Genomic DNA, 278,986 nt, shown 5'->3' with positions numbered 1-278,986 from the left:
TGGCTCACGCCTGTAATCCCAGCACTTTGGGAGGCCGAGGCGGGTGGATTATGAGGTCAAGAGATCAAGACCATCCTGGCCAACGTGGTGAAACCCTGTCTCTACTAAAAATACAAAAATTAGCCGGGCGTGGTGGCGCGCACCTGTCTTACTCGGGAGGCTGAGGCAGGAGAATTGCTTGAACGGGGAGGCGGAGGTTGCAGCGAGCCCAGATCGCACCACTGCACTCCAGCCTGGTGACAGAGCAGACTCTGTCTCAACAAAAACAAAATTTTAAATTTTAAATAGCAGCCCCCCATGTATAACCCCCGACCAAGGGTAGGCCCCAGGAGCCAGGCTGGATTTCTGGGTGTGCTGGGCCTGGGAGGGCCAGGAAGTCAAGCTGGCATTAGGAGAGTGGGCCTGAGGGGTGGTGGTGGGGGCACCTCAGCTGCTCGAAGCTCCAAGTCTGGGTCTGGGACTTGCCAGGGCCCCGAGGACCCCTCACACACTTGTGGGGCTCCCTCACCGGCCCTTGTGCAAGAGCAGCCTCCGTTCTGTGGGATGGGCCTCGTCACCCCTGCAGGGCCCCAGCCAGGACATAGCAAATACCAGCGCCTCCCTCTGGGGCTCCTCAGTCCCCAGTCACCAAGGACCTTCAGGACCTGCTGAGCTGACACACACAGGAAAGGGCTCCGGGCTCGCTCTGTCTCCCCAACCTGTCCTGGCCTTTCTGAGCGCCCCCATTTCTGTCTTCTGCGGACCAGCTGACCCTGAGCAAATCACTTCCTGCCTTCATTTCCCTGCCTGTAAGACAGCAGTCCTTGCCTGTGGGGTTAATGATGACAGTCCATAGCCCCACTGGGATGGAGCCCTGCTGGGTGCCTGCACCATGCTCAGTGTGGCATGTGGCCCAGGTGTGGAGGGAGACGGTGGAGCGTCCGTGCCTAGCGTGCCAGCCAAGGGCGGGTGGCTGGGGAGCTGTGCTGGGAGCTGTCGTAAGCCCGTGGTGGCTTTGGTCCTAGGGTCATCTTTCTGCTCCACCGCCCGGGCACTGTTCCGAGGGAGGCTTGGGTGGGTGATCAAGTGAACCGAAAGCCCAGGCTTGTCTCCTTGGTGCCAGGCCCTGCCTGCTGGAATCTGGTGATCGTAGGAGGTCACTGTTGCAAGGGAGGGGACCCTGGGAGTCACCTAGGCCAGCCTCTTTGTGGTACAGATGGAGAAACCAAGGCCAAAACAGTGGCCCCTTGATCAGCCAGAAGCAGAGCTGGGTGGGGCAGCAGGGGCTCCCCCCCACCAGGCTCAGACTCCTTCAAAATGCCCCTGCTTCGCAGATGAGGAAACCAAGGCTTAGAGAAGAGTAGAGACTTGCTACCTGTCAAGGTGGTAACAGCCAGGCTAGAATCTCCTAAAACGGAGCAGGGGTGGGGAGGTCTGGCTGGGCTACTTGGGGCCGTGCTGCCTTTCCCCCAGGATGGGGTGAGGGTACTGCCCGCCCTCCCCCAGTCATGGTGCTGGTGCCAGCTGGTGCAGGGGGAGGGCTCTGCAGGCCTTAGGCACTGAGGCAGGCGGCGAGCAGCAGGGGAAGCGTCTTCTCCACTCACCCCAACTGCCCAGGGTTCCCTGGCTCCTCCTTGGACAGTGGCGAGGGTTGGGGGTGACAGGCAAGCCACTGAGCCTCAGCACTGCGACCCACCCCTCCCACTCAGTGGTGCAGCCAAGGTCATCCCCAACCTCAGAGGAGCCTGGGAACAAGGGCAGTGACAGGGCCGGCAGGGCCTGGAGGGTGAGCAGGGGCCTTTCTTCCTGCAGACAGCCCTCAGCGCCTTTTTCCAGGAGACCAACATCCCCTACAGCCACCACCACCACCAGATGGTAAGTGTCCCCTGGAGTTCCCAGTTGTGGATTGGACGGAAGGGGCCTAGCTAGTTCGATGTGTGAGCAGCCCCTGGCCCAGGTATGCGAGGGCGCTGGTGCAGGTGGGGCTCGGTCTCTTTGGAGATGGATCAGCAGGAGACCGGGCTCCGTGGGTCTTGCACTTAATCTTGCCTTTGCGGCCGGGCGCGGTGGCTCAAGCCTGTAATCCCAGCACTTTGGGAGGCCGAGACGGGCGGATCACGAGGTCAGGAGATCGAGACCAACCTGGTGAACATGGTGAAACCCCGTCTCTACTAAAAAATACAAAAAACTAGCCGGGCGAGGTGGCGGCGCCTGTAGTCCCAGCTACTCGGGAGGCTGAGGCAGGAGAATGGCGTGAACCCGGGAGGCGGAGCTTGCAGTGAGCTGAGATCCGGCCACTGCAACTCCAGCCCGGGAGACAGAGCGAGACTCCGTCTCAAAAAAAAAAAAAAAAATCTTGCCTTTGCCAGCTCCCCTTGAGACCTGGGGGGCGCCGGCCTTTGGGGCAATGAAGCTCCTCACCCTATAGCCCCCGAGATGCTGTGGCTGATGGAAGGGGGTGGGCTGGGAAAGCCTCGTGGCCCCAGGCACCGTGGGCTGCCAAGAGTGAGGCCGGGTCAGTTCATCTCAAGCCTTCTCCTCTGGGAACCCCTGGGCGGCGGACAGGCTCGGGGAGCTGGGGAAGGGACACAGAGCCTTCCGAAAATGGGCCAGCCACGCATCTCCCCTTGGGAGGCAGTGGGGGCCCCTTCAGGAAGGGGTGCTCACCGCATCTCTCCTCTCTTCCCCTCACAGATGTGCACCCCCGCCAATACCCCCGCTACACCCCCCAACTTCCCCGACGCTCTCACCATGTTCTCCCGTCTCAAGGCCTCCGAGAGCTTCCACAGCGGTGGCAGCGGCAGCCCGATGGCCGCAACAGCCACGTCACCCCCGCCACACTTCCCCCATGCCGCCACCAGCAGCTTTGCGGCCTCCAGCTGGCCCACGGCGGCCTCGCCCCCGGGGGGCCCACAGCACCACCAGCCACAGCCGCCCCTGTGGACTCCAGCACCCCCTTCTCCGGCTTCAGACTGGCCACCCCTGGCCCCGCAACAGGCCACCTCAGAACCCAGGGCCCACCCTGCCATGGAGGCAGAGAGATAAGGGAGGCCCCTCCCCCCTCCCGGAGGCCAGGACCCCGTGGGGCGGGGGAGAGGACGTCTCCGCGGGCCCCCTTCACCCCTTTTCTGTCTGCACCCCTTGTTCCCCGGAGCCCTGGAGGGGAGAGCGCGGACTCTAGCCAGGCAGGGACGTGTCTGGTGCCAGAACACGCAGCTGCCCACACGCAAGGTCATGGCCCCAGCGGCCCTGGCACATGGAGTGGTTCAGAGCGGCCTGGGTGCCTGGCGGACAGAACTTCAGAGACCACGCAGCCTTCCTTCGAAGATGAACCTGCCCCACCCAGCCCAGGGGTGCCGTGGAGGACCACCCTGGCGGAGACATTGCTCATCCCTGGCTTGGAGCTCCTTGGGGGCCGGCAGGCCTCGACCCCCACCCTAGGGAATGCAGAGCCTCTCCGCATGTGTGCGCGTGGCCGTATCTGTGTATTTCTACGTATGTCGCTCTTCAGAAGCAACCTAGTTCCTGGGGCAGCTGGACTTTGCATGTTAGAGTGAGCCCCCAGCCCCCTGCCTGCCGCCCCCTCCCCAGGGCCCTGCCTCCCACCCCACCCCCTCGTCAGCCAGCGTCGCTGTTTCTTGCAGAGAAAAGGATTGTGGGAAACTCCAGGACTCTTCCCACCGCCTCCCAGCGCCTGCCTGCTGGGGCTGCCTGCATGCCTCCCCCTGTGCCTGGGGGTACCCGCATCCACTTCCTTTCCCCCTTTTAACAAAAGAGAAGAACGAATTCCAAACCACTGCCAGGCTCTGTGGTCTTACCTTGTATAGGAGGCTTGCTGCCAGCTAGCTCTGGGGGCCGCCGCCCAGAAGACAGGGCCACCCCCAGCCTCCCCGGCTCCACACTGCTGCCTGTTGCCCTTATCAGCCACAGCGTGCTCTGGAATCTTCCTGCCCACCCAGGGCTTTTCCCGTGAAGTCAGTTCCTGGCCTGGGTCCCCATCCTGTCGGCCCACCCCTGCCCCTGCTTGACTGGACAGATCCTGGCACCTGGTTAGGAGCTCACAGGGCTCACACCTACCTTCTGTCACCCTGGATTTCATCTCAGGACCTTTCTCGGTCCCCGGCTCCAGTGGCTAGGCACAGGCTGGACCCTCTGAGCCCGGCCTCCAGCACACACTGGGTAGGGCAGGGTCTCTGGGCAGAGGGCAGACAGAGCCAGGGAAGATTGCAAGGGGCAGAGGACAAGGCAGGGGACAAGGATGGGGCAGAGTGCTGCCAACAAAGGGAGCGCAGATGTTGGGTCACTTAGGAGACTGGCAACCTGAGGCTGCCTGAGATGAGCTGGAGCAGCTTTGGGAGGATGCCCCCTCAGCCTCACTGCCCCCAAGAGTGGGCCTGGACGTGGGGCAGAAGGGAGACTGGGGCCTCTGCAACACCCCCACGGGACTCAGCTCACAGCTCCTCACGGGCAACACTCACTCCGTCTAAGATAGCACCAGCCCCTTGTGGAGGCCCTGCCGCCTGGGTGGAAGACTGTCTTCTCTTTCTGAAAGTCCCGTGCTCCCCTGGTGTCCAGCACTCCCCATTGACCCTTCCTGATTCCCAGGGATGTGACTGTGCCTCTCAGGAAGCGTGCCTTGGTGCTTTTGCCACACCAGTGCCTGGCTTCCATCTCCGCCCAGTTGGAACCTGCAGAGGCTGTGTTGACAGAGCCCACCTGGAACAGCTGCTCACTGGCACTGGCGACTGGCTGCTGTGACCTCCACTTGAGCTGCGCTTGCTTCCCAGGAACAGGTCCTCCTGGGAATCTGCCTTGGTAATGGCCTCTCGGAACCCACAGGACGGGTGGCCCTGGCCAGCCAGCCCCCTTCATCTGCCTGGGGTGCCTGGGTAGCAGGGGAGGGAGAGAACGTGGCAGGAGGAGAGGGGAGGACATCTGTGGCCTCCTGAGTCTTTACTTTGCAGCTCCTCCATTCTTTGAGGTGGAAAAAACTTCTCAGGAAACTGCCATAGCCGCCTTGCAGTGCTGGGAAAAATGCTTTGCAGAGAGAGGTGTTTTGGGGTAATCTGCAGTATGGGGTGAGTGCCCCTGGACTCTCCCACCTCTCACATGCCGAGGTAGCTGCATGTGTCCGCCACGCATGAGGCAGCGCAGTCCAGGACTCTGCACAGCGTGAGGCTCAGGAATACTGTGTTTTTGTTTTTGATTTTTGAGACGGAGTCTTGCTCAGTCGCCCAGGCTGGAGTGCAGTGGCGCCATCTCAGCTCACTGAAACCTCTGCCCCCTAGGTTCAAGTGATTCTCCTGCCTCAGCTTCCCGGGTGGGTGGGACTACAGGCACCCTCCACCACGCCTGGCTAGTTTTTGTATTTTTAGTAGACACGGGGTTTCACTATGTTGGCCAGGCTGGTCTTGAACTCCTGACCTCAGGTGATCCACCTGCCTTGGCCTCCCAGAGTGCTGAGATTACAGGCGTGAGCCACCGTGCCCAGCGGGGAGTTCCGTTTATTAAACACCATGAGCCCTGGGGCAGCCTGTAGTGAACCACACCCTCACTATTCAACGCAAGGTCCAACCCCAGCATCACCCAGGAGCTTGTTAGAGTGAGGCTGCAGCCCAGACTCCCCGAATCGGAATCTGATCTAACAGGAGCCCCTGGTTCCAGATAGACATTCAAGTTTAATAAGCATTCCTATACTACAATGTCACTAATACTGGGGAGACTGTCCCATCACCCTCATTGCTATTTCTGGGGGCCACTGTGGGCTGGGCCTGGGGGTCTCAAGTGGTCACATTAAGGGCGGGAGACACTTGAGGTTCCTGCAGGGCCGGTTTTTTGAGCGTGGTCACTGTTGATGTTGAGGGCTGTGTCACTGTTCCTGCAGTGGTGCTGAGCAGTATCCCTGAGCCCTCCCCACTGAATCCAAGGGCAGCCCCTTGATTAGGACAATCGGAAGTGTTTGCAGGCAGTGCTCATGTCTCCTACAGGCCACCAGGGCCCCCGTGGAGTGCTTCTGTGCTAGTTCTGTGGTTCTCATACCTGGCTGCACAGCAGGTAAATAAAACTGGCAAACCACAGGTTCCTGGGCCTCATGCCATCAGACTCTGGGGCGAGGCCCTGACATACAATCGTGGAAGTTCCCTGGGTAGATGATGGTGATTGATATGTGACTGTACCAAAAACCACTCAATGGCATGCTTTAGAAAAGTGAATGTTCTGGTGTGTCAGTTATACCTCAATGCTATTACTGAAAATAAAACAGGCTGGGCACGGTGGCTCACGCCTGCAATCCCAGCACTTTGGGAGGCCGCAGCGGGCAGCTCACGAGGTCAGGAGATCAAGACCATCCTGGCCAACATGGTGAAACCACTGTCTCTACTAAAATACAAACAAATAGCTGGGCATGGTGGCACGCGCCTGTAGTCCCAGCTACTCGGGAGGCTAAGGCAGGAGAATCGCTTGAACCCGGGAGGTGGAGGTTGCAGTGAGCCGAGATCACACCACTGCACTCCAGCCTGGCAACAGAGCAAGACTCGATCTTAAAAAAAAAAAAAAATGGCCGGCCGCGGTGGCTCAAGCCTGTAATCCCAGCACTTTGGGAGGCCGAGATGGGTGGATCACGAGGTCTGGAGATCGAGACCATCCTGGCTAACACGGTGAAACCCCATCTCTACTAAATACAAAAAACTAGCTGGATGAGGTGGCGGGCGCGTGTAGTCCCAGCTACTCAGGAGGCTGAGGCAGGAGAATGGCGTAAACCCAGGAGGCGGAGCTTGCAGTGAGCTGAGATCCGGCCAACTGCACCCCAGCCTGGGCAACAGAGCAAGACTCCGTCTCAAAAAAAAAGAAAACAGCTCCCAGGTTTCTGATGTGGCTGTCTAGTCATGCCCCCCACATAGGGAGTGGGAGCCTGCAGACTCGATCCCCAGACTTCCAGAGCACAAGGGTCCCCTGGGTGCTTGTTGAACACCCATGTTCCCAGCTTCTCCCTTGAGGCAGTTGTTCTGGAGGAGGGTCACAGAATCTGATTTGTTTTTTAAAGATAGGGTCTTGCTCTGTTCCCCTTCGTCTGATTGCAGTGACGCAATCATAGCTCACCACAGCCTAGAAATCCTGGGCTCAGGTGATCCTCCCACCTCAGCCTCCCAAGTAGCTGGGACTACAGGGGTGCACCACCACACCTGGCTAATTAAAAAAAAAAATTTTTTTTCTTTTTAGAGATGGGGTCTTGCTGTGTTGCCCTGGCTACTCTTGAACTCCTGGCCTCAAGTGATCCTCTTGGCTTGGCCTCCGAAAGTGCTGGGATTACAGGCGTGAGCCACTTCGCCCAGTCCCAGAATCTGATTTTTAATAAGTGCCCCAGGCCAGGTGGGAACCACTCCCAGCGGGGAGCAGTCTGGGAGCCTTGAGGAGGGCGGGGCTGGTCCTGGGGCTGGCAGTGCAGGCAGTGCAGATGCAGAGGCCCTACCAGGTGTGCTTGGAGCCCCTGGTCACAGGGGCATCTTACAAAGGGAAGGGGGCTGCGCACGTGGGCTAGGACTAACTAGGGGAGCCAGAGGTGGACCTACGAAATCGCCACATACCCCAGATCTTGAATGTGACACAAAGAACCTGGAGCCTCCCATGACTTCCCTAAGCCTGGAAAATTGAAAGCAAAACCAACGGGAGGCCGAACACAGTGGCTCACGCCTGTAATCCCAGCCCTTTGGGAGGCCGAGGCGTGTGCACCACTTGAGGTCAGGAGATCAAGATCAGCCCTACCAACAGAGTGAAACCCCGTTTCTACTAAAGACAACAACTTAGCTGGGTGTGGTGGTGCACGCCTGTAATCCCAGATACTCAGGAGGCTGAGGCAGGAGAATCGCTTGAACCCAGGAGGTGGAGGTTGCAGTGAGCCGAGATGACACCATTGCACTCCAGCCTGGGCAACGAGCAAAACTCTGTCTCAAGAAAAAAATAATAAATAAATAAAATCAGGAGGGTTTATGGGAAAAGCCTCACTTCCGACTTGTCTTGGGAACTGGAAGATTTGGTGCAAATTCCCTTAAGGCCATAACCGGCTGAAACTGACCATGGCACTGGGGACACGGCCTGGCCTGCCCTTGCCAGCCTGCCCCACGCCACCACAGCCATGCGCGAGTCCGACTCCTGTGAGAATCGGCTGGAATCCCTGAAGGGCGTCTGTCTTTTCACCATGGGGAGCTTCAGCAGTAAATGCCCTGTCCAGTGGGGTGGGATGAACAGCGGTGGGCGGGGCTCCCGCTGGAAAGGGCTGTGAAAAGAGAGCTTGTTCTGCAAGAGATGCTCTCGGTCGAGGGGGACTCACCAGGGGCTGCCGAGTGTCCCCAGGGTCTTTGCAGCGGTCCAGCCAGGGTTCTCTGAGAACACCCTGCGGCCAGCCACAGGCAACCAGGCTGTCTCCGAGAGTGGCTGCGGGGGTGGGTGGGGCTGCTGTGGCCCTGGAGGTCTCTGAGGGGCTTTCACAGCAGTTCCTGGCACAGGACAGATGAGTCCTTTGACTCAGGTCTTCCTCCCCGAATAGGGGAGACCTAGGTTGTCCAGAATGGAGATCTTTTGACACAAGCGTACTTCTAATTCCTGTGCTTGGAAAGTTGTCTGGGTTTTTGAGCACTGCTCATATTTGGGCAACGGATGGATTTCAACAGAGCCTTAAAAGAACACAGCTGTTTTGGAGGTGAGAGGCTGCTGAGTCCTTCCGGGGAGGGCAGGAGTTGGGGGCCCCTTCCAGGATGACCAACGACTTGTCAGTGGCACAGCACCAGGCACCGGGGAGCCTGCTGGCGAAATTCTGCTCTGCTTCCCGGGGTCATCTCTCATCTCCTGGGGAATTGCAAAGCCACGATCCTGCTGGATTCCTTTTGCCCTCATCCCAGTGGAGCCATAAGCAAGGCGAGGGAGGCAGAGGAGACAAACCCTTCTGTGCCGGTTGCGTGTGTGAAAGGTCTCTGCCTAGAACTTGCGCATCCATGGAGAGTCAGAAGTCAAGCCAGCCAGGACAGTGGGTGTGGGGGGCTAAAGGGAGCATGTGTTCATTCCCGCATGCCTAAGAAGTCGCTGCACACCAGGCCCTCCCATCTGGTGCCTGAACTTCCACCCTGGGCGGTCCATCTTCGGGTACTCGCAGCGGGTACACGTGCTGGCATCCGTTGTTTATCCTTTAGTGTCAATGAGTTTACGATCCTTGAAAGGGAGAACACGTTCAATGACCTTTCACTTGCAGCGCTGGGCTGGGCTGGGCTGGGCCTGGCAGTGTGAGGTGGTCACCACATAGCATCTCCTCTATTCTAGCAGCACCTAAAGGTGGGAACCTCCTTCCCCTTCCTGCCCACCCCATTCACAGAGCCCCGTGTCCCTCCCTCCCCGGTCTCCCCTCCCCACATGACCAATTCATCTTTTTTTTTTTTTTTTGAGACCGAGTCTCGCTCTTGTCGCCCAGGCTGGAGTGCAATGGCGCGATCTCAGCTCGCTGCAACCTCCACTTCCCGGGTTCAAGAGATTCTCTTGCCTCAACCTCCCTAGTAGCTGGGATTACAGGTGTGTGCCCCCATGCCCAACTAATTTTTTGTATTTTTAGTAGAGACGGGGTTTCAGCATATTGGCCCAGACTAGTCTCGAACTCCTGACCTCAGGTGATCTGCCCACCTCAGCCTCCCAAAGTGCTGGGATTACAGGCAGGAGCCACCACGCCCAGCCATGTTGTTTTTTCTGAGACAGGGTCTCACTCTGTCACCCAGGCTGGAGTGCAGTGGTGCAATCATAGCTCACTGCAGCCTTGACCTCCTGGGCTCAAGTGATCCTCCTGCCTCAGCCTCCCAAGTAGCTGGGGCCACACACTTGCTCTACCACGCAGGGCTATTTATTTTTTTGTAGAGACTGGGTCTCACTGTTGCCCTGGTGGTCTGAACTCCTGGATTCAAGCAGTCCTCCAGCCTCTGCCTCCAGAAGTGCTGGTATTACAGGTGTGAGCCACTATGCCCAACCAAGCCACAACTGCAGCCCAGGGAGCAGCGCAAGCTTCCAAGGCTGCAAGCCCTACCCCTCTGCACTAGTGTGGGTTGGGGAGATTCTGCCTGCAGCTCCCACCTGGGACCAGGCCAAGGCCAGCCTGCCCCACACCCTCCCTTGGGCACTGCCTTCTTCTGGGACTGCTCCCCATGGGCCTGCTGTGGGGCCGGGGTCCCCACCTTCCCAAGCCCCTAGGCGGCCTGTGAGGATGCAGAGGAGATGCCCCCAGGCCTCGATCCTCACCTGCTGGGCTGCAGAAACCCACTCCAGCCCTGGCTTGTACACCCAAGAAAGGGGCTGGGAGGGTGCTCTGGAGGGGTCCAGTGGGGACAGGCAGTGAGGGGCACTACGGAGAGTGGGGCCCGGCTTTGCAGGACCCGGGGATGCCCTGGGTGCTGTGTGTCAAGGTGGCCTGGCCTGGTGTCCCCCAGGAGCCCTCCCCTCCCAGCTCAGCAGAGCGGGTGCCTCCCTGCAGTGGGAGGGTGGAAGTCACAGGACCCAGCAGGTTCAGCCTCCTGGTGGGGGCCAGCAAGCTGGGGCCTCTTGCTCTGTGACCCTGGGTGCCTTCTGTCCTGCCCATGGGCTGAGCCTCGGGTGGTGGCCAAAGGAGGGACCAGCAAGTCCCACCTCCCTAAACAGAAGGTACCCCGCCAGTCCCCTCATCTGCGATCAGAAAAGTGGAAGATTTTGTTCCGGGCAGAAATGGCCTAAAATACTCATCTGTGGTATAGGAGTCGGGTGGGGGCCAGGGCTGCACCAGACAGCATCCCCAAGGCAGCTTGGACAGGTGTCACCCGGGTCAGGAGGGGCTTGGCCTCATTTGGACACAGTCTTTGGAGAAAGAAAAGAACAGCCAGAGTGGTTGCAGGTCGCAGTGAGCTGGGCCAGGGACCATGAGGACAGTAGGAACAAAGTAGGCATGCAGTGTCCCCAGAATCTGATGGCCACCGGGGCCAGGGAGAGCCTGGAACCCCAAGTCCCCTCCTAGACAGCCAATGGGGAGTGAACGGGGAGCCCCTCCACCTCCCTCCTGGCAGCTCCCCACCAGCCCCTCCTCAGTGCCACCCCAGGGATCAAGTGGACACTGGAGACCATGGCGGGGGGTCAGGCTTCACCCCTGCACAGGGACATTGTTTTCGTCTCTGAGATAGGATAGAACCGTCAATAGTACAGGAGAGAGCAAAACGGGACAGCGTTAGGGGCGAGAAAGGGAAGAGGGAGCAGGATTGAACCGGAGGAAGTTGAATGGAGAGACAGGCAAACTGTCAGAAGGGGAAAAAATAAGGCCAGAAGCATCGTGGGGAGGGGAGCCTGGGGGGAGCCCTCTGCTCTGCGTGCCAAGGCCAATCCCTCAATTGCTGCAGCGACACGGTGTGACCTCACAGTTGGCTCTTTTTCCACCAAACGCATTGGTGGCAAGCACGGGAACCAGAAAGACTTGAAACAGGCAAGTGGCACCTAGCCCTGGATGGGACGGCCATCCCAGAATATCCCACAGGCGCCGCACCAGCCTCCTCATGGATCAGCCAAGAGGCAAATATAAACAATCAGATTTTGTTTTGAAAAAATTAATAACCAGTTACTGGTAGAAATAACATGAAATAAAAAGGATGCACACAGCCCAGTCTGGTTCCCGTGGGGAAATTGGTCTTAAAATAATGGCCCCCAAATGAAATGCACAGTGGCAGGAGCTGTAATTGGAAGTGATTCTAATGAAATCATTCCAGCAAATAAAAAGGAAAAGTGTTTTGTTTTGTTTTGTTTTTTGAGACGGAGTTGCGCTCTTTGTTGCCCAGGCTGGAGTGTAGTGGCGCTATCTTGGCTCACCGCAACCTCCACCTCCCGGATTCAAGCGATTCTCCTGTCTCAGCCCCCCAAGTGGCTGAAATTACAGGCACCCACCACCACGCCCAGCTAATTTTTGTATTTTTAGTAGAGATGGGGTTTCACCATGTTGGCCAGGCTGGTCTCAAACTCCTGACCTCAGGTGATCCGCCCACCTCGGTCTCCCAAAGTGTTAAGATTACAGGTGTGAGCCACCGCGCCCAGCTGGAAAAGTGTTTTTAAAACCACTTGGTGTTGCATTGAAAATGGATCAAGGAATTAAATTGGCTTGTTGGAAAATTCACTCTAGACAGCTGTGTTTATATGACAATGTAGAATGAGAACGTGCACTATGCTGTTTGTATTTATATGCACAGGACAAAACAGCCACTGGGTCAACATGGGGGTCCCCTACACAGACCCCTCCCCTCTATCCAGGGCCCCAGCACCCTTTCTGGGCCAGGCTCAGGGCCCTGGGTCTCAGCTGGGGATGTGGAGGGGACCTGGTGCAGGGGGGAGGGCACATGGGTCTCAGCCTCGGACGTGGAGGGGACTTGGTGGGGGTGGGGGGCGCATGGGTCTCAGCCTCAGATGTGGAGGGGACTTGGTGGTGGGGGACGCAGCGGGGTGGGGCTCACGGGTTGGCGGGCTCCTCTGGGGGCTTCCTGCTGACTCGGGACTCAATGTGTGGAGCTCTTGAGAGCCTGGTGGACCCTGGGGCCTGCTGGGGGTCCCTCAGGGGTGGAATCAGCGGTGGCAGCAGCGGCAGAGGTGGCAGGGAAGGTGGCCGAGCTGGCATCGTCGGATGAGGGCCTGAGGCAGCTGAGTGGGCACTGTTGCTGGGGCACAGGGCTGGGAGGAGCAGAAGAAACCCCAGATGTGTGCCAAGAACCTTACTGGGAGACACTAGCCTGATAGGGCCATCCCCACTAGGGAGAAGAGAAGCCCAGGACTAGAAGTGCTGTACAGGGCATGGCCGGCTGGGCGCCATACCTCGCCTGGGCCCTGGGCACCCTAAATGTCCTGGGTGGGTGACCCAATATAAATGAGACCAGAAATATTTGCTTAAGTGGAGCAGAGCCCCTGGGAAAGAACATGGAGCTTGGAGTCCACGGATCTGGGCTCAGCTTCCAGCTCACTAGCTCTGTGACCTTGGGCCACAGCTCAGGTGACGGAGCCTCCGCTCCCTCCTCTGGGAAATGGGCAAACAGTGCCTATCTCACAGCAGTCGGGATGAGGTTCAGATGAGATAAGGGAGAAACTGCCTTGTAAACTGTAAAGTACCCTCAGATGCCTGCTACATGATGATTTGAACCAGAGGAGCTCAGTTCCTTCTAACCTCAGCTCCCTTGTCCCCACCCCTGCAGCTGGGTGGACGCTAGGGACAGATGCCTGGCCTGGGCCCCGGGGATGGCACCGGGTCCGGGAAGCATCTTTGAAGCGCCATGGGCAGGCAAAGCAGGCAGGAGGTGGAGGAGGTGGACAGGAGAGCCCAGGCAGGGTGTGGGGGATGGGATGAGACGAGGAGGGACTGGAGACTCTTCCAGAATCACAGCTGGGCTGGGGCTGGGAGCCAGGTACTCACGGGGGCAGATGGCACCCAACAGGGCGCTGGAGTGCACACGGTCATACAGGCTTTGTGACGGGGGACACGGAGCCTTCACAGCTTAGCAGAAAAGAAAAGAAGAGACAGGTGTGGGTGGCATCCACCCCTGGGCCTGTGTCAGGCCGATCCCAGCACCGGCCAGGCTTCTCCCTCTGTAGGACCAGCCCCATTTCCCAAACCTCCTGGTCCATTCCTTTATAAGACAATGTTCCTCCCTCCTTGCCCTCTTTTATTTTATTTTTTCTTGAGGCAGTGTCTTGCCCTGTCGCCCAGGCTGGAGCTTACGCAGCCTTGAACTCCTGGGCTCAAGCAATCCTCCTACCTCAGCCTCCCAAGGAGCTGGGACTACAGGTGTGCGCCACCACTCCGGGTTAATTTTTTAAATGTTTCTTAGGGAGGAGGTCTCACTATGTTGCCCAGGCTAGTCTGAACTCCTGGGCTCAAGCTATCCTCCCACCCTAACCTCCCAAAGTGGTGAAATTACAGGCGTGAACCATTGTGCCCAGCCTTCCTTGCCTTCTTGAGTCGAGAGTGTCTTAAGGCTAAGATAGAAAAGGAGCCTCTTTGAAAGAAACTCAAGGCCAGGGAGGAGTGCAACGTGACTCCAGCACAGTAAGACACAGGTGAAATGTGGGCAGGGCTATTTATGGTTTAACTGTCCCGCTGGGGACCAGAGCACGCAAATGCCCCCACCCGCATCTTCCTGTTCTTCATCTTTTTTTTTTTTTCATTATTCGAAGTAAAATCCACATGAAGTAAAATTAACCAGTTTAAATGCACAATTCAGAGGCATTTAGGACACACACAGCGTTGCACACCACCACCGTGACCTTGTTCTGAAACATTTCCATCACCCCAAAAGGGGCCCTGTCCTCGTTAAGCAGTCACTCTCCCTTTAAACCCTAGCCCCTGGAAATCACCAATTTTCCTTCTGTCTATAGATTTTTCTATTCTGGACATTTCTTTTCTTTTTTCTTTCTTTTTTGTTTGAGACCAAGTCTCATTCTTTTGCCTAGGCTGCAGTGCAGTGGCGCAATCATGGCTCACTGCAGCCGGAACCTCCTGGGCTCAAGTGATCCTCCAGCCTCAGTCCAGTCCCCCAAGTACCTGGGACTACAGGGTGCCTCACCACGCCCCGCTAATTTTTGTATTTTTTGTAAAGGCGGGGTTTTACCATGTTGCCCAGGTTGGTCTCGAACTTCTGGACTCAAGTGATCCTCCGGCTTCAGCTTCCCAAAGTGCTGGGATTACAGGTGTGAGCCACTGTACCTGGCTTTGAGTCTGTTTTGAGTTAGAAAGTTCTTTTGGGGAAATAAATGAGTGACAACAACAAACTGATCAAGATCTGGCCACAGACAGGTTTCCAACTGATTTCTACTACAGAACGTCCCTGATTTACGATGGTTTCACACTTACCACTTTTCAGCTTTAACATGGTATAAATCTGTCACAATTTCAATATAATATATGGTAGTCAATAAGTTACATGAGGCCGGGCGCAGTGGTTCACAAAGTGCTGTAATCCCAGCACTTTGGGAGGCCGAGACAGGTGGGTCACTTGAGGCCAGACGTTTGAGACCAGCCTGGCCAACATGGCAAAACCCCGTCTCTACTAAAAATACAAAAAGTATCCAAGTGTAGTGGTGCACGCCTGTAGTTCCAGCCATTTGGGAGGCTGAAGTGGGAAGATTTCTTCAGCCCCAGAGGTTGAGATGGCAGTGAACTGAGATTGCCCCACTGCACTCCAGCCTTGGCAACAAGAGTGAAACAACGTCTCAAAAAAAAACAAACATAAAGCAGTTGACGCCATCATGATTCCAGTCCTGGCTTGCTGTGTGGGTCTTGGGAATGAATAAGCCAAGGTGGAAAGCCCCTCCCTCTAGGGTGACAGTCCTTGGGGAGGTCAGTGGATGAGTGGGGACAGGACTGGGTGCATCAGATGTGGACTCCATCTGCCCTGGCCCTCCAGCAAGCAGCCCTCAGCTGGTCACTTGTGAAACTCCTTGGCAGGTTGTTGGAGGGTGAAGGAGGTGGGGCAGGGCCTGGCATGAAGTCGCGGTTCATTAAATATTAAATATTAGCCACTGTTGTGATCCTGCCTGGTGATCCCTGACGCCCAGCCTGAGCCCTCCCAGCAGATACCAGGCAGGGGGCAGGGGCTGGAACGGCCAGTCCTCTCCAGGACGAGCCACATCCCACCAGGGAGGATGCAGGGTCTGAGATGGTGTCTGGCTCGCTTGGAAACAGGGTGTGTTGGATGGTGCTCCCCAAAAAGAGACATCTCCTAGAAGCTGTGAATGTGACGTTATTTGGAGAAAGGGTCTTTGCAGGTATAATTAGGTTAAGGATCTTGGGATGAGATCATCCTGGGTTAGGTCGGGCACAAATCCAAAGACGAATGTCCTTATGGGGGACAGAGGAGAGGACACACAGAAGAGAAGCCCACATGGGGACAGCGGAGTGCCGCGGAGTGCCAGGGAGTGCCAGCGGCCCCAGAAGCTGAAGAGCCAGGGAGGGAGTGCAGCCCTGCTGACCCCTTGATTTAGCATTTCCAGCCTCCAGGACAGTGGGAGGATCAACTCTGGCTGTATTTTGTTGTTGTTGTTGTCGTTTGGCTTTGTTCTATTCTTTTTTTTTTTTTTTTTTTTTGAGACGGAGTCTCGCTCTGTCCCCGGGCTGGAGTGCAGTGGCCGGATCTCAGCTCACTGCAAGCTCCGCCTCCCAGGTTTACGCCATTCTCCTGCCTCAGCCTCCCGAGTAGCTGGGACTACAGGCGCCCGCCATGTCGCCCGGCTAGCTTTTTGTATTTTTTAGTAGAGACGGGGTTTCACCCTGTTAGCCAGGACGGTCTCGATCTCCTGACCTAGTGATCCGCCCGTCTCGGCCTCCCAAAGTGCTGGGATTACAGGCTTGAGCCACCGCGCCCGGCCTTTTTTTTTTTTTGACAGGGTCTGGCTGTGTCGCCCAGGCTGGAGTACAGTGGTGAGATCATGGCTCACTGCAGCCTCAAATTCCTGAGCTCAAGCAATCCTCCTACTTCAGCCTCCTGAGAAGCTGGGACTACAGACACACACCACCATGCCCAGCTAATTTGTTGTTGCCCAGGCTGGAACTTCAGCTGTTGTTGTCTTTTTTTTTTTTTTTTTTTTTTGAGACGGAGTCTCACTCTGTCGCCCAGGCTGGAGCGCAGTGGCACGATCTCGGCTTACTACAACCTCTGCCTCCCGGGCTCATGCCATTCTCCTGCCTCAGCCTCCCCAGTAGCTGGGACTACAGGTGCCTGCCACAACACCCAGCTATTTTTTTTTTGTATTTTTAGTAGAGATGGGGTTTCACCATGTTAGCCAGGATGGTCTCGATCTCCTGACCTCATGATCCACCTGCCTCGGCCTCCAAAGTGCTGGGATTACAGGCATGAGCCACCGTGCCCGGTCAATGGGATGGCGTGCCGCATGGGTCAGGAATGAAGGAACTTCAGCTGTTTTAAGCCACCCTCCTTGTGGTAATTTGTCTTGGCAGCCCCAGAAGGCGAATGCAGGGTGCCTCCTCCTTTGCCCAGCACGCTGATGAAACAGTCCCCCTTTCCTTTCTTCCATGTCTGGTGTTTAGTCTTTGAGTCAATGAAGGCACAGCGGTGGCGAGAAAGAATTTCTGCTGGAGGGCCAGGCACAGAGGCTCATGCCTGTAATCCTTGCACTCTGGGAGGCTGAGGCAGGTGGATCACTTGAGGCCAAACATGGTGAAACCCTATCTCTACTAAAAATACAAAAATTTAGTTGGGCATGGTGGCGCGCACCTGTAGTCCCAGCTACTCAGGAGGCTGAGGCAGGAGAATCGCTTGAACCCAGGAGGTGGAGGTTGCAGTCAACCGAGATCGCACCACTGCACTCCAGCCTGGGCAACAGAGCGAGATTCTGCCTCAAAACGAACGAACGAACAAACAACCAACAAAAAACCTCAGAATTTCTGCGGGTGGAGTTCAGGCCCCGGCCATCTTGTGGCTCCAGGACCACTCCTTATGGGGCGGTGTGTGGCTCCCACCCAGGGGCAAAATTTAGAACTCCTCATCCCCAAGGGGGAAGAGCCTTCGAGGGTTGTGTAGAGAACCCAGTGATGGACTCGAACCCAGTGATGGACTCCAGAGTCTTGGGGTCCCAGCAGGAGCCGGCCAGAGCCGGGCCTCAGCACTGCAGCAACCACATCGACTGATTCCAGATGTGCACATGTCTGGGTCTCCCACTGACCCAACCCTTGCCTGTGATATTAACAGACAGCCTCTGGGGTCTGGCCCAAGTCTCCTCCTTGTCACCCCACTGCCCCACCCCAGTCTCCGCCCTCCAGGGAGACTTGGCGTCCTGAGCTCCTGCCTGTGCCTGGCTTCCACCCACCACAGGGCCTTTGCACACACCATTCCTGCCACACGACCACTCTCCTCTAACCTGACTCCTTCATCCAGCTAAGTCTTAGTCCCTCTTCAAGGGCTTCAGGGCAGCTGTCCAGTCCCCCCTCCGTGGACTGGCATCCCTTGGCACCCACCTAGCACCCTTCCTAGCCCATGGTTCTTCGTCACAGGCCATGGTCCTGTGGCCATGGCCCTCCCTCTGGTCAGCTGTTGATCTCAGCAGCAGCAGATCCTCGCTCTTGCAGTCTCCCTCCCCCATTGCAAAGACCGAGTCTCCTGGGGGCCTGCTGTGACCTAATTTTTGTGACTGATTGTGTGAGGACTCCCCGGTCAGGGATAGTGCTGGCTCTGGGCCCCACCTGCACCCTCTCACCCTGCCCAGCAGAACCAGGACCCCAGGCAAGGGTACCCTAGGAGCCCGATGCCCCTCACCTGCCAGCTCCTTTGCAATGACTGAGGGCTGAGCCCCCCTCTGGCTGTTCATGCGGCCTTTGTACAGGATCCCATCCACGCCCAGGATGTCCACCTCAGCCTGTTGGATGGCCCAGGTCCTAGGTTAGGGAGCCCCTGACCCAGCCTCCCCTGAACTTTGGTGCACACAGAAGCCCAGAAGACAGAGTGCAGCCTCTGCTGGGGTCGCCCACCGCTCGGGGCCTGGTCCCACACTTGGGGCTGGGGTGCGCTGACGTCCACCCTCCGGGAAGGAGGCCCCAGCCAGACTCACGCTGTCATAGTCGATCATGTGGGGATCCCCATAGGGATAGAGCGTCGACAGGTTGCAGGACTTGCACTTGAGGCTGGCGGCGTTTTGGGGGCCGTCACCCCAGTCCTGCTGATAATCCTCCTGGATACTGAGGTCCTGGCGCTGCAGCCGCTGCTGTTCCCTGTGGCAGGGCAGTGGGTCAGCAGCGACCTGGAGACCCTGCACCCCAGAGCCCAGGATGGGCCCAACGGCCTGGCCAGCACCGAGGGAAGACCAGCATTTCTTTCAGTTTGTGTTTAGCTGGCACAGCCAGGCAGGCATGGGGCCTGGATGGATACAGATGCACACAGTGGGGCAGAGGAATCAAACTGAGACCTGCATTTCCCCAGACCCAGCCATTTCCCTTTGGACCCCTGGCCCGAAGAGCGTGTCCTTCTAATTTCTTGATCTCAAGGAGCCAGGGAGGGAGGGTGACAGAGTCAGCGCAGGCCCCCAGGTCCCTCCCTTCCCATGGCTGTGGTGACTATTCACCAGTTCTTCCCCCACCTGGCCAGATGTCCCCACAGCAGGGTTGCAGGCTGGGGAGGTCCATAGAGCCGTGGGATGTCAGGAGGTTGAGGGGTGGGGCTGGGACCTAGGGAGCCAGCTGGGTGCAGTGAAAACCTGAGGGTTTGGACATCAGCCCTGCCACTTGCTAGCAGTGACCTTGGGCAGGTCATTGCAGTTCTCTGAGCCTCAGTTTCTTCAGCTGTGACATGGGATGGCACCAGGATACATCTTAGAGGGCAGCTGTGAGGACTCAATAAGGCGCTCTTCGCATAGTGCCTGCCGGGCACAGCAGCGGCTGAGGGTCCCCCATCATCACCGATTTCCTCCGCCAAGAGACAGGGACATGGGCATAGGAACCCTAGCTCACAGGAGGTTGTGAGATTTAAATAAGAAACCCTCTAACAGGTTTTGGCCCACAATAGATGCGCAGTAAATATGTCAGTTCCTCTGTCCGCCATCATCTCGTGGGCCTGTCTGCCGCCCCAGTCACCTCTCAGAGTGCCTGTCTTGCGAAGGGCTGGCCATGTCCAGGACAATCTTAGGTCCCTGGGCCTGGAGGATGTGTCTCTGCAGGAACAGGGTTCCCAGGCCCCAGAGCGGCCTCCATGCGGGGCGCCTACCCTGCTCACCTCATGTGTTGCCGCTGCAAGTACTCGTAGCTGTTGGCGCTGGCTGGCCGCAGCCGGGACAGCAGGTGGGCTTTGCGGATGGTGATCAGATGTCTGTTGGAGGACAAGGGTGCAGCAGGGGCTGTGGGAGGCGTGCCAGGCCAGCAGAGGGCTCAGCTCCCACCCTTCCAGGAAGCCTTCCCAGTAGGAGGAAGGAGGTGCAGGCTCAGGTCGCCACCCTCAAATGCCAGAAGCGTCCACAGCATAGAAGTAGAAGAGGCCCCCCCGAGAGGCATCTCAGGAGCTCTGATCATCACAGTAAGACACAAAAAACAATTGTTCTATTTCCAAAAGTAAAAACCAGGCTAGGTGCGGTAGCATACACCTATAATGCCAGCACTTTGGGAGGCTGAGGTGGGCAGATCACTCGAGGTCAGGAGTTTGAGAGTAGCCTTGGCAACATGGCTTTTTTTTTTTTTTTTTTTTTTTTTGATATGAGGTCTCACTGTCACCCAGGCTGGAGAGCAATGGCACAATCCTAGCTCACTACAACCTCACACTCCCGGGTTCAAGCCATCCTCCCATCTCAGTCTCCTGAGTAGCTGGGACTATAGGCAGGCACCATCACACAAGGCCACATATTTGTATATTTTTGATGGCTGTAGAACAGTGTATGTGGACATGTGTATCTTGAAGGCTGGGGAACCCTGTATATGAATGTGGATACACATGGCACATACAGAAGAGTGTAAATGGATGTGTATGGACTTGATGGTGCAGAACAGTGTATGTGGATGTGTAGACACCTGGTGCATACAGAATGGTGCACGTGGACGTGTATGGACTCGATGGCTGGAAAACGCTGTATATGGATGTGTAGACACACAGCGCGCATGGAACAGTGCACATGGAGGGGCATGGAGAAAACATCCACGGGCCCCACAAGCCCTTAGGGCCAGGGCACCCTGGGCGGCGGTACTCACGGGCCAGTCATCATCTCCACGGGCCGGTCACAAGAGATGCACTTCACGTGCTCGAACAGCTTCCTGAAAGGCACATGGTCCTCAGCCGCTGCCCCTGCTGGCCCCAGGCCATGTGCAGGAGGCTGCAGCCAGCCCGGGCCCCAGGGCTGAACCCCTCCCACGAGTGCCCAGCCCAGCTCAGCCCCACAGGTCCTGCAGTCTCCAACCACCCTTGTGGTTTCTCTGCCGCCCCAAACACAAGGGATGGCCTTTAAAGCTGTGTGAGGGGTGGTCTGAGGACAGGAGCCTCATTAATATTGGGTCCCTCTGCCTGGGGCACTGTCTGGGTGGGGGTCGGGGTCCTGGATCTGCCCAGGTCCCCTTCCCTCTCTGAGCCTTGGTTTCCCCATTGGCGGGAATAGGGCTGGATCACCTCTGCCAGCTCAGGACAAAGCTTCCCTCCTCCTCGGTGCTGTCAGCCACAGCCAAGCCCCTGTCCCCCATCCACAGGTCTGGAATCTTTCCTCCCAGAGCTTCCAGGGTGTGTCCCCCACAGCCTGGGCAGCAGGATTCCTACCAGGAGGGGCTTGGGCGGGCACTCACCTTCTAAAGCCGGCAGCACTGTCAGGATCCAATCTTAAGCCCTCAATCAGCAGCTTCCGGACTATTTTCCAGACCTCTTCCATTTCTTTCTTCAATGGATCCAGATCACTGTGGACTAGCTGCCAACAGCCAAGGTGAAGAAAAGAAAGAATAGTCATGAGTTCACACCCAGTCTCCTTCCAGAAGAGGGGTTGCAGCAACCTGGGGAGTTACAGGGTGTAACAAAATTCAACTAAACTAGTGAGGGAGTCCAGGAAAGGGAAAATGACACAGCTTCGATGAGGCTCAACCCCTACTAGATGCTATTGGTAGAGAGGAGCTGCAAGGTGAGCTTCCTGGCAGCCAAAGCAAAAAACACCATCAGCTACTGTCTCCAAAGGCCAAATCAAACCAAGCTCAACTGCAGGCAGGGAGGTCTGAGAAACCTTTCTCACAATGGTTCCGCTGCACCTGACATTCACACACTCAACACGTTTATTGAGGGTCTGTATGTAAAGTGGGCAGGTTTATGGCATTTAGTATATTTACAGAGTTGTGAGACCATCATAATCAATCGTATTTATTTATTTTTAATGTTATTTATTTATTTTTGAGATGGAATCCCTCTCTATCGCCCAGGCTGGAGTGCAGTGGTGCGATCTCTGCTCACTGCAACCTCTGCCTCCGGGTTCAAGCAATTCTTCTGCCTCAGCCTCCCAAGTAGCTGGGACTACAGGCACATGCCACCATGCCTGGCTTTTTTTTTTTTTTTTTTTTTTTTTTTGAGATGGAGTCTCACTCTGTTGCCCAGGCTGGAGTGCAGTGGCACGATCTTGGCTCACTGCTAGCTCCACCTCCCAGGTTCATGCCATTCTCCTGCCTCAGCCTCCCAAGTAGCTGGGACTATAGGAACCTGCCACCACGCCCAGCTAATTTTTTAGGAGAGACGGGGTTTCACTGTGTTAGCCACGATGGTCTCAATCTCCTGACCTCATGATCTGCCCGCCTCAGCCTCCCAAAGTGCTGGGATTATAGGTGTGAGCCACCGTGTCCGGCCTTTTTTTTTTTTTTTTTTTTTTTTGAGAGGGAGTTTTGCTCTTGTTGCCCAGGCTGGAGTGCAATGGTGCGATCTCGGCTTACTGCAACCTCCGCCTCCCGGGTTCAAGCAATTCTCCTGTCTCAGCCTCTCAAGTAGCTGGGATTACAGGCACGTGCTCCCACACCCAGCTAATTTGTTTGTTTGTTTTACTTTTAGTAGAAACGGGGTTTCACCATGTTAGCCAGGCTGGTCTCGAACTCCTGACCTCAGGTGATCCGCCCACTTCAGCCTCCCAAAGTGCTGGGATTACAGACGTGAGACACCACGCCCAGCCTAATTTTTGTATTTTTAGTAGAGACGGGGTTTCACCATATTGGCGAGGCTGGTCTCGAACTCCTGACTTCATGATCTGCCCGCCTCAGCCTCCCAAAGTGCTGAGATTACAGGTGTGAGCCACTGCACCCGGACTTATTTATTTACTTTTATTTTATTTATTTATTTTTGAGATGGAGTTTCACTCCTGTTGCCCAGCCGGAGTGCAATGGTGCGATCTCAGCTCACTGCAGCCTCCACCTCCTTGGGTTCAAGTGATTATCCTGCCTCAGTCTCCCGAGTAGCTGGGATTACAGGCACCCACTACCATATCCAGCTAATCTGTATTTTTAGTAGAGACAGTGTTTCACTATGTTCGTCAGGCTGGTCTCGAACTCCTGATCTCAAGTGATCTACCCACCTATGCCTCTCAAAGTGTTGGGATTACAGGCGTAAGCCACTGTGCCTGGCCAAAAATATTTTTTTAAAGCAGAGATACAGTCTTGCTATGTTGCCAGCACTGGTCTGGAACCCCTGGGCTCAAGTGATCCTCCCATCTCAACCTCCCAAAGTGTTGGGATTACAGGTGTGAGCCACTGTGCCACCTGATGGAGTATTTTTTTTTGAGATGGAGTCTCACTCTGTTGCCTACACTGGAGTGCGGTGGCGCGATCTTGGCTCACTACAAGCTCTGCCTCCAGGGTTCACTCCCTTCTCCTGCCCCAGCCTCCTGAGTAGCTGGGACTACAGGTACCCGCCACCACGCCTGGCTAATTTTTGTTGTATTTCGTTAGCCAGGATGGTTTCAATCTTCTGACCTCGTGATCCACCTGTCTCAGCCTCCCAAAGTGCTGGGATTACAGGCGTTGAGCCACTGTGCCTAGCGGCTGGAGTATTTTTTTTTTTTTTTTAGTTACAGAAATGGTGACATTTCCCTAATAAATATTTGAGTGTGATAACATTTTATTCTATAACCACAATACGATTATGTTTAATACAATTAGCAACAATTCCTGACTTGGATGTCATCTCCAGCCCATTTGTAGACTTGCTTCAATTAAACCAGGAAACAAGTACAATCTCTTCATGTGTTGCTTTTGGTTGTTTTGAGCCCCCACCTTTTTTTCTGAGATAGGGTTTCACTCTGAGTGCCTGCCAGGGTGCTCCTGTTGCCCAGGCTGGAGTGCAGTGGCACGATTTTGGTTCACTGCCGTCTCAACCTCCCAGGCTCAGGTATTCTCTCACCTCAGCCTCCTGAGTAGTTGGAACTGCAGGTGTGTGCCACCACACCTGGCTTTTTGTTTTTTTGGCGGGGAGGACAGAGTTTCACTATGTTGCCCAGGCTGGTCTTGAACTCCTGGGCTCAAGCGATCTGCCTGCTTTGGCCTCCCAAAGTACTGGGATTACAGGCGTGAGCCACCACACCTGGCTGCAATGTCTTTTATGATGGAAGGCGGTTACCCTCCATCATCTCTCTAATATCCTGTTGGTTACACAAGCTGGTCCCATTCAACGTGGGAGGGGGCTACACAACCGTGTGAATACCAAGAGGTATGGCTGGCGACCATCCTGGAGCCTAACTATGCCTCTCTCCTGGGTAAGCGCAGGGATGTGGGGTGGACGAGGGGAGTCTCTGAGGGTCCGTGACAGTCATTCATTTATTCATTCATCATTTACTGACTGCCAGTGATGTGCCAGACCCTAGGGAAATGTCTAGAGGAGCCATAGCCCTTTCCTCAATTAGTATAGTGTCGTAGACTGGAACAGTCGGTCCAACGAGAGTGCTACATGGTTCTTGCAACTGAGGTGGCTGGACTGACCCAAAGAGGTTAAATTAGGTTTAGAATCAGGCAGCTCTGGGTTTGAGTCCCAGCTCCACCATGAGCAGCAGCATTTCCTGAGGGAAGTATAATAACCTCTCTGAGGCTCAGTGTTCTCCTCTGTGAAATGGGGATCAATTCATGTATTGATTATGTATGGGGAAGGTGCCCAGAGTAAGGCCCCGTATGTGTGTGTGTGTGTGTGTGTGTGTGTGTGTATAAATACATTGCAGCTTCTTACTTCCCCTCTTGGATCATTTGCTCTGGGGGATGCCAGCTGCCATGTCATGAGGCCACTCAAGTGGCCCTAAGGCAGAGTCCATGGGATGAGGAACTGAAGAGTGTTACTAACAGCCACATGAGGGAATTTCCTTTGAATTGGCTCGTCCAGCCTCATTCGAGCCTTCAGATGAGACCAGCCCTGGATGACATCTTGACTGCAATTTCATGGGAGACCCTGAGCCACCCAGCTAACCTGCTGGGTCACTCCCAAATTCTTGCTCCTCCTAAACTGAAAACGTTTGTTGTTTGCAGTTGCTAATTTCTGGGCTAATTTGTTAGGAAGAAAGTGAAAATCAACACAGGGACACTCACCTTCGTGTTCACATCCTTGCTGAGCTCCTCCACAGCCTTCTTCCACTTGTCCTCATGGATCGTGACCTTGAAGAGCATGCCCTGAATCATCTCGTTCATCCCCAAGGCCACAGACTCCAGGTCAGCTCGGCTTGCCTTGCCTGCCAGGGCGCTCCTGTCGGCTTTCTAGGGAGACAGGGAGTTCAGGGAGGTGAGGCTGCTGGGATGGAGGAAGGCAAAGCTGGGAGACATCACACCCCTTGGGTCTGGTGCTTCTAGTTTAGAACTCTGGACTTTTATCCTTGGCTTAAATGCAACCCTGGGGTCTATGTGGATTCAAACACGATCTTGAGATCAAAGCCAAGGTTTTCCTATAACAGGGAAGTTGATGTATGATTATTATTATTATTATTATTATTATTATTATTATTGTTTTTGAGACAGGATCTTGCTCAAGGTTGCCCAGGCTGGAGTGCAGTGGCACAATCATAGCTCATTGCAGCCTCCACCTCCCGGGCTCAAGGGATCCTTCCACCTCAGCCTCCTGAGTGGCTGGGACTATAGGTATGTTCCACCATGCCCGGCTAATTTTTAAATTTTTTTTGTAGAGTTGTGATTTTGCTGTGTTTCCCAGGCTGTTCTCAAACTCTCGGCCTCAAGTGATCCTATCATCTTGGCCTCCCAAAGTGCTGGGATTACAGGAATGAGCCACCCTGTGCACAGCTGATGTATGATTTTCAAGTTCACATAGAAGTGTTAATAATCCTCAATTGCTGAAAATGGGAGTTGATGTGACTCTTTTTCCTTTTCTTTTCTTTCTTTCTTTTTTTTTTTCAGACTGAGTTTTTGCTCATCACCCAGGCTGGAGTGCAATGGCACAATCTCGGTTCACTGCAACCTCTACCTCCCAGGTTCAAGCGATTCTGCTGCCTCAGCCTCCCAAGTAGCTGGGATTACAGTTACCTGCCACCATGCCTGGCTGATTTTTTGTATTTTTAGTAGAGACGGAGTTTCATCATGTTGGCCAGGCTGGTCTCGAACTCCTGACCTCAGGTGATCCACCTGCCTTGGCCTCCCAAATTGCTGGGATTACAGGCATGAGGCACCACTCCCAGCTGACTCCTGTTTTCTTTTTTTTTTTTTTTTTTTTTTTTTTTTGAGACGGAGTCTCGCTCTGTCGCCCAGGCTGGAGTGCAGTGGCCGGATCTCAGCTCACTGCAAGCTCTGCCTCCCGGGTTCACACCATTCTCCTGCCTCAGCCTGCAGAGTAGCTAGGACTACAGGCACCCGCCACCTCGCCCGGCTAGTTTTTTGTATTTTTTAGTAGAGACGGGGTTTCACCGGGTTAGCCAGGATGGTCTCGATCTCCTGACCTTGTGATCCGCCCGTCTCGGCCTCCCAAAGTGCTGGGATTACAGGCTTGAGCCACCGCGCCCGGCGACTCCTGTTTTCAATATAAACAAAGAGGGAGGGAAATTCTGGAAGGCTGTCTGGTGTGCTTCGCCTGGAAGGCTCCGTTTCCCTGGGTAGGGGAGTAGGCAAGGCAGAGGACCCTCTGCTCACTCACTTCTCTCAGCTCCTCCTCCATCGTGCTCTTATTCACCTTGTTCATTTCCAGTCTTTTGATTTGAGCCTGGAGAGTCTAAGAACAGAAGCACAGGCATGTCTGCCATCCTAGAGAGCCTTGAGGGTGAAATACCAACCTCCCACCTCTACCATTGCCATGTGCTGGGGAGGCACAGCGGGCCGTACGGACAGCAGGCAGGTGGGCGTGGGCGTTAGAAGACGCGGGCTCAAGGGCTCCAGGTGCCCAGATGAGAAGGGAAGGAACATGCGACTTGGGACAAGCTGTCCCCTTAGAGGTGGTGTCATAGGAACTTTCCTCCACGGGGAGTTGGACCCAAACCAATGTGGACGATTTCACTCCCTGGATGTTTAAGGCATGTTCATCACTTCTGATCTGTCCTGGGGTCCCAGCAGGAATTCCAGTCTACTATCAACTTATCATAGCCTCATACACTGTGCCCAAGTGTTAGGGGAAAACCTCATGTCCCATCCTCACAACTCCACAAAGAACCAACTGCCCCCATGAATTCCACCCTCTCTCCAATTACTAGATCCCCCCTGTAATAGGAGCAGCAGCTGCTCCCCAGAGGGTCGGGCCACGGTTCCCGCAAAGCTGCAAACAGGCTTCTATTTCTCTCTTCCTGTCGTGTCTCCCTCTCACGCTTATGAACAGAACTCTGGACTTTCAGCTGGAACCCAGCTGCCCCGAATCAAGACTCCATTTCACAGCCTCCCTTATGGCTTAGTGTGGCCACTGGGGTGTCAACAGAAGTGAATGGGTATCTTTAACTTGTTTTTTTGTTTGTTTGTTTGTTTTTTACAGGCTGTCACCCAGGCTGGAGTGCAGTGGCACCATCTCGGCTCACTGCAACCTCCGCCTCCAGGGTTCAAGAGATCCTCCCACTTGGCCCAGCGCAGTAGCTCACGCCTGTAATCCCAGCACTTTGGGAGGCTGAGGTGGGTGGATCACGAGATCAGGAGATCAAGATCACCCTGGCTAACACAGTGAAACCCCGTCTCTACCAAAAAAAAAAAAATACAAAAATTTAGCCGGACATGGTGGCAGGCACCTGTAGTCCCAGCTACTTGGGAGGCTGAGGCAGGAGAATGGCATGAACCTGGGAGGCGGAGCTTGCAGTGAGCCAAGATCGCACCACTGCACTCCAGCCTGGGCGACAGAGTGAGACTCCGTCTCAAAAAAAAAAAAAAAAAAAAAAGAACAAAAAAAGAGATTATCCCACCTCAGCCTCCTGAGTAGTTGGGGTCACTGGCACCCAACACCATACCTGGCTAATTTTTGTATTTTTAGTAGAGACGGGGTTTCACCATGTTGGCCAGGCTGGTTTCGAACTCCTGACCTCAAATGATTTGCCTGCCTCAGCCTCCCAAACTGCTGGGATTACAGGTGTGAGCCACTGTGCCTGGTTCCAATATGTAGTTTTCTATCCTTCCCCCTCTCTCTATTATCCGGAGTCTCCTGTGTCCATTATCCCGCTCTGTCTGTCTTTGCATACCCATGGCTTAGCTCACTTACAAGTGAGAACGTGCAGTCTTTGCTTTCCACTCCTGAGTTGCTTCACTTAGAATAATGGCCCCAGCCTCCATCCAAGTTGCTCCAAAGCCAAGGGACACCTTGAGCCACCAGAAGCTGGGAGAGGCGAGGAGGCTCCTCTAGAGCCTTCAGGTGGAACACAGTCTATGACACCTTGATTTCAGAATTCCCGCCTCCAGAACCCCTGAGAGTGATTGGCCGCAGCAACCGTAGGGAACTGATCCAACCAGCAGGTGGCAGAATCAGGATTCAAACCCAGGAAACGTCTATTCCCAAGCCTGGGCTCTGAACCGCATGCACACCAGGCCACCTCCCAGCCCAGCAGGCTTGGGCTAGTTTCTCTGCTGGAGTCTCTTGTTTCCTCCTCTTTATTTTAATTTATTTTTATTTTTATTTTTTGAGGCAGGCTCTTGCTCTGTCACTCAGGCTGGAGTAAAGTGGCATGGTCACAGCTCACAGATCACAACCTCCCAGGCTCAAGCAAGCCTCCTGCCTCAGCTTCCGGAGGAGCTGGGACTGCAGGTGACACAACCCACCTGGCTTTTTTTTTTTTTTTTTTTTTTTGCAGAGACAGGGGTCTGTCTCACCATGTTGCCTCAGGCTGGTCTGGAACTCCTAGGCTCAAAGGATCCTCCCACCTCAGCCTCCCAAAGTGCTGGGATTACAGGAGACATCAAACCTGGCCTTATTTATGCTTTTTATTTTTATTTTTTGAGACAGGGTCTCCGTCTGTCACCTAGGCTGGAATGCAGTGGTGTGAGCTTGGCTCACTGCAACTTCCACCTCCCAAGCTCCAGTGATCCTTCCACCTCAGCCTCCCCGGTAGCTGGGAATATAGGTGCAGGCCACCATGCCAGGCTATATTCATGTTTTATAATCTTGTTATTTTGGCTGGGCACGGTGGCTAATGCCTGTAATGCCAGCACTTTGGGAGGCTGAGGTGGGCGGATCACTTGAGGTCAGGAGTTCGAGACCAGCCTGGCCATCATGGTGAAACCCCATTTCTACTAAAAATACACAAATTTGGCAGGGCGCAGTGGCTCACGCCTATAATCCCAGCACTTTGGGAGGCCGAGCTGGGCAAATCACCTGAGGTCAGGAGTTCGAGACCAGCCTGGCCAACATGGTGAAACCCTGTCTCTACTCAAAATAAAAAATTAGACGAGTGTGGTGGCACACGCCTGTCATCCCAGCTACTTGGGAGGCTGAGGCAGGAGAATCGCTTGAACCCGGGAGGCGGAGGTTGCAGTGAGCTGAGATTGCAACATTGCACTCCAGCCTGGGCAACAGAGTGAAACTCCATCTCAAACAAAAACAAAAACAAACAAAAAACCCACAAAAATTAACTAGGCATGGTGGCGCACGCATGTAGTCCCAGCTGCTCAGGAGGCTGAGGCAGAAGAATCACTTGAACCCAGGAAGTGAAGGTTACAGTGAGCCGAGATTGTGCCACTGCACTCCAGCCTGGGCAACAGAGCGAGACTCCATCTCAAAAAAAAAAAAAAAAAAATTAGCCAGGCATGGTGGCACGCACCTGTAGTCCCAGCTACTCAGGAGGCCAAGATGGGAGGATCACTTGAGCCTAGGAGCTCAAGGCTGCAGTGAGCTGTGATTAGGCCACTACACTCCAGTCTGGGTGACAGAGCAAGACCCCAGGCGACACTGGGAAACCTAAGTCTTACATGTAAGTCACATGGTAGAGAGCAAGACAGAGACACAGTCATGAGATCTCGCTCCCATCCTGCATTTGTCATCTAGAGGATTGCTATCGGACCTAAGAGTTACTGTTATTCCTCGAAATGGTTTTCCTAACACGAGTTGTGGAGTAATCCATCCTTCCTCTACTGGTCATATGCTAAGTTCTTGCAATCTTACATCTGGTCTTCTTGGCCTTTTTTCGTTTTCTTTTTCTTTTTCTTTTTTTTTTTTTGAGATGGAGTCTCACTCTCTCACCCAGGCTGGAGTGCAGTGGTATGATCTTGGCTCACTGCACCCTCTGCCTCCTGGGCTCAAGCAATTCTCCTGCCTCAGCCTCCCAAATAACTAGGATTACAGGCATGTGCCACCATGCCCAGCTAATTTTTTTTTGTATTTTCAGTAGAGACAGGGTTTCGCCATGTTGACCAGGCTTGTCTCAAACTCCTGACCTCAAGTGATCCACCCATGTCGGCCTCCCAAAGTGCTAGAATTACAAGTGGGATCCACCGTGCCCAGCCTTCTTGGCCTATTGATCTGCCTATTCCTACACTAGTTCTACATTTTTTTTTCTTCTTTAACTATTGGTAATACAAACCATTTGTGTGGTTCAAAATCGTAAGATTTTATTTTAGTTTAGTTTAGTTTTTGAGACAGAGTCTCACTCTGTCACCCAGGCTGGAGTGCAGTGGTATGATCTCAGCTCACTGCAACCTCCACCTCCTGGGTTCAAGTGATTCTCCTGCCTCAGCCTTCCTAGTAGCTGGGACTACAGGCGTATGCTGCCACATCTGGCTAATCTTTTTATTTTTTTTAGCGATGGGGCCTTGCCATGTTATCCAGGCTGCTCCTGAAGTCCTGGCCTCAAGGCATCCTCCTGCCTTGGCCTCCCAAAGTGCTGAGATTTTTCCCAAGATGGAGTCTCGCTCTTGTTGCTCAGGCTGGAGTGCAATGGCGCAATCTCAGCTCACTGAAACCTCCGCCTCCCGGGTTCAAGCACTTCTCCTGCCTCAGCCTCCCAAGTAGCTGGGATTACAGGTGCCTGCAACCACGCCCAACTAATTTTTTTGTATTTTTAGTAGAGATGGGTTTTCATCATGTTGGCCAGGTTGGTCTTGAACTCCTGACCTCAGGTGATCGGCCCGCTTCACCCTTCCAAAGTGCTGGGATTATAGGCGTGAGCCACCGTGCCTGGCCAGCAATGAAATCTTGATAGCACAAGAGCCAGGAAGCCGGGACAAGGGTCCTGGGACCAGGGACGTGCTCTGTTTTGGCATGCTTGGCAGGCCTTCATCAGCTTCAGAGTCTTTCTAACAAGTGACAGCTATGGACACACAGGCAGACACTGCAGTCCCCGCTTACCCCCATGCTGGGTGCACGCTGGACATGCTGAATGGAATTGGCTCCAGCTCCATGGAGAAAGGGCACCAAGATGACCCCAGGACATGGTGGCCTGGGCCTCTCTGAAGAGCAGTGTTGGCAGGAAACCTGGTTCCTAGCCAGTGGTGCACAGTCTGAGCACGTACTCCTGCGTGCAGTCCACCCACACTCGGCCCAGCATCTCCAGAGACAGTCAACCCTCCTGTCCACCCCCACTTCATAGGCTGTGAATTGGTTCCCCTTTAATGAGTTCTTTTCCATTCGAGGCTGCCTCAAGTGGGTCCCAGCCTGATTATAGTGTGCCGACCTTAGGGGCAGCCATACGCCATGGGTCTCCTTGGTCCCTTTTCCCCTAGCACACCCCAGTGCATCCCAGCAACAGCCCCCTGACTTGGAAGACTTCATGGAAACAACTTTGGTGGGTTGCTGTTTATTCATTTATTTTTTGAGACCGAGTCTCGCTCTTGTCGCCCAGGCTGGAGTGTAATGGCGCATTCTTGGCTCACTGCAACCTCCGCCTCCCGGGTTCAAGTGATTCTCCTGCCTCAGCCAACTGAGTAGCTGGGATTACAGGCTCTCACCACCCTGCCTAGCTAATTTTTGTATTTTTAGTTGAGTCGGGATTTCACCATGTTGGCCAGGCTGGTCTCAAACTCCTGACCTCAGGTGATCCGTCTGCCTTGGCCTCCCAAAGTGCTGGGATTACAGGTGTGAGCCACTACTCCCAGCCCTTGGTGAGTTTTTTGCTTTTTGCTTTGTTTTCTTGAGACAGGGTCTTTCTGTGTCACCCAGGCTGGAGTCAGTGATGCAGTCATAGCTCACTGCAGCCTCAACCTCCCACACTGAAGCAATCCTCCCCCCTCAGCCTCCCAGCTACAGGCATGTGCCACCACACCTGGCTAATTTTATAAATTTTTTTTTGTAGAGACAGAGTTTTCTTCTGTTGGCCAAGTCTTGAACTCCTGGCCTCAAGCAATCCTCCCTCATTACAGGTGTGAGTCACCGCACCCAAAGCACTAGAATCACAGGTATGAGCCACCACATCCAGCTAATTTTTGTTTGTTTGTTTGTTTTTTGAGAGAGTCTCACTCTGTTGCCCAGGCTGGAGTGCAATGGCGCAATCTCGGCTCACTGCAACCTCTGCCTCCCGGGTTCAAGCGATTCTCCTGCCTCATCCTCCCAAGTAGCTGGGATTACAGGTGTGTGCCACTACACCCAGCTAATGTTGTATTATTATTATATATTTTTTAGACAGAGTTTTATTCTTGTTACCCAGGCTGGAGTTCAATGGCATGATCTGGGCTCACCGCAACCTCTGCCTCCCCAGTTCAAGCGATTCTCCTGCCTCGGCCTCCCGAGTAACTGGGATTACAGGCATGTGCCACCATGCCTGGCTAATTTTGTATTTTTAGTAAAGACAGGGTTTCTCCATGTTGGTCAGGCTGGTCTTGAACTCCCAACCTCAGATGATCCGCCCACCTCAGCCTCCCAAAGTGCTGGGATTATAGGCGTGAGCTACTGCGCCTGGCCTAATTTTGTATTTTTTTAGAAGAGATGGGGTTTCACCATGTTGGCCAGGCTAGTCTCAAACTCCTGACCTCTAGTGATCCACCCGCCTCGGCCTCCCAAAGTGCTGGGATTATAGGCGTCAGCCACCGTGCCCAGTCCCAGCTAATTTGTTTATTTTTGTAGAGATGGGGTTTCCCTGTGTTACCCTGACTTTCTCAAACTCCTGGTCTCAAGTGATCCTCCCACTTCAGCTTCCCAAAGTGCTGTGATTACAGATGTGAGCCACCGCATCCAGCCTAAGTATTTTTTTTATTATCATTTTTTAATTTTTATCACCCAGCCCAAAATGTCAGTAAGTATTTCTACCACTTGGCTCAGGGAAATGTAAGAACATAACAGTTGGCACAAGAAGTTCTCTTGGCCAGGCGTGGTGGCTCACGCCTGTAATCCCAGCACTTTGGGAGGCCGAGGCGGGCGGATCACAAGGTCAGGAGATCGAGACCACGGTGAAACCCGGTCTCTACTAAAAATACAAAAAATTAGCCGGGCGCGGTTGTGGGCGCCTGTAGTCCCAGCTACTCGGGAGGCTGAGGCAGGAGAATGGCGTGAACCCGGGAGGCGGAGCTTGCAGTGAGCCGAGATCGCGCCACTGCACTCCAGCCTGGGTGACAGAGCGAGACTCCGTCTCAAAAAAAAAAAGAAGTTATCTTAATCATTCATTGAGTCACTCAGCAAATGTGATGGGGCCTTCGCTACCCCTGCCCTTCCAGGGGCAGGTGACACAGTGGTCAAAAAGACAAACAGTGTCCAGGCCCTTCTGTTTATATGGATGGGGGGTGGTGGTGGGATTAGTTTGCTTTTCATTGAAGTATAATTTACACACAGTAAAATGCCAGTAAAGTCTCACCGCTTCCCAGCCTCACGTGCATCCCCACCTCCTGCAGAACCTTTGGGAAGGGTCGGAAGGTCTGGATGAGGAATTCTCCCCTTGCCAGCCCTTCTCCAGCCCCCCAGGCCTCCTAACCTTGAACTCATCCACACGAATCTCCAGCTTCTCCACTGCCTTGTCCAAAGTCACGTAGCGATCCTTCATTGCCTGTATTTGGTTGCCCCAAATTATCTCAAGTTCTTCCTCCTAAAAGGGGGAGACACAGACACCCGAGGCCTCTGCTTCTGAGGTCACCATGGCCGGGAAGGGGCCTGAGGGAGGGTTGAGGCCAAGAAGAATGTACCAGGCCAGGATAGGCGCAGTGGCTCATGCCTGTAATCCCAGCACTTTGAGAGGCCGAGGTGGGTGGATCAACTGAGGTCAGGAGTCCGAGACCAGCCTGCCCAACATGGCAAAAGCAGTCTCTACAAAAAATACAAAAATTAGCCGGGTGTAGTGGTGGGCCCCTGCAATCCCAGCTACTCAGGAGGCTGAGGCAGGATAATGGCTTGAACCCAGGAGGCAGAGGTTGCAGTGAGCTGAGATTCCGCCACTGCACTTTGGCCTGGATGACAAAGCGAGATTCCATCTCAAAAAAAAAAAAAAAAAGAAAAAAAAAGAAGGTATCAGACCAGGGTGCCTTCTACCTGCCATTTTTTTTTTTTTTTTTTTTTTTTTTTTTTAGACAGGGCCTTGCTCTATCACCCAGGCTGGAGTGCAGTGGCATGATCTTGGCTCATTGCAGCCTCCACCTCCTAGGCTCAAGTGATCCTCACACCTCAGCCTCCTGAGTAGTTGGGACTATAGCCACACACCACCATGCCTGGATAATTTTTGTTACTTTTTTGTAGAGAAGGGATCTCACTATGTTGCCCAGGCAGGTCTTGAACTCCTGAGCTCAAGTGATCTGCCTGCCTCAGCCTCCTAAAGCGTTGGGATTACAGGTGTAAGCCACCGCACTGGCCCCACCTGCCATCTGAACAGCCACCTGAGACACAGGAGAACCGTGCACCCCTGCCGGGCCCCCCGCACCAGTGGATCCGCTTTGCAAGGCAGCAGCTGCCTTCGTGGCCAGCTCAATTCCCCCCAGCCTCTTTTGCTACAGAACGCAGCTGCACCTGGGAGGGTGGTGGAGTCAAAGAGTCTTCTGTCATCTCACCTCAAGCCATAATTGCCTCAAAAGCCCTTTGCCAGAGACACTAACCTTGAGCTTGGATTTCTGGAGGCTGCTAATCTTTTCTTGCAACATGTCCACTGTTGTCCCAAGGCTGCCAGAGCCTCCCATATTGGCTGAAAGCAGAGGACAGGGTGGCTGCTGAGGACTTGGATGGAGGAAGATGTTTGTGCTGGGCTCCAGCTGCTTCTCTTATGGAGCATCTCAGGCAGCACTGCCCAGTGGAAACGTACTGGGCCTTTCAGCTGGTGTTACTTTTTTATTTATTTATTTACTTACTTACTTATTATTTTTTAATTTATTTTTTGAGACGGAGTCTCGTGCTGTCACCCAGGCTGGAGTGCAGTGGCGCGATCTTGGCTCACTGCAACCTCTGCCTCCCAGGTTCAAGTGATTCTCCTGCCTCAGCCTCCCGAGTAGCTGGGGTTAAAGGCATGTGCCACCATGCCCGGGAAATTTTGTATTTTTAGTAGAGACGGGGTTTCTCCATGTTGGTCAGGCTCATCTTGAACTCGTGGTCTCAGGTGATCCGCCCACCTCAGCCTCCCAAAGTGCTGGGATTACGGGCATGAGCCACCACACCTGGCCACAAGAGTTTTGGAGACTAATTTTGGCATGCCATTTTCCTCAGTTGCCAACTTTAGACCCTAACAGCCTCCTTGCCCTACGATAAGACCTCACTGTACATTCAAGAGAAAAGAATAGACTCGTAAGAGCCAAATGCTTAAGGCAAAGGAATGAATGGCTAATGGTGGAATGTAGATTTTGTTGGTGGAGCCCGATGAAGGACAGGAGGTACTTCTCAAAGGCTGCAGGGAGAGCCCCACTCCCTTGTGCCCTTCCCAGGGCCGGACCAGGCCTACCTAGATAACTTAAGCGCTGGTTCAGGTTGAAGGACAGCTGGGCAAACTCTTCTTTCAGGGAGTCGTGTTTGACAGGTATCTGGGCCATGTGGCTCATGGAATACCTGACAGCCCTCTTCTTGTCTTCAGGGCTTGTGGCCTGCTTGGCAGCCACCATGGCCTGGGACAGGGCTGTATCGGGACTGATGCTGGCAGCAGAGTAGGAGGGAGAGAGGATTTCGTAGTAGATTTCGGAATCATCGCCCAAGGCCTGGGATTCTGTGGCTCCCCGGGAAGGCCCTGCACCCAGGACATCTGCAAAGACCCCTAGGGGCCCAGCTGCAGCCGTGTCTGTTGCAATGGTGGCCATTTTGGTGGCTGGGGAGTCCTTGACCAACTTGGCAGCAACCTTGGCTGTCTGCGCAGCGGAGGATGCGGCGGCTGCATAGGCTGCGGCAGCGGCAGCGGCAATGGCAGCAGTGGTTTTCAGCCGGTGAAAGGCAGACCGGGGAGCCTTAAGCTGTGCTTCCTTGGGGTCCCCCTCCTTGCCAACTCTATCCTTGGGGGCCCCGTCCTTGCCACCTCTATCTTTGAGGACCTCATCCTTGTGAGCTCTATCCTTGGGGGCCCCATCCTTGCCACCTCTATCCTTGGGGGCCCCATCCTTGCCACCTCTATCCTTGGGGGCTCCATCCTTGCCACCTCTATCCTTGGGGTCCACATCCTTGCCGCCTCTATCTTTGGGAACCCCATCCTTGCGAGTTCTATCCTTGGGGGCCCCATCCTTGCGGGCCCTCTCCTGGAGGCCCCTCAGGCTGGGGACATCATTTTCCTCCCCCTTTTCTTGAATAGCTGTGAGCTGGAGGTCTTCTCCCTGGCGAGACTGATATGGCTGGAGTGGTTGAGGCCACGCTGAGGCAAACTCGGTGGCTGGTGGTGGGGCCCTGGAGGGTTGAGGCTGAGTTGGCCGCAGGACACCTAAGTCCCACAAAGGCCAAGAGCCCATCCTGGGCCAGCCTTGGGGAAGAGGCCAGCGTCTTGGGAATGCAGGCCAGCCTCCTGGTGGTGGAGGCTGGGCACCTGGGGCAGGCGCAGGTCCAAGCATAGGCCAAGGTGCTGGCAAGGACCCAGGTGTCACACTGGGCCCTGGGACAGGCCCCAGGGCAGGCACAGGCTCCAGCTCCAGCCCCAGCTCTGGCCCTGGCACAGGTTCAGTCACAGGTGCAGGCCCAGGTGCAAATGCAGTTGCGCGCCCAGGTGCGGACTCAGGTGTGAGGGCCGGAGGCTGCGCTGGCTCCTGGGCACTGCTGAGAGAAACTGCTTGGGCAGATGATGAGTCCTCCGGGAGGAGCTCCGGGACCTCGTAATGCCAGACAGTCTGCAGCAGCTGGGGGTTTTGGACAGGTTCGGAGACCTGGATGGCACGAGTAGCTTCAAGGTACTCGGTGGTCTGGGCCAGGGCAGCCTCTGGGAGCTGATCCATGGACTGCCACAGGTCCAGCTGTGATGAACCAATTTCCTGCAGAAGAGGGGGCCGAGGGGCTCGGCTGGCTTCCATCCCCACCTCCCACTCTCAGCCACCCGCCCGCTCCTCAGCTTCCTGCTAACCTCCCCTTCCTTCCTCACTCACCGAAGCGAACATGGCCTCATGGAGGCCACTCCAGAGCACCATGTCCTCGGTTTTGGGGATGGTTTGAAACTTATTCTGGAGAGAAGCCTGCAGGGTAGGGGTAGAAAATGAAGGGTGTGAGCCTGGAGGGGGCAGTGCCCCCCACACCTGCAAAGAAACCTTTCCAGGCTGCGTTCTCCTTCTTGACCCTCCCTACCCTCAGCACCCAGGACACGGGAGGAGTGGGCCTCACCACTTCCCGCTGCAGTGAGATCATCTTCCGGTTCTGTATTTTGAAGTCTTCAGCGAAGATATCCATTCTTTCCGGGTGTACCTGTCAAAGGAACTGAGTCTATGGACTGGGGGTCCAGGTTCTGTCCCGCCCCTGCCTTTTCCTGCAGCTCTAGGTGACTAAGAGCTTGAGAAGGAAGAACAGGTTCCAAACCCAGTGCTTCCCAGGGAGTGGGAAAGGGCTCCATGGGCAAACAAGTTTGGGAAATGCTGGGATTAAAAGCATGTCAGGCCAGGCACAGTGTCTCATGTCTGTAATCCCAGCACTTTGAGAGGTCAAGGTGGGTGGATTGGCCGGGCGCGGTGGCTCACGCCTGTAATCCCAGCACTTTGGCAGGCCGAGGCGGGCGGATCACAAGGTCAGGAGATCGAGACCACGGTGAAACCCCGTCTCTACTAAAAATACAAAAAATTAGCCGGGCGCCTGTAGTCCCAGCTACTCAGGAGGCTGAGGCAGGAGAATGGCGTGAACCCAGGAGGCGAAGCTTGCAGTGAGCCAAGGTCACGCCACTGCACTCCAGCCTGGGGGACATAGCGAGACTCCGTCTCCAAAAAAAAAAAAAAAAAAAAAAAAAAAAAAAAAGGTGGGTGGATCACTTGAGATCAGGAGTTCGAGAGCAGCCTGGCAAACATGGTGAAACACCGCCTCTAGGAAAAAGAGAAAAATTAGCTGGGCCTGATGGCATGAGCCTGTAATCCCAGCTATCGGGAGGCTGAGGCAGGAGAATCACTTGAACCCAGGAGGCAGAGGTTGCAGTGAGCTGAGATCGTGCCATTACACTCCAGCCTGGGCAACAGAGTGAGACTTTGTCTCATAAATAAATAAATAGCATTTCAACAAGTTTCTGTATTGCAGGACTTCCCAGAGTGTTGAATGAGCAAAAGCACATTAAGAATCTCCAAGAGGGCCAGGCACAGTGGCTCACGCCTGTAATTCCAGAACTTTGGTAGGCTGAGGGGGGTGGATCACGAGTTCAGGAGTTCAAGACCAGCCAGACCAATGTGGTGAAGCCCCTGTCTCCACTACAAATACAAAAATTAGCCAGGCATGGTGGCTCGCACCTGTAATCCCAGCTACTCAGGAGGCTGAGGCAGGAGAATCGCTTGAACCCGGGAGGCAGATGTTGCAGTGAGCTGAGATCATGCCACTGCACTCCAGCCTAGGTGACAGAACAAGACTCCATCTCATAAAAAAAAAAAAAACAAAAAAAACACCTCCAAGAGACAGGCCAATAAGGCATTGTTTTTCTTTTCTTTTCTTTTTTTTTTTGAGACAGAGTCTCGCTTTGTTGCCCAGGCTGGAGTGCAGTGGCGCGATCTCGGCTCACTGCAAGCTCCGCCTCCTGGGTTCACGCCATTCTCTTGCCTCAGCCTCCGAGTAGCTGGGACTATAGGCACGCACCACCATGCCTGGCTAATTTTTTGTATTTTTAGTAGAGATGGGGTTTCGCCGTGTTAGCCAGGATGGTCTCGATCTCCTGACCTTGTGATCCGCCCACCTCGGCCTCCCAAAATGCTGGGATTACAGGCGTGAGCCACCACGCCCGGCTCCCCCGACCCTTTTTTTTTTTGAGACAGAGTCTTGCTCTGTCACCCAGGATGGAGTGCAGTGGCACAATCTTGGCTCACTACAATCTCCGCCTTCTGGGTTCAAGTGATTCTCATACCTCAGCCTCCCAAGTAGCTGGTGTTAAAGGTGCCTGCAACCATACCCGGCTAATTTTTGTATTTTTAGTTGAGACAGGGGTTTCACCATGTTGGCCAGGCTGGTCTCAAACTCCTGAACTCAGGTGATCCGCCCGCCTCGGCCTCCCAAAGTGCTGGGATGACAGGCGTGAGACACCAGGCCCGGCCGAGAAGGCACTGTTTTTCTAACAGCTTTGTCTAAGGGGCCCTTTGGAGTAGCTCATGATGCAACTCTAGCGCTCTGTCTGCTTAGATGGGAGCCATCCAGCCCATGACTGAAGCTCCCACAGTTGCCACGATGAGCAAATACAGGCCCTGATCTGTGAAGCCGGGACAGTACAGAAAGTTACACTATTTGGGGGAAGTTGTTAAACCTGGGGGTGTGGAGACCTGGCTTCCAACCCCAGCTGTGACTCATCAGTTGTGACAGGGACAGCTGCCTCATGGCTCAGGGACTTCCATGCATGGTAGGGTGTTAGAACGTACTTGGCTGATGGTTTTTGGTGACAGAAGGAGCTTGTATGTAAGCCTGCACTATTACGATTATTCCACTTTCCATGTGGACAGAGCTTTCCAGAGGGGGAAGAGGTTTTCTTTTTGCTAAGCTGGTGGAATATAAGTCTGGTGTTGCCAAGACTTGGGGAGCGCCTGCCTGAGAATGAAGCCAACTGGGAGGAAAGCTTCACTGAGAGATGTCAGTATTGCATGAGTACCTAGATCTGGCCGTCCCTGGACCTTTTAGTAAATGAGACAATAAATCCCTTATTTTGCCTAATCCAGGATGAACTTGACTTCTGTCACTTATCACTAACGTTTTAACACAGTGGGGTAGAAAGCATGGAGGGGTCAGCCGGGTGTGGTGGCTCACACCAGTAATCCCAGCACTTTGGGAGGCTGAGGTGGGTGGATCACGAGGTCAGAAGTTCGAGACCAGCCTGGCCAACATGGTGAACCCGTCTCTACTAAAAATACAAAAATTAGTCAGGTGTGGTGGTGTGTGCCTGTAATCCCAGCTACTCGGGAAGAGGAGGCAGGAGAATCACTTGAACCCAGGAGGCAGAGGTTGCAGTGAGCCGAGATCACGCTATTGCACTCCAGCCTGGGCAACAGAGTGAGACTCCATCTTAAAAAAAAAAAAAAAAAAAAAAAGAAAGAAAGAAAAGAAAGCATGGAGGCGTCACAGAGAAGTCAGTGGCACTGGCCAATTGGAGGGGCCACGTGAGCACGCCCTCACAGTTGCACTCTTGGCCTAAGAGTAAGCTTCCTAGATTTTCCTCATTGCTCCAACCCCCAGAGGCCTGAGCGACACAGCTGGCACGGAGGATGACAGGGAGCGCCTACCTTGTCAAGCATGTTCTTTAGCATGTCCACTTCCTTCCTAAGGGCTTTGACGGTGACCTGGAGTGCATGAAGATCAGTGAGCAAGTCCTGCAGGGTCTGCATTGACTGCAAAAGAAGAGGAGAAAATGTGAAGCCGGGTATGGCTGGGGGAGAGGGTAAGTGAAGTGCAGAAGCTTTCTGACGATAGCCGTTGTTCAAGAGGTCCTCCTGGCTCTCCCAAGCCTAGACTGGAATCTACAAGGGGGCCAGGAGATGCTACTAAAGTCAACAGTGCTCTGATCTCCAAGTGGCCTGGATGAGAAGGAGGCAGCTCTGTATTTGAATATATCCAGAAACCAGGAGTTACTCATCATGAAGCATTTCGCCCTTTCTTGTATGACAGATGTCAGCCAGGGAGGAAGCACAGCCCATCGCTGGGCAGGAGCCACTGGAGGATCAGGAGCAGGAGAGACAGGGTTGCATTTGCTTTTTGTTTCTAAGTTGGAGTCTCACCCTGTGGCCCAGGCTGGAGTACAGTGGCGCGATCCCAGCTCACTGCAACTTCCACCTCCTGGGCTCAAGTGATTCTCCTGCCTCAGCCTCTGAGTAGCTGGAACCACAGGTGTGCATCACCACGCCCAGCTAATTTTTTGTATTTTATTTTATTTTTTTTTTGGTAGAGATGGGGTTTCATCACGTTGCTTAGGCTGGTCTTGAATTCCTGACCTCAGGTGATCCACCTGCGTCAGCCTCCCAAAGTGCTGGGATTACAAGTGTGAGGCACCGCATCTGGCCTGTACTTAACAATTTTAAAGGATCTCTCAGGCCCATGTGGAGCCTGGCTCTGGGAGGGCAAAAGGGGAAGCAGCCTGCCTGCAGAACTGATTGCTTGCTGTGGGGAGAAATCCTCACACATCTGGTATCAGAAGTCTGTTGCGAGCTGGGCACGGTGGCTCATGCCTATAATCCCAGTACTTTGGGAGACCGAGGGGGGCAGAACACAAGGCCAGGAGTTCAAGATCAGTCTGGCCAACGTGGTGAAACCCCATTTCTACTAAAAATACACAAAAACTTAGCAGGGCCTGGTGTTGCGTGCCTGTAATCCCAGCTACTCGGGAAGCTGGGGCAGGAGAATCACTTGAACCTGGGAGGCAGAGGCTGCAGTGAGCCGAGAACGCACCACTGCACTCCAGACTGGACAACAAAGTGAGTCTCTACCTCAAAAAAAAAAAAAAAAAAAAAAAGCATGTTGTGAGAGTAGTGTGAAAGAAACTGAGTTTTTTCCCACTCAGAGGGCCAATGTATCTAGAAGATGTAATAATTATAAACATACATGCACTTAACAACAGAGCCCTTTATAAAATACATGAAGGAAACAATGACAGAACTGAAAGTGTAACTGAAAAGCACGTTGGTTGCTCGCTGCATTGCAGGGTTCAGTTACCATGAGCAAGGTCTGGTACCAAAAATAAAGTGAATTTATTCTGAAGCTAGCTTGGGGAAGGGGCGCAAAGCGCCCTGGCCTAACATGCCGCTTCACTTCTGGAGCAAAATGTGGGCACTTTAAAGAGGTAGAGGATACAGCCAGCAAGGGTAGGGGTCTCCTTGTGAGCTTGATGTCTTATCTACTGGGCAGCTGAGTTGGCACCTTCCTGGGAAGAAGTTGTAAAAGTGGCCAAGTGGGCACGCTTTCAACGTGCCCTCTTGGTGAGTGTGAGCTCCCAGGCAACCCCTGAAGGGTGAAAGTTCCCAGGTGAAAGTCCTATAGGGGCCATGCTTTGGTCTCTAAATCTGTCTCTTAACTCTCCAGGAGTTACATGAACTTGCCCTGTAGGGAGTGACTGGTGAAGGGGCGGGTCAAAGACTATCTTTGCTTTTTTTTTTTTTTTGAGACAGAGTCTCACTCTGTCACCCAGGCAACCTTCACCTCACAGGTTCAAGTGATTCTCCCACCTCAGTCTCCCAAGTAGCTGGGACTACACGGGCATGCCACCATGCCCCTCTAATGAAGTTTCACCATGTTGGCCAGGCTGATTTCAAACTCCTGACCTCAAGTGATCCGCCCACCTCGGTCTTCCAGAGTGCTGGGATTACAGGCATGAGCCAACTCACCAGGCCTCTCTTTGCATTTCTAAAGGGCTAAATAGGAGGTGGGGAGCAGTGGGGAAGGAGAAAGGAAGAAAAAATAATTTTAAAAATAAACTCTCTTAGAAAAATGGGGGTACTCATTTACAAAAGGAGAAATAGTTAATTCACAAGAATAGTTCAAGACTTCAATATCCTATTTTCAATAATGAATAGAATAACTAAGACAAAGTCCAGCACGCTGGCCCACGCCTGTAATCCCAGCACTTTGGGAGGCTGAGGCCAGTGAATCTCAAGGTCAGGAGTTTGAGACCAGCCTGGCCAGGATGGTGAAACCCTGTCTCTACCAAAAATATAAAAATTAGTCAGGTGTGGTGGTGTTGGCTTGTAATCCCAGCTACTTGGGAGGCAAGAGGTAGGAGGATCACTTGAATCTGGGAGGCAGAGGTTGCAGCAAGCCAAGATCATGCCACTGCTCTCCAGCCTGTGTGACAGAATAAGACCCCATCTCAAAAAAACAAAACCCAAGATAAAAAGAACAGTATCCTGGGTGCAGTGGCTCACACCTCTAATCCCAGCACTTTGGGACGCTGAGGCAGGTGGATCACTTGAGCCCAGGAGTTTGAAACCAGCCTGGGGAACACAGTGGTCTCCCATCTCTACAAAAAATACCAACATTAGACAGGCATGGTAGCACATGCCTATAGTCCCAGGTCCTTGGGAGGATGAGATGGGAGGATCACCCTAGCCCAGGATGTGGAGGCTGAAGTAAGCTGTGATTGCACTACTGCCCTCCAGCTTGGGTGACAGAGTGAGACCCTGTCACACACACACAAAGAAAGTAAAAGTAAAAAAGAACAGCAAGAGGCTGGGTTCAGTGGCTCACACCTGTAATCTCAGCACTTTGGGAGGCTGCGGTGGAAGAATGGCTTGAGCCCAGGGGTTCCAGACCAGCCTGGGCAACAAAGGGAGACCCTGTCTCTATAAAATAAATAAAATTAACAAAACAAAAGGCCAGCAAGAAAAGAGAAGATTTGAACAATGCTATAAACCAACTAGATGTAACAGATATTTACAGAATACCCCACTCAACAATGGTAGAATACATATTATTCTCAAGCGCACATAGAATGCTCTCCAGGGTAGACCATATGGTAAGGCCATAAAACAACCCTTAACAAATTTCAAAAGGACTGAAAGTATGCAAAATACATACACTGACCACAACGGAATTAAATTAGAAAGCAACAGAAGAGGCCAGGTATGGTGGCTCATGCCTGTAATCCCAGCACTTTGAGAGCTTGAGGCAGGCGTATCATGTGAGCTCAGGAGTTCCAGACCAGTCTGGGCAACAGAGTGAGATCTCTATAATTCAAAAATAAAATAAAACAGTTCTTGGATTGCCAATGGCTCCCATAAATATGGCTTAAAACAAACAAACAAAAAACAAAAACGGGCTGGGCACGGTGGCTCACACCTGTAATCCCAGCACTTTGGGAGGCCACAGCGGGCAGATCATGAAGTCAGGAGATCGAGACCATCCTGGCCAACATGGTGAAACCCCATCTCTACTAAAAATACAAAAATTAGCTGGGCCTGGTGGTGCACGCTTGTAGTTCCAGCTACTTGGGAGGCTGAGGCAGGAGAATTGCTTGAACCCAGGAGCAGAGGTTGTAGTAAGTCAAGGTCATGCCATTGCATTCCATCCTGGTGACAGAGGAAGACTTCGTCTCAAAAAAAAAAAAAAAAAAAAAAAAAGGCAACAGAACAAACTATTGAAAATTCACAAATACATAAAAATTAAAAAAACATTCTACTAAATAACAAATATGTCAAAGAAGAAATCACAATAGAAATTAGAAACTAGTTTGAAATGAGTTAAAATGAAAGCACAACACACCAGAACTTATGGGATGCAGCTAAAGTGGTGATTAGAGAGAAATTCATTGCTGTAAGTGAGTATATTAACAAAGAAAGATCTTGAATCAATAACTTAACCTTCCACCTTAAGACACTGGGACAAAGTAAAGCAAACTGAACCTAAAACAAATAGACATAAGAAAATAACAAAGAGTATGGTGAAATTAATGAAATAGAGGATGAAAAAAATAGTAGAGAAAAATCAATGAAACTAAACACTGGTTAATTGAAAAGGTCAACAAAATTGACATACTTTTAGCTAGATTGGCCAAGAATCAGACTCAAATTATTAGAATCAGAAATGAAAGAGGGGACATTCTATTGACTCTACAGAAATAAAAAGGATTATAAAGAAATACTAATAAACAATTGCATGCGGACAAATTAGATAATTTAGGTGAAATGGACAAATTCCTAGAAAGGCACAGACTATTAAAACTGACTCAAGAAGAAATAGAAAATCTGAATAAACCTATAACAAGTGAAGAGATTCAAGTCATAATAAAAAGTACCTTTTGTGCTTCAAAAGACACCAGCAAGAAAATGAAAATAAAACCCACAAAATGGGAGAAAACCTCATTTTGCAAATCATATATCTGACCCAATATATCCAGAATATATAAAGAACTCTTACAACTGGATGATACAAATAACCCACTTAAAAATGGACAAAGATCTGAATAGACATTTCTCCAAAGACGATGTGCAAATGGCCAATAAGCACATAAAAAGAAAAGATGCTCAACGTCCATCGTCATCAGGGAAATGAAAATCAGAACTACAATGGGATACCACTTCAAACTCTGTAGGATGGTCAGAATCGAAAGTCAGATAATAAGTGCTGTTAACCACAAGGAGAAACTGTAATTCTCATACACCGCTGGTGGGAATGTAAATTGTGCAGCCATTTTAGAAGTCAGTGTGGCAGTTCCTCACAAGATTATACAGATACCAGATGATCACCAATTCTAATCCTAGGTATATTCCCAAAAGAAATGGAAACATAGGTCCATACAAAAACTTGCACACATGGGCCAGGCGTGGTAGCTCACGTCTGTAATCCTACTGCTTTTGGAGGCCAAGGTGGAAGACTGCTTGAGGCCAGGAGTTCAAGACCAGTGTGGGCAACACAGCAAGACCACATCTCTACATAAAACGTAAAAATTAGCCAGGCATGGTGGCAAGCGCCTGTATTCCCAGAAATTTGGGAGGCAGAGGTGGGAGGATCGCTTGAGATCAGGAGTTTGAGGCTGCAGTGAGCTATGATGGCACCACTGAACTCCAGCCAGGGCAACAGAGCAAGACCTTGTCCCTAAAAACAAAACAAAAGTTTGTACATGAATGCTTATAGCAGCATATTCATAACAGTCAAAAGGTGGAAACAAGGCCGGGTGTGGTGGCTCATGCCTATAATCCCAGCACCTCGGGAGGCCAAAGTGGGTGGATCACCTGAGGTCAGGAGTTCGAGACGAGCCTGGCCAACATGATGAAACCCCGTCTCTACCAAAAATACAAAAATTAGCTGGGCGTGGTGGTAGGCACCTGTAATCTCAGCTACTCGGGAGGCTGGGGCACAAGAATCGCTTAAACCCAGGAGGTGGAGGTTGCAGTGAGCCAAGACTGTGCCACCGTACTCCAGCCTGGGCGACAGAGTGGGATTCCGTGCATCTCGCATGGAGATCGCAGTGGTGCCATCTCAGCTTACTACAACCTCCGCCTCTGTGTGATATGCAGTAAGAGGTTTCTCACCCAAGATCTACCTGCTGCCTCACATGTGGGGGACATGCTCTGGACTCCTGTCCTGGGGCAGAAGGGGCAGGAGAGAGAGCTGTGGGGAAAGTGGCTCAGGTCTTGTTTCTGCCCAGGGTGACTGGGCCACATTCAGAGCTTAGATGCAGCTGAATTCAAGGGAAAGTGAGTTCCCGACGGCTGCCCTTCCAGAAGCTGACCCCTGCCATAGTCCTCGAAGCAGGGCTTGTCCAAACCTGCTCGCTCTCTCTCTCACGAGGGCTTCAAGGATGCTGGGGTTGAGCTAGGGCCCAAAGGCCTTAAGAGGCCTGAAAAAGGGGCTAAAGCAAACACCACCTCAGACAAGCAGCTAGACTTGTCTACACGGTCACATCCAGGACTTTGGAAAATAGGAATGCTAATGTTTCCCTCCATGGAAGCGAGGAATGTGACAGCACTTCACGACACTCTGTGAAGGTGACACCAACCTCATCTGAGTGTTCGTTACCATTACTGCAATTATAGCAACCTTGGTACTCTAACACCCCAAAGGGTCTTCCACACCTTTAAGCAATGTTACGAAATAGTGAAAATCCAGTTTTTATTTGTAATTTATTTATTTATTTATTTATTTATTTATTTATTTATTTTGAGATGGAGTTTTGCTCTGTTGCTCAGGCTGGAGTGCAGTGGCACGATCTCGGTTCACTGAAATCTCTACCTCTCGGGTTCAAGCAGCTCTCCTGCCTCAGCGTCCCGAGTGGCTGGGACTATAGGCACGCGCCACCACGCCCAGCTAATTTTTGTATTTTTCGTAAAGACAAGGTTTCACCATGTTGGCCAGGCTGGTCTGGAACTTCTGAGCTCAGGTGATCCTCCTGCCTCAGCCTCCCAAAGTGCTGGGATTATAGGCGTGAACCACCACTCCCAGCCTTAAAATCCAATTTAAATGTGAAATCATTTTAACCTGAGCAATATACAGCAGGTGCTTTGTAGTTCCTGGGGGAGTAAAATGGGGAGGGAGTTTAGAAATAAAGAAAGCAACAACAGGTTGTTAGCATCCCCCTTAGACCGGATCCCCCTCCCAGGGACTTCCTGGACACTGTGCATGCAGATGGCATCACCTGAGCTGCAGACGCTATGTGCACATATCCAACCAAGTCTGACAATGGCCAAGAACAAATCAGGAGGGCAGAAGTCCAGGAACAGACTTCATAAAGCCAGCCAAAAACACTTTAAGGCTAAAAACAAAGCAAAACCAGTTACCGCTAATCTTTTTTTCTTCTTTTTTTTCGGCCTCTAAAAGTGCTGGGATTATAGGTGTGAGCCACCATATCTGGCAGTTACCACTAGTCTTTTTTTTTTTTTTTTTTTTTTTTTTTTTTTTTGAGACGGAGTCTCACGCTGTTGCCCAGGCTGGAGTGCAGTGGCGCGATCTCGGCTCACTGCAAGCTCCGCCTCCCAGGTTCCCGCCATTCTCCTGCCTCAGCCTCCTTAGTAGCTGGGACTACAGGCGCCCGCCACCGCGCCCGGCTAATTTTTTGTATTTTTAGTAGAGACGGGGTTTCACTGTGGTCTCGATCTCCTGACCTTGTGATCCGCCCGCCTCGGCCTCCCAAAGTGCTGGGATTACAGGCTTGAGCCACCGCGCCCGGCCACCACTAGTCTTAAGACAAATGTTATGATTTAAAAGTCAACAGAGGCCAGGCACGCTTGTAATCCCAGTTACTCAGGAAGCTGAAGCAGGAGAATCGCTTGAACCTGGGAGGCAGAGGCTGCAGTAAGCCAAGATTATGCTGCTGCCCTCCAGCCTGGGCAACAGAGTGAGACTCCATCTCAAAAAAAAAAAAAAAAAAAAAATGGTTAACAGAGGGTGGGCACAGTGGCTCAAACCTATAATCCCAGCACTTTGGGTCGAAGTGGGAGGATTACTTGAGCCCAAGAGTTCGAGACCAGCCTGGGGAACATGGCAACACCCTGTCTCTACAAAAAATACAAAGATTAGTTAGTGTGGTGGCACAGGCCTGTAGTCCTACCTATTCAGGAGGTTGAGGTGGTAGGATTGCCTCAAGGGTTGAGCCCGGGAGGTTGAGGCTGCAGTGAGCTGAGATCGTGCCACTGCACCCCAGCCAGGGCAAAAGAGTGAGACCCTGCCTTAAAAATAAAAACAAAAAAAATTAACAGAGTGAATAAAGGTTTTGTAAATATATAAAAGAACTTGCACACTTCTCAAAAGGCTTTTCTCTTTTTTTTTTTCAGTTTGAGACAGTCTTGTTCCATTGTCCAGGCTGTAATATTAATAATAGCTCACTGCAGCCTCGACCTCCCAGGCTCAAGCAATCCTGCCTCAGCCTCCTGAGTACCGGGACTACAGGCACACCACCATGCCCAGCCCATTTTGAAATTTTTTGGTACAAAGGGAGTCTTGCCATGTTGCTCAGGCTGGTCTTAACTCCTGGGCTCAAGCGATCCTCCCACCTCAGCCTCTCAAAGTGGTGGGATTACAGGCATGAGCCACCGCACCCGGCAATCCTTTCTCTTGAACATCTGTAGAAAGAACTGATTCCCCATTGGCATCATGAAAGTGAACCAGTTAATGTTGAAGAAGCTGCAGGATTAATGGCTTAGTTGTAATGCAGTGGTGATGCATCTAATTCCCTCAAAAAGATCAATAAATTAAAGGTTTTCTACAATTTTAAAAAATCCCCTAAGCCTTGGACCCACAATGTTATGGAAACAGGGTTAGACGAAACAGTTTCAACAACAAGCAGCTGACATCATCCCTGGTATTCTCCTGTGAGGCCAGCAGCAAGCGGTTATCACTACAGGGGAGAAAAACCGAGGCCTAGCCGGGCGCGGTGGCTCACGCCTGTAATCCCAGCACTTTGGGAGGCTGAGGCGGGCGGATCACGAGGTCAGGAGATCGAGACCATAGTGAAACCTTGTCTCTACTAAAAATACAAAAAATTAGCCGGGCGTGGTGGCGGGTGCCTGTAGTCCCACCTGCTCGGGAGGCTGAGGCAGCAGAATGGCGTGAACCCAGGAGGTGGAGCTTGCAGTGAGCTGAGATCCGGCCACTGCACTCCAGCCTGGGCAACAGAGCGAGACTCCGTCTCAAAAAAAAAAAAAAAAAGAAAAAAGAAAAACCGAGGCCTGAAGGAGGCAGACGGGGACCTGCGAAAGGAACACTGTAAAACACATTTGCCAGGTGACCCCTAGGCAGCCTCACTAGTCGGTGGGTGCAGACAGTAAACTATGCAGTTTGCACCATTCTAGAACCAGCTGCCATGGCAACCCTCTTGAATGGGTCATTGTGGGAACCTTGGGCAACTTCAGTCAGGCTGGGACAAGGCAAGATTCTCTAATGACAGGGACATTCCTCAGCGGCGCACAGTCCTGAAGGCTGTACAGCTAGGTCTGAACCTGTCCACGAGTGCCTTTTGTGAGCTGGGTGGGTTGCCCTGTTGACCTGCTTTTTAGAAGCCTTCATCCATCAAGGCAGGCCAGGGGGCAAGCTGCCTCTGGGGCATCGCCACCTTGGATCCTGGTATCCACCCATCCTGCCTGCAAGGCCCTCATAACTTGCCCTCGGCCACCCCCGGCAGACCTGCCTCTAGTAACAATTTTTGTCTTAAAGTCTGTCTTGTCTGAGAAGATCCCACTCTCCTCTGGTCACTGCTTGCAAGGAATATCTTTTTTTATTGTTTTGAGATGGAGTTTTGCTTTTGTTGCCCAGGCTGGAGTGTGGTGGCACGATCTCAGTTCACTGCAAATTCCGCCTCCCGGGTTCAAGCGATTTTCCTGCCTCAGCCTCCCAAGTAGCTGGGACTACAGGCATGCGCCACCACACCCAGCTAATTTTGTATTTTTAGTAGAGACGGGTTTCTCCGTGTTGGTCAGGCTGGTCTTGAATTCCTGACCTCAGGTGATCCTCCCACCTCAGCCTCCCAAAGTGTTGGGATTATAGGGGTGAGCCACTGTGCCCCGCTGGAATATCTTTTTATATCATTTTACTTTTAAACTATTTGTGTCTTGTCTTTTTTTCGCAGAGACAGGATCTCACTCTGTCACCCAGGCTGGAGTGCAGTGGAGCGATCAGAGCTTACTGCAATCACCAACTCCTGGGCTCAAGTGATCCTCTTGCCTCAGCCTCCCAAAGAGCTGAGATTACAGGTGCATGCCACCGTGCCTGGCCCTATTTGTGTCTTTGAATCTTAAGTGTGTCTCTTGCAAGCAGCATATAGTAGTTGGGTCATGTTTTTTGGTTTGTTTTTTATCTATTCTGCCAATCTCTGCTTTTTTTGTGTGATAAAATACACATAATATTAAAGTATAAAAATATAAAAATATTTTAGTATTGGCCAGGTGCAGTGGCTCATGCCTGTAATCTCAGCACTTTGGGAAGCCAAGGCGGGTGGATCACAAGGTCAGGAGATCAAGACCATCCTGGCCAACATGGTGAAACCACGTCTCAACTAAAAATACAAAAATTAGCTGGGTGTGGTGGCGGGCACCTATAGTCCCAGCTACTCAGGAGGCTGAGGCAGGAGAACTGCTTGAACCTGGGAGGCAGAGGTTGCAGTGAGCCAAGACCGCACGACTGCACTCCAGCCTGGGCAACAGAGTGAGACTCCATATCAAAACCAAATATATATATACATAATATATTATATATATATATAATAAAGATGCAAAGAAAAATTAGCCAGGCGTGGTGGCATTTCCAGCTACTCAGGAGGCTGAGACACGAGAATCACTCGACCCTTGGAGGCAGAGGTTGCAGTGAGCAGAGATTGCACCACTGCACTCCAGCCTGGATGACAAAGTGAGACTCTGTCTCAAAAAAATAAAAATAAAATAAAAATGAGGTGTACCATTTGATGGCATTTGGTACACGGTACACTATCTACTTCCAAGACACTTCATTCTCCTAAAAGGAAATCCCGTCCCTGTTACAGTCTCTCTCTGTTCCCCTCTTCCCAAGCCCCCGGAAACCACTAATCTACTTTCTGTCTCTATGAAATATACGGATTACACCTTTAGATGGAATGCCCAGAATAGGCAAATCCATAAGACAGAAAGCAGATTAGTGGTTGCCAGGGATTGCAGGGAGGAGGAGTAATGGGGAAACAGGGTTTCCTTTCAGGGTGATGGAAATGGCTTAGAACTAGATAGAGGTGGCTGGCTGCACAACAATGTCAATGTATCATGTGCCACTGAATTTTCATTAATTCAGTGTTTAATATCCACTTTTAAATGGCTGATTTTATGTTAGGTCAATTTCTCCTCAATTTATTTATTTATTTTTAATTTATCTCTTTGAGATGGAGTCTTGCTCTGTCGCCTAGGCTGGAGAGCAGTGGCACGATCTCCACTCACTGGAACCTCCACCTCCGAGGTTCAAGCGATTCTCGTGCCTCAGTCTCCTGAATAGCCGGGATTACAGGCATGCGCCGCCACGCCTGCCTAATTTTTTTTTTTTTTTTGTATTTTTAGTAAAGATGGGGTTTCACCATGTTGGCCAGGCTGGTCTCAAACTCCTGACTTCAAATGATCCACCTGCCTCGGCCTCCCAAAGTGCTGGGATTACAGGTGTGAGTCACCGCACCTGGCCAATTTTCCCTCAATTTGAAAGAGAAGAGTGTTAACTTGGGAACACTCTGGAAACGGCCCTGACTCCCAGGGATATCCAGCTGGACACATCAATGGGCACAGCCTGGCTCAGAGAGGACTAGGACATGCTGCCTTCAGGGATAGGAAGGCAGTCATTGCTGGATGGTTTTTGGAGACAAGAGGCTGTCTGTCACCCAGGCTGGAGGGCAGTGGTGCGATCTCAACTCACTGCAACATCTGCCTTCCAGGCTCAAACAATTCTCCTGCCTCAGCCTCCAGAGAAGCTGGGATTACAGGTGCCTGCCACCACACTCGGCTAATTTTTTGTATTTTTAGTAGAGACGGGGTTTCACCATGTTGGCCAGGCTGGTCTCGAACTCCTCACCTCAGGTGATCCACCCGCGTTGGCCTCCCAAAATGCTGGGATTACAGGTGTGAGCCACTGTGCCCGGCCAAATTATTATTATTATTTTTAGACATGGGGTCTTGCTCTGTCCCCCAGGCTGGAGTTCAGGGGAGTGACTACAGCTCACTGCAGCTTCCAACTCCTGGGGTTAAGTGATTCTCCCACCTCAGCCTCCTGAGGAGGTAAGATTACAGGTGGATGCCACCACACCCGGCTAATTTTTTTATTTTTATTTTTGTAGAGATGAGGTCTCACTATGCTGCCCAGGCTGGTCTTGAACTCCAAGATCATCCTGTCTTGGCCTCCCAAAGTGCTGGGATTATAGGTGTGAGCCACTATGCCCAGCTTATTTTCCCTTTCTTATTTCTTCTTGGGCTGCCAGTAATTGAACACTGTCCATGTGCTGGTCGGGGTTAGCAGGGGTCAGTAGTCAAAGGTAAGCCAGGATCAGAGGCCCCGCCTCAGCTCGCAGCTCCCTTGCCCACTGGCTGCTGGGCCTTCAGCAAATCACTGATCTCCTCTGAATGTCAGTTTCCTCACCTATAAGACAGAAGGAATGCCTCTTCGCTGCTCCTCACAGTACTGGTTCTTGGAGGTTCCCACTCACTTGTGTCTATCTCCCCTGCTAGGCTGGGCATGCCTGTTCACCATGACTACTCTGGTACCTCTCCCATGGTAGCTCTTCCAGGCATTTTTTAGAAATTGGGGTAAGGCCAAGCGCAGTGGCTCACACTTGTAATCCCAGCACTTTGGGAGGCCAAAGCGGGAGAATGAATGGAGCCTAGGAGTTTGAGTCTAGCCTGGGCAACATGAGGAGACCCTATCTCTACAAAGAATACAAAAATTAGCCAGGTGCAGTGGTGCATACCTGTGGTCCCAGCTACTCGGGAGGCTGAGGTGGGAGGATTGCTTGAGTCTGGCAGGACGAGGCTACAGTGAGCCATGACTGAGTCACTGCACTCCAGCCTGGGTGACAGAGTGAGACCCTGTCTTAAAAAAAAATTGGAGTGAAATTCACCTCATGTACAATTAGCCATTTTTAAGTGAACAATTTGGTGTCATTTAGTACACCAACGAGGCTGTACAACTATCACCTCCATCAAGTTCCAAAACATTTTCATCACCCCAAAAAGGAAACCCTGTATCCACAAAGCAATTATTCCCCATTCTCTCTTCCTCCCAGCCCCTGGCAACCACTGCTTTCTGTCTCCATGGATTTGCCTATTCTGGACATTTTATATAAATGGAATCATACATTGGGTGGCCTTTTGTGTCTGACTTCTTTGCAATACTTGATGGAGGCTGCAAGCTTGGCATTTTGGTTGTGCCTGACTCTAAAGCCGCCTTCTTCCCACTCTGCATAAGGGGATGGCCCATCATGGCGGAATAAGCAACAAGATGTCCCAGGAGAGGGCTGGGAGCAGTGGCTCATTCTTATCATCCCAGGACTTTGGGAGGCCGAGGCAGGTGGATCACTTGAGATCAGGTGTTCGAGACCAGCCTGGCCAACATAGTGAAACGCCATCTCTACTAAAAATGCAAAAATTAGCCGGGTGTGGTGGCGGGCACCCGTAATCCTAGCTACTAGGGAGGCTGAGGCAGGAGAATCTGAACCGGGGAGGCAGAGGTTACAGTGAGCCGATATCGCGCCTCTGCACTCCAGCCTGGGCGACAGAGCAAGACTCCATCTCAAAAACAAAAAAGACGTCCCTGGAGACAGCAAGTGGTGAGGGGGGAAAGGAAGTGTCTGGAGGCTGGTGGTGTACCTTGGCCATGACTTCATCGTGACCCTCCACCGTCTTCCGGAGCTTGATCAGATGCCACAGGTCCTGGATGGGCCGGGCAGTGCCCTGACTGGCTTCCAGCAGCTGGGCGGTGGAGGGCAGGTCCTGCAGCAGGGCCAGCTGGTTTTCCATCTTGTCGAGGCGGCTCACCACATGGTCGAAGACATTGCTGAGCCTCTTCATGGGGTTGAGAATGGGCTGGGCATCTCCTTCCCTGGGCACAATGACCACCTGCGAGGTCTGCAAGAAGTCCTCATCCCCCGAGAGGACCTTCTTGAGCTCAGCCATGTGGATGTGCTCCAAGATGCCGTGCAGCAGGAGGTGCAGGGCCTTGAAGTTCAGCACCCCGCACTGTGGGATGGCGATGTTGGCCAGTTCGGTGAACGTGAGTGAGAAGCTCATCCTGCCGGAGTAGGTCAGTGGGGCTGGGGTTCCGGACGTCCTCGAGGACAAGGGATAGCTTTCAGTGGTCCTGAGAGCTACACGGACTGGTCCTCAGAGGCTTGGGTGGTGGTGAGTCACAGCGGTCAGGGAGGAATGGCCTCTGTTCTGGCTGGAGCTCAGATCAGAGTCTCTGGTTGCCAGGACACCAAAGAATGTGGTGAAATGGGCACACTTCCAAGTCTGGAGTGGGGCAGGTGCTCCCTGGTGAGCCTCACCCAGAGAAGGTGCTCAGTTAATATTGGAGGAATGTTTGAATAGCAGCCTCTTTATTCCAGCCCTCTGGTGATGTGAGACTGATAATTTTTTCCTAGAAGCACATATGGAAGGGATGGAGAGGCAGCTCCCTCCTCGGAATTCTCTAGAATCCGGGCAGAAGACAGGTTTCTTGGAGTTAGGAAGACCGAGGTTTTACAAAGGGATAAGAATCTGAAGTACTGGCCGGGTGGGTGTGGGGACTCACGCCTGTAATCCCAGCACTTTGGGGAGGCAAAGGCGGGAGGACTGCTTGAAGCCAATAGTTTGAGAGCAGCCTGGGCAACATAGTGAGACCCTGTTTCTAAAAAAAAATTTTAATTAGCTGGGTGTGCTGGCGCACATCTGTACTCCCAGTTACTCAGGAGGATAGGGTGGGAGGATTGCTCGAAGCCAGGAGTTTGAGGCTGCAGTGAGTAAGCTATGACTGTGCCACTGCACTTAGCCTGGGCAACAGAGTGAGACCTTGTCTCAGAATAAATAAATAAATAAATAAATAAATAAATGAAAGAAAAGAAAAGAAAAAAGGCTGGGCATGGTGGCTCACGCCTGTAATCCCAGCACTTTGGGAGGCCAAGGCGGGTGGACCATGAGGTCAGGAATTCAAGACCAGCCTGGCCAAGATGGTGAAACCCCGCCTCTATTAAAAATACAAAAATTAGCCGGGCCTGGCGGCACGTGCCTGTAATCCCAACTACTCTGGAGGCTGAGGCAGAGAATTGCTTAAATCCAGGAGGCGGAGGTTTCAGTGAGCCAAGATTGCGCCACCGCACTCCAGCCTGGGCGACAGAGTGAAATTCTGTCTCAAAAAAAAAAAAAGAATCTGAAGAACTAAGTTCATTTCTGGACACATCCAAAGGCCCCCTGCAGTGTTCCATTTTCATGTGTGTTTGTGTGTGTGTGTAGTGTGTGTGACAAAGTCTTTCTCTGTCACCCACGCTGGAGTGCAGTGGTGCAATCTCAGCTCACTGCAACCTCCGCCTCCTGGGTTCAAGTGATTCTCCTGCCTCAACCTCCCGAGCAGCTGGGATTACAGGCATCTGCCACCAGGCCCAGCTAATTTTTGTATTTTTAGTAGAGATGGGGTTTCACCATGTTGACCAGGATGGTCTCAAACTCCTGACCTCAGGTGATCTGCCCGCCTCAGCCTCCCAAAGTGCTGGGATTACAGGTGTGAGCCACCACACCTGGACAAGTGTTCCATTTTCTGGGAAGGAGAGCCCAGGCGGTAAGAAATGCATTGTTGGCCAGGCGCAGTGGCTCACACCTGTAATCCCAGCACTTTGGGAGGCTGAGGTGGGCGGACCACGAGGTCAAGAGATGGAGACCATCCTGGCCAACATGGTGAAACCCCGTCTCTACTAAAAATACAAAAATTAGCCAGGCATGGTGGTGTGCGCCTATAGTCCCAGTTACTCGGGAGGCTGAGGCAGGAGAATCGCTTGAGGCAGAGGTTGCAGTGAGCCAAAATTGTGCCACTGCACTCCAGCCTGGTGACACAGCGAGACTCCGTCTCAAAAAAAAAAAAAAAAAAAAAGGTGTTGTCCTTTCTAGGCCCTGCATGTCCCTGCCCAAGTGACGGTGCCCTCCCCAGACCCTGCTCTGCTCTCTGCTTGAGCTGGGCTCTACATAACCCCTGTGTTCCCAAGCAGGGTCTCAGCCCTGCTCTGACATCATAAGGACATGGCCATGAGCCAGCTGCCACAGGACCAGGAGGCTGCGTGGAGATACGAGGTATGGTCCGGCTCTGCTTGGTCAGTTCTAGGACAAGAGAATCCCAGCCTGCTTGTCTCCTGGGAAAGTCTGCAGGGACGCTCTCGGCTTAACACCAGGAGCCCTGACTCCCAGCCCAGCCAGCACTGTGATCCCACATTCCCGGCCCACGCCACACAGCAGGAGCCCTGCTGAGGGATTCCACATTGAGTTCATGTAGTTGGGCTCCTGCTGAGGGATTCCACATTGAGTTCATGTAGTTGGGGAGGCAAATCCTTGCACCAGCTGTGGAATCTTGAGGAAATGACTTAACCTCTCTGAGCCTCAGCTTCCCTCTCCACTAAATGGGGAAATAAAACATCGGGGCTAGAAACAACATATGTAACATGCCAGGCCAGTGCTGATGGAAACATTTCTTGCAGTCAGGTGCCGTGGCTAACGCCTGTAATCCCAGCACTTTGGGAAGCCAAGGTGAGTGGATTGCTTGAATCCAGGAGTTGGAGAGCAGCCTGGGCAACATAGCAAGACACCATCTCTACAAAATAAAAAATTAGCTGGGCGTAGTGGCTCACACCTGTAATCCCAACTACTCAAGGGGCTGAGGCAGGTAGATTGCTTCAGCCCAGGAGTGGAGTCGGAGACCAGCCTGCACAACACGGTGAAACCCCATCTCTAAAAAATATACAAAAATTAGCTGGGCATGGTGATGTGTGCCCGTAATCCCAGCTACTTAAGGCTGCAGTGAGCCAGAATCACACCCCTGCACTCCAGCCTGGGCAAAAGAGTGAGACCCCATCTCAAATAAAACAAAACAAAACAAAACACAAATCGCTCCTTGACCAGAACTGATCTGGCAGCCCCTCTTGTCAACGGCTAGAACCGTGGGAGCAAGCGTCCAGGAAAACTCCTTCTGAATTGAACAGTGGGATATTTTCAGGGATGTTCTGGTGAATCAATCCTGTGTTCCTGACTTCACAGCAGATGCTTCTGCTGAGGTTATTACTAGTCCATCCACAAAATCGAGCTCTTCAGCCAGGCGTGGAGGCAGACAATGAGATAATGGCTGGGCAAAGGTGCCCAAGGAGGCCCCTCTGCGGAGGCGACATCTGAGCTGAGACCTGAAGAGAGGGCATTCCCGAAGCTCTTTCAGAATAGAGACCTTCTCTTTCTTCTCTTTCTAGTATCAGAACACAGATCCCTGCACACAGTAGGTGCTCAGTAAGTGTTTGCTAAATGGATGATAGCTCCAAAGGAGCTGACAATTCTATGGGGCCATATTAATGATAGAAATATTATAAAATAAGGCCGGGCACGGTGGCTCAAGCCTGTAATCCCAGCACTTTGGGAGGCTGAGACGGGCGGATCACAAGGTCAGGAGATCGAGACCATCCTGGCTAACACGGTGAAACCCCGTCTCTACTAAAAAATACAAAAATCTAGCCGGGCGAGGTGGCGGGCGCCTGTAGTCCCAGGTACTCGGGAGGCTGAGGCAGGAGAATGGCCCGAACCCGGGAGGCGGAGCTTGCAGTGAGCTGAGATCCGGCCACTGCACTCCAGCCTGGGCGACAGAGCGAGACTCCGTCTCAAAAAAAAAAAAAAAAAAAAAAAAAAAAAAGAAATATTATAAAATAAATGGTAACATTGTAACCATTTATGTTTCTTTTAGAATAATTTAGCATTTAAATGTGAAGATCTGGCAACACCAAGCATTGGCAAGCATATGAACAACAGAACTCTCATCTGCTCTGACAGAGCAGAAATTAGCAGACTTTGGAAAACTGTTTGGCAGGGTCTGCAATGCTGACAAATTGCACACACTATGACCCAGCCAGTCCAGCCCTTGATCGGAACCCACAAGGAAATGACACAGACCATGCACAAGGATGTTTGTGACAGCACTACTCATACTAGCTAAAAATTCCCATCCAACTATGGCATATTCAAACAACAGACTATGACACAGCAGTGAGAATGAACAAAGACAACTACATGTAATAGTGGGATGAGTTTCTTTTCTTTTTTCTTTTTCTTTTTTTTTTTTTTTTTTTTTGAGACAGAGTCTCGCACTGTCGCCCAGGCTGGAGTGCAATGGTGTGATCTTGGCTCACTGCAACCTCCACCTCCTGGGTTCAAGCGATTCTCCTGCCTCAGCCTCCCAAGTAGCTGGGATTACAGGTGTATGCTACCATGCCAGGCTAGTTTTTGTATTTTTAGTAGAGACAGGGTTTCACCACATTGCCAAGGCTGGTCTCGGATTCCTGACCTCAGGTGATCCGCCTGCCTTGGCCTCCCAAAGTGCTGGGATTACAGGCGTGAGCCACCGCGCCTGGCCAACTTTCATAGATAGAAAATTGAGCAGAATGACATATATAAAAGGGTTCACGCTGTATGAAACCATTACTATAAAAAGTCCCCAAACTGCAGCCATAAAAAAGGATGAGTTCATGTCCTTTGCAAGGACGTGGATGAAGCTGGAAACTATCATCCTCAGCAAACTAACACAGGAACAGAAAACCAAACACCGCATATTCTCACTCATAAGTGGGAGCTGAACAATGAGAACACATGGACACAAGGAGGGGAACATCACACACCAGGGCCTGTAGGGGGGTGGGGGAAGCAAGGGGAGGGAGAGCATTAGGACAAATACCTAATGCATGTGGGGCTTAAAACCTAGATGACGGGTTGATAGGTGCCGCAAACCACCATGGCACATGGACACCTATGTAACAGACCTGCACGTTCAGCACATGTATCCCAGAACTTAAACAAACAGCAGGGCGCAGTGGCTCACGCCTGTAATCCCAGTACTTTGGGAGGCCGAGGTGGGAGGATCATCAGGTCAGATCGAGACCATCCTGGCTAACATGGTAAAACCCCATCTCTACTAAAAAAAATACAAAAAATTAGCCGGACATGGTGGCGGGCACCTGTAGTCCCAGCTACTGGGTAGGCTGAGGCAGGAGCATGGCATGAACCTGGGAGGCGGAGCTTGCAGTCAGCCAAGATCAAGCCACTGCACTGCAGCCTGGGCGACAGAGTGAGACTCTATTTCAAAAAAAAAAAAAAAGCTTTGGTGCCTGAGTGCATCGCATTCAAACAAACAAACAAAGTCCCGAAATGGAGAAAACAAATCTTAGGTGTTGGAGGTGAGGTGAGGGGTTACCCTTGGGTGACCTCATGCTTGGAAGGAAGCATGAAGCCGAGCTGCAGGGGAGTGGGCACGCTGGTGTGGTTAGTTTGGGAAAATTTATCAAGTTGTTAGCTTCTAATATGGGAACTTCTTTTTTGAGATAGGGTCTCACTGTCACCCAGGCTGGAGTGCAGTTCACAGCTCATGCAGCCTCAAACGCCTGGGTTCCGGCAATCCTTCTGCCTCAACCTCCGAGTAGCTAAAACTATAGGTGCGCACCACCTCTCCTGGCTAATTATTTTTAGTATTGTGGAGATGGGGGTCTCACCATGTTGGCCAGGCTGGCCTCAAACTCCTGACCTCCAGCAGTCCTCCGGCCTCAGCCTCCCAAAGTCCTGGGATTATAGGCGTGAGCCACTGCGTCCGACCCTGAGCACTTTTCTGTATCAAAGTTCTGGGAATATGCAATGATTCAAACAAATTAAAAGGCCAACAACATGGATTCCACTTGGGTTTTGCTGGCTCGGCTCCAATGGACTCCTTCCCAGTTCTTGCTGCGTGTAAATAAAGATTTTTGCAGAAAAATTCTGGCCTGAATATAACAGCTTCTTCTCTCACCTCAGCGTGTGCTGACTCACACCCACGCCAGGAGAGCAGCTTGGGCAGTGATCATCAGGCTAGAACCACAAGACCTGGGGTCTACTGGGCATGGGCTGTGTGCCCCTGAGCCTGTGCCTTAAGCCCTCCATGTAGGTTTCGGAGCTGGAGGTAAACATCTGCAGGTTCCTTGTCGAGATGAAGGGAGGTAAGGAGTATGGCATGGTCCCCAGCACAAAGTGCTCACTGACGTAAGCTGCATCTCCCAAAATGAGAACATTATTTGAGGCTTTCAAGGCAACAATGCATTAGCTTGATGCTGCAGAGGCGGCCAAGGAGGAAGCAGAGAACATGGGAGGAGAGAGGTACCTTCTTGGACCAGTCAGTCTTTGCTCTGATGCGCAGAACTGCATTCAAAATGCCCTGGGGTTTTGTATTACGAAAATTACTATACTCTCAGCACTGTGGGAGGCTGAGATGGGCGGATCACATGAGGTCCGTACTTCGAGATCAACCTGCCCAACATGGTGAAACCCCATCTCTACTAAAATTACAAAAATTAGCTGGGCGTAGTGGCGGGCACATGTAATCCCAGCTACTTGGGAGGCTGAGGTAGGAGAATCGCTTAAGCCCGGGAGGCAGAGGTTGCAGTAAGCTGAGATCACATCATTGCACTCCAGCGGGGGTAACAAGAGTGAAACTCTGTCTCAAAAAAAAAATAATAATAATTACCCACTGTATGCTCTAACTAGCTCAATAACAGAAAATACAGAAACAGGCAAAGTGAGTACATGAGTTCATTTGCATTGCTATAAAAGAATACCCAAGACTGGGTAAATGATAAAGAAAAGAAGTTTATTTGGCTCACAGTTCTGCAGGCTGTACACAAAGCACAGAGCCAACATCTGCTTCTGGTGAGGCCTCAGGAAGCTTCACATTGTGGAAGGTGAGGGGGAGCCGGCATGTCGCATGGTGAGAGAGGAGCAAGAGAGTCGGGAGACGCCAGGCTCTTTTTTATTTTATTTTGCTTTATTTTTTTGAGACAGGGTCTCCCTCTGTTGCCCAGGCTGGAGTGCAGTGATGTGATATTGGCTCACTGCAACCTCTGCCTCCCAGATTCAAGCGATTCTCCTGCCTTAGCCTCCCAAGTACCTGGGATCGCAGGCGCCCGCAACCCTGCCCGACTGATTTTTGTATTTGTAGTAGAGATAAGGTTTCCCCATGTTGGCCAGGCTGGTCTCGAATTCCTCACCTCAGATGATCCACCTGCCTTGGCTGAGATCACAGGTGTGAGCAACTGCGCCCAGCTAGTGTTCTGTCTTGATATGGTGCTGCTTGCACTAGCAAGTGAGGTTTGTGAAAATTCTTCAAGCTTAACACTCGTATGCACTTTTTAAAATGGGGTCTCCATGAGATACTCGGCTCTTATTTTAACTCTGGCCTAAAATAACTAAAGAAAGAGAGATAAACATTACCCCTGGGTCTCTGTAATGCCAACTGCAAGACAGGCAAGGCAAGGCAAGGAAGGGACTCCACCACATCCCCGGGGCCACTGTGTTGCCAGCAGATGGCACTGGTTGTAGAGAAAGTGGAAGAGCTCTGCTTTTCTCTCTTTCTCTCTTTCTTGTCTCACTTTGTCATCCAGGCTGGAGTGCAATGGTGTGACACTGCAACCTTGGCGCACTGCAACCTCTGCCTCCCGGGTTCAAGCGATTCTCCTGCCTCAGCCTCCCAAGTAGCAGGGATTACAGGCATGCCCCACCATGCCTGGCTAATTGTTGTATCTTTAGTAGAGACAGGTTTCACCATGTTGGCCAGGCTGGTCTCAAACTCCTGACCTCAGGTGATCTGCCTGCCCTGGCCTCCCAGAGGGCTGGGATTACAGGCATGAGCCACCACGCCCAGCTCAGTTCCTGCTTTTCATACTTTTAGGAGCAAAAGTTCTTGGGAACCCCATGGGCTGGCCCTGCTGAAGGCCAGCAGGTGTTCCCCCACTGGTGGGAGAATGGTCTTCTGGTAGCAGGTGCCACGAGGTGGAAAAACACCTGTCACTGAAGATGTCCCGGGCCTATAGCACTCCTGCTGCCCCAGTTATGGTGAAATCTGGACTAAAAATAAAAGGTGGTGGCTTTGCAGTACCGATGTGAGGCTCAGAGGTGCGCCTCAGTTGCCAGGGAGGAGGAGCTGCGTTCTGCAGAAGGTGAACGTTGCCCAGGAAAAGGTGACACAAGCAGCTCCACTGCAAGCCTGAAAATAATACCATTCCGGACAGCCATGGGCTCCTGATCTGACAGCGAGTGAGGCAGGAATATGAGGAACATCGTCCTGTCTCTAGGCCTGCGTTTACTTTGTTATTTCATCACGTCTGAATTCTTCCGGAGTTACTTTTTGTGTGGCCCTGCCCTTCCTTTTTTGATAACAGCCTTATTAAGATATAATTCATCTAACATACAATCCATCCATTTAAAATGCACAATTCAATGGCTTTTAGTATATTTGCCGATGGTTGCAAACATCATGACAATCAATTTTAGAACATTTCATTACCCTAAAAAGAAAACTCAGCCGGGCACAGTGGCTCACCCCTGTAATCTCAGCTCTACCCAGGAAGCTGAGGAAGGAGGACTGAAGATGGCTTGAGCTCAGGAGTTTGGACCAACCTGGGCAATACCGGGAGACCCTCTCTCAAGGAAGGAAAGGAGGGAGGGAAGGAGGGAAGGAGGGAGGGAAGGAGGGAAGGAGGGAGGTGAAGGAAGGGAGGGAGGGAGGGAAAGAAAAAGTGAGAGTGAGTGAGAGAGAGAGGGAGGCAAGAAGGAAGCAAGGAAGGAAAGAGAAAGAGAGAGAAGGAGAGAGAGAGAGAGAGAGAGAAAGAAAACCCGTACCCATTAGCACTTACCTCCCATTTCGCCTGAACTCCCCCCGCCCTAGGTAACCACTAATCTATTTTCTGACTTTCTGTCTCTATGGGTTTGCCTATTCTGGACATTTTATGTAAACTGAATCACACAATAAGTGGGCCGTGCACAGTGGCTCACACCTGTAATCCCAGCACTTTGGGAGGCCAAGGTCGGGGGATAACTTGAGGTCAGGAGTTTGAGACCAGCCTGGCCAACAAGGTGAAACCCTATCTGTACCATAAAAACAAAAATCAGCTGGGTGTGGTAGTGGACACAGCTGTAATTCCAGCTACTTGGGAGGCTAAGGCAGGAAAATCGCTTGAACCTGGGATGTGGAGGTTCCAGTGAGCCAAGATCACACCACCGTACTCCAGCCTGGGCGACAGAGCGAGACTCTGTCTCAAAAGAAAAAAGCAATAAATGGTCTTCTGTGACTGGCTTCTTTCACTTAGGAGGAGCTTTTTTTGCCGGGGCTGGTGGCTCATGCCTGTAATCCCAGCTCTCAGGAAGGCCGTGGCAGGAGGATAGCTTGAGCCTATGAGTTAGAGACTTGCAAGGGCAATATATCGAGACCCTATTCTCCACAAAAAGGAAAAAAGACAAAAAAAAAAAAAAAAGAGAGAAATGGATGACTTCTTTCACTCAGAATGTTCTTAAGGTTTAGCCACGTTGTAGCATGGATCAGTGCTTCGTTCCTTTTTATGGAATGAATAATATTCCATCATATGGAGAGATCACATGTTGTTTATCCACTCAACAGTTGATGAACATTTTGGTGGTGTCAAAGAAAACCAGAGCTGTTGGGTGTGGTGGCTGATGCCTGTAATCTCAGCACTCTGGGAGGCTAAGGCGGGAGGACTGCTTGAACTCAGGAGTTTGAGGCCTGCCTGGGCAATGCAGTGAGATCCTGTCTCTACAAAAATAACAAATAAATAGCTGGGCATAATGGCACATACCTGTAGTCATAGCTCCTCAGGAGGCTGAGGCAGGAGGATTGCTTGAGCCTGGAAGGTCGAGGCTGCAGTGAGCCATGATCACGCCACTGCACTCCAGCCTGGGCAACACAGTGAGACCCTGTGTCTTAAAAAAAGATAAAAAAAAAAAGAGGCTGGGCATGGTGGCTCATGCCTGTAATTCCAGCACTCTGGGAGGCCAAGGTGGGCGGATCATGAGGTCAGGAGTTTGAGATCAGCCTGGTCAACATGGTGAAACCGTGTCTCTACTAAAAATACAAACATTAGCTGGGCATGGTAGTGTGCGCCTGTAATCCCAGCTACTCAGGAAGCTGAGGCAGGAGAATCACTTGAACCTGGGAAGCGGAAGCTGTGGTGAGCCGAGATTGCGCCATTGCACTCCAGCCTGGGCAACAGAGCGAGATTCTGTATCAAAAAAAGAAAGAAAAAGAGAAAAAGAAAACTAGAGCTAGACAGTAGTTAAAGGTGTAAAAACAGATTTTATTCAGGACTACTGCAATAGGGGAAAAGAGACCTCAGTACAGAAATGGCTCAACTCCGAATACAACAAGAGAAAACAGAGACTGATAGCCAAGCAGTGGGAGGTGGGTGCTGTTGGTGGATGGAAAGTTACTAAGAGAGTAGGGTAATTCTTTGCTAAATTGAGTCTAACAAGAGTCTTGCTGAGGGCAGGTCAGGGTGATCAAATATCACCTGGAGGATGATGGGGGTTGTGAAATTTGGTCAGATATGCAGGGGCGATTCTGGCTAAATCAATTCAACAGAATTCTTGCTGAAACTGAGCACCCTGGCTGGGTGCAGCGGCTCACGCCTGTAATCCCAGCACTTTGGGAGGCCGGGGCATGACAATCCCTTGAGCTCAGGAGGTTGAGAGCAGCTTGGGCAATAAGCAAATTAAAAAAAAAGAAACAGCTGGTTATGGTTGCATGCACCTGTAGTTCCAGCTACCTGGGAGGCTGAGACAGGAGGATCACTTGAGCTCAGGAGCTTTGAGGCTGCATTGAGCTATGATCGTGCCACTGCAGCCTGGGTGACAGAACAGACCCTGTCCCTAAACAAACAATTGGGTGACACAAAGACAGACACAGAAGTCCAAAAGTTGAGGTCTGGTTGGGGAGAGGATTCCGAGGAGCACCCAACTAATGTCTGGTCATGGAGAGCCTCTGTCAGTTGTTTTCACTTTTTGGCTATTATGAATATAAACATCCATGCTATGATATGAATACCTGCTAGGCATATTTGTGTACTATATAGGTTTTCATGTGGCTGTGTGTTTTCATTTATCTCGAGTGCAATCCTAGGAGTGGGACTGCTGGGTCACGCAGCGGCTCTATGTTCAACCTTTCGAGGAATGCCGCCTTTCTGTGTGCACGCACACTTCAGTCGTCTCATTTAGTCCCCAGTTCCTGTCAACAGCAGGTGGGAGACGACAATTTCATTTTTGTAGGTGAGGGAGCTGAGGCCCAGAGCACTTAAAGGCTAACAAATACTCCCAGCTGCCATTGGTCTGAGGGCTGGCTGTGTGCCAGGAACTACGAGCAGAGACCTAAATGCATTCAGCCATCCCATCCTTGCAACAGCCCCATGAAATTGGTATTAGGTTTACCACCATTTGGTAGTTAGAACAATTACATATACCTATTTTTCAGATAGGGTCGGGCTCTGTCACCCAGGCTGGAGTACAGCGGTGTGGTCACCAGGCTCATTGCAACTCCTGCCTCCCGCTCTTAAGCGATCCTCCCACCTCAGTCTCTGGAGTAACTGGGACCACAGGCACGCACACCACATCCAGCTAAAATTTTTGTATTTTTTGTAGATACGGGGTTTCACCATGTTGCCCAGGTTGGTCTGCCTGTGCTCAAGTGATCTGCCTGCCTTGGCCTGTGGCCAAGAACTTGGCCTCCCAAAGTTCTTGGATTACAGGAGTGAGCCATTGTGACCAGCCAGAAAAATGAAATATTTTGGAGAGGGCGTGAAGTGGTGTGGCCTAAGACTTGAACCCAGTTCCAGCTCACTACATTTCTGGCTCTCACTGGCTCTCAAACCCTCCACTACTCCGTGGGCTCCAGAGATCGGCAAGTTTTCACCCGGTGCCTAGCATGGTAAGGTTCACGTTGACTGTTCTACTTGACTTTTACTGCATGGGACACTTGGGACCACCACTTTACCTACTCTAGGCCCTCCCCGTTCTGTGACCCTCTTCTCAGTTTCCACAGGTCCTTCCTCTGGATCTATCCTAGAGCTCCTTCCCTTCCCAATGAGTCCTCCTGTCTCAAATTTCCACCCCCTCCACACTGTCAGAATGATTTGTCTAAAACATGAATCCTGGCTGGGCACAGTGGCTCACACCTGTAATCCCAGCACTTTGGGAGGCCTAGGTAGGAGGATCACTTGAAGTCAGGAATTCAAGACCAGCCTGGCCAATGTGGCGAAACCCTGTCTCTACTAAAAATACAAAAATTAGCCAGTTGTGATGGTGCGTGCCTGTCATTCCAACTACTTGGGAGGCTGAGGTAGAAGAATCGCTTGCCAAGAGGCAGAGGCTGCAGTGAGCCAAGATCGCGCCACTGCAATCTCTGTCTCAAAATAAAATAAAAATAAAAAAATAAAAACAAACATAAAAAAAATAAAACACAGATCACGGCTGGGTATGGTGGCTCACGCCTGCAATCCCAGCACTTTGGGTGGCCAAAGTGAGAGGATCACTTCAGTCCAGGAGTTCAAGACCAGCCTGGCAATCTAGTGAGACCCTGTCTCTATTTTAATATAAATAAATAAATAAAAATAAAACATGAATCCAGTCATATCACTCAGCCCAAAATTCTCAACATTACATCACCCACTACCTACCCAATAGGATACAGTCTAAATTCCATATACTGGTCTATAAGGCCCTCATCTTTCCTCACCCTCTGCCCTCCTCTTTCCTATCCTACCATCCAGCTGTATAGAACTGCTTGCATGTCCCCACACACTCTGCATTTCATTTCTCTGCAACTTTGCATTGGCAGATCTCATTGCTTGGAGTGCCCTTCCCTGCTTCTTTCACCTGGGGAATCCTACACGTCCTTCAAGTCCCAACTTAGATGTCCTCCTCTCTGAAGCCTTCCTTGTTCGGGCACTCCCTCTCCTGAACTCTCAAAGCACTCTGTTTTGACATCTTGAACATAAGCTACTATGTGAGTCTCCTGTGCTGGACTGTGTGCGCTTTGAGGATGGAGATTGGGCTTTATTCTATTTTGTGTATTTCCAGGCCTAGAACAGGACCTTGCTTGGTCAAATGAGTAAATGAATAAATATTCTAGATTTGTGCTGTCCAATACAGTAGCCACAAGCCACATGTGGCTACTGAGCCCCTGAAATGTGACTGCTCCAAATTGAGATGTCCTGTAAAGTACACACTGTATTTCAAAAACTTAGTGTGAAAAAAGAGTAAAATATATCATCCATAATTTTTTTTTTTTTTTTTGAGACAAAGTTTCACTCGTCGCCCAGGTTGGAGAGCAGTGGTATGATCTCGGCTCACTGCAACCTCCACCTCCCGGTTCAAGCGATTCTCCTGCCTCAGCCTCCCGACTAGCTGGGATTACAGGCACGTGCCACCATGTCAAGCTAATTTTTTGTATTTTTAGTAGGGACAGGGTTTCACTATGTTGGCCAGGCTGGTCTTGAACTCCTGACCTCAGGTGATCCGCCAGCCTCGGCCTCCCAAAGTGCTGGGATTACAGGCGTCAGCCACTGCACCTGGCTGATAATTTTTTATGTTGACTATTCAAACAATATTTTGCATATATTGAGTTAAATTTATTACTAAAATTAATTTCACCTGTCTCTTTCTATACTTTTAATGTGGTTACTGGGAAATTATTTTTAAATTTTTATTTATTTTTGTTTTAGAGACTGAGTCTCACTCTGTTGCTCAGGCTGGAGTGCAGTGGCACAATTCTTGCTCACTGCAGTCTCAAACGCCTGGGCTCAAGTGATCCTCCTGCCTTAGCCTCCCAAGTAGGTGGGACTATGGGAGTGAACCACCACAGCTGGCTAATTTTCTAATTTTATAAATTTTTTTGTAGAGATGGGAGACTCACTATGTTGCTCAGGCTGGTCTCAAACTCTTGAACTCCACCTCCCAAAATGTTGGGATTACAGGTGTGAGCCACAGTGCCCAGCCTGGACATTTCTGAATGACATGTGTGCTGGTCTCCCAGCCTTCTATTTGCCTCTCTTGGTTTAAACCATTCTGCACACCGTAGTCAGATGATCCTGTGAAATGTCAGTCGAATCATATAAGTTGCCACAGACACTGAATTAAGCAAATATTGAACCACTGCTTCTGGGGGAACAACCTAGGTTCCTGTGAGCCTGTGGACACAACATTTTTGTCAACCAATCAATACATAACCTTGTTTTCTGGGTGTTTGTGTTTAAAGGCAACTTAGTTAATATATATTGTTGATTCAGGGCAATTGAACTCAGTTGCCTGCACCAAGCTAACTGAGCACAGCTGTTCTCTTTGTAACGCACATCACCACCTTCTCGCACTTAGGAACGCTGGACAGCACTTCTGCACAACACTGAGGGACATTTTAAACGGCAGAATCACCAACAAAAAGCGTAAAAATGAGAAAAAGATGACACTAAATAGACCAAAAAGGAGACCTGTAGGCAGCGCTGCCCTGTCATTTTTAGAGACAGGGTCTCGCTCTGTTGCCCAGGCTGGAGTGCAGTGGCACAATCCCAGCTCACAGCAGCCCTGACCTGCTGGGTTGAAGTGATTCTCCCACCTCAGCCTCCAGAGTGGCTGGGACGGAAGGCGAGTGCCACCATGCCAGGCCAGTGTTGCCTTATTTGACCTCGGCGGAGAATGTGCAGGATCGTTATGTCCACGAATGAATGAGAAAGCACCACAAGTATTGATTTTGGGATTAGAAATAAATGTTAGTGAGTAGGCAAATTTGCAAACACAAAACCCGTAAATAATGAAGATTGATTGTAACTCTACTGCTTAAAACTCTTCGAGGACTTTAAATTCCACTTGCAATAGAATCCAAACTCCAGCCAGGTACGGTGGCTTATGCCTGTAGTCCCAGCTACTCGGGAGGCTGAGGCGGGAGGACTGCTGGAGCTTAGGAGTTCACAGTCATAGTGAGTTATGATCATGCCACTGTACTCCAGCCTGGGTGTCAGATCAAGATCCCATCTCAAAAAAAGAAAGAAGAATCCAGAGTTTTGTTTTCTTTTGAGACAGTCTTGCTCTGTTTCCCAGGCTGGAGCCAAGTGGTGTGATCTTGGCTCACTGCAACTTCTGCCTCCTAGGTTCAAGCAATTCTCCTGCCTCAGCCTCCCAAGTAGCTGGGATTACAGGCACGTGGGCCCGGCTAATTTTTGTATTTTTAATAGAGACGGGGTTTCACCGTGTTGGCGAGGCTGGTCTCGAACTCCTGACCTCAAGTGATCCGCCTGCCTTGGCCTCCCAAAGTGCTGGGATTACAGGCGTGCGCCACCATGCCTGGCCAGAGTTCTTAAAATGACCTACAAATCTCAACATGATTTGGATCTAGCCTGCCCCACTGACATCCTCACCTTGCTGACTCTCTCACCCAAGGCAATCTCTCCTTCTGGAATGCCCTTCCAGAACAGAATGTCTTTTCAATTTCATGCGTCTGCCTCAGCATCACCTTTTCTGAGAGGCCTTTTCTAACCTCCCTGTCTAGAGGCCCCACCCTGTAACTCTCTTAGGGAATCCCTTCCTCTCCTTCACAGTCCTGGGCATTTTGTGGTTTCCTTGTATACTGTCTGTAAGAAAGGAAGTGCCTGAGCAAGTAGCCACCCAGTGGGTTCATCTTCCTGGCTGCCCAGATAAAGCCAACGTATCAAGACAGGGGAACTGCAACAGAGAGAGTTAGTTTAATCCACACAGAGCTTCCTGAATGGGAGACCAAAGTTTTATTACTGAAATCAGTCTCTCTGAAAATTCAGAGCCTAGAGTTTTTAAAGGGTAATTTGGCAGATAAGCTGCCAAGGAGCAGGGAGTGCTGATTGGTGGGGTGGGAGATGAAATCACAGGGTGTTGAAGGATGCAAGAACTGGTTGAGTCAGATTATAGGTCTGGGTGGCCTTGGCTGGTGCATCAGAATGCAGGGTCAGAAAAATACCTAAGAGTACCAATCTTAGGTTTTACAATAGTGATATTACACCTAGGATCAACTGGGGAGTTTTAGAATCTTGTGGCCTCTGGGTGCATGACTCCTAAACCATAATTTCTTTCTTTCTTTTCTTTTTTATTTTTTTGAGATGGAGTCTGTCGCTCAGGCTGGAGTGCAGAGGCATAATCTCAGCTCACTGCTACCTCCGTCTCCTGGATTCAAGCAATTCTTGGGCTTCAGTCTCCCTAGTCGTTGGGATTACAGGTGCGTGCCACCATACCCAGCTAATTTTTTTTTTTTGAGATGGAGTCTCACGCTGTTGCCCAGGCTGGAGTGCAGTGGCGCGATCTCGGCTCACTGCAAGCTCCGCCTCCCGGGTTCCCGCCATTCTCCTGCCTCAGCCTCCTGAGTAGCTGGGACTACAGGCGCCCGCCACCGCGCCCGGCTAATTTTTTGTATTTTTAGTAGAGACGGGGTTTCACTGTGGTCTCGATCTCCTGACCTTGTGATCCGCCCGCCTCGGCCTCCCAAAGTGCTGGGATTACAGGCTTGAGCCACCGCGCCCGGCCTAATTTTTGTATTTTTAAATAGAGACAGGGTTTTACCATGTTGGCCAGGCTGGTCTCCAACTCCTGACCTCAAGTGATTCACCTGTGTCAGCCTTCCAAAGTGCTGGGATTACAGGTGTGAGCCACTGAGCTGGGCCCTAAACCATAATTTCTAACTTTGTAGCTAATGTTAGTCTTACAAAGGAAACCTGGTTCTCAGGCAAGAAGGGGGTTTGTTTTGGGAAAGGGCTGTTACTTTGTTTCAATATTAAACTATAAACTAAGTTGCTCCCAAAGTTAGTTCCGCCTATGCCTAGGAATGTACAACGACAACCTGGAGGTTAGAAGCAAAATGGAGTGGGTTAGCTCAGCTCTCTTTCACTGTCATAATTTTACGTTGTAATTTTTGCAAAGACAGTTTCAAGTGCAGAGACAGTGACTGTGTGGTTCAAGGTTTTATGTAATGCACCTCCCAAACTCAATAAATATTAGTCGCATAAAGGAAAAACATGCAGCCCTGGAGGAAGATGCCCTGTTGCTGGCATGGGTGAAGAAGAGGCACTCACAGGGAGGGTTCTTTCCCTGTTCGCCAGCCTCGTATACACTGGGCAAACAGGCCCCGAACATCCCACGTGCTCAGCCCCTGCTCCACGCCAAATCGCCTTCCCTCCCACTGACGTAACCACGGCGCATCACGTGCCTCCCGAGACCCCGCCCCCCGCCGTGACGCCCAGGGCCTCGGCCCTGGTCCAAAGTCTACCCGCCTCCTTGTGACAGAAGTGCGACCGCCAGCTGCCGAGGCGTTCGGTCCTGCCGCTGCCCCAGGGCTGCGGGGACGGTGAGTCGCCGGGACGCATTCGGAGACGGCTTCACGGGGGAGCCCTCCTCCCCGGGGTAACGGTCTGGGCGCCGAGCCCCTCAGGTCGGGGCGTGACCTCGGATTGTGGCGACCCCTCCCCGTCCCAGCCCGTGGCGCCTGCGCGGTGCATGCTGGGCACCGTAGTCCCTAGTATCAGAGCGCGCTGGGGGTCGACCGGGCGGACTACAAGTCCTAGAAGCCTCTGGGCGGTGGGGCTAGGCCGGGGGGGGGGGGGGGGGTTCATTGTGCGCGCAAAGCCCCGCGGGGCTGAGGGTCTTGTACTCTCCCGGCTCCTGTCGGGACTCAGGCACCTTTCAGCGTTCGGCCGGCTTCGGGCACCGGGCTTCTGGAGGTAAAGCAGGGCCGGCGGTTGGGGCGCGGCATGGCGGGGCCCGTCCTCTCCTCGGGGCGCTGCCGAGACCTAGCGCGGCCTTGGGGGTGTCGAAGACGCTGCGGTGGCTGGGCCGGGCGGGCGCCCTGCTATGTGCCGCGGGGTTGTGCGCCTGGAATGGCAGCCTGCTCGCCCGCACGGTTTTCTGTCAGAGAAGGTTGTGGAAATTGCCATCTCCGTCTTGCAGTGCGAGACGCGGAGAAGAGGGGCGGGAGTTGTTTTCTCAAGGAAAGGGGGTCGGGGAGGAGCCCCGTGGCGGAGCCAGCCCCTGCCGAGCCCAGCGGGTGACCTTGGCCGTCCCGGAGCCCAGCAGCGTCCTGCACCCGCGCCGGGCTTGCCGACGTGTGGAGTCGGGATGTGGCGCTCGGCCGCGCATCTCTGGCGGAGATGGCGACGGCCTGGCCTGGGTTTGGGCTAGGAGTCGCGCCTTCGAGGACCTTGGCTTAGCGAGTTCCTGGGGGGCTTCTCAACAGGTGTTAGGTGAGATGGGGCGAGCGGCTGTGAGTTCCTGCAAAGGTGGGTTCAAGATCTTCTGCGTCAGAACCACCGGGGGCTCTTGGGAAACGGGCAGATTCCTGGGCCCCACCCCAGGTGTTGCGATTCTGTAGTTCCGGCGCGCGGCCCGGGAATCTGCATTTAGTAAGCTCCGCAGATCATTCCCGGGCGCAGCTGGGGCTGAGAACCTGTCCCAGTGAGGAGGATGGCGGGCCCGGGACGGGGACGTTCCGTAGCGTTTCTCCCAGTTTCTTCTGTATTCTGGAGCCTGATGCTGGGCAGGGCGGTGCCTGGGCAGGTGACTGCTCTCCTGGGTTCTTTGCTGCTTCCCTTGGGGCGGATCTAGGTAGAACTGGGTGGAGGGAGGCGTGCCAGTTCTGCCTTGCCTTCTGCCCTTAATCGGAAAGGTTATGCCCAGTCATTTGCCAGTGTCAGAAGACTCTCCCTGTACACATTCATTTATGAAAACCGTGAAACATATAAAAGTTGTGAACACCCACAGACCACCCCCTAGAATGTAAGAATTAACATTTTATTGTATTTCATCACATATCCGTCCACCCAGTAGTCCCTCTTGTTTTTTGTGTCAAAGTAAGTTGCAGATATCAGTGCCTTTCCCTCCCAAATAAGCATGCATATCATTAATTAGAGTCTTAGAATTGTTTATTGGGTTTGACTTCTTTATCTTCCGAATGGTTTTTACCTTAATGGAAGCCCTGGGTATTTAGAAACCCTTCTCTCACCCTTGAGAATTTGAAGGAGTTTGGAGGTTTTCCGCAGGATGGGAGGACCAGGGAAGAGCTTTACAGGTTCTCTTACAAGGATTCATTTATTTATTTAAAGCCAGGGTCTTGTTCTGTGGCCCAGGCTTGAGTGCAGCGGTGCTGTCACATTCACTGCATCCTGGAACTCCTGGGCTCCAGCGATCCTCCTGAGTACCTGGAACTACAGGCATGTGCCACCATGCCCGACTAATTTTTTATTTTTTTGTAGAGATGGCGTGTCATTATTTTTCCCAGCTGGTCTCTAACTCCTGGGCTCAGGTGATCCTCTCGCCTCACCCTCCCAAAGTGCTGGGATTACAGGCAGGAGCTACCGTGCCAGACTTCTTACAAAGATTTAAGAGCAGCTAGCCATGGTTCTAGAATCACCATAAGAGCAGAACATTGACTGTGTGATGTAAAGTAATACTTCAGGGAACAAAATTGTTTTGAGAAGTAGCTAACGGAATGCGTCCCAAAGGCCAGCTTGCCCCAGCAGATCACGTTGGCAGTAATTGAAGCTAGTCATCAGCTTGCAGCTCTGTGTCGGCTCCTTACACTGTAAGCTTGTCCACGTTGAACCTACCAGTTCAGTGTGTGTTTTCTAAGCTCTAGGAGAACTGGGCTGTGTAGTGCAATTGAGCTCATGGTGTTGATGGACTGGAGGCCATGGCTTTGAGACCCTTGGGCCCAGGTACTTTGTTCCTTAGCCACAAACGCCAGCCCTTAACCCTACTCAGCTGCCTGAGTGGGAGAGAAAAGAGACGCACTGTGCAAATTTGTCTCCACTTTGAGGAATGTGGTTCCAAGGGCAAGGACATGTTTTTACTCATAGAGGACATGGAAATGTGGCGGTTAAAGTTGTGGCATTTTATAGCATGTCACTGTCCTGTAGGTGGAGGAAGTGCTGGTGAGAAGGTGGCAGGCAGGGAGAGCTCTGCAGAGGACCTTGGTGCTCCATGGGGAGGATGGAGAGAGTGAGCCAGGCTGGCACTGGTGACAGGAGGTTCCCTTTCCCCCACGAGGGGACTTGGAAATAGATTACTCAAAATGGAAATGTGCTCCTTTCTAGGATCCCACAAAAAATTTGTTTCTGTCTCTGCCTAGTCAGGAGTCTCCCAGCCACAGTCTCTGTGGGAGGTGGTAGAGGCTTCCTTGCAACACAGTGCAGCAGAGGTGGGGGTGCCTAGGGCCTGTGCCAGAACCTCCCCATGCCCAGAGGGCTGTCCACTCTGGGAGACACTGATTTGGCAGCTCCTGTGGGCCTGATGGCCCCGGTCACCACTTCTCCTACTCTTTGAGTCATCAGGTAGTGGTCTGGTGACAGTGGTGGTGTCCTGGGACCAGGGCTGCCTGGATGTGGAGACTTCTCCGTCACATTGAAGCTGTGTGACAGACAGGCCTTGCTCGCCGCATCTGTGATAGGTGAAGAGCAGCACCCAGGCCACAGGAAGGCCTGCATCTGCTGTTAGTGCTGAAGAAATGAAGGTCCCCTGATGGCAGACAAAGCAAAACCAATACAAAGACTGCAGTGCAGGGTGACAGGGTCCAGCAGCATTCTGATTCTTCCCTTGAAAGTAGTTGTGATGCATTTTTGGTAATACTGTATCATTTTTCCAGAAAACATTTCTTGTTACCTTTTCAGTGCTCCTGATTTGTGGGTGAGACCTGGCTTGGTCTGTACATTGATCTAATACCATCGATTCTTACTGCAAGGAGGTGTAACGGGGTTCAGTGAACACTGGGGGTCTTCCTGAGATGTAATTGTTCAATCAGTGCTAATTAAGTCTCAATTTAGATCTAGTCCCAGTGTCTGGGTATTTCCCCCAAGAAGGAAAAGAGAACAAGGCAGGTGGAAGTAGGTACAGAAGGGTGCGAGAGTTGCCTTGGGAGGGTTTAGGGAGAATTCCAACCCATATTACTTCAGGAAGAAAGTGAGCTTGGTTGTCGCAATTCTGATTAACATGCAGGCCGGGTGCCGTGGCTCACGCCTGTAATCCCAATACTTTGGGAGGCCAATGGGGGTGGATCACCTGAGGTTGGGAGTTTGAGACCAGCCTGACCAACATGGAGAACCCCTGTCTCTCCTAAAAATACAAAATTAGCCGGGCATGGTGGTGCATGCCTGTAATCCCAGCTACTCTGGAGGCTGAGGCAGGAGAATCACTTGAACCTGGTAGGTGGAGGTTACAGTGAGCCGAGATTGCGCCACTGTACTCCAGCCTGGGTGACAGAGTAAGACTCTATCTGAAAAAACCAAACAAAACCCAAAAAAACCCAAAACAAAACATGCAAACAGCAGCCTCACAGGCTGGGGAAGCAGGAGGAAATGGGGTTCTTTGCAGAGTACGGCCCTGTGAACATGCTTTGTTCTCACCTGTCAGCCAGGGAGGTGGCAGCACTGCAGGACTTGGCCAGCTGAGGCACCAGCCAGAGTGTCTAAGTGACTTGCCCATGGTTGCCAAATAATGGCAGAGAAGGGCCCACGGCTGGCCCTGAAACAGCAGGGGTGGCGCGAGAGCAGCTGCGGGAGACGTGGGCTCTCCCAGCCCCATTGTGATCATTGCGTCACGAAGTTGACTAGAATTCAAGAAATGGTGGTTTTTCCTGCCTCGATTTTTGGCTGTGAACATAAGTACTTGCCTGAGGAGGCAGTAGAGTCCATTTCGGCTGCGGCTGTGTTTTTGCCCTGGGCAGTGGCCTTTGGGTTAAGAATGGCACAGGAGGGGTTGGGTGCAGTGGCTCATGCCTGTAATGCCAGCACTTTGTGAGGCCGAGGTGGGTGGATCATTTGAGGTCAGGAGTTCGAGACCAGCCTGGCCAACATGGTGAAACCCTGTCTCTATTTAAAAATACAAAAATTAGCTGGGTATGGTGGCACGCATCTGTAATCCCAGCTACTCAGGAGACTGAGACAGGAGAATTGCTTGAACCCGGGAGTTGGGGGTTGTAGTGAGCCAAGATCGCACCACTGGACTTCAGCCTGGGTGACAGAGTGAGAGACTGTCTCAAAACAAACAAAAAAGAATGGCACAGGAGGTCCACTTAGGTTAACCCCAAACCTCTGCACTCATTTCTTCAACACACATGGACCAGGTGCCAAGCAGAGCCCAACGATACAAGTGGGAGAGTCCCAGGATTCTTGAGGGGAGATAAGACAAGGGACGGAGAATCCCCTGGCAGGGAAATCCTCAGGAAGGCCCACGTTTACGGGGAAGTGGGGTGTGGGCGTGTTTGGAGGCCAGGGAAAGAGTACAGGGGTGGGCTTGGGAAGGGTGGGGGCATGAGATCGTTTGGAGTAGTGTGAGTTATGATCCGGTGGGGTCATGATAGATCTGGGATATGGTCCAAGTCCAGACTCTTCCCTGTCACCCTTAACTGTTAGATGAGATAGTGGATCTGAGGGCCTTTGAACCATGGAGTTAGTAGGACTTGCTGACTGGTCATGGTTTAAGGGGACGAGAAAGGTCTGGAGCGCCTCTCAGCTATCCAGCTTGGCAATGGGAGTGAAGTGAACAGAAGGGTCCGCTGGCTGGAGAGCAGAGTTCCTGCCTGGAGCAGCAGCCAAGCTGTGGCCCATCCACCCACTCACCCATGTTTCACAGGCTGCCTGGTGCCCTGGAGAAACTGGCCCCAAGCCCTGACCCTGCCCTCCAGGAGCTATGGGTCTGACTGGAAGATGGCCCTGATCACAACTTTCTCATTCTGCATGTTATGAATGACTCTCTTGACCTAGACCTAGAACTCCCTGGCCACCTCCCTGCAGAGCTTTGAAGCCCCTGACAGGCCTCCCCTTTTCTCTGCTGGAGCACCTGCTGTCACAGAGGCAACAACTTCTGCTAGGCTTGCCCCTGTATTTTTTATATGTTCTTCTCAAGTGTCACTTGTCTTGCCAGGTAGATCTGCAGCTCCCTGAGGGCAGGGACAACAAGGTGAGTGACCTCCATGGAGGGTCTGATGAGTCTTTTAAAACAGGTAGTTACTTAAACAAAAGAGAGAAAGGAACTTGGATGGTGATGGCTCTGCTGAGTGAAACGGCTTCATCCTTGAACCTGAAGAGTCCTGCCCTGTTCAGGGGTGAAGGCCTCAAGTGAGCACTTCTCAGGTCTCGGATTCCCCAGGCATTCTGTGTCACCTGACCTCAGGCCTTAGTTTCTGTCCCCAGCATGGTCAAGCTCAGGTTCTGTGGTGTGTGTTTAGCTGCTTTGCAGGGAGAGTGGCCACACCATGACACGTTTCTCTGTGGCCCCAGTAAAACTGGCCAAAAAGGAACTCTACCTGCTGAAGGTGGTGGCCAAGTGCTCTCCGGGTCCTTAGCTCTAGGAGCCACCTACTTGATGTCAGAACTTTGAAGGACTGGATTAGCATCGCAGGTGAGCAAAGAAAATGGAGAATTGCGGGGCAACATGATTTCCCAAGCTCTCTGCAAGCCTCTCGGCTTATCAGGTAAAAGTGGGCATCCTGCTGTGGCCAGAGGACCTGGCCCACCCATCCTCCAACACAAGGAGTGTTCCCTGCTCAGTGGAACTGTCCCTGGTGAGAACTGCAGCCCTGCGGCAACCCCTTCCTTGATCTTCCTTCCTCCACGCCACGTTTTGTTCTGTGCCGGGCCCGCTGTTTTAGTTCTGTATTTTATGCCCTCCGGTCAACCCCCCACTAAAGGTGCATGCCGTTAAGACAGACGTTGATCTGCCATCTTCAGTGCCTAGGAAATGCCTCACAGATAGTGTGTGGTCCATGCTTATTGGTTGAATAAAATGATGTACCATGCCTGCATTTCAGCCGTCTCATCTTCCTAAGAGCCAAGATGCAGGGACCATGGTCTGCATGTGCTCTGTCATTCCCTGAGTGTTGGGGGTGCTGTTTTGCATGCAGGGTTGAATTCTTCAGTACGCATTTAGTGGGTTCGGTTCTACAGTCAACTAGCAGAGCAAAGACCTCATTAGTCAAACTGTCCTCTAAAGTCCTTGAATTGCCTATTAGCTCAGAGGCACTCCCACTGCCAGAGGCCCGAAGGGGCCTCAGCCCTGAGGAAATAGCAAGTTCTGTGTCCCATTTCCCTCCTCAGGGAAAGCAGGGGACTGGGCAGCGCCACTTCAGCTTTTTGTCCTGGGTACCGTGAAATCTGTGTAAACAGAACGCATGTGGTGGAATTCCATATGAGCTACAGCGTGTGAAGCACTTAATCGGTAGTGTGAGATCCCACTCAAGTGTATTTTGAAAACCGTTTTTGGAGAATATGTGAGAAAAGAAAGAGGGCTGACAGTGATGTGGAAGGAGAAAGAGTCAGGACAGCCGAGGTCCTGTCTTGGCTGTCATCTCCAGGCACCTGGGGCAGCCACTTCTCTCCTCGGAGAGCGCTCCCTAGTCTGTGCCACTGCTTGCTCTCCCACCGTCCTCTCCAGCACTTCACAGGGCACCTGTCTTCCGTGGGTGCTTAGTAAACATTTAAGACAGAAATGAATGGCAGCTTAGACTTGGACTCAGTCATCTCTGATGGCCTTTCAACCTCCAAAAGGTGGTCTCTGGCCAGGCGCAGTCACTCACGCCTAGGATCCTAGCACTTTGGGAGGCCAAGGCAGAAGGATCACTTGAGGCCAGGAGCTTGAGACTGTGGCGAACATGGCGAAACCCCATCTCTAAAAATACAAATAAAAAGACTAGGTGCGGTGATTCACACCTGTAATCCCAGCACTTTGGGAGGCCGAGGCAGGTGGATCAGGAGGTCAGGAGATCGAGACCATCCTGGCTAACACGGTGAAACCCTGTCTCTACTAAAAATACAAAAAACTAGCTGGGCGTGGAGGCTGAGGCACGAGAATTGCATGAACCTGGGAGGTGGAGGTTGCAATGAGCCAAGATTACTCCACTGCACTCCAACCTGGTCTCTGATGTCTGAGTCATAGAGAAATATATACATGGCCAAGCAGATGGCAACCCCAATCATGACGTGAGCTCCTGTTTTCCCAAGCTTCCAGAATAAGTCTTCTGTCCCAGCCAGCATGAGTGAACTCAGGGCCAGATGTGACTTCAAGTTACAGGAACAGGCAAAAACTGCAATTACTTTTGTACCAACCTCATAAACTTCTATATACTATTTTATTTCTCTTCTCTTCTCTTTTCTTTCTGGCAGAGTCTTAATCTGTTGCCCAGGTGGAGTTCAGTGGCACAATCATAGTTCACTGCAGCTTTGAACTCCTGGTCTCAAGCGATCCTCCTGCCTTGACCTCCCAAAGTGCTGAGATATTTGTGTGTGTGTGTGTGTGTGTGTGTGATGTAGTCTTGCTCTGTCGTCCTGGCTGGAGTACAGTGGTGGGATCTTTGCTTATTGCAAACTCCACCTCCTGGGTTCACACCATTCTCCTGCCTCAGCCTCCTGAGTAGCTGGGACTACAGGTGCCCGCCACCACGCCCAGCTAATTTTTTTGTATTTTTAGTAGAGACAGGGTTTCACCATGTTGGCCAGGATGGTTTTGATCTCCTGACCTCATGATCCGCCCACCTTGGCCTCCCAAAGTGCTGGGATTATAGGCGTGAGGCACTGTGCCTGGCCTTTTGTTTTGTTTTGTTTTTTGAGACGGAGTATCACTCTGTCACCCAGGCTGGAATGTACTGGCGCCATCTCAGCTCACCACAACCTCCGCCTCCTGGGTTCAAGCGATTCTCCTGCCTCAGCCTCCCGAGTAGCTGGGATTACAGGCGTGAGCCACCGCATCCAGCCTATATACTATTTCATATAATGCAGTGTAAACTACTAATTCAGTTTGTTTTTCACACCCAGCCAGTATGAGTGAATTCTTAGGGTCAGATGCCAACTAAGAGTGATAGGAACTTAGTTAAATTTCCATACGCAAAATATACTGTTGCACTAATGTAGTATAAAATACAAATTAGATTCCCACTCTCAGTTCCTAGAGCACCTTCTTCACCCAGCAGAACTGTCTACAAAATAATTGAAAGAATTCCCTGTAACATGAGAGACCTAAATGTTGCAGGGATGAGCCACTCTCCTCACTGTTCTGAGGGAAAATTGCTGGAAGGGGAGCTCTTGTGTATAGGTATGTATGGTGACTGATACATTTGAAGGAAGAAAGCCTAGAGGTTTGCTTTTCTACATCCCACCCCGACCCACGGAATAGGGGGACTCAGGCAAGGCCTGGCTGCAGGCAGAGCCCAGCTCCCTGGCTAAGGAGGGCCACGAGACATTTGTGTCTGAATTAAGACTCTTCCACCTGGGTGACTGTGAGTGGCCACATGTCTTGACTGCACTTACCTGCTTGGTGCTTTTTTGTAGATTGCAATGATGTGTCTTGATCTCGCCCAATAGACAGCTGGTTGAACAGAGTCAACCCAAGACTGTCCATTTTGTGTCTGCCCGATACAGGCAGACGGAAGAATTTTGTTTAAGGGCTCCATTTTGAGCGCTTAAGTGATGGTTCTTTAGGTTCATGCTGTTTCTAAAATTAGCCTTGTAGTTACCAAGCCCTGCCTGTGGGACAGGTGCAGATGACTTGTTTATTCACTTGTGGTTGTGCTGTGTCTGTTTTTTTCCTTTTGCTCTGCATTTCCTCTCCTGTCTGTGCTTCCTTCATTTTCTCTGCCAGGACATGCAGGAACAAGCTCTTGAGCAGCGATCTGCCTGGGAGGCAGTTCAGAGTCCCAACGAGATCACTGGACCCGTTGGGAGGCCAGGACTGTGTCCTCAGCATGGGCTCCATCACTCCTGTTTTCATTTTGCATCCAGTGAGGACTTTCTTACCCGCCCTCCTTGGTCAGGTGACCTCCCGCTGGGTCTCCTGGCAGGGTCTCCTAGGCTAGCAGGACCTTGAGGTCATTACATTCCAACTTTACAGATCTAAACTTTCCGTTTGCCTGGAGTACCGGGAGGTGATCTGGCAGAACTGACTCATTTGACCAAACTCATGGGAGACCTACGTAAAGGCCAGAAGGGGCTGACTTCAGAGAGGAGGCTACTAGCCAGTCCAGGCCTCTGGCTTGCTCTACAGTGCATTTTCTGCTGTATGTGAAACTAGATTATGTAGTCTGAGGTGTGTTTCTGGATTGAGGAGGAGTATACTTTTTTTTTTGAGATGGAGTTTCGCTCTTGTCGCCCAGGCTGGAGTGCAATGATGCGATCTCGGCTCACTGCAACCTCTGTCTCCTGGGTTCAAGTAATTCTCTTGCCTCAGCCTCCCAAGTAACTGGGATTACAGGCATGCACCACCACACCTGGCTAATTTTTATATTTTTAGTAGAGATGGGGTTTCACCACGTTGGCCAGGCTGGTCTCGAACTCCTGACCTCAGGTGATCTGCCTGCCTCAGCCTCCCAAAGTGCTAGGATTACAGGTGTGAGCCACTGTGACCATCCTTTTTTTTTTTTTTTTTTTGGGACAGGGTTCCCCACTGTCGTCCATGCTAGAGTGCAGCAGTGCAGTCATGGCTCACTGCAGCCTCCACCTCCTGGGCTTGAGTGTTCCTCCCTCTTCAGCCCCACCAAGTAGCTGGGATTATAGGCGTGAGCCACTGTGTCTGACTTATAATGAGCATTTTGAGGAAGGAATCATGTAAGGGTGCTACCCACCATTAAAAAACTAGAAACTACACATCAATAGAAAGTTTCTGTATGTGTACGTACATATAAACAAATCCCCTAAACTCTTACTGCCTAGAAAAACTGTTAATATGTGGTATGGCTGAGTGCAGTGGCTCATGCCTATAATCCCAGCTCTTAGAGAGGCAGAGGCGGGAGGATAGCTTGAGCTTAGGAGTTCAAGACCTGCCTGGGCAATATAGTGAGACCCTGTTCTCCACAAAAAGGAAAAAACAAAGAAAAAAAATATGTATGTAAATACATCTAAAGAAGAATCACACTGTGCTACTGCTTTTTTTTTCATTCACTGCTATATCAAAACCATTTGTCTATGTCAATAAAAATCTATATCATTGGCCAGGTGCGGTGGCTCATGCTTGTAATCCCAGCACTTTGGGAGGCCAAGGTGGGTGAAATCACCTGAGGTCAGGAGTTTGACACCAACTTGGCCAACATGGTGAAACCCCATCTCTACTAAAATACAAAAATTAGCCAGGCGTGGTGGCGGGTGCCTGTAATCCTTGTTACTCGGGAGGCTGAGGCAGGAGAATTGCTTGAACCTGAGAAGCGGAGATCACAGTGAGCCAAGACTGCACCATTGCATTCCAACCTGGGCAATAAGAGCGAGACTCCATCTCAAAAAACAAAAACAAAAAAAACTATATCGCCGGGCGCGGTGGCTCAAGCCTGTAATCCCAGCACTTTGGGAGGCCGAGACGGGTGGATCACGAGGTCAGGAGATCGAGACCATCCTGGGTAACACGGTGAAACCCCGTCTGTACTAAAAAATACAAAAAACTAGCCGGGCGAGGTGGCAGACGCCTGTAGTCCCAGCTACTCGGGAGGCTGAGCCAGGAGAATGGCGTGAACCCAGGAGGCGGAGCTTGCAGTGAGCTGAGATCTGGCCACTGCACTCCAGCCTGGGCGACAGAGCGAGACTCCGTCTCAAAAAAAAAAAAAAAAAAAAAGAAACTATATCATTTTTTAGGGGCTGAATACAGTTACATTATATAGATAATCACATGCATGTAACTAGTTCCATTTTCTTGAACATCAAGACAGTGGTGCACATAAACATCTTTGCCTGTGAATTTGTGTTCACACGTCCATTTACCTCTAGAACGAATACCCTGATGTGGAATTGAGTCAATAAGAGTGTACAGGTAGCAAGGCTGTCCAGAAAAGTTGTACCGATCCACTATGTTGTGGCCCCGTGCTGTGGACGGAGTGTCAAGTGAGAAGTGGTTTGCCAGGAGGTTTGACTAAAATTCAGCATGATATAAATTGCACAGTAATTGTCGTCATCATAGTTCCTAGAGGCCTTACTACTTTTAGGTTTAGAACCATTCTTCGAGTCTGACTGACTTTGCTTTTGCTTAAGAGCAACAGTGTCGGCCGGGCGTGGTGGCTCAAGCCTGTAATCCCAGCACTTTGGGAGGCCGAGACGGGCGGATCAGGAGGTCAGGAGATCGAGACCATCCTGGCTAACACGGTGAAACCCCATCTCTACTAAAAAAACAAAAAACTAGCCGGGCGAGGTGGCGGGCGCCTGTAGTCCCAGCTACTCGGGAGGCTGAGGCAGGAGAATGGCGTAAACCCGGGAGGCGGAGCTTGCAGTGAGCTGAGATCCGGCCACTGCACTCCAGCCCGGGGACAGAGCCAGACTCCATCTCAAAAAAAAAAAAAAAAAAACAGAGCAAGAGTGTCACTGGGCGCGGTGGCTCATGCCTGTAATCCCAGCACTTTGGGAGGCCGACGCAGGTGGATCACAAGGTCAGGAGATCGAGACCAACCTGGCTAACACGGAAACCCCATCTGTACTAAAAATACAAAGAATTAGCTGGGCGTGGTGGCGGGCGCCTGTAGTCCCAGCTATTCAGGAGGCTAAGGCAGGAGAATGGCGCGAACCCGGGAGGCGGAGCTTGCAGTGAGCTGAGATCTGGCCACTGCACTCTAGCCTGGGCGACAGTGCGAGACTCCATCTAAAAAAAAAAAGAAATGGCCGGGCGCGGTGGCTCAAGCCTGTAATCCCAGCACTTTGGGAGGCTGAGACGGGCGGATCACGAGGTCAGGAGATCGAGACCATCCTGGCTAACACGGTGAAACCCCGACTCTACTAAAAAATACAAAAAACTAGCCGGGCGAGGTGGCGGGCGCCTGTAGTCCCAGCTACTCGGGAGGCTGAGGCAGGAGAATGGCGGGAACCCGGGAGGCGGAGCTTGCAGTGAGCTGAGATCCGGCCACAGCACTCCAGCCTGGGCGACAGAGCGAGACTCCGCCTAAAAAAAAAAAAAAAAAAAAAAAGAAAGCAACAGTGTCTTCTTTTTTCTTGTGTACTTCCTCTCTCAGGCTTGTGTGGCAGGCCCTGAGTGGTGTGCCCTTCACCCATGGCCTCTCCCGTGCGTCATCACAACTCTTGATAAGAGGCTGCTCCTGCTGCCATATCACAGATGGAAAAAAAATCTGAGACTGGAGAGTCAGGTGGTAGGGCAGGGTAGTAGGCGTGGGGTCTGATGCCTGTGCCCCACTTGGTGCAAGATTCTGCCCCTGTAGCTCTGCTTGTGACAAAGGGCTCATGCTTCTGTTGGAGGGCACAGTGGTGTTTGGGGCCATGTGGTTGGGCTGATGTCTTTTTTGTCTTTTTTATTTTATTTATTTTATTTTTTTTTTTTTTAATTTATCTTTTTTTTTTTTTTTGAGACAGAGTCTCGCTCTGTCGCCCAGGCTGGAGTGCAGTGGCCGGATCTCAGCTCACTGCAAGCTCCGCCTCCCGGGTTTACGCCATTCTCCTGCCTCAGCCTCCCGAGTAGCTGGGACTACAGGCGCCCGCCACCTCGCCCGGCTAGTTTTTTGTATTTTTAGTAAAGATGGGGTTTCACCATGTTAGCCAGGATGGTCTCGATCTCCTGACCTTGTGATCTGCCTGTCTCGGCCTCCCAAAGTGCTGGGATTACAGGCTTGAGCCACCGCGCCCGGCCTATTTATCTCTTTTTTTTTTTTTTGAGACGGAGTCTCGCTCTGTTGCCCAGGCTGGAGTGCAGTGGTGCAATCTTGGCTCCCTGCAAGCTCCAACTCCTGGGTTCACGCCATTGTCATGCCTCAGCCTCCCGAGTAGCTGGGACTACAGGCACCCGCCACCATGCCTGGCTAATTTTTTTTTTAATTTTTAGTAGAGACAGGGCTTCACCATGTTAGCCAGGATGGCCTCAATCTTTTGACCTGTGATCTGCCTGCCTTGGCCTCCCAAAGTGCTGAGATTACAGGTATGAGCCACCGTGCCCAGCTATTTTTTATATTTTGAGACAGAGTCTCGGACTGTTGCCCAGGCTGGAATACGATGGCGTGATCTCGGCTCACTGCAACCTCCGCCACCCGGGTTCAAGTAATTCTCCTGCCTCAGCCTCTCGAGTAGCTGGGATTATAGTCGCACGCCATCATGCCCAGCTAATTTTTGTATTTTTAGTACAGACAGTTTCACCATGTTGGCCAGCCTGGTCTCGAACTTCTGACCTTGTGATCGGCCCACCTCTGCCTCCCAAAGTGCCATAATTATAGGCATGAGCCACCGTGCCTGGCTAGGTTGGTGTCTTATCTCTGCTGAGACTCATCATGGTCGAGGAGGAGCATGCAGGGTTGGGTGGGAAGAAAGCCAGCAGATGGGAAAACCAGATCTGTTTTCTGGTCCTTTCTGTGACTTAAGTTGAGCTTGTTTTGAAGTGTTGAGAATTCCCAAGGTATTAGATACACCCATGTTCAAGTGTAAAAATAAATAAATGGTTCAGAGCCACCAGCGATGTTATCTGAGGGAGGGACTGTCTCTCGTCCTGCTTCCATCAGGACAATGGGAAATGGGCCATGTCCAGGATTTCCCAGGCCTGCCTTGCTAGAACTTGGCAGCTGGGGACAACGGTCCCAGAGAAGGGGACACATTGGCAACCTCCCTGAGTCTTGGGAGGGCTCAGCCTCACTAGAGACTGCTCTGCAACTGAGTGGACCTTTGTGGAGGGCCTCCTCCTCCCTCCTCCTCACCCAGTGTTGGGAATAGGATTCCTCTGATCAGCTGCTGAAAGGCCACAGGGAATCCTGCCCTGGTTCCACATGGACTGGGGTGGCTGGATTAGCCCCTAGTTTGGGTAGGGCATGGTAGAGAGGGGAGTGGAGAGGGTTTGGGTCCCAGGAGCAGTCTCACAACAGAGGCTCCCTTTTGAGCACCTCCTCACTTGGAGCACTTCCTTTGTGTCCCTGTGCTGGGCACTTGCATCCAAACAGTGCATGCTCTATTGACGTTCACTGCACACCATCGTCCTCCTCAGCTCTTCCTTGAGCTAGTGGTCATGCTGAACTGAACACTGGGGTCGCAGAAGAATGTGCCCTCGCTCCAAGGCAACCAGCTGCTCTTCTCTTGGGGCCTATTTTAACTACAGAAGCATCTGCTCCAGCCTTCCCGCCAGGGGGTATTCCCCATGCCTTGACTTCTGCACTGGCTGAGGCTGTGTCGTGTGACCTAAAGAAAGCCATGATCCTTTTGATCGTGGATCACTTGAAGAGAACTTGTGTTCCTTCAGGCTTAAGGAACTGTAGAGATGTATTTTTGTGGTGGAGGGGGATGGGGTCTCACTCTGTCGCCCAGGCTAGAGTGCATTGGTGTGACATACCTCATTGTAGCCTAGAATCCCTGGGCTAGAACAGTCCTCCCGCCTCAGCCTCCCAAGTAGCTGGGATCACAAGGTTTCTATCACCATACCTAGCTGCTGCTGCTTTTTTTTTTTTTTTTTTTTAGAGATGGGATCTTGCTATGTTGCCCAGGCTGGTCTTCAACTCCTAGCTTTAAGCAGTCCTCCCACCTTGGCCTCCAAAGTGCTGGGATTACAGGTGTAAGCTACTGCACTTGTCTGTGCTGTACATTTGTAATGACATTTGTTTTTCTTCCTTGTTAATACTTAACCTGAATTTAATATACCAATAATTAACCAAGAAAACAAGTTTTATTACTCACATGGAAGATGTGGGAGGTGGTCAGTTTGTGCTGGTGTGGTGTCCCATGGCTGTCCTAGGCACTGGCCTCCATCCCAAGGCCCTCATGGTCAAGCACAGCTACTGGAGCCATGGCATCCATCTTCCAGGCAGCAGATCGGAGGAAGGCAGGAAGGATGAAGCGCCTGGCTCCGGGCTAAGTCGGCTTGCCTTGAGTGCCTTCTTATGGTCTGGACACTTCTGCTTACAGCTCATCGGCCAGAGCATTGTCACTCTAAGAAAGCTTGGGGACCATCTTGGTTGATGGACTGCTGCCCTGAGTGAAAGTGGAGTTCTGTGTTCAAGAATCGGGGAGAGAGTGGATTTGGGGGCAGCTGACAGTCTCTAATCTGTACTTCGTTAGGAAGAACATTGCTGTTCCAGATCTTGTTATTCTGCCTTCTTCCTTTGCAGTGTGATGTGGAGGAACACAGCATAGCTCTGTATGGGTGGTGGTATCTGCGTAGTCATTCATGGAAGGCGTCTCCAGCAATACAGCCTGGACATTTACATGTGGGGTTTCATTCAGCCTCCCAAGAACCTCATTTTCCACATGGGGAAACAGAGGCTCAGAGAGGTTGCAGAATTTGTCCAGGGCTGGAGGCCATCAGGGGCGAGGCAGGGTCCCAGGGAGACCTGTGCTCTCCCAATATTGTATTGACAGTCAAGCAAAGAAGGCCACTGTCTTTGTTCCCAAGTAACACAGTGCAACAAGGCTGAATGGTGCTGGAGGTCTCCTGGGGAAGCCTAAAGCCTGAGGAGAAGGGCCTGGGACACTGCCCAGCTGACCTTGTCATCCTTGTCCTGGAGATCTGGGGTATTTGAGCTCTGAAACAACCCCTGTGGCCGGGTTGCTGTGAGGGCCCCAGGCTGCCATCTGGCCACCCTCCAGGGCACAGCCCTCCTTCCTTAGGCCTTGTGTACTCACTGTTCCGTCTGCTGTCCCCATCCCTCCCTTTGTCTGCTGGTCTCATAACTCTTCCACCACCTCCTCCCAGGCTTGTTTGAAGAGACGCTGTTAGAGCTCTAGAATGGTGATATTGCTGTCCTTCTGTATCCTGGACTTTCTCAACACCACTGGTCACAGATGTAATTGTGTTTGTGGTTTTTTGGTGAGGGGGTGATTATTTAATGCTCGTCCTCCTTACTTGATTGTAAGATTCTGGAAGGCAGAGACGTGTCTTTTGTTTTTTGAGATGGAGTCTCGCTCTGTCACCCAGGCTAGAATGCCATGGCGCAATCTCGGCTCACTACAACCTCCGCCTCCTGGGTTCAAGTGATTCTCCTGCCTCAGCCTCCCAAGTAGCGAGGACTACAGGCACCCACAACCATGCCCAGCTAATTTTTGTGTTTTTAGTAGAAACGCGGTTTCACCATGTTGGCCAGGATGGTCCCGATCTCTTGACCTCGTGATCCATCCACCTTGGCCTCCCAAAGCGCTGGGCTTACGAGTGTGAGCCACTGCGCCCAGCCAGGGACATGTCTTTAATCCCCAGCCTGTATCTGGCACGGAGGATGTGCTGAGTAACTATCAGAAGGAATTCCAGAAAGAAGCACCATCCCCTGCCCTCCCCTCAGAGGGCCTCTGTTACATGGTCACCTCACAGACCGTGCTTCAGCCCAGCCCTGGGGTGCTTGGGAGAACAGGCGGAACAGCTATGTGGTACTGCACAGGGAGTCAGCAGCCATCCCTTGCAAGTAACAGTCCCCCTCCTAAGGACCCTCACGCTGTGTGGTCCCTTACAGCAGTTCAGGAAGTTTTCATATCCATGCCTCACTTAATTCTCACACCACCCTCCCAGGTGGGTTTGAACTAATCTGTCTGTGTGTTAGATGGAGATGTCACAGGATGAAAAGGCCTGGTGTGGGCCAAGCCTTCCTGGAAGGGTCCCCTTTGGGCCTGCACCCTTGGTGGGGATTCTATGCTCTCTTCCCGCTGTCTCGTCCCTGCTGGGTGCTGCCCCGTGGACCGAGAGCATCTTCCCTGAGGCCCACGTCAGCTCCTGCTTGCTTCTGGCTCGCTTCTTACTTCGGCCTTTTCCTCCAGACCTGGTTTGGGCCTTGCCATTCTCTTTTCAGACCGAAGGAGCCCAGAGAGTGTTTGTCTTTTACCTCTGCTCTGCCCCTCGTGGAGCAGTGGGCGCCTCCTTTGTTCAGTACATGGAAGCTGCAGGCGAGGCAGAAAACGGCCTTTCAGTTTTCCCAGCAAAGCAGAAAGCCCTGTTCCTGGCTGGGTGCCTGGGACCTGCCTCTTGGGGACAGAGGAGCCCCTCTGAGGCCAGCTGGCGTCCTGATGCCATGGCTGCCAAGTGGGTAAGCACCTCCTGGGGATGCAGCACCAAGCCAGCCCAGCCCTGAGAAATGTGGCTGGGCAGCAGCTGCTGCAGAGCCTCTGCCACCAGGGTCTATGGGTGGAGCATCTTTCCAGGGGCATTACTAACCTTGGGCACTCCCAGGCAGGCCCCTGGCATTTCCACAGCCCGCCAGGAGAGACGGCCCTTGGAAGACTGCTAGTGTCTCTGCCTTCCCAAAGGATTGTCTCGGGTTCCCATGGAGCAGGTGGCCCAGCTGAGCTGTGCTGAGGGAATGCTGCCGAGCTGAGCTCTTAGGGCAGGGTTTTGATTGCAAGTCCTTCCAGAATCCTGTAGCAGCATTCCCTTACAGTCATATTAGTGAACGTGCACCAGGATCCCTCGTTGGGGATCAGAAGCCACCCCATGGCAGAGGCGTAAGTACCTGTTGTTTTCTTCCCTGTTGGAAGTTGCCTAATAAAGCATAATAATAGCAGGTTCCGTTTATTTAGCGTCCTTGTGTGCTAGGCCCAGCGTTCCTGCTGCAGGCATTTCGCACACACTGTCTGTCTTCAGCCTCACTCCCACCCTGAGAGGTAGGCATGCTCATCTCTGTTTGCAGAGAAAGAAACCGAGGCTCAGCTCACTCAGCTGGAAAGTGGTGGGTCTGGGGGGGTCTGGGTTTGAACTAACCTGATGCAGTGCCCCCCGCCCTTTTTTTTTTTTTTTAATATTGATGACGTCTTGCCATGTTGCCCAGGCTGGTTTTGAATTCCTGGGCTCAAGTAATCCTCCCGTCTCGGCCTTCCAGAGTGCTGGAATTATAGGCCTAAGCCACCATGCCTGGCCCAGAGCCCATGTTCTTGACTGCTTGCTTCATTTAAAGCCTTCCATGGGGTGGCAAGCACATCCCTGGAGTGGGGCCTTGCCAGAACAACAAACTCAGGGCCTCCGCAGGAGCGACTCCAAGACTTGCAGGCCACTCTTGATCCCTCTGGCTGTGAAGCCCTGTCCCAGCCCTGCACTTGGCTGATATCGCACCCCCTTAACTTCTAGTGGGGGTTCCTCTAGCACAGCAGTTCTTGAAATGTGATCTGCAGTCTCCTGGGGGGTTCCTGAGACCACTCGACCACTCGAGGGGCTGAGGATCAGAACTGTTTTAATAATAACATGGCCGTGATTTGTTACCGTGCCTCCTTGGTTGTGATGGCTTTCACATTGATGGTGTAGGAGCGGTGGGGAAAGAAGCTGTGGGCCTGCACAGACTCAAGACCGGCACCACACTGTGCTGGTCTTGTTGTAACTGAGTCTTCACCACCACACACAGTACACACACACACACGCACGCGCGCCAGTGTTGCATCAGACAAAGCAGTAAAAATCAGCTTTTTAAGTCCTGACCCATGAGTCCCCATCTTTTTTTTTTTTTTTTTTTTGAGGAGTGTCGCTTGTTGCCCAGGCTGGAATGCAGTGGTGCGATCTTGGCTCACTGTAAGCTCTGACTCCCGGGTTCACGCCATTCTCCTGCCTCAGCCTCCCGAGTAGCTGGGACTACAGTCGCCCGCCACCACGCCCAGCTAATTTTTTGTATTTTTAGTAGAGACGGGGTTTCACAGTGTTAGCCAGGACGGTCTTGATCTCCTGACCTCGTGATCCGCCTGCCTCGGCCTCCCAAAGTGCTGGGATTACAGGCATGAGCCATCGCACCCCGCCTAGTCCACATCTTTTTAAGATCCTGTGTGATGAAATGAGGCACACATGAAGTATGTCACATGGAGTTTGATGCTGTCATGAGGAAAAGCACATGTGCATTCATTTCAGGTGTGGGCTGAACTAGCTGCCTTTTTCATGGGCTCCACCTTCACTTAACTGGCACACACTGTTGTTACTCAGATTTGGATATTTAGCATACACTTTCTTGAAAATGAGCAAGTGAAACAACTGACCTTTTATTTTTGTATATGTTGCTGTTTCTAAATTTGTTAGTGCTTTGTTGCCAGTGATGAAATTCAAGCTTTCAAATGATGATTAGCATAACAATAGTGACTTTAATGATGACATTGGTAGCAACACCAGCAATGTGATTTTAAAAAATATATATTGTTCAATGAGATGTGTCAACATTGGTAGATCTGCGTTACAGGAACCAGTATTTTCAGGTGACCCACACATGATATTAAGAAATCATGTCTGTGTAAAAGACCCATTCCAAATGCAAGGTACACCAATGACTTCTAATGTAACACATTAGAAAAAAATCATTGTTAAGGATTCTAATTCCTGTGGCAAATAACCCTTAAGAAATTACCATTTGTCGGCTGGGCACGGTGGCTCACACCTGTAATCTCAGTACTTTGGGAGGCCGAGGCAGGCGGACATGAGGTCAAGAGATCGAGACCATCCTGGCCAACATGATGAAACCCCGTCTCTACTAAAAGTACAAAAATTAGCCGGGCGGCACGCCTGTAGTCGCAGCTACTCAGAAGGCTGAGGCAGGAGAATCGCTTGAACCTGTGAGGCAGAGGTTGCAGTGAGCCAAGATTGCGCCACTGCGCTCCAGCCTGGCGACAGAGCGAGACTCCGTGTATAAAAAAAAAACCAAAAAAAACCCCACCACTTATCAAGTCTTGATGTAGTGTAAGTCCATTGTGCTTCTCTAACAGAATACCTGAGACTGGGTAATTTATAAAGAACAGGAATTTATCTCCTTACAGTTCTGGAGGCTGGTGTCTTAGTCTATTTGTGTTGCTATAAATTACCTGAGGCTGAGTAATTTATAAAGAAAAGAGTATTTGGCTCCTGGTTCTGCAGGCTTTACAGGATGGCACAGTGCCAACATCTGCTTCTGTTGAGGGCCTCAGGCCGCTTCCATTCATGGCGGAAGGCACAGGGGAGTCTCCGTGTGCAGAGATCGCATGGCGAGAGAGCGGGTAAGAAAGGGAGGGGAAGCGCTAGGCCCTTTCTGACAACCAGCTGGGATGAAGGGACTAACAGAGTGAGAAGTCACTCATTCCTTCCCCACCCCAGGGAGGGCGTTTATCTATTTATGAGGAATCCACCTCCCATATCCCAAACACCTCTCATTAAGCCCGTCAGTCACCCACAGTCACCAAAACTGTGGTGGCTGGGAAGTCCAGGATCAAGGCACTGCCAGCATCTGGCAAGGGCCTTCTTGCTGCGTCATCCCATGGTGGAAGGGCCACGGGGAGATGTACCCACAGAAGACTAACTAATCCTCTTATAAGGAATCCGCTCCCAAGATAATGATTTATAGCCAGTCTGTCAGAAGCGTAGGTTGCAAGCTAGGAATTGCGATTGACATCAGAAGTGGGGGGGCAGTCTTGGGACTGAGCCCTCAACCTGTGGGATCTGACGCAGTAGCATCAGACTTGAGTGCGACTAGAAGATGTCCAGCTGGTGTCCGCTACAGAACTGACTGCTGGCTTGTTATTGAGGAGAAATCCCCACGTGTTTTGCCACAGAATTCTTTTCTGTTGATTGTTATGGGGTGAAAGCAGACGAGAAACAGGTTTTTCCTCCACACCTTCACATGCCACAGAACCCAGAGGGTGTGGAGGGATAGACTTTGCAGAGGCCTCTGGTCTCCCAGAGGAGTGACTTACTATTAAGTTTCTGACTGAGTTGTAAAGATTTTCAAACAGGCACCTATTTTGTTTGCAGTTTATAAATCCGATATTTAAAGCAAGAAGGCCAAGAAGCCTCTCTTCGATTTGTCAGGGCTGCAAGTTGATTTCAGTGTGCTCCCCAGACACCCCAAGTCTCCTCTTCCTCTTCTGTTGGGAACTGGGCAGATCCACAGGTCTCCCAGCCCCTTCCCTCACCAGCACCTTCCCACACCAGAGGCGCTGGGGCTGCATTTTCAGATCATTTTCCATTTTGTAGCTTTGAACAGTACTTATTTTATTGGAAAACTATTTTGCTTCTGATCGTGTGATTGAAAGATTATTCTTGTAGTTTTTATTGCACCCTACACAACACGGTTTTGTGGGAATGCATGTTTGATTTTATATTGGAAGGCACTGGGAGAATGGGTGTTTAAATTCAGGAAATCTTCATGAGCTGTTTTCCAGATACCTCTCCTTGATAGAGAAGGATCTGCAGTCCCTGCTGGGGTTCAGGAAGGATGCATGTGGATATGGAGGGGTGAGAGGGAGCAGTGAGTAGCAGGCACGGCCCTGGGTGGGGAAGACACGGAGGAGCAACAGGGCCCTGCAGCCCCAGGTAAGGGGCAAAGAGAAGGTGGGCTCTGTGGCCAGCGAGCTGGAGTGGAAGCCAGCCCTGTGCAGGTCCAAACCCTTCCCTGTGGCCTGCATTGTCATTATCCAGGTTGGGTGGATCCCAAGGGAGGGCTTTGCCCTGTGGGCTTGCACCCTGTCATCATGGGCAAGGTTGTATGTGGAATTCCAGAAATAGAATTTTTGAGCTCTAGGAGACCATAGGATTGTATCTGTTGACTTTGATGAAAAGATGAGCAAGAGAAAGGCAACACTTGCATTCTCAGAGATGGGGTGTGTGTGCACGCGTGCATGTGTGTGTGCTCCCTGCAAGGGACCCAGGCTGGGATCTGCAGTTGGGTTTAAGTGACTCACCAAGCACAGTGCAGCTTACTTTCCTGGTCTGCTCAGAGCATCCCAGGGCCTGGACCATTGCCTGGTGAGCAAGACTCACCAGACTCACCAACTGCATGCCACAGTGTTGGGCCACTTGGTGGACAGTGGTGCCACCCAGAGGCACCAGAGAGCATTTTCTGGGAATCTGGGAGTTTGTAGCAGGGGCTGGCACCACCTATTCCATAATTCAACATATTGCAATAGTTTTCCAGATGCAGGTAAAGCCCCATGAAAGGCTGCCCTCTTCTCCCCTGCAGGAGGGCACCTGGCAGGCTAGGAGCAGCCTGGGCAAGGGACCCCAGGACCAGTTCCAAGAGGCACTGTTGCTACTCCCTGTTCTGTTCTTTTTTTTTTTTTTTTTTTGAGACAGGGTCTTGCACTGTTGCCCAGGCTGGAGTGCAGTGGCCTGATCATGGCTCACTGTATCCTCTGAGTCTTGGGCTCAGGTGATCCTACTACCTCAGCCTCCCTGGTAGCTGGGACTACAGGCATGCACTATCACGCCTAATTAAAAAATTTTTCTTTTGTAGAGACAAGAGTCTTGCCATGTTGACCAGGCTGGTTTCGAACTCTTGGCCTCAATCCATCTTCCAGCTTCAGTCTCCCAAAGTGCTGAGATTACAGGCATAAGCTCCTGCACCTGGTCACCACTCCCTGTTCTTAACCCTGTGTTATTGGAATTCACTCTGCAGACAGGAGGGTGGGAGAGTCATGCTGGGGTCCTAGACTTATGCCCCGCCCCATCCTTTTCTGGGCCTCCATGTCTTCCGTGGATAATAAGGCAACTCAGAAGAGTGTGTAATTTCTGAACACTTGGAAAGATGTTCTGTCTCCTGTCAAAGAAATGCATATAAAAATGTGTCATTTTAATATTAAAATTAATGATAACTGGCACTATAAATTGGCATCCTTTCAAAAAGGCATAACATGCTCATGTCCTTTGACTCAGTCATCTCACTCTGACAAGCTTAGCCTGAGGAAATAATCTAAGAAAAGGGAAAGAGTGGTGGACAGAGGTGTTCCCTTGTATTTCATGAAAACAGCAAGTAGGGCCTTGCCTAAATGCCTTAAAGGGTTTGGTCAAGTATGCCCATTTTGTGGAATATTAATATCGATGGTCACGGAGTCTTGTAAGATGGAATATATGTGACACAGCATTAAAAGGATTTACCAGCCTGGCCAATATGGTGAAATCATCTCTCTACTTAAAAAATACAAAAATTAGCCAGGCGTGGTCGTGTGCCTGTAGTCTCAGCTACTTGGGAGGCTGAGGCAGGAGAATCGCTGGAACCTGGGAGGCGGAGGTTGCAGTAAGCCAGGATCGCGCCACTGCACTCCAGCCTGGGCGACAGAGCAAGACTCTGTCTCAAAAAGAGAAAAAAATAAAAGGACTTAAAACTGTCAGGATAGCAACTGTATTTTTATATAGTATGGGCTGGAAGCAGTGGCTCCTACCTATAATCCCAACATTTTGGGAGGCCGAGGCAGGAGGATCGTTTGAGGCCAGGAGTTCGAGACCAGCCTGGGCAACATAGTGAGACCCCAACTCTACAAAACAAAACCAAAAAGTACAGGTGCCTGTGCATACAGACCAGCAGGGACATATGGAGATGGGCCTGCAGCAGGGTGGTAGGACTAATTTTCTTTTCCCTCATTTTTTAAAAAAAGTTTTATTGACATAATTTATGTACCATTCAATTCACCCACTTACAATTTAGTGGTTTTTAGTTTATTCACAGAATTGTTCAACTATTGCTACAGTCGGTTTCCGAGTATCTTCATTACCTCAGAAGGAGATCCCATGTTCCCCACTTCTCCCTCTCTCCCAGACCTAAACAGCTACTAATGTACTTTCTGTCTCTATGGGTTTGCCTACTGGGGACATTTCATATAAGTGAAATCATACATTATGTGGCCTTTTGTGTCTCGCTTCTCTCACCAAGCATGTTTTCAGGGTTCATGCTGTAGGGTGTCAGTGCTTCCTTCCTTTTTATAGCTGAATCGTCTTCCATTGTCTGGGCAGCCTACAGTTTTGTTTATCCACTCTGTTGATGGACATTTGGGTTGTTTCCACTTTTTGGCTATTATGATTCATGCTGCTGTGAACATTTGTGTACAAACTTCTGTGTAGACAGGTTTTCATTTCTCTTGGGCAGATAACTAGGGGTGGAATTGCTGGGTCATCTGGTAACTCTAGGTTTAACCTTTTGAGGAACTGCCAGACTGTTCCTCAAAAGGGGAACAGGGGGTGTCCCCCACCAGCAGTGTATGAGGGTTCCCGTTTCTCTACATAATGCCTATTACTGTCTTTTTAAATTTTAGCCATCCTAGTAGATAGGAAATGGTCTCCTTGTGGTTTTGCCTTTCATTTCCCGTATGAAAAGATGCTCAGTAGTTTTCATGTGCTTTTGGCCATTTATTTGTCTTTTGAGAAGTCTTTGTTCAAATCCTTTGCCCATTTTAAAAATTGGGTTGTCGGCCGGGCGTGGTGGCTCAAGCCTGTAATCCCAGCACTTTGGGAGGCGGAGACGGGTGGATCACGAGGTCAGGAGATCAAGACCATTCTGGCTAACACGGTGAAACCCCGTCTCTACTAAAAAATACAAAAAACTAGCCGGGCGAGGTGGTGGGCGTCTGTGGTCCCAGCTACTCGGGAGGCTGAGGCAGGAGAATGGCGTAAACCCAGGAGGCAGAGTTTGCAGTGAGCTGAGATCCGGCCACTGCACTCCAGCCTGGGCAACACAGCCAGACTCTGTCTCAAAAAAAAAAAAAAAAAAAAAAAAAAAAAAAATTGGGTTGTCTTTCGGTTATTTAATTCTTTGTATGTTCTTAATACAAGTCCTTTATCAGATCTATGAATTATAAAATGTGATGGTGTCCTTTGAAGCACAAGAGTTTTTCATTCTGATGACATCCAGTTGAAGTTTTCTTTTTGTTGCTTTGCTTTTGGTGTCATATCTAAGAAACCACTGCCTAATCGAAGGTCATAAAGATTGATGCCTGCATTTTCTTCTAAGAGCTTTTTGATCCCTGTCTTTCAGTTTTCAAACTGCCATGGTACTTTATAGTTGAACCCAAGAGCTTGGACTTGGTTCCTCTGGCCCTGCCCCGGTTTGTTAAACTTCATATTCAAACTTATGTGCCCTCCACCCCCTGCAGGTGCTGGGCTCTCTGGGAAACGCTCCTTTCCCTGTATCCTTTTGTTCCATTGAAATTGATTTTTCTCTCATTTTATTACTTTTAGCTAAGGTAACTGAACCCACTTCCCAAGTCCTTTATGATGCGAAGTAAGAGCAAAAGCTTCCCGGCTTTCTGAGCTGTGCTCAGAGAGTCTGGTGACAGAAATGAGGGAAAAGATTTCACTTGACTCTTCTTCCTCCCCACCCCAGCCTCAGCAAGCAAACCAGAGGGGCACAGGCCAGAGCACAGCTTGCCTGGCAGTCCTCATGCATGGGAGCTCAGGCCTGGTGGGAGGAGATACAGAGGGCCCAGCCATGGCCCTTGGGTGCCACCAGTCTTGGGAGAGGGAGGAAGCAAACCTGTGATGGGACCGGGAAATGGAAGGGTGGTCGGGTGTTTGGATGGCACAGAGTGACAGGGAGAAGCCTGACATGGGAAGGGGAGGGACTGCGTGGTACGCGCAGGCCCCTGGGCCCAGCCCTGGCCTGGCAGCCCCTGCTGCCTGCTAAGGGCCCTGCCTTTCCTTCCCCTGAAACAGTTTCCGGAGCCCTGCCTGTTCCCTGTCCGTCCAGGCCAGCAGCTGAAGGAGCCTCACCTGCCTCCCTTCTCTGAGTAGCACGGATTTGAGGTAAGGAATCCCCCATTCCCAGTCCAGCCTCTGGCAGAGATCAGTCCAGTGTCTCCTCGACTGCCTTGGTGCCTGCTAAATGTTTGGGGAGGGGAGAGCTTGGTGCCAAACTGCTCTCATGTGGGGCAAATGCTGAGTTAGGCTCCCTGGGGGACTTCACCTCACTGGACCCTGCTTCCTGGGTTCTGTCCTTGCCCTCCAGCTTCCAAACAGGGAAGAGCAGGTGACTGCTGAGGTGAGGATGGTGGCTCTGGGCTAGGTGGCCCTGGGGAAGGTGGGGGATCTCCAGTGCCTGGAGGCAGCCCCTTCTGAGGATGGTCACACGCCTTGTGCAGTATCTCGGCCACTCCCCAGGGCTAAAGGGGAAGGAACCTGGCTGGGAGCTTAGTTCATGCCTGGGTTTTCCCTCCATGTCCAGGAGAAGCAGCGAAGATGTCCAACGAGCCGCCCCCTCCTTATCCTGGGGGCCCCACAGCCCCACTTCTGGAGGAGAAAAGTGGAGCCCCGCCCACCCCAGGTAGGGGGTCACTGCTCCTGAGGCTCCCTGTTGCAGTCCCCTGCCCCCATGGCACGGTTGGGACTCTTAAGTGGTGATGCCCACTCCAGGGTCACCCCTGGGCCCCATCTGTGTCCCAAAACAGTGGCCTCTGGTCCAGCTCATCGTGCAGAGACTCCAGCTGAGTCTCCTCTTTCTGCCTCTCTCTGTCCAGGCCGTTCCTCCCCAGCCGTGATGCAGCCCCCTCCAGGCATGCCGCTGCCCCCTGCGGACATTGGGCCCCCACCCTATGAGCCGCCGGGTCACCCAATGCCCCAGCCTGGCTTTATCCCCCCACACATGAGTGCAGATGGCGCCTACATGCCTCCGGGTGAGTGGGGAAGGGATCTGAGGGGAGCATGGGCTGCTCCTGGCTGCTGTCTGGCCTGCGCTGGCTGTCCTCAGTACAGGTGGGCATCTGTTGTAGGGCAGGGACTCCAACACACCCAACCAGCCCTGGCCTGGAGCTCAGGCTGTGTGTGGACAGGGACTGTGGACGTGGGAAGGTGGGACTGCTCTCACTCAGGCTGCTTGGGCAGGGCTGGTCCTTGGCACAACAGGACCTGACATGGGTGGGGAGGAGCACCCTGTGTGCAGGAGACGGGTGGGTGACCCGCATAGCTTTCCCTCCCTTGGTCATGGGCTTGAGGCTGAGTGCCCTGTCCTTGCATGCTGGAGACAGGAGCAGAGGACCGGGTCATGTGCCTGGCTCTCTGCCACAGCTGTCATGGTCCCCAAGGGGTGGGGACCAGGAAGGGCTGGGAGAATGTGGCCCCAGTTGACTTAGGGCCCCAGCTGTAAGGCCTCCCACTGGCCTGTTAGGAGGGCGGTAGGAAGTCTGAGGCCTAGCCTTGCACCCTGGGCGCTGTGGACCCTGGGGCTTTGTGCCGATCTCTTTGTCTGGGGCAGGTGGCAGGCCAGTGACCTCTCGCCTCCATCTTCTGTGCCATTCCAGGTTTCTACCCTCCTCCAGGCCCCCACCCACCCATGGGCTACTACCCCCCAGGGCCCTACACACCAGGGCCCTACCCTGGCCCTGGGGGCCACACAGCCACAGTCCTGGTCCCTTCAGGAGCTGCCACCACGGTGACAGTGCTGCAAGGAGAGATCTTTGAGGGAGCGCCTGTGCAGACGGTGTGTCCCCACTGCCAACAGGCCATCACCACCAAGATCTCCTACGAGATTGGCTTGATGAATTTCGTGCTGGGTTTCTTCTGTTGCTTCATGGGGTAGGTGGTGGGGGCACTGGTAGGGTGGGGGCTGCACCAGGATCAACTGGCTGCCTCTGCCTCCTCCGCAGCAGGCCTCAGCCTGTTCTTCCCTGTCTCTGATTCAGATGTGATCTGGGCTGCTGCCTGATCCCCTGCCTCATCAATGACTTCAAGGATGTGACGCACACATGCCCCAGCTGCAAAGCCTACATCTACACGTACAAGCGCCTGTGCTAACGGAGCTGGGACTCGGGACTCCCCCGCCTGTCAGTCTGGCCCCCTGTGCTTTGCTCCCTGCGCTCAGTGGTCACTTTCCCACTCCCACTTGGGGATGGGAGCTGTGCCACCATCCCCTGGAAGTCCTGTCCTCTTCACCCTGCCCTACCCTGAACAGCTGACTCTTCTGGCAAAAATTCTGTTGGGATTTAAGGCCAGGGGTCAGTGGGTGGCAGGGGGCTGGCACTGAACTTGTGTGTTGTTGGTCTGCTTGGTGTGTGCGATCAGGAAGATAAGCTGGGAGGGGTCTCCTGCTGGGGTCCTGATTCCTCTATTTCCAAACAAGGTACAGGTTCAGTCCAGACTCTTTCCCCTAGGACCAAAAGCAGCCAGAGCAGTAGCCAGTTAGTTCCCTAGGCCTGTAGCCACAGTCGTTTCTGACCTGCTGGGCCGAGAATGGGTAAGTTGTCTGGAGTCAGGTGGACCCAAGTAGGATAGGGTCACAAAGCCTGGGTTTGTTTCTGGGTACTTTGCGTCTCTGGGATGCTAGAGGTGGAGCATGGTGGCTGGAAGTAAAACTGCCAACTCTGGCCCTCAGAACTCTCAGGTATAGAAACCCAGGATGTCTAATACCCTGTCCCAGTGCCTGAGAGCTGTCTGGTGTCAGGTAGAGAGGACACTGTACCTGGGTGAGTGATCAGACCCTGGTAGCTAAGAAGGAACTTCCCCCTTTGGGTCAGTGTGCAGACCCCCTTTCTGGCCATGCCTCTGTGAACCCTGTATTGCTGGGGCCCGAAGGAGCCCCTGAGCCTAGCCCCTTCCCGTCTGCCCCGTGTCCTCATTGCGTGTGGATATGACTTCTGCTCGGTGGCTGGTGTGTCCCAACTGGGGCAAGAGATGGCAGAGGATCCCTCTTGTGGGTGTGCTTGGATGTGCAGAGCCCTCTCCATGAGTTTTCTTCCCTGTAAGTGCCGGGCCCCTTGCCCCAGCTGACAGGCTGTTGCTGTACCTGCTCTTGCAGGCACACTGGGCTGGGGATGAGGAAGGAGCAGCCACAGGTGGTAGAACTGTCTTGGTGGACACCAGCCTTGCCCTGTCTTTATTTCCTGAATGGTTTGTGAACCTGCTCACCTGGACCGCTGTATCCTGCCACTGTCCTTCCTGGTCTCGCACTGCCACTGCATGGCCTCCTGTCACTGTGAATCGTGGCCCAGTCTCAGTTTGTAGTTTCTCATTAAATTGGCCCTTTCACTTCCCCACCCTGGGCCTCTGCTCTCTTGCCTGGCTTCCTTCTTTTTTGAGGGAAAGAGGGTGGGGCTGCAGGCAGTCTACTGGCAGGGCAGGAGGCTGAGTCCTCAGTCTCACATCCTCAGTGCTGATGCCATGCCAACTGCCTGGGACAACACCAACATGTAAGGACCTAATTAAACCAAACCAGAGTCCGGTGTAGACCAGTCCTGGGAATTCCAGCTGTGACTGGGCCAGGGCACACGTTGGTCTCGGCAGTGGCTGTAAGGTCACCTTCCTTCCTCTGATGCTGGTTTCAACCATCTACATACCACAGCATCCACGCATGGGATCTGCAAGCTGGAGCCCTCCTACCCGCAGGCTTGAGCACAGCATCATCCAGCTCTGGGGAGGCGCACCCTTAAGCAAGACAGACTCTGCTGAGGCTGATAGGCTGAAGACTAACAGAGTGCAGTCTGCACACACAGGTTCTAGGCCAGCTTTGGCCCTGGCCATCTCTGCACTAACTCATCTGAATTATGAAGGTGGCAGGCTTGGTCAGTAGTTTAAAAAGTTTCCCTACCTTTTAACCCTTTTTGAAATAAAACTTTTACAGATAGTAGATTCCTATTAATAAAACTATTTAAGTTCATGTTTCTATTTTAGACAATGACTTGTTTAAATACAAATATATGCTTTTTTAAAACCCATATATATATATATATAAATTTTTTTTAAAACCTTTTAAGTAGGAAACCTCTAAGGTATTTCTAAGCTAAAAAATAACAGTGCTGGATACACTTTAAAGATATTTGCAAGATGGTTAGAGTGACTTTGCTTTGGAGACTAGGGGTGCTGGAGAGTAGACCAAGGGCAGGAGGTAGCTGCTGGGGGCTATGATGGACGATGTCCACTCTCCACACAGATATAACATGCCCTTACTTCTGAGGGACTCTCTCTCCTATGGGGAGGTGGCTTGACCCACCCAGTGCCAGGAGGCAGGGAAGGAGGCAGCTTGCAAAGCCCACTTTATTGAGTGCTGGAGCATTTACACAGGGCGGAGGAGACAAGCTGGGGCCAAGCAGACCTCACCCAAGGGGTTAGAGGAATTCTGGGTGAGAGGGATAAGCTCCCCAAGTCCTCTGAGGCTTCCACCCACACCCACCCTCACCCCCAGGGTCCAAGAGAGGCCCAGAAGTAGTACAGCAGCATCCAGCAAGGCCCCCTCCCACAGCCTGGGCTTACAGGCCACTCACCTCCAGCAGGGGAGATAGCCACCCATGTACTACAAAAACAGGAACTACTGGAAGCAGCCTAGGGCCCAGAGGTGTGGGAGCCTGGACTAGAGCTGGGTCGGGGGCCAGGCCTGCTGCACTGTGCCGACTGCTCCCAGGGTGACACCCTGTGCCCAGTGCAGAATCTGGCCCATGGAGAGGATGCTGTCAGGCAGAGGCTCTAGCATCTGGCTTTTATTGGTTGCCTTTCTTAAACCCAGCATTTTTTAAAAAGTCACCTGAGGTGGTAGTTTAGTCAGGGCTGGAGAAAGGGGTAGGCCAGTGGTCAGTCGGGAGGAGGGTACCGGCATGGCATGATGGGTCCTTCACATGTAGTACCAGGCCAAGAGTCCAGCAGCTAGGGCCATGCCAGCGGCCAGGATGAACTGGAGGCTGGGCTTCCTCAGCACAGCCATGGCTGTTCGGAAGGGACAGCTGCTGCCCTCCAGGGCACCTGTGTGGCAGCACCAATAGGAGACATGGCATCAGTGGAGTTTGCTGCTACACTTGCCCCAGGAGGGGAGCTCAAGACACACAGACCTACCTTTGTCTTGCTCACCAGCGTAGAAAGGGCATTTACGCGTGTCTCCTTTCCCATCGTGTACAGGGAACCCATCCTCCAAGGTCTCTCTGGCCAGCGTGGAGCCGGCCTGGTCCAGTTCATTGAATATCTGCAGGAGCAGAGGATCGACTGAGCCATCTTTGGGCTGCCCACACTTTTTTTTTTTTTTTTTTAAATGCTTTTAAGATGAGGTGTCTGTTGCCCAGGCTGGAGTGCAGTGTTGTGAACATGGCTAACTCACTGCAGCCTCAAACTCCTAGGCTCAAGTGGTCCTCCCACCTTAGCCTCCTATATGTGTGTACCACCATACCTGGCTAATTTTTAAATTTTGCGGGGAGATGGTGTCTCACCTTGGTTGCCCAGGCTGCTCTTCAACTCCTGGGGTCAAGTAATCCCCCTGCCTCAGCCTCCCAAAGTGCTGGGATTACAGGCATGGGCCACTGCGCCTGGCCACACTCCTTTTCGAGGACGCCCTCTGGATAGAGTGAGCTGGAGCATGTGAGCTTGCTCAGGTGTGCCAACTACACAGCAAGCAGCCCTCGTGGGCAGCAGCTGCACTGCCTGATGCTCCTCCCTCCCTAGCATGTGCTCTGGGGAGGTGTGGATGTTGGTACCCCAAGAAGGCTGCCAACTGCTGGGTCTCCCCGGGAACTGACCAGGGAGGCACCCCATGCCTGGCCTTCTCTGAAGTGGCTCTAGCCACTGAAACTACCACAGCACAGACAGGAGGGCATGAGTACACCCCCATTTTTAGCTGCTGGTTATTTTTTTATCAAGAAGCAATAGAAAACCTGGAATATGGGAGAATGAGGCTGTGGCAGGGCTGACCCATCCTGAGTGGCCCTGGGAGGCCTCACGGGAAGCTGACAGGATCTGGGGACACAGTAAGCCGCCTCAGGTTCAGCCTCATCTACAGGCTACTTGTAAACAGAGCTTGCTTACTCTCCTTGGTGGCACTGGATGTCTATTAACTTACAAAGCAGGGCTTTTCAAAGCAAAACTTAACTAAAAAGTAAATTATCCATTCTTCAAGACCAGCATCCTGTAGGGAGGAAAGAAGCCAGCTCCATTCTCCCAGACCCCTCCATGTGCTGGAGGACTCACCCTTCCCAAAACACTACCCACTGGCATCTATCACACCAGGCCTCCATGCTGGGAAACACCTACTGGGCCCACAAGCTCTGGTGGCCACCTTCCTCTCAGCACCCTGCAGCTCATCTGTCCTAATGCCATGTGTGCCCTCCTAGGCCACTCTGGATCTGCTACCACTGTCAAAGTTTCCCTCTTCAGCCCTGGCAGCTGGCAGCTCCCCATAGTACCTGCATGTTATACTCAAAAGCCTTGTTGGCCTCCTCCACGATCCTCTCTTTGGTCTTCATGTTCAGGTCCAGGGCGTTCATCCTGGCTCGGTAGAGCTGCTTGAACTGCTGGGCATTGTCCACATTCTCAAACAGGTAGAACTGGGTCCCTTCCCCTGTGCTGGGGAGTTTCAGTGCTCGCTGGGCCACCTTCTTCAGCACCTGGCCCCCCGAGAGGTCCCCCATGTAGCGGGTGTACGCATGGGCCACCAGTAGCTCCGGCTCATTCTGCCCTATGTAGTGGATCCGCTCCACATACTTTTTGGCAGCCTTGGGGCACTGCACCTGCTCCTCCCAGTTTTCACCAAAGAAATATTCCATGTCCTTGGTCAACGCCTCCTTCCGGTGCAGCTCCATGGGGAAGTACAAGGGGGCAAAGGCTGGATGGTCCTTGTTGCGCTCCATTTCCTCCTCGAGGGCTGAGTATGTAAAGTAAAGTGCCGTGGTGGCCAGCTGTGGAGGTGACAGGAGGAGGCCAGCCATGCCTGAGCACACCACATCCAAGCAGCTGGATGCAGAGGCTCAAGTGACAACCCCCAACCCTGAAGACCCAATCCTATGGCCCATTTTTATGTAGTGAATTATTTAACATGTAAGGAATCTTGTGTTTCTTAAAGGAATGGCATGGCATGGTGAAGTCTTTGGAACACGCATACTTTTGCTTCCTTCACACCACTATGTTATTCTATCTAAGCCATAAGAACCTTTTTTTTTTTTTGCAGGGGACAGAGTCTCGCTCTCTCAACCAGGCTGGAGTACAGTGGGGTGATTTCGGCTCACTGCAACCTCCACCTCCCAGGTTCAAGTGATTCTCCCACCTCAGCCTCCCAAGTAGCTGGAAGTACAGGTGTGCGTCACTACACCTGGCTAATTTTTGTATTCTCAGTAGAGACAGGGTTTTACCATGTTGGCCAGGCTGGTCTCAAACTCCTGGCCTCAAGTGATCCACCTGCCTCGGCCTCCCAAAGTGCTGGGATTACAGACATGAGCCACCGTACCCAGCCGAGAGCCAGAGCTTAATGTCAAGAAGGAATGGAGTGTGGAGAAAAGCCCAGCTTTTCCCTCAGAATGGCTCCAGGGGCACCTTTCTCATGGGACTAAGGCCTCTACCCCAACCCCATATGACAGTCTGGAACCCAACGTGGGGCACAAACCTTAAACAGCTCCTTCTTAATGTTGCCTTTCAAGAAGTCCTTGACAAACTGGGTGTTTTCTGCCCGGTCGTGTGCTTCCTTGGTCCCTTCCTTCAGGAGCTCCGAGAGGTCAGCCATTCTGTGGAGAGATGGGAGGTGTTTGTGTGTCAATTAGCCCTTCCCAGCTTCCCAGAAAGGGCCATAGGAAGAAGACTGAGTCCAGACCCCAAGGTGACCACCTGTTGTACTGGAGGCCGGGGCTTCTCAGACACTTCACTCCAACACAAAAAGCAGGAATTTGTTGGGGAACACAGGGCAAGCAGACATGACAGTCTGCTCCAAGGACTCAGGACACAAGGGATGCCTGTGGCCTGCTCCTTGAGAGTAGTACCCACGTCCATGCGTCTGTGTTGGGAACCACTCAAATGAGCAATGCTTTGCTTCTGTGGCCACCTAGTGGCCAAAAAGACACACATCTGTACTCCCATCAGTATTTGCTGGCTTCTAGGAACAGCCTGCCTTGGAACATGTCTCCTGGAATCCACACACCTCAGTAAGGCTGTGACCATGGGTCTCCTTGGATGGCCCCACTGCCTTCCTTCCACCTTGGACCCACAGCCTCTTCAGGACTATATATGACTAGGACCAAGCACGGAAGGATGAAGAGACAACCGAGAGGCTGGGGCTGGGACCTTGGGTTTGTGTTGCTTAACGAAATTACATAGTGTAAAGGTGTGTAGATGGATGGACAAGGTAGAAAACATATGATCCTAAAGATGGTTGTACTTGGGCAGGGGCTTACATGTGTCCACACAATCCATCTATAAGAGTGAGAGAAATTTGGCCTTATCATGGTCTGGCCTCTGCTGGCCTTTTTAGATTAGCTCGTTATCATCCATGTTCTGAGAATCGATTTATTATTAGCAATTATTTCAAGGGATAAAAAAACAAACTTGGCCAATGACTAGGCTATAAAGAGAGGCTAATGATGCAGAACAGGGCCTGGAAGCTCAGGTTTAGCATGAGCTGTCCCTATACAGAGTAAGGAAAGCCTGCCCTGCAGTCAGAGTTACTCAATTTTATAGGGTAAAGACTGAAGAGAGCCAGCTTTGCCTCCATTTACCCTTTCTCAGCCCAGATGAGAAAACATGCAAGTTTTTAAGAAGAAAAAAGGATGACTACCATCAAATCCTATCAGCACTCCCAGGAGCACCTGCTCTGCCTCCTGGGATAAGACAACAGACCAGTGGGGAGAACTCTAAGCAGCCGAAGCTGTATGCGGTCCCTGCAGGGCCAAGCAGGCACCCAGGGGTCCAGAGCTCATGGCCCATGGCCACTCCCCAGTGCTGCCAGCAGACGAAACTGGGTGTGCTGAGCAGGACAGGTGCTGGGCCCACCTGACTCAGTGCAGCCAGCCCCCATCACTCACCTCATTTGGTTCTCCTTTTCTAAAGCCCCAGAGTTCTTTTTCTCTGATTCGTCTACCCCCTCTGAGGTTTCCACTTCCGCTGACATTGCTGCTGGGTGTGGTTCTTGCTGCTCTCACTCTGGTCCTGCAGACACACAAGGAGCTGGTGATGTGGCACCCACGGCAGTCACTTCCCCAAATACCTGCCAGTTCTGCTTTCCTCGGAGCCAATGTAACCAAGGTGACACCCACACACCCCAGGATTGTTTTCTTTAAAATAAAGCTCTGCCATTACTGGGACCATAGTGGAATATGGAAAAAATCTGAATATGAACAATGTATTAGGTAATAGCATGGTATTGACATTAAGCTTGCTGGTTTTAAAAAATAATTGTACTGCGATTATGTAAGAGAATGTCTTTGTTCCTAAGAAATACATACTGGGGTATTCAGAAGTAAAGGCACACTGCCTGCAACTCTCTGTCAGATGGTTCAGAAGACAGGGTGTGTGCATGTGCATATGCTGCAGGGTGGGAACACTGGCAAGTCAGAAAAGAAAACAAGGCAAAATCCTAGCAGTGAATCTGGGGAAAAGGTTCTTTGAGAGTTCTTTGTACTATTCTTACCATTTTTCTGTATGCTTAAAACTGTATCAAGACAGGGTGCAGTAGCTCATGCCTGTAATCCCAGCACTTTGGGAGGCCGAGGCAGACTGGAGTTCGAGACCAGCCTGGTCAACATGGTGAAACCCCGTCTCTACTAAAAATACAAAAAATAGCCAGGCATGGTGGTGCTACTCGGGAGGCTGAGGCAGGAGAATCTCTTGAGCCCAGGAGGCAGAGGTTGCAGTGAGCTGAGATCGCGCCATTGCACTCCAGCCTGGGCAACAAGAGCAAAACTCTGTCTCAAAAAAAAAAAAAAAGTATCAAAATTTAAAAGTTAGGCTGGACGCAGTGACTCACGCCTGTAATCCCAGCACTTTGGGAGGCCGAGGCGGGTGGATCACCTGAGACTGGGAGTTCAAGACCCGACTGACCAACATGGAGAAACCCCGTCTCTACTAAAAATACAAAATTAGCCAGATGTGGTGGCGCATGCACCTGTAATCCCAGCTACTCGGGAGGCTGAGGCAGGAGAATCACTTGAACCTGGGAGGCAGTGGTTGCAGTGAGCCAAGATTGCGCCACTGCACACTCCAGCCTGGGCAATAAGAGTGAAACCTTGTCTCAAAAAAAAAAAAAAAAAAAAAAAAAAAAATTAAAAGTTACTGAAAAGAAAGAAAACCTCAAAAACCTTAGGGAAATAAAAAGCTTGGCAAGCAACGCACAGTTTCACCCCTCTGCAAGTGTGCTGACGCCAGTTCATCCTACCTGTGAGAGGCTGGGTGCCTTGTGCAGAGGGCAGCCCACAGGAGTTACCAAAAAAGCAGACTGTCCGTAGCCTACTCAGGACTTTGCTAGGCTAAAGGAAATATTAAGTTGGCCAATCAATTCCCACTGCCTGCTGCAAAGGCTGAGCCTTCGTCAGCCAGGGAAATACAGTCCCATAACAAGGCAAGCTCATGCTCCATCCCTGGGGGCTTCTGCTCAGGCAATGTAAGGCGCAGCCCATTTGGGAAACCTTCTACATGAATAGCAGCACAGTAGCACCAACAACTAATAAAGTAACTCACAAAGACAGAACTAGGGCCAAATCAGGCCAAACTGGGCCAAGGAAAAATAACTTATCTACTGAGCATTTTCTGTGTGCTCTACCCAGAAACAGGTGTCAAGAAGAACAGAGAAGTATAAGAAATGGTCCTTGGCCGGGCGCGGTGGCTCACGCCTGTAATCCCAGCACTTTGGGAGGCCGAGGCGGGCGGATCACAAGGTCAGGAGATCGAGACCATCCTGGCTAACACTGTGAAACCCCGTCTCTACTAAAAATGGAAAAAATTAGCCGGGCGAGGCGGCGGGCGCCTGTAGTCCCAGCTACTCGGGAGGCTGAGGCAGGAGAATGGCGTGAACCCGGGAGGCGGAGCTTGCAGTGAGCCGAGATCGTGCCACTGCACTCCAGCCTGGGCGACTAAGCGAGACTCTGTCTCAAAAAAAAAAAGAAATGGTCCTTAAAAGGCTCAAGGCGGCCGGGCGCGGTGGCTCAAGCCTGTAATCCCAGCACTTTGGGAGGCCGAGACGGGCGGATCACGAGGTCAGGAGATCGAGACCATCCTGGCTAACACCGTGAAACCCCGTCTCTACTAAAAATACAAAAAACTAGCCGGGCGAGGTGGCGGGCGCCTGTAGTCCCAGCTACTCCGGAGGCTGAGGCAGGAGAATGGCGTAAACCCGGGAGGCGGAGCTTGCAGTGAGCTGAGATCCGGCCACTGCACTCCAGCCCGGGCTACAGAGCAAGACTCCGTCTCAAAAAAAAAAAAAAAAAAAAAAAAAAAAAAAAAAAAAAAGGCTCAAGGCACATATCCTTCCTGAGTTTCCTCTAGACAGCTAGTTATATTTTTGTTATCTTTTAGGATATTATAATACATGGTTTGCTCACTGAGGCCTTTTTGAACCGTCTCTCTCACCTTTACATTTAGCATCTATATTGGGATTATTTTAGGAAGTCAAGTGATAACTCATATAGCACAATGCCTACCATGTGGTAAGCACTCAATGAACGTTACATCATGATCATACTTTATTTTGACTGAGGTTTAGTGATGTCTGAGAACACTCAGAAAACAAACATCGGGATGTACAGAAAAATAGAACCTTCTCTTGACTCCAAATCAGAGACGCTCTACTCTGCAATAAAGCTGATGAAGTGTATGATGCACAACACGGTCTAGAAGAATGTGAAAGCAGGCGGGTATCACATGGAGGGAACAGTATGCAGAGGGCTTCCCGGGGCACGACCCTCAACACAGACAGGATTTGGGGCAAGAGTTGGGGAGGGCCTCTAGATCAAAGGAATATTATGAACAAAGCCAGAAATGGGTGGTTCACAGAGATAGCATAAGGCTGCCCAGCTGTGTGTCCGCTTATGAAGGGGCCAGAACAGGCACTGTGAGCTGTAGAATAAGCCTCACATGGGCCTTCAGACCTTGATTCTTTGCTGGCTGGGCGCGGTGGCTCACGCCTGTAATCCCAACACTTTGGGAAGCTGAGGTGGGCAGATCACGAGGTCAGGTAGTTCGAGACCAGCCACTGGCCAACACAGTAAAACCCTGTCTCTACTAAAAACACAAAAATTAGCCAGGCATGCTGGCACACACCTGTAATCCCAGCTACTCAGGAGGCTGAGACAAGAGAATCGCTCGAACTTGGGAGGCAGAGGTTGCAGTGAGCGAGATCGAGCTGTTGCACTCCAGCCTGGGAAAAAGAGCAAGAGTCCATCTTAAAAAAAATTTTTAAAAGGCCAGGTGTGGTGGCTCACACCTGTAATCCCAGCACTTTGGGAGGCCGAGGCGGGCAGATTACCTGAGGTCAGGAGTTCGAGACCAGCCTGGCCAACAAGGTGAAACCCCGTCTCTACTAAAAATACAAAAATCAGCCAGGCATGGTAGCACACGCCTGTAATCCCAGCTACTTGGGAGGCTGACGTAGGAGCATTTCTTGAGCCTGGGAGACAGAGGTTGCAGTGAGTCAAGATCATGCTGCCTGCACTCCAGCCTGGCCGACAGAGTGAGACGCTGTCTCGATAATAAATAAATAAAATAAAATATTTAAAATAATAATAAATAAATAATAAGAACAGCTTTGCTCTACACCCTTGAGGACCCTGAGAGCCAAAATTTGTCTCTGGCTGCTCAATTCTCAGGCAGCAGAGAAAAAGGTGCTGGGATGAAAACACTGAGCTATATAGAGGAGGGAGGGGTGCAGTAAAGGGTCCTGGAGCCTCTAGATGGGTGATGGAAGCAAAGGACCAGGCTTAGGGCACACCCCAGGTACCCCAGGACCACAGTCCCCATGCTCCTTACAGGCAAAATGAGGCAAAGACAAGTGCAATTCATGGCCCAGGTCACCAACTGCAGTAACTGGAGTACGCTTCTTGCCATTTGCACCTAATTATCATGCTGCACAACAGTGACAGGGAAGGTGATTACATCTCATTAACTGTGTTTTACTCAGTAATAACTGCATGCTCCGGGAGAGTATAGTCTTGCTTAATTAAACAACAAGTCCTTTTGCTTCTCTTAAAAATAAAAAAGGCGCCAGGCGCAGTGGTTCACACCTGTAATCCCAGCACTTAGGGAGACCGAGGTGGGCAGATCACCTGAGGTCAGCAATTCGAGACCAGCCTGGCCAACATGGTGAAAGCCCATCTCTACTAAAAATACAAAAATGAGCCAGGCATGGTGGCGGGCACCTGTAGTCCCAGCTACTCAGGAGGCTAAGGCAGGAAAATCCCTTGAACCCGGGAGGCGGAGATTGCAGTGAGCCAAGATCATGTCACTGCTGCACTCCAGCCTAGGAAACAGAGCAAGACTGTCAAAAAAAAAAAAAAAAGCTGCTTCCTTTGGTACCCACTTGGGCATTTTCTCAGCAGCACTTTACTTGTGTTAGCTCCTTTTCAACCTCACTCCTGTCTGCCAGCTCCCGGTTCTGACCTCCCAGCCCATGGGAAGCCAAACTCTGGACCAGAGCTGTCTTTTCCGTTGCTATAGCTCCAGGGTCTGGAAAATACTAGATTCTCAATAAATACTTGTTGAGTAAAAACATCCAACTGAAAAAAAAAAAAAAAAACCAGGGTTGAGGGGAGAGGAAGGAAGGAGAACATCTCGTGCATGATGCCAATAATATGCAATTTTTTAAAAACAAGAAAAAGTAATCTGCTGTCCACGACTTCAAATTTTCTAAACTCAAAACAAGTTCTACTGATTTTACTTGGAAGGAAAGCTAACAGGAAGAATGCTGAGTCCTCAAGGCGGGCTGAAAGTACCAACTACCATCTGTACAGACCTGGGGGCTGGGGCAGAGGAGGCTCCTGGGAAGGCTCGGTTAGCACATTCAACCCACAGACTGGGGCCAGGGGAGGCGACCTTGTGGCCTAGCCACTGTCCAAGGGAGTGGCCACACAGTGTGGCATTCAGAGGCCACCTTGCAACAGCAGAAACGTAATATTTTTTCACTTTCTGAAAAGCTACATGTCCAGACTTAGTCTGGTTGGTTTCTATACTTGAATGCTCTTTTCTTTGCATGAACCATTGGAATCTCTAGAAAATTGGGGGCCAAATCATAAACGTAGAACCTTTTTAGACTTCAATCTCTAATATCCACAAGAAGCTACATGTTCCCCACCCCCACCCCCACCAAAAAAAAAAGAAGAAAAAAAGATCCTAAAATATTCCACTCTGGGAAATACACTTCAAGAAATAGTGATAGTAATTGTAATCTGTATCAAAATAATACACAGCCATACTATGATGTTAGGAAAAAAAAAACACACAGCCTAAGAACAAAGGGCATGACTGCTCAAACAACAGTAAACAATGGAATCCTGGCACAGCCAGGACAAGTTGATAAGCTGTGTTCACGCATGGAAAAGCCTACAGAAACTTTTTTTTAAAAAGGACCCCAAACACTGACTACAACTGTGTGCAAAAGTATACAAGCATACTGATAATGACAAGCGGGAAATTTGAAGAGCTATAAATACTTGTTTTTTGTTGGATTTTTTAGCCAACTGCCTGCTTCTTTTATACGGAGTGACTCAATTCTCTTGCAAAGAAAAAGGGAAGAGGGAGGGGAAGGCAGGGAAGGGAAAAAAGAAACCAAGAGACAGGAATTGGACCAAGCAAACCAGCTAAGATCCCGCACTGCGTTAACTAACTAGTCAATGGAAGCTCCTGGGTCCTCTTTTCTATTACAAATGCTAGAAAGGCCAGTCTGCCCTCTCTCTTTCCCATTTCCAAAAACCTGTGACCCTCTGTTTATTAAATCTACCTCCACTACTCCATAATTCCAGTACTCCTAGCTGTTCACCTGATCAGCTGCTGATTCTCATTCCAACACCTGAGCTAACAGAAGCAGTAACAAAGTTCCTATCACAGTTACTTCCAGCAAAAGAGGTTCCTTTAGACCAGCTCAGCAGATCCCGAATGCTGTCCCAAAGCTTTTGCTCCTGCTAGATTGCTGGTACCAGGCACTACTGGGACTTCTGAGACAACAGACAAAGATGTCAAATCCTCCTCCATGGAGACTAAGTCCAACAAATTTCACGTCAGGAAACTCAGTGCATTGCTGCCAGGTGGGAATATAATCTAAGAACTATATTAAAATTCATTTCCTATATTGTGATACAGAAAGGAACAATAAAGACTTCTTTGCCCTGGAGAAACCTGAACTGAAGGAAGAGAGCAGGTTGCTCAGCTCAGCCAGCACCGAGGGTAAGGAATAGCAGACTGACTCACTCCTTGGAATGAGAACAATTCTGCAGGCTTCTGACTCAATGAAACAGTGACACTCGACGGTGACCAGCTACTGCACTGCATGAGATGCCCACAGCATGAACTCGGGTTGTTATCCCACATGCACGGGGAAGCTAAGTGGCTGCTCAGAGACTTCTGCACTGGGACTCCACCAATGCTCCCTCCCTGCTGAACGCCTTGCAGTTGGCATCAGGATTCTTACCATCACCCTAGATGGGGGTCCCCTGCCTGCTTCCTAGAAGGCTGTTTGCAGCTCAGAGCTCACTCCTATATAAAATTGCCACCATATTAATATGAGGTGATTACTCTTCAGCTTCCACAACTGACTATCATCCTGTCTTCCCAGTAAAACCAAAAGCTTCCTACAAGAGAGATCTAGATTCCCTCAGATTCAGATCAGCGTCCAATATGACTTACAGGCCAGCACCCTGGGGAGCATCCAATCTGAGTTACAGCTGTTGCAAATACACAGATGGAGTCCTGCTGAGAAAGCCAGTTAAACAGAGGATATGTGTGCCTGTGCCTGTGTGTGTAACAAGAAAATAACAGTTAAATTCTAAAATACCAAGTAATACAAATTTTTAATTGGGTCCCATGTCTCTAAATTAGCTGTATGAAATTTGTTTTGACTTCTCTTCAGATCTGACTTGACTCTTCTAAGTTTTTAACTGACAATTATATTTATGGGGTACAGTGTGATGTTTGCACACATGTATACATTGGGGAATAATCAAATCAGGGTTATTAACATATCTATCAGCTCATATACTTATTTCTTTGTGGTGAGCACTTTTAAAATCCACTCTTTTAGCAATTTTGAAGTATACAATACTATTATAATATTAACCATTATTAACTATAGTTACTATGCTGTAAGACAGATCGTCAGACCTTATTTCTCCTAACTGAAATTTTGTACCCTTTAATCAACATCTCCCCTTTCCACACCCACCTTTCCTTTCCCCCAGCCGATGGTAACCAACATTTTACACTCTCCTTCTATAACTTGGACTTTTTCAGATTTCACATATAAGTGATACTATGCACCATTCGTCTTTCTTTGTTTGGCTTACTTCACTCAGCATAATGTCCTCTAGATGCATCCATGTAGTCACAAATGACAGAATTTCCTTATTGTTTATGGCTGAGTAGTATTCCATCGTGTGTAAATACCAGCTTTTTTTTTTTTTTTTTTTTTTTTTTTTTGAGACGGAGTCTCGCTCTGTCGCCCAGCCCAGGCTGGAGTGCAGTGGCGCGATCTCGGCTCACTGCAAGCTCCGCCTACCGGGTTCACGCCATTCTCCTGCCTCAGCCTCCCGAGTAGCTGGGACTACAGGCGCCCACAACCGCGCCCGCTAATTTTTTGTAATTTTTTTTTTTAGTAGAGATGGGGTTTCACCGTGGTCTCGATCTCCTGACCTTGTGATCCGCCCGCCTCGGCCTCCCAAAGTGCTGGGATTACAGGCGTGAGCCACTGCGCCCGGCCTAAATACCAGCTTTTAAAAATCCATTAATCCACTGTGTGCTGCGAAGACTAAGTGGGCTAACATGTATGAATGTTTGACAAAATGCAGCACCACCTCGAATATTGAGCTCTTACTGAGGAAGTCACTGGTGAGAATGAGCAATTGGATGATTGTTAAACACTGAGAAAGAACAAGAAATCTAGCAAATTCGGATAGTTCTGGGCAGGTCACACCTGAGGACTTCTAACTCAGACCTCATTCTCCAGCAGTGTCAGGAAACAGGAATATCTGCCCTTTCCAAGGTGAACCATGTGACCACTGCAGGCTAGAATACCCACATTGCAGATGCCACTGGAGATTGGCTGAGCCACATGTTTGGGGCAGCAGACAGAGCTCAATCAGTTCTAATCCAATAAGGCACTATATAACAGAGACTTCTCAACACCCTGAAGAAGCCACATCATCTAGAACTATAGCTTCTAAGTTTATAGAATAAATGGCCTGAGGTCTCCTCTGAACTCTGGTACTACCACTCCTCAGGAAATATTATACATAAGCCCTTTCATTTCAATCACTGGGGCAATTCAATCCCACAGTTCCTTGAATGGAAGAGTGACTATTAACCTCTTGATAAAAGAGCAAATCCAGGCTGAGTGCAGTGGCTCACACCTATAATCCCGGCACTTTGGGAGGCCAAGGTGGGAGCATCACCTAAGCCTAGGAGTTTAAGACTAGCCTGGGCAACACAGCCAGACCTTGTCTCTACGAAAAATAAGATAATTAGCCAGGTGTGGTGACACACACCTGTAGTCCCAACCACTCGGGAAACTGGGGCCAGAGGATCTTTTAACCCCAGGAGTTCAAGGATGCAATGAGCTATGATCACACCATTGTACTCCAGCCTGGCAAGGGAGTGAGACTCAAAAAAAAAAAAAAGAGCAAGTTAAGACTGAATCCAGCTGGGCACAGTGGCTCACGTCTGTAATCCCAGCACTCTGGGAGGTCAAATGGGTAGATCACCTGAGGTCAGGCATTCAAGACCAGCCTGGCCAACATGGCGAAACCCTATCTGTACTAAAAATATAAAAAATTAGCCAGGTGTGGTGGCGCGTGACTGTAATCCCAGCTACTCGGGAGGCTGAGTCACGAGACTTGCTTGAACCCAGGAGGTGGAGGATGCAGTGAGCCGATAGTGCCACTGCACTCCAGCCTGGGCGACAGAACAAGACTATGTCTCAAAAAAAAAAAAAAAAAAAAAAGGGTTGGGCGCCATTGCTCACACCTGTAATCCCAGCACTTTGGGAGGCCGAGGCAGGTGGATCACGAGGTCAAGAGATTGAGACTATCCTGGTTAACACAGTGAAACCCCGTCTCCACTAAAAATACAAAAAAATTAGTTGGGTGTGGTGGCAGGTGCCTGTAGTCCCAGCTACTCGGGAGGCTGAGGCAGGAGAATGGCGTGAACCCGGGAGGTGAAGCTTGGCAGTGAGCCGAGACCATGCCACTGCCCTCCAGCCTGGGCTACAAAGCGAGACTCTGTCTCAAAAAACAAACAAACAAACAAAAGACAATGAATCCTGGAAAAGTGGGGACTCGGGACACAAAGCACTTGAGTCAGATTTACTAAATAAGCATTTGCATGTCTGGGCAAAAAGGAAGGCAAACTAATTTAAAGGCATTAGCCTCTTAAGTAACCTCAAAAACTGACAAGAGACTGGTTGTGGTAGCTCAAGCCTATAATCTCTGTACTTTGGAACGCTGAGGTAGAAGGATCGCTTGTGGCCAGGAGTTCAACACCATCCTGGGCAACAAAGTGAGACCCCCTCCATCTCAAAAAATATATTGAATTAAAAAAAAAAACAACTGATAGCAGTTCAAGAAGTCCAAGACTTTTCTTGCAGGCTTTTTTACTGGAGAAGAGAAGTGTGCTCATCTCTAGCCATGTGCAAATACAACTGAGCAAGCAGTGAAGGCAGACACGAAGGACGGAACCTGAAACACTGAAATGAGTTCAAAGAAGGGGCCTGGAATTGACTATTGCTGGGACAACGATGAGTCCTTATAGAGTCTTCCTACTATAACTGAAATAAGCACAAGACTCGCCCCTGTTCCCTGACTGCCACCTCACTTTATATGAGGAGAATGTGTCCCAGGGCTGAGAAGCTGAGGATTCTTTAGTTTCATAGTCAGCACCGGGGCGGGGGGAGGTGGTAAAGCCCTGAGTGAATTCTAAAATGGTTCTGGTGGGATTTTTATAGGGACAGAGCCTAGGCTTCAGGCATCCCACAGGGCTGGCTTTAACTGATGAAACCTTGGGTCATCCCTAGGTTACTATCAAGCAAATATTCCAACACTGAACAACCTTGAAAGCAGGTGTCCTGTGGATAAGTGGAGTCAGTCATGTTTCCTTTCACACAGGCACAAAAATTGTCACCTGTAAGCTTCAGCTTCTATCATAAACAGGAACTGTGAATAGTATTTGGGGGTAGAGGGAAAAATGTAGGTGATTAAGGTGCGTATGCAGAACTGTCATTTTGGGAAACCTGAGAGTGCCATCAGCTCCCAGATGCTTTCCTCTCCACAAGCATCCTGAAGCCTTAGAAGCCATTCCTGGAGGCTGGTTCTGGTAGCTCACACCTATAATCTCTGCACTTTGGGAGGCCGAGGCTGAAGGATCACTTGAGTCCAGGAGTTTGAGACCAGCCTAGGAAACATAGTGAGCCCCCCTCTCTACAAAAAAATAAAAATAAAATAATTTTTTTTTTTTTTTTTTTGAGACGGAGTCTTGCTCTGTCGCCCAGGCTGGAGTGCAGTGGCCGGATCTCAGCTCACTGCAAGCTCCGCCTCCCGGGTTCACGCCATTCTCCTGCCTCAGCCTCCCGAGTAGCTGGGACTACAGGCACCCGCCACCTCGCTCGGCTAGTTTTTTTTTTTGTATTTTTTAGTGGAGACGGGGTTTCACCACGTTAGCCCATGTTGGGATGGTCTCGATCTCCTGACCTCGTGATCCGCCCGTCTCGGCCTCCCAAAGTGCTGGGATTACAGGCTTGAGCCACCGCGCCCGGCCAATTTTTTTTTTTTTAAAGAACCCATTCCTGCCTTGATAGACGGCCCTCAAGTTCACCCAAGACAGCACTAGACTGTAAGTCTGACAGACCTGGGTATACCAGGCTAAGTCACTTTCAAGCAGTGTCTCATTGGCTCTGAAGAAACTAAGATCAAGAGAATTAACATGGGCAAGGTCACTCAGAGAGCTAGTGATCAAGTTGAGACTAAACTTGAGTCGTTCTGAATGCAAGGTAACTCCTCCTGTGTCCCTAGTTAATCCTCATTGGTTCCTGCATGTGAGATTAGTATAGTGTCACCACAGACTGCTGGTAACATGGAAACTGAAGTTATGGGCTAGAGGCACTCATACCACACTGCATTTATGCATGCAGTAGAGAGGTTAAACTACAGCCTGTAATTTGTTGTTTTAGTATACAAAGTGAGCAAGAGGCCAGGCATGGTGACTCACACCTATAATCCCAGCTCTTTGGGAGGCCGAAGTGGGCAGATCACTTGAGGTCAGGAGTTCGAGAGCAGCCTGGCCAACATGGTGAAACCCCATCTCTACTAAAAATACAATTATTAGCCAGGTGTGGTGGCGCACGCCTGTAATACCAGCTACACTGGAGGCTGAGGCAGGAGAATCGCTTGAACCCAGGAGGTGGAGGCTACAATGAGCTGAGATCGATCCACTGCACTCCAGCCTGGTCAACAGAGCGAGACTCTGTCCTAAAAAAAAAAAAAAAAAAAGGAAAGAAAAGTGAGCAAGATTCTATTATTTCTGAGAAATAAGTGCTCAGGCCCAGCTGAAGATTCAGAAGTTGATGCTGCTTGTCCCCAAAACACTCACCTTGGCTCACTCAGATTACACAACAACCTGAGAAGATTGTTCCCTGGTGAGATCTATTTTTGATGACTAACAGGGCAGGCCAAGGCTGGTTCCAGCAGGGGAGGATGGCATACCCCGATATTCAGTGCCTGAAGAGAGGCAATCAGACCTGCTAGACCTTAGTGGACAATGAAGCCAAGGGCTCCAGAGCATCCCTATACCAAAGGGAGGTCACAATAGGGTCTGCACATCTCTATAGCATCCATTGCTATAGTAACTACAGAGAAATAGACTAAACCGTGTCAAGCATGTATTGAGTGTTTAAAATCTAAGCAGTCCTATATTTCTGCCTACTGAAATATATTAAATATATTGTGCCTCAGAAATGGTAGTGCAATAGATAGAAAGTATGTTAACATAAACTTCCTGTAAAATTAGCAACTCTATAGCACAAGCCTTTGGTCAATCGAACAAGGCAGCTCCAGTTTCTCACTCTGGGCCTGCAAGGTATCTTTACACGTTTCCACAGGCCTGTAGAGTAAGGTATTATTCCTAGGCTTCTTCACAATGACTACCCAGATTCTGGTGGGGGCTGAAGTTGGGGCAAGGAAACAAGCCCAGGCCAAAAACCAGTAATGCCACATATGGTTGGCTCATCCTACACAGACTGTGCCTATGGTAGGACGGAACTAGCAGCAGCAGCTATTGGACTTGCTCAAAGAAGGATGGTCGGCTTTCCCAGCACTACCAGTGGGCCCTGCCTACACCCTAAGAGTAGTAAGCGAAGTGGAATCTGCTTCCTTCTTACCTTCTGACTCCCTGTCTTAATGCACAAGGCACCAAGAGTTCCTAAAAAAGGAGGTCCTCAATTGTTTTCCTCCCTTAGTATATAGGGCCTGATTTGCACATAAATGACAATGTCCCACAGGAGTAGTCGGGCAGAGTGTCCAGAAAATATATTGCAGATGATGTGAAATTACTAGCAATTAGCTGTAAATGCAGCTCTCTCTTCTACTCTAAACAACTTCTCAGAAAGGGAGCCAACTTATAGGGATAATCTTTAACCCAATCAAACCCAGACTGGTCTTGAACTCCTAGCCTCAATAGTCCTCCCATTTTGGCCTCCCAAAGTGCTGTGATTACAGTGATTACAGGTATGAGCCACCATGCCCGACCAAACTTTTTTTTTAAGAGACTCACTTTTTCACGCAGGCTGGAGTACAGTGGTGTGATCATAGCTCACTGCAGCCTGGATTTCCCAGGCTCAAGTGATCCTCCTGCTTCAGCCCCCGAAGTAGCTGGGACTACAGGCACAAGCCACCACACCTGGCTAATTTTTGTATTTTTAGTAGAGATGGGGTTTCACCATGTTGTCCAGGCTGGTCTCAAACTCCTGGACTCAAGCGATCTGCCTGCCTCAGCCTCCCAAAGTGCTGGGATTACAAAGTGCTGGGGTGCGTGAGCCACTGCACCCCACCCAAACTTATTTTTTTAAAGGCAAAGCATTCATAAACTTCATTGTTAATAAATTATTTGGAACACATCTCATAACCACACTTAAAGAGTAGAAAATCTAAGTGACACAGTGATTATTTAGCAAAATGTACACTAGCTTTCTAGGAAAGCTTTCTGAACACTCCATACTCCAGCTCTTCTAAGAAACCTTTCAGGATTGAAGGGAAGAGAAAACAGATCGCCATGCATTACTCCGCCCAGTCAATATGTTAAATTTGCACAGTCATGTTTTCTTTTTTTTTTTTTTTTGAGATGGAGTCTCGCTCTGTGGCCCAGGCTGCAGCGCAGTGGTGCTCTGCAAGCTCCGCCTCCCGGGTTCATGCCATTCTCCTGCCTCAGCCTCCTGAGTAGCTGGGACTACAGGTGCCCGCCACCACACCCCGTTAATTTTTTGTATTTTTAGTAGAGACGGGGTTTCACCATGTTAGCCAGGATGGTCTCGATCTCCTGGCCTCGTGATCTACCCGCCTCGGTCTCCCAAAGTGCTGGGATTACAGGTGTTAGCCACCAAGCCAGCCCCACAGCCATGTTTTCTACTTTCCTCACTAGTATGAAATTCCCTGGACACGGCCTCCCATCACAACTGTCACTTGGCTGTAACTTGCTATCTGTATAAATGGCATATGTGACTATTAATTTAGATAAAGATTTAAGTATTTGTATTTCTGTATATATTCTATGATAAGAAGACCGAATCCCCCCATATGAATGAAAGTTTCTAGAAACTGGGTTCAACAAGCGTAATAGCAGGCATATGCACAGAAGTCCTTTCTGCACAGCACAATACTAATGTGTTCAAAAGACACACGAGGAGCTGGGGCAGTGGACTGGATTTTACAATGATCTCTAGAGACTGAGCCGTAGTAGGCACCCAACAAATGTTAATTAAGATGAGCCTAGCCATGACAGAATCTACTGGATGCACAGAGGCCAAGAGGCAGCACATGGATGTGGTTAAGGCACAGGCTCTAGAAAGGTACAACCAAGAGCAAACCCTGGTTCTGCCCATCCCAGTTGGGTAGACTTGGGCCAGCTACTTAATTTCCTGGAGTTTCTTTCTTCATCTGTAAAGGACAGTGATAACAATTCCACAAGGTAGGTATGAGAATTAAATGAGATAAATGAGTTATAAACTGTGACATTATATGGTGCTGATTAATAAACTAAAGAAAACATCCCTTGCAATTTAAAATTAATGGCTGAGCCCAGTGGCTCATGTCTGTAATCCCAGCACTTTCAGAGGCCAAGGCAGGAGGATTGCTTGGGCCTAGGAATTTGAGACTGGCCTGGGCAACACAGGGAGATCCCATCTCTAAAAAAAAAAAAAAAAAAAAAATTTCATTAGCTGGTAGGCTGACGGGGGTGGAGGGGAGTGGCATGCAGTTGTGGTACCATCTACTTAGGAGGCTCAGGTGGGAAGATCACTTGAGCCCAGGAGGTAGAGGTGGCAATGAGCTATGACGGAACCACTGAATTCCGGCTTCCAGCCTGGGCCACAGAGCAAGACTCTGTCTCAAAAAAAAAAAAAGGAAAAAGAAGAGAAAAGAAAAAGAAATGTAAAATTAACAAATGTCCCCTAATATTTCCTTTTTCTCCCCACTCCTGGGTTCAAACAATTCTTTTTTTTTTTTTTTTAATTATACTTTAAGTTCTAGGGTACATGTGCACAACATGCAGGTTTGTTACATATGTATACATGTGCCATGTTGGTGTGCTGCACCCATTAACTCGTCATTTACATTAGGTATATCTCCTAACGCTATCCCTCCCCACTCCCTCTGGGTTCAAGCAATTCTTGTGCCTCAGCTTCCTGAGTAGCTAGGACTACAGGCCAACACACCCAACTAATTTTTGTATTTTTAGTAGAGTCAAGGTATTGCCATGTTGCCCAGGCTGGTCTCAAACTGCTGACCTCAAGTGATCTGCCCACCTTGGCCTCCCAAAGTGTTGGGATTACAAGGTGAGCCGCCGCACCCAGTCTTTTTTTTTTTTGAGACAGAGAGACAAGTCTTGCTCTGCCACCAGGCTGGAGTGCAGTGGCATAATCTTGGCTCACTGCAATCTCTGCCTCCTGGGTTCAAGCAATTTTCCTGCCTCAGCCTCCCGAGTAGTAGGGATTACAGGCACATGCCACCACACCCAGCTAATTTTTTATATTTTTGGTAAAGACAGGGTTTCAGCATGTTGGCCAGGATGGTCTCAATCTCTTGACCTCGTGATCCGCCTGCATCAGCCTCCCAAAGTGCTGGGATTATAGGCGTGAGCCACTGCACCCAGCCTGTATCTAGTGCTATTAGAATGAAAATGGAGATTCTTCATGATGAACCTCAACTCAAAGTCTGTGACCCTCAGTGTAAGCCATTTATTTATTTGTTTGTTTGTTTTTAGAGACAGGGTTTTGCTCTGTCTGGAGTGTCCCATCTACTTAGGAGACTGTAGTGGTGCAATATTAGCTCACTGCAGACTCTACTTCCTGGGCTCAGGCGATCCTCCCAATTCATCCTTCTAAGTAGCTAGGACTACATGTGCGCACCACTATGCTAATTTTAAAAAGTATTTTGTAGAGATAGGGTCTCAATATATTGCCCAGTCTGGTCTCGAACTCCTGGCCTCAAGGAATCCTCTCACCCTCCCTGTGTTGGGATTACAGTTGTGAGGTACTGCATCTGGCCCCTAGTATAGATTTGATGCTGCCTATAGGGCTTTTCATGGAGACAGCGATATTTCCATTTCTTGTTTGAAAGTATATGGGGGTTAGGCACAATGGCTCACACTTGTAATCTTAGTACTTTGGGAGGCCAAGGCAAGTGGATCACAAGGTCAGGAGTTCAAGACCAGCCTGGCCAATATGGTGAAACCCTATGTCTACTAAAAATACAAAAATTAGATGGATGTGGTGGTGTGTGCCTGTAGTCCTAGCTACTCAGAACCCGGGAGGCAGAGGCTGCAGTGAGCCGAGATCACGCCACTGCACTGCAGCCTGAGCAACAGAGCGAGATTCTATCTCAAAAAAAATAAAAAATAAAAAGAAGGAAAGAAAGAAAAGAAAGAAAAATCTTGGAATTTCAAGCAAAATATATATATGTACTCTTTGAGATAGAGTCTCACTTTGTCACCTAGGCTGGAGTGCAGTGTCAGACTCGGCCCACTGCAGCCTTGACCTCCTGAGCTCAAATGATCCTCCCACCTCAGTCCCCCAAGTACCTGGGACTACAGGCATGCAACACCATGCCCAGGTAATTTTTCGGTATTTTTTGTAGAGATACTGTTTTACCATGTTGCCCAGGTGAGTCTTGAACTCCTGAACTCAACCGATCCAATCGCCTTGGCCTCCCAAAGTGCTAGGATTACAGGAGTGGGCCACAGTGCCCGGCCTAGCAAAATAAATTCTGCAAAAGACCTAAGGGAAGATATCGTATTGTTTCAGTTTAACTCCTTCGAGGAGATCCTGAACAAGACTTAGGTGAAGGGTCCTCCAGTAACCGAGAATCAGGGATGGAAGACAGGACACACTTTTGTTTCTTTAGAGTGACTTATAAAAAGTAAAGGTTTAATTAGGTAACTGAAAATTTACTTTGTCCTGTGACAAATCTGATTTGCATTTTCATCTCATGACAACCAATCTCCAATCCAGCGTTTCTCCACTGGGGGCCAACTTGTCCCCCAAGGAACATGTTTGGAGATGTGGCAATGTTTACAGACATGTTTAGTTGTCACAACTGAAAGATGGGAATGTGCTATTGACAATAGTGGGTAGAAGTCAGGGACACTGCTCAATGTCCTATAATGCACAGAAAGCACACACATGCTTGCATGTGCGCACACACACACATACCCTACCGCCACAAACGATCAGCCCAAATTGTCAACAGCACTAACGTTGAGAAACCCTGCTGGACCACAAAAGCAGTGTGCATTCAAAAGAGGACAGGAGTCTAATACCCCTCTCATCCTTTCATCAATTTACAGAGACGAGATTGTTAGTCACCTTTATCAAATATCTCTTTTTTTTTTTTTTTTTTTTTTGAGACGGAGTCTTGCTCTGTCACCCAGGCTGGAGTGCAGTGGCCGGATCTCAGCTCACTGCAAGCTCCGCCTCCCGGGTTTACGCCGTTCTCCTGCCTCAGGCTCCCGAGTAGCTGGGACTACAGGCGCCCGCCACCTCGCCCGGCTAGTTTTTTTGTATTTTTTAGTAGAGACGGGGTTTCACCGTGTTAGCCGGGATCGTCTCTCGATCTCCTGGCCTCGTGATCCGCCCGTCTCGGCCTCCCAAAGTGCTGGGATTACAGGCGTGAGCCACCGTGCCCGGCCTATCAAATATCTCTTACATAGATTTCTGAGGTAACTGAATTTCCACCAAAAAAACACAAGAGGCTATTAGAGGCAGCTTGGCACTGCCCACAAACGACAATGAAAAGGGTTACAGTACCTTCCTGGGAATAGACCTTATTTGTATGTATTTGGATCTCTGCAAGTTAAACATTTAAAACGAACTCAGTAACAAACCCAGGCAGGCTGAAGTCCCTGACAGAAATGTGTTTATTGACTTCTTTGTGGGATGGAACAGAAAACTGGGAGAAATTTCATTATTGTTTATCAGTCTGGTATCTGACTGCTAAGAAAGCTAAGAATCAGGAGAACTAACTTCTACTACCAGGTCTGCAACTAGCTAGCTGTAGGACTTCCTTGGAGCTCCAATGAGTCATTTCTCAGTGAACTGCAGGGAGGATGGCTTTGAACAGGAGGCAAAGCAGGAAAGGCTGTGGGCCTCCTATACCCTGCTTCAGTCAGAACAGCTCCCCTATTCCTTGCTATTATTTCCTCCAAGAAAAAGGTTGTGCTGCTTCTAAAAATAAGATCCAAAAAACAACATTAAGTGATAATACTGTAGGCCTGATATTACATTCAGAGCTACCTAAGTAAGCCTTTTATGATCCATCCTAGCACTTGTATCTTGTTATGGTATGTATCTGTTTATATGTTTGTTTTCCAGATTACAGTTCATTTATCTCCTATTACCCAACTACACACCAATCAGGGTTTGTTGACTGAATGAATCATTTCCAGAATAAAAGGTATTCTCAAAATTGAGGCATTGTCAAAGTGCTGATGACAGAGGGCAATTAAAGGTGAATCTCAGGTATAAGAATAACGGGCCGGGCGTGGTGGCTCACGCCTATAATCCCAGCACTTTGGAAGGCTGAGGTGGGTGGATCACGAGGTCAGGAGATCGAGACCATCCTGGCTAACACGGTGAGACCCATCTCTACTAAAAATACAAAAAATTAGCCAGGCGTAGTGGCGGGCACCTGTAATCCCAGCTACTCAGGAGGCTGAGGCAGGAGAATGGCGTGAACCCGGGAGATGGAGCCTACAGTGAGCAGAGATTGCACCACTGCACTCCAGCCTGGGTGACAGTGTGAGACTCTGTCTCAAAAAAAAAAAGAATAATGGGGCAGGTGTGGTAGCTCACACCTATAATCCCAACACTTTGGGAGGCTGAGACAGGAGGATCACTGAGGCCAGGAGTTTGAGACCAGCCTGGGCAACATATACAGATCCCTGTTGCTACCTCCCCCCAAAAATTATAAAACTAGCTGGATGAGGCTGGACGCAGTGGCTCACACCTGTAATCCCAGCACTTTGGGAGGCCAAGGCAAGTGAATAGCTTGAGTACAGGAGTTCTAGACTAGCCTGGGCAACATGGCAAAACCCCATCTCTACAAAAAATACAAAACTTAGCTGAGCATGGTGGCACACGCCTGTAGTCCCAACTATCTGGGAGCCTGAGGTAGGAGGATCACTTGACCCTGGGGTTGGAGCCTGCAGTGAGCCAAGATCGTGCCACTGCACTCCAGCCTATGTGACAGAGTAGGGCTCTGTTTCAAAAAATTTTTAAAAAGTAAAATAAAATTAGCTGGATATGGTGGTGAGTGCTTGTGGTACCAGCTACTCGTGAGGCTGAGGTGGATCACTTGAGCCCATGACTATGCCACTGCAGAAGGAAGGAAGGAAGGAAGGGATGAAGGGAGGGAGAAAGGGAGGGAGGATGATGGCTGCCTAATGACTAAACACTTGGTGAAGGATGAGAATGGCCCTGTTGGGGGATCGAGCATTTGACGCTTTGTGCTTGAGTAACTCACTGTTTCATATATGAAGGGAAAATGCTGCATTACATTGGTCTTAAACTGTCCCCCTTACATTCCACAGATATGACTACTGAGAGCGTACCTTTTAGATTTTGTTTTATGGTCTCTGAAAGCCTGATTGGTAGCATAACACTGTGTTACTTGCCCCCTCTTTATATAAAGAAATGCATACCAGCCTGGGCAACATGGCAAAAACCCCTGTCTCTACAAAAAAAACTACAAAAATTAGCTGGGCATGGTGGCACATGCCTGTCGTCCCAGCTACTCAGGAGTCTGAGGCAGGAGGATTGCTTGAGCCCAGGAGGTGGAGGTTGTAATGAGCCAAAAACGCACCACTGCACTCCAGCCTAGGCGACAGAGTGAGATCCTGTCTCAAAAAAAGAGAGAAATGTACAGGCACATTTTTAACTGTCATGGTGGCAAATGCTTGCCAGCCTTCTCCACTCAATGCATACACAAACCACTGACTCCTTGATGTCTACATCTGTGAAAAAACATCCAGTGTCCCCCAAGTTGTCCTTAGAGTCTGTGTTTCATAGCAGCAGCAAGGTCTCTTCATGTTGTTCTCTAGGGAAGGGGTCAACCACAAAAAGGCAACAGTTATACAACTTTGTAACAAGCCCACATCCTGTATCTAGGCACATTTTAGAGGAAACACCAAGGCTTTAGGTTATCATTACTGCAAAGGAAAATGCTACAGTTATCATAATTTACTGAAAAAAAAAGAAAAAGAAAAAATCAAAAATCTCAGCAGTTTGCTGTAAAACTGAGTAACTTCCTGTTACCATCTTCTCCAATGGGGCAGCACCCACAACTATACATATTAAAGTGAAGTTTAATGTCCAAGAGTTTAATTCCTTGAATTCCCAAGAGTTCCCAGAACTGGTCAAACATCATTATCTCCATTAATCATTATTCAGAGGAAATTCAAATAGCCCAGAACATCAGCTACTGACTGAGGACATGATTAGGCAACAATGAATGAACAGCTTCAGAAAAAAGCAGACAAAATGGAAAAGGCAACTATCCAACAGCTCAGGCGTTCTCCAAGCCCGTGAGAGGTATACTCAAGCCTTTTTTTTTTTTTTTTTTTTTGAGGTGGAGTTTCGCTGTTGTTGCAGCAAAACAATAGAGTGCAATGGCGCAATCTTGGCTCGCTGCAACCTCTGCCTCCTGAGTTCAAGCGATTCTCCTGCCTCAGCCTACTGAGTAGCTGGGACTACAGGCATGCACCACCACATCCAGCTAATTTTGTATTTTTAGTAGACACAAGGGTTCTCCATGTTGGTCAGGCTGGTCTCGAACTCCCAACCTCAGATGATCCACCCGCCTCGGCCTCCCAAAGTGCTGGGATTACAGGTATGAGCCACTGTGCCCGGCCACGCCTGGCTAATTTTGTATTTTTAGAGGTCAGGCTGGTCTCAAACTCCTGATCTCAGGTGATCCACCCACCTTGGCCTCCCAAAGTGCTGGGATTAAAGACAGGAGCCACTGTGCCCAAACTTTTTTTTTTTTTTTTGGAGACAGGGTCTTGCTGTGTTGCTCAGGCTGAAGTGCAATGGCTCAATCATAGTTCATTGCAGCCTCAACTCCTGGGCTCAGGTGATACTTCCAACTTAGCCTCTGGAGCAGCTGGGACTACAGGCATTCACTACCACGTCTAGCTAATTAAAATTTTTTTTGTCGAGACAGGGTCTCACTATGTTGCCCAGGTTGGTCTCGAACTCCTGGGCTCAAGCGATCTCTCTTTGGCCTCCCAAAGTACTGGGATTACAGTCATGGGCCATGATGCCCAGCCTCAAGCCTTTTTTCAAACAAAACCCTATACACATGGCCAATACATAAAAGAAATAAGTAAGCTTCCATACTTAAAATGAGGAGAGAAAGAAAAAGGAGGGCCAAAAGGGACTGAGCTCAGCTCCTCAGTCCCCTCAGGACCTCGAGCTTGGCTTACTTTGCTTTTGCTCAGCTATGGTCTAGGAGACATAAGATACTCAATTAAACATTTGCTGGCTACCATTTCCCACTACCTGTGCTAAGTGACCAGTGGCTCTGGGCACGGTCTCTTATTTTAGGCCTGTATGTCCAAATCAGCAGTGGGAAGCTGGGCCTGGATTAACCATTGTTCCCAGAACTGACCTGCCCAGAGCTTTCTGGCCACTGGGCCAGAGCTCCATCTACTCTTCCACACATCATTTCCAGTTGCCCACTAGCTCCTTGAAAACTTCATGACCTTCCAAAAAACCATGTAGTTTCTGTGTCTTCAACTCACCTCATCCCCAGCATTGGTACTGAGCTCTAACCCTGTATTAGGGACAGGCACATACTCTAATCAGCTGTCCTTGACTAAAGTCAGACCTTGAGCTCTAAACACTTCTGCCTCACCCACACCAGCTAGTTAAGTTGCTGCGGCCTCAGCAGTCCTCTCCTAGGAACCAGATTAGACCACTCCTTACACATGGGGACATGCTGTCCTTTGGACAAGTACTCAGGCAAGTCCCTTGACAGTTGGTGTTTGGTAAAAGGCTGTTTGTTTACAAAGGAATGTCCTAGGGTTTCTGTCTTTAATCTACTCAAATACTTCCTTTTTTGAACACAATTTGTGTTGGAAGACACAAATTGAGAGATGTGTACTTCTGAAGATGGGAAGAAAGGGTATTTGTCAGAATAATCCTTATCCGTTGTTTTTTTTTTTTTGAGACGGAGTCTTGCTCTGTTGCCCAGCCTGGAGTGCAGTGGTGTGATCTCGGCTCACTGCAAGCTCCGTCTCCCGGGTTCACGCCATTCTCCTGCCTCAGCCTCCTGAGTAGCTGGGACCATAGGCGCCCGCCACCACACCCGGCTAATCTTTTGTATTTTTAGTAGAGACGGGGTTTCACAGTGTTAGCCAGGATGGTCTTGATCTCCTGACCTCGTGATCCGCCTGCCTCGGCCTCCCAAAGTGCTGGGATTACAGGCATGAGCCACCGCGCCCAGCCCCTTATCCTGTTTTTGGTTGCAAATTCCTTTCAGAATCAGAGCAAGGCTTCAGATTCTCTCTCCAGGACAATAGTATAGTTTTTTTTTTTTTTTTTTTTTTTTTTTTTTTTTTTTTTTGAGACGGAGTCTCACGCTGTTGCCCAGGCTGGAGTGCAGTGGCGCGATCTCGGCTCACTGCAAGCTCCGCCTCCCGGGTTCCCGCCATTCTCCTGCCTCAGCCTCCTGAGTAGCTGGGACTACAGGCGCCCGCCACCGCGCCCGGCTAATTTTTTGTATTTTTTAGTAGAGACGGGGTTTCACTGTGGTCTCGATCTCCTGACCTTGTGATCCGCCCGCCTCGGCCTCCCAAAGTGCTGGGATTACAGGCTTGAGCCACCGCGCCCGGCCGACAATAGTATAGTTTTAAAATGTTGCCTGTGGCTAGGCATGGTGGCTCACGCCTGTAATCCCAGCACTTTGGGAGGCCAAGGTGGGTGGATCACCTGAGGTCAGGAGTTCGAGCCCAGCCTGGCCAACATGGTAAAACCCTGTCGCTAACAAAAATACAGAAATTAGCTGGGCATGGGCCGGGCGCGGTGGCTCAAGCCTGTAATCCCAGCACTTTGGGAGGCCGAGACGGGCGGATCACGAGGTCAGGAGATCGAGACCATCCTGGCTAACACGGTGAAACCCTCTCTCTACTAAAAAAATACAAAAAACTAGCCGGGCGAGGTGGCGGGAGCCTGTAGTCCCAGCTACTCGGGAGGCTGAGGCAGGAGAATGGCGTAAACCCGGGAGGCAGAGCTTGCAGTGAGCCGAGATCCGGCCACTGCACTCCAGCCTGGGCGACAGAGCGAGACTCCGTCTCAAAAAAAAAAAAAAAAAAAAAAGAAATTAGCTGGGCATGGTGGTGGCAGGCACCTTAATCCCAGCTACTTGGGAGGCAGAGGCAGGAGAATCGTTTGAACCCAGGGGGCAGAGGTTGCAGTGAGCCAAGATTGAGCCATTGCACTCAAGCCTGGGGGACAAGAGCGCGACTTCTCTCAAAAACAAAAATAAAAACAAAAGGAAAAAAATCAATCCCTGTTCTAAAAGGAGTCTATCAGTGACATTCTCTTTTTATGGGTAAAGTTTTCAGTAAGACCCTGAGTGCTCTAAGAAAGGTTTCTTCTTTCTCTGGCCTCCTTCCTTCTCTTCTCTTCCTACTCTATCTTAGCGGGTTCAGTGCAAGTTCTCCCGTTTTCTCAATTTCTCCACTCTAACTTCCCCGGCCTCTCAAAACTCTCATAAACCTTACAAAGTGATTTTACTGTTTTGTGTCTTCTCAAAGTTACTACCAGCTCCTAGTACACAAAGACTGTGCTTGGTTTGCTGTTGTATTTGCACATCCCCTCAGTGCCAATACTCTGCACACCTTAGAGGCTCAATACAGTACAGTCAGCCCTACATATCCATGGGCTCTGCATTTGTGGATTCAACCAACCTCAGATTAAAAATATTCACAAAAAGGCCTGGCATGGTGGCTCACGCCTGTAATCGTAGCACTTTGAGAGGTGGAAGTGGGTGAATCACTTAAGGTCAGGAGTTCAAGACCAGCCTAGCCAACATGGTGAAACGCCGTAATCTGCTAAAAATGTAAAAATTAGCCGGGGGTTGTGGCAGGCACCTGTAATCCCAGATACTTGGGAGGCTAAGGCAAGAGAATCGCTTGAACCCAGGAGGCGGAGGTTGCAGTGAACCAAGACTGCACCATTGCACTCCAGCCTGGGTGACAGAGCGAGATGCCATCTCAATCAACCAATCAATCTTCAGGGGGGAAGAAAAAAAAACAAGATGGCTGCATCTGTACTACACATGTACAGACTTTTTTTCTTGTCATGATTACCTAAACAATACAATATAACAATTATTTACATAGCACTGTATTAGGTATTATAAATACAGATGATTTAAAGAATACGAAAGATATGTTACATGCAAATTCTATACACCATTTTATATAAGAAACTTGAGCTGGGAATGGTGGCTCATGCCTGTAATACCAGCACTTTGGGAGGCCGAGGCCGGCAGATCACCTGAAGTCAGGAGTTCGAGACCAGCCTGGCCACCATGGTGAAACCTCATCTCTACTAAAAATACAAAAATTAGACAGGCGTGGTGGTGCACACCTATAATCCCAGCTACTCCGGAGGCTGAGGCAGGAGAATCATTTGAACCTGGGAGGTGGAGGTTGCAGTGAGCCGAAATCGCACCACTGCACTCCAGCCTGGGTGACAGTGCAAGACTCCGTCTCAAAAAAAAAAAAAAAAAAAAAAAAAAAGAAACTTGAGCATCCTGGATCTTGATACCCTTGAGGGGTCCTGGAACCAATCTCCATAGATACTGAGGAATGACTATATATACCTGTCAAATGGCCTCATATTACTGTTTCTTGATCCTTCTACCTTTAGCTATTTGGACTTGAATGTGTTGCCTCTTTTAAAATTTGGGCATATAGGCCGGGCGCGGTGGCTCAAGCCTGTAATCCCAGCACTTTGGGAGGCTGAGATGGGCGGATCACGAGGTCAGGAGATCGAGACCATCCTGCCTAACTCGATGAAACCCCATCTCTACTAAAAAATACAAAAAACTAGCCGGGTGTGGTGGCGGGTGCCTATAGTCCCAGCTACTCGGGAGGCTGAAGCAGGAGAATGGCGTAAACCTCGGAGGCAGAGCTTGCAGTGAGCTGAGATCCGGCCACTGCACTCCAGCCTGGGTGACAGAGCGAGACTTAGTCTCAAAAAAAAAAAAAAAAAAAAAATTGGGGCATATGAGGCCGGGCACCGTGGCTCACGCCTGTAATCACAGCACTTTGGGAGGCTGAGGCGGGCGGACCACTTGAGGTCAGGAGTTCGAGACCAGCCTGGTTAATATGGTGAAACCTCGTCTCTACTAAAAATGCAAAAATTAGCCAGGTATAGTGGCGCACATCTGTAGTCCCAGCTACTTGGGAGGCTGAGGCAGGAGAATCGCTTGAGCCTGGGAAGCGGAGGTTGCAGTGAGCTGAGATAGCGCCACTGCACTCCAGCCTAGGTGTCGCAGCAAGACTCCATCTCAAAAAACAAACACACAAAAAGATGTATAGATATATTTCATCTGCACCCTAGCTTCCTAGCACAAAGCTCCTAAAACTTTTGTAGATGGGGGCACTAGGAGAATCTTTCGTTCTGATATTGGTCTTTAACCCCAGTTCCTGACACAGAACTCCTAAAACTTTTGTAATTTCCTAAATCCCTTGGAATTTCCTGGGTAATAGGAGCATCTTGTTTTGTTTTGTTTGAGATAGAGTCTCATTCTGTCACCCAGGCTGTAGTGCAGTGGCATGATCTTGGCTCACTGCAACCTCTACCTCCCAGGTTCACGCAATTCTCCTGCCTCAGCCTCCTGAGTAGCTGGGATTACAGGCGCACACCACCACACCCAGCTAATTTTTTGTGTATTTTTAGTAGAGACAGGGTTTCACTATTTTGGCCAGACTGGTCTTGAACTCCTGACCTCGTGGATCTGCCTCCCAAAGTGCTGGGATTACAGGTGTGAGCCACTGCACCCGGCTGGTAATAGGAGCATCTTCTGTTGTAAGTAAGTAACTCTTGGTGGGCTCCTAGATAGCCTTGGGATAGGGGCTGATTGCCTGGGGAACCAACTATGTGATTAGAGGGTGGGAACTTTCAGCTCTACCCACTTAACCTCAGGGGAGGGGAGAAGGTCTAAAGGTTGAATTGATCACCAATGGCCAATAATGTATTCAATTATGCCTTTGTAATGAAGCCTCCATAAACAAACACACACACACACACACACACACACCCCAGGGTTTGCATTAGCTTCAGAATAGCTGACTACATGAAAGTTCCAGAGAGGGCGTAGAAGCTCCATGCCCCTTTCTACATGCCTCACCCTATACATCTCTTCCATCTAGCTATTCATCTGTATCCTTTTTTCTTTTTTTCCACTCTGTTGCCCAGGCTGGATGGAGTGCAGTGGTGTGATCTCAATTCACTGCAACCTCCGTCCCCAGGGTCCAAGCAATTTTCCTGCCTAAGCCTCCCTAGTGGCTGGGACTACAGGCATGCACGACCACGCCCAGCTAATTTTTTTGTATTTTTAGTAAAGATGGGGTTTCACCATGTTGGTCAGGCTGGTCTCAAACTCCTGACCTCAGGTGATCTGCCCTCCTTGGCCTCCCAAAGTGCTGGGATTACAGGCATGAACCAGCACGCCCAGCCATCTGTATCCTTCTTAATATCCTTTAGAGTAAATGGGTAAATATAAGTAAAGTGTTTTCCTGAGTTCTGTGAGCCACTCTAGCAGATTAATCAAACCCGAGGAGGGACTGTCAGAACTCTCAATTTATAGCTGGTAGGTCAGAAGAACGGGTGACAATTTACTACTTGTGACTAGTGCCTCAAGTTGGGACAGTTTTGTGGGACTGAGCCCTCAATGGTGGGATCTGACACTATCTCCAGATAGAGTGTTAGAATTTAACTGACTTAGAGGACACCCCGCTGATGTGTCTACTAGAGAACTACTTGGTGTATGGGGAAACAACTCCCATATATCTGGTGTCAGATGTATTGTGTTGAGTGACTGTGGGAACAGAGTAGGAAAAACACTTTGGGGTTTTTGCCTGTCTCAAATAACTAGAAGAGCCACAAGTGAAGACAGAAAAGCATAACCTATAGCAGCTAGTTTCTCAGCACAGCACGTTTTTTCCCCTTCTGGGTCCACTTGCCTTTTTATAAACACAAAAAGTCTTACAAAGCAGGACAAATGTGATGCTGAGTGCAGACATTTGAACATTTTGCTAGAGGAATGGAGTTTTTTAAGTTATATTCTAATTAGTGGGATACCTGCTACTACCAAGCAGACCAAAGGCCTGAGTTTCCCTGTGCCCTTCCTACATAAAAAGAAGGGAGTAAAGATTTAATGTCTTCTAGGTAGAAGTTAGAGGACCACCCAGGCCACACTTCACTAAGTTTGCTTTTTCATCTGCCTTCAAACACTACTATCCACACTCAGCTTTGTTCATTTATTCCTTCCCTTCTCCCTCCTGCCCTCCTCCAGACTGCCAGAGAGATAGTTCAAGGTGACAACAGCTCCTCTGCAGCAGCACATAGTGGCCTTGCCAGAGACAACAGCAGATCAAGTAACTACTGAAGATGATGGCTACACTTGGACAGGTGACATTACATTATCATCAACAAATATTTATCACCTTCTTCAGTACTGTGACTACAAAGAAGGATAAGATCTTCTTCTGCACGTTAAGTACCTTTCAATCTAGAGAGTTAGGTGGAAAAATAAAAATATAACATAAGGTGCACCATTCTGTAAATATTAATTGTGCAATACAGACAACTGTGTTAAGACAAAGCTTTATGTTCCCGACTTTCCAGAACAATTCTGATTTCAAATATCCTGTTCCACCTAATTCTTTCAGTACACCTGTATGCTCAGACAATTACATGTGTTTGGCATAAAAATTATGATCATCACAGCTACTTATGAGGCCAGCCAGTCAACTAGATTAACTAAAATCAGGATGGCATTATAATACGAGGTTGTTTCAATCACACTAGTACCTTCTCGCAGCCTTAGCACGGTGCTTTAATAATAGGCCCTCTATCTCAGACATGTCAACATGAGCAAAACAAAAAATAGTAGGCCCAGCTGGGCACGGTGGCTCATGCCTGTAATCCCAATACTTTGGGAGGCAGAGGTAGGTGGATCACCTGACATCAGGAGTTTGAGACCAGCCTGGCCAACATGGTGAAACCCCGTCTCTACTAAAAATACAAAAAATTAGCCAGGCATGGTGGCAGGTGCCTATAATCCCAGCTTCCCCAGAGACTAAGGCAGGAGAATCGCTTAAACCTGGGAGGTGGAAGTTGCAGTGAGCCAAGATCAAGGCACTGCACTCCAGCCTGGGTGACAAGAGTGAAACTCTGTCTCAAAAAAAAAAAAAAAAAATAGTAGGCCCTTAGCCGGGCACGGTCGCTCACACCTGTAATCCCAGCACTTTAGAAGGCCCAGGTAGGTGGACCACTTGAAGTCAGGAGTTTGAGACCAGCCTGGCCAACATGGCGAAACCCCATCTCTACTAAAAATACAAAAATTAACTGGGCGTGCTGGCGCACACCTGTAATCCCAGCTACTCGGGAGGCTGAGGAAGGAGAATCACCTCCCAGAAGGCAGAGGTTGCAGTAAGCCGAGATGGCGCCACTGCACTCTAGCCTGGGTGACAGAGCAAGACTCCGGCTAAGAAAAAAAAAAAAAAAGGCCGGGCGCTGTGGCTCACGCCTGTTAATACCAGCACTTTGGGAGGCCGAGGTGGGTGGATCACCTGAGGTCAGGAGTACGAGACCAGCCTGGCCAACACAGTGAAACCTCATCTCTACTAAAAATACAAAAATTAGCCAGGCATGGTGGCATACAGCTGTAATCCCAGCAACTCAGGAGGCTGAGGCTGGAGAATAGCTTGAACCCAGCAGGCTGAGATTGCAGTGAGCTGAGATTGTGCCACCACACTCCAGCCTGGATGACAGAGCAAGACTGTCTCAAAGAAAAAAAAAAAAAGGCCGGGCCCGGTGGCTCACGCCTGTAATCCCAGCACTTTGGGAGGCCGAGGCGGGAAGATCACAAGGTCAGGAAATCGGGACCATCCTGGCTAACACGGTAAAACCCCGTCTCTACTAAAAATACAAAAAATTAGCCAGGCGTGGTGGCGGGCACCTATAGTCCCAGCTACTCGGGAGGCTGAGGCAGAAGAATGGCGTGAACCCGGGAGGCAGAGCTTGCAGTGAGCCGAGATCGTGCCACTGCACTCCAGCCTGGGCAACAGAGCAAGACTCCGTCTCAAAAAAAAAAAAAAAGAAGAATAAGAAAAAGGCAGGCTGGGTACAAGACACCAGCCTGTTATGCCATTCTTCCCCACAGCCTTTTTAAAGTTACTGAGAACTATGACAGTAATTAGGCCTATTCCTGGGAAGGAAACGAATCTATTTGTGAAACAAAAATTAATTTTTTCCCTAAGCCAAGTGAAGGGAATATCCACTTCGTTGGCCTCTGATATACACACTGACAGCACAGTTCACCACACAACAATCACCTCTTCCGGCGTCCCTTTCCTCAGGTATTCTATTCGCTTACCGCTCTATCTTCCCTGCTAGTCCACTCCCTCCTCTTTCCAGCCTGTGCCTTAGACAAGGACCCCAAACAAGAATCACCCGAGAAACTCCAAAAACAGGTTCCCAGTCATAATCCCAATTTTACCAAAAAAGAAAGGTTTGGAAAACCCTTAGATCAACAAGCAGCATCCAAAGACACCAAAAACTTAGGCTCACTAAGTATTAACTTCCTGCCTCAGCCTCCCAGGTAGCTGAGATTATAAGCATGTGCTAGCATCCCACTTATTGTTCACGCTAATATAATTTTTTTTTTTCTTTGAGACGAAGTTTCGCTCGTCGCCCAGGCTGGAGTGCAATGGCACGATCTCAGCTCACTGCAACCTCTGCCTCCTGGCTGCAAGCAATTTTCCTTCCTCAGTCTCCCGAGTAGCTGGGATTACAGGCTACTTTTTGCAAGGCTAATTTTCGTATTTTTAGTAGAGACAGGGTTTCACCATGTTAGCCAGGCTGGTCTCGAAATTGCAAGGCTAATTTTTGTATTTTTAGTGGAGACGGGGTTTCAACATGTTAGCCAGGCTGGTCTCGAACTCCTGACTTCAGGTGATCCACCCGCCTCGGTCTCCCAAAGTGCTGGGATTACAGGCGTGAGCCACCGCACCCAGTCTAGGTCAAGTTTTTAATCTGTTTTCTCTCCAAGGACTTAGAAGCTGAATTTCAAATTTTACACTGAAATACACAATTCTAATTTTTTTTTTTTTTTTTTTTTTTGAGACAGAGTCTCGCTCTGTCGCCCAGGCTGGAGTGCAGTGGCCGGATCTCAGCTCACCGCAACCTCCGCCTCACAGGTTCAAGTGATTCTCCTGCCTCAGCCTCTCAAGTAGCTCAGATTATAGGCACGTGCCACCATGCCCAGCTAATTTTTTTTTTTTTTTTTTTTTTTTTTAGTAGAGACAGGATTTCTCCATGTTGGTCAGGCTGGCCTCTATCTCCTGACCTCAGGCGATCCACCCACCTCGGCCTCCCAAAGTGCTGGGATTACAGGCGTGAGCCACTGCGCTGGACCCACAATTCTAATTTTCAAAGTATATCACCCTCCTGGAGGAGTGATATTCCAGTTTTGGGTGCAATCCTGATGTAGAGCCCAAATGTCCTGTGAAGAGAGTCAGCTGTTAAAAGGAAACCAAAAAATCAAAGTAGCTCTAGCTGTCCAATTTTACAAGTTTTCAACAGATTTGATGGGGGTGAGCTAAAGGCAGTCAATGCTTTATTGTCTGTAACTCATTGGCACTGGCATTTCTAGAGTTGCTCATGTTCCCCCTTTTGGTGACTCACAGCATTTCAAAATGTTGCCACAGCAAAGGAAAAAAGGAAATCAAGTCAGACAATGGAGGAATCACAGGATTTCCCTCTTCACATCCCCATTTAGATGAGGTCATTCAATGAGTGTGTGTGTTTCCAAGGCTCTACAAATTCCCACACCCTCACCAGCGTTTAAACCTAAATGTTGTCTCTGATAACTTTTTCTAATTTTACCAAGTAAGCTTTTATATGTCTTATTTAACTGTGAACTCCTGGTAAGCACAAATTTTGTCTTGTGATATTTATTTTTTCTTTTTTGAGACAGGGTCTCACTCTGTCACCCAAGCTGGAGTGCAGTGATGCGATCTCAGCTCACTGCAACCTCCACTTCCTGGGCTCAAGTGATCCTTCAAAATCAACCTCCCCAGTAGCTGGGATTACAGGCACGCGCCACCCTGCCCATTTAATTCTTTGTATTTTTAGTAGAGACGGGGTTTCATCATGTTGACCAGGCTGGTCTCTAAGTCCTGACCTCAGGTGATCCGCCTACATCGGCCTCCCAAAGTGCTGGGATTACAGGCGTGAGCCACCCTGCCCAGCCTAAGCTGAGTCTTAACACTGACCTCGTTTTACACGTGGAAAAATGATCAGCTCGCAAGGCTTTGCAAGGGGCTGAGAGGAGAGGGCTTCCTCCAGTGGAAAGTATTATGCAGTGCTTTTTTTTCTTTTTTTGAGATGGAGTCTCGCTCTGTCGCCCAGGCTCTGCCTCCCAGGTTCAAGGGATTCCTGCCTCAGCCTCCCGAGTAGCTGGGATTACAGGCATGCCCCAACACCTCAGGCTAATTTTTGTATTTTTAGTAGGGACGGAGTTTCACCATGTTGACCAGTCTGATCTCGGACTCCTGACCTCAAGCAATCCGCCAGGCCCGGCCTCCCAAAGTGCTGGAATTACAGGCGTGAGCCACCGCCCCGGCCCAGACGCGATTTAAATGGCATGACACAGGCAGGCCTCGTGCAAAGACTGCAAGGAGGTCCTGGCAGCTTCTGCAGGGTAATTAATGCACCCAGAGCACTGCGCTCAGAAGGTGACAGGTAAACCCATGTCCGGACTAACCGGCTACCCCCACACTTGATCCCTCCCAGTCCGACTCTGCTCCAAGCTGTACCAGGGTTCACTCGTGAAGTCACGACACCCACTCAAGGGGCACTTCCTATAGAGATAAGGGCACTGGAGGAAGGGCAGAGACCCGGCCAGTGCCAATAGCCCGGGAAGCCGCTAAGCCGGGCTCCAATCTCTGCCGGCATCCCCTGTCAGCACCGCCGACGTCCCCAGCTACGACCCCGGGGGTCACCTCGCCCAGCACGGCCGTGACGCTGGGAGGCGGTGGGCCCAACGGGGACGCCAAAGCAAGCCGCTCAGGCCTCCCCGCGCCCCCGGGGAGACGATTTTAGAGAGCGGCGTCCGGGGTTTCGCCCTCCCCTGACAGCCCCTCCACGCTCGTCTTCGTCCTTCTGCCCGGCCTCACTCAGCTTCCGGCCTGCCCGCTCTCCCCTCAGACCCGCGCCGGGGACGCAGAGGGCTGTGGCCTGGTTGAGCCCAGGTACGAAGGCCTGCACCGAGGCAGTGCCCGCGAAGGACGCGGCGCAGTCCGAGGAGCCGGGCGGAAGGAAGGCCCCGGGAGGGCGCAGACAGCTCACCTGCCGCAGGTCGCTGTGGCCCGTCAGCCAGCCTCCACTCAGCTTGCCCGTCAGCGACTCCCTCAGGCGCCGCAGTCCCCGCAGCCCAGCGGACTGGCGCGAAGGCCGGTGCAACGTTGGCACGCAGCGCGGGGCGGGGCCTAGGGAGGACACGCCCCTTGTAGCTGACACGCCCTTGCGGGGGGCGGGAGGCGGAGCATGTGGCTTTCTCCAGGTGTCTGAAGGCTGCAGGCTCAGGCTCTGCTCAGCAGGGTAAGTAGGGGTGCTTCGGCAGGAACGCTAGTGTTCACAAGAGCCGAGGTGTGTGAGGGTGCCTCAGGGCTGAGCACTTTTCTTCCCCAGTGTGGTTTAATCCTTTTACATCCGCTCAGTGATGTAAGAAATAGGGTTGTCAATCGTGGCACCACCCACTTGCTCACTTGCCAATGCAATCTGCGAAACTGAGTCTCAACTCCGACACATCGGTTACCAGTCTTGTATCTGATCTCCCTGTTGCATTATGGGCATTCTTCTAACAGCAGCCAGAATGACAGAATGATTTTTTTTTTTTTTTTTGGAGATGGAGTTTTGCTCTTGTCACCCAGGCTGGAGTGCAATGGCGTGATCTCGGCTCATTGCAACCCCTTTCCCCCGGGTTCAAGCGATTCTCCTCCTCAACCTCCCGAATAGCTGGGATTACAGGCGCGTGCCACCACGCCCGGCTAATTTTTGTATTTTTAATAGAGACGGGGTTTCACCATGTTGGCCAGGCTGGTCTTGAACTCCTGAACTCAGGTGATCCACCCGCCTTGGCCTCCCAAAGTGCTGGGATTACAGGCGTGAACCACCATGTCTGGACTTTTTTTTTTTTTTTTTTTGAGACAGGGTCTGGTTGTGTCGCCCAAGCTGGAGTGTAATGGTGCAATCAGAGTTCTCTGCAGCCAGGAACTCCTGTGCTCAAGCCATCCTCCTGCCTCAGCCTTCCAAGTAACTTGGACTGAAGGCATGCACCACCACGCCAGGGAATTTTTTACTTTTTGTAATCCCAGCACTATGGTAGGCAGAGGCAAGAGGATTGCTCGAGTGCAGGAGTACAAGACCAGCCTGGGCAACATAGGAAGACCCCGTCTCTACAAAAAAATGTAAACATCAGTCTGAGGTGGTGGTGTGTGCCTATAGTCCCAGCCACTTGGGAGGCTGAGGTGGGAGGACTGCTTGAGCCTAGAAGTTCCTAGGCTGCAATGAGCTGTGATGGTGCCACCTTACTCCAGCCTGGGCAACAGAGTGAGGATATGTCTTTTCCAAAAAAAAAAGTCACCAGAGATATGAATATGAATACATAGCTCAGATAGGACGCAATGGCTGACTGCTGTATTTTTTTTTTTTTTTTTTTTTTATGAGATGGAGTCTCAGGCTGTCGCCCAGGCTGGAGTGCAATGGCGCAATCTTGGCTTACTGCAGCCTCCTCCCCGGTTCAAGCAATTCTCCTGCCTCAGCCTCCTGAGTAGCTGGGATTACAGGCGCCTGCCACCACGCCCGGCTAATTTTTTGTATTTTTTTTAGTAGAGACGGGGTTTCACTATGTTGGCCAGGCTGGTCTTGAACTCCTGACCTTGTGATCCGCCCGCCTTGGCCTCCCAAAGTGCTGGGATCACAGGCGTGAGCCATGGAGCCCAGCCCAATTTTTGTTTTTTTTTTATTTTTTTATTCTTTTTTTGAGACCGAGTCTCGCTCTGTCGCCCAGGCTGGAGTGCAGTGGTGCGATCTCCACTCACTGCAAGCTCCGCCCCCCGGGTTGATGCCATTCTGCCTCAGCCTCCCGTGTAGCTGGGACTACAGGTGCCCGCCACCGTGCCCGGCTAACTTTTTGTATTTTTAGTAGAGATGGGGTTTCTTTTTTTTTTTTTTTTTTTTGAGACGGAGTCTCACTCTGTCGCCCAGGCGGGAGTGCAGTGGCCGGATCTCAGCTCACTGCAAGCTCCGCCTCCTGGGTTTACGCCATTCTCCTGCCTCAGCCTCCTGAGTAGCTGGGACTACAGGCGCCCGCCGCCTCGCCCGGCTAGTTTTTTGTATTTTTTAGTAGAGACGGGGTTTCACCGGGTTAGCCAGGATGGTCTCGATCTCCTGACCTCATGATCCGCCCGTCTCGGCCTCCCAAAGTGCTGGGATTACAGGCTTGAGCCACCGCGCCCGGCCTGAGACGGGGTTTCACAGTGTTAGCCAGGGTGGTCTCGATCTCCTGACCTCGCGATTCGCCGGTCTTGGCCTCCCAAAGTGCTGGGATTACAGGCGTGAGCCACCGTTCCTGGCCAAATTTTTGTATTTTTAGTAGAGACAGTTCACCATATTGGCCAGGCTGGTCTCAAACTCCTGATCGCAAGTGATCCACCCCCATTGGCCTCCCAGTGGTTTTTTTTGTTTGTTTTCAAAGACAATGGGGTCTTCCTATGTTGTCCAGACTGGTGTGGAATGCCTGGAAGCAATCCTCCCACTTGGACCTCCCGAAGTGCTGAGATTACAAATGTGAGCCAGGTTACCAGCCTGCTGTCTCATTTTAACGTCTCTCTGGGCCTTGTATTTTAAAAGGACTCACATTCCTCAGATAAAAATTTATTTTCTTGGCCAGGTGCGGTGACTCACGCCTGTAATCCCAGCTGTTTGGGAGGCTGAGGCAGGTGGATCACCTGAGGTCAGTTCAAGACCAGCCTGGCCAACATGGTGAAACCCCATCTCTACTAAAAAAAAATACAAAAAATTAAACGGGCGTGGTGGTGGGCACCTGTAATCCCAGCTACTCGGCAGGCTGAGGCAGACCCAGGTTCCAGCCTGGGCAACAACAGCGAAACTCCATCTCAAAAAAAAAAAAATTATTTTCTCAAACTCGAATTAATGTCCACACTGAAGTGTTTAAGGGTGAAGGGCACTGGTGTCTGCAACTCACTTTAAATGCATTTAAAAAGTAAGATAGTTGATGAGTGGATAGATGGATAAATATATCTACGTGGTAAGTATATGGGAGTTCACCATTCAGCTCTTTCAACTTTTCTGTATGTTTACACATTTTCTTTTTTTTTTTTTTGAGACGGAGTCTCGCTCTGTCGCCCAGGCTGGAGTGCAGTGGCCGGATCTCAGCTCACTGCAAGCTCCGCCTCCCGGGTTTACACCATTCTCCTGCCTCAGCCTCCCGAGTAGCTGGGACTACAGGCGCCCGCCACTTCGCCCGGCTAGTTTTTTGTATTTTTTAGTAGAGAGAGGGTTTCACCGTGTTAGCCAGGATGGTCTCGATCTCCTGACCTCGTGATCCGCCCGTCTCGGCCTCCCAAAGTGCTGGGATTACAGGCTTGAGCCACCGCGCCCGGCCAGTTTACACATTTTCATAATAAATTTTGGTGAAAATAATATTGTCATCCATGTCCATGTGAAGAGACCACCAAAAAGGCTTTGTGTGAGCAATAAAGCTTTTTAATCACCTGGGTGCAGGCGGGCTGGGCCCGAAAAGAGAGTCAGGGAGGGGAGATGAGGGTGGGGCCGTTTTATAGGATTTGGGTAGGTAAAGGAAAATTACAGTCAAAGGGGGGTTGTTCTGTGGCGGGCAGGAGTGGGAGTCACAAGGTGCTCAGTGGGGGAGGTTTTTGAGCCAGGATGAGCCAGGCACAAGATAATGTCATAGCTCAAGGCAGGGACCGGCCATTTTCACTTCTTTTGTGGTGGAATGTCATCAGTTAAGGCGGGGCAGGGCATTTTCACTTCTGTGATTCTTCAGTTACTTCAGGCCATCTAGGCGTATACGTGCAAGTCACAGGGGATGCGATGGTTGGCTTGGGCTCAGAGGCCTGACAGATATAACTGTAATAGTCTATTGCCAGATGTGCACAGCAAGTCAATACACCAAGACACAGGGCTGCAGCAGAGAGAGGCTGAATGGTAGGGCCAACGAGGTGCAGTGGCTCATACCTGTAATCCCAGCACGTTTGGGAGGCCAAGGGAGGAGGATCACTTAAGGCCAGGAGTTCAAGATCAGGCTGGACAACATAGTGTAGCAGGACGAGCAGCAGACAGAACTCCTCAGACACCGAGTTGCAGAAGGAAGGGGTTTATTCGGCCGGGGGCATCGGCAAGATTTCTGTCTCAAGAGCCGAGCCCCCCCCCCCGCCAAGTGAGCAATTCCTGTCCCTTTTAAGGGCTCACAACTCTAAGGGGGTACACGTGAGAGGGTCGTGACTGATTGAGCAAGTAGGGGGTACGTGACTGGGGGCTGCAGGCACCGGTAATTAGATTGGGACAAAACAAGATAGGGATTTTCACAGTGCATTTCTATACAATGTCTGTAATCTATAGATAACAGAACCAATTAGGTCAGGGGTGGATCTTTAACTACCAGGCCCAGGGTGCGGTGCCAGGCTGTCTGCCTGTGGATTTCATTTCTGCCTTTTAGTTTTTACTTCTTCTTTCTTTGGAGGCAGAAATTGGGCATAAGACAATATGAGGGGTGGTCTCCTCCCTTAATAGAACTCATTTCTACAAAAAATAAAAAAAAAATAGCTGGGCATAGTGTTGTGTACCTTTATTCCCAGCTACTGGGGAGGCTGAGGTGGGAGGATCGCTTGAACCCTGAAATTTGAGGCTGCAATGAGCTATAACCACACCACTGCACTCCAGCCTGGGCAACAGAATGAGACCCTGTCTCTTAAAAAATAAATCTTAGGGCCACCCAATGAGGAGATGGGAGGAAACCTCAATCTGTCTCGCCCAGGAATTTGGGGCTAGGGTTTTTAAGGATTTTGAAGTGGGCCAAAGTGTGGAGACTGTTGATTTGTTGAAGAGTGCAGAAGGAAGCCATAGGACACGGAGATGAAGGAACTATATAGTCTCATGCTGACTCCACAGAGGTCTTCAGACTGGTTGACATCACCTTTTTTCCTGGAATTTGGAATCTGAAAAATATCTTAAGCAATTCTTTTTTTTTTAAGTTATTTTATTTTTATTTTTTAATCAATCTGTTTTTTTATGATGCACTTTCTGCTTTTGTCATATCTTAAGCAATTCTTAAATAAGAGCTTATGATTCTAGTGTCACAGATCCTAACTATAGGAACAATGGGGAGGCAAAAAGTCAGTTCTCAGTGACTTTCAATTACAAGGAAGTGAGTAAAAGTGCACAGCCTGATTAGTGCTTAATTTTAACTGAGTGTCTCTCCAGAATTCTTGTTAACCATGTGAGGGAGGCTTAAATATATTCATTCTGATCACCCCCGCCCACCGACTTTTTTTTTTTTTGAGATGGAGTCCCGCTCTGTTGCCCAGGGTGTGCAGTGGCATGATCTCGGCTAACTGCAACCTCTGCCTCGCGGGTTCAAGTGATTCTCCTTGAACCTCCCAAGTAGTTGAGACTACAGACACCCGCCACCATGCTTGGTTAATTGTTTGTATTTTTAGTAGAGATGGGGTTTCACCGTGTTAGCCAGGATGGTCTCGATCTCCTGACCTCATGATCCACCCGCCTCGGCCTCCCAAAATGCTGGGATTACAGGCGTGAGCGACTGCGCTGGGGCGATTCCCCCTTTTAACAGATGGGGTCTTGCTTTGTCATCCAGACTGGAGTGCAGTGACACGATCTTGGCTCACTGCAGCCTTGACCTCCTGGCCTCAAGTGATCCTCCTGCCTCAGCCTCCCAAATCACTGGAATTACAGGCCGCCGCACCATGCCGAGTCATTTTTTAGTTTTATTGAACACAAATAAATTACTGAAGTCGTGGGCCGGGCATGGTGGCTCCTGCCTGTAATCCCAGCACTTTGGGAGCCTGAGGTGGGAAGATCACTTGAGGTCAGGAGTTTGAGACCAGACTGGCCAGCATGTCGAAACTCCGTCTCTACCAAAAATACAAAAAAATTTAGCCAGGCATGGTGGCTCCTGCCTGTAACCCCAGCTACTCAGGAAACTGAGGCAGGAGAATAGCTTGAACCCAGGAGGCGGAAGCTGCAGTGAGCCAAGATCACACCACCACTGCACTCCAGCCTGGGCGACAGAGCAAGACTCCACCTTGAAAACAAAAACCAAAACAAAACGAAAAAACCCGAAATCAGTGCAAGTAGTAGCAACTTCAAAAGTGAGTTAGAAGCTGGGCATGGTGGCTCCCACCTGTACTCCCAGCACTTTGGGAGGCTGAGGCCGGTGAATCGTTTGAGGCCAGGAGTTCAAGAACAGCCTGGCCAACATGGTGAAACCCCCCTCTCGACTAGAAATACAAAAATTACCTGGGCATGGTGGTGTAGCAGGGTGAGCCGCAGACAGGAACCCCTCAGACACTGAATTGTAGAAGGAAAGGGCTTTATTCAGCAGGGAGCATCAGTGGACTCACGTCTCCAAAAATCAAGCTCCCTTTTAAGCAATTCCTGTCCCTTTTAAGGGTTTACAACTCTAAGGGGGTCGGTCCGATTGAGCAAGCAGGGGGTACATGACTGGGGGCTGCATGCACTGGTAATCAGAACAGAAAGGAACAGGACAGGGATTTTCAGGATGCTTTTCCATACAATGTCTGAAATCTATAGATAACACAAGCAGTTAGGTCAGGGCTTGATTTTTAACTACCAGGCCCAGGGCGTGGTGCTGGGCTATCTGCCTGTGGATTCCATTTCTGCCTTTTAGTTTTTAACTTCTTTCTTTGGAGGTGGAAATTGGGCATAAGACAATATGAGGGGTGGTCTCCTCCCTTAGTGGCACATGCCCGTAATCCCAGCTACTCAGGAAACTGAGACAGGAGAATCGCTTGAACCCAGGAGGCGGAGGTTGCACTGAGCCAACATTGTGCCACCACTGCACTCCAGCCTAGGCGACAGAACCAAACTCTGTCTTAAAAAGAAAAGGCCGGGTGAGGTGGCTCACGCCTGTAATCCCAGCAATTTGGGAGGCCGAGGTGGGTGGATCACGAGGTCAGGAGTTCAAGACCAGCCTGGCCAAGAAAGTGAAACCCTGTCTCTACTAAAAATACAAAAACTAGCTGGGCTCGGTGGTGGGTGCCTGTAATCCCAGCTACTCGGGAGGCTCAGGCAGGAGAATCTCTTGCACCGGGGGGCGGAGGTTGCAGTGAGCCGAGATCGCACCACTGCACTCCAGCCTGGACGACAGAGGGAGACCCTGTCTCAAAAAAATAAAATAAAATAATAAAATTTTTAAAGTGAGTTAGGCAAAGCAAATATCCAGCGGACAAGGCCTCAAGGGGTAAGAGTCGTGGACATTGCTTTAACTATCTTTGCCTGACGCCAAATACCTGAAAATTCAGATGTTCGTACAAGATAAAGAGGTAATTTTTCTCCTCCTCCCAGTGGTCACCCGCAGCATTCGGTTAAGGGGCTCTTCACCTCGCTCATTTCGGTCTAACCGGATTTACACAAATTCACTGCGCACGGGCCTGGGGCGGGCAAACCCGGAAAGGACGCAAAGTCCCGCAGGAGCAAGGAGGAGCCAACAGCGCCGGAGGAGGAGTTTCTGCCGACACTTCCGGATTGGCCGCTACAGCCAGGGGTCCTCCTACGCTGTGCTCCCGGCAGCGGCGCTCTGCCAGGTGGGGCCGGAGCTGCGAGGAGGGGTCGGCGCCTCGCGGGCAGCTCCATTCCCGCCTCTGCAGTGGACTTGGCCGCAGAATCGGGGTCCCGGGCTCCTGGAACTTGTTCCGGCCAGGCCGCGGCAAGGAGGTCACTCCAGCCGGTGGAACCCGGGCCAGGGGGCGGGTGACCAGACTCGGGCGGGGGAGGCGGGACGGAGGAGGGGAGGGGATCGGGCCCAAGGGGGACGAGGAGGGTCGCAGGACCCCGATATCTCGGGACAGGCGTCTTGCCGCTCCGGGCCCAGCTGCCCGCCTCCACACATACTCGGTGCGCAGACAATGGGGGGTCCCTTGTCGCTCCTGGCGGGAACCCGGGCCCCACCCCCAATTCCACGCCTCCCACTACCCCCAGATCTCTCTGGACCGCATTCGTCCCCTTGTCGTCCTCATGGCGGACAAGAAACTGGTGGTGGTTTTCGGAGGCACAGGTGAGCGAAACCCCAGACTGGGGCCCCTGAAGAACCAGGGCGCCCAGCCCTGAAGACCGCCCGTCCTGGGGTCTGCAGGGAGGGGTAAGGTCACTGGGACCCCCGACCCGAGTTGGGGCTGTGATCGCAGGAACGAGGCCAGAATTGCTTTCCATTTTTTTTTTTTTTTTTTAGACGGAGTTTTGCTCTGTCACCCAGGCTGGAGTGCAGTGGCACTATCTCAGCTCACTGCAACCTCTGCCTCCCGGGTTCAAGCTATTCCCCTGTCTCAGCCTCCCAAGTAGCTGGGATTACGCGCATGCCACCATGCCCAGCTAATTTTTGTATTTTTAGTAGAGTTCGGGTTTCATCGTATTGGTCAGGCTGGTCTCAAACTCCTGACCTCAGGCGATCGACCCGCCTCGGCCTCCCGAAGTGCTGGTATTACAGGCGTGAGCCACCATGCCCGACCTGCTTTCCAAATTAAAAAAAACAAGTTACTTAACTTACTTGAATAGGAGTACTTGAACATGATACCAAAATTAAATCTTCTTTCTAGCCTCCTCTTCTACCTCATCTATCGCTGTTACCAAGTTTCTTGAATATCCTGCCAGAGTAGATAACACGTTATCATTTTTAAAAATGATAGCATATTATTTCACTCCTATTTTTTTATTTATACATATTTAATATCTATAACAGCTTTATTGAGATATAATTCTCATACTATACAATCCACCTGTTTAAAGTGTGCAACTCACTGGTTTCTAGTGTATTCACAGAATTGTACAACCATCACCACAATCAATTTTAGAAAATTCCCATCACGGCAAAAAGAAACTCTGACCCAGGTGCAGTGACTCAACCCTGTAATCCCAGCACTTTAGTTGGACCAAGTGGGCAGATGGCTTGAGCTGAGGAGTTTCAGACCAGCCTAAGCAACATGGCAAAACCTCGTCTCTACAAAAAAATACAAAAATTAGCCGGCCATGGTGACATGCACCTATAGCTACCTGGGAGGTTGAGGTGGGAGGATCACCTGAGTCCAGTAGGTCAAGGCTGCAATGACCTGATTGTGCCACTGCACTCCAGCCTGGGTGACAGAGTGAGACCTGATCTCAAAAAAAAAAAAAAAATGAACTCCATGAACCCATGAATAGTTACTCCCCATTCTAACTCCTCCCAGCCAACCCCTAGAAAGCTCCAATCTACTTTTGGTATCTATGGATTTATCTATTCGGGACATTTCATATGAATAAAATCATAATATGTAGCCTTTTCTGTCTGACTTCTTTCAATTAGCATGTTTTCAAGGTTTGTTCGTGTTATAGTGTGTGTCCGGGCTTTACTCTTTTTTTTTTTTTTGAGACAAGAGTCCCCCTCTGTTGCCCAGGCCGCAGTACAGTGGCGTGATCTCTGCTCACTGCAACCTCTGCCACCCGGGTTCAAGCAATTCTCCTGTGTCACCCTCCTGAGTAACTGGGACTACTGGCGTAAGCCACCATGCCTGGCTAATTTTTGTATTTTTAGTAGACACGGGGTTTCACCATGTTGGCCAGACTGGTCTCGAACTCCTGACCTCAGGTGATCTGCCCACCTCAGCTTTCTAAAGTGCTGGGATTAGAGGTGTGAGCCACCGCACCTGGCCAGCTTTACTCTTTTTTTTTTTTTTTTTTTGAGACAGAGTTTCTCTCTTGTTGTCCAGGCTGGAGTGCAATGGCGCGATCGCTGCTCGCTGCAACCTCTGCCTCCCGGGTTTAAGCAATTCTCCTGCCTCAGCCTCCCAAGTAGCTGGTATTACAGGCGTGTACCACCACACTCAGCTAATTTTATAGTTTTTTAGTAGAGACGGGGTTTCACCATGTTGGTCAGGCTGGTCTCAAACTCCTCACAGCTTTACTCATTTTTATAGCTAATATTCCACTGTATGGATAGACCACATTCTGTTTATCCATTCATCAATGGATGGAACTTGATTTATTTCCACTTTTTGGCTATTATGCTGCCATGAACATTGGTGTACACTTTTTTCTGAGTCAGGGTCTTGCTCTGTTGCCCAGGCTGGAGTGCAGTGGCTCAGTCATCACTCACTGCAGCTTTGACTTCCAAGCCTCAAGCAATCCTCCTGCCTCAGTCTCCTGAGTAGCTGGAACTTTAGATGAGCGCTAACAGGCTAGCTGATTTTTTAATTTTTTGTAGAGACAGGGTCTCGCCCTGCTGCCCAGACTGGTCTCAAACTCCTGGCCTCAAGCAAAACTCACCCCCCTTACCTTCCCAAAGTGCTCAGATTACAGTTATGAGCTACTGTGCCTGGCCTCAGTCCTTATTTTTGATGGATTTCCGTGTAAATTGCAGATATGTGTACACTGCCCTTCCATACTAAGGCATGCATGACATTAGCTAGAATTCAGTATTTGTTTACAGATTTTTAAATTATGAGGTATATATAAAAATTTTTTTTTTTTTTTTTTGGAGACAGGGCCTTACTCTGTCACCCAGGCTGGCGTGCAGTGGTGTGTGTGATCACGGCTAACTGCAGCCTCAACAATCTCCCAGGCTGAGGCTTTCCTCCAGCCTCAGCCTCCCTGGTAGCTGGGACTAGAGGCACATGCCACCATGCCCAGCTAATTTTTGTATTTTTTTGTAGAGATAGGGTTTCGCCTTGTTGCCAGTTTCACCACATTGCCCAGGCTGGTCTCAAACTCCTGGGCTCAAGACATCTGCCTGACTCAACCTCCCAAAGTGTCAGGATTATGGGCATGAGCCACCGTGCCCAGCTGCAATGCACAAAATCTTAAGGGTATATCTGACAGATGCGCATGCCTGTGTGACTCAAGCTCCATTGAGATCGGAATAAGTTTTTGTATTCCTTTCTTTTAACTATTTTTCTTTGTCCCGTTTTTGAGCAGATCTTAATATGGTTGTGTATCTGAATATGGCTGTATATTCTACTTCAGGAAGAATTCAAATCCCATCAAGATCTGAATATGTTTTTGTTTTGTTTTGAGACAGAGTCTTACTCTGTCACCCAGGCTGGAGTGCAGTGGCCCAATCTCAGCTCACTGCAGCCTCTGCCACCCTGGTTCAAGCGATTCTCCTGCCTCAGCCTCCCGAGTAGTTGGGATTACAGGCTCTTGCCACGTGCCCAGCAAATTTTTTTTTTTTTTGAGACGGAGTCTTGCTCTGTCGCCCAGGCTGGAGTGCAGTGGCTCAATCTCGGCTCACTGCAAGCTCCACTTCCTGGGTTCACGCCATTCTCCTGCCTCAGCCTCCCAAGTAGCTGGGACTACAGGCACCTGCCACCATGGCTGGCTAAGTTTTTGTATTTTTACTAGAGATGGGGTTTCACCATGTTAACCAGAACGGTTTCGCCTTGTTCGATCTCCGGACCTCGTGATCTTCCCGCCTCGGCCTCCCAAAGTGCTGGAATTACAGTCGTGAGCCACTGCGCCCGGCCTAATTTTTTTTATTTTTAGTAGAGATGGGGTTTCACCATCTTGGCTAGGCTGGTCTTGAACTCCTGACCTCATGATCCACCCACTTCAGCCTCCCAAAGTGCTGGGATTACAGCCACTGAACCCAGCCTGAATATGGTTTTGTATTCTACTTTTTTTACTTTATTACATCATAAATATTTTTACCTTTATTTTTTTGAAACCAAGTTTCGCTCTTGTTGCCCAGGCTGGAGTGCAATGGCACGATCTTGGCTCACCGCAACCTCTGCGCTTCCCGGGTTCAAGCAATTCTCCTGCCTCAGTCTCTTGAGTAGCTGGGATTACAGGCATGTGCCACCATGCCTGGCTAATTTTGTATTTTTAGTAGAGACAGTGGTTTCTCCATGTTGGTTAGGGTGTTCTCAAACTCCCGACCTCAGGTGATCCACCCGTCTTGGTCTCAAAGTGCTGGGATTACAGGTGTGAGCCACTGCGCCGGCCCTTTTTTTTTTGAGAGGGAGTCTCACTTTGTCACCCAGGTCACCCAGGCTGGAGTGCAGTGGCGTGATCTGGGCTCACTGCAAGCTCCACCTCCTGGGTTCAAGTGATTCTCCTGCCTCAGCCTCTTGAGTAGCTGTGACTACAGGCACCCGCCACCACGCCTGGCTAAGTTTTTGTATTTTTAGCAGAGACGGGGTTTCACCGTATTAGCCAGGATGGTCTCGATCTCCTGACCTTGTTATCCACCCGCCCTGGCCTCCCAAAGTGCTGTGATTACAGGCGTGACCCACCGTGCCTGGCCTTTTTTTTTTTTTTTTTTTTGATACAGATTCTCACTCTGTCATCCAGGCTGCAGTGCCGTGGTGCAATCTCAGCTCACTGCAACCTCCGCCTCCTGGGTTCCAGCAATTCTCGTGCCTCAGCCTCCTGAGTAGCAGGGAGTATGGGCATGTGCCACCACATCCAGCTAATTTTTGTATTTTTTGATAGAGGTGGGGTTTCACCAAGCCAAGATCGTACCACTGCACTTCAGCCTGGGCGATAGAGTGAGACTTCATCTTAAAAAAATAAATAAAATAAAATAAAATAAAATAAAAATAATTGAATGAGAATCATCGCTGAGAAGGTTTCCTGGGTGTTCCTTGCTGTGGTGGAGCACTCCCTTCAGGGTTTCGCCCTTCAGTGGGACTTTCAGGCAGGTTTGACCTGGGAGGTGTTTTTGACTCTTTATAGGTGCCCAGGGTGGCTCCGTGGCCCGCACGCTCCTGGAAGATGGAACATTCAAGGTTCGAGTGGTGACCCGAAACCCTGGGAAGAAGGCAGCAAAGGAGCTGAGGCTGCAAGGTGCAGAAGTAGTGAAGGGAGACCAAGATGACCAGGTCAGCATGGAACTGGCCCTGAATGGGGCTTACGCCACCTTCATTGTGACCAATTACTGGGAGAGCTGCAGCCAGGAGAAGGAGGTCAAGCAGGTGAGGGAAGCAGGAGCTGCAGGGAGGCTGGGCCAGGCTAGGAGCAGAGCGCCTGGGAGGAGCTCCAACTCTGCAGGGAGGGCTGACCACGGCAGGCCTTTCCCTCTCCTTCATACCTCTGCCTGCTCTAGGCTGTGAAGCAGGTGGACGCTGTTGCGTCCAATGACTTTTTTTTTTGAGACAGTCCCAGTCTCACTGAGCAACCACACCTGGTCTGTTTGTTTGTTTTTTAATGAAAAATGTTAGAAGTTGCTTTTTTAAAAAAAGAATTTACACTTTTATTTTAGATTCGGGGGTACATGCACAGGTTTGTTACATTGGTATATTGAGTGATGCTGGGGTCTGGGGTGTGACCTGACCTGTCACCCAGGTAGTGGGCACAGTACCCAGTAGGTAGGTTTTCAACCCTTGCCTCCCTCCCTCCCATGGTCCCCAGTGTCTGTTGTTGCCTTCATGTCCACATGTACCCATCAAAACTTGTTATTAGCCTTGACCCTTTCTTCAATTATGGTCTTACCTAGAAACCCATTATATAGAACGTACAAAGACAACTTCTCTGATTAACACAGATCTTGTTTTTTTTTTTTTTGAGACGGAGTCTCGCTCTGTCCCCCAGGCTGGAGTGTGGTGGCGCAATCTTGGCTCACTGCAAGCTCCGCCTCCTGGGTTTCATGCCATTCTCCTGCCTCAGCCTCCCGAGTAGCTGGGACTACGGGCGCCTGCCACCATGCCCGGCTAATTTTTTGTATTTTTAGTAGAAACGGGGTTTCACCATGTTAGCCAGGATGGTTTCAATCTCCTGACCTTGTGATCCGCCCGCCTCGGCCTCCCAAAGTGCTGGGATTACAGGCGTGAGCCACTGTGACTGGCCAGATCTTTTAAGACGGAGTCTTGTTCCGTCACACAGGCTGGAGTGCAGTGGTGGAATCTCAGCTCACGGCAACCTCTGCCTCCCAGATTCAAGCAATTCTCCTGCCTCAGCCTCCCGAGTAGCTTGGATTACAGGTGTGCACCAGCACGCCCAGCTAATTTTTGTATTTTTAGTAGAGACAGGGTTTCACCATGTTGGCCAGGCTGGTCTTGAACTCCTGACCTCATCTGATCTGCTCGCCTTGGCCTCCCAAAGTGCTGGCATTACAGGCGTAAACCACATGCCCGGCCCTAAGCAGATCTTATTTCTTTTCTTTCTTTCTTTCTTTTTTGAGACTGAGTTTCGCTCTTTTTGCCCAGGCTGGAGTGCAATGGCGCAATCTTGGCTCACCGCAATCTCCGCCTCCGGGGTTCAAGTGATTGTCCTGCCTCAGCCTCCCGAGTGGCTAAGATTACAGGCATGTGCCACCATGCCTGGCTAATTTTTTTGTATTTTTAGTAGAGACGGGGTTTCTCCATGTTGGTCAGGCTGGTCTCGAACTCCTGACCTCAGGTGATCTGCTTGCCTCGGCCTCCCAAAGTGCTGGGACTACAGTTGTGAGTCACTGCGCCCAGCCCAGCAGATCTTATTTCTAATCCTGATGATTCCGTGTGGGCTTCCTGGTACTGTCACAACAAAGGACCACAATCCACGTGGCTTAAAACCATAGAAATCAGCTGAGCGCGGTGGCTCACGCTTGTAATCCCAGCACTTTGGGAGGCCAAGGCGGGCGGATCACTTGAAGTCAGGAGTTTGAGGCCGGGCGCGGTGGCTCAAGCCTGTAATCCCAGCACTTTGGGAGGCCGAGACGGGCGGATCACGAGGTCAGGAGATCGAGACCATCCTGCCTAACACGGTGAAACCCCGTCTCTACTAAAAAGTACAAAAAACTAGCCGGGCGAGGTGGCGGGCGCCTGTAGTCCCAGCTACTCGGGAGGCTGAGCCAGGAGAATGGCGTAAACCCGGGAGGCGGAGCTTGCAGTGAGCAGAGATCCGGCCACCGCACTCCAGCCTGGGTGACAGAGAGAGACTCCGTCTCAAAAAAAAAAAAAAAAAAAAAAAAAAAAAAAAAAAAAAAAAAAGGAGTTTGAGACCAGCCTGGCCAAGACAGTGAAACCCCGTCTCTACCAAAAATACAAAAATTAGCTGGGCGTGGTGGTGGGCGCCTGTAATCCCAGCTACTCAGGAGGCTGAGGCAGGAGGATCGCTTGAACCCGAGGTTGCAGTGAGCCAAGATTGTGCCACTGCACTCCAGCCTGGGCAACAGAGGTAGACTCTGTCTCAAAAACAAAACAAAAACAAAAATCATAGAAATCGATTCTCTGATATTCTAGAAGCTAGAAGTCCAAAATCAAGGTGTCAGCAACGTCACCCTCTCTCCAGAGGCTTTGAGGCTGGGTGCGGTGGTTCATGCTTGTAATCCCAGCACTTTGGGAGGCTGAGGTGGGCAGATCACTTAAGGTCAGGAGTTCAAGACCAGCCTGGCCAACACGGTGAAACCCCGTCTCTACTAAAAATACAAAAAACTAGCCGGGCGAGGTGGCGGGTGCCTGTAGTCCCAGCTACTCAGGAGGCTGAGGCAGGAGAATGGCGTAAACCTGGGAGGTGGAGCTTGCAGTGAGCTGAGATCCGGCCACTGCACTCCAACCTGGGCGACAGAGTGAGACTCCGTCTCAAAAAAAAAAAAAAAAAACAGGCTGGGCGCGGTGGCTCACGCCTGTAATCCAGCAATTTGGGAGGCCAGGCGGGTAGATCACGAGGTCAGGAGATCGAGACCATCCTGGCTAACACAGTTAAACCCTGTCTCTACTAAAAATAGAAAAAAATTAGCCGGGAGTCGTAGCGGGCACCTGTAGTCCCAGCTACTCAGGAGGCTAAGAGAGGAGAATGGCGTGAACCTGGGAGGCAGAGCTTGCAGTGAGCCACGATTGTGCCACTGCACTTCAGCCTGGGTGACAAAGTGAGACTCCATCTCACAACAAAACGAACCAAAACAAGGGGTTCGAGGGAAATCCTTCTTCACCGTTTCCAGCTTCTTGTGGCTCCAGGTGTTCCTTGGCTTGTGGCCACAAAGCTCCCATCTCTGCTTCCCTCTTCACATGGCCTTCTCCAAGTTCATCTCCTCTCCCGTCTCTCATAAGTACCCTGGTTACTGGATTTAGGGCCCATCTAGTTAGTGCAGGATGTTCCCATCTCAAGATCCTTCACATAATTACATCTGCCAAGACCCTTTTTCTGAATAAGGTCACATTCACACGTTTCAGGAGTGAGGATGTGGCGTATCTTTTTGGAGGCCACCGTCCGAATCCCTGCATCACCTCATGCAGTAGGTAGTGTTGTCATCTGCATTTAACCAACGAGCTCAGGATGGTGCCATCACCTGTCCAGGGTCACACAGCTTGTACATGGCAGAGCCTGATTGGAACCTATGCAGCTGTGGTGTCACTATAGTCTCCCAGGGCTCTCCAAGGAAGATGGCTGAGCTCTGTGGGCAGGGTGTTCTCACACCAGCAGAAATGGGACACGTGCATTATCCTTTGGGCCTCCATGTAGGCCGTCCCCCTGCAGCCGACCTCCTCGCCCCTCCTGTGTTGCACATGGTGGGCCAGAGTTGGTGGCTGGTAGAAGGCTTCCAGGGCTGTGTTAACGGGTGTGCTGTCATATGTGAACATCATTCCAGGAGAGGGGGCCTCCTCAGGGGTAAGTGGGGTCTGGCTGTTAACCTCGCAGATGGTGGCCGCTCTGGGATTAGAACACTGGGGCCGTGACCAGGGACAGACGTCCTTCCTCTGAGCCTTGTGATCTCTCTATCCCTGCCCTCCAGGGGAAGCTGCTCGCTGATCTGGCCAAGCGTCTGGGCCTCCACTATGTGGTCTATAGCGGCCTACAGAACATCAAGAAGCTGACGGCAGGGAGATTGACCGCGGCGCACTTTGACGGCAAAGGAGAGGTGGAGGAATATTTCCGAGACATCGGCGTTCCCATGACCAGTGTGCGGCTGCCCTGCTATTTCGAGAACTTCCTCTCCCACTTCTTGCCCCAGAAAGCCCCAGATGGAAAGAGCTACTTGCTGAGTGAGTGCCCTTCCTCGCACATGGTGAGGCAGAGCTCTCCACCTTGTGAAGCTGTTAGTGTAGCAGACCTTGGGCCGCTGTCACGTGGTACCAGGTCCAAGCCATGGCTCCCTCACGTTGGGCCCAGGACTGAGCATGTCCTGTCAGCTTGTGGGGCCTCGACTTCCTGTTCTGTGAGATGGGCTTTATACTGAGGTTTGCAAGGGTGGCAAGATCTACTGAGACAGTGATGATGCAATGCTCGCTTGGTCCATTGGAAGGCTTTACAGAGAGGACCTAGTGATTGTCAGTTCTCCTTCAAAGATAAGGAGGAGGACCAGGCGTGGTGGGTCATGCCTATAATCCCAGCACTTTGGGAGGCTGAGGTGGGGATATCACCTGAGGTCAGGAGTTCGAGACCAGCCTGGCCAACATGGTGAAACCCCATCTCTACTAAAAATACAAAAATTAGCCAGCCCGGCATGGTGGTGCACACCTATAATCCCACCTACTTGGGAAGCTGAGGCAGGAGAATTGCTTGAACCCAGGAGGTGGAGGTAGCAGTGAGCTGAGATCGTGGCACTGCACTCTAGCCTGGGCGACAGAGCAAGACCCCGTGACAAAAAAAAAGACTGGGCGCGATGGCTCAGGCCTGTAATCCCAGCACTTTGGGAGGCTGAGGAGGGTGGATCACAGGGTCTGAAGATCGAGACCATCCTAGCTAACATGGTGAAAGCCTGTCTCTACTAAAAATACAAAAAATTAGCCAGGCGCGGTGGCGGGCGCCTGTAGTCCCAGCTACTCTGGAGGCTGAGGCAGGAGAATGGTGTGAACCCGAGAGGCGGAGCTTGCAGTGAGCCGAGATGGCGCCACTGCACTCCAGCCTAGGCGACAGAGCAAGACTCTGTCTCAAAAAAAAAAAAAAAAACCTCCAGTCAGGGTTATCTCTTGCTCCGGTCTCTGAGCTCTGTGCCCTCGAGCTCCTAGGGGATCTGAACAGGTAGCTGCATTGGCCCGTCTCTAGGTAAGAGGATGGCACCCAAGCATTCCACGGGCCACACCCAGACCCTTGCCAGCCTCCCCATCTACAAAACCTCAGCCTGGAAAGTTGCAAGTCATTCATTCATTCAGGATTTATCAAGCTTTTATCATGGACGTGCTGCTCTGGGCCAGCCCTTGGTGTCTGGTTAATCAGGATTTCTGGTAAGTGAGTTGGTATTTAGAGTATCCACCCAGAGGTGGACATTCCAGCTTCCAGGAATTTAGGATGTGACAGAGTACTTCAGGCTGGTGCCTCAGGATCAGCAGAGACCCTGGGCTCCAGCCGCACTCTCTGTAGCAGCTTTCAAAGTCCTTTTCCTTTGTCCCTTGTCCATCATCCTAGCGCTAAGAGAGCTGGGCAGGCCCAGGTTCTTAGCCCCATTCTGGGAATGCAGCAACCCAGACTCAGAGAGCCTCAACAGCCTGCCCCAGGTGGCAGTAGCTGGATTCCATCCTGCTTCCTGACTGAATTCCACTGCTACCTCTGTGCTACCACAAATAGCAAGACATATCTTAGCTATGCCTGAGTGCTGGAGTATGCAGCTGACTGCTGGGAAGAACCAGCTTGGACCCTTTGGAGAGGGGCTCTGTCCCTGTCCGGGTCTGCCCTTGGGACATGTGCCAGCTCATGTCTGTGCCCCACAGGCCTGCCCACAGGTGACGTTCCCATGGATGGCATGTCTGTGTCCGACCTGGGTCCCGTGGTGCTCAGCCTGCTGAAGATGCCAGAAAAATACATCGGCCAGAACATCGGGCTGAGTACTTGTAGGCACACGGCTGAGGAGTACGCTGCCCTGCTCACCAAGCACACCCACAAAGTCGTGCACGATGCCAAGGTGGGCCTCCCACCCCAGGGGACTCAGGCAGCTGTGTCAGGGCTTTCTAGCTCCCCATAGGGAGGGTGTATCCAGGGCTGCCCACCCCTCTGGGAAATGCATCTAAATTCATTTGTTCATTGTCAACGTTTATTTTCTGCTGTTCTAGGAGCTAAGTGGCCACAGAGTGAAATTTCTGGCTTAGATGTTTTGGCCAAGTAGTGAGAAAAGCTTCCAGGAGGAGGGGTGAAAATGCAGGCCCTGCTGGGCTCCTCTGTGGGAGGGGATTTGAAGGGAAAGAGTCTAGAAAGAGAGGCCCAACCCCTGCCCCCAATATTGGCCTGGCTGGGTGGGCAGGAGGCCTACTGGACAGACTCTTGGGTACCTGTTTTCTAATGTCTGTCATTACCATTAGGAAAGTAAGACCTACTCATTAAAGAATCTGGAAGGCCGGGTGCAGTGGCTCACGCCTGTAATCCAGAACTTTGGGAAGCTGAGGCAGGTGGATCACCTGAGGTCAGGAGTTCGAGACCAGCCTGGCCAACATGGTGAAACCCCATCTCTACTAAAAATAAACAAATTAGCTGGGTGTGGTGGTAGGCGCCTGTAATCCCAGCTACTTGGGAGGCTAAGGCAGGAGAATCACTGGAACCCAGGAGGCGGAGTTTGTAGTAAGCCGAGATCATGCCATTGCACTCCAGCCTGGGTGACAGAACGAGACTCCAAACAAACAAACAAAAAGAATCTGGGAAACACTGGAGTCCTTAAAAGACAAAAGTTGGGCTGGGCGTGGTGGCTCACGCCTGTAATCCCAGCACTTTGGGAGGCCGAGGCAGGCGGATCACGAGGTCAAGAGATCAAGACCATCCTGACTAACACGGTGAAACCCCGTCTCTACTAAAAATACAAAAATTAGCCGGGCGTGGTGGCGGGCGCCTATAGTCCCAGCTACTCGGGAGGCTGAGGCAGGAGAGTGGTGTGAACCCAGGAGGCGGAGCTTGCAGTGAGCCTAGATCGTGCCACTGCACTCCAGCCTAGGGGACAGAGCGAGACTCTGTCTCAAACTAAACAAACAAACAAAAGACAAAAGTTGAGCTGGGTATGGTGGCTCACACCTGTAATCCCAGCACTGTGGGAGGCCCAGCTGGGTAGATCACGAAGTCAGGAGCTGGAGACCAGCCTGGCCAACATGGTGAAACACTGTCTCTACTAAAAATACAAAAATTAGCCGGCATGGTTGCAAGCACCTGTAACCCCAACCATTAGGGAGGCTGAGGCAGGAGAATTGCTTGAACCTGGGAAGCGGAGGTTGCAGTGAGCCGAGATCGTGCCACGGCATGCCACCCTGTGCGACAGAGCAAGACTCCATCTCAGAAAAAAAAAAAAAAAAAAGACAAAAGTTAGTTGGGCACGTTGGCTCATACCTGTAATCCCAGCACTTTGGGAGGCTGTGGCAGGAGGATTGCTTGAGCTCAGGAGTTGAAGACAAACCTAGGCAACATAGTGAGACCCCATCTCTACAAAACATACAAAAATAACCCGATTGTGGTGGTGAGCACCTGTTGCCCCAGCTATTCAGGAGGCCAAGGCAGGAGGATCACTTGAGCCTAGGAGTTCAAGACCTGCCTGGGAACCATAGGGAGACCCCTTCTCTAGAAAAAATAAAAATTAGCCATGTGTGATGCTGCGTGCCTGTAGTCCCAGCTATTCAGGAGGCTGAGGTGGGAGGATTGCTTGAGCCCAGGAGTTCGAGGCTGCAGTGAGCTATGTGCACCCTACCGCCACTCTAGTCTGAACGACAGAGTAAGACTCAGTCTTAACAACAACAAAGACAAAAGTCACCCTTAGAGCCCTACCGAGACTCAGTACAGTAATGGGAGGAGGCCGTGGCACAGAAAGGTTCAGGGTTTAGGGGGGTCAGCCTCCTGGGCTGAGATCTGGTTCCAGCCATTGAGACCTGCCAATGTGTAAGTTCAGGAACGTTTCCTGACCCCCCCTACCTGTTTTCTCATCTGTGAAATGAGTGTATCAATAGTATACACCCCTTTGGTTTGTTGTGAGGATTAAATGAAAAAAACTGCAAAAGCTTTGTTTTAGTACTATGCCTAACACCTCCAAAATATGCACTAAATGACTTACATTGCTTTAAAAAAGAAAAAGGCCTGAGCCAGGTCATGGAAGATTTGGGGAGCTGAGGAGTTAAGATTCAGCTCAGTGGGGATGGGAACAGCTTTGGTTTTTTGTTTGTTTGTCTTGTGTGTGTTGTTTTTGAGACGGTCTCACTCTTTTGTCCAGGCTGGAGTGCAGTGGCGTAATCATAGCTCACTGCAACCTCAACCTCCCAGGCTCAAGCAACCCCACCACCTGTGCCTCCCAAGTAGCTGGGACTGTAGGTGCATGCCACTGGGCCTGGCCAATTTTTGAAAATTTTTTGTAGAGAAGGGGTCTCGCTTTGTTGCCTAGGCTGGTGTCAAACTCCTGGGCTCAAGCGATCCTCCCACCTCCACCTCCCCAAGTGCTGGGATGACAGGTGTGAGCCACCATGTCCGGTCAAGCTTTGGTTTTTGAGCAAGAAAGTGATGCAGGGAGGTCTCTGATTTGGAAGAGATTGAGATATTTTCATCTCATGATCTGAAAATAATAGTCTTTTTATTTATTCATTTTTGAGACAGGGTCTCACTCTGTCACCCAGGCTGGAGTACAACGGTGTGATCTCAGCTCACTGTAACCTCCACCTCCTGGGTTCAAGCAGTTCTCCTGTCTCAGCCTCCTAAGTAGCGGGGATTACACGCATCCACCACCAGGCCCGGCTAATTTTTGTATTTTTGGTAGAGATGGGGTTTTACCGTGGTGGCCAGGCTGGTCTCAAAAACTCCTGGCCTCAAGTGATTTGCCTGCCTCAGCCTCCCCAAGTGCAGGGATTATGGGAATTAGCCACAGCCTCTGGCTAAGAACAATCTTTAAACTGATCTAGAATGTCAGGCTGCTCAGGAGAGTAGCGGTTTCTCAACTTTCGGCTTTTCTAACTTCTACTAAGTTTTCAAATGACCTTGTACTGAGGACCTGGGTCAGCGACCGAGACAGTAGTGGTTCTGGGTGTAGCAAGTCGGGAGACCCCAGCCCATCCGGCCTTCCCCCCCAGCCTGCCACCTCCCAGGGCACTGGAGGACACCGGCCACAACAGGCTTCTCTGCTTCCAGATGACTCCTGAGGACTATGAAAAGCTTGGCTTTCCCGGGGCCCGGGACCTGGCCAACATGTTCCGTTTCTATGCCCTGAGACCCGACCATGACATCGAGCTGACCCTGAGACTCAACCCCAAGGCCCTGACGCTGGACCAGTGGCTGGAACAGCACAAAGGGGACTTCGCCCTGCTGTGACCTGCCCATCTTGCAGCCCCTTTTGGGGGTTGGGGACACCAGAGGGGCAGAGGCACCGACATCTGAATAAAGCCATTGTTCTCCCAGATGGCTTCCAGGATTTGGCTTGGGGTGATAGCTGGGTACCAACACAGCAGTAAGAGGGGGTCCAGGGCTGAAGGGATCACTTGGTGACTGGGACGAGTGACCTACACGTGTGTTTACTCAAACAGGTGTGAAGTGGCCCGTTCTGACCTCAGCTAGCAGAGCAGCTCTGACCAGCAGCCTCTTGTTCCCATCACATTTGAAATTCATTTACAGACGGGGACATAGCACAGGACACAGAGGAGCCGCAGGAGCCAAGCTTCCGACACACCCCTTTTCATCTCCAGAGTCAGTAAGGCCATCTGCACATGTGAGCTGGGGACAGGCTCTGCGGGGGGGCGGGCGAGGAAGGGGCTTCTCCCTTTCCTCCTCATCCTTGTCCTGGGAGGAGCCAGCCTTGGGGTGCTGTCCAGGACACAGGCGACCTTCAAACAGGTTGGAAAAAGGAAAATTGGATGTGGCAGAGCTGTGGCCCACAATGCACAGTGATTGGACACTGCTGGGAAAAGGTGATGCTGCCTGCAGCAAAGGCTGGGAAGCAAAACTGAAGGAGAAACAACCCACCTTGCTTGCTGGGGTGGGTCACAGAGAAGAGGGACAGAGGCCGAGAGAACAGTCGTTTGCCTGAGAGTTTGTGGTCCATGGCAGTTCTGTGATTTTTTTTTTTTTTTTTTTTGAGACGGAGTCTCACTCTGTCACAGGCTGGAGCACAGTGGTGCGATCTCAGCTCACTGCAACCTCCGCCTCCTGGGTTCAAGTGATTCTCCTGCCTCAGCCTCCCAAGTAGCTGGGATTACAGGCACCCACCACCACGCCCAGCTAATTTTTGTATTTTTAGTAGACACGGGGTTTCACCGTATTGTCCAGGATGGTCTCGATCTCTTGACCTCGTGATCTGCCCGCCTCGGCCTGCCAAAGTGCTGGGATTACAGGCATGAGCCACTGCGCCCAGACAATTATTATTATTTTTTTTAAGAGACAAGGTCTCGCTCTGTTGCCCAGGCTGGAGTGCAGTGGCGCAGTCATAGGTCGCTGCAGCCTTCACCTCCGAGGCTTAAGTGGTCCTTCCACCTCAACCTCCTGAGTAGCTGGGATTACAGTACGGGTATCAACCACCAAGCCCAGCAGTTCTGTGAATTTCAACACGTTTGGATTTGTGTGACTACCATCATGATTTTTATTTATTTTTATTTTTTTTTTATTTATTTATTTTTTTTTTTGGAGACGGAGTCTTGCTGTGTCGCCCAGGCTGGAGTGCAGTGGCCGGATCTCAGCTCATTGCAAGCTCCGCCTCCCGGGTTTTTACACCATTCTCCTGCCTCAGCCTCCCGAGTAGCTGGGACTACAGGCGCCCACCACCTCGCCCGGCTAGTTTTTTGTATTTTTTAGTAGAGACGGGGTTTCACCGTGTTAGCCAGGATGGTCTCAAACTCCTGACGTCGTGATCCGCCCATCTCGGCCTCCCAAAGTGCTGGGATTACAGGCTTGAGCCACCGCGCCCGGCCGATTTTTATTTTTTTACTTCCCCACCCTGGCTCTGGTACTCCAGGCACAAAAGTTCATTCTATCCACTGACTGAAGCGTTTCTTTGACAATTTACCAGTATGCTGGGCCCTAAATACAATGTAGCAAAAAAAGGGTATGCTCCCTGCCTTGAGGAGCTTCTATTTAGTGGGTGAGCCTGATAGAAACGAACAATAAATAGTTATAAATCCATGCCTGTAATCCTGGCACTTTGGGAGGCCGAGGTGGAGGAACGTTTTAGTTCAGGAGTTTGAGACGAGCCTGGGTAACATAGCAAGACCCCATCTCTACTAAAAAAAAGAAATACAGGCCGGGCGCAGTGGCTCACACCTGTAATCCCAGCACTTTGGGAGGCGGAGTCAGGTGGATCACGAGGCCAGGAGATCAAGACCATCCCGGCTAACACGGTGAAACCCCGTCTCAGGCATGGTGGCGGGCGCCTGTAGTCCCAGCTACTCGGGATGCTGAGGCAGGAGAATTGCGTGAACTCAGGAGGCGGAGGTTGCAGTGAGCCCAGATGGCCTGGGCGACAGAGCGAGACTCCGTTTCAAAAAAAAAAAAAAAGAAATACAAACAAAACTAGGGCCAGGCATGGTGGCTCATGCCTGTAATCCCAGCACTTTGGGAGGCCAAGGCAGGTGGATCACTTGAGGTCAGGAGTTCGAAACCAGCTTGGTCAACGTGGAGAAACCCTGTCTCTACCAAAAAATACAAAAATTAGCTGGGCGTGGTGGCATGTGCCAGTAGTCTCAGCTACTCGGGAGGCTGAGGCAGGAGAATCAGTTGAACCCAGGAGGTGGAGGTTGTGGTGAGCTGAGACTACCACTGCACTCTATCCAGCCTGGGCGACAGAGGCAGACTCTGTCTCAAAAACAAAAAACATAGAAGAAATGGTGGCAGGCATGGTGGCATGTGCCTGTACTCTTAGCTACTCAGGAAGCTGTGGTGGGAGGATCACTTGAGCCCAGGAGGTCAAGGCTGTGGTGAGCTGTGATTGCACCACCGCACGCCAGCCAGGGCAACAGAGTGAAAACCTGTCTCAAAAAAATAAAATCCAAAAAACAAATTGACATAAGGGCTGCAAAAAACAAAACAGCAAGGATAAATAACAAATGGGGACAGGAGCAGCATTGGGGAAGGTGACCAGTAAGCTAAAGTCTGTGGATCATGCCCTTGGCCACATGACTGTGGACCCAGTTCACCTTTTACGTTCCCACCTGGCCCATTTGTGACCCTTCAAGGGTCATGACAAATCAGCAGAACTTCTGGTTAAAAGACGTGCACAGTACTTATCAACAAGCAAGAGTGGGAAACAAGCCTCTTGCAGGAGCTGTGCAGCTGCCGTCCTCCACATCAGAGCCGGCTCTGCAGTGCTACGAACACAGAGGGGCAGGGGCAGCTGGAGGCCTGTGGGCCTGGAGAGGATTCCTGCAGACAGAGAGGGGTTTGGTTGACAGGAAAGGAAACAAAGGCCAGTCCACCAGAACCCAAAGGACTATGAGTGAGGAGGAGGCTCAGGTTGGAAACAACCCAAGCCCAGGCCTGAGGTGGGGACAGGGCTGAGGACCAATCCCTGAGAGCTGGCCTTGTCCACCCTCCTAATGTTTTGTTTTGTTTTGTTTTTGAGATGGAGTCTCGCTCTGCCACTCAGGCTGGAATCCTGTGGCGTGATCTCGGCTCACTGCAACCTCTGCCTTCCAGGTTCAAGGGGATCTCTTGCTTCAGCCTCCCGAGTAGCTGGGATTACAGGCACACACCACTACACCTGGTTAACTTTTGTATTTTTAGTAGAGACGGGGTTTCACCATGTTGGCCAGGCTGGTCTCGAACTCGTGACCTCATGATTCGCCCATCTTGGCCTCCCAAAGTGCTGGGATTACAGGCGTGAGCCACCATGCCTGGCCCACCCTCCTAATTTTTAAGCAAGTGCCAAACATGCACCTCCCACAGGCTCACGGGCCTAGAGATACTTTATTTTCTTCAGACAGGGTCTGGCTGTGTCACCTCGGCTGGAGTGCAGTTGCATGATCACAGCTCACTGCAGCCTTGAACTCCCCAGCTCAAGGAATCCTGCCACCTGAAGCTTTCCGAGGAGCTGAGACTACAGGTGCAAGCCTAAGTTTTTAAAATTTTTTGTAGAGATGGGATCTCACTATCTTGCTGCTGAGCTCATGCAATCCTCCCTCCTTGGCCTCCTAAAGTGTTGGGATTACAGGCATGAGCCACCATGCCTGGCCCTTTTCTTGCATTTTTAAATACATGCCCCTACTCCGAAGCTATGAAGTCTGGTAACACATACATCAGGAGCACAAGTGGAAATAAACCAAACCCAGGCCTGGAAAGGAATTTTACAGCTGTTGCACGGCCACCTTTTTTTTTTTTTTTTTGAGATGTAGTCTCGTGCTGTTGCCTAGGCTAGAGTGCAATGGCATGATCTCCACTCATTGCAACCTCCACCTCCTGAGTTCAAGCAATTCTCCTGTCTCAGCCTCCTGAGTAGCTGGGATTACAGGCGTGCACCACCACACCTGGCTAATTTTTTTGTATTTTTGTAGAGACGGGGTTTCACCATGTTGGCCAGACTGGTCTTGAACTCCTGACCTCAAATGATCCACCCGCCTCGGCCTCCCAAAGTGCTGGGATTATAGGCGTGAGCCACCGGACCCAGCCATGTACAGCCACCTTCTAATCCCTTGAGGGAAGGATGCTTCAACACAACAACGGTTTCTGTTTAGCAAGAGAATCTGCCTTTCTCTTCCAAAGTCTTTCTCTAGACTTCTGCTTTGAAGCAATAGGACATGAATGAGACTCAGGGCGACTGGACCAGGAATAAGCCCAAGCTTTCACAAGAGACACAGTCTAGCTCCCCACTGCTGCGTCCCCAGGAGTTAGAATAGTGCCTGGTCCATACTGAGTGTCCACAGTAGTCAGGCAATCAATATTTCATTGATGAAAATACTGGGAAGTATCTGAGATGAGCAGAATGTCACTGCTGAGCCTCTCCTATCCGTCAGCTCTTTCTCCACCTGACCCAGCGAATGGACTCACATGTCACCCTGCTCAGCCCGGAGCACCAGGGTGGACTGAGCTGTGTATCAGGGCCCCTTCAGCCATGTCAGGCATAGAGCTCGGCTGGGAACCCAGAGTAGCCAAACTATAATATATAAAAATTTTGGCCAGGCATGGTGGCTCACAGCTGTAATCTCAGCACTTTGGGAGGCCAAGGCAGGTGGATCACCTGAGGTCAGGAGTTCAAGACCAGCCTGGCCAACACTGTGAAATCCCCATCTGTACTAAAAATACAAAAATTAGCCAGGCGTGGTGGCGTGCACCTGTAGTCCCAGCTACTCAGAAGACTGAGACAGGAGAATCACTTGAACCCAGGAAGCAGAGGTTGCACTGAGCAGAGATGATATCACTTCACTCCGGTATGGGCGACAGAGTGAGACTCTATGTCAAAAAAATAAAATAAAATTGAAGGTAAAAGATGCAAAGACTCTGAAAAGAATGTAGAGAAACAATCCAGTGAGGGTGACTGAAATGCAGGGACCCAGGGACACTGCCCAGCTCTCACAGCATGGGCTCCCAAGGAAAAAGTCACATCCAGATTCTAGAACATTCACTCACATGGGACTGTTGTGTCATGGCCAGCACCCTGCTCTGGAATCTGACTGAGGGTCAGCACTGTCGGCACCCCAGACCTGTCTGCCTCTATGTACTCTGGGTGGGCGTGAGCACAGGATGAGGCCAGCCAAGTCTCCAGTAACTCCCATAAGCTACCTGCAGAGGCTGTCTGAATTCTTTCAAAGAAGAAATGACCACAATTTAGGTTTTAAATATCTTTTTGCAATAGATAATCTTATTTACATTAATACAGAATCATTTTACATTCCTAAATCAGACACTAATAGATGCTTTATTTTAGTGAATTATAAAGGAAAACAAAAAGGAAACTATTGAGAAATGTTTCTTCATTAACCTGTCTGACAACAGCCCAAGGATCCTGAAACACATGGAAACTGCGACATGCTACCAGCAGAGGCTGGGGAACGGGGGTTCTGCTCTGGCTGAATGGTGGGGAGCCTTTAACTGCTTAGCCTGTGCTTTCCTTTTCTGAATCAACATTTACGCAGGAAAAAACAATGATTAGCACTGAATAATTTAAATACACTTCAGAAAATAGATGTCAACAGTGTAAGTGGGAGAACCAAGCCCCTGGCTTGCAACAGTGGCAGGGCTTCAGTTCCCAAGGCAGCTGAAATCTGGCCAGCACAGTGCTGCAGAGGGCTGTGGCTCAACAGAAGGGCCGGAGCCCTCCATGCCTGGCTTACAACAACAGGACTCAATGGTCAGCGACAGGCGGCCATCCTGGATGGGGTGGGAGCAAGGACTGTCTATCCTGACAGGGATCACCACCACCCACACGGTCAGGAGCAGAACCCCCATGGACTCTCTGGGCCTCTATGTGCCTCCCAGGCCCCGAGTGTGCAGCTGCTTGGTACCCCGGGAATAAAGACTAACTGAGCAGAGCAGCTGACACCTCAGCAGGGCCCCTCATCAGGGGAGGACGGAGCTGGTGGGGCCTGGGGGGCCCCAGGCTCCCATGAAGACAACCTGTGAGAAAGAACTCATTCTGGAACCTCCCGGAGGTTTGCTGAGAAGGAAATAAATCACTTTGTAACTTGGTGCCACTTAAGCCTTCATTTCTAAGCTGTAAGCGTGGCCTTTAATTAAGATCTCCACAACATTCAATTCCAAATTAGAGTTTTAGCCCTACAAGAGTCTAACCATCTCCCTCTGCCTGAGCCAGGGGCCGTCACCTACCCATGGACAGGAAACTGCCACCAGCCTTCGGGGCTGCATCCTACTGCCCAGGCTGTCCACTGTGACCTTTCTGTGGAGAGAGGTGTTGTCCCGTGATTTTGCTGTTGTCAGGGCCGTCCAGAGGCTCTGCGGGGGGGAGCTCAGTGCTGTTGTTCTGGAATCCTCCCGTCTCCCAGATGCCCTGGCCCTGGGAGGGGCTGCTGCTTCCTGGCCTAGTTTCCAGTGGATCTTTTTCCTGAGCCAAAGAGACAGGCAGTTACCTTATACTCAACATCTCAAGGGAACACACCCCGCTGGGGAGCATCTGTTAATCCCTGGAAAGCAGCTGTGCGAAGAGAGGGGCGAGAACCCCAGCCGCTGAGATAAGCATAGTCAACAAAAGTGAGTCCCAAGATGACACGGCGAGCAAGCGCCATCCTGGAGCAGCCCCCAGGCTTGCACAGCCCTGCACTGTCTATGCAGGCGGGCAGCTTCCAAGCAGGCAGGACGTGAGGAGATCTGAGTTCTAGGCCTGGCTCTGCCTGACTCGCCCTTTGTGACCATGGGCAAGCTGAACCACCACTGTAGGGGGCTGTACAACAGCCCCCGCATCGCCACCTCCCCAGGAAGAGGACACAGCCAGAGGCTGGCCGCGGCAGCCCAGCCAGTCCTACACTACAGGTTGACTGCCACATCATATCTTCCCTAGGCTGAGAGGCCGGCTCCTAGTGGAGCGAGGTTTACCACACCTTGGAATGGCACCTGTTCCCACTCCTGGGGGTGGGGGCACAATATTAGTTAAAGTGGGAGAAAACCAGGATTAGTTCACAGAGGAAAACAAAGGGAAAGAAACCTCCAGGGTTTTCCTACCTCAGCTGGGATATCAGGAGGTAAACATTTTCTTAAGTTTGGAAAGGAATCCCTCCTCGTCCTCCCCAGCCTCACGCCTAGCCTTGCTTCCTGCGGAGCTATCCATGGAGCTGCCACCTGGGCACAAACAGCAGAAAGAACTGGCGTCAGGGGCCCGCACCTCCAAGGTCATATCCTCGGCCCCACCTACCCCCGCCTGGCCACCCAGGGGCCCACATTCAAGGAGCGGCCAAGCGCCACCTCAAGAAGAGTGGGGGCCACTCCTAAGATGGCACAGGATGCCTCACCTGGCAAATGACTGAGGTAACAGAGCACTCAGAGCCTGAAGGTCTCCCAACTGCTCTTTCAATCATGGACCCACAGCAGGGAAACAAGAAATAGAGACGGAGAAGGACCATGACAGCTGTCTCTATCTGAGCAACAGTGACAAAAACACAGTCAAGTGCCAGGCACCTCCCAGGCCAGGCCACACACTTCCTTACAGGCAAATGAAAAAAACAAAAAAGGGAGGCACAGAGAGATTGCAGGGTTTACCCAAGGCCCACAGAGCCAACAAGCGAGAGGGAGGACTGAGTGCGAGCCCACGCAGTCTGACTCCAAAGCCGAGACTCTCAACCACCACACTGTTGGCTGTAAGAAGGTGAATAATGACACCAAGAAAAACCCTACTTCTAGACCAAATGACCAGATTCCATGCTGCTGCTGTGTATAAAGACCCTGCAGAACAGCCCATGTCGGAGTCACGGCCACGCACAATCCTCTGTCATAGGCACTTCATCTCATCCCTCACATCAGCAGTCTATGTTGTCCCCATTTGGGGTGCAACAAGTTGAGCAAGTTGTCCCCCATTTGGGGCACCTAACCTAAGTGCTCTCAACCTGGGGGAGGTGTGCTGCTATTTCTTTAGGGCCCAGGCTGACACCACCTAGAGGTACTTTCTCGCACAAACGTGTTACAGATTTGCCAACCATAAGAGAAGGAGTGCACACTTTTGTTATGAGTGAGAATATAAACCTCAACTTGGCATATTAATTGTCAATCGCATTTTTAATGTGCCCAGAGACCTAGGCCATGCACAGTGCATAACGGAGTAAACACCTCAGTCTAAGTAAGACAGTGCCTTCGCTAGTGGAAGGTCCAAAGCTTGGTTCCACAGGTCCCCGGGAAGGGGTGAGGCAGGCTACATAAAACAGAGTGAGACCCAGTCTCAAAAAAGAAAAGGCCGGGTGCAGTGGCTCACGCCTGTAATCCTAGCACTTTGGGAGGCCAAGGCGGGGAGACTGCCTGAGCTCAGGAGTTCGAGACTGGCCTCAGCAACATGGTGAAACCCCATCTCTACTAAAATACAAAAACATAGCCGGGGGCGGCGTGCGCCTGTAGTCCCAGCTACTCCAGAGGCTGAGGCAGAATTGCTGGAACCCGAGAGGCGGGGTGTGTTGCAGTGAGCCCAGACCGCGCCACCACACTCTGGCCTGGGTGACAGAGTGAGACTCCGTCTCCAAAAAAAGAAAAAGAATGATAAGGAGCCGTACTGTGTCTCTCACTCAAAAAGTCACATGGTAATTGCAAGCCCCCCGCTCCGTTCCCTCTCTTTGTGCCAGAAGATGGACCTGTTTATCCCTGCAAGTGCTGAGTCTCTAAGCACACCATGGTCTTTCTGGGAGACGAGGGTCAGCTATTAAGGTTTTCAGCAGCTACATTAAGGAACAAAAATAAATAAGATACTAAGTACATCAAAAACTACGCTGGTCAGGCACAGTGGCTCATGTCTGTAATTCCAACACTCTGGGAGGCCAAGATGGGAGGATCACTTGAGTCCAGGAGTTTGAGGCTGCCATGAGCTATGACTGCACCACTGCACTCCAGGCTGGACCATGGAGCAAGACTCTTTGTCTCAACCAAATAAATCCCACTGTTGCTTAAGTTCTCAGGACGTGGGAATTATATGTCCTGTAATACTGTCATATGTGGACGCAAAACTAACTTCCTTCACAGTATGAGAGACTTAACCACTCACAGGCAGCAAACTGACATGTGACAGTGTATGCTCAGGGACAGAGTCTCACCCTGGCACCCAGGCTGGAGTACAGTGTCGCCGTCGTGACTCACCGCAGCCTTGAGTACTGGGGCTCAAGTGATCTCATCTCAGCTTCCCGAGCAGCTGGTGATGGAGGTTCATGCTACTGCACCTGGCTACTTTTAAAACTTTTTGTAGAGACAGAGTCTCACTATATTGCCCAGGCTGGTCTCGAACTCCTGGGTTCAAGTGATCTTCCTGCATTAGCCTCCCAAAGTGCTGGGATTATAGGTGTGAGCCACTGCAGCCGACCTCACCAAGATTTTTAAAAGGAAGAGCTGACAGTGTCTTGCACACGGGAGAAGAAATCCTGGCTGAGTGAGGGAACAGCTGTGTGAGGCTGAGTGATCAGGACAAGGAACCATGAAAGTGACAAAGGATCTCAGTGGATGGCGGAATCAACTCTCAACTTACAGTATCAGAGAGGGAGTCAAAACATCAACTGGTGACCACTAATTACCCACCCTCCAATAGAGTAAGCAACACCCACGACCCCACCCAGGGCCCGGCCCTAGCACACCTCAAGCTGCCCTGATGGGCGGGAGGAGGGAAAGACAACTGTCTATGGAGCCAATCTCGCGTGTTATGCGATTGTAGGGTTTGAGGAAGGAGAAGCCACAGGTGCAATGATTAGAGTTCCAGGGAATAGCTACACTATGACCACTTCTATTTTAGTTCAAGAGATACAACAAGAATAAAAGATGATAGCATATGTACCAAACCATTAAAATAAGTGACATTCGGAACCTGGTTGGGCTACAGAGTTTTATGGCAGCTGCTTTTTTTTTTTTTTTTTTTGAGACAGAGTCTCGCTATGTTGCCCAGGCTGGAGTGCAGCGGCACAATCTCAGCTCACTGCAACCTCTGCCTCCCAGATTCAAGCAATTCTCCTGCCTCAGCCTCCTGAGTAGCTGGGATTACAGATGCTCACCACCATACCTGGCTAATTTTTGTATTTTTCTATTGTAGTAAAGACAGGGTTTCACCATGTTGGTCAGGCTGGTCTCAAACTCCTGACCTCATGATCCACCCTCCTCGGCCTCCCAAAGTGCTGGGACTGTAAGTGTGAGCCACTGCGCCTGGCCTTTTTTGTGTGTGTGACAGAGTCTCACTCTGTCACCCAGGCTGGAGTGCAGTGGCGTGGTCCTGCTCACTGCATCCTCCATCTCCTGGGTTCAAGCGATTCTCCTGCCTCAGCCTCCCGAGTAGCTGGGATTACAGGCATGCACCACCATACCCAGCTAATGTTTGCATTTTTTTTTTTTTTTTTTTTTTTTTTTGAGACGGAGTCTCGCTCTGTCACCCCGGCTGGAGTGCAGTGGCCGGATCTCAGCTCACTGCAAGCTCCGCCTCCCGGGTTCCCGCCATTCTCCTGCCTCAGCCTCCCGAGTAGCTGGGACTACAGGCGCCCGCCACCTCGCCCGGCTAGTTTTTTGTATTTTTTTAGTAGAGACGGGGTTTCACCGTATTAGCCAGGATGGTCTCGATCTCCTGACCTCGTGATCCGCCCGTCTCGGCCTCCCAAAGTGCTGGGATTACAGGCTTGAGCCTCCGCGCCCGGCATGTTTGCATTTTTAGTAGGGACGGGGTATCGCCATGTTGTCCAGGCTGGTCTCAAACTCCTAACCTCAACTGATCCACCTGCCTCGGCCTCCCAACGTGCTGGGATTACATGCGAGAGCCACTGCGCCCAGCCAGCAGCTGCTTTTTAAGAGAGGACTTCCAGTACCCTAGGAGCAACAAGAGCTCAGTGAAATTCCAGGGACTTCCATCCCAGCCCCTGCCCCGGCCCCTGGAACTCTAAATCCTCCACTTTTTTGGAAAATCTGCCCCCAGCTCCAAACACCTGCTACGAATTACCATGCACTAATTTAAGGCCACGCAAGTTCTGAGAACTCCACCCAGGATCCAAACAAAACCAAAATGATGCAATGAGGAAATACGTTGAGCCTGAACCAAGGATCCCCTGGGCACAGCCTGCCCTGCCATGAGCAGGAATCCCAGGAAACAGAGGCCCCACCTCCCACAGGAAGAGGGGCTGTAGCTGGGGTGCCATTGCCACAGTGCCCACGGCAGGTGTTCTGGTGACAGATCGCTGACACTCAGCCACTCACTAGCACAATGTCTGAGGTCAGGGTAAATGGTGCATCTGTTCATGGCTAGATGAATTCGGAGTGAGTCCTGCTCTAAAACGGCGAACTGAGTCCTCTGACTGTGGCTCCACTACTGTGGCTGCTATTGTTTGTAAGACACTCTGAAATCCTAGCGGAGTGTCCCTGGTGGGAAGTGCACAAATCCTTCCAATCCATGCTCTCCTTACGCTTTTGCCAGGAGCTCTCAGGGAAGGATTTGTCCGAGGTCACAGGGCAAGTGGCAGAACCAAGGATAGAACTCAGAACACTGGGTCTGAGACACGCACAGCTGCCTGCAGGAAGTGCCCTGGGGCTCTCACCTCAGCACACGAACACGCACAGAGACAGGAGGCGAAGCTTGGACTGGGGGCTGCGGCTCCCTGCCCAGTGTTCCCGCCCACAGCCCCCCTCTTTCAACTGCACATTTTAAAGGCTTCATGAAGAACCCCAAGTGGAAACCCCAACATGCTGCCCTGAATTGTCCACACTCCAGGGGGCTCTGAGGTCCCCACGTGTCGCCGCGTAGTCTTCAGACCCCTTACCAGAGGTGGTGAGTGTGACGCCATTCACTGTCCCCTCCACATCTGTCTCATCCTCGGCGTAGCTCAGGATCAGGTTCTGCTGCCGGCTCGTTAGCCTCCTGTGGATCAAGCAGAGTTAGCAGCAAAGGCTTCCACCAGGAAGCTTTGGAAAGAACTCACAGGCAGCCAGTGCTCTCGAAGCACATAGGAGGAGAGGGACCCAACCCTGGCAGGGGCAGAAACCCTGAGGCAGTGCAGTGGTAAGAACCTAAGGACCACGCCCTCAAATCTTCTGTACAGAAAAGCTAATAAAACACCCTAAGTCGTTTAAACAAGTGTCGCTGTGGCTATGCTAAATACAGTTTACAGGAGGGGAAACAGATTTTACAAGTGTGTGTGTGAAGCAGGTAAGAAATTATCTAATTACGCCAGGCATGGTGGCTCATGCCTGTAATCCCAGCACTTTGGGAGGCCAAGGCGGGCAGATCACAAGGTCAGGAAATAGAGACCATCCTGGTCAACAAGGTGAAACCCCGTCTCTACTACAAAAATTAGCTGGGCGTGGCGGTGCGTCCCTGTATTCCCAGCTACTTGGGAGGCTGAGGCAGAATTACTTGAACTTGGGAGGTGGAGGCTGCAGTGAGCCGTAAATGCACCACTGAACTCCACCTGGAGACAGAGCTGGACTCTGTCTCAAAAAAAAAAAAGAAAAAGAAAAAAAGAAAAGAAATTATCTAATTAACAAAAAGCACGAGTGCTCCCGAGGGGAGTCAGGCATGTCCTGCCCTAGGTACTCACAGCACTCCGCCCAGGCTGCCTCTCCAGCTCCTAACAGTGCCAGTAACATCAATGAGAAAATCAACGGGCCAGGCATGCTGGCTCATACCTGTAATCCCAGCACTTTGGGAGGACAAGGTGGGCAGATCACCTGAGATCAGGAGTTCGAGACCAGCCTGGCCAGTGAAACTCCATCTCTACTAAAAATATAAAAATTATCCGGGCGTGGTGGTAGGCACCTGTAGTCCCAGCAACTCGGGAGGCTGAGGCATGAGAATCACTTGAACCAGGGAGGAGGAGGTTGCAATGAGCTGAGATGGCACACCACACTCCAGCCTGGGCAACAAAGCGAGAGACTCCTCAAAAAAAGGTCGGGCACGGTGGCTCATACCTGTAATCCCAGCACTTTGGGAGGCCGAGGCAGGTGGATCAAGAGGTCAGGAGTTCAAGACCGGCCTGACCAACATAGAGAAACCCCGTCTCTACTAAAAATACAAACATTAGCCAGGCGTGGTGGCAGGCACCTACAGTCCCAGAGGCTGAGGCAGGAGAATGGCGTGAACCTGGGAGGCGGACCTTGCAGTGAGCCAAGATCGCGCCACTGCACTCCAGCCTGGGCTACAGAGTGAGACTCCGTCTCAAAAAAAAAAAAAAAAAAGAAAGAAAGAAAAAAAACAAGAAGAAACTCAACAATAGCAGCAGCAGCGAAGCAATTCCTATGTGTTGTTCATTTAATTCTCCCAGCAACTCCAAGAAGTCGACCATACCGGCCGGGCGCGGTGGCTCATGCCTGTAATCCCAGCACTCTGGGAGGCTGAGGTGGGCGGATCACTAGGTCAGGAGATTGAAGCCATCCTGGCTAACACGGTGAAACCCCGTCTCTACTAAAAATACAAAAAATTAGCAGGGTGTGGTGGCGGGCACCTGTAATCCCAGCTACTCGGGAGGCTGAGGCAGGAGAATTGCTTGAACCCAGGAAGTGGAGGTTGCAGTGAGCTGAGATGGCGCCACTGCACTCCAGCCTGAGGGACACAGCGAGACTCCATCTCAAAAAAAAAAAAAAAAAAGAAGTGTACCATTCTATTACACCCACTTTACAGACAGAGAACTCGAGCAGGAACCACCTGACCTATAGGGAGCAGTCCCCTGCCCAAGCCACAGAGCTCCCTGAGCAGTGCCACCGCAGGAGCAGGCTGGCTTAGACACGGCCTAGGGGGCACTTACTTTGGAACTCGTATCTTGATGTGGATGTAGTGGTCTCCGTAGCCGTAGCTGTTAATCCGGGGGATGCCTTTCCCACCCATCCGAATCTTCTGGTCTGTCTGAGTCCCAGGGGGGATCTATAAAGAAAGAAAATCTGGCCGGGCGCGGTGGCTCAAGCCTGTAATCCCAGCACTTTGGGAGGCCGAGATGGGCGGATCATGAGGTCAGGAGATCGAGACCATCCTGGCTAACACGGTGAAACCCCGTCTCTACTAAGAAATACAAAAAATAGCCGGGCGAGGTGGCGGGCGCCTGTAGTCCCAGCTACTCTGGAGGCTGAGGCCGGAGAATGGCGTGAACCCGGGAGGCGGAGCTTGCAGTGAGCTGAGATCCGGCCACTGCACTCCAGCCTGGGCGACAGAGCGAGACTCTGTCTCAAAAAAAAAAAAAAAAAAAAAAAAGAAAGAAAATCTGTGGTTTCCCCTGGTCCCCAGTTGCTCAAATAAAAAGTTTTCACTGCATGAAGACAATCTTGACAGGAATTCGTTGAAAAGAACCACCACTGGCTCACGCCTGTAATCCCATCACTTTGGGAGGTTGAGACGGGTTGATCACAAGGTCAGGAGTTTAAGACCTGCCTGGTCAACATGGTGAAACCCCGTCTCTACTAAAAATACAAAAATCAGCCGGGCATGGTAGCGTGCACCTATAATCTCAGCTACTCGGGAGGCTGAGGCAGGAGAATTGCTTGAACCCGGGAGGCGGAGGTTGCAGTGAGCCGAGACTGTGCCACTGTACTCCAGCTCTCAGTGACAGGGCAAGACTCTATCTTGGGGGGGGAAAAAAAGGCCAGGCACAGTGGCTCACGCCTGTAATCCCAGCACTCTGGGGAGCCAAGGCGGGCGGATCACGAGGTCAGGAGATGGAGACCATCCTGGCCAACATGGTAAAACCCCATCTCCAATAAAACACAAAAAATTAGCTAGGCATGGTGGCACGTGCCTGTAGTCCCAGCTACTCAGGAGGCTGAGACAGGAATCGCTTGAACCTGGGAGGCAGAGACTGTTGTGAGCAAAGATCATGCCATTGCACTCCAGCCAGGTGACAGAGCAACATCCTGCTGTCTCAAAAAAAAAAAAAAAAAAAAAAAAAAGAACGGCCACTGGGCTGGGCACAGTGGCTCACGCCTATAATCCCAGCACTTTGGAAGGCTGAGGCGGGTGAATTGCCTGAGTTCAGGAGTTCAAGACCACCCTGGGAAACACGGTGAAACCCCGTCTCTACTAAAATACAAAAAATTAGCTGGGTATGGTGGCATGCGCCTGAAATCCCAGCTACTTGGGAGGTTGAGGCAGGAGAATTGCTTGAACCCTGGAGGTGGGGGTTGCAGTGAGCCAAGATTGCGCCATTGCACTCCAGCCTGGACGACAGAGTGAGACTCCACCTCAAAAAAAAAAAAAAAAAAAAAAAGAACTGCCACTTGGGTTTCTGGCCAAGCCCGCCCACAAGCACATGGAAATAAGCTAAGTTCGGTCTGCCCAGAGCAGAGCCTGTGACTAGGATGAGGGGGCAGGAGTTTGGGCAAGTGATCCCAGGAAGCAGGAGTGAGGGAGCGAAGCAGGAAACGCCAATACAGGGTGTGTGGCTGAGGTTGCTCCCTGGCCCTCGGAACCACAGGACCCTGGAGAAGCCAAGGAACAGCCCCCAGACGGAGGAGAAAGCCTTGGCTCAAAACACCCACCTCCTTGGTGGTGGTTACCCCAAGGTTCCCCACAAAGAAGCTGGAGAAGGTTCTGAGGTGCATACAGAGAATGAAGTGGCCTGGAAGTGGGAGGAGCAGGAGGGGCAGATCAAGAGAGAGGTGGGGGATAGGTGAGGGCAGCACACAGGCAGCCATCACTGCGGCCAAAGAGATGTGCACAGCCCCCGAGACTTCTGCTCTTGCTGCCAGACACTGGACGGAAGCAAGGGCAGAGAACACACCCCAGGGTGAACCTCTCTGTGTCCTGGGTGCGCCCAGTTCCCAGGCCCCGCTAACCAGTATGGGAGTGATGCCAGCCAGTAACTGCTTCCCAGGCGATTATAGAGTCAAGGCCTGTGGCTTGTGGTCCACACTCAAGGAGCAATCTAAAATTCCTCATGTCCTCCCCCATGAGTACCCCCCACATGCTGGTCACTCATGGGTTCCAGGCCACTGGTCAGTTATTTTCCATTTCAGAAAAAGAACAATGAAGTACAAGGGTGACAAAGGCATTCTCACACCCTCTTACCATCACATTGATCGTCTCGTACAGGCCCTGGGCTCTGGCTGTCCCCCCAAGAAGAGCTTGAGCTATAGAAATAAAGAGGTCGGAGTGGATGTCTGCGCCGTCCCTCCGGAACACAGGGCTTTTCTGCACCTAAGGTCAAACATGACAGATGCATGTGAAGATAAGTCCACTGCAGACTAAACACCAGCTGCGTGCCTGGCCAGGCCCAAGCTCAGACTTGACAAACTTCACACCCCTTCCATACATAAAGCACAGTGTTGAGGCAAAGAACTGTCGTTCCACCAAGGTGACACCATCGCAGGCCCAGGAACGACATATTCTACATATTTCAACACTGCAATGTTCTACACACTTGCACACCAAAATGGAAGCGCGCCAGGATTTCCTTAGTCTCAGATCAAGTCATTCAATCGTGAAGGGAAATAAAAACGTAAAACTGGCTTTTGAACTTTTTTTTGAGACAGAGTCTCGCTCTGTCGCCCAGGCTGGGGTGCAATGGCCGGATCTCAGCTCACTGCAAGCTCCGCCTCCCGGGTTTAGGCCATTCTCCTGCCTCAGCCTCCTGAGAGAACTTTTTTTTTTAATCTTACTTTAGCCAGGCACGGTAGTTCACACCTGTAATCCCAGCACTTTGAGAGGCCAAGGTGGGTAGAACACCTGAGGTCAGGAGTTTGAGACCCAGCCTGGCCAACATGGTGAAACCCCGTCTCTACTAAAAATACAAAAATTAGCCAGGTGTGGTGGCAGGTGTCTGTAATCCCAGCTACTAAAGAGGCTGAGGCAGGAGATCCGATTGAACCTGGGAGATGAAGGCTGCATTGAACAGAGATCACACCACTGCACTCTAGCCTGAGCAACAGAGCAAGACTCTATCTCAAAAACAACAACAACAACAAAAAACACCTTACTTTATTAGGAAGTATAGGCTGGCCGCGGTGGCTCACGCTTATAATCCCAACACTTTGGGAGGCCAAGGTGGGTGGATCACCTGAAGTCAGGAATTCGAGACCAGCCTGGCCAACATGGTGAAACCCCGTCTCTACTAAAAATACAAAAATTAGCTGGGTGTGGTGGTGCATGCCTGTAATCCCAGCTACTCAGGAGGCTGAGGCATGAGAATCGCTTGAACCTGGGAGGTGGAGGTTGCAGTGAACTGAGATCACGCCACTTGCACTCCAGCCTGGGCAACAGAGCAAGACTCTGTCTCCAAAAAAAGAGAAAAAAAAAGGGCAGAGTAAATAATATAACAAGCGTGTCATACCCACAACCCAGTGGAGGTAACAAAATATCACAGGCTGGGTGCCGTGGCTCACACTTGTAATCCCAGCACTTTGGGAAGCCAAGGTGGGTGGATCATTTGAACCCTGGGGTTTGAGACCAGCCTGGGCAACATGGTGAAACCCCATCTTTACTAAAAATACAAAAGTCAGCTGGGCCTAGTGGCGTGCACCTGTGGTCCCAGCTACTCAGGAGGCTGAGGTGGGAAGACCACCTGAGCCCAGGGAGTCTGAGGCTGCAGTGAGCCAAGATCACCCCACTGCATTCCATCCTAGGCAACAAAGCAAGACCCTACCTCAAAAAAATAAAGTAAAATAAACTAAAACATCATAAATACAGGTGAGTCTTGCCTTCCTCAGCCAACCACGACCCTGACTTTAGCATTTATCATTCCTTTGAGCTTCTATTTACTATGTATCTCCAAGTCCCTAAATAATACATAATGCCATCTCACATGCTTTAAAACTTCACGTAGATGGTCTCTGAGGCCCTACAGCCACTGGCAACCTACCTTCCATCCCCGCTGTCTGTACCTGCAACGCCTGGAGCACCCCTTGAGTGCAGCTCTCACTCTTTCCTTTCGACTGCCCTGCAGCAGCCTGTGACCACCACGGCTCACTAAGCCATTCTCTTGTTGGAGGAAGGTGGTGTCTTGCTACCATGGACAGGACTCTCATGCACCCCTTTGTACCTACTGCCTGCTAGGCTTGCGTGGGTTTTTCTCAAGTGTACACATAGGAGGGAAATTGCCAGTAGAAGGCATTTTCATTAATGTTTCCACAATCTCAGAAAACCAAGGTTTGCCCCTGTATACAGTATGTAAAATTATAACTTTCACACTCACTGCCTCATCAACAATCTTATCATAAAAACACAAGATGTTTTCTGTATTTTTATGTGACCTGTATTTCTAATTTGTTAACATCTTGAAGAAGTTGTCTTCTCTTCACACAAGGCACAGAACTTTGAAGGTAACTCTAGGTGGCCACTGTGCCCCTCAGAAACATGAATGGCGAGACATGTTTCTGTGAAGCTTTGACCGCATGGAGCAGCCTCAGCCACATCCACCCGAAGAGAGGAAGGGCCCAACAGAAGCTGTGCAGGACAGAGCACCTACCCTGAACGTGATGAAAATTTCCCTTTTTCCCACAGGCATCCTCACGGTCTGGCCATCCTCGACTCCTACAAGGGACATTAGAAAGGGAGCAGTTAGGCAGGGCGCGGTGGCTCATGCCTGCAATCCCAGCACTTTGGGAGGCTGAGGCGGGTAGATCGTGACATCAAGAGATCAAGACCATCCTGGCCAACATGGTGAAACCCCGTTTCTACTGAAAATACAAAAACTAGCTGGACGTGTCGGTGTGCGCCTGTAGTCCCAACTACTCGGGAGGCTGAGGGAAGAGAATCGCTTGAACCCAGGAGGTGGAGGTTGCAGTGAGCCGAGATTACTCCACTGCACTCCAGCCTGGCAACAGAGCGAGACACCATGTTAAAAAAAAAGAAAACAGAAAAAAAGAAAAAAAAAAGAAAGGGAGCAGTTATTGTGAGACCGCCCACAGCACTTTCCACCCAAGATCCACTTGTAACCCACAGCTTCCTCCCCACTCCTGCTTCTTATTAACGAGGAACAATGCCATTATGTAAGAGGCACATGGGTAACCTTCCAGAGATGCAACACAAGACACCTGATGACTCAGCACCTGCCTCAGGCCTGGTCTATGTAGCACCTCAGGGAGTTCATGGTCTCACTGGGGTGATAGGTGTTAACCAAACAATGGCACTAATGCACAACTACAAACACAGAAATGTTCTTCAAAGCAAATGCTCACAACTCTAGAGAAAGGGACATCTAAAGAACAGGGAGGAGGGCTTGAGGCTTGCTAGGGAAGGGATACTCAAGCTGGGATCTCCAAGATGAACAAAGTTAACCCAAAAAAGAAAGCAGAAAGTGAGTTTCAGGCAAGGCAACAGTAGACGTGGAGTGGGGGGTGGATCTGTGGGGCTGATGTAGATAGGGTGGCAGTGGGGACAATGATGGCTTCGGTGACTAAGACAGAGGAGAGAGGAGAGGAGCCTGGGGGTTGGAAGCTGCTCCTTCACCAGGAAGAAGCAGAGCAGGCACATCAGGTCTCTTCTCCCCAATGTGACGTGCAAAGTGTAGATTCTAAGGATAACTGGCACAAATAGAAAGATTCAAGGAGACTCTAGTTCCTCCTCCAGCCTGGGGCTCCAGGGCCTCAACCACAACTTCTACTAAGAGCCCACTCACACAGAGTGCGGTGGCCTCAGTCCTTTCCGCCCTCTCCAAGCTCCTGGACATGGCGGGCCCAAACACCCACCTGCAGGCACAGGGATCATCACTCGCTTTTTCTGCTTGGCTTGTCCTACTCCCCTGCAGACCACACAGGGCGTTACGACGATGGAGCCGCGGCCACCACATCTCCTACACGTGGAACGCATCACAAAAGGGCCTGTGTTGATGGTTTCCTGATAAAAACAAGAAAAATGGTAACCTAACTACGCAGGTAAACCGATGGGTGGTTCTGGGACCACAATGTACATAAGAAAAATGTCTCTTTAAGGCTTGTTTTTTATGTGCATGTGCACTCAAACACACTGCCTAGGAACCCAGGTGCAGGGCCTCAGAGTCTGTTCATCTGATTTTCTAGAACACACAAACTTCTGCACTCCACATCATCAACTTGACCATACGACAATGAAAAATGCGATACCGCCTCTTACAGAAGTACCTGAAGACTCCTGGGAGCTGAGCAGTACATTTAAAAAAGATTATTCCCCCTTGAATTACAAAAGCAATTGTTAGAAAAATAAGGAAGAAAGTGACAACGGGATGCAATCCCCCGCCCCACCCCCAGAGCTGCTGTGCTCTGGTTGCTGAGCCTGCGATGCCAGGGAAGGAGAAGCACAGGCTCGTCTCCTCAGGGTCACGGGGAAAGACAGACAGGCTGAGTTCACCAACTCCCTCCACTCCTAGCATAAGTTCTCTGGGAGCAGTGCCACAACCAGCTCTTCTCACGGTCAGTGGCGCAAGCCGTGGGAGGTGGAGTCTTGGGCAGACCCTTACCATGCCGGAGCCACCGCAGTAGTGGCAATGCTGCACCTTGGTGCCAGGCTCGTTCCCCTTGCCATCGCAGCGCTCACAGGTGTCCATGATGTTCACGGTGAACTCCTTGTTGACCCCCTTTGCAGCTTGATTGAATGTCAACTCCATGATGTACTAAAGAAACCAAGGGACAGCCTGTCAACTTTTGTTTGCAACGACCAAAACTGATGCTTGGCTCTAAAGGGAAAGGAGGGCACTGGCCCACATTTTCAGTCACTCTTTCACCACTGTACTTACTTGCACTCTGCCAGGTAAGCATAGGTAGGACTCACTGAACCAATTCTGTCCTAGTCTTTGGGATTTTTAAGAGATAATGTGACTTAAATGAAAACGTACTTTCAATAAACTGAAAATGTTCACAGATAAATACTCATACATGGCACTTAAAAAGAGCCTGAATGATCCACAATCATAACTTAGATCATAAATATATCCCCTCTCTCTTCCACTCTGACAGTGTTTTATACAGACATGAGAGAGGATCAGCAGTGCCCTCCCAGCAGACAGAGTTCTCCTGGAACACTGTACAGATGAGAGACAACACTCGCACCCTCAGCGTGGGCTCTGAAAGCCTTCGGTGCTGCCTGACTCTGCAGCTGTAAAGAATACCATCAGAATGGATGTACTCATTACTACCCATGCGATTTTTCAAATACTGAAATTATTTTCTACTAAAATGGCTGCCTCCAGATCACTCCATTTAAGCTGCCTTGCCTTTCTGAGAAACAGAAACTGGTAAAACAATTTGTTTGACCCATACTTAGTCTAAAATCTGATTAATTCTTCAAAGCAAGGAACTTACTTCCTGAGGCTGATCAAACACAGTCTGGAAATCTCCAAACGAAGAGGATGAGAACTCCCCGAAGATCTTCCTGAACAGCTCCTCGGGGTCCACAGTGGGGCCTCCCTTCCAGTAGCTATGCTGGGAGCCGCTGGCCCCAGAATCGAAGCCCGCAGAGCCGTAGGCATCGTACTGCTTCCTCTTCACCTCATCACTCAAAACCTACAGTGAAAGGCAGAGCCACTGGGCATCCTGGGTCTACCAAGGCCCAAAAATACAGACAAGAGTTCACAGCAAATAAGGCAGCCATAACATTTACTAAGTGGTGTGTGCAAACACATCCTATGAGGTTGGGGTGGGCCTGCGACTTTAGCACCTAGAATAGGGACGAGATGACCAAACTGAATGCTAAGTATAGGGCTTTGGAAGTGCTTCCAAAAGTCTCACGAACTCTCCCAGGGGTCGTGCGTGCTGGGGAAATGTTTGTGTTGATCGTCGCTCGACCTCACAGGCGCCCTGGACTCTTCACAGATTCACACTTCACCTCTCTCCTCAGGAGACATTACCTTGTAGAGAATTTATGCTTCCTACCGTTACCTGCATCGACAGGTTTTCTGGAAGCCAGAACAACCGGAGTAACAAGTAGAAGTAACACAACGACAACAGCAGTGGTGCAATCCTAGCTCACTGCAGCCTCAACCTCCCAGGTTGAAGCAATCCTCCCGCCTCAGCCTCCCGAGTAGCTGGGTCTACAGGCGCACACCACAATGCCTGGCAAATTTTTTAATTTTTGGAGAGACAGGGTCTTGCTGTGTTGCCCAGGCTGCTTTAAACTCCTGGTCTCAAGCAATTCTCCCACTTCAACCTCCCAAAATGCTGGGATTATAGGCATGAGTCATCACTGGGCCTGGCTCACAAAACTGTTAATAAGGACTAACTACCTCAAAAAGGGGGATTAGGGAGGGGCAAAAAAATGTAGTATTCACTTTGTATCTTTTTTTTTTTTTTTGAGAAAGAGTCTTGCTCTGTCACCAGGCTGGAGTGCAGTGGCGCAATCTCGGCTCATTGCAACCTCTGCCTCCCGGGTTCAAGTGATGCTCCTGCCTCAGCCTCCCGAGTAGCTGGGACTAAAGGCACGCGCCACCACGTCCAGCTAATTTTTTTGTATTTTTAGTAGAGACAGGGTTTCACCATGTTCGCCAGGATAGTCTCGATCTCTTACCCTCGTGATTCGCCCGCCTCAGCCTCCCAAACTGCTGGGATTACAGGCGTGAGCCACCACGCCTGGCCCTCACTTTGTATCTTTTTTTATGTGTTGGTCTTACTTTTTTTTTCTTTAATTAAAAAGACACTGCCCTAGGCTGAGTATGGTGGCTCACACCTGTAATCCCAGGACTTTGGGAGGCCAAGGCAGGTGGACTGCTTGAGTTCATGAGTTCAAGACCAGCCTGGGCAACATGGTGAAACCCATCACATAAAAAATACAAAAACATTAGTCAAGAATGGTGGTGCACACCTACAGTTCCAGCTAGTTGGGAGACTGAGGTGGGAAAATTGCTTGAGCACGGAGGTTGAGGTTGAGGCTGCAGTGAGCCGTGACTGCACCACTGCACTCCAGCCTGGGCAACAAAGTGAGACCCTGTCTCAAAAAAAAAAAAAAAAGGCACGGTCCTTAAGGCCAAACAGGATAGAGTATGCGTCCTCCAAAGGAAAAGACACTTCCACCTAGAATGGAGGGGCACTAAGAAAACAGGTGGAGGACAGCTTGGTGCCTAGGGTAATTTTTAGGGCACCCAGTTAAGATGCAAAGGAAGAAGGCTGGCAGAGGAAGAGACAGGTAGGAGTCCATGACTTCCTGGTGGCTTTTATCTCCTGGTTCCAGCCCTTCCCGAGGAATTGCTGCTCTTAAGTTCTGAGGCTCAGTCCTTTTAGTAACATCCCCCTTAGAGACAGAAGTCAGCAAAATGGTGGATTAGGACTCTCCAAAACTCATCCCCCAGCAGAAACATCAAATCTACTATCCATGTGGAAAAATACATTCACAAGAATAACATCCCCCCTACCCCATTAAAAACTGAATCTGCTGGGTGCAGTGGGGAACCTGTAGTCCCAGCTGTTCAGGAAGTTGAGGTTGAGGCAAGAAGACTGCTTGAGCCCGAGTTTGAGGCTGCAGGGAGCCGTGATCTCACCACTACACTCCAGCCTAAGCAACAGAGTGAGACCTCAACTCTTTTATTGATTTTTTTTTTTTTTTTTTTGAGACGGAGTCTGGCTCTGTCACCCAGGCTGGAGTGCAGTGGCGCGATCTCGGCTCACTGCAAGCTCTGCCTCCCGGGTTCACGCCATTCTCCTGCCTCAGCCTCCCGAGTAGCTGGGACTACAGGTGCCCGCCACCTCGCCCGGCTAGTTTTTTGTATTTTTTAGTAGAGACGGGGTTTCACCGTGTTAGCCAGGATGGTCTCGATCTCCTGACCTCGTGATCCGCCCGTCTCGGCCTCCCAAAGTGCTGGGATTACAGGCTTGAGCCACCGCGCCCAGCCGATTTATTTTTTTTGATTGGGAGTCTCGCTCTGTTGCCCAAGCTGGAGTGCAATGGTGTAATCTTTGGCTCACCAATGCCTCCTGGGTTCAAGCAATTCTCCAGCCTCAGTCTCCCGAATAGCTGGGATTACAGGCGCCCACCACCACACCTGGCTAATATTTGTATTTTTAGTACAGACGGGGTTTCACCATATTGGCCAAACTGGTCTTGGCCAGGCTGGTCTCGAACTCCTGACCTCATGATCCGCCTGCCTTGGCCTCTCAAAGTGCTGGGATTATAGGGATTATAGACGTGAGCCACCGAGCCTGGCTGAGACTTCAACTCTTAAAAATAAATAAATAGGCCAGGAGCGGTGGCTCACGCCTGTAATCCCAACACTTTGGGAGGCTGAGGCGGGCGGATCACAAGGTCAGGAGATCATGACCATCCTGGCTATCACAGTGAAACCCCGTCTCTACTAAAAATACAAAAAAAGTTAGCCGGGTGTGGTGGTGGGCGCCTGTAGTCCCAGCTACTCAGGAGGCTGAGGCAGGAGAATGGCATGAACCCGGAGGCGGAGCTTGCAGTGAGCGGAGATCGCGCCACTGCACTCCAGCCTGGGCGACAGAGCGAGACTCCATCTCAAAAATAAATAAATAAATAAATAAAAATAAATAAATAAATTTAATCTTATCTTCCATAGAAGTAGGTTCCAAGACTCTTCAGTTATGTTATCAATTAGTTTGAGTTACTTAATAAAAACATATTATTTTAAAATTACCCTAGTAAATAAACCTTTCATTAGATCTAGTTGACAGACATTTACTCAAAAAAGATTTACTGAATTGAGGCTGTTCTTGTACGTGGCTGTCCCCTCCTGTAGATATATGAGCTCCTATATATCCTGAACCCCATTAGATGGACAAAGTTGGCCAGGTGTGGTGCCTTGCACGTAGAATCCCAGCAGTTTGAGAGGCCCAGGCAGGAGGATCTCTTGAGCCCAGGAGTTCAAGACCAGGATTAGCAACATAGAGGGACCCTGTCTCTTAACCAAAAAAAAAAAAAAAAAAAAAGATGGTCAAAACATCTGGGGAACAGGTCTACTTTCAGAAAACTATGGAAGTGGTCAATAGCTGTTTTCAGAGATTTGTCCTCTGATTACACTGTAAATTCTTATAGGACAACAATGGGCTTCTACTTTTACAATAACCGCTATCCCCAAAAAGCAGTGATGCCCTGAGGTGGAGGAAGGGGTTGTTATTGAACAAGGGCTGAATTAATTAATCCAACTGTGAGTTTCCAAATCCAGCTACAAGCCTAAATTACCTGGGGAACTTTATTAGTACAGATTATTGGATCCTGCTTTTTTTTTTTTTGAGAGGGAGTCTTGCTCTGTCACCCGGGCTGGAGTGCAATGGCGCAATCTCGGCTCACTGCAAGCTCTACCTCCTGGGTTCACACCATTCTCCTGCCTCAGCCTCCCCAGCAGCTGGGACTACAGGCTAATTTTTTTGTATTTTTAGTAGAGATAGGGTTTCATTGTGTTAGCCGGGATGGTCTCGATCTCCTGACCTTGTGATCCACCTGCCTCGGCCTCCCAAAGTGCTGGGATTAGAGGCATGAGCCACCACGCCCGGCCTGGATCCCGTTCTTCATTGAGATTCCAAGTTAGTCTTAGAATTTTTTTTTTTTTTTTTTTTTTTAGAGAAGGTCTTGTTCTGTTGCCCAGACCATAGTGCTACGGTACAATCATGGCATCATGGGTCACTGCAGCCTTGAGCCCCTCAAGTGATGCACCTGACTCAGCCTCCCAAGTAGCTGGGTTTACAGGTGCGCCACCACCATGCCTGGTGATTTTTTTTTTTTTTTTTTTTTTGTAGAGACGGGGTCTCACTACATTGCCCAAGCTGGTCTCAAACTCCTAGGGTCAAGCCAACTCCTGAGATCAAGTGATCCTCCTGACAGCCTCCCAAAGTGCTAGGACTACAGGAGTGAGCCACCAGGCTTGGCCTGGAATCTCTCCCTTTTTTTTTTTTTTTAACAAGATGACTTGGTGCAGGGACATGGCCTTCACACTGGACTGTATGACACACCAGGCTGTCCCAGGTAGCAACACAACCTTTGATTCATACACACCGCTGTAACAGCAGTGGCCACATGCACCAAAGTCGTGTTACCTCATAGGCTTCTGCCAGCTGGGAGAACTTCTCCTTGGCTTTGGGATCATCCTGATTTGTGTCGGGGTGATACTTCTTGGCAAGCTAAGGGAAAAACATGAGAAATTATTTCAGATACAACATGAACCCCAAATACCAGACACAACAGAACCCCAGATACCAGTCATAATTATGTTTCCTTTATCAAAGTTGTCTCTCGGCCGGGTGCAGTGGCTCACGCCTGTAATCCCAACACTTTGGGAAGCGAAGGCAGGCAGATCACTTAAGCTCAGGAGTTCAAGACTAGCCTGGGCAACATGGCGAAACGCCTCTCCACCAAAAATACAAAAAATTAGTCAGGCATGGTGGCACATGCCTGTGGTCCCAGCTACTCAGGAGGCTGAAACACGAGAATCACTTGAACCTGGGAGGTGGAGGTTGCAGTGAGCAGAGATTGAACCACTGCACTCCAGCCTAGGTGACAGAGTGAGACTGTCCCTCCACCCCACAAAATAATAATAATAATGATCTGTTTTAATGTACTTATCTCTCAACTTGAGGGCAGGAACTGATTCTGATGTATCTTTGCCCTTAGCCCCCAGCATGGCTTAGAAAAGGTAAATGAACAAAAAAGAGAAACAAAATTTTAAAAAGGGGGCCGGGTGCAGTGGCTCATGCCAGTAATCCCAGCACTTTGGGATGCTGAACTGGGTAGATCACCAGAGGTCAGGAGTTTGAGACCAGCCTGGCCAACATGGTGAAACCCCATCTCTACTAAAAATACAAAAATTAGCCAGGTGTGGTTGCACACGCCTATAAACACAGGTATTCGGGAGGCTGAGGCAGGAGAATTGCTTGAGCCCGGGAGGCAGAGGCTGCAGTGAGCCAAGATTGCACCACTACACTCCAGCCTGAGCAAGAGAGCGAGACTGTCTGAAAAAAGGAAAAATTTTTAAAAAGGGAAGAAAATGACTGAATAGACATTTCTGCTGTTTCAATTATTTTTGTAAGTACATAAAATATAGTAATTGCTACAGCTTTACCTGATCTTTTTACTTCCACGCCGAAAAACTTGAATGGTTCTCTAAATTAAGTCTTTCTCTTAAATTATGTCTCTAGGACTTGCTAAGGGCCTGAAATCAACTGTCATGTGAGTTCAACCCAGCCTCCATCTTTTCAATCTTTTCCCACTCTTGGATCAGGCACCTGACTCTTGAGCTCAGGATGAGACAGGCCATTAGCTATTCACAGGCCAAGATCTCTGCTTCCTGTCCCCATGCCTCTGTTCATTCCATTACAACCCAATTAAAAGCGGGCAATGGATCCAAACACACATTTCTCCAAAGACATACTAATGGCCAACATGCACAAGAAAAGATGCTCAACATCATTAGTCACCAGGGAAGGAGCAAATGGAAACTCTAACGAGATAGCATTTCATATTCACTAGGGTAGTAATTAAAAAGACAGATGATAATAAGTGTTCACTGGGATGTGGAGAAATCATGGCCCTCTTATGCTGCTGGTGGGAATGTAAAATGGTGCAGCTGCTTTGAAAAAGGCTGGCAGCTTCTCAAAAGGTTAAACATCCAGTTACCATATGACTCAGCAACTATACTCCTAAATATCCAAGAGAACTGAAAACATGTCTACACAAAAACTTTCATATGAATGTCTATATAGCAGCACCGTTCATGATAGCAGAAAGTGGAAAATATGCAAATGTCCATCAAACGATGAAGAAACAAAATGTGATCATTCCATGCAACAGATTATTTGAGCACGAAAAGGGATGAAGTATTGACACAAGCTACAAGACAGACGAGCCTTGAAACCATTATGTGAATGAAAGAAGCCAGACACACAAAAGGATACATATCCTATGATTCCCTGTAAGTGAATATTCAGAATAGGCGAATCCAAAGAGGCAGAATGCAGGTTAGCAGCTGCCAGGGACCGGGGAGAAAGGACAATGAAAGGGGGGTGCTAATGAATACAGGATTTCTTTTTGAGGTAATGAAAATGTACTAAAGTTGACTGTGGTGGCAGTTGCACAACTCCAGTGAAGTGTGCACTTATAAAAAGCTGTCAATCCTAGAGTGGTGCCTCCAATATTGATTTTATTTTATTGGTCAGAGCAAACCAAGGGTCTAGGAACCAGTGGTGTAGACATCTCGTATACAACTTTACTCAGCTACCCTAACTACCCTAATACACCCCAGCATACAAAAATGGGAATTTCACATTTTCCAGGTTAAGAAAGGGCCAGGCACGGTGGCTCACGCCTGTAATCCCAGCACTTTGGGAGGCCGAGGCTGGTGGATCACCTGAGGTCAGGAGTTTGAGACCAGCCTGACCAACAAAGTGAAACCCCATCTCTACTAAAAATACAAAAAAATTTAGCCGGGCCGGGCGCAGTGGCTCAAGCCTGTAATCCCAGCACTTTGGGAGGCTGAGACGGGCGGATCACTAGGTCAGGAGATCGAGAGCATCCTGGCTAACACGGTGAAACCCCATCTCTACTAAAAAATACAAAAAAAAAAAACAAACTATCCGGGCGAGGTGGCAGGCACCTGTGGTCCCAGCTACTCCGGAGGCTGAGGCAGGAGAATGGCGTAAACCCGGGAGGCGGAGCTTGCAGTGAGCTGAGATCCGGCCACTGCACTCCAGCCTGGGTGACAGAGCCAGACTCAGTCTCAAAAAAAAAAAAAAAAAATTAGGGTGTGGTGGCATGCGCCTGTGTCCCAGCTACTTGGGAGGTGGAGATTGCAGTGAGCCAAGGTCGCAACACTGCACTGCAGCCTGGGCGACGAAGTGAGACTCCATCTCGGAAAAAAAAAAAAAAAAAAAAAGAAAGGAAGTAATTCTAAACCTATAAACTTTTATCTGGATGTAAAAAAATGACTATCTAGGCCGGGCGCAGTGGCTCAAGCCTGTAATCCCAGCACTTTGGGAGGCCGAGACGGGCGGATCATGAGGTCGGGAGATCGAGACCATCCTGGCTAATACGGTGAAACCCCGTCTCTACTAAAAAATACAAAAAACTAGCCGGGTGAAGTGGCGGGTGCCTGTAGTCCCAGCTACTCGGGAGGCTGAGGCAGGAGAATGGCGTGAACCCGAGAGGAGGAGCTTGCAGTGAGCTGAGATCTGGCCACTGCACTCCAGCCTGGGTGACAGAGCAAGACTCCGTCTCAAAAAAATAAAAAAAAATAATAAAAAAAAAAATGACTATCTAAAACTTAGACTAGCATACCTGCTGATTCAGAAAGTACAGATTAAATTTAATTATGAAAACAGCTCTGGAAAAAAAAACTTTTTAAAATCTCTGGTTTTTTCTCTTTTTTCTGAAGCACTAACCTCTACGGCATTGTGCACCGAAAAACAGTCTAGCAAAGTCCAACTTTATCACACCCTTCTATATATCAGCTCATGAGACCTATCCACATGGGCATATATGCTGTATTGATTAAGGATCAGATGGGATCAAAAACATTCCTTCTACAATTTGGTCACCAAAATATGACTTCCATACAGACCTGATAATAGGCTTTCTTGATCTCTTTCTGGCTGGCATTTCGAGGCACTCCTAATATCTGGTAATAATCTTCCTTGGCCAAAGGGGCATTAGTGTGGAAGGAGGCAGTACAAATGAAAGGGTAATGTTTTGTTCCTAAAAAGGAAAAAAGAAAAAGAAAGAAAATCACTCTGGGAATGTTCTCAACAAAAGAAAACTGTGAGTACACGACCCACTGGTCTATATCTGTGAAGGAACAACCAACCTGGTAGGGTTTGGCTGTGTCCCCACCCAGATCTCATCTAGAATTTTAGTTCCCATAATCCCCATGTGTCATGGGAGGGACCTGATGGGAGGTAATTGAATCACAGGGGCGGTTACCTCCATGCTGTTCTCGCGATAATAAGTTCTCACGAGATCTGATAGTTTTATAAGGGGCTTTTCACCCTTTTGCTCGTTCTTCCTGCTGCCATGTTAAGAAGGATGTGTTTGCTTCTCCCTCCACCATGATCGCTGAGGCTTCCCCCGCCATGCTGAACTGTGAGATAATTAAACCTCTTTCCTTTAAAATTTACCCAGTCTTAAGTATGTCTTTATTAGCTGCATGATAACAGACTAATACACAGACTACAGCTTTAGGGCTGTTCCTGGCTAAGCCCACTGCAGACCAAACTCAATGTACTTCAATAATGGCTAAAGAAGCCACAGTATTCAATTAATATAGAGTATTGGATGAGGCTGATTCTCCTGCCTTATACTACTGGAGTGGTCTCAGCACACCACTAAAGGAATAATACTCCTGACTGGGAGATGAATAAAAAGGGATTCAGCTCCCCTTCTTATACCACATGAGCACTTACCATATGCTAGGTATTTTCATATTCTTCTGTAACACTTAATGCTTAACAACTCTCCACATTCTTTTCCCTCTATCTTGCAGCCTTGGGTACCGCTTAAGGAGCGGTTCTCAAGACTGTGGTCCCTGGACCAACAGCATCATTACATTGATGAAAATACAGACGTTCAAGCCTTACTCCACACATTCACCGGAAACTCAGGAGGTCTCCACCCACTAGGTGCCAGTAGAGAACTCCCCCTATGTCTCCAGGCATTGCCAAATGTCCCCTGGGAAGTAAGTGTCCCCTGCTGAGAACCAATGACAACTCAATCTAAGAAGGTCGGGGAAGAACTTCTAGGCATCAGTTGTTAAGCTGCAGAAACTGGCTGAGCTGCCCAGGAAAGCACTTGCCATTTTCAGTGGAAAACAAGTGGCAGTTACTAACTAGGATGACTTTGTACTTTGGATCTGGATTTGCAGCACCTTTTTTAACAGCAAGACAACAACTGCTTAAGAAACAAAGATGTTTTAGTTCATCCATTTAACAGATAGGAAGAGCGGGTTTTTTGGTTTTTTTGAGATGGAGTTTCGCTCTGTCTCCCAGGCTGGAGTGCAGTGACGCTATCCTGGCTCACTGCAAGCTCCAACTCCCGAGTTCACGCCATTCTCCTGCCTCGGCCTCCCAAGTAGCTAGGACTACAGACGCCCGCCACAATGCCCAGCTAATTTTTTTATATTTTTAGTAGAGACGAGGTTTCACCGTGTTAGCCAGGATGGTCTCGATCTCCTGACCTCGTGATCCACCTGCCTCGGCCTCCCAAAGTGCTGGGATTATAGGGGTGAGCCACCATGCCTGGCAGGTTTTCTGTTTGTTTGGTTTTTTTTTTGAGATGGAGTTTCACTCTTGTTGTCCAGACTGGTGTGCAATGGTACAATCTTGGCTCACTGCAACCTCTGCCTCCTGGGTTCAAGTGATTCTCCTGCCTCAGCCTCCCAAGTAACTGGGACTACAAGCATGCACCACCAGGCCCGGACTGCAATAGTGTTTTAATAGGTGAAATCTCTTTAAAAAGTGAATAAGCTGGGCCGGGCGTGGTGGCTCACGCCTGTAATCCCAGCACTTGGGGAGGCCAAGGCGGGCGGATCACCTGAGGTCTCCTATACTAAAAATACAAAATTAGCCAGGCGTGGTGGCGCATGCCTATAATCCCAGCTAGTCAGGAGGCTAAGGCAGGAGAATCGCTTGAACCTGGGAGGCAGAGGTTGCAGCGAGCCAAGATCACACCACTGCACTCCAGCCTGGGCAACAAGAGCAAAACTCCATCTCAGAAAACATAAAAAATAAATAAATAAATAAAAATAAGCCCGGGCACAGTGGCTCTCACCTGTAATCCCAGCACTTTGGGAACCTGAGGCGTGAGGATCGCTTGAGCCCAGGAGTTCGAAACCAGACTGGGCAACACAGAGACCCTGTCTCTATTAAAAATAAATAAATGGATCAAAGACTTGAACTCATAAGGCACACTAGATATGTTTGTAAATAGACTTATGACATGGAAAAAAAAAAAAGAGAGAGAGAAATAAATAGGCTAAGAGGGATTTGAATCCATACAGATTTATGCCTCTAAACTAGAGATTCTGTATGTGGTGGCAGTGGTGGTTAGAGATGATAATGATTAATGGGGCCTAGGAATAAGAAGGGCCTTAGAGTTATGCTAAGGAGTCTGGATTTTATCCTAAGAGCAATAGGGAGCCACTGCAAATGTTAAACAAAGAACTCATTGGGTTTGCATGAGAAACAACTGTAGGCCGGGCGCGGTGGCTCACACCTGTTGTAATCCTACCACTTTGGGAGGCCGAGGAGGGTGGATCACCTGAGGCCAGAAGTTTGAGACCAGCCTGGCCAACATGGTGAAACCTTGTTTCTACTAAAAATGCAAAAATTAGCTGGTCATGGTGGTGCACATCTATAATCCCAGCTACTCCAGAGGCTGAGACATGAGAATTGCTTGAACCTGGGAGGCTGAGGTTGCAGTGAACCAAGATCGTGCCACTACACTCCAGCCTGGGCAACAGAGCAAGACTCCATCTGAAAAAAAAAAAAAAGAGAGAGAGAGAGAGAGAGTAACAACTCTAGGAAGTCTGGGAGACTACTTGAAGTTAATGAGCACAAAATACAGCCAGAGGTGTTGAACACATCCAAGTAGCAGGCCAGGTAAAGGATAATCAGAGAGGAGAATGAATAGGAATGGTCAGCATACTTAAAATTAGAAATAGGAAATAAATCTGTGTGTTTGGCATACCCAATACCCTGGGAATATAAAAAGCACACTGGAAGCAGTAGGGGTCAGGAGACCACTATTGTGTTTCTTCAGTCAGACTTGAGAAAACACTAGAGCTGGTTTATTATTGAACCTGTACTCCACCCTCTTTTTATGTAGGAATAAGGGGTTGCCCTGGCCCAGTCCAGCCTCTCTCTCACCACTCCTTCCAATGTCAGAAGGCTGAGGCTGGTAGTGACCTGTGGCAGCTGTGACTTCAACATCGTGGGCAGAGAACACGGACTGGAGTTAGTACAGAGATAGTAACGCACAAAACTGCATGTGGATAAAGACAAATCACGTTTAATTACAAGATTGATGGCTTTGTTTTTTCTTTTTTTTGAGTCAGAGTCTCGCTCTGTCGCCCAGGCTGGAGTGCGGTGGTGTGATCTCAGTTCACTGCAACCTCCGTCTCCCAGGTTCAAGCGATTCTTCTGCTTTAGCCTCTCAAGTAGCCAGGACTACAGGCACACACCACCACAGCTCACTAATTTTTGTATTTTTAGTAGGTAAGAAGTTTCACCACGTTGGCCAGGCTGGTCTCAAACTCCTGACCTCAAGTGATCCACCGGCCTCGTCCTACCAAAGTGCTGGGATTACAGGCATAAGCCACCATCCCCAGTCTAATGACTTTTGACATTATTCAAAGGGCATCAATGATTAACAATAATTAGAGTCCATTTAATAGACAATTTATTTTATCAGATATGACCAGTAAATGTCCTGTCCTTTTTAGAACAACCCAGAATAAAATAAGCCTCCAAGTCGTTCCAAGAATGGCCAACCTACTGTCCAACAACTGCTTTTTTTTTTTTTTTTGACAGGGAGTCTGACTCTTGTTGCCCAGGCTGCAGTGCAGTGGTGCGATCTCGGCTCACTGCAACCTCTGCCTCCTGGGTTCAAGTGATTCTCCTGCCTCAGCCTCCCGAGTAGCTGGGATTACAGGAACCCGCCACCATGCCTGACCAATTTTTTCTATTTTTAGTAGAGATAAGCTTTGGCCATGTTGTCCAGGCTGGTCTCAAACTCCTGACCTCAGGTGACTAACCCATCTCCCAAAGTGCTGGGATTACAGGCATGAGCCACAATGCTTGGCCACCAACAACTGCTTTCTTTCTGCTTGGAAGAAAAGTCAGATTTAAAGGGTTGTTATGTCATCTTACTACTAGATTTGAGACAAGATCACAGACTAGTGTTTGGAAGCTGAGTTGATGACCTTTTTAATTTTTTTTTTTAAGAGACAGGGGTCTCATTATGTTGCCTAGGCCAAACTCCAATTCCTGGACTCCAGCAATCCTCCCACCCCAACCTCCTGAGTAGCTAGGACCAGAGGCTCGCCACCACATGGCTTCTCAGTTGATGACTTTATTTATTCATTAATTTTTTGGTAGAGAAAGAGTCATACTCTGTCGCCCAGGCTGGAGTGACGTCATCATGGCTCAGTGCAGCTTCAACCTCCTGGGCTCAAGGGATTCTCCCACCTCAGCCTCCCGGGCAGCTAGGAGTTCAGGCAGTTGCCACCACAGTCAGCTAATTTTTTTTTTTTTTTTTTCTGAGACATGGTTTCGCTCTTGTTGCCCAGGCTGGAGTGCGATGGCGCGATCTCGGCTCACAACAACCTCCGACTTTCAGGTTCAAGCAATTCTCCTGCCCCAGCCTCCCGAGTACCTGGGATTACAGGCAAGTGCCACCAGGTCTGGCTAATTTTGTAATTTTTGTAGAGACAGAGTTTCTCCATGTTGATCAGGCTGGTGTCAAACTCCCAACCTCAGGTGATCTGCCCATGTAGCCCTCCCAAAGTGCTGGGATTACAGGCGTGAGCCACCGCATCCAGCCAGTCAGATAATTTTTAAAAATATTTTTGTAGGCCGGGCACGGTGGCTCACACCTGTAATCCCAGCACTTTGGGAGGCCGAGGTGGGTGGATCACGAGGTCAAGAGATGGAGACCATCCTGGCCAACATGGTGAAATCCCGTCTCTACTAAAAATAGAAAAATTAACTGGGAGTGGTGGCACGTGACTGTAGTCCCAGCTACTCAGGAGGCTGAGGCAGGAGAATTGCTTGAACCCAGGAGGTGGAGGTTGCAGTGAGCCGAGATCACAGTGAGCCAAGATTGCATCACTGCACTCCAGCCTGGCTACAGAGCAAGACTCCATCTAAAAAAAAAAAAAAAAAGAAAGAAAAAAAAAAATTTTTGTAGAGATGGGATTTCCCTATGTTGCCCAGGCTGGTCCCAAACTGCTAGGCTCATGTGATCCTCCTGTCTCAGTGCCAGCATAGTGCTGGATTTACAGTTGTGAGCCACCCTGCCCAACCACTTGATGACTCTACCTGTGAAAACAGAACATATATACCCTGAAGGATGCCGCCTCTCACCTGTGTACACTACCTGATACAAAACTTGCCCGTGCCAGGTTATAAGCTCACTTGGGGAACAAAACAGCTAACCGCAGTTCTTAGTAACAGCCTCACACAATGCTTAGTACTTAGTGCCTCTCTTTCACATACACAATAACAACAAATGCTCCCAAATTTGTACAGCTGCAACTTGAACAAATTTGGCTTAATAAAAGAAGTCACCTAAGGAATTAATATTTGAATAAAAAGATGCAGCCAGATTCTGTTTAAAACAACCTTGACATTAGAAAATGTTAGCAAGCTCTAAAAATGACCACTTTTGCTCATGTTGAAAAATCGAGCCTGGCTTGGTGGCTCACGACTGTAACTCTGGCACTTTGGGAGGCCAAGGTGGAAGGGTCATTTGAGGCCAGGAGTTTGAAACCAGCCTGGGCAACATAGTAGGACCATGGCTCTACAGAATAAAAAAATATGTATGTGTCTAAGAAAAAAATAAACAAAAAAAATCCATCATGACATCTCTCCAAATAATCCACAGGAAACCTAGAAAGAATACTGAACAGACAACTGCTCCTTCCATGAGGTATACAAATGCAGGGACAGAATTTAAAAATTCACTCTTGGGCCAGGCCTAGTGGCTGACACCTGTAATCCCAGCACTTTGGGAGGCCAAGGTGGGCAGATCACTTGAATCCAGGAGTTCAAGACCAGCCTGGCCAACATGGTGAAATCCCGTCTCTAATAAACATATAAAAGCTGACCAGGCACGATGGCTGACACCTGTAATCCCAATACTTTGGGAGGCCAAGGCGGGCGGATCATCTGAGGTCACGAGTTCGAGACCAGCCTGGCCAACACGGTGAAACACCGTCACTCCTAAAAATACAAACATTAGCCAGGTGTGGTGGTGGACACCTGTAATCCCAGCTACCAGGGAAGCTGAGGCAGGAGAACTGCTTGAACCCGGGAGGCGGAGCTTGCAGTGAGCTGCAATCACACCGCTTACACTCCAGCCTGGGCAACAGAGCAAGACCCCGTCTCAAAAAAAACCAAAAAAACCTAGGCATGGTGGCACACACCTGTAATCCCAGCTACTCGGGAGGCTGAGGCAGGAGAATCGCCTGAATCCGGCAGACAGAGGTTGCAGTGAGCCAGGATCACATCACAGTGAGCCACCGCGCCCGGCCCCCAGTCTCTTTTCTTTACATTGCATGAAGTAACCACAATTACTGATACTTTAACAACTGTCTACTATGTAAGTATTACAAACTGGATTGCAATAGGAAGTTACGTGGTATAAATTCTCTTCTCAGGGCCCTTTATTAATCTTTATACATTTATACATAGCTTAAATATCATCTGCACAAATTCTGGAGGACACGAAACTAGCACAATTCAGGTACATACAATATACAGCACAAAACACACAGCATAAGAAAACATGGTTAAGCAGGGCACGGTGGTTCACGCCTGTAAACCCAGCACTTTGGGAAGCCAAGGGGGAGCGGATCACCTGAGGTCAGGAGTTTGAGACCAGCCTGGCGAACATGTAGAAACCATCTCTATAGGGCCGGGCGCGGTGGCTGAAGCCTGTAATCCCAGCACTTTGGGAGGCCGAGACGGGCGGATCACGAGGTCAGGAGATCGAGACCATCCTGGCTAACACGGTGAAACCCCGTCTCCACTAAAAAATACAAAAAACTAGCCGGGCGAGGTGGCGGGCGCCTGTAGTCCCAGCTACACAGGAGGCTGAGGCAGGAGAATGGCGTAAACCCGGGAGGTGGAGCTTGCAGTGAGCTGAGATTGTGCCAGTGCACTCCAGCCCAGGCGACAGAGTGAGACTCCGTCTCAAAAAAAAAAAAAAAAAAAGAAACCATCTCTATAAAAGACAACAAAAATTAGCCAGGCGTGGTGACATGTGCCTGTAATCCCAGCTACTTGGGAGGCATGAGGCAGGAGAATCTCTTGAACCCAGGAGGCAGAGGTTGCAGTCAGTTGAGATCCAGCCACTGCACTCCAGCCTGGGCAACAGAGCAAGACTCTCACAAAAAAAAAAAAAAAAAAAGAAAGAAAGAAAAGAAAACATGGCTAAGCACTTCAAAGCTTAACGTATAATTCAGTATCACCTCAGGCAATGAAATCAAGGCTCCACCTCTTTGTGACATTTGTAAGTGGTTTAACATCTAAGCCTCGGTATCTTTATAAAATGGAATAACAGTGCCTCTCATGTGGAAATGTGATGTAAGGGGGGAACGATGCCTGGCCAACAGTAAGTGCTCAATAAATGTCTGACTGTGTTATTATTACAATCACCAACTAAGGACTTCTAAAAAGATTGTTAACTGTGCCCTTGAATTAGCATCACGTGGTAGAAAGAGCATAAGCTAAGACACGACAGCTATGGGTTTGAGACAACTCTTCCCGTCTAACTTCATGACCTTGGGCTGGTCGATTCCTCTGTTGAATCTCAGTTTCCCATTCTCTAAAATGGGGATGACGACAGGCATCTTGCAGGGTTTTTGTAACAAAGTACCTAGGCCTCTCCGAATGGCAGTTAGCTCTTCCCTTCCGCTACGGGCCAGAAGGTGGAGAGATGGGAAAGAAAGCGGACGAGGGAGCAGCGGCCCCCAGAAATGTTGACAGAGAGGTGAAGGTTCACGGTCTACGGGGCGTTTCATCACCGCCGCCGGAGGCTCCACGCTTCTCTCCCTTCCCTGACGGCTGAGTAGCCTCTTAGGCCTCCCCGCCTCCTGCCTGCCTGTGTCTCCGGCAATTTTGCATCTGGGTCGGAAGACACCCTCCACCCCACTACTCCCGCAGCCGCAGTCACAGCGAGGAGACTCACTCCTTTCTAGGCCCTGAAACCGCCACTCGGGAATTGGAACCTGCCCTCACCTGTGAGGCTGACACCAGGTCTCAATGTCAGCAGCGCTCTGGGGCCGCGAGAGGTCAAAGAAGACGCAAAGGCGGGGACGCTCAGCTTGCGGCTCATCCATGCCCCCACCACGCCCTCCCTGGGTGGCCGAGCCCCTCTCCCCAGTGCAGCCGGCAGCCGCGGGGTCCCCACAGCCACCAGCAACCAGCGTGTGGAGCACCGCGCCGCCATCTTGGCCGGGGGACACTGCGCCTGCGCCGCCCGGCTCTAGGGGGCCTCGCGGGAACGGCGGGCGCGCGTTAGAGGCGCATGCGTGGCGCATGCGTGGGACACGCGCAGCCGCACCCAACGCGCCTTCCGGGGAGCAATCGCCAAAACGGGGTTTGCTCTGAAGAGTGTTGTTCGGTAGACTTGCCCTGCAGAACCTCGTTATTCTGTGCTAGACAATCAGTGAGTGTACGTTATCGGTGTAAGAACCTGGTTGAATGTAGCCGAACGTAACTGGTCCGAGGTTTCTGGCTAAGGGCGAGACTACAAGTCCCGGCATGCAAAGCGGCCCTCCGTCGCGCCGCTCCCACTATGCAGTGCATGGTTCCCTCTTGCTGACCCTGAGACTTACGGCGAATTGCGTGAGCTTTACTCACGTGGTCTCCGCGCGCTTCTAGTAAATCTTCGCCGCCACCCCCAAAGCCTGGCCGGTGTCTCACTTTCTCTTAGGCTGATTCCCCACCCGCCTTCTCTAACAAGACTCAGTTCTCTCCTTTTTTTTTTTGTTCCTTTGGGCACAGTCTCGCTCTGTCGCGGCTGAAGTGCAGTGGCGCGATCTCGACTCAATGCAACCTCCGCCTCCCGGGTTCAAGCAGTTCTCTGCCTCAGCCTCCCGAGTAGCTGGGATTACAGGCGCGTGCCACCACACCCGGCTAATTTTTTTGTATTTTTAGTATAGACGGGGGTTTCACCATCTTGGCCAGGCTGGTCTTGGAACTCCTGACCTCGTGATCCACCCACCTCGGCCTCCCAAAGTGCTGGGGTTACAGGCGAGAGCCACGGCGGCTACCTTAGCTCTCTCCTTAAGCATGTTAGCCTTTTCCAAACCTGCAGTGAACTTGCTGGTTCAGAATGGGAGCCGTGCTGCCCAAAAACTAAATTAGCAAAACTTGTGAGCGCCTACTGTGTGTCATGCATGTTCTAGAATATCGGGGATACAACGATGCATGATACACCATCTCTGCTCGGGAGGAGCAATGACCCGAGAGAGGCTCCTTACCAACTAATAATGTTAAATGCTATCATAGGAATAAGCACTGTTACAGGCATACAAAGTGAAGGAGTCATTCCATTTCTAAAATGGGGGAGAGGAAGTTTGGGATGTCAGGGCTTCTGAGAGGTAAGATTCAAATTGGACATCGATGAAAAAGTGTGTTTAAGCCGTAAATTTAAGAGTATGTGATGAGGCCGGTCGCAGTGACTCACACCTGTAATCCCAGCACTTTGGGAGGCCGAGGTGGGCAGATCACGAGGTCAGGAGTGTGAGACCAACCTGGCCAACATGGTGAAACCCCGACTCTACTAAAAATACAAAAATTAGCCAGGCATGGTAGCATACACCTGTAATCCCAGGTACTCGGGAGGCTGAGGCAGGAGAATCGCTTGAACCCAGAGGCGGAGGTTGCGGGGAGCCAAGATCCCACCACTGCACTCCAGCCTGGGTGAAAGAGCAAAACTCCGTCTCAAAAAGAAAAAATGTGGTAAGATGCGGCTAGGAAGGGAGACCTGACCTGGTTAGTCTTGCAAAGGACTTCCAATTTTCACACTCCCACCATCATCACCACCTCAAGCACCAGGAAGAAAACCTGAGGATTCTTGGTTGGGTTTAAAACAATCTGTGCTCATAAATCTTTGCCCCCATCCCCAAAGCCTGGGAATCTGTGCTACTCCCCCTCCCCCCTACTCCCAGCATTGTTACACCAAATTTTTGTGTACGTGGATGTTAATTTGGGTAGATACCCATAGCTTTTGTCAAATTCTCCACAGGCATTGAGACTTGAAGATTAAAAACCACCAGTCCTTTGAAGAACAGTGAGCAAGCTTTCGTAAATTGCAAGTAATAGTTGAAGAGAGTTGGGCTACGGAATGGAGAGGACTGAGATGAACAAGGGTGTTGGGAGGTGAGCAAAAGAGTTCTTTAATACATTCAGCAAATACTTAAATGACCAGCATAGTGATTAAGCGTATGGGTTCTGGGCAGGGCGCAATGGCTCACACCTGGCAATCCCAGCACTCTGGGAGGCCAAGGCGGGTGGATCACCTGAGGTCAGGAGTTTGAGACCAGCCTGGCCAACACGGTGAAACCCTGTCTACTAAAAATACAAAAATTAGCTGAGTGTGGTGGCAGGTGCCTGTAATCCCAGCTACTTGGGAGGCTGAGGCAGGAAAATTGCTTGAACCCGGGAGGTGGAGGTTGCAGTGAGCTGAGATTGTGCCACTGCACTCCAGCCTGGGCAACAGGGTGAGACTCCATCTTAACAATAAAGAAAAAGAGTATGGATTCTGTGCTAGGCATGGTGGCTCATGCCTGTAAATCCCTGCACCTTGGGAGGCTGAGGCCGGAGGATCACTTGGGCCCAGAAGTTCAAGACCAGCCTTGGCAACATAGCAAGACCTCGTCTTTACAAAAAAAAATTTTTTAATTGGCCAGGCATGGTGACACATGCTTGTGGTCCCAATTATTTGGGAGACCGAGGTGGGAGGACCACTTGAGTCCAGGAGTTCAAGGCTACAGTGAGCTATGATAGTGCCACTGCATTGCTGTCTGAGCAACAGAGCAAGACACTTTCTCAAAAAAAAGTATAGCTCTGGAATCAGACTGCCTGGGATTGAATTCTAGCTGTGCGACTTACCATCTGTGTGTCCTTGGGCAACTTCACTCTGTTCCTCTGTTTCCTTTTCTCTAGAATGGGGACATAGGCCAGGCACGGTGGCTCATGCCTGTAATCCCAGCACTTTGAGAGGCTGAGGTGGGAGGATTGCTTGACCCTGGGAGGCTGAGGTTGCAATGGGCCATGATTGTGCTACCGTACTCCAGCCTGGGTGACAAATGAAGACCATATCTCTTTTTTTTTTTTTTTTTTTTTGAGACGGAGTCTGGCTCTGTCGCCTGGGCTAGAGTGCAGTGGCCGGATCTCAGCTCACTGCAAGCTCCGCCCCCCGGGTTTTCGCCATTCTCCTGCCTCAGCCTCCCGAGTAGCTAGGACTACAGGCGCCCGCCGCCTCACCCGGCTAGTTTTTTTTTATTTTTTAGTAGAGACGGGGTTTCACCGTGTTCGCCAGGATGGTCTCGATCTCCTGACCTCGTGATCCGCCCGTCTCGGCCTCCCAAAGTGCTGGGATTACAGGCTTGAGCCACCGCGCCCGGCCTCCATATCTCAAATAAATAAGCCAGGACTTAGTAGTAACGACCTCGGCCCGGTGTGGTGGCTCACGCCTGTAATCCCAGCACTTTGGGAAGCTGAGGTGGGAGGATCACCTGAGATTCTAGACCAGCCTGGCCAACACGGTGAAACCCCGTCTCTCCTAAAAAGTACAAAAATTGCCAGGCATAGTGGCTCATGCCAGTAATCCTAGCACTTTGGGAGGCTGAGGCAGGTGGATCACCTGAGGTCAGGAGTTGAAGACCAGCCTGGGCCACTTGGTGAAACCCTGTCACTACAAAAATACAAAAATGAGGCCGGGCACGGTGGCGCACGCCTGTAATCCCAGCACTTTGGGAGGCCAAGGTGGGCAGATCACAAGGTCAGGAGTTTGAGACCAGTCTGGCCAACATAGTGAAACCCTGTCTCTACTAAAAATACACAAAAAATTAGCTCGGTGTGATGGTGTGCACCTGTAATACCAGCTACTCAGGAGGCTGAGGCAGGAGAATCACATGACTCTGGGAGGTGGAGGTTGCAGTGAGCCTAGATTGTGCTACTGCACTTCAGCCTGGGTGACAGAATGAGACTCCGTCTCCAAAAAAAAAAAAAAAAAAAAAAGAAACAAAAATACAAAAATGAGCCGGGCACAGCAGCACGTGCCTATAATCCCAGCTACTTGGGAGGCTGAGACACGAGAATCATTTGAACCCAGGCTGCAGTAACCTGAGATTGCACCACTGCACTATAGCCTGGGCAACAGAGTGAGACTCCTTCTCAAAAAAAGAAAAAATATTAACCAAGTGTGGTGGCACTTACCTGTAGTCCCAGTTACTGGGGAGGCTGAGGCAGGAGAATCACTTGAACCTGGGAGGTGGAGGTTGCGGTGAGCCGAGATCACACCACTGCATTCCAGCCTGCACAACACAGCAAGACTCTGTCTCAAAACAGCACAAAATATAGTAATGACCTCAAAGGGTGATCTGAGTGAAATCATGTAAAGGCGTCCTATAGTACTTGATGCGTAGCCAGTGCTCAGTCTGCGTTAGCCCCATGTGCCAGACTCCACTAAGCACTGAGAATACTAAGAACTCAGACACAGTTACTTACTCACAGGGAGCCCAAAACTTAGGGGAAATGGGGGTTGGGGGAATGTTAGTGGTTGAGAAGAACAACTTTCAAGAATAGAAGCTGAGAATAAGAGCCAAAAGGCCTTTCATTTACTACCTCAGAGTGAGTGAGGAACTAGAGGAGAGCTCAGTAATATGAAAACTGTCACCGTTGTAACTTCCCCCTTTTTTTTTTTAATTTTTGTTTATCCCCCATCTATTTCCCCATAGTGATGAACGGTAAAAATCCTCCACGTCAAAAGGGTGTGTGTGTTCTGGTTTTCAGGGATAGCAGGAAGGCTGATTGTCGGGGAACCAGTATTTTCTGTTATGAAGCAGAGAACTCTTAAGGAGTGGAGTGGAGTGGATGATGGTAATTACCAAAGGAAAGGACAAAGTCCTTGGGACCTGCCACACAGAAGAAAGAAAAACATGGGAAAGACTCCCAGCTGAGAGCAGCCCAGGCCTATGCCTGGTCTCTTTTTGGTGCTAGACTTTATTATTATTATTTTTTAAGCCAATGTTTTGCTCTTATCCAGGCTGGAGTGCAATGGTGCGATCTCAACTCACCGCAACCTCCACCTCCCGAGTTCAAGCGATTCTCCTGCGTCAGCCTCCTGAGTAGCTGGGATTACAGACATGCGCCACCACGCCCAGCTAATTTTGTATTTTTGGTACAGATTGGGTTTTGCCATGTTGGCCAGGCTGGTCTCGAACTCCTGACCTCAAGTGATCTGCCCACCTCAGCCTCCCAAAGTGCTGAGATTACAGGCGTGAGCCACTGTTCCCTGGCTTTGTTTTCTATTTTGATATGAGCACAACCCTATGAGGTAGGTAGGGGGAGGACTATTCCCGTTTTCACAAACAGACACACCCCCTACAAAGGAAAAAAACAATAAAATAGGCTCTGCAAGATGAAAAGACTTGTCCAAGGCCACATAGCTAGTAAGTGAGTGAATCAAGACCCAATCCCAGGTCTTCTCACAATAAAACCGTGTTTCTTTTCCTTTAAATCACATGCCTATCAGTCGTCATTGTGATCAGTATCTCTCAGGCATATGGCTCTTGAGAGTTTCTGAAGTACTTTCTCATGCTTATTTTCATTTGCTTTTCACAACAAAAGAGAGGCAGGGCAAGCATTTATTACTACCACGGGTACAAACTGCTGCCCTGCCTTTCAAGGACTTTTGCTGCGACTAGACACAAATGGATCCATCCCAGGCTTGTTGCCAAAGACTGCAGGAGCCACAAGCTACACCTATCCACAGTGCTAGTCAGAATATGACCACATGTTCTCCAGGCAGAAGCTCAAAAATGTGAGCTTTAAGGAGAAACAGGCCGGGCGCAGTGGCTCACGCTTGTAATCCTAGCACTTTGGGAGGCCGAGGTGGGCAGATAGCCTGAGCTCAGGAGTTTGAGACCAGCCTGGGCAACATGGCGAAATCCCGTATCTACTAAAAATACAAAAATTAGCTGGCTAGGGTGGTATGCGCCTGTAATCCCAGCTACTCGGGAGGCTGAGGCAGGAGAATCGTTGGAATCCAGGAGACAGAGGTTGCGGTGAGCTGAGATCGTGCCACTGTACTCCAGCCTTGGCGACAGACTCTGTCTCAAAAAAAAAAAAAAAACCCAGAAAGTAGAAATAAATGTTACTTGCAAAGGGCACACAAAGTCGTAAGTGTTTCCCCCTCCACACTTCATTTCACTAGACCAGCAATTCTACTGAGCCTGTTCCCCAACTCCTGAGCTGTGGGTGTGTCTGTGAGAGCTGGGAAGGAGTTTAATGGTGCTCCTCCACAATGCTGGGCTGAAGGCAACGGGACACAAGAGGGTCTCCGTGATTTCTTGCTGAAACCACTGATTATTTGAAGTATAATGGAAGTGACCAAATTCATGGCTGCCAATGGCTGCAACTCTCCCATGTGAGCTCAGAGCTCTTCTACAGAGGGCAGAAGAGCTTCAGCCCAGCTCTTCAGGGACATGATTTCTCGAAGTGTAGCATTTTCTTTACTTCACATATACTTCACAGAGAGTATAGGACAATTCCAAGCGGGTGAGGAATGTGTGGTCCAGATGTGCTGGTCTGTGATGTCTGTAGCAGGTGCAGTTCCCTGTGAAAGGGGATGAGCTGTGCCTCGGTCACCTGGGATCCAGTGGGACCACTGTCCTGATGATTTTCTTTTTACTTTATATTTTTTTGAGATGAAGTCTCGCTTTTGTCCCCAGGCTGGAGTGCAATGGAGTGATCTCGGCTCATTGCAACCTCCGCCTCCCGGGTTCAATTGATTTTCCTACCTCCGCCTCCCGAGTAGCTGGAATTACAGGCGCCTGCCACTACGCCTGGCTAATTTTTGTATTTTTAGTAGAGACGGGGTTTCACCATGGTGGCTAGGCTGGTCTTGAACTCCTGACCTCAGGTGATCCACCCACCTCGGCCTCCCAAAGTACTGGGATTACAGGCGTGAGCCACCATGCCCAGTCACCTGATGATTTTCTTTGTTTTCTTTTTTTGTTTGTTTTGTTTTGAGACAGAGTCTTGCCCTGTGGCCCAAGCTGGAGAGCAATGGCGCGATCTCAACTCACTGCAACCTCCGCCTCCCGAGTTCAAGCAGTTCTCTGCCTCAACCTCCCATGTAGCTGGGATTACAAGCACCAACCACCACGCCCAGCTAATTTTTGTATTTTTAGGAGAGAGAGGGTTTCGCCATCTTGGCCAGGCTGGTATAGAACTCCTGACCTCTTGATCCACCCGCCTCGGCCTCCCAAAGTGCTGGGATTATAGGCATGAGCCACTGCACCTGGCCAACCTGATGATTTGCTAAAAATCTTTTTGGACTGGGCACAGTGGCTTATGCCTGTAATCCTAGCACTTTGGAAGGCTGAGACAGTGGATCACTTGAGGTCAGGACCAGCCTGGTAAACATGGCAAAACCCCATCTCTACTAAAAATAGAAAAATTAGGACTAGTGGTGCACACTTGTAATCCCAGCTACTCAGGAGGCTGAGGCAGGAGAATCACTTGAACTCAGGAGGTGGAGGTTGCAAGTGAGCGGAGATCACACCACTGCACTCCAGCCTGGGCAACAGAGTGAGACTCTGTCTCAAACAAACGAAAAACCTTTTCAATAAACCACAAGTGACTTTGGCTCACAGTAAATGTGCTTCTGCCCAAACTAAGAAAAAATGTAAGCATTGCTTTTCAAACCTTAGAAATGCAAGAATCAGCTGGGTGCATTGGCTCATTCCTGTAATCCCCACACTTTGGCAGGCCAAGTTGGGAGGATTGCTTGAGACCAGCCTGAGCAATAGAATGAGACCTCATCTCGACAAAACATTTTTAAAAATTGAAAAATAAAAAATTAGGTGGGAGTGTTGGCTTGCACCTGTAGTCCAGGAGACTTAGATGGGAGGTTCGATCACCTGATCCCAGGAGACAGAGGTTGCAGTGAGTCAAGATTGCACTGCTGGAGTACAATCAGGGCAACGGAGTGAAACCTTGTCTCAGAAAAAAAAGAAAAATGCAAGAATCTCTGTTTTAAAGGTAAAAAAGGCTGGGCACGGTGGCTTACACCTTTAATCCTAGTACTTTGAGAGACCAAAGCAGGAGGATCACTTGAGCCCAGGAGTTGGAGACCAGCCTGGGCAACATAGTGAGACTGCATCTCTACAAAAATAAAAAGAAAATGGGCTAGGCGCAGTGGCTCATGCCAGTAATCCCAGCACTTTGGGAGGCCCATGCGGGCGAGCGGATCACTTTGGGAGGCCAGGCAGGAGTTCAAGACCAGCTTGGCCAACAAGGTGAAACCCCGTTTTTGTTTTTTTTTGTTTTTCTTTTTTTTTTTGAGATGGAGTCTTGTTCTGTCACCAGGCTGGAGTACAATGGCGCGATCTTGGCTCACTGCAACCTCCGCCTCCTGGGTTCAAGTGATTTCCCGGCCTCAACCTCCTGAGTAGCTGGGACTACAGGCGTGTGCCACCACGCTCAGCTAATTTTTTTTTTTTTTTTTTTTTTTTTTAGTAGAGATGGGGGTTTCATCATGTTGACCAGGATGGTCTTGATCTCCTGACCTCATGATCCGCCTGCCTCAGCCTCCCAAAGTGCTGGGATTACACGTGTGAGCCACCACGCCCGGCTGGTGAAACCCCGTTTCTACTAAAAATATAAAAATTAGCCAGGCGTGGTGTTCCGTGCCTGTAATCCCAGGTACTCGGGAGGCTGAGGCAGGAGAATAGCTTGAACCCGGGAGGCGGAGGTTGCGGTCAGCCGAGATTGCCGCCATTGCACTCCTGCCTGGGCAACAAGAGCGAAACTTCGTGTCAAGAAAATAAAAAATAATGACTGTAGTCTAGAGAGTGACCACTCGTCTCACATGTTCTCAGACCCTTTCTGGCTGAAGAGAATGATTCCATAAGAGTTCAGAGTATTCCGGCTGCCACAAACTTAAGCAGAATAAATTACTTTGTGAATTGCAAAGTTGAACTGGAGGGCCTCCGATATTCCTCCCAGTCCCACAAACCTGTGAATAACCAGCTTTGTTTCTTTATACTCCTAGTAATGCAGACAACTCCACTGTTTGTCTTAAGGGTACTGGAAGACACCTGTCTACCCTGAATGGCTGTCCATCAAATGGCAGGTCAAATTCCAGCAAAACAGTGATGGCTGGTTAGCCTGCTGCCTGGCATTAGTGATTTGGATTTCACAAGTCCTGTTTTCAAGAATAATTAATAACAAACAAGAATTTGAGAGTTCATTGTAATGAGGCCCTCATTCTGGAAAACTCAAAAACAATTTGTACAACTGAAGGAAGTAACATTAGCAGAAAGAAAAAGGGCCTAGTGATGAAGAAGAGGGCAAAAACCCTGCAGAAAAGCCTGGAAGAGGCTCATGATGCGTCCCAATTTTTCACTGTGATGCCAAAGAAAGAAGTTTCCAACCTGCTGTCAATCTTCTGGGAAATCAGTGATTTCAACAAATCAGAGTTTCTGTGGGAGAGGGATAAATGAGGCCGGCTTCAATGCCAACAAGCTCCTTAGATCTAGTTACCTGTCCCTGAACTGACTATTCATTAAAATGCACATTGAAAACATTTTTTTTGGCTGGGCGCTGTAGCTCACGCCTGTAATCCCAGCACTTTGAGAGGCTAAGGCAGGTAAATCACCTGAGGTCAGGAGTTTGAGAGAGCAGCCTGGCCAACATGGTGAAATCCTGTCTTTACTAAAAATACAAAAAAAATGGCTGGGTGCCTTGGCACATACCTGTAATCCCAACATTTCGGAAGGCTGAGGGAGAATCACGAGGTCAGGAGTTAGAGAGCAGCCTGACCCACATGGTAAAACCCCGTCTCTTACTAAAACTACAAAAATTAGCCAGGCACGGTGGCAGGCACTTGTAATCCCAGCTACTCAGAATACTGAGGCAGGAAATCTGCTTGAACCCAGGAGGCAGAGTTTGCAGTGAGCCAAGATTGTGCCATTGTACTGCAGACTGGGCAACAGAGAGACTTCATCTCAAAAAACAAAAAAAATAGCCGGGTGTGGTGGCGTGCACCTGTAATCCCAGCTACTCGGGAGGCTGAGGCAAGAGAATTGCTTGAACCCGCGAGGCAGAGGTTGCAGTGAGCTGAGATTGCGCCACTGCACTCCAGCCTGGGTGACAGGAACTCCGTGTCAAATAAATAAATAATAAAATTAAAAGTTATTATTATAATTATTTTTAGAGACAGGGTCTCTTTCTGTCCACCTGGCTGGAGTGCAGTGGCACGATCACAGATCACTGCAGCCTCGACCTCTTGGACTCAAGGGATCCTCCTGCCTCAGTCTCCCAAAGTCCGGGATTACAGACGTGCACCGCGCCTGGCCCGATGCAGAGGCTTTTGAGTAGGCCCGGCGGACAGGGATTTGCCGGTCTACCTAGGCCCCTGTTCCCCCTCTGTCTCTTACCCTTGGTGTGAGCTGGGGACCAACAGCTTACATTCTCCTTTAGCGTAGGGTTTCCTGTCTCGAAATGGAGCTAATTTCTCCCTCTCTACCGGAAGAGGTAGATAGTGCTGGAAGGCGTGCTAGGTACACCGCAAATACTCCACAGCAAATCCTGAACACAAAATCGCGGATGCTGCAACCCAGACCCCACGCAAGCAAGCACCACACGGTACGTGGGCGGACAGCTGCGCCCCACGTGACCTCCCACCCGCGCCTGTCCGTCCCCTCGATATCAGGGCGTGGCCTCGGGGGGCGGGACCGGCGGTGAGCGAGCGAAACGAGAGAGGTCGGGGGCGTGGCCGAGCCGCCCGGAGGCGGCTGCGATTGGCAGTGGGGCGTGCCGGGGGCGTGACCGCGGCATTGGGTCCCGGGTAGGGCCCAGGCAGCGGGAGTCGCGGTTGCTCGGCGTGCACCTGAGACTCGACGCCCGGGGTCCTCGAAGCCGCGTCCGCCGCCGTCCCGGTCGCCATGAACCGCTTCAGGGTGTCCAAGTTCCGGCACACGGAGGCTCGGCCGCCCCGCCGCGAGGTGAGTCCGGCCCGAGGACCGGGCGCTCTCGCCTCGGGACCCGGCCGGCTGCCCCTCCCCCTGCCCGGACCCCACACGGGGCCCCCCGAGGGCCGCCTGGACCCCCGAGCCCTCCATCCCCAGGGAACCCCCTTCAGGCCCTGGCCCCGGCGTCCGGGCCGTTTCGTCGCCTCCGGAGGGCAGAGTCCAGCGCTCCCGTGACTCCCTCTGGCGCTCGGTGACCCTGGCGGTCTGCCTGCCTCACCCACCTCGCCCCGGGACCCCCGAGGCGGCGCAGCCCTCCTAGTCGGGGCCCAGGCCTGCGAGGCCGCCTCTAGCTTCCGGTCGGCCTCGCCGAGAGCCGGGGCTCGGGGCGCTGCCGGCGCCTGGCTCCTCCTCCCTGCCGCTCCTGGTCGCCCCTGCCCCGGGCTGGGCTGTGGGGAGACGCCCCTCTCTCCTCTGGCCCCGGCGAGCCCGAGTGTGTCAGTGGTGGGGAGGGAGCCCCTCGGCCGCACGCGCCCCTCCTTCGGGTTTCCGCCGGTGCTTCCTCCTCTCGCTGCTGGCGCAAGCTCTTCCCTTATCTCGGTGATGCTGCCACGGCTGGGTGGGGCCTGGGGAAGCCTGAGCAGGTGGAGCCCCAAAGAATTGCTGAGGCAGGTGCCGGGAGACCCTTCGGACCCCCGAAAGGGCAGGAGGACTGATGAGAGGTGTGCCTTGGAGGATGTCAGCTCTGCTCTGCCGCTTTCCGTGTTATTTGTAAGGCCTGGGAGTGTCCTGCGATACCTGGGCCTAGGAATTGACCTCAAGTAACCCCATCAGGGTCCCAGAGCAAGTCAGGGCAGTCTGGGTAGAGGCTCCGTTTTTGTGGTCTGGACTATATTTCCTCTGCTCCCACTTTATGCTGTGCTAAGCTGCTGGAGACACCGCGGTGAACACAATGGCATTTTCCTTCCCCTGTGGCACTTGTAGCCTCATGAGGGAGACAGCAAGCCAACAGACAAGAGCATTGGAGGTTTTCTTTTTTTTTTTTTTTTTTGAGACGGAGTCTCGCTCTGTCACCCAGGCTGGAGTGCAGTGACCAGATCTCAGCTCACTGCAAGCTCCGCCTCCCGGGTTCCCGCCATTCTCCTGCCTCAGCCTCCCGAGTAGCTGGGACCACAGGCGCCGCCACCACGCCCGGCTAATTTTTTGTGTTTTTAGTAGAGACGGGGTTTCGCCGTGTTAGCCAGGATGGTCTCGATCTCCTGACCTAGTGATCCGCCCGTCTCGGCCTCCCAAAGTGCTGGGATTACAGGCTTGAGCCACCGCGCCCGGCCATTGGAGGTTTTCATAAGGACATCGAAGAACACACATAAGGGGCTGGGATGGAGAATGGAGGGGCCAATCTCAGTAGGGTGGTCAGGAAAGGCTGTTTGGAGTAGGTAGCATTTCAGCTGAGGCCAGAAGGGTGAGAATTGAGAAAGCCTGGTGGAGAAATGGAAAGTGAACATGAGTGGATGGAGGGGATGGCCGGAGCAGCATGGTGACGGATGAGTCCAGAGTGGTCCTGCAGAACCTGAGGGCCACCGGAAGAAGTTGGGTTTTGTTCTGAATGCACTGGGGAGCCATTGAAAATTTAGGGGGAGGGGCTGGACACTGTGACTCCCAGTAATTTGGCAGGCTGAGGTGGGTGGACTGCTTTGAGCTCAGGAGTTTGAGACCAGCCTGGGCAACGTGGTGAAACCCCTCTGTACAACAAGTTAAAAAAAAAAAAAAAAAAAAAGCCAGGCGTGGGCGTGGTGGCTCACTCCAGTGGTCCCAGCTACTTGGGAGGCTGAGGTTGGAGGATCTGGAGGATCTCTTGAGCCCAGGAAGCGGAGGTTGCAGTGAGCCGAGATCGTACCACTACACACCATCCTGGGCAACAGGGTGAGACACTGTCTCAAAAAAAGAAAAAAAAAAGAAAAGTTAGGAGGAGGTACCTAGGTTTGCATCAAGACAGCTGGTGGCTCTGAGTGCAGTTAAGTACTGCTTGGAGGGGTCTGGAGAATACTTGAGGGGTCCTAGTTCTTGCTCCTGGGTGGGCCCTAGTCCAGCAACATAAAGAGATAGGCATGGAACTACAGACTGTAGGGAGAACGTAAAACAGTTTATGTTAGGGAGTTGGGAGAACAGGTGATCTGGTCTTTTCACAGATATTTCCAGTCACTGTGTTTATACAGTAAACATGAATCAGGAGGGAGAAATAATAGGGTGGGACTGATGCTCTAACCATGGCAGGTGAACATTGATATAGAAACTTCAGGTGGTGGAGGTGGTTTCCGGGGTGCTGTGGGTGGGTGGATTGGGAAACGTGGGTGTTCTGTCATTGAGGGCAGGAAGGAGTGCTGAGCGGTGGTTTGACAACAACAGAGAAAATGTGTGGACCTTGCAGATCTTAGTTTCAGAAAAGTGCTCCTCTGCCTCCCCTTGGGTGGGGGTGTGCCTTTTACTTATGTGACTTTGTGGAGAGGTGTGTCCTGATGAGGCCAGGCCTTGGTGGTTCCCTTCCCTGAGCTTGGGTGTTTTTCTCCTGGTACTTGGAGGAGGCCTGGCCACATTTTGCATTTTCTTTTTCTTTCTTTTTTTTTTTTTTTTTTTTCCTGAGACGGAGTCTCGCTCTGTTGCCCAGGCTGGAGTACAGTGGCATGATCTCAGCTCACTGCAACTTCTGCCTCCTGGGTTCAAGCGATTCTCCTGCTTCAACCTCCTGAGTAGCTGGAATTGTCAGTGCCTCCCCCCACCATGCCTGGCTAATTTTTGTATTTTTAGTAGAGATAGGGTTTCGCCATGTTGGCCAGGCTGGTCTCAAACTCCTGACCTCAGGGTGATCTTCCCACCTCAGCTTCCCAAAGTGCTGGGATTACAGGCATGAGCCACTGCACCTTGCCCACATTTTGCATTTTCTAAGGGACTTCGTGAGTGGGGACCCGATCTGAAGTAATACATCACGGCTGGGTGCGGTGGCTCATGCCTGTAATCCCAGCACTTTGGGAGACCGAGACGGGCAGATCACTTGAGGCCAGGAGTTCGAGACCAGCCTGGCCAACATGATGAAACCCCATCTCTACTAAAAATACAAAAATTAGCTGGGCTTGGTGGCAGGCACCTGTAATCCCAGCTACTCAGGAGGCTGAGGCAGGAGAATCACTTGAACCCAGGAGGCGGAGATTGCAGTGATCCGAGACTGCGCCACTGCACTCTAGCCTGGGCAACAGAGTGAGACTGTCTCAAAAAGAAAAGAAAAAGTAGGCCGGGCGCAGTGGCTCAAGCCTGTAATCCCAGCACTTTGGGAGGCCGAGACGGGTGGATCACGAGGTCAGGAGATCGAGACCATCCTGGCTAACACGGTGAAACCCCGTCTCTACTAAAAATACAAAAAAAAACTAGCCGGGCGAGGTGGCAGGCGCCTGTAGTCCTAGCTACTCGGGAGGCTGAGGCAGGAGAATGGCGTGAACCCGGGAGGCGGAGCTTGCAGTGAGCTGAGATCCGGCCACTGCACTTCAGCCTGGGCAACAGAGCGAGACTCCGTCTCAAAAAAAAAAAAAAAAAAAGAAAAGAAAAAGTAAATAAAAGAATGCATCTCGAATGGTACAACTTTGAGCTAGAGTTCCCCGGATTATGCCCCACCCCTTGCTTTAGGCATGTGTGGAGGTGGAACCCTGTCTCTCATCACATGCTTCTTTACTCTTGGTTTTCAGGCCTGGATCAGTGACATTAGAGCAGGAACCGCCCCTTCATGCAGGAACCACATCAAATCAAGCTGCAGCTTGATCGCGTTCAACTCCGACCATCCAGGTAGGGAGTGGCCATGAGTGTGGAGATTTGCTCACGTATTTGGTCATCGTCACCATAGATGGGGTGGGGAGCAGGGGCAGGCTTGGTTTGGTTGGAGACTTGTAACAGAACTGCCTTGGGGAGCTCAGAGGTGAGCCCCCTGCCAGGCTTTAGACCCCCACAAACTGGTCCAAGCGCAGTAATCTGATTGCTTTTGATTAGGGCATGTGTGTGTACAAACCACATGCAAGAGCATGGCCAGGAGGGCTGGGAGGGGGCTGATGCTTGTATTTCCAGCTGTCCCCCTGTGCTCCCTGCTCCTCATCTTTAGGCCCTGGATGGCTGGGGACAGTAGGAACACAAAGGTTTGAAAATCCCATGTTTTGGTTGGCACTCTCTTGATTGATACTGGTAACTCAGACCCTCAAGCTGGCTTAAGCAAAAAATGGAGAACATTTTAACCTAACTAAGAGGTCAGGGGCTTCAGGCAGATTGGTACCCAAAGGCTCACATGTACTGTTGGCCCTAACCTCTCTGGGTTTCTCAACTCTGCCACCTTGGGTGTTAGCTTCCTCCTCAAGAAAAGGTGGGAAAAGTGGCAGATGGTAGCCACAAACCCCATACGAAAGCCCCCAGCCCCTTTTGTATGACCCATGTGAAAAAGAGAGGACCTCTCGCCTAATGTCTTCCGTATCCATCTGAGGCACGGATGTCTCATGCATGGGGCCAGAACCTACCCATAGGCCATTGCTATGTGCAGAGGATATGATCTTGTGATTAGTGGAGGCTCTGGGAAGGTCTGAAGCTGAGCTGCTGGATTTCATCTCCTCTGGGAGCCCTGGGCAAGGAGGTCGGTGGTCCTCCTTCAGGTAGGGCCTGAAGTCAGAGCCCCCGTGTTTGTTTAACAGGTGTACTGGGCATTGTGCCTCTGCAAGGCCAAGGAGAAGACAAGCGACGTGTGGCCCACCTGGGCTGCCATTCAGGTGAGTGGGTGTCTAACTAGTGGGTGAAGCCTGAAACTTGCACCTCCCTCTCCAGAGCTAGAAATTCATCCTCACCTGGCCCCACCGCCCCATGGCTTGCCAGGTCCCTCCTGTCACCCTGTCTGTGCACTCTCTCAGAAATGGTGGGGCTCGCCGGGCGCGGTGGCTCAAGCCTGTAATCCCAGCACTTTGGGAGGCCGAGACGGGCGGATCACGAGGTCAGGAGATCGAGACCATCCTGGCTAACACGGTGAAACCCATCTCTACTAAAAAATACAAAAAACTAGCCGGGCGAGGTGGCAGGCGCCTGTAGTCCCAGCTACTCGGGAGGCTGAGGCAGGAGAATGGCGTGAACCCGGGAGGCGGAGCTTGCAGTGAGCCGAGATGGTGCCACTGCACTCCAGCCTGGGTGACAGAGCGAGACTCCGTCTCAAAAAAAAAAAAAAAATGGTGGGGCTCAGAAGGCTTTCTCCTGGTTGTAGCATTCCGGCCTGGGCAGAGAGGATGGAAGCTGTGTGCTCCGCTTGTGAGCTGGATGGAGCAGGGTGTGCAGTGGCCACCCCAGGCTCCAGGCTGATGCTGGCTCCCTGGCCCTGCTGAGGACTCCACGCTGGATGGCTCTGAGCCCTCCATCTTCTCCTGGAGCCCCCTCTCCAGCAGGCATCCTCCCCAGCCCAGCTGCTCGGGGCCCTCCAAGGAGGTGGCTGTGCTGGGCTGCAGGGGTGGAGATGGGCTGTCACAAAGAGACCTTTTGTGTCCTGCAGCTGCTTCTGGGGGCGCCCAGCAGCCTGCCTGGCAGACTGCCTGCCTTGAGGGAACAGTTTGCTCGCCTCAGATGGAGGCAGAGCGGCCCAGCTGGCCTCACCTCTCCCTTTCCAGCTGCAGCGGCCGCGGGCCCAATGTCTCTGGCCTGCATTCCTGGCTGCTTGTTGGGAGGCCTTCGGGTGAGGGAAGGCAGTTGATGCCTGGTCCTCAGGCTGGATATGCAGGGCCGTGGAGGGATTCTGATGATGATAATGATGGTGGTTAATAACAACAGTGAAGATTTATGGAGAGTGCTCTCTGTACTAAGTATGTTAGCTGAGTTTTCTCATCTAAACTTTTTTTTTAACTTTTAAAAAGTATATAGAGACAAGGTCTTGCTGTATTGCCCAGGCTGTCCTCAAACTCCTGGGCTCAAGCAGTCCTCCCAAGTGAGCCTCCCAAAGTACTGGCATTACAGGTGTGATCCACCATGCGCAGCCAACATTACCTGTTTTTTGTTTGTTTTTGCGACAGGGTCTTGCTCTGTCACTCAGGCTGGAGTGCAGTAGCATAATCATGGCTCACTGCAACCTTGACCTCCTGGGGTCAAGCAATCCTCCCACCTCAGCCTCCCAAGTTATCAGGACCACAGGCGTATGTCACCACCCCTCCAGCTAATTTTTTAAAATTTTTTGTAAAATGGGGTCTTGTTGTGTTGCCCAGCCTGGTCTTGAACTCCTGGCCTCAAGCTATCTTCCCACCTCCCACCTTGGCCTCTCAAAGTGTTGGGGCCCAGTCAGATTACCTGTTTTAAGTAAAGAGCCAGATGATGATTTTTTTTTTTTTTTGAGACGGAGTCTCACTCTGTCGCCCAGGCTGGAGTGTGGTGGCGCCATCTCCCCTCACTGCAAGCTCCGCCTTTGGATTCATGCCATTCTCCTACCTTAGCCTCCCGAGTAGCTGGGACTACAGGTGCCCGCCACCATGCCCGGCTAATTTTTTTTTTTGTATTTTTAGTAGAGACGGTTTCACCGTGTCAGCCAGGATGGTATTGATTTCCTGACCTCGTGATCCACCCGCCTCGGCCTCCCAAAGTGCTGGGATTACAGGTGTGAGCCACCGCACCTGGCCAAAAGCCTGGTGATTCTTATTAAAGAGACTGAGTCACACGCACTGCCGTCCAGTTTTAGAACGTTTCCATCATCCCCAAAAGATCCCGAGTGCCCCTTTGCAGTTAATCCATTTCTACCTCAGATACCACAGCCCCAGGCAACAGCTGATCTGCTTCCTGCCTCTGTAGCAGAGGTCTGCAAACTACTGTCACCGCCAGATCCAGCTGGCTGCCTGTTTTTGTAAACAGTTTTATTGGAACACTGCCACGCCCATTCATTGATGTATAGTCTGTGGCTGCTTTCTTGCAACAACTGCAGAGTTGAGTTGTGACTGAGACTGTTGAGCCCTGAAATCCTAGAATACTTAACTACCTTGCCTTTTGCAGCTGTTTACCAGCCTTTCCTCTATAGAGCGGCCTTTTCTGCACATCTCACGTCAACGGAATCACATAATACATGGTCTTTGGAATCTGGCATCTTTCATGTAGCATGTTGTTTTAGAGATACATCTGTGTGGCAGCTTGTATAACAAGTCTGTTCTCACCTAATCTCAAATCTCTTTGAAGTAGGTTTTAAAACAACCCATTTTATAGCTATGAAAACTGAGACTCCTGCAAGGTTAGGAGCTTACCCATTGTTATGGCAGGGCCAGAATCAGAACCCAGGTCTATAGGAGCTTGTGTTTGGGTTTGTCTGTTTTTTTAGAGACAGGGTCTCTCTCTGTCGCCCAGGCTGGAGTGTGGTAGTGCAATCATAGCTCACTGCAGTCTCAAACTCCTGAGCTCAAGGGATCCTCTCTCTCAGCCTCCCTGGTAGCCAGGACTATAGGCACACATCACCATGCCCAGCTGATTTCTTTATGTTTTGTGGAGTTTGGGTTTTGCTGTGTTGCCCAGGCTGGTCTTGAACTCCTAGCCTCAAGTGATCCTCGCACCTTGGCCTCCCAAAGTGCTGAGATTACAGGCGTGAACCAATGTGCCTGGCTTCATGTTTGATTTTTTGATGCTTCTTACCCATGAGGGAGCTAGCCCAAGTTGGTGATGCTTGCAAGGTGGTGAGCCCTCTGCTACTAGGACTCTCCAAATAGAAGCTGGACCAGGGTTTTGTAGGCAAGTCCGGAGCCTCATTGTGGCTGCAGCTGTTCAGAGCCTCGCCTGCATGAGCAGCCCTCCCGGGAAACTGCTCGTGGGAAGCTGAGCTCCAGCAGCCCTGGAACCTGCCCTAGAGGCACCAGGTGCCCTTCTGCCTCAGAGGTGCTGGTGTGGGGAGAAATGGCCAGGCGAGGCTCTGGCTGCTGCCCTGCCTTCAGGGGCTCCTTCAGCCTCTCCGCTCAGGGCCACTCTTGCCCTTGCACCCAGCGGCCAGTGGGGCAGAGGGTGAGCAACTTCTGGGCGCTTTCTGGTGTCCAGGCTGTGGGGTGGCAGCTGGGGCCCGCTCCAGTGGGGAGAGGCAGCAGCTGTCATGCTGAGCAGCGCAGGTTCTAAAACCAGCCCTGTCTCTCAGCTGTGTGACTTGGAGCAGTTACCCACCCTCTCTGGGTTTTGGTGTCCTCATTCTCCAGTGGGGGATGCTGCCGCAGCACCACCTGCTGCATCCTTATGGGGATTCAGTGAGGTCCCTCCATGTCGGCCCTTGGGCACCTGTGGTGCCGGCACACGCTGAGCACTCAGAGTACTTGATTACATTATCACATCTCATGCCTGAGATGCCAGCCCCCCTGTGCCAGCTGCTACGCCTGCCCAGGGACTTACTTTGCCCTGCAGGGCCCAGCAAGCACACCCCAGACTGAGGGCAGCAGAGGTTCTGTGGCTTTAGGCCCAGGACTGTTGTGGTCCTGCCAGCTGGGATTCCAGGCCAAGGCTATCCCAAGGCGTGTCCCGTCTTTTCCCTGTCTCCGGCGGCCAGGAGGAAGACAGTCCTGCTCAGCCCTGTTGGGAGGCAGATAGCAGCGGGTGGTCGCTGTGCTCCCCGCTCTGGTGGTGCCTCTCGTCCTGTTCACACCCCGAACCCCAGCCACCCTCCATGCCTAGTCTCTACCTCCGCAACCACCCACCGCTTTTCCCTCTGGTGTCTGGCTCACTTTGTGCACCGCACCTACCCCTCCCCACCTCCGGAGCTGAGCCGTTCAAGTTCTTATTTATTTAATTTTTGAGACAAGGTCTTGCTCTGTCGCCAGGCTGGAATGTAGTGGTGTGATCTCTGCTCACTCCAACTTCTGCCTCCTGAATTGAAGCAATTCTCCTGCCTCAGCCTCCTGAGTAGCTGTGACTATAGGCGCCCACCACCACACCCAACTGGTTTTTTTTTTTTTTTTTTTTGAGATGGAGTCTCGCTGTGTCTCCCAGGCTGGAGTGCAGTGGCGTGATCTCGGCTCACTGCAAGCTCTGCCTCCCGGGTTCACGCCATTCTCCCGCCTCAGCCTCCCAAGTAGCTGAGACTACAGGCGCCTGCCACCACGCCCGGCTAGTTTTTTGTATTTTTAGTAGAGACGGGGTTTCACCATGTTAGCCAGGATAGTCTCGATCTCCTGACCTCGTGATCCACCCGCCTCGGCCTCCCAAAGTGCTGGGATTACAGGCTTGAGCCACCGCGCCCGGCCCCAACTGGTTTTTATATTTTTTGTAGAGACGGGGTTTCACCATGTTGCCCAGGCTGGTCTCAAACTCTTGAGCCCAAGTGATCCGCCTGCGTTAGCTTCCCAAAGTGTTGGTATTACAGGCATGAGCCACCATGCCCGGCCACCATGCAGGTTCTTTGGTTGCAAAGAACTAGAGCCAACTCCAGCTTGCTTAACCAAAAAGCAATTTATTAGGTGACTCCTGGGGACGTTCCACCACTGAAGGAGCAGCGGACTGTGCTGCCCTAGGTGGGGTCGGGCTGGGCGGCTGCATTCCTGCATGTGCCTGGTGACTCAAGGGGCTTCCTGCCCATTTCATGCCAACCTCCTGATGCCAGAGCCCTTGGCCACCCTGGCTCAGTAGGGCCCTCAGGGACATATGTCACAGGAGGGGCCTGTGGCGTTTGCCCCCATGGTGTCCAGAGGGGCCTTGTCGACTTGCAGCCTGTTTCTGTGTGCGCACAAAGTGTCACTTCGGAAGCCCTGGGCTTCGCTTCATACTGAGTTGGAAACAGGACATTCCGGTGGGTTCAGCCATTCCTCTCCCACAGACCTGGTCACCGACTTGGACTTCTCGCCCTTTGATGACTTCCTCCTGGCCACAGGCTCGGCTGACAGGACGGTGAGTGGAGCCAGTTGGAAGAGCTGCTCTATGTCCCAGCCCGTAGTCCAGGGCTTCTGAGCCCCACCCCGAACCCCACAGGGCTCTGCTGCCTTCCAGTCCAGCCCTGCCACACTCCCCCAGGGCTGCAGGGCTGGTCTGAATTCCTGGCCCCACAGGGCTTGCTTGGAGCCGTGGCTGTGACCTGACCTGGAGCCCAAGGACAGCAGGCAGGGAGGCTGCCAGAAACAGCAGAGCCACTTCCCGGACTCTCGGACCATGCCCCGTGGTCCTGGAGCTGAGATTCCCTCCCTCCTTTCTCAGATGTGGGGTATGCAGCCCCTGGCCCAAGCAAGCTGAGGCAGGTGGGCACCCCCCCATCAACAGGCCAGTGGTGTGGTCTCCTGGAGCAGCCTGGTTCCAACACGGGACCTCACTGGGGTCACAGCAGCTGGCTCAAGGCAGTGAGGCCCTCAACCCTGTGCTCACGGACTTGGTCTTTCCTGCAGGTGAAACTCTGGCGACTGTCAGGGCCCGGCCAGGCCCTGCCCTCAGCACCCGGGGTGGTGCTGGGCCCCGAGGACCTCCCAGTGGAGGTGCTGCAGTTCCACCCCACCTCTGACGGCGTTCTGGTGAGCGCAGCAGGCACCACTGTGAAGGTCTGGGATGCAGCCAAGCAGCAGCCTCTGACAGGTACAGGCCACCCTGGCCTGCCCTTCCCAGGGCAGTCCAACTCTGGACAGCACTCCGTTTCTTTGTTGGCATGTTTGGTAACATAAATGTAAAAACAGATACCAAAGTTTTACACTTACATAGTGTAAAAGTTTTAAGATTCTTTTTTTTTTTTTCTTGAGACAGAGTCTCACTGTGTCGCCCAGGCTGGAGTGCAGTGGCCGGATCTCAGCTCACTACAAGCTCCGCCTCCCGGGTTTACGCCATTCTCCTGCCTCAGCCTCCCGAGTAGCTGGGACTACAGGTGCCCGGCACCTCACCCGGCTAGTTTTTTGTATTTTTTAGTAGAGACGGGGTTTCACCGTGTTAGCCAGGATGGTCTCTATCTCCTGACCTCGTGATCTGCCCGTCTCGGCCTCCCAAAGTGCTGGGATTACAGGCTTGAGCCACCGTGCCAGGCCAAGTTTTAAGATTCTATGAGGCTGTAATAAACACTCCATCTCTCTTTGCTCTCCGTAGCCATCAGTTTCATCCTCTTAGCTGTTTTTTTTTTTTTATTTTTTATTTTCCTGTTGTTTTTCTCCATTTAAAAAAATAACGGCTGGGCGCAGTGGCTCATGCCTGTAATCCCAACACTCTGGGAGGCCGAGGTGGGTGGATCACCTGAGGTCAGGAGTTCAAGACCAGCCTGGTCAACATGGCAAAACCCCATCTCTACTAAAAATACAAGAATTAGCTGGGCATGGTGGCGCACACCTGTAATCCCAGCTACTCAGAAGGCTGAGGCAAGAGCATTGCTCCAACCCAGGAGGCAGAGGTTGCAGTGAGCCGAGATTGCAGCACTGCATTCCAGCCTGGGTGACACAGTGAGACGCAGTCTCAAAAAAATAAAAATAAAAAATAACTTTGGCTGGGCGTGGTGGTTCACGCCTGTAATCCCAGCACTTTGGGAGGCCGAGGCGGGCGGATCACAAGGTCAGGAGTTCGAGACCAGCCTGGCCAACATAGTGAAACCTCGTCTCTACTAAAAAGACAAAAACTTAGCCGCCGGGCATGGTGACAGGTGCCTGTAATCCCAGCTACTCGGGAGGCTGAGGCAGGAGAATTGCTTGAACCCAGGAGGCGGAGGTTGCAGTGAGCCTAGATTGTGCCTTTGCACTCCACCCTGGGTGACAAGAGCAAGACTCCGTCTCAAAAAAAAAAAGAAAAAAACAAAAAACAAAAAAACCTTCTTGGACAGGCGCCATGGCTCACACCTGTAATCCCAGCACTTTGGGAGGCCAAAACGGGAGGATTGCTTGAGCCCAAGATTTTGAGAATCAGCCTGAGCAACATAGTGAGATACAATCTCTACAAAAAATTAAAAAATTAGCCAGGCGTGGTGGCATGACCTGTGTCCCAGGTACTCGGGAGACTGAGGTGGGAGGATTACTTGAACCCCAGGAGGTGAAAGCTTCGGTGAGCTATGATAACACCACTGCATTCCAGCCTGGATGACGGAGCAAGATGCTGTCTCAAAAAATAATAATAGGCCGGGCGCGGTGGCTCATGCTTGTGATCCCAGCACTTTGGGAAGCTGAGGTGGGCGGATCACTTGACATTAGGAGTTTGAGACCAGCCTGGCCAACATGGTGAAATTTCGTCTCTACTAAAAATACAAAAATTAGCCGGGCATGGTGGCAGGTGCCTATATTCCCAGCTACCTGGGAGGCTGAGGCAGGAGAATTGCTGGAATCCAGGAGGCAGAGATTGCAGTGAGCTGAGATCGCACCACTGCACTCCAGCCTGGGTGACAGAGCAAGTCTCCGAAAAGTAGTGGGGGTTAGGACTTCACCATCTTTTTAGGGGAGCACAATTTAACCTGGAACAGGAGTTGCAGAGGATGTAGAGATGTATTTTAATACCTCACACTAGCGGGAGAGAGTATAGATGGCAGGTGTAGAGGCTTAGGGTGGGAGTGATCCTATGGGGTGGGAGCTATGTTGGAAGTGAGCCTGGGAGGGATGAGAGAGCCAGGCCAGGAGCAGGGAGCCTTGGAAGGTAGTTGAGTGATGTACAGCTACACAAAGGTGGGGTAAAGGAAGCAGCCTGTGGTGCAGGGGAAGCCTGTCTGGGAGGAGCTGCTGCCCTTACCCCCTTGGCTGAAAAGGATCCTCGTAGCTGCTGCCTTTGCTCTGAGAGTTTGCCCCAGCAAGGCCCGCCCCCACCCACTTCCCTGGTGCCCTCGCTGCCCGGAGCCTAACTGTGACTGCTTCTCTGCAGAGCTGGTGGCCCATGGGGACCTGGTGCAGAGCGCCATCTGGAGCTGGGACGGAGCCCTGGTGGGCACGGCGTGCAAGGTAAGCAGGCAGGCGGGGAGCCCCTGTGGGGCTCTGTGCTGGTCTCCTGGGCTGGGACCCCCTGGGCTGGGCCTTCCAGGCTTGTTGTTTAGGGGGCAGCGGAGCACTGAGGTCAGGATGGTTACCTGTGTGCCCTGCCCCCTAGCTGCCCCTCACACCCCCGCTCACCTACATCTGGAAGTCCCTACCTTGCCTGGACCCCTGTCAGATGAGAGCCCATGCTGGTCCCTGGTTTGCGCCCTGACATCCCCACCCTCAGCCAGCCTCCTCTGACCCCATCTGGTCTGTCCTAACCGCCAGCCTTTCCGTGAGACTCTTGTTAGGCAGCGTTTGGCCACAGGTGCTGGGCCAGGCCCCAGTTGCTAGGGAGGTGACTTCCGTCAAGGACAGTACAGGCAAGAGGATCCGTGACCCGGGCTCTGCAAGAGGGACATGGTGCTTTGAGCTGGTTGGACAGGCCAGGGATACATGGCCTCAGGCAGGGATCTGGGACTAGGACAGGCGGGTGCGGGGCAGGCGGGTGCTGGGTGGTGAGTAAGGGTTGTACCTGTTGCCGTAGCGGTAATGGGAAGGCAATGAAGTGTTTTTTTGTTTTTTTGTTTTTTTTTGAGACAGAGTCTCACTCTGTCGCCCAGGCTGGAGTGCAGTGGCGTGATCTCGGCTCACTGTAAGCTCTGCCTCCCGGGTTCACGCCATTCTCCTGCCTCAGCCTCCCGAGTAGCTGGGACTACAGGCGCCCACCACCTCGCCCGGCTAATTTTTTGTATTTTTAGTAGAGACAGGGTTTCACCGTGGTCTCGATCTCCTGACCTCGTGATCTGCCCGCCTTGGCCTCCCATAGTGCTTGGATTATAGGCGTGAGCCACTGCGCCCAGTGGCAATGAAGTGTTAAAGGCCAGAGTAGGGCAGGTGGTATAGTGAGGAGAGCAGATTTGCATTAGGAACCGCGTGGACGGTGCGTGGCAGGAGGGGCAGCGTCTACAGGGGGATGTGGGACAGCCTGCAGGGAGGTGAGAGCTGTTCTCTGCCGGGGGTGGCGGAGACCTCTGGGAGGAGGAAGCCAATGTTGGAGAAGGGTTGGGTGGGAGGCATGGTGGTCCTGAGGCAGTAGGAGAGGCCTGTCACTGGGAAGGGGACGTGCTGTGGCAGGGAGGGGGCGCTAGAGGGGCACCTGGTGTGAATGTTCTGGGCAGAGCTGCTCCAGGGTGGCAGTAGCCTCGTTGAGCTGCCGGTGGTACCTGGAGGTGTCAGTGGAGTCTGGCCGGACGGGCTGTGAGCAGAATCTGGCTGCAGGTGAAAAGGTCCTGTTTGTTTGATATGCTGACCACATAGTGCTACCCCTAGGAAGGGATGAGGAGAGCCTGCAGGGGAGGAGGTGGGAGGAGGAAAGCCAGGACCGGGCTGGGCCCTGAGACCAGGGCCAAAGAGCTTCCCCAGGGAGGCAGCCGTGGGTACCGCCAAGGGTCTCTGAAGACCTGTCGGGGTTGCTGGGAATGAGGGCACCCGTCAGGGCCCTTCTGGAGGTGTGCCAAGCCTGAAGACACATGAAGAATGGCCGAGAGGCCTGGGGATGGAGCCCAACAGGAGCTAGCAAGGCAAGGAGGCCAACCAGACCTGAGCATCCTGCCCCAGGGCTCTGCATACTTGGAAGGACCCTAGTCTAACTTTCTTTTCTGTACTCCGCTTTTGTAGAAGCCCCTCTCCCTGTCTTGATCAGCTTTTCCTTTGTGGTGGTTGTTGAGCAGAGAGTCCCAGACACTGGACTGAGCTCTGGGGACCAATAAGGTTCTGAGCTCTGGGGAGACCTGAGCTCTGGGGAGACCTGATATGCGTGCTCTGGCCTAACCCTGCTGGGGACGGCTTCCCAGGCAGAGTGAGCTCAAGGCCAGTCCTTGAGGGATGAGCCCTGGCTGTGAAAGAGGGGACGGGCAGAGGGGATGGCCCGGGCAGTCTCAGCAGGACTCAGGGATGGCTGCCTTGGGACTGTGACATCTCCTTTCTTTGAGAAACTGTCTGCCCCTCTGTCACTGGTGTGGTGGTCCAGGTCCTCCTCCTGGGAGTCCGAGCCCCATTTACCGTCACAGCTGTGCAGGGAAGGACAGTGAGCAACCCCGTGGGCCACTGGCTTGGCCTCTCTTCTGCTTGCTTGCTGGCGTCTTGCAGGAAGAGTCAGAGGAGTCCACAGTATGGAGGAGCTCCTGCTGCTTCCCCAGTGGACGTGTTTCCCCCACTAAACCCAGAGCTTAAAGTTGCAGGGACGAGAAGCACACATGTCCCAAGTGGGTCGTGGGAGTGATGCTTAGTGGACCAACTCCCGCTCCTTTCCCTGGTTCCTGGACCTAGGAATTCCACCTGTGGGGATGCAGCATTGCCTCCAAGCCGCACCCGTCAGCACAGTCTAGGGCCAATGGGTACCTCAGCCCTGGGTCTGCTGCCGCCTCCTTTTGCTGTAAAGCGGGTATATCGGAGTCCTAGTGGGGTATTCTACACTGGAAACCCTGGCAGTATGGAGCCGGGAGTGGGGGGCGGCCTGACTGTAGTAGGGCAGCCGGTGATGCCCATGAGTGTGCACAGAGCGAGGGCTTGTCCTGAGCTGTGGCTGGAGCTGCTGGATGGACCCACCCGGCAGCAGGAGCGAGCCTGAGCCCTTCTTTGGGCTGGGTGCGGCACCTGGCTCTGGGTTTCCGCACTGGAGCTGCTCATGCCACGGGCTGCCTGATGGGGATAGGGGTGGAGGGATCATGGGACTTCCCACCACAGTGTGCCCCCACCCCTGCCCCATCTCCTTCCTGGCGGGGAAGCCTCCGTGCCCCTGATTCCCACTCCTGTCCTGCCGCTGTGTGAGCAGGTCTGCCTCCCGGGACCACCAAAGCCCCCTCCTATTCCCTCTCAGCTCCTCCCACTGCGGTGACGGGGCCGGATGGAGAGAAGGGGCAGGAGGCCGCTAGGGGGCGCGCGCTCCTCACGGATGGCCCATTTCGGCCGGCTGCTCTCCTTATTCCCGGCACAGTTGAGCCCTGGTGAGCGGGGGAGGATGTGGCCTCTGCAGCCCAGTTCCTCTCCAGTGCGCCAGAGCAGCCTCAATGCTCACTCTGAACTCTGGTTTGGACCCCACGTTAAGCTCCTGCACCCGGTGGCCCAGCTGCCCTCGTGGAGTGTGTGCTGTGAGTTCCGCCCTTAGCCCCAGCACCCAGCCTGCCCAGGGGTGGCGCTGTCCGCATCCTCACAGTTCACAGAGCTGGGCGGGTGGCCGGGCGCTAGCTCATGCCTGTAATCCCAGCACTTTGGGAGGACGAGGTGGGAGGATCTTTTGAGCCCAGGAGTTCAAGACCAGCCCGGGCAACATGGTAAAATTCCATGTCTACAAAAAAAATGCAAAAATTAGCCAGGCATTGGTGGCACACGCCTGTGGTCCCAGGCTGAGGCAGGAGGATTGCTTGAGCCCAGGAGTTCGAGGCTGAAGTGAGCTCGGATTGAACCACTTAATTCCAGCCTGGGCAACGAAGCAAGACCCTGTCTCTTTAAAAAAAAAAAAAAAAAAAAACACACACACACACACACACACCAAACTGGCTGGGCGCAGTGGCTCACGCCTGTAATCCCAGCACTTTGGGAGGCCAAGGCAGGCGGATCACCTGAGGTCAGGAGTTCGAGACCAACCTGGCCAACATAGTGAAACCCCGCCTCTACTAAAAATACAAAAATTAGCCAGGCATGGTGGCATGCACCTGTAATCCCAGCTACTCGGGAAGCTATGGCAGGAGAATCGCTTGAACCTCGGAGGCAGAGGTTGCAGTGAGCCGAGATCACGCCATTGTGCTCCAGCCTGGGCGACAGAGCAAGACTCCATCTCAAAACAAACAAACAAACTAAAAGCTCAAACAAAAAAATAAAAATAAACCATAGGGGGCTCGGGGGCTTGCCCACGTCATAGCTGGTCAGTGGTGGTGTTGGCATCGGGATGCAGGCTGTAGGTCTCTGCAGCTCCGTGGGGCAGGAGTAGCACTGGCTGCTGGATGTCAAGTCCTGCCCTTCATCTCCTTAGAGCCTCTGTCACTTGCTGTCCCTTGTGTCCTGCCTGTCTCCTGTTGTCCCCTCTTTCTGTCCTTGATCTCTAGTTGCTTTGTCTGGCCTGCTCTGTCATTGTCCTCTGTTTCTATCCCTCTCTGTCCTCTCTCATCCCTCACTGTCCCTCGCTGTTCTCTCTTTGGTCTCTGTCCTCTGTCTCTCATCCTCCTCTCTCTGTCTCTCGCCATCCCTCTGAACCCGAGGCTGTGGAGTAGTGGAGTGTTAAGAGCCAGCCCCTGGACTGTACCTGGTGCCCGCCTGGCATGTAGCAGGTCCTTGGTAAACTGCAGCTGGCAGGGCTTTGCCAGGAGCGGCATAAAACCGGGGCCCTGCCGAGGCAGACCAGGGAGACCTGGCTTTTGAGGCCTTCTCCAGACAGGTCCCCACCTCTGCCAGCCATGCATGTGCCCACGGCCCCTTTGGTTCCCACCATCTGCCTCCTCACGTGGCCTCTCCTCCCCCAACACCACACACCAGCAAGCTGCTTTCTCCACCTCTTTGCTCATGCTATTTTACCTTCCTCGAATGCCTTTCCCTTCCCAGCACAAGCTCTGTTTGTCCTTCCACGACCAGGTCTAAGTTCTTCTCCGCAGTTTCCCATGACAACCTCCAGGCCCCAGAGTCCAGCACTTAGCCTCGAGCTTGGTAATAGCGGGGAGGCTACTCATCCCCCAGGGAGGGGCTGCCTGTGGAGTGGGAATTCACTTGGTTTTCTCCTGCATTTCTTTTTGGGTTGTTTTAATTGATAGACTATTTTCTAGAACAGTTTTAAGTTTACAAAAAAAGCGAGCAAGTAGTACAAGGGTTTTCCATATTCCTTACCTCCTCCCCTAGTGTCTGTGACGAACATCCTGTGTGAGTGTGGTACGTTGTTTCAATTGAGGAACCAATGGCAAACTATTATTATTCTTATTATCATCATCATTATTACAGTGCTGGAGCGCAGTGGCGTGATCTTAGCTCACTGCAATCTCCGCCTCCCGGGTTCAAGTGATTCTCGTGCCTCAGCCTCCCGTGTAGTTAGGACTACAGGCACGTGCCACCACACCCGGCTACTTTTTTTATTTTTAATTTTTTGTAGGGACAGGGATCTCATTATGTTGCCCAGGCTCGTCTCAAACTCCCGGGCTTAAATGATCTGCCTTGACCTCCCAAAGTGCCAAAAATCACCATCTTAACCATTTTTAAGTGTACAGTTCAGTAGCGTTAAGTATATTTACACTGTTGTGAAACAGATTTGATCACTTTCTCATCTTGCAGAACTGAAACTCTATACCCATTAAACAGCAGTTCCCCTTTGCCCTACCTCCCAGCCCCTAGGAACTGCCGTTCCACTTTGTGTATGTATAATTTGACTACTTTAGATGCCTCACATGAGCGGAGTCATATACTGTTTGTTCTTTTGGGGCTGACTGATTTCTCTGAGCATCGTGAAATGCTGCGTCGTCAGGGGTTACTGGTTGTTGCCGTGTGCAGTAGGACTTCCTTGCCTCTGAAGGCTGTGTAGGACGCGCAGACTACATTTTGTTGATCCATTTATCAATCAGTAGATCTTGGGTTGTTTCCACTTCTTGGCTATTGCGAGTAGTGCTCCTATGAACACAGGTGTGCAAATACCTCTTTGTGGCCTGCGTTCCGTTCTTTTGGATAGGTACCCAGAAGTGGGGCTGCTGGAACACATGATAGGTCTACTTTTAATTTTTTGAGGAATTGCCATACTGTTTTCCATAGCAATTGCACCATTTTACAATCCCACCAACAGTGTGCAAGGGTTCTAACTTCACATACCCACCAACACTTGCTTTCTTTTTTTCTTTGAGACAGAGTCTTGCACTGTCACCTGGGCTGGAGTGCAATGGTGCCATCTCGGTTCACTGCAATCTCTGCCTGCTGGGTTCGTGCGATTCTCCTGTCTCAGCCTCCCCAGTAGCTGGGAATACAGGCACACACCACCAAACCTGGCTAATTTTTGTATTTTTAGTAGAGACGGAGTTTCACTATGTTGGCCACACTGGTCTTGAATTCCTGACCTTGTGATCCACCCACCTTGGCTTCCCAAAGTGTCAGGATTACAGGTGTGAGCCACTGCACCCAGCCTTGCTATTTTTTTTTTTTTTTCAAGATAGAGTCTCTTTCTGTCGCCCGGGCTGGAGTGCAGTGGCACGATCTCAGTTCACTGCAACCTCCACCTCCTGGGTTCAAGTGCTTCTCCTGCTTCAGCCTCCTGAGTAGCTGGTATTACAGGTGCACACCACCACGCCCAGCTAATTTTTGTATTTTCAGTCGAGAGAGGGTTTCACCATGTTGGCCAGGCTCGTCTCGAACTCCTGACCACAAGTGATTCTCCCCACCTTGGCTTCACAAAGTGCTAGGATTACAGGCATGAGCCACCGTGCCCAGCCTGACACTTGCTATTTTTAAAAATGTAATAGGCATCCTAATGGGTGTCAGGGGATATCTTATTGTGGTTTGGGTTTGTATTTCTCTAATGGTTAGTGATATTGAACACTTTTTCATATGCTTTTTGGCCGTTTCTATATATATATTTTAAAAACGTATATTTAAACCAGGCCTGGTGGCTCACACCTGTAATGCCATCCCTTTGGGAGGCTGAGGCAGAAGGATTACTTGAGGCCAGGAGTTCAAAACCAGCCTGCTCAACGTAATGAGACCTCATCTCTACAAAAGAAAAATTAAAACATTAGCAGGGCCTGGTAGCTTGTGCCTGTGGTCCCAGCTACTTGGGAAGCAGAGGTGGGAGGATCGCTTAAGTGCAGGAGGTTGATTTGCAGTGAGCTGTGATTGCACCACTGCACTTGAGCCTGGGCAACAGAGCGAGACTCTGTCTCAAAAACAAACAAACAAAAGGCCAGGTGCGGTGGCTCATGCCTGTAATTCCAGCACTTTGGGAGGCCGAGGTGGGAGGATCACGAGGTCAGGAAATTGAGACCATCCTGGCTAACACGGTGAAACCCCATCTCTACTAAAAATACAAAAAATTAGCCGAGTGTGGTGGCGGGCGCCTGTAGTCCCAGCTACTCCGGAGGCTGAGGCAGGAGAATGGCGGGAACCTGGGTGGCAGAGCTTACAGTGAGCCAAGATCACGCCACTGCACTCCAGCCTGGGCAACAGAGTGAGACTCTGTCTCAAAAACAAACAAACAAAAGGCCAAGCACAGTGACTCACACGCATAATCCCAGCACTTTGGGAGGCCAAGGCAGACAGATCACCTAAGGTCAGGAGTTCGAGACCAACCTGTCCAACATGGCAAAACCCTGACTCTACTAAAAATACAAAAAATTAGCCGGGCGTGGTGGCGGGCACCTGTGTTCCCAGCTACTCGGGTGGCTGAGGCAAGAGAATCACTTGAACCCAAGAGGCACAGGTTGCAGTGAGCCGAGATCACACCACTGCACTCCAGCCTGGGTGATGAGTGAAACTTCATCTCAAAAAAAAAAAAAAATACAAAAAGAGAGAAATGTCCATTTATGGACTTTGCCATATTGCTCAGGCTGATCTCGAATTCCTGGGCTCAAGTAATTCTTCCACTTTGGCTTCCCAAAGTGTTGGGATTACAGGCAGGACCCACTGTGCCTGGCCTACGGTAGCATTTTTGGGGTTTTTTTGGACGGAGCCTCAGTCTGTTTCCCAGGCTGAAGTGCAGTGGCACGATCTTGGTTCACTGCAAGCTCATTGCAACCTCCGTCTCCCGGGTTCAAGTGATTCTCCTGACTCAGCCTCCCGAGTAGCTGGGATTACAGGCGTGTGCCACCACGCCCGGCTAATTTTTTTGTATTCTTAGTAGAGATGACGTTTCACCGTGTTAGCCAGGCTGATCATCCAACTCTTAACCTCAAATGATCCACCAGCCTTGGGCTGCTACTAAAGTGCTGGAATTACAGGCGGGAGCCACTGCACCTGGTTGGCTATTCTGTGTCTTTTGTTTCTTCATAGAAACTTCAAAATCAGTTTGTCCACAAAATAATTTACTGGAATTTTGATTGGGACTCTGTTGAATTTATAGATAAAGTTGAGAATAACTGACTTTTTGACGGTATTGAGATTCTATATCTATGAACATGTACTACCTATTTATTTAGATCTTCTTTGGTTTTTTCCTCAAAGTTTTGCAATTGTCCTCATATAAATCTTGTATATATTTCACTAGATTTACAACTAAGTACAGATTGTCCCTGACTTACAATTTTTTTACTTTACGATGGTGTGAAAGTGATACACAACCACAAGTTTTCACACTTTAAGCACTGGTGATTCTTTGAACAAAGACTCTCTGGTCTGCAAATTTTACTTAATATATATTTCTTTTCTTTTTTCTTTTTTTTTTTTGAGACGGGAGTCTTGCTCTGTCGCCCAATCTGGAGTGCAGTGGTGTGATCTCGGTTCACTGCAAGTTCCGCCTCCCAGCTTCACGCCATTCTCCTGCCTCAGCCTCCCGTAGCTGGGACTACAGGCGCCCGCCACCACGCCCAGCTAATTTTTTGTATTTTTAGTAGAGACGGGGTTTCACCGTGTTAGCCAGGATGATCTTGATCTCCTGACCTGGTGATCTGCCCACCTTGGCCTCCCAAAGTGCTGGGATTACAGGCGTGAGCCCCTGGGCCTGGCCTTTGTGTGTGTGTGTGTGTGTGTGTGTGTGTGTGTGTGTGTGTGTGTGTGAGTGAGAGAGTCTTGCTGTGTCACCCAGGCTGGAGTGCAGTGGCATGATTTTGGCTCACTGCAACCTCTGCCTCCCAGGTTCAAGCAGTTTTGCCTCAGCCTCCCGAGCAGCTGGGATTACAGGTGCCTGCCACCATGCCTGGTTCATTTTTGTATTTTTGATGGAGACGGGGTTTCACCTTGTTGGCCAGACTGGTCTCGAACTCCTGACCTTAAGTCATCTGCCGCCTCGGCCTCCCAGAGTGCTGGGATTACAGGCATGAGCCTCTGCTCCTGGCCATACTTACTGTATTTTCAATTTAAGATGGGTTTATTGGGATGTAACTCCATTGTATTTTGAGGAGCATGTGTATTTCAAGTTTTTTTTAGTGTGTGCTGGTGCAAAGGATGTTGTTTTTCTTTTTTTTTTTTTTTTGAGACGGAGTCTTACTCTGTTGCCCAGGCTGGAGTGCAGTGGTACAACCTCAGCTCACTGCAACTTCTGCCTCCCGGGTTCAAGCGATTCTCCTGCCTCAGCCCCCTGAGTAGCTGGGATTACAGGCGCCTGCAACCACGCCAAGCTAATTTTTTTATTTTTAGTAGAAACGCGGTTTCACCATGTTGACCAGACTAGCCTCGAACTCCTGACCTCAGGTGATCCGCCCACCTTAAGCCTCACAGTGCTGGGATTACAGGCGCGAGCCACTATGCCTGGTTGGTGTTGTTTTTCATTTCAAATTCAAATTGTTTACTGTTTTTCAAAATATGAAAACAGGAATCTATGCTGAATGAAACAAAATAGACCTGTGCTAAGATGTAAAAAGAAAAAGTTAACCAGCCCCCACCTTCCCCACCCTTGGTACCCAGCATTAGCACAGCGGCCTGTGTTAGTCTAGACCTTTCTCCTTGCTCAGCAAACGTGTAAAATGTATGGGCTGTATGACAGCTGTGTAACAGTGAAAACAAACAGGATCATGGTCACACAAATGGAGATTTTTGTTGATTTTTACCACAGTAGAATCACGCTATGCCATGTTATTCTACAACTTCCTTTTGCACTTAATTTATTATGGCCAAACGTGGTGCATGTTTGTGTACACACACGTGTGCATGCACACACACACAGATTGTTCCACAGAAAGAAGGTCCTATACAAAGTATGGGTGTTTTATTTCAATACATTTTTTTCTGCTTTTTGTCTGTTTCCATCCTCCCTTTAGATAATCTGAATCAGTTACTGCTGAATGGATGGTTTGGAAGTGTAAGCTCATTTTCCTGGTTAAATGCTAAATTCTGTAAGTGCAGAAATGAGGTCGTCACGTGAGCCTCTCCAGGCTGGGCCTAGCATAGGGCTGAGCATGTGTAGGGCACTGACAGCCTAGAGTTTGGTTCTGGACCTCCATTTGTCTGTCTGTGAGGGGTCATGGTGATAGTACCACTTCATAGGGTAGTTGGAAGACTAGGAGGGGTCGAGTGTCTGGTATGCCTGGTGTGGAGTAGGTCTCAGGAAGCTGAACACTGCTTGCTGAGCTTGCTTTTTTGGGGGACTGGGTGGGGCCTGCTGCTGTGCTGAGAAGGAGAAACAGGGCTGAGGAGGGATGCCCTGGTGTGTGATGCCAGCCCTGTGTGCTGGGGATGGGCTGCTCAGAGCTGGCGGGTGGGAGGACAGGCTGGCTTCCAGGGACCCTCCAGCCCTAGTTGCAAGTTGTTTCCTCCTCTCTGCTTTTCCAGGACAAGCAGCTGCGGATCTTTGACCCCAGAACACAGCCGCAGGCCTCTCAGGTGAGTTGTGTGGGCAAGCCGGGGTGGGCTGAAGCCTCCGCTGAGGCTGAGGACCCAGTGGTTCCAGCAGGTGGAGGTAAGGGCAGGCCTGGGGTCCTGGCGGACATGTCCGCAGCACCAGGGGTCCCCAGGAGGTGGGCCATCACTGCTGGGAGCTCTTCCTGTGAAGTGTGTTCTGGGTCCTGGGAGGGCCTGGCTTTGATCACAGGGTGGGCAGAGCTAAGCTTCCCCCAGGCTCTCCACGGAGGCCATCCTGTGGCTTCAGTCAGTGATCTGAGATCCCCACTTCCTTCCTTTGAGCCCTTCACCCTGGCACGGTCAGCAGAGACCAGCTGCAGAGGAGCCAAAAAGAAATAGCTCCTGTCCTCTGCAGGAAGACCCCGGGTGGGACCTATCAAAACGTACAGGCTCCAGGAACTGAGCGTGTTTTGGTTTGTGTCTGTGCATGGAATGTGCGTGGCCATTTCAGTTCCGAGCGGGGAAGCTGGGACCTGGCTCATGCTGCAGGCATCCAGCCACTGGGGCACCATTCATTCGCCCTACAGAGACCTTGTAGGCAGGAGCAACAATCCTGGGACAGGGCCCTGTCCCGGGGTAGTTGCTGGGGGCTTCTCTTGCTGGGCTGGTTTAGTGCTTCCCTGAGTAACTGGCTGGGGAGCGGAGGCCTGAGTAATGCCAAGGGGGCAGGCACAGATGGCCTGGAGGAGGACAGGCTCGTCTGCGGAGTCTGCGCGAGCGGTGCTGGGGGAAACAGGCCCGTGGTCACCTGGGCTGTGGGAAGCCATTAGGTAATTTTTTTTTTTAATTTATTTTTTGAGATGGAGTCTCACTCTGTCGCCCAGGCTAGAGTGCAGTGGCTCGATCTCGGCTCACTGCAAGCTCCGCCTCCCGGGTTCACGCCATTCTCCTGCCCTAGCCTCCCAAGTAACTGGAACTACAGGCGCCTGCCACCACACCCGGCTAATTTTGTTTTTGCATTTTTAGTAGAGACCGGGTTTCACCGTGTTAGCCAGGATGGTCTCAATCTCCTGACCTCGTGATCCTCCTGCCTCGGCGTCCCAGAGTGCTGGGATTACAGGCGTGAGCCACCGTGCCCGGCCGCCTTTAGAGAGTTTTAAGCAGGAAGTACGATGAGTAGATTTATATTTCTTTTTTGCGGGGGAGATAGAGTCTCGCTCTGTCGCCCAGGCTGGAGTCCAGTGGCGCGATCTCGGCTCACTGCAAACTCCGCCTCCTGGGTTCATGCCATTCCCCTGCCTCAGCCTTCCGAGTAGCTGGGACTACAGGCGCCCGCCACCACGCCCAGCTAATTTTTTTGTATTTTTAGTAGAGACAGAGTTTTACCATGTTGGTCAGGCTGATCTGGAACTCCTGACCTTGTGATCCGCCTGCCTCGGCCTGCCAAAGTGCTAGGATTATAGACGTGAGCTACCGCGCCTGGCCGTGGATTTACATTTCTAAAAAGAACTTTCCAGAAGCTGAGGAAGCTTCTTTCCTGAGGAAGGTGAAGTTTAGGGTCCTGCTGTTAGCTCAGGAGAGGAGCTCCCCAGCAAAGACCTAGGCCCATCACAGATACCCCCTCCCCATTTCTAGGACTTTTTCCTCACCTGGGGTCGAGGGCAAACTACTAGCCCAAACCAAACTAGCGTTAGACTGGAGCCCCAGAGCCCCCTACACACACAAGACTGAGGAGAGAAACCCAGTCACATGGAAGATTGCAGTTTTTTAGTCCAAACGGTACAGTCAGTTCCACTTTTGTCCAGCTGAAGATTGAGAGGACTCCCATTTAACCGGTGAAACTAGCCAGGCAGAGTGGTTTTGGCCACACCCTGGTCATACTTGTTGGTGAGGCTGGCTGACCTCTTCGTCATGCGGGACCTGGGCTTGGTAGATGGTGGCTGTCTGCATCTCAGGGCAGTGTGGGTGTGCGCGGTATCCTCACTGGGTAGCTTTCTTTGACCTCCAAGCCTTTGCCCAGAAAGCGGGGCCCAGGCTCAGCTTGAAGGCGCCACGGAGGCTTCCTCCGGCCTCCTTCACTTTCTCAGGTTGCACTCTCCTCTCCAGAGCCCAGGGCACTGCTGGGGCACCTATGCTTCTGCCCCTGACCTACCAGGCATGGCTCTGAGCCAGCTTGCTGGGCCCACGTGATTCTTCCTCTTCTCCCCTCCTCCGCCCCCTCTTCCCAGCCTTCCTCCTCTCTCCCCTCCTCTTCCAGCAGGGCTGGGGGCGGTGACTGATGCCGAGGTGGGGATAGAGTGGCTGCTGTCCAAGGGGCTCCCAGCTCCTCGAAGAGAGAGAGAGGATCTGGTTCTGGAGGGAGCCCCCCTGCGGGGCTTTGGGGCGAGGAGACCTGGGAAGAGCGTGGGTGGCTCCCACCCCTCCAGCTGCTGGCTGGGGCCTGTGCTCGGGCCCTGGTGCGGGGGCAGCAGGCCTGGAATGCCGCTCTCCGTGTGGCCCTGCCCCCCACTTCCGCCCAGGGCATCTGGCCCACACCTGGCTTCTATTAGGAAAACCGCTGCTGGCAGCCAGGGCCGGTGTGAGCCGAGGGGCCGACTTGAGGGAGAGGCCTTCTGGGAGCACTTTCTCTGGCAATCCTCCTTCCTGCCTGGTGGGGTGTGGCTGGGGGTCAGGGAGCGGAGCCGCCTGCCCTCCATGCAACCTCTGTCCTCTGTGGGTCCACCCCACCTGAGCCCTGGTGCTGTCCCAGAGCCCGGAGTGGGCCAGGGAGTCCGCCCTCCACTGTCTTGTTGGAGCCCTGCCTCAGGCATGAGCTTGGAGCAGGGGACCCTGGGGTGACTCCTCCTGCTCACACCCCTGCTTGGTTCTTAGACTGCATGTATGAGCCTTTGTTATGCGCCAGGCACTTGGCATATTCCACTTCCTTGGAGGTGTAGACCCCAAGGGTCAGATGGTTCTGTGGCTTCTCCAGGGTCCCACCTCAGGGTGACAGGCAGGCTCGCCCATCTGATTGTGGAACCGCCCAGACCCCCACTGCCGCCCCTTCCCTATACAACTGGCCTAGCTGGGGCTGGGTTAGGCTCTGGAGCCCAGGCTGTTCTGGGGAAGTGGCAGCCACAGATGAGTGTGGAGGACTTAGAACCCTTGTCTGGGTGGGAGGGGGCCCCAGACTGAGCCCTCTAGGAACCCCAGTGCATCAGACAGGCCAGTTGGGGGTGGTGAGCCTCAGAGGAGAGAAGGGAGTGAGTGGGGGCGTCTTACTATTAAAGCAGGTCCCCTTACCCAAGCAGGGAGCCAGGGTTGCTCCTGGAACCCTCCTGCCCTGCATAGGAAGTGTTGTCATGGTGAGGAAGGGGTGGGCATACGCCTCCCCTCCTCACCCCCTACGGGGCTGGCACTGCTTCTGCCCTGCCACAGCCCCTCCTGTTCTCAGAACCAGGTTGTGGGGGGCCTCGGGGATGCAGGGTAACGATGCCTGGGTCTCAGCTGCAGCCCCTGTTCTTGCCTGCTACCCAGGAGAATGAGGAGCTGGAGAGAGGGCTCTTCTCTGAGGCTTGCTGAGGCTGGCAAACGGGTCTCGCTCTGTCACCCAGGCGGGAGTGCAGTGGCGCCATCACGGCTCTCTGCAGCATTGACCTCCTGGGCTCAAGCAATCCTCCTGCCTCGGCCTCCCTAGTAGCTGGGACTACAGGCATGCACCACCACGTCAAGCTAGTTGTTTTTTTTTTTTTTTTTTCGAGATAGAGTCTTGCTCTGTCACCCAGGCTGGAGTGCAAGGGCTTAATCTCGGCTCACTGCAGCCTCCGCCTCCCAGGTTCAAGTGATTCTCCTGCCTCAGCCTCCTGAGTAGCTGGGATTACAGACGCCTGCCACCATTCCCAGCTAATTTTTGTATTTTTGGTAGAGATGCGGTTTCACCATGTTGGCCAGGCTGGTCTTGAACTCCTGACCTCACGTGATCCCCCCGCCTCAGCCTCGCAAAGTGCTAGGACTATAGGCATGAGCCACTGTGCCCGGCCTAGTGTTTGTTTTTCTTTTTTTTCTTTTTTTTTTTTGAGACGGAGTCTCGCTCTGTCGCCCAGGCTGGAGTGCAGTGGCCGGATCTCAGCTCACTGCAAGCTCTGCCTCCTGGGTTTATGCCATTCTCCTGCCTCAGCCTCCCGAGTAGCTGGGACTACAGGCGCCGCCACCACGCCCAGCTAGCTTTTTTTTTTTGTATGTTTTAGTAGAGACAGAGTTTCACCGTATTAGCCAGGATGGTCTCGATCTCCTGACCTTGTGATCCGCCCATCTCGGCCTCCCAAAGTGCTGGGATTACAGGCTTGAGCCACCGCGCCCGGCCTTTTTTTTTTTTTTTGAGACGGAGTCTCGCTCTGTCGCCCAGGCTGGAATGCAGTGGCTGAATCTCGGCTCACTGCAAGCTCCGCCTCCCGGGTTTAGGCCATTCTCCTGCCTCAGCCTCCCGAGAAGCTGGGACTACAGGCGCCCGCCACCACGCCCAGCTAATTTTTTGTATTTTTAGTAGAGATGGGATTTCACCATGTTCGCCAGGATGGTCTCGATCTCCTGACCTCGTGATCCGCCCGCCTCGGCCTCCCAAAGTGCTGGGGTTACAAGCATGAGCCACCGCGCCCGGCCGTGTTTGTTTTTCTAAGAAAGAAGTTTTCAGTTTGTGGCCCAGGTGCTCTGGAACTCCTGGGCTCAAGCAGTCCTCCCGCCTCAGCCTCCCAAAGTGTTGGGATTACGGCAGGGACCATTGCACCCAGCCCATCTCTCATTTTTGATACTGGTGATCACTCCATTGATAAGGAGTTATAGAGTAAGGGGTGGGCCACTGACCCCCTCCCTCACTTGGGGGCTTCCCGTGGTCTCTGGGCAAACTGAGCTGCGTGTACCCACAGTGGGGAGTGGCTGGGTGCAGCCAAAGCTCTTACCTGGAGCTCTGCAGGCTGGGCTGAACACTCCAGGGAGCGAGAGCTGGCCCAGGATGTTTGCTGGAAACCAGAGTGTTTCTAGGCCAGCTGTGGTCCTGGGCGGCTCCTCCTCCCTTCCCTGCTGCCTCCTAGCCGCAACTTTGTGCAAGTCTCATCACCACTCTGAGCCTCATGTCCCTCTTGTGCAAGTGGAGGAGACAGCTGGGGCTGGGCCACTTTGCACCATGGCTTCCTTTCTCTGTGCCTGTGGCTTCCCACATGTGAATTAGGAAGGTGGGAGATACAGGCCAAGGGGTGTCCCACCCCTAGCCTTAGTCTGTGCCCCCTAGGTGAAAAGTGCTCAGTGGTAGCCCTGGGGGGATCCTGCAGGCTTGGCCCGGCCTCCACCTCCCGCATCCCCCCCTGCTGACTGAGCGGGTCTTTCTGCATCCAGTTTTCAACTCTTTGTGTATGCTAGTTCCCATACCTGGCTCACGCCTGTCAACCCTCAAACAGCCTAGTGGGAATGACGCTAGGTCTTCCCTCACTTACACTCTGACGGTACCCTGCTATTACTTGTGAGACATGCACACGTGACACTTGTCAGACACAATCCTGAGCCTTCTACAAGCGTTCCCTCTTACTCCTTATGGCCGTCTTCAAAAGTAGGTCCTTCAGCACCACAGGAAAGGTTAAAAAAAAAAGTAAATTCTGTTACAGTGCTTTTTACAGACATGGAAACTGAGGCACAGAGCCGGTGACTGACTCACCATGGAAGGTGGCCGTGGTGGCTGGGCTGGGGCTCTCCTGGGTCCACCTCCAGAGCTTCTTCCCCTAACACCATGCGGTTCCCCCATGGCATGCACAGTCACATGGAATGACACACTGATTTCTGTTTGGCCTACATCTGCCTCCCCGACGTGTTTATTCTACGGGCACGGGGACTTTTCCCATTTTGTTCACCGTGTCATCTCGGATAGTGTGTGGCTCAAATATCCATATGAGGAGAAAATAGATGAGCGAGGGGCACTGCTTCCCCCCAGCACCTGCCCTCTAGCTGAGAACCATCCGGCCCCACCGCCAGCTCCTAGCACAGCTCTGGTCCCTGGGAGGCCTTGTGTTTCTTGAATGAATGAATGACTTTTGGACAAGCTAAGAGCCACCTGGTGGGCTGCGCACACACGGATATTTGCACCCTAAACACCGAGAAGGCAGGAGCCTGAATGACACTGTGACCCTCTCCGGGTGTCGAGGGCAGGGCTGGCCAATGGCTCGACCCTTGTCCTGACCCGATATCCCCTCTTACGTGGAGAGAGGGCAGTGGGGCCTTGGTTCTCAGGCTCCAGCCCCAACTTCCTGTGCCGGCCGCAGCCTGGTGGGAAGGGAACAGTGAGAAAAGCCCCTCGAAGGACGGGACCTGGAGCCGTTTCCGATGGTCTCCCACGCTGGAGTCAGCCTCCACGGGCTGGGGAGGGGGCCCCGGGCCAGCTCCTCGCAGGCTGCTTCCCTCCCTCATTCATTCCCAAGGAGATCGTGGGAAGCTCAGAGGAAGCTGGCCATGGTTTGGGGTGAGCTATTTTTGGTAACAGGGTCCTTCGTCTCAGGCTCCAGGGGCCAGGGTGACTGGGAGGAGCTGTTTGCATTTCCTCTGGCCCCCTCAGCTCCCTATTGCCAGGACCCAGGAGGACAGGGCCCCACCCACCATATGAGCTTCCCTCTCCTCCCAGGGGCCAGGAGCTTTCCTGCTGGCAGCTCCAGCACCTTGGGAGGGCCAGGAGAGGCACTGCTTGGCGCTCTCTGGACGTTGCCCAGAGGTGGGTCCCAGGCCCTGCCTCCTGCCTGGGGCGGCCGCAGTGATCCTCAAAATCCCCCGATTTACACGGCACTTTGCCACAAGCCCTGCCCTTCCACATGGCAACAGCCCTGGGAAGTGGGTGGCACCGCACCAGGTGCCCCTTACACAAGTGAGAGAAATGACGCTTTGAGAGAGTGTGGCGTCCCCCGGATCACACAGCTCATGGGGGCAAGAAAGTGCCAGTGCCTTTAAGCCCCTGGTGCAGTAGGGAAGGGGCCTGGAGCTGGGGAGCGAGGCAGCCTTCTCTTCGGGAGGAGGGACACTCGGGAGGAGCGGTCAGGTTGGCCTCTGGGCGCAGAGCTGCCCTCAGCTAGGGCGGAGGCGGGGCTGATCCCTGGGGTGCTTTGGAGACCTTTGGTCCCAGTGGGGACGTGGAGAAGGAACCAGCCCTTCCCACCCTCTATGAGGCTTTCAGGCAGGTGGGCAGCAGAAGTTCCCCAGCTCAGGCCCAGTCCAGGGGGCCCCGCCTACCAGCAGGGGGCCTTGGGGCTCAGGTCCACCTCTTGCCTCCTGCAGAGCACACAGGCCCATGAGAACAGCAGGGATAGCCGGCTGGCATGGACGGGCTCCCGGGAGTACCTTGTGTCTACTGGATTCAACCAGGTAGGGGGTTCCTCCTGGAGGAGCAGGGCATGGCCAGGTGGGGACGTGTCCAGCCCTTCGGGCAGGGACAAAGCCAATGGGAGGCGGGGGACTGAGGGCCAGTTCCAGGCCTGTCCATATACGGCCTGACTGTGCAGCCGGGTCTCAGAGCCTCAGGGGACTGACGGCTGCTGAAAACTGGCAGATTCCATTTGTAATAGCTCAGCCTGACCCCAGGAGCTATAGTGGCCCCACAGGGACCGAGTCCATGGAGGGAACCGCCCCTCATCCCTTGTCACCTAAGGGTTCTTAAAGGGGCAGAACATGAAAACCCAAACTCTCTTTCCTTGGGGTGACTCCCATCCCCATTCCAAGCCCTGCTCTGAGGCAGGTGCCCTGTGTCAGGCTGTACCCTCAGGCACTGGGTTTCCCGGGAGCCCCCGGGTGGGGCTCTGAGGGACAGGCCCCTCTGAGCCCCTCTCTCGCCCTCCCTGCAGATGCGTGAGCATGAAGTGAAGCTGTGGGACACGCGGTTGTTCTCCAACGCCCTGGCCTCCCTCACCTTGGACACCTCACCAGGGTAGGAGCTGTGACACACGGGTGGGCTGGGGGGCTGATGACCCAGGGCACCGCTGGCAAGGGCACCTGATCCGGCCTGTCAGTGAGGCGGGCTGATCTCCGGGGTGTTCTGGGGTACCTGATCTGGGCTGCAAGGCCTTGCAACAGACATCTGGCCCTGTACCCCCGAAGCTTCCAGGTATCACCTACAACAGGTGTTCTGGTACCCCTTTGGCCCCTGGTAGCAGAGTGGGCCCTTGGTCACCAGAGGTTTCATGGCCAGGGGTTGACACAGGCATGCTTGGCATTCAGGGAGAGGGTGTGGTCTGGAAATGCAAGAATGCACTTCATTTTTCTGTGGATGTTCTGGTAGGGCTGAGGCCCAGGGAGGCTCCAGGCTATGATAGGAGGGTGGGCGTGCTCATTGTTGGACAGCCTGGCAGGTTGGAAGTGGAGGTAGAGGTAGAGGTGGAGGTGGAGGTGGGCCTTGGCTTATGCGGCCCACTGAGGTTTATGCGGCCTACTCCGCACCAGCCATGTGCTTTCGTGTTCTATCCTGAGGTGTGTCCACAGGTGAGGCTGGTGTCCAGGCAGCCTGGGGGGCTCCAAGTGCACCTCATCCTTCCATCTGCCCCCAGAAGTGTGTGGAGAGGGCTTTTGGCAGTGCCTGGCGGGGTCCTGGCCAGGCACGCTCTGGCCTTGGCCCACTGCGGCTCCAGAGCCAGACACCAGGAGGCCCAGGGCAAGCATTTATGAGTGACCCATCCGTTCAGACCACCCACAACACAGCTGGGGAAACTGAGGCTGGGGGTGTTCAGAGACGTAGCCAGGCAGGGCCAGGGTGGAGCGGCAGGGACTCCATCCGCCTTCTGAAGCTTCAGCCATGACTCATGAGGGCCTTGCTGGAATCTTCGCAGGCAGGGGGATCCGAGAACGTCAGAGCCAGGAAATGGGTGGTCCTTGGCAAGCTTATTCCTTCTTCCATTGCATAACTGAGGAAACTGAGTCACAGGCAACAATGACCTGTCCAGGCTCTGGGAGCAGCAAGCGTATGTGTCTGGGGGTAAGGAAGGCTGTGGGATCTTCCGGGGAGTCCCCAAAAGAGGTCCCCCCTGAATACCAGTGAGAGCTGCTGCCAAGGGCTTCCCCCGGCTGAGAGCCGCCCAGAGAAGGGGTAGGGGTCAGGGTGACAGTGACGCCCTCTCCCATCCTCTCACACCCAGGAAGGGGCTGAGAGCTGGCAAGGCCCATTTTACAGATGAGGGAGGCAAAGGTGAGCAAGATTCAGCACCTTCCCTGAAGTCACATGGAGGGCGAGAGGCAGAGTCAGGGCTGCCCTCAGCCTCCTGCCTGCTCTGGGCATTGGGGATTCAGGGAGGAGTCAGTGGGACCCGCCTTGCCTTGAGGAGTCAGAGCTCCCGGGCCTTCAGACTCTATGTCTAGGATCTGTCCCCATGTCCCCCATCCTGGGCCCGGAGCTGCCTGGCATCTTGTCTTCTAGACCTTTCTAGGTTAGATAGCCCCTTCCCTGCAGGGCCCCCAGCAGAGGCATTGGTGTGAAGGGACCCAGCACCAGTCACTTCCACCCACCACTTCCTGCCTTCCAGGCTCCGCCCCCAGTGACAGGGTCCCCATCCCCTGCAAGCATCTCCTGCCCCGTCCCAGTGTGGCCTCTGGAGGAGTTAATGATGCCCAGACCTCACGGTGCCACTGGCCGAGGCTGACCCTGTAATTACCACAGTTAAGAATAGCCTCGAAGGACCAGTGAGGACTGGAATTTCTCAAATCACTCCCAGATGGGTGGCCAGGCCAGGGTTCTCTCCCCTCTGCCCCCGAGCCCTGGCCCCTGCTCTGCCTTCCTGGCACCCTTGGCAAGGGAGCCGGGACTCTCCAGCCCCCATGAAGCTGGTGGATGCCAAGGATGTGTGCCAGCCCCCCAGCTGTTCTGAGAGGTGGTGGGTCCCCTGTACCCCCAGGCATCCTGGAAGCTGGAGCCCCCCACTGACTCTCTGGGGTGCCAGGACCTCTGAGCGAATCTGGGCTGAGCATGGAAAGTCTGGAGTGTCATCTATGGGCACAGGAGGTTGGCAACTGCATCCACTCCACCACCCTCGAGTTCTGTTTTACAGATTTTCCATCTTTTCTTGGGCAGAACAGTGTGTGCCCTTATGAGAGCTAGAGGAGGCCAGGGTTCATGCACACACCCCGTCTCCTCCTCATCCTCACCCAGGGGCCTCCACTGTGGTCCCACCTATGCCCTCCCTGTGACATTCGTGGAGTATCTGAGGGGAAGCCGGCCACAGTAGGAGGAGCGGAGGCTGGGAGCCAGGCCAGCCTCAAACACCAAGGTCCTGTCTGTGCTCAGGCAGCATCCACGGAGGGCTGCCCAGCACTTTGTGTGCCTGGCACCATGCTTGATGCCAGGTGGAGGTGGGAGGATAATGAGAGGGACCGGCAGCCTGCACTGAAGGAATATCTCATGCTTTGGTCTGGGAGGCACAAAGATACACCTGTCTTGGGTGCCATGCTTCTGGGTGTGAACTGAGCGGGGATGAGTGTGTGAACACCTTTGAGGGGGCTGGGCGAACTGTATCACCCCCTACCCCATAGATGTAGGGTCTGTTGCTTCTGTAGCTCACAGTGGCCCTAAGCCCTCCCGCGTGGCCGGCAGCCCCATCCATGGCTGGGGAGCAGGTGCTGGGGTCCTGTCTCCACTTACTGTGAGCACGCTGTCTTCCCTCCCTGTGGCCGCTCCTTTTCAATATAAGAGGTCGCCGGGCATAAAACAAGAGCAGGTGTCGCCCACGTGGCCCAGAGCCTGCTGCGGTCAGCACCTGGTGATGGGGGCTCGCACACCCCCACATCTGCCCCTGGTCCCTGGCCTAGAGTCAGGGGACTTGTCCCGGGTCGAGGCTGCATCTCAGCTTGGCCACCCCCTGGCTGGGTTCTCCCCTTCCCCGAAGCCCTGATCTGATGGCACACTCCAGACACTGTTCCTGGGAAGGCTTCCTTTCTTTGGGCCCTGTCACCCCCCGACTGCCCCACCACCACCGTCCCACTCGGCCAGGTTTGCTTTGCAGTGAGAACATTTCTTCAGCAGCCACCGTGTTCAGCGGCAGCCTCAGGCCCACAAAGGCCCCTTTGACAAGGCAGCCACGAGAAGGGGGAGGCAGGCCTGGCCGCAGCCACTCCCCTAATGGGACCCAGGCCTACAGGAAATCCACCTGGGCTGCCACTGCTGCCTCAGGAAGAAGGGGCCCCACCCAGGCCCACTGCCACCACCCACTGCCCGCCATGACCCACGGCCCGCCTCCTCCCTCCCTGTGCCAGAGCCCTCAGCAGCCGCTAATTGAATCCAGAGCCTCGCGTGGCTGGGCCTGACTCGGCGCTGACATCAACACCCGCGCCGCGGGGCCTGCTCCCTGGGTCTGGCTTGGCTGACTCTGTCCCACCAGGGGTGAGGCTGAGTGCTGGGGGCTGGGGCCATGACCTGTGGGACAGTGGCATGGGGTCTGCAGGAGGCTCACTCCAGCATGTTCTGGGTGCCCCTGCAGCAGCAGCCCAGTGGGCCCCCTCCCCTCCCCTCCTTCCCACTGAGGGTAACAGGAAAAGGTGCTGTGTGTCCATCACTGTCCCCAAGCTCCCTGCACCCAGTCCAGGCCACAGCTGCACTCAGCATCCCTGCCCCCACCTCAGCATGCAGCCTTCCTGGAAAATGCTTCCACTTCTAGGGTTTCCGGAAAGCCTGGGCACATCCCTAATGCAGGGGCTGAGGGGGCATCCCAAGGCCACCAATCCTGGCACCATCTGCAAGCCAGCCTGGGCCCTTTGTTCCTGTCTCCCAGCTTGTCCTGCCAGCTGGGGCTCAGCTCCTTTCTCCCCACCCATGGGGTCCCTGCCTTTGATGATTCACACTTCCTCTCCCAACAAAGCCCTCACTGCAACGGGAGCAGGAGGCAGGGAGCAGGATTTCCCTGCTGCACCCATGCTGGGCAGTGGGGTGGCATGGGGCTTGGGCCATGCAAACCTGGCTCTCCCGACACTGTAGGGAAGGTCCTGGAGCCTGTCTGGTCCCGGGACCATCCATGAGGCCTGGAATGAGAGAGCCCAGGGTCCTGTCCTTAGAGGAAGGCAGGCAGTGAACTGCCCATCAGACCAACCCAGGAGGGCCTCACCGGGCCCCACATCTGCCACAGGCCTCTCCCAGCCGCACGTGGGCCAGAGCTCCTGCTGGCAGAAGACGGGGCCTGGGGATGGTGAGGCTTCCTGACCCGTCCTTGTTCGAGGCCAGAGGCAGCCCTGCCCCACCTGGGCCCAGCCTCACCTTATTCAAGCCTAGGGTGGATGGCATCCAGATCAGGACACCTGGGAGGGCTGCCCAAGCCCAGGGGATGCTGACTGAGGGCCCCAGCTCCCCATAGCAAGGGCTGCTCCTCGATCTCCCTCCATCCAGCCCTTCTACCCTGGGGCTGAGCCCAAGAAACACACTTCATTTCATCTTTTATTTTCTTACAAAAGGCCTTCATATCATCGTTTGTCTTACAAAAACCAAAGTCCTTATCTCTGAGTTTGAAAAACATCTTCCCAGAATAAATGGGAAAGGATCTCTTATAAATATATGTATTTTTTTTTAAAAAGCAGAACATGTTTCTAAAGCATCTTCCTTTCCAGTTTCTTTTGTTCCTTCGCTTCCTGGGGCCAAAGCTAGAGTCACACAGCCCCGTCGCCCACCTGCTCTCCCTCTGCTCTTTCTGGGAGCTTCCTTCACTGACCCCCAGGGTCTGCTTGGAGTGGGAGAGCCCAGCAGGGCCCAGGCATGCGTTACCAGCACATGGCAGGGCCGGCGTGCCGAGGGACTGCACGTTGCAGAGGGCAGGGCGGACGCCGTCCTCATAGGCACTCGGTTCTGGGGACATTAGGGCTCATCAGCTGGGCCACGGCATCTCACAGATGAGGAGACAAGGTCCAGAGGGGACAGGACCCAGCTGTGGTCACACAGCCCTGTCTGCACACGTCCCCGAGGTTGGGACTGAGAACTTACGTGTTGTGGCAGCAGGAGGGGGCTGGCCGTCTCACTGGCTGAGAGCCTGGCCCCGGCTGCCCTGTCTCTCCCTGGCTTAAATGTAGGGCTTTGCGTGGAGGGGTGACTGGAGGCCAGGCCCTGGGAAGCCCATGAGTGGCACCTCACACTCAGACCCGCTGGGCAGGGCCTCTCCACCGCCCTCTGTTGCCTTTGGGCCTGGCTCCAAGGGGGCCTTCACCCCCTCCAGTTCCAGGGGCCCAGCCCCTGGCCCCACCTGCCCTTTGTCCTGAGCCACTGCTGCCACGGCCCGCCCCCGCCGCACACAGTAGGCTGTCCCCACCGCAGCCAGCGCGGCCAGGAACACTGCGGCCAGGGCGGGCGCAATGAGGAGTGGCAGGTTGCCCTCGCGGGCCTGGGTGACTGGGGCGTGGTTGGAGTGGACGGCTGGGGGTGTGCGGGCCTCCCCGCAGGCCTCATCACCCTCCGGCACCCGCCCGGGCCCCAAAGGCATGACACAGATGGAGTAGGTGGCATTGGGCCGCAGCTGGGTGACCGTGTACTCAGTGAGCGAGGCGGGCAGCCGCAGCGTCACCAGACGCTTATCAGGGCCCGATAGGTTGCGGTAGGTGAGGCGGAGGCTCCTGAGCTGCACAGAGCTCCCCTGGAGGTAGCGCTGCAGCCCCACACGCAGGGAGGTGGGGCTCACCGGCTCGATGCCCAGGGTCAGGGGCCGTGGTGGCCTCGGCGTGGCTGGTGTAGGGCTGGGCTGTGTCCCCTGCCCCATCTGGCTCTCACAGTACAGGCCCGTGAAGCCCTCAGGGCACAAGCATGCCAGGTGGTGCCGTGCTTCCAGGTGGCATGTGCCCCCATTGAGGCAGGTGGACGGTGGGCAGTCCTGGGGCTGGGGGACAGGCCCTATAGTAGGTGGGGCAGTGGAGGGCAGGCTGGGGGCCTCAGTGGCCGGCTCTGTGGGGCTAAGCCAGGTAGGAGCCAAGCTAGAAGACAACAGTGTAGGCTCCCGCACCATGGGCCTCGTGGTGGGCACTGCGGCCGTGGTAGTGGTGGCTGGGCAGCCAAAGTCGGCGTAGTCAAGCTCCAGGAGCAGTCGGCCAGCATTCTTGGGCGGGAAGTGGCAGCGCGTCTCTTCAGGGCTGGCCAGTGTGACGTGGCTCTCGCGCACCCAGGGGCCAAACCAGCTCAGGGGGCACACGCAGTTGAAGGGGTTGCGGGCAGCTGCCAGCAGCCGCAGGCGGGGGAAGAGGCCCGAGAGGTCGCTAGGCAGGGCCTGCAGGCTTAGGTTGCTCAGGTCCAGCTCCTGCAGGGCAGCCAGGCCGGCCAGGTCCTCGGGCCGCAGCTGGGCGATGCGGGTGTTGCCGGCTAGCCGCAGGCGCGTCAGGCCCCGGAGGCCTCGGATCACAGGTGGCACTCGCTCCAGCTGGTTGTCAGACACATCCAGGTCATGGAGGTTGCGCAAGCGGCTGAAGAGCCCCTCGTCCAGCTGCTGCAGCCCCAGACCGGCCAGCCGCAGCGCCTCCACGTTGGCAGTGTCCAGGATGCCGGGCTCCAGGGCCAGGAGGCTGTTGTGGCTGAGGTCCAGCAGCAGCAGGCGGGGCAGGCGCAGCGGGGGCAGTGCCCTCAGCTCGTTGTCCTGCAGCTTGAGCTCCAGGAGGCGGTCGAGCGTGTCGAAGGCACCAGGTTGGATGTGGCGGATGCGGTTCTTGCCCAGGTAGAGGCGCTCGAGGCGCCGCAGGCCATGGAAAGTCTCATTGGTGATTTCATGCAGCCTGTTGGCTGTCAGGTCCAAGTTGCTGAGGTTGGCGAGTGGCTGGAAGACCCCGCTGGGCAGGCTGGCAATCTGGTTCTGTGACAGGTCCAGGAGCTGCAGGCTCGGCAGGCCGGCAAAGCTGCCTGTGTCGAGCGTGGTGATGCCGTTCTCAAAGACGTACAGCCCCACCGTGTTGGGTGGCACGTCTCGGGGCACCGTGGTCCCCTGGCGGGCAGTGCAGAAGACTGTCTGTGGCTGGCTGCACTGGCAGCCGGATGGGCAGCCCTGCACCCCGGGCCTCAGGGCCAGGAGCAGGAGCAGGGGCAGTAGCAGAGGGACCCTGGAGCACATCTTCTGTCCCTGGGAGCAAAGAGGAGGCAGAGACAGAAGACCGTGAGTGAGAGGCCTAGAGGGCAGCCACGCCAGGAAGGGACAGAGGGAATTCACTGCTCCTGCCCCTAAATGCAAGAGAACCCAATAGTTATGAGTCAGGTCGTCAGTGCCCCTGAACCAGGTTCTGTCCCAGCCCCGTCACTTCCTCACTGTGTGACCTTGTTGTTACATTCAGTGCACATAGAGGTCATCATGGGGCCTGACGTCCACTGAATGTGCAGTGACCATGCACCACTTCCTCCTGAACCTCAGACCCTCCTGCCTCTGCCTAGGTAGGTTCCCCCATCCCCTGCCTCAGAGGTGGACAGGGAAAGAGAGAATCGAGAATCATGGGACTTGGAGCGGCAGCTCCTCCCTACAGGGTCTGGAAGAGGGGGCAGGCAGGCAGCTGGGTGGGTGTGTAAGCAGAGAAGCTGGCTGCCCTGGACCCCGGCTCCTGCTGCCACGCTTCGTGTCCCGCCCTCCTTGGAGGAGGGACTGTAGCGGGAAGACTTCACATGGAAACTATGGGATCCGTGTTTTTCCACTTGGGCAGTCAGACCTGCTTAGGCTGGGGGCTGTGGGCCGCCAGGAAGTGGCCCGCGGGAAGGTTCCTGGAGGAGGGGCAGAGGTCACAGGCATTGGTACGTGTCCCCTGTGAGGGAGGGAGGCGGGGAGCTGAGGCTGGTGACACAGCTGGAGCTGGGGGCCACAGGGCTCAGGTGGGGACACTGGCTACATGGCAGCCCCAGGGGCAGTGCCAGGCCTGGGAAAACTCTGCAGAGTCATTCATCTACTGTTTCTATTTTTTTGAGATGGAGTTTCGCTCTGTCGCCCAGGCTGGAGTGCAGTGGCGTCATCTCAGCTCACTGCAACCTCCGCCTCCCAGGTTCAAGTAATTCTCATGCCTCAGCCTCCCATGTAGCTGGGACTACAGGTGCCAGCCACCAAGCTCGGCTAATTTTTGTATTTTTTTTAGTAGTGACGGAGTTTCGCCATGTTGGTCAGGCTGGTCTCAAACTCCCGACCTCAGGTATCTGCCCACCTCAGCCTCCAAAAGTGCTGAGATTACAGGCGTGAGCCACCGCCCCCAGCTTCATCTACTGTTTCTTGGGGTCTGCCCTGGGCTGGGCACCAAGAAAGATGAGCAGCAGCCATCCCCTCGGCAGTGGTGGTGCAACTCCTTCCCACATGCCAGCTAAGTGGGAAGGACTAAGGAACACTAAGTGTTTACCATCACCTCAGGTAGCCCCCCAGCAGCCACATCAGGGCAGACAGAAGAAAGCAGGGCTCATGGAGGTGCAGGGACTCGCTGCCATTGCAGTGCCAGCAAGTCCGAGCCAGAGCTCAGGTGTGCAACAGCTGCCTGTGACGGGTGCATGCCCTCCAGATGCCCTGGGGGCGGGGGCTCCCACCAGCCACTCCAGGCTCCAGATCTTAGCTGCACTGCCCAAGTCAGGCAGGTCTGTGGCTGGCCCCCATCACCTAGACTCCTGGGGAGACCACTGGGGCTGTCCCCAGGAGCAGCCCTCCCCACCTTGGCACCCCTGGAGTCCATGAGCCTCATACGGGGTGCCAGCCCATCCCCAGGAAGCATCCTGCCCAGTGGTGCCTACAGCTCACACAAGAGCCCTTTGTGCTGGAGCCTGGGCTTCCCCTTGCCCCACACGGACCATGCAGGTAGTCCAGGGAACATGACCCCCACCCAGCCTGCACTCCACCCCACGGCCCCAGGCAGGGGGAACCCATCCATGGGGCTCCCTCTCCCCCAGGTACGTGGGTTTCTGGAATGTAAGAAGGAGGAGCAGGTGGTCCCAGGACAGATTAGACAAATCACTGGTGAGGTGGCCACTGAGGTCTGTAGGTAGCTCGAGGTAAAGGAAGGAGCCCTTGTCCCAGGGTTTGGCCCACGCAGGCCCTGCCCACCTGTAGTATCGCACTGTCAGAGTGTCTCCCCTAGAAGCCACCGACCCTGAGCCCCTAGTCAGTTAGCGACAACAAGCGCCCTTCAGAGGCCAACAGGCTAAGCCTCCCCGACCTAGCAGTGTGCCCCTTGCTGTCGTGTGCCCCCTCACCTCCCTAAGGTGAGACCCGGCCTGCCTTTGCCATAGGTGTCTCCAGGCCCGCTTAGCTCACCTCTGCCGAGTGAACAGCCCAGGAGGGCCTGGCACTGAGCACTGGAAGAAGTTAGCACCCTGAACCCCGGGCACGTGTCCCTGGCCAGCCAGTACCACCCCAGGGGGGCTCGTGTCTGATGACCTAAGGCCCTGGGGCCACACCCCCAGCCTTCTCCTCCCTTGTGGGACCCGCTCCACCCTCACTGACTCAGAGGACGGCGGGTGCGGTCTGGCCTCCAGATGTGGGCTGTGAGTGACCCCCACCCACCCCATGTCCATGTGGGGGGTGAGGCCACCTCTGCCTGAATTAGTCCTCCCAGTGGGGCCAGGCCAGGGTCACGAAGGGTGCAGCCAGGTTCCAGGGTGGGAAGGGACCCTCCACGTGGCCAGCCTGGCCACCACTGTGGCCTCAGCTCCCCTTGGGCCTCATTTAAGGTCACAGTCAAAAGCTCTCACTCCAGACAGGCGGCCCTGGGCTCAGAGGTGTCCATGCTGCGAGGCCACAGACAGTGACTTTGCTCTCACACCTCGGTTTCTTCATCTGAGTATCTGGGACACTTCAGGGCTGCAGTGGGGGCTGCATGTGGAGTCCTCAGCCCTGCGAGGCCAGGTGTGCAGGCCAGCTCTTAGGGGTACATACTGGGAGGTGCTCTTCTCCCTGCACTGTTGGGTCTTTAATCAGCAAGGTTGTGAAGGGGGAGGGGATGCTGTGGGTCCATCTGGCCACAGGGTGGCTTTCTGGCTGACAGGTTGTGAGCTGTGGAGTGTGCGTCCTTGTCAGCAGGACAGGGGTCTGGGTCAGGACTGTGGGCTGGGGTCCTGGGCTGACCACCCAGCAGGTAGCAGCCAGCCTGCTTCCCAGCCCCGTAAAACGTGCAGTGAGCTTTTGCCTGAGCCCCAATTATACCCCCACAGCAAAGGGAGGAGGGAGGAGGCAGCGCTGGAGCTTTGGAAAACCCCAGAGTTTGTAAGCTACAGGCTGGCAGCTCTGAGGGCGCCGCCAGGGGCTCCTGGCACTGAGGAACCCATCAGCCAGCCCCGAGAGGAACCCAGTGGGGGAAGGCTGACCGTGGAGGGGACGGTGGCGGGGTGGCAGGGGACAGAGGCCAGAGTTCCTTTCTCAACTGTGGGCCTCAGTTTCTCACCTCTGGAGTTGGTGCAAGCAGCCCTGCCCCCTCACCCTCTGGAGTTGTCATTTTCTGTTGTCCTGTTTGTTTTCAAATGCGGAAGTTCTTTTAACAAGTTCTGGGAGCTGTCCCGCCCGCCTGGGGTCTGGGCGTGTGCTTGGTGTGGGCGCTGGGCTGGGGGCTGTCTACAGGTCACACTGTGTTTGCCGCCGCCCACCCGCCCTCCCACCAGTGATCTCAGGACCTGAGCTTTGATATTTGATCCACTAGTCAGGCAGGGAGGTGAGACCTTTTCCTCTGCCCAGTGCAGGTGGTGTTCCGGAGGCAGCCCTGGGATTCGGGGATGTTGGGGGGTGGGAAGATGACAGCGAGGGTCTGGGGTGTCCCTCCTCCACCCAAGTTCCTCAGCCTTGCTGAGTGCTGCTGCCGGCCTTGCCCCCTCCTTGGCACGGTAGCTGGCATAGGGCGATAGGGTCCACAGCCCAGCCACGGCCCCCACGTCAGCCCCCATCGTGCAGTGGGGACTGCTCGTGGCGCCTGTGTCTGGGGTGACTTGGTTTGTGCTCGGGGCACATGCTAAGTGGTCGGTAAACATTCACTGCAGAGGGCGTTACTCATAAACGCAGAACCCTGCCTGCCCCCCGGGCGCGGGTACTACTAAGGGAGAGGGTTTCAGGCCAGCTTTATACAGATCGGACGTCCCCACACCAAGGCTGCCCTTCACCCTGGGGCCTGGGGTCGGGGGTGGGGTATCTCCGGTTCTGGAAGGGGGCATGTGGTGGGTGATCTGTCCTTTGGCAGTCCCCTTCAGCACAGGACTTCAGGGAGGGGCCCTATGAGTAAGGAGGACAAGGCACTTGTATCTCATCTCCCAGGGGGACACCCACCCCCTGGGGTACACCACACACGCCCAGGGTCAGGCGGGGACGGGCGAGGGGATAGCATGGCTGGGGTGGGACCCAGGCATCTGGCAAGCACATCAGCCCCTGGTGAGCTCATCTTAGTGATCCTGGGGCAGGCGGTGTGCCTGCTGAGTAGGGGACAGGCTTGGACAGACAGACAGACAGTCTGAGGCCAGCACGCCCCTCGTGTGCCGGATGCTTCAGAGTGGGTGCAGGACAGGCGCTGCAGGTCTGACCCTGAGACTCCGGGCCCCCGCTTCCCATGCTGGCCCGCCGAGGCTCTGTGTGGCCGGCAAGGCCTGGCAGCAGCCCAGCCCCGGGAGTCTGCCAACCCCCCCAGGCAGGCGGGACTGTGCCGGCGGCCAGGACGGCTGGCTCCAGTTTCGCTGACGTGTCCGAGGAGGCTCAGGGCCCGGCTGGGTCCGCCCCGTCTCCCCTTCCTTGGGACACAGCAGTCCCAAGGGCAGGGCAAAGAGGTCAGGGGTCTTGGGCCCTCACAGAAAGGGCAGAGAGGGCTGGGCCTCGAGTTCCTCAGGGACTGCGGCAGGTAGGCCCTCCCTATAGGCACGGGGACCCCTGGCTGGTGATTGAGCGGGGGTCCACACCGGTGTCAGCCTCTTACTCCATCCACCACCCCAAGCTGGCGCTCTTCATTCCACAGATAATGCCACAGCCAGGAGCTCGGTCAGGCACTCAGCACGCTTTGTGACCTCACCCAAGCACGCTCCCCTCTCTGGGCTAACATCTCCCACCTGTGACGCCAGGGCTTTGCCCCGGGGCTGCACATCAGAATCAACCAGGAAGCTTTCGAAAAACCTCCATGCTGGGGCCCCACCCCCAGGCCAATTAAACAAGAATTTCTGCCGGGCATGGTGGCTCATGCCTGTAATGCCAGCACTTTGGGAGGCCGAGGTGGGAGGATCACGAGGTCAGCAGAGGGAGACCATCCTGGCTAACGTGGTGAAACCCTGTCTCTACTAAAAATACAAAAAAATTAGCCGGGCGTGGTGGCAGGCGCCTGTAGTCCCAGCTACTTGGGAGGCGGAGCTTGCAGTGAGCCAAGATTGCGCCACTGCACTCCCGCCTGGGGGACAGAGCGAGACTACGTCTCAAAAAAAAAAAAAAAGAGGCCAGGCGCGGTGGCTCAAGCCTGTAATCCCAGCACTTTGGGAGGCCGAGACGGGCGGATCACGAGGTCAGGAGATCAAGACCATCCTGGCTAACACGGTGAAACCCCTTCTCTACTAAAAAAATACAAAAAACTAGCCGGGCGAGGTGGCGGGCGCCTGTAGTCCCAGCTACTCGGGAGGCTGAGGCAGGAGAATGGCGTGAACCCGGGAGGCGGAGCTTGCAGTGAGCCGAGATCCGGCCACTGCACTCCAGCCTAGGCGACAGAGCAAGACTCCGTCTCAAAAAAAAAAAAGAATTTTTAGGGGTGAGACCCAGGCAGAGCTGTATTTTGGAGAAGCTCCTTGAGCGAGTCCTCTGCACAGCCAGGGTTCAGAACACCAGGGCAGAGGATAGCAAAGGAGACTGTCAGGATGTCAGCTTGTCTTCCTGTGCAGGGAGGGGCTCTGGATCCCGGAGCAGGTGTGGACCAGCTGGCAGGGCTGGGAGAGGAGCAGGCACAGGGCCTTCCCTCCTCCCTCTACCCAGGAGGCTGGCCTGGCCCCAGGTGGGTGCCTTCAGTGGCACCATGGGTGACTTGGCAGCTGCCAGACCTGTTAGCCCAGGGCAGGGAGACCAGTGACTAAGGCCAGGCCCCAGCTCAAGTGAGTCCCTGGGGCAGTGGGACGTGCCATCTCAGTCACAAGAGGTGCAACCTGTCAGGGAGGACACCTGTGGCCCTGAGAGCTGTGTGGTGTCTGCAGCCCAACTAGAAATGGGCCAGTCCAGATGCCACTGTCGGCACGCGGCAGGTGTGATGCCACCAGGGCTGGGCCTCAACACGGGGCCTCCTCACTGCCCGGTCCCCACCCAGGGGCAAGCACCCATCTAGTAAGGCCCTAACCTGCAATTCACCCTGAACTTGCCAGAAGAACACCTTAGTTACCAAGGAAGGCCGTCAGCCCTAAGCTTCCTGGGCCTGGGGATCTGAGAAGGAAGTGGCCCTGGAAGGGGTCTTGCCTTTCTCAAGTTCCCCATGCTGAACCCCCCCAGTCACCCAGGGTTCTTGGCCAACCCGTGGCAGAAATGGCGCCCCTGGGGTCTGTGAGCTGATCAGTCAGCAGGCGGGATGGACTAAGAGAGGCAGAACAGGACCTGGCCACTGAACCACAACCCAGCCCCCGCATTGCTCTCAATGCCCAGCCGGGCTCGGGGCCCAGGGCCAGCAGGGGCCCCAGCGGCCGCCCCAGCCCCTTCCCGGTGCAGGCTGGCTCCCTCCTCCCTCCTTAATTAAATCTCTCAGGCAGCCCCTGAGGAATGTCAGAGCCTTATTGCATTCCCCACGAGGAGTCTGGTGGGGGCCGTCCCCAACCTTGGAGAATAATTGGCCCCTGGCCCGCCCCCAACCCCCCCAAAAACCGAGGTGGCCCGAGGGAGCCTCCTCCAGCCTCCTCACACCCAGGGAGGCTGGAATGAGGAAAAGCGGGGGAGGCCGGCGGCCCAGCGCGGAGGGAAAGCGATCCGGCTGACTCTGGAATGTGGAAACCGATAAAAGGAAGGAGGCTGAGGCCCTGCCCCTCCTGGTGCAAGCAGGCTCCCCCAAACACCCCCGCCCACCCCCAAATACACAGCCCTGCTGCAGTCACGCGCACACAGACACGCCCACACTAGACACACACCCACTGGGCAGTGCTCCTGCAGACACACACACACACACACACACACACACACGTGCACCCTCCCCCTGCTCCAAGAACTCACGCAAATTCCACAGCAGTGAGGGGAGCTGGTTTTCTTGGCAGCACAGAGCCTTGGGCTCCCCAGCTCAGGGAGGGGACTCTAAGGGCAGCTGATGGGGGGTCCAGGAGAGGTCACTAACAGAGTTAGGTGGCCTTGCTGCCCTCCCGTGAGCTCAGGGCTATCCAGTGGTCAGGGATGGCTCTGTGGGCAGCCTCCCCTCTGCACACCTCTGTTCCACTGGCAGGACTGGCTGTCTGGGCTGCTGAGGTGGGAGCTCCCTCTGGGGCTCAGCAGGGCCCTGCCTTCTTGTTCCCAGAGGCTGCCCAGTGTAGTGTTAAGATCCACTTATAAGTCCAGGCAAGGACTTAATTCTCTTTACTTGGGACTTATCCCAGCTCCCCCGGGGCTGTCGGTGGGGGTGACAGTAATGGGAGCTAGGAGTCACGGACCCATCTCCTGCCTAGGGCATCTCCCTTGCCATCTCCCTGGCCCCTGGGCTGCCTGCCAGAGGGGCCTTCCTTGGTTAAGCACAGGTCTGGGCAGTGTCTGAGAGGCTCCTTATGCTGAATCCCCTTCTCCCATTCCCAGAATATGGAGAGAGGTGCCATGGATGGCAAATGCCCTGGGACCCCAGCCCGCAGCCCCACCTCCATCTCCATCTGACCCTCCGGACCCACAGGTATCAGGACAGCTGTTCCAATGCGCAGGAGACGGGGGTGGGACAGGCAGTGCCCGGCCCCCAGGCTGGCATGCGTGTGCGCATCCTCCCTCCCCAGGCCCAGGGGAGGCTAGATAATGGTCTGGAGGGGATCCAGCTGGGCTGCTCATCACCAGAGCCTCTTCCTGCCTCTGACACTCTGTTTACAGAAGCTCCAGGCCAACTCCCCTGGGAGAAGAGAGTAAACTCAGGGGACTGCTCCCCATCCCCCACCTGCCTGCCCCAGCTCTGTTGGGTTTTTGTCAATAGCTGGGCCCATCCTGGACTTTGCTGCCCACTGGACTGGCCCTAATGGACCCTGCTTGGAAGGTCCCAGCCCGGTCACCCCTCTATGCCCCAAACACCCAAAGTACAGTCTAGTGTGAAGGGACCTTGGAGATTTTATCCAGTCCCCAGCCCTGGAAGCTCTCAGCCCAGGGAAGGGGGCTCTAGGTCCCGCTGCCTCTCTTCAGAGCCTCACCTGTCCTTGGTGCAAAAGGCAGGCAGGAGGACACCTAGACCCCCAGGACCTCTTCCTTCCACCCTGCACACTCCACCCCTGGGCCACAGCAGGAGAGGCGGTCAGTGACCCTGGTGTGGCAATCGTTAACGAACGGGGGAGAGGCAGAATGGCTGGCACCAATCGGCTGGCCTGCCAGTGTCCACAGGGGACCTCGGCAGTCCTCAGGCCCCAGCACTGCCAGCCCAGGGACACAAAGGACTAGGCTGGCTCCAGGCCACTGGGTTTGCAGCCCAGGCAAAGCCCCTTCCCTGGCAGAGGCAGAGACCCGGCACCCTGCAACCCGGAGCACTAAGGGCCCTGGCCAGTACAGGTCCATCCCCCACCTGGAGGGATGGGCATCAGACGCCCACCAGCCACCCCCCGCCCCTCCCTAGGGCTGCATATCTGTAGCCCCCAGCTGTGCTTTGAGTGACAAGGGTCCAGAGGACCCCAGGCAGCCCTTCTGCACAGCAGCACCTACTGCCGGACCCCAGGAGGGAAAAGTAACCCAAGCCTACGCCTTGGCTATCCCCCCTCAAAGGGGTCTGAATCATAAAACTGGTCATGCCGGAGGGCCCAGCCGTGGGAGAAGGAAGCATGGGAGGGGGTGTTTATTTTGTCTGCTTGCAGCCTCTCGGGCTCACCGCACACTCAGGCGCGCACCCTGGCCGGCCGCGGGGCTGTCGGTGCCCCAGGACGGCGGGGAAAGGAGCGCACAGGGCCTGCCCGCCGGGCGGCCCGGGTGACCGTGCGGGGTTGGGACCGCGGTCCCGAGAGTGCGTGTGTGCGCGCGGCGGCGGTCCTAGCGCGTGAACCGCGCGTGTGCACAGCCTGGCCCTGGCGCCCCCGTCCCCGCCCGCAGCCCCCCAGCCCGGCAGAAACTCACCGGGAGGCGGCGGCGGCGCAGGGAGCCGGGCGGGGCAGGCCGCGGCCTCAGTCTTTCCCGGCCGGTCGGGCCCGACGGGGTCCTGGGTCCCGAGGCAACCGCGTTCGAGTCCGCCTCCACCCGCCCCGGGCTCGGGCTCCGGAGTCGGCTCGGGGGAGGCCAGTCGCGCCTTAAGAGCCCGGGGGAGCGGGCCCGCCGCGGCAGGGGGCGGGGCCTCTCCCCATTGGCCGGGGCGGAGCCGCATGGAGACACGCCCCTTCCCCACCGAGGGGCTCGTGGGCTGGCTTGGCCTGGCCCTCACTCTGCGGCCTCCGGACCTGGGCCGGGAGACCTTGTCTGTCGTGGGTTTGCCGGATGACACTGGGCAGGTTCCTGCTTTTTGTGTAAAAAGCGAGAGACTGTTTAGGAATCCTAAGAGTCACAGGCCAGATGCCTATGAGGCGCCAGGCAGGTGACAACTACCAGAAGTCCACGCCAGGGCCTCTGCGGCCCTGGAAAGACGGGATGGTGGGAGTGGGTCTGGTAAGGACTGAATCCTCATGACCAGCCCGGGCCAGCTAGAGCTTTGGATTTTTGAAGAGAAACTGGAAATCCAGATTTTTAGGTGAAATCTCTCAATGTGTTATTGTTGGTAGCTAATCCCAATTTCAAAAAACTCCTGGCAGCCCACACAAAGCCCTTTCAAGAGCCTCCTAAGTACAAACTCCAATGCCAAATCTGAGCTCAGGGTCCTCTTAGCCACGGCAGCCTTCAGAGTTGTGAGCAGCCCTGGACTCCTTTCCCCACCATATTATGAGAGGAAGGGACTGTGTCAGGGAGGGCAGTGGTGGTCTGCCCACGGCCCCACAGTTACTGGCAGCTTCAAGCCTGAGATGTGAAGGCATAGAGGTGGTCACCGTCGGTGGGTGGGACGTGGGCTGCAGTTGACAGTGGCCCTTGATGGGGCAGGAGGGGCGGGTGCCAGGGGCTGGACTAGTCCAGAAAAATCCCCTGCCTTGGAGGATTCCAGGAAAACACTCTGCCCTCCTCCCCCTCCGCGTTTGTGGTCAGTCATGCTTCAGAGCCTTTGGGGGCCCAGCTCAGCTCCTGACTTCCGGAGAGCCTTGGGACACCCACACCGCCTCCAGCCCGGCCTGTGGCCAAGGCCCTTGGCTGGGCTAGCTCTAGTCTTTGGGGGGCCTGAAGGCTTATCCCTGGGAGGCTGGGCCACAGCAGCTGGAGGGTTTCGTAGTCTCTGGAGGACTCAGTTATCTCTAGAAGGCAGGATGGCCTCTGTGTCTAGCCATCAAGGGCTAAGCAGGGTCTGGCCGGGACAGTCACCTTCTGGACCTCCCCTCCACAGGGCGCTCTCTCCACAGGGTGCCTTTCCAGGGCTGGCGGGGCTCCACACCCCATACGTTTCTCAGTCTACATGGATTAGGGCATGGCTTGCGGACCTCTGTTCCTGGGTTGGGGCTGGCCCTTGGGTGCGTTTAGTGCTGCCTTTATGGGAGTTTTTACAACTTTGAAGGCACTGCTAACATTGAAAAATCAGGTGGTTTCATATTAAAATGGGGCTTCCCAGCTTGCATTGAACAGGAACTCTCAGCGGTGGCTGAGTGGCAGTTGCTCCCTCTGCCAAAACATAGGCTCATGGGTCACCCCAGTCCCCACCACTCCTTGCTGCCTCCTGCCAAGCTGTCCACTCACTTGAGTTTCCTGCCCAGCCCCAGAACCATCTCAGCTTCCAATCAGTGCTGTGCAGCCTCTTGTCGAACTGTTTCCCTGCTTCTTCCCTTGGCCCTGTGTCCTCTGAAGCCCTCAGAAGCATCCACAGATGCCCAGGGTCAGGGGTGAAGAGGGCTCCAAGAGCCTCCAACCTGACTTTCCTCAAGGAACGGGACCTCCTGATGGCCTTGAAGCTTCTCGCCTCTGTGGCCGGTTCTTGCAGATGGAGAGACCCTATCTGCCTAGTGTTCACCCCCTGCCCCAATCCTGTGCCCTGGTCTTACACAGGTCCCCACTTACCCAGAGGCTCAAGGGAAGCTTTTAGGAGTCCCCTCTCAGTTTATCCAACATTGCCTTGTATGGCTTCAAGGTGCCACCGCCTTTAGAACCTGGTTACCAGCAGCCTGCACACAGCGGGAGAGCTAGGGAGTGTGGGGATGGGAGTGAGGGTGGGGTCGAAGGATCCTAACTCTCCCACCTGGGTGATAGGGACAGATCCAGGGGACCCAGCCTGCTTTGAACTGGCACAATGGCGGAATGTTTCGGTTGGTGGGAAGGGGCCTGAGGGGGAGGGATGGGCTGGAGGGGAGGACAGAGGAGGAGCCTTGCAGCTGCTCTTTGTAGCAAGCACACCGTGGTGCTTCCCCTCTGTGCTAATCACAGGAGTCCTGGGAGAGCTGGTGGGGCTTATCTGGAGGCTGAAGCTGCTCGTTCCTCCCAGTTGGTACTGAGGTTGTCTTCTAGCTTCTGGGACTTGGCTGAGGGACAGTGGCAGATCTGGGCTTTAGACCTTCTATAACTTGATGCCTGGGACAGAACCCAGGACCTGGGTCAGAGTCAGAGCCCTTTCCAGTGGCAGGCCCGGATTCCAGCAGGAGAGGTGCCGACAATACCTCTTACCACCTCTGGCCCTCTGCCTAGCTGGCAGGGCTCACGTACCATGTTCCGGACCTAGACCCCACTTAGCTCTCTTTACACGGCCTGGGGTCAGGCCCATGCCAACACTTGGACAACCTTTGGGGCTGGGTGCCGTGACCCCATTTCTTGGCCCGTGCTATGGCAGACAGGATGCCCCTGCCTGGCAGAGTTGTCCAGATGGCTCTGCCTGAGGCAAGGAAGACTGGCCTGACCTGTCAGAGGAGCCAGCCCTGCCCTCCCTGACTTCCTGCCCCCTCAGTCCCAGCTCCTGAGTCAGTGACTGGCTGGCTGGGACGATGGAACGGGGGTGAGGGAGGCTGAGCACTAGGCTTCCTCAGGCGGTTGGCTCAGCGCACAGGTGAGCCTCTGATGCCATGAGGTGGTCCCTGGCCTGTTTCCGCCTTCTCATAAGGGCAGCAGAGGGGCCACAGGAGACCTGCCCAGCCTACTTGCCCTCAGCTTCTGTCCTGGGACTTGTTTCCACTCTTCCCAGCCTGTGCCCCCAGCAGCCAATGTGATCCCTGCTCAGTGCCAGTTTGGTCCTATCCTCTTTCTATTTTTATTTTTTGAGACAAGGTTTTCCTGTGTTGCCCAAGCTGGAGCAGGGTGATGCGATTTTTTTTTTTTTTTTTTTTTTTTTTTTTGAGATGCAATCTCACTCTGCGGCCGAGGCTGGAGTGCAGTGGTGCAATCTCCGCTCACTGCAACCTCTGCCTCCTGGGTTCAAGTGATTCTCCTGCCCCAGCCTCCTGAGTAGCTAGGATTACAGGTGCATGCCACCATACTCAGCTCATTTTTGCATTTTTAGTAGAGATGAGTTTTCACCGTGTTGGCTAGGCTGGTCTCAAACTCCTGACCTAAAGTGATCCACCCGCCTCGGCCTCCCAAAGTGCTGGGATTACAGGTGTAAGCCACCATGCCCGGCCAGTAATGTGATCTTGACTCACTGCAGCCTCAAACTCCTGGGCTCAAGTGACCCTCCTGCTTCAGCCTCCCTAGCAGCTGGGACCACAGGTGTGTACTACCACACCAGGCTAACATTTAATTTTGTTTTTTGAGATGGAGTCTCACTCTGTCACTCAGGCTAGAATGCATTGGTGCCATCTCGGCTCACTGAAAACTCCACCTCCCAGGTTCAAGCGGTTCTCCTGCCTGAGCCTCCCAGGTAGCTGGGATTACAGATGCACACTACCACACCTGGCCAACTTTTGTATTTTTAGTAGAGCCAAGGTTTCATCATGTGGCCCGGCTGGTCTCAAACTCCTGACCTCCAGTGACCCACCTGCCTCGGCCTCCCAAAGTGCTGGGATTATAGATGTGAGCCAGCATACTTGGCTAATTTTTTAATTTTTAAATTTTTTGAAGAGCCACAGTCTCATGATGGTGCCCAGGCTAGTCACAGTATTGACCTACTAGGCTCAAGTAATCCTCCCACCTCAGCCTCCCAAAGTGCTGGAATCACAGACATGAGCCACTGTGCCCGGCCTAGCCTCTTTTGCTTGAAATGCACTGTTACCTTTTCATTGCTCGTCCACTGGAGGCAGAACTCCACCTCCCCACATGCACCAGGCCCCTTCCCGTCTAGCCTCCACCTGCCCATCCTGAGCCTCAGCCCTCACCCACACTCTCCAGGCTGCCAGGCACATTGTCCATCTTGTTCCTTAAACAGGCCATGACCCAATGCCACAGGACCTTTGCACAGGCTGTGTTCTCTCTGAAACTCTCTTCCTGTGAGGTGTTTGATTTCTGCATGATCTTGGGATCGCAGGGAACACCCTCTCCCCTGCTGCTGAGGCCCAGTCCCCCTGTTCTGTCACTGTGTGTCCTCGGTGAACCTTCCCTTCACGTGTTTGTCTATGGGATTGTGTCTGTCTGCCTCTTGTGCTAGGCTGTGAGCACCTTGAGGACAGAGGCAGGGTCTGTTACACTCATCTCTGGGCATACCTACATGCAGGTCGAGCCGAGGACCAGGCACAGACTGGCTCATCAAAGGAGTGAATGACTGTGAACGAATGAATGAGTGAAAGCCCTGTCAAAGCTGCTGGAGGGACTTGCTTCTGCCCCAGTGGAGCCAGTGTCAGTCTGGAGGGCACTCCAGGCCATGCACCACCTTGGTCCCCTGCCCTTCGCCACCACAAGCAGTGATCAGGCCGGGTTGCAAAGGGCATTGCTGAGCCGGGCTCACCCTGCTGGGCCCTCAGTAATTAGGGGCCTGTGTTACTCACAGGTGACCAGCCGAAGGCACTCCAGGAAGTCATGGAGACACCCAGGGCCCCACCCAGCTTCCCAGCCACTCTGTGGCTCCTGGAAGGTGGGGGAGGGGAGGTGGGCAGCACTGCTTAGTGGTCGGCTGGCAGGAGGGGATGGGTGGACAGTGGAGGGGGCTGGGCCCTTTGTCACCGGGGTGAGGGATAGAGGCAGCTGCCACAGCTGGGTGACCTCTGACCCTGGAAACACAGTGGGGACAGGGTTCTGTTTGAGGGTGTCAGTGTCTGGGTTGGGGGGTCCAGACCTGCAGGTCCCAGAAACAAGAAACCAAGACCAAGTGCAGTGGTTCATGCCTATAATCCTGGCACTTTGGGAGGATCACTTGAGGCCAGGAGTTTGAGACCAGCCTCGGGAACATAGTGAGACCTTGTTTCTACAAAAATAGAGGTAAAAATAGCCAGGCATGGTGGTGCACACCCATAGTCCCAGCCACTCTGGAGGCTGAGTGGGAGCATTGCTTGAGCCCAGGAGGTTGAGGCTGCAGTGAGCAATGATTGTGCCACTGCACTCCAGCCTGGGTAACAGAGGGAGACCCTGTTTCTAAAAAAAAAAAAAAAAAAAAAAAGCCAAGATCAGGAGCAAGAAACACAGGAAGGCATCTGTCAGAGTCCTTCCAGGCCCCCGCTCCCCTCAGAAGGCCCTGGAGTGGGAAGCAGCTCTCACAGGGCTGAGGGGCTGTGCAGGGGTCTCTGAAGGGCCCCGGGAGGGAGGCATAAAGCCCCGGCCAGTGCCAGACAGTTGGCCAAGGCTGAGCTGGACATAGAGTGGCAGGGGCTCTGGGGGCTTCCAGCCTGCCCACTCTATTCCCAGCCTCCACCCCGTCCTGCTCCCACCTCGAGGCCAGAGAAGGCCTGGGAGCATCCTGCTGGCAGGATCAGCCGGGGTGGCAGGCCTGGGGTGGGCAGAGAAGCCTAGTGGCCGAAGGAGCCCCTTCTCCCAGGCACCTGGCTCAGATTTGGACACAGGAACTTTAACTCAGCGTGGAGGGGTCTCTGAGCTTCCAAGATATCATTGAGGCCCAGGAAACGTGGGGTAACTGAGTAGAGGGCCCCAAACCTTAGTGCAGATTTGGAACTGCAGGGCTGTCTGCACTGCTCCTGGATGCTGCCCGTCCACAGGCAGTGCCGAGTGGGGACGGGGGTCTCCTTGCCTCTGGCATCACCTCTCCACCTTCCCTGGCAATACTGGCCTGATGTCTGGGCTGTCGGAAGTGGGAGGGGGACAGAATGCATGTGGGGTCTTCTTGGAGGAAGAGCTGGGGCTGAGATCGGGCCCAAGTTCCCCTGTGCCCACTCCAGTCCTGGAGTGACGCAGGTGTGCAGGTGGAGGGCCCGGGGAGGAGCAGCTGGGGTGTGGGCGTGTGTTGGGCATGTGGGAAGCTCAGGGAGAGGAGGGGGTTCCTGGGGACCAGGCTGAACATGGCTGGATGGCCAAGTGGCTCCCAGTCGCTGTGGTGCCTGTCCTGGGCTCCTACATGGGGTCATGAAGCTGGCAGCCCTCCCACTGCCCCGATCCGTCATCCTGCCTTCTCTTCCCCAGGTGTCTCATGCCTCTGCTGGACCCTGACTCTGGGCTCCTGGTCCTGGCAGGAAAGGTGAGTGAGAAGCTGGGGCTCCCACCTACATCCACACCCTGGAGTCCAGCCCCTGGCCTTCCCCGAGAAAGAGGAGGAACCAGAACAGGGCCTCTGTGTCTTCCCCTGTGCAGCCGAGGTGACTGTAGCTCTCCTAGAACACTGGCCTTCCTGAGAACAAGGCCGAGAATAGAGCGGTGTCAGCACACAGTCAGCACTCCATAAATACTGACGTACACCCCCGGTGCTCACTCCGTGTGCAACAAGGCTGGGCAAGTGAGGTAGAGTCAGCCTAGGGCTCAGCTCAGCGCCCAGCATGTGGGGGAGCCCCATCTCCAGCCACCGTGATTCTGTGGCTCAGGTCCTTGGGGACCTGTGGAGGAGCTGGTGCCAACACTGGGCCCTCCCCAGGGGTACAGTCAGCAAACGGGGCTCAGTTCAGACTCATTTCAGGGCGAGAGGCAGCTGTACTGTTACGAGGTGGTCCCGCAGCAGCCGGCGCTGAGCCCAGGTAAGCCTTGCTTCCTCGCTCCCTCTCCCCTACCCTCCACTCCCCCACCCATCCTGCCTGTTCCCTGTGGTGTCCTCAACAGTGACCCAGTGTGTCCTGGAGAGCGTGCTGCGGGGGGCCGCCCTTGTGCCCCGGCAGGCGCTAGCTGTCATGAGCTGTGAGGTACTCCGTGTCCTGCAGCTGAGTGACACAGCCATCGTGCCCATCGGCTACCACGTGCCCCGCAAGGTGAGAGGGACCTGGGCGAGGGGCTGCGGGGGCTGGGGAGTCGGGGGGCCTGGGCCTCACCGGCTGCCTGCTTGTCTGCGGCCAGTCTGTGGAGTTCCACGAGGACCTGTTCCCGGACACTGCCGGCTGTGTGCCTGCCACCGACCCCCACAGCTGGTGGGCTGGGGACAACCAGCAGGTAGGACCAGGGCCTGGCTCACCTCTCCTGGCCTCCCCAAGCTCCAGGAAGCCCCCTGTGTGGCTGTGTGCCAACTCAGTCTGGCCTGCTGGGTGCCCCCCATCCCTACCTAGTCGACCCTCCCATGGGGGCCCTCCTGACCGGGCAGCCCATGCCCCTATCACCCTACTGCTGGCCTCCATGCAGGTGCAGAAGGTCAGCCTCAACCCTGCCTGCCGGCCCCACCCCAGCTTCACTTCCCGTCTGGTGCCCTCTATGGAGCCCCTCCCTGACACAGCCCAGCCTGCAGTGATGGAGACACCCGTGGGTGATGTAGACGCAAGTGTAAGTACCAGGGTCACCCCCATCCTCCCTCAGCGACACCGCAGTGGCTGCCCTGAGTGTTCACTGGCCCAACGGCCTTTTTCTTTTTGAGACAGAGTCTCACTCTGTCACCCAAGCTAGAGTGCAATGGCGCGATCTCGGCTCACTGCAACCTCCGCCTCCCAGGTTCAAGTGATTCTCCTACCTTAGCCTCCCGAGTAGCTGGGATTACAGGCATGCGTCACCACGCCTGGCTAATTTTGTATTTTTAGTAGAGACTGAGTTTCTCCATGTTGGTCAGGCTGGTCTTGAGCTCCTGACCTCAGGTGATCCACCCGCCTTGGCCTCCCAAAGTGCCGGGATTACAAGCGTGAGCCACTGCACCTGGCCTAAGTTTTGTTTTTGTTTTTGTTTTTTGAGATGAGTCTCACCCTGTCGTCTAGGCTGGAGTGCAATGGTGTGACATCGGCTCACTGCAACCTCCTCCTCCCAGGTTCAAGTGATTCTCCTGCCTCAGCCTCCCGAGTAGCTGGGATTACAGGCGTGCACCACCATGCCTGGCTAATTTGTATCTTTAATAGAGACGGGTTTTCACCATGTTGGCCAAGCTGGTCTTGAACACCTAACCTCGTGATCCACCCTCCTTGTCCCTCCAAAGTGCTGGGATTACAGGCATGAGCCACAGCGCCCAGCCAATTTTTATACTTTTTTAGTAGAGTCGGGCTTCACCATGTTGGTCAGGCTGGCCTTGAACTCCTGACTTCGTGATCTGTCTGCCTTGGCCTCCCAAACTGCTGGGATTACAGGCTTGAGCCACCAAGCCCGGCCCCAACCTTCTTTGTCAAGTGTAACAGAGACAGAGAAACACATGGAGTGTAAAGAAGGAACTTCACAGTGCTTTCTAAATTGGGCAAACACTTAAAAAGCAAGAATTTTCATATAGATCTAGATTTCTGGCTTCTCTTAAAATACTGGTAGATCTAACCCGCTGCGCACACCCTCCTGCAGAGCCGGGAGCCAGCAGCTGCCACTTGCTGTCCCCGCGGTCTGAAGCTCAGCTGCTTCCCTGTGTGTCTGCATTTATGCCCATGCCCCCCACCGCTCCTGTCCCATGCCCACAGCGGGGGCTCCTCCAGTCCACAGGGGGCCCAGAGTGGTGACCCTGGAGTCAGCTGGCAGGCACCCCCTCCCTTTGGCCAGCACACCCAGGAGCAGGCTGGCTGACCCCATGCCCCTCCCCAGGAGGGCTTCTCTTCGTCTCCCAGTTCACTGACCTCGCCCTCCACGCCCTCCAGCCTGGGGCCCTCACTCTCCAGCACCAGTGGCATCGGGACCAGCCCCAGTCTGAGGTCGCTGCAGAGCCTGCTGGGTAAGGAGGCAGGACGGGGAGCTCACCCCTACCACGGGAGCCCTGTCTGTCCCACTCCCCGTCATCCTCCTCTGTACCCTACCACTGAGCACAGGCCTCATGCAGGGCACCCCCCTCAGCCAGACTCACTGGCAGGGTCATTTGTCCTGGGGGCTGGGGTGTGGCAGCTGAGTCTCACCTGTAAAACAGGAGGGCGGCTGGGGCCACCAGCTTCCGAGCAGCTGAAGCCCTGGGCTCCACCAAGATTCCTCTGAGCCACCATGGAATAGGGTATCGTTCCAGGCATTATTCCTGGGCAAGTTGCATCCACTGGATTAGCAGAGGCCTGGGCCTAGGTCCACGCTGCACACCTGCCTGGAGTGAGGGGAGTGGGCAGCCGGGACTCAGAGTGCAGGACAGCGGGGGACGGCATCCTCACACATGGTTCCATGTCCCTGCCACCCGCCAGGCCCCAGTTCCAAGTTCCGCCATGCTCAGGGCACCGTCCTGCACCGAGACAGCCACATCACCAACCTCAAGGGGCTGAACCTCACCACACCTGGTGAGAGTGACGGCTTCTGCGCCAACAAGCTGCGTGTGGCTGTGCCCCTGCTCAGCAGTGGGGGACAGGTGGCTGTGCTCGAGGTGAGGGCCCCACCCCACCAGGGCTGCCCCTCAGTTCCCTGCCAGTGGTAAAGACACAGAGGGCCTTAGCTACCCACATGGCACAGGGAGCACAAACCGTGTGTCAGTCCCCTGTCTGCCTGTCCTGTGATCCTCCCAGCCACCTGCCACAGGGCCTGCCACTTTTATCCCCATTTTACAGATGAGGGAGAAGAGACACAGAGAGGTTTAGTGACCTGCCCTGGTCACACAGCTGTGTAAGTGGTGGAGCTGGGATCCGAAGCCAGGCCACCTGAGCCCCAAGCCTGAGCTTTTCCCGCCAGTTCACGCTGCTGCCCCTCACTCTCTGGGGCCTTGTGGTTGGCACTTGTGGCTCAGAGTACAAGGTAGTCAGGGCAGAGAGCTTGGGTCACCCAGCGGTGGGAGCCTCTGCTGCAGAGGGTGGGCTCCCAGACATGCTGCTCGCCCGCAGCCCCTCAGGACTGGCTTTTCTGCCTGGCACTGATGGGCCTTGGGGTGGGGGCACCTCCCACAGCTACGGAAGCCTGGCCGCCTGCCCGACACAGCACTGCCCACGCTGCAGAATGGGGCAGCTGTGACTGATCTGGCCTGGGACCCCTTTGACCCCCATCGCCTCGCTGTGGGTAAGGAGGCTGGATGCCTCGGCTTGAGGGCGGGTCCTGGATCCCGGATGGGGGCTGGGGAGCCCAGAGGTCTTGGGCCCAGCAATGATGAGCCCCTGTCTGTCCTCTGCAGCTGGTGAGGATGCCAGGATCAGACTGTGGCGGGTGCCCCCACAGGGCCTGGAAGAGGTGCTCACCACGCCGGAGACTGTGCTCACAGGTCAGGCAGGCTCAGGAATGGGGCTGGCGTGACCAGTGTCTCCCGAGGGCTCTCCATCACCCCTGCCTTCCTCCAGGCCACACGGAGAAGATCTGCTCCCTGCGCTTCCACCCGCTGGCAGCCGATGTGCTAGCCTCGTCCTCCTATGACCTCACTGTTCGCATCTGGGACCTTCAGGCTGGAGTTGATCGGCTGAAGCTGCAGGGTCACCAAGACCAGGTAGGACGGCTGCAGAGATGGGGCCAGCAGTGAGGAGAGGCAGGACCAGCAGTGAGGAGAGGCAGGACCAGCAGTGAGGAGAGGCAGGACCAGCAGTGAGGAGAGGCGGGGCCAGCAGTGAAGAGGGGTGGGGCCAGCATTGAGGAGAAGGGGGGCACAGCAGTGAGGAGCCGGGGGCCAGCAGTGAGGAGGGGCAGCGCCAGCAGTGAGGAGAAGGGGGGCACAGCAGTGAGGAGAGGGGGGCCCCAGTGAGGAGAGGCAGGGCCAGCAGTGAGGAGAGGTGGGGCCAGCAGTGAGGAGAGAGGGGGCCAGCAGTGAGGAGAGAGGGGGCCAGCAGTGAGGAGAGCCAGGAGCAGTGAGGAGGGGTGGGGCCAGCAGTGAGGAGGGGTGGGGCCAGCAGTGAGGAGAGGCGGGGCCAGCAGTGAGGAGAGGCAGCGCCAGCAGTGAGGAGAAGGGGGGCACAGCAGTGAGGAGAGGCAGGGCCAGCAGTGAGGAGGGGCGGGGCCAGCAGTGAGGAGAGAGGGGGCCAGCAGTGAGGAGAGCCAGGAGCAGTGAGGAGGGGTGGGGCCAGCAGTGAGGAGAGGTGGGGCCAGCAGTGAGGAGAGGCAGGGCCAGCAGTGAGGAGGGGCGGGGCCAGCAGTGAGGAGAGAGGGGGCCAGCAGTGAGGAGAGGTGGGGCCAGCAGTGAGGAGGGGCGGGGCCAGCAGTGAGGAGAGAGGGGGCCAGCAGTGAGGAGGGGCGGGGCCAGCAGTGAGGAGAGAGGGGGCCAGCAGTGAGGAGGGGTGGGGCCAGCAGTGAAGCAAGGGTGTCTCTCACGTCCCTTCCTGCCCCCAGATCTTCAGCCTGGCCTGGAGTCCTGATGGGCAGCAGCTGGCCACTGTCTGCAAGGATGGGCGTGTGCGGATCTACAGGCCCCGGAGTGGCCCTGAGCCCCTGCAGGTGAGTGCACAGGGGTGGGGAGTGACCTCAGACCTGGTTCAGGGGTCCTGGCTGAGTGTCACGTGATGTGCCTCAACAGGAAGGTCCAGGGCCCAAGGGAGGACGCGGAGCCCGCATTGTCTGGGTGTGTGATGGTCGCTGTCTGCTGGTGTCTGGCTTTGACAGGTGAGGACTCAGGGATCCCCATCCCCAGGCTTCAGCAGCCATCTGTGTCCACCTTCTCCACAATCACATACATTTGTCAGGCTTTCAGAAACCATTCCTGCCCCTCACGGGATGGTTGGGTGGATGGGTAGATCATTGGATGAGTGGGTTAGATGGGTGGATGGATAGGTGGGCAAATGGATGGATGAGTGGATGAACAAATGTGGGCATAGATGGGTGGATGGATGAGTGGGCAGATGGGTGGATGGATGGATGGATGAATGAGGGGGTAGGGGAGAGATGGATGGATGAGTTGTGGGTAAGGGGAGATGGATGCAGGGGAGGGTGAGGGGATAGGGGAGATGGATGGAAGGGTGTTTCGGGGTTAGCGGGGAGATGGATGGAAGGGTGTGTGAGGGGTTGGGGGGAGATAGATGCAGGGGTGCATGAGGGGGTCTGGGGGAGATGGAAGCAGGGGTGGTGACGCACTGAGGGGGAGATGGATGGGTGAGCGATTAGTTGGGGAGAAAAGAGTCAACGGGGGACCCAGAGGCGGAGGGGCAGGTTAGGGTGTGGCTGCGCCGGGCCAGGCCAGCGCTTCTGAGGGCCACACTAGGCCTCACCTGCAACCCAGAACAGAGCAGGGGCTACGTGGGCACCTTCTCCCTGCCCCAGGCCCCTCCAGCTCTGAAACACCTGCTTCTGCCCCCAAACCCCCTTGCAGCCAAAGTGAGCGCCAGCTGCTCCTGTATGAAGCTGAGGCCCTGGCTGGCGGACCCTTGGCGGTGCTGGGCCTGGACGTGGCTCCCTCAACCCTGCTGCCCAGCTACGACCCAGACACTGGCCTGGTGCTCCTGACCGGCAAGGTGGGCTGGGCTGCAGGGTGGAGTGGCAGGCGAGAGGCAGCACGGGGAAGGCCGGTGTTGCTGGAGGGTCCCCAGTCTGCCTTCTTCCCTGCAGGGTGACACCCGTGTGTTCCTGTACGAGCTGCTCCCCGAGTCCCCTTTCTTCCTGGAGTGCAATAGCTTCACGTCGCCGGACCCCCACAAGGTGAGGCCACCCTGGCGCCTGGTGCCCGATGGGACCACAGGGCTGCCCTGCCCCCTGGTGGCCATGTGGGCAAGTACAGGAGCCTGTGGGTCGGGGTCAGAGTCCTGGGCTGGGGCTGGGCCTGGGGCTGTGCCCAGTGACTGGCAAGAAGAGCTGCTGCTGGAATTATTTAGGAAGTTTGAGAGCGGTTGGCATACTCAACCATTATTAAAAAGTATACCATAGGCTGGGTATGGTGTCCTGGAATCCCAACACTTTGGAAGGCTGAGGCAGGAGGATTGCTTGAGCCCGGGAGTTCGAGACTAGCCTGGGCAACATAGCAAGACCCCATCTCTACAAAACAAACAAAAAATTACACTAGATAAGGTTAAACCATATGAACCCAAAATATGAACCTAAAAATAAGAATATTAAAAACCAAAGTAATAAACACTCAGTTTATCACTTCTAATTAATTTATCCAATTTTACTGTTATTTGTGCTGAGGTCACACGTTTCTGTGTTGGAGTGCATGGAGGAAATGCAGGATGATGTGCTATGTACATCTCTTCCCAACACCACATTCAGGGAGTGGAGGTGGCATCTAGAAGCCGTCCATGGTGGGAGTTTGTACGCTATGGAAACAGGAAAACACCACAAATCAGGGCTTTCCCTCCAGAGAGCCGGTTGTTCAACATGATCAACACATTACTGTCCAGGGACAGGCCCTAGGCATGGTGGTCCTAAGTGAGGGGTACTGGCACCCTGGGGAGACTATGTGTCCAGCCATGAGCTCTAGGTCCCAGTGGCAGCTACGACTCCCTTGCTCCCCCAGGGCTTCGTCCTCCTGCCTAAGACAGAGTGTGATGTGCGGGAAGTGGAGTTGATGCGGTGCCTGCGGCTGCGCCAGTCCTCCCTGGAGCCTGTGGCTTTCCGGCTGCCCCGAGTCCGGGTGAGGGTGGGGACCTGGGACTCCCATGCCCACTGCCTTCTTGGTGCCTAGAGGGAATTTTAGGTCTCGTCCGGCCCTGCTTCCAAACTTCCCCACCCATCGTTCTTTGGGGACACCTACCCCCTTCTGCTGAGATGCTGAAACTCATGGAAGTCCCAGATGGGTGGGAGGTCCCAGGTCTTGCCCTGTCCCTCCCCAACAGATGCTCGTGTGCCCTGGGCCCCGATCAGTGTCTGAGGACAGCCCGTTTCTCCCTCTGCAGAAAGAGTTCTTCCAGGATGACGTGTTCCCAGACACAGCTGTGAGCTGGGAGCCGGTGCTCAGTGCCAAGGCCTGGCTGCAAGGCGCTAATGGGCAACCCTGGCTTCTCAGCCTGCAGCCTCCTGACATGAGTCCAGGTGCACTGAGGGACTGGGTGTGGGTAGGAAGCAGGATGAGGGTTCGAGAAAGGGACAGAAGGCCCAGGTTGAAGTTCTGTTCCTGTTGGCACGCCAATTCCTCTGGCCCTTGGGAGGGTGGAGTGGCTGTGTCAATCAGTCTCTGAGCCGCCCCTGGAGAGCAGGGCCCGTGGTCTGTGTTTTCATCACAGGTCCCCACCCCTCACACACACACACATGCACACACTCTGGTGTTTAGGGCAGGGCTTATGCACTGAGGCTGCATTGACTGTTAACACCACCTCTTAGATCTGTGCCTCTTAGAAATCCTCTTAGAAATCCTCTAGGTAGGCCGGGCGCGGTGGCTCACGCCTGTAATCCCAGCACTTTGGGAGGCCGAGACGGGTGGATCACGAGGTCAGGAGATTGAGACCATCCTAGCTAACACAGTGAAACCCCGTCTCTATTTTAAAAAAAATACAAAAAAAATTAGCCGGGCATGGTGGTGGGCACCTGTAGTCCCAGCTACATGAGAGGCTGAAGCAGGAGAATGGCGTGAACCCGGGGGGCGGAGCTTTCAGTGAGCCGAGATCGCACCACTGCACTCCAGCCTGGACGACAGAGTGAGACTCCATCTCAAAAAAAAAAAAAAAAAAAGAAATCCCCTAGGTCAGCCAGGCGTGGTGGCTCACGCCTGTAATCCCAGCACTTTAGGATGCCGAGGTGAGTGGATCACCTGAGGTCAGGAGTTTGAGACCAGCCTGGCCAACTTGGTGAAACCCCGTCTCTACTAAAAATACAAAATTAGTCAGGCGTGGTGGTGGGCGCCTGTAATCCCAGCTACTCCAGAGGCGGAAGCAGGAGAATCGCTTGAACCCAGAGGAGGCAGAGGTTGCAGTGAGCTGAGATCACACCATCGCACTCCAGCCTGGGCGACAAGAGCAAAACTCCATCTCAAAAAAAAAAAAAAAAAGAAAGAAAGAAATCCCCTAGGGCTTGGCACCAAAGAGCCCTCACAAAGGCAACTCTCTGATTCCTGTCCTTGCCCTGTCCCAGTGAGCCAAGCCCCCCGAGAGGCCCCTGCTCGTCGGGCCCCATCCTCGGCACAGTACCTGGAAGAGAAGTCAGACCAGCAAAAGAAGGAGGAGGTAGGCATGGGAGAGAGCAGCCGTGCGGAGGTGACAGAGTCCTGGCTGTGCCTGACCGCGGCCCCTTAGTTCTCCATCCCCAACCCAGACTGGGACGGCAGCCACATATCACATCCCCTTCACACCGGAGCCTGGTGGGAGACCTTCTAGAGCCCTGCCATTGACCATGGGGCATGGGAAGTTGGGGAGGGCAGTGGGAGCCTTGCCCTGGCCAGACCAAACCCAACCCAAGCTGGAGGTTCTGGGCCCAAGTGCTTTTGGGACCCTGGAGTACATTTTGAGCGTTTGAGGCCCGTGCAGAGACAGTAGCCCCTGTATCTGGTGCCACATGCCACAGTCTGTCAGTCTCTGACTCCCCCCATCTCTTCTTTGTGTCTTTTTCAGTAGAAACCCATCGATTTTGTCAGGGCTGTAATTAAAATAGCTCTTTTGAGGCCTGGCACAGTGGTTTACGTCTGTAATCCTAACACTTTGGGAGCCCAAGGCAGGTGGATTGCTTGAGCTCAGGAGTTTGAGACCACCCCTGGGCAACATGGTGAAACCCCGTCTGTACTAAAATCCAAAAATTTAGCCAGGCGTGGTGGTGGGCGCCTGTGATCTCAGCTACTCGGGAGGCTGAGGCAGGAGAATCACTTGAACCTGGGAGGCGGAGATTGCAGTGAGCTGAAATCGCACCATTGTACTCCAGCCTGGGTGACAGAGCAAGACTCCATCTCAAAAAATAAATAAAAATAAAAATGAAATGGCTCTTTTGGCCAGTCATGGTGGCTCACACCTGTAATCCCAGCACTTTGGGAGGCCAAAGCAAGAGGATCTAAGCGATGGAGTTTGAGACCCAGCCTGAGACCAGTGAAACCCCATGTCTACAAAAAATTTTTAGAAATTAACCAGGTGTGGCTAGGCAGGGTGGCTCACACCTGTAATCTCAGCACTTTGGGAGGCCGAGGCGGGCGGATCACCTGAGGTCAGGAGTTTGACACCAGACTGACCAACATGGTGAAACCCCGTCTCTACTAAAAACACAAAATTAGCCGGGCATGGTGGTGTGTGCCTGTAATCCCAGTTACTCGGGAGGCTGAGGCAGGAGACTCACTTGAACCCAGGAGGCGGAGGTTGTGGTGAGCCAACATTGCGCCATTGCACTTCAGCCTAGGCAACAAGAACGAAACTCTGTCTCCAAAAAAAAAATACATAAAAATTAACCAGGTATGGTGTTACACACTTGTAGTCCCAGCTACTTGGGAGACTGAGGCAGGAAAATCGGTTGCACCCAGAAAGTCAAGGCTGCAGTGAGCCATGATTACACCACTGTACTCCAGCCTGGGTGACAGAGCAAGACCTTGTCTCTCAAAAAAAAAGGCTGGGCACGGTGACTCACGCCTATAATCCCAGCACTTTGGGAGGCTGAGGCGGGCGGATCATGAGGTCAGGAGATCGAGACCATCCTGGCTAACATGGTGAAACCCCATCTCTACTAAAAATACAGAAAATTAGCCAGGCGAGGTGGCGGGCACCTGTAGTCCCAGCTACTCGGGAGGCTGAGGCAGGAGAATGGCGTGAACCCGGGAGGCGGAGCTTACAGTGAGCCGAGATTCAGCCACTGCACTCCAGCCTGTGTGACAGAGCGAGACTCTGTCTCAAAAAAGAAAAAAAAAAAAAAGCCCTTTTCATAGCATTGTCAGGGTTCTTGGAGTGGGAGTAGCAAGTCCTATTCCCTTCCCTACCCTTCTGCTGTCCTCTCTCTCAGCTGCTGAATGCCATGGTGGCAAAACTGGGGAACCGGGAAGACCCGCTCCCCCAGGACTCCTTTGAAGGCGTGGACGAGGACGAGTGGGTGAGTGGCGAGTGGCCTCACTTCCCGGCAGGCAGCACGGTCCCTCGCACACGCCACAGTGCATGCCTCCTCCCTTCCCAGGCCCTCCTGACTCCCTCCCACCTCTTGGTGTTTCACCCCAGGACTAGCCTGCGCCCCCATCACCTCCACCCCACCGACGCTGCCACCTCCTAGCGTACACCTCACAGCTCATCCTCAAGCTGGAAGATACCTCTCTGGCCCCGGCACACGTCACCCCTGCGCTCCTGGCTTCCCTTGGGCACTTCCACAGCCTCTGGGCCTCTGGCAGCTTCCAGGGACTGTTCTCACCTCTGCTGTCTCTGGGGTCAGCTGCTGCTCATCAGCTGCCCACTAGCATGTAGCCAGGGGTGCAGGGTGGCGGGAGGTCAGTAGCATGTCCCCAGGCAGGCCCTGGGCACCCTGTCTCCCCTGGTCTCACTGCTGACCTGGGCTGGTCCCAGCCTGGGTTGGCCTCATCCAGGATCTTTGGTCACTCCACACTGCCCCATCTTGCCTGCTGTCTCAGTTCTGGTCAAGCGCCTTGGGGGCTGGCCCCCCACCAGGCCTTCTGGAGCAGCACCAGTCTCAGGGCCCTGGGACCAGCTGCCCTGCTTCCCAGGTTTGTAGCCAGGAGAAGGGGGGCATCGCAGAGCTGATGGTCCAATAAGGGGGTGTGAGCCCTGCAGGGACTGGCCCGCACCTGCCCTGGATGTTCTCAGCAATTAAACTTTTTTAAGCTGGCCACCTGTTGTGCTGCTGTGGTCTCTGGGCTGGCTGGAAAGGAAAGGGGACAGGAATGTGGGTGGCAGGGATCTGGCCCTGGGCTCCCCTTTATCTCAGCCTCACTCTGGTACCAAGGCCCAATCAGCTGCGCATTGCTGGGAGTCATTCGCTCACCATTCAGGTTCCTGGCAGTGCTCTGGATGGCGGGATGCTGTAAAGGACAGGCGAGATAAGGCCTTGCAAGGAGCTTCAGCCTCTTACAGCCGCCTATGCAGGGGAGCCGGACTGTCTGCACGCGAGCAGATAGAGTGTGAAGACAGCAGTAAAGAAGAGAAACTGGCTGGGCATGGTGGCTCATGCCTATAACACCAGCACTTTGGGAGGCCAAGGTGGAAGGATCATTTGAGGCCAGGAGTTCAAGACCAGCCTGGCCCACATGGTAAAACCCAGTCTCTACTAAAAATACGAAAAGTAGCCAGGCGTAGTAAGCGCCTGTAATCCCAGCTACTTAGGAAGCTAAAGCAGGAGAATTGCTTGAATCCAGGAGTCAGAGGTTGCAGTGAGTCGAGATCCCGCCATTGCACTCCAGCCTGGGCGACAGAGCGAGACTCAGTCTCAAAAAACAAACAAACAAACAAAAAAACCTGTAGGACAGGAAGCAGCTGGGATGCAGCGAGGAAGGGAATTCAGGGTCCGAGAAGGTGACTTTCAGCTAAGAGCCAAGACCTGAAGGCTGATGAGGAGCCAGCCAGGGAGAGAGCCACTTCCGAGGCGAGGAAGTACAATGTGGGCACAGAGAGGAATGTGGAGGGCGGGAGGAAGAGGAAGAAGGGCAGTGGTGCAGAGCAGGGGTCCAGGCGGCCCAACTTCCATCCCACCATTTGCCAAATGCTGTGTGCCAGATGCCCTTCCGGGCGCTTGACATCTAAGAGCAGAGGAGAGAGAAAAGTCTTGCCCAGGCCGGGCGCGGTGGCTCAAGCCTGTAATCCCAGCACTTTGGGAGGCCGAGACGGGCGGATCACGAGGTCAGGAGATCGAGACCATCCTGGCTGACACGGTGAAACCCCGTCTCTACTAAAAAATACAAAAAACTAGCCGGGCGAGGTGGCGGGCGCCTGTAATCCCAGCTACTCGGGAGGCTGAGGCCGGAGAATGGCGTGAACCCGGGAGGCGGAGCTTGCAGTCAGCTGAGATCCGGCCACTGCACTCCAGCCTGGGCGGCAGAGCGAGACTCCGTCTCAAAAAAAAAAAAAAAAAAAGAAAAAAAGAAAAGTCTTGCCCAACAGGAACTCCCACTCCAGTGGAAGGAAACAGATTCTCAATAACAAACATAAAGGGAGGCCAAGGTGGGAGGATTGCTTGAACCCAGGAGTTTGAGGTCAGACTGGGCAACATAGGGGGACCCTTGTCTCTACAAAGAATACAAATATTAGTCGGGCACAGTGGCTCACACCTGTAATCCCAGCACTTTGGGAGGCCGAGGCGGGCGGATCACGAGGTCAGGAGATCAAGACCATCCTGGCTAAGACGGTGAAACCCCATCTCTACGAAAAATACAAAAAATTAGCTGGACATCGTGGCGGGCACCTGTAGTCCCTGCTACTCAGGAGGCTCAGGCAAGATAATCGCTTGAACCCGGGAGGCATGGTGGCACATGCCTGTGGTCCCAGCTACTCAGCTGAGGTGAGAGTATCACTCAAGGCTGGAAAGTCAAGACTGCAGTGAGCCATGATCATGCTACTGTCCTGCAGCCTGGGCAACAGAGTGAGACTCTGTCTCGAAAAAAAAAAAAAATTTTTTTGACTGGGCGTGGTAGCTCACACCTGTAATCCCAGCACTTTGGGAGGCTGAAGTGGGAGAATCACTTGAACCAGGAAGGTGGAGATTGCAGTGAGCCAAGATTGGGCCACTGCACTCCAGCCTGGGTGACAGAGAAATACTTCGTCTCAAAAAAAAAAAAAAAGCCGGGCGCGGTCACTCAAGCCTGTAATCCCAGCACTTTGGGAGGCCGAGACGGGTGGATCACCAGGTCAGGAGATCGAGACCATCCTGGCTAACACGGTGAAACCCCATCTCTACTAAAAAATACAAAAAACTAGCCGGGCGAGGTGGCGGGCGCCTGTAGTCTCAGCTACTCCGGAGGCTGAGGCAGGACAATGGCGTGAACCCAGGAGGCGGAGCTTGCAGTGAGCCGAGATCCGGCCACTGCACTCTAGCCTGGGTGACAGAGTGAGACTCCGTCTCAAAAAAAAAAAAAAAAAAAAAAAAAGAAAAATAATTTAAAAATAAAATCGGTTGGGCACAGTGTCACATGCCTATAATCCCAGCACTTTGGGAGGCTGAGGCGGGTGGATCACTTAAGGCCAGTAGTTCAAAACCAGCCTGGCCAACATGGTGAAACCCTGTCTCTACTAAAAATTAAAAAATTAATGGGGCATGGTGGTGCATGCCTGTAATCCCAGTTACTCAGGAGGCTAGAGCATGAGCATCGCCAGAACCTAGAAGGTGGAGGTTGCAGTGAGGCAGGATTGTGCCACTGCACTCCAGCCTGGGTGACAGGGTGAGACCCTGTCTCAAAATAATAAAAAATAAATAAATAAATTATGCGGTTTGATAGAGGGTGATCAGAGTCTTGGGAAAAAAAAATAGAGACAAGAAGGGAGGATAAGCCAGTCTCAAAAGGCTGCACATTGTATGATTCAATTTCTTTTTTTTTCTCATTTTTCATTTTTATCTTTTTTTTTTTTTTTTTTTTTTTTTTTTTTTTTTTGAGGCAGGGCCTGACTCTGTTGCCCAGGCTGGAGTGCAGTGTTGTGATCACAGCTCATAGCAGCCTCTACCTCTCGGGCTCAAGAGATCCTCCCACCACTCAGCCTCCCGAGTGGCTGGGGTTACAGGCGCCTGCCACCACACCCGGCAATTTTTGTATTCTTTGTAGAGATGGGGTTTCACCATGTTGCCCAGCCTGGCCTTGAGTTCCTGACCTGAAGCGATCCACCTCGGCCTCCTAAAAGTTTTGAAATTACAGGTGTGAGCCACCACACCTGGCTTGCATGATTCCATTTCTATGAAGTGTCCAGAACCTGTGAATCCATAGAGAGAAAAATGAGTGGTTGACAGGGGCTGGGGGAGGGGGCTGGGGAGTGACTAATGGGTGATGAAAATATTCTGAAACTAATAGTGGTAACAGTGGCACAGCTCTGTGAATAAAAGGCATTGGATTGTGCACTTGAAAATCATGAAATGTATGGATTATATCTCAATAAAGCTGTTACTTTTTTCATTCATGGAGGGCAAGTCACGGCGTTGTAAGGGGTCCTGGTGGGCGTGATTGAGGTGACATTTGAGCAAAGATTTGAAGGAGGGAACCAGCTTCCCAGGCAGTAGGAATGTGGATGAAACCTAGTTTGAAGTTTGCTGTTTTCTAAAGTATTCCTGAGAAT

At 52.2% G+C, this 278,986-nt stretch overlaps 8 protein-coding genes across 34 annotated transcripts in view; 4 read left to right on the top strand and 4 right to left on the bottom strand.

The window, feature by feature from the left end:
* The window catches only part of UBALD1 (UBA like domain containing 1), a 6,312-nt gene extending 2,536 nt beyond the window's left edge, over window positions 1-3,776 (top strand). Inside the window, exons 2-3 of one of the 2 annotated variants that reach the window (XM_005591133.4) lie at window positions 1,792-1,854; window positions 2,674-3,776. In XM_005591133.4, coding sequence (XP_005591190.1) covers window positions 1,792-1,854; window positions 2,674-3,024 — 414 coding nt within the window. In that variant the 3' untranslated portion in view covers window positions 3,025-3,776. The remainder of the gene's footprint in view (window positions 1-1,791; window positions 1,855-2,673) is intronic. The other variant, XM_045381592.2, reaches the window with a different exon arrangement.
* Window positions 3,777-12,168: 8,392 nt separating this feature from the next.
* C20H16orf96 (chromosome 20 C16orf96 homolog) lies at window positions 12,169-64,488 on the bottom strand. 3 transcript variants are annotated; one of them, XM_065536901.2, is made up of 17 exons: window positions 64,066-64,215; window positions 54,056-54,875; window positions 40,559-40,663; window positions 37,494-37,574; window positions 37,262-37,348; window positions 35,653-37,150; window positions 34,820-34,905; window positions 33,712-33,822; window positions 26,553-26,627; window positions 25,007-25,171; window positions 21,263-21,381; window positions 20,681-20,743; window positions 19,719-19,811; window positions 18,562-18,721; window positions 18,270-18,369; window positions 13,415-13,495; window positions 12,169-12,681 (listed from the first exon to the last, which is right to left on the bottom strand). In XM_065536901.2, the coding sequence occupies exons 2-17, from the start codon at window positions 54,473-54,475 to the stop codon at window positions 12,464-12,466; spliced, it is 3,462 nt and encodes a 1,153-aa protein (XP_065392973.1). In that variant the 5' UTR covers window positions 54,476-54,875; window positions 64,066-64,215; the 3' UTR covers window positions 12,169-12,463. The 3 variants fall into 3 exon arrangements, with proteins under 3 accessions (XP_065392973.1, XP_065392974.1, XP_065392975.1); XM_065536902.2 differs by lacking the exon at window positions 26,553-26,627 and having other exon boundaries at window positions 64,066-64,488; XM_065536903.2 differs by lacking the exons at window positions 12,169-12,681; window positions 13,415-13,495; window positions 18,270-18,369; window positions 18,562-18,721 and having other exon boundaries at window positions 19,725-20,003.
* Window positions 64,489-71,500: 7,012 nt separating this feature from the next.
* On the top strand, window positions 71,501-100,839 carry CDIP1 (cell death inducing p53 target 1). 4 transcript variants are annotated; one of them, XM_074028754.1, is made up of 7 exons: window positions 71,786-71,988; window positions 72,501-72,543; window positions 97,529-97,618; window positions 98,037-98,135; window positions 98,329-98,484; window positions 99,109-99,382; window positions 99,490-100,839. In XM_074028754.1, exons 4-7 carry the CDS (start codon window positions 98,051-98,053, stop codon window positions 99,599-99,601), a joined length of 627 nt encoding a protein of 208 aa, XP_073884855.1. In that variant the 5' UTR covers window positions 71,786-71,988; window positions 72,501-72,543; window positions 97,529-97,618; window positions 98,037-98,050; the 3' UTR covers window positions 99,602-100,839. The 4 variants fall into 4 exon arrangements, with proteins under 4 accessions (XP_005591186.1, XP_073884856.1, XP_005591185.1 ...); XM_005591129.4 differs by lacking the exons at window positions 71,786-71,988; window positions 72,501-72,543 and adding an exon at window positions 71,501-71,615; XM_074028755.1 differs by lacking the exons at window positions 71,786-71,988; window positions 72,501-72,543 and adding an exon at window positions 71,501-71,671.
* Window positions 100,840-101,822: 983 nt separating this feature from the next.
* HMOX2 (heme oxygenase 2) lies at window positions 101,823-139,171 on the bottom strand. Of its 4 annotated transcripts, none has more exons than XM_045383027.3 (7): window positions 139,077-139,171; window positions 113,366-113,471; window positions 106,564-106,687; window positions 105,156-105,273; window positions 103,963-104,454; window positions 102,626-102,752; window positions 101,823-102,535 (listed from the first exon to the last, which is right to left on the bottom strand). In XM_045383027.3, exons 3-7 carry the CDS (start codon window positions 106,647-106,649, stop codon window positions 102,408-102,410), a joined length of 951 nt encoding a protein of 316 aa, XP_045238962.2. In that variant the 5' UTR covers window positions 106,650-106,687; window positions 113,366-113,471; window positions 139,077-139,171; the 3' UTR covers window positions 101,823-102,407. The 4 variants fall into 4 exon arrangements, with proteins under 4 accessions (XP_045238962.2, XP_065392992.1, XP_015297652.3 ...); XM_065536920.2 differs by lacking the exon at window positions 113,366-113,471 and adding an exon at window positions 109,793-109,889; XM_015442166.4 differs by lacking the exon at window positions 113,366-113,471.
* Window positions 139,172-146,546: 7,375 nt separating this feature from the next.
* Window positions 146,547-161,257, top strand: NMRAL1 (NmrA like redox sensor 1). Of its 6 annotated transcripts, none has more exons than XM_015442414.3 (6): window positions 146,547-146,617; window positions 147,012-147,087; window positions 151,734-151,879; window positions 155,707-155,956; window positions 157,622-157,812; window positions 160,992-161,257. In XM_015442414.3, exons 2-6 carry the CDS (start codon window positions 147,048-147,050, stop codon window positions 161,169-161,171), a joined length of 807 nt encoding a protein of 268 aa, XP_015297900.2. In that variant the 5' UTR covers window positions 146,547-146,617; window positions 147,012-147,047; the 3' UTR covers window positions 161,172-161,257. The 6 variants fall into 6 exon arrangements, with proteins under 6 accessions (XP_015297900.2, XP_005591179.2, XP_065392993.1 ...); XM_005591122.4 differs by having other exon boundaries at window positions 151,734-151,972; XM_065536921.1 differs by having other exon boundaries at window positions 146,547-146,747.
* A 5,346-nt stretch (window positions 161,258-166,603) lies between these two features.
* Window positions 166,604-210,766, bottom strand: DNAJA3 (DnaJ heat shock protein family (Hsp40) member A3). Of its 9 annotated transcripts, none has more exons than XM_074028749.1 (13): window positions 210,475-210,766; window positions 203,430-203,527; window positions 190,829-190,962; window positions 187,314-187,397; window positions 182,637-182,837; window positions 181,796-181,948; window positions 181,050-181,197; window positions 179,828-179,892; window positions 177,433-177,561; window positions 175,184-175,299; window positions 173,204-173,301; window positions 168,453-168,569; window positions 166,604-167,838 (listed from the first exon to the last, which is right to left on the bottom strand). In XM_074028749.1, the coding sequence occupies exons 6-12, from the start codon at window positions 181,940-181,942 to the stop codon at window positions 168,466-168,468; spliced, it is 807 nt and encodes a 268-aa protein (XP_073884850.1). In that variant the 5' UTR covers window positions 181,943-181,948; window positions 182,637-182,837; window positions 187,314-187,397; window positions 190,829-190,962; window positions 203,430-203,527; window positions 210,475-210,766; the 3' UTR covers window positions 166,604-167,838; window positions 168,453-168,465. The 9 variants fall into 9 exon arrangements, with proteins under 9 accessions (XP_073884850.1, XP_073884849.1, XP_073884852.1 ...); XM_074028748.1 differs by lacking the exon at window positions 210,475-210,766 and adding an exon at window positions 209,660-209,892 and having other exon boundaries at window positions 203,430-203,547; XM_074028751.1 differs by lacking the exon at window positions 168,453-168,569.
* On the top strand, window positions 210,055-275,562 carry CORO7 (coronin 7). Of its 4 annotated transcripts, none has more exons than XR_012429682.1 (29): window positions 210,055-210,226; window positions 213,925-214,021; window positions 214,909-214,983; window positions 220,008-220,078; window positions 220,567-220,750; window positions 222,992-223,068; window positions 233,524-233,574; window positions 240,817-240,903; window positions 241,380-241,462; window positions 264,111-264,165; window positions 264,598-264,655; window positions 264,738-264,883; window positions 264,969-265,061; window positions 265,248-265,385; window positions 266,607-266,733; window positions 267,182-267,357; window positions 267,539-267,593; window positions 267,872-267,980; window positions 268,093-268,179; window positions 268,256-268,398; window positions 269,232-269,336; window positions 269,416-269,501; window positions 270,205-270,346; window positions 270,441-270,530; window positions 271,345-271,461; window positions 271,724-271,859; window positions 272,895-272,986; window positions 274,734-274,820; window positions 274,943-275,562. XR_012429682.1 is itself a non-coding variant. In XM_074028746.1 (29 exons), exons 10-29 carry the CDS (start codon window positions 256,211-256,213, stop codon window positions 274,946-274,948), a joined length of 2,055 nt encoding a protein of 684 aa, XP_073884847.1. In that variant the 5' UTR covers window positions 210,055-210,226; window positions 213,925-214,021; window positions 214,909-214,983; window positions 220,008-220,078; window positions 220,567-220,750; window positions 222,992-223,068; window positions 233,524-233,574; window positions 240,817-240,903; window positions 241,380-241,462; window positions 256,182-256,210; the 3' UTR covers window positions 274,949-275,562. The 4 variants fall into 4 exon arrangements, 3 of the variants coding, with proteins under 3 accessions (XP_073884847.1, XP_005591171.2, XP_065392976.1); XM_074028746.1 differs by lacking the exon at window positions 267,539-267,593 and adding an exon at window positions 256,182-256,272; XM_005591114.4 differs by lacking the exon at window positions 267,539-267,593.
* Window positions 245,929-257,824, bottom strand: VASN (vasorin). Of its 2 annotated transcripts, none has more exons than XM_015442422.3 (2): window positions 257,679-257,824; window positions 245,929-248,686 (listed from the first exon to the last, which is right to left on the bottom strand). In XM_015442422.3, the coding sequence occupies exon 2, from the start codon at window positions 248,577-248,579 to the stop codon at window positions 246,558-246,560; it is 2,022 nt and encodes a 673-aa protein (XP_015297908.3). In that variant the 5' UTR covers window positions 248,580-248,686; window positions 257,679-257,824; the 3' UTR covers window positions 245,929-246,557. The 2 variants fall into 2 exon arrangements, with proteins under 2 accessions (XP_015297908.3, XP_005591168.3); XM_005591111.4 differs by having other exon boundaries at window positions 245,929-248,588.
* Window positions 275,563-278,986: the final 3,424 nt, after the last annotated feature.

Source organism: Macaca fascicularis, chromosome 20 (assembly GCF_037993035.2).
Source record: "Macaca fascicularis isolate 582-1 chromosome 20, T2T-MFA8v1.1".
NCBI lineage: Eukaryota > Metazoa > Chordata > Mammalia > Primates > Cercopithecidae > Macaca > Macaca fascicularis.
This window is presented reverse-complemented; position numbering and strand designations above follow the sequence as displayed.

Coding starts and splice junctions, on each gene's coding strand:
- C20H16orf96 (XM_065536901.2), bottom strand. CDS start 54,475: ATGAGCTTCTCACTCACGTTCACCGAACTGGCCAACATCGCCATCCCA. Junction 34,906..35,652: donor CCAGCGCTTAAGTTATCTAG/GTAGGCCTGGTC, acceptor CTCTGCTTTCAG/CCAATATGGGAGGCTCTGGC. Junction 13,496..18,269: donor CATTGCAAAGGAGCTGGCAG/GTGAGGGGCATC, acceptor TTTTCTGCTAAG/CTGTGAAGGCTCCGTGTCCC.
- HMOX2 (XM_045383027.3), bottom strand. CDS start 106,649: ATGTCAGCGGAAGTGGAAACCTCAGAGGGGGTAGACGAATCAGAGAAA. Junction 105,274..106,563: donor GAAAAGGAGAACCAAATGAG/GTGAGTGATGGG, acceptor ATCTCTCCACAG/AATGGCTGACCTCTCGGAGC. Junction 102,536..102,625: donor CGCTGGTGAGCAAGACAAAG/GTAGGTCTGTGT, acceptor GCTGCCACACAG/GTGCCCTGGAGGGCAGCAGC.
- DNAJA3 (XM_005591116.4), bottom strand. CDS start 199,431: ATGGCGGCGCGGTGCTCCACACGCTGGTTGCTGGTGGCTGTGGGGACC. Junction 177,562..179,827: donor AAATTTTCATCACGTTCAGG/GTAGGTGCTCTG, acceptor GTTTGACCTTAG/GTGCAGAAAAGCCCTGTGTT. Junction 175,300..177,432: donor ACGAGACGATCAATGTGATG/GTAAGAGGGTGT, acceptor CTTTCTTTATAG/ATCCCCCCTGGGACTCAGAC.
- NMRAL1 (XM_005591122.4), top strand. CDS start 147,048: ATGGCGGACAAGAAACTGGTGGTGGTTTTCGGAGGCACAG. Junction 147,088..151,733: donor GGTGGTTTTCGGAGGCACAG/GTGAGCGAAACC, acceptor GACTCTTTATAG/GTGCCCAGGGTGGCTCCGTG. Junction 155,957..157,621: donor TGGAAAGAGCTACTTGCTGA/GTGAGTGCCCTT, acceptor TGTGCCCCACAG/GCCTGCCCACAGGTGACGTT.
- VASN (XM_015442422.3), bottom strand. CDS start 248,579: ATGTGCTCCAGGGTCCCTCTGCTACTGCCCCTGCTCCTGCTCCTGGCC.
- CDIP1 (XM_005591129.4), top strand. CDS start 98,051: ATGTCCAACGAGCCGCCCCCTCCTTATCCTGGGGGCCCCACAGCCCCA. Junction 98,485..99,108: donor TGGCGCCTACATGCCTCCGG/GTGAGTGGGGAA, acceptor GTGCCATTCCAG/GTTTCTACCCTCCTCCAGGC. Junction 99,383..99,489: donor TTCTTCTGTTGCTTCATGGG/GTAGGTGGTGGG, acceptor TCTCTGATTCAG/ATGTGATCTGGGCTGCTGCC.
- CORO7 (XM_005591114.4), top strand. CDS start 210,167: ATGAACCGCTTCAGGGTGTCCAAGTTCCGGCACACGGAGGCTCGGCCG. Junction 267,358..267,871: donor GACAGGTGGCTGTGCTCGAG/GTGAGGGCCCCA, acceptor CACCTCCCACAG/CTACGGAAGCCTGGCCGCCT. Junction 271,462..271,723: donor TCCGGCTGCCCCGAGTCCGG/GTGAGGGTGGGG, acceptor CTCCCTCTGCAG/AAAGAGTTCTTCCAGGATGA.